General features: G+C 44.0%; 49 protein-coding genes across 86 annotated transcripts in view; 20 read left to right on the top strand and 29 right to left on the bottom strand.

Annotated features, from left to right (window-relative positions):
- The first annotated feature begins 564 nt into the window (after positions 1 to 564).
- Positions 565 to 6,120, top strand: LOC6738696 (mucin-19). 3 transcript variants are annotated; one of them, XM_016171723.3, is made up of 6 exons: positions 565 to 919; positions 1,471 to 4,582; positions 4,651 to 4,985; positions 5,045 to 5,291; positions 5,737 to 5,776; positions 5,848 to 6,120. In XM_016171723.3, exons 1-4 carry the CDS (start codon positions 914 to 916, stop codon positions 5,288 to 5,290), a joined length of 3,699 nt encoding a protein of 1,232 aa, XP_016032515.1. In that variant the 5' UTR covers positions 565 to 913; the 3' UTR covers position 5,291; positions 5,737 to 5,776; positions 5,848 to 6,120. The 3 variants fall into 3 exon arrangements, with proteins under 3 accessions (XP_016032515.1, XP_016032514.1, XP_039149695.1); XM_016171722.3 differs by having other exon boundaries at positions 5,737 to 6,120; XM_039293761.2 differs by lacking the exon at positions 5,737 to 5,776.
- Positions 6,121 to 6,355: 235 nt separating this feature from the next.
- On the bottom strand, positions 6,356 to 10,811 carry LOC6738697 (dynactin subunit 1). Its single transcript, XM_002085463.4, has 4 exons — positions 10,429 to 10,811; positions 10,194 to 10,364; positions 8,200 to 10,102; positions 6,356 to 8,140 (listed from the first exon to the last, which is right to left on the bottom strand). The coding sequence occupies exons 1-4, from the start codon at positions 10,768 to 10,770 to the stop codon at positions 6,537 to 6,539; spliced, it is 4,020 nt and encodes a 1,339-aa protein (XP_002085499.2). The 5' UTR covers positions 10,771 to 10,811; the 3' UTR covers positions 6,356 to 6,536.
- Positions 10,812 to 10,945: 134 nt separating this feature from the next.
- Positions 10,946 to 12,094, bottom strand: LOC120284790. The gene has a single exon (XM_039293765.2). The coding sequence runs from the start codon at positions 11,980 to 11,982 to the stop codon at positions 11,071 to 11,073; it is 912 nt and encodes a 303-aa protein (XP_039149699.1). The 5' UTR covers positions 11,983 to 12,094; the 3' UTR covers positions 10,946 to 11,070.
- A 136-nt stretch (positions 12,095 to 12,230) lies between these two features.
- On the bottom strand, positions 12,231 to 20,261 carry LOC6738699 (E3 ubiquitin-protein ligase listerin). The gene is made up of 14 exons (XM_016169247.3): positions 20,106 to 20,261; positions 19,251 to 20,044; positions 19,007 to 19,186; positions 17,910 to 18,951; positions 16,547 to 17,854; positions 16,260 to 16,492; positions 16,019 to 16,202; positions 15,687 to 15,962; positions 15,186 to 15,620; positions 15,007 to 15,118; positions 13,187 to 13,398; positions 12,729 to 12,920; positions 12,491 to 12,658; positions 12,231 to 12,430 (listed from the first exon to the last, which is right to left on the bottom strand). Exons 1-14 carry the CDS (start codon positions 20,151 to 20,153, stop codon positions 12,371 to 12,373), a joined length of 5,244 nt encoding a protein of 1,747 aa, XP_016032517.1. The 5' UTR covers positions 20,154 to 20,261; the 3' UTR covers positions 12,231 to 12,370.
- On the top strand, positions 13,300 to 15,184 carry LOC6738700. Of its 2 annotated transcripts, XM_016171724.3 has the most exons (4): positions 13,300 to 13,427; positions 13,562 to 13,843; positions 14,018 to 14,601; positions 14,658 to 15,184. In XM_016171724.3, exons 2-4 carry the CDS (start codon positions 13,563 to 13,565, stop codon positions 14,987 to 14,989), a joined length of 1,197 nt encoding a protein of 398 aa, XP_016032518.1. In that variant the 5' UTR covers positions 13,300 to 13,427; position 13,562; the 3' UTR covers positions 14,990 to 15,184. The 2 variants fall into 2 exon arrangements, with proteins under 2 accessions (XP_016032518.1, XP_016032519.1); XM_016171725.2 differs by lacking the exon at positions 13,300 to 13,427 and having other exon boundaries at positions 13,675 to 13,847.
- Positions 20,262 to 20,278: 17 nt separating the features above from the next.
- LOC6738701 lies at positions 20,279 to 22,667 on the top strand. Its single transcript, XM_002085467.4, has 4 exons — positions 20,279 to 20,493; positions 20,552 to 20,716; positions 20,771 to 21,134; positions 21,225 to 22,667. Exons 1-4 carry the CDS (start codon positions 20,362 to 20,364, stop codon positions 22,583 to 22,585), a joined length of 2,022 nt encoding a protein of 673 aa, XP_002085503.1. The 5' UTR covers positions 20,279 to 20,361; the 3' UTR covers positions 22,586 to 22,667.
- A 1,514-nt stretch (positions 22,668 to 24,181) lies between these two features.
- On the bottom strand, positions 24,182 to 28,345 carry LOC27207007. Of its 4 annotated transcripts, XR_005544019.2 has the most exons (3): positions 27,389 to 28,345; positions 24,978 to 27,029; positions 24,182 to 24,778 (listed from the first exon to the last, which is right to left on the bottom strand). XR_005544019.2 is itself a non-coding variant. In XM_039293766.2 (2 exons), the coding sequence occupies exons 1-2, from the start codon at positions 25,255 to 25,257 to the stop codon at positions 24,657 to 24,659; spliced, it is 405 nt and encodes a 134-aa protein (XP_039149700.1). In that variant the 5' UTR covers positions 25,258 to 25,513; the 3' UTR covers positions 24,182 to 24,656. The 4 variants fall into 4 exon arrangements, 2 of the variants coding, with proteins under 2 accessions (XP_039149700.1, XP_016032521.2); XM_039293766.2 differs by lacking the exon at positions 27,389 to 28,345 and having other exon boundaries at positions 24,182 to 24,781; positions 24,978 to 25,513; XM_016182772.3 differs by lacking the exon at positions 27,389 to 28,345 and having other exon boundaries at positions 24,978 to 25,509.
- Positions 28,346 to 35,037: 6,692 nt separating this feature from the next.
- On the bottom strand, positions 35,038 to 54,322 carry LOC6739664 (potassium voltage-gated channel protein Shal). Of its 4 annotated transcripts, none has more exons than XM_039293763.2 (7): positions 54,042 to 54,322; positions 42,638 to 43,203; positions 41,203 to 42,115; positions 40,920 to 41,082; positions 40,497 to 40,685; positions 37,854 to 38,006; positions 35,038 to 36,863 (listed from the first exon to the last, which is right to left on the bottom strand). In XM_039293763.2, exons 2-7 carry the CDS (start codon positions 42,837 to 42,839, stop codon positions 36,768 to 36,770), a joined length of 1,716 nt encoding a protein of 571 aa, XP_039149697.1. In that variant the 5' UTR covers positions 42,840 to 43,203; positions 54,042 to 54,322; the 3' UTR covers positions 35,038 to 36,767. The 4 variants fall into 4 exon arrangements, with proteins under 4 accessions (XP_039149697.1, XP_039149696.1, XP_039149698.1 ...); XM_039293762.2 differs by having other exon boundaries at positions 54,031 to 54,322; XM_039293764.2 differs by lacking the exon at positions 37,854 to 38,006 and having other exon boundaries at positions 54,031 to 54,322.
- A 391-nt stretch (positions 54,323 to 54,713) lies between these two features.
- On the bottom strand, positions 54,714 to 55,793 carry LOC6738704 (UPF0389 protein CG9231). Its single transcript, XM_002085469.3, has 2 exons — positions 55,510 to 55,793; positions 54,714 to 55,445 (listed from the first exon to the last, which is right to left on the bottom strand). The coding sequence occupies exons 1-2, from the start codon at positions 55,674 to 55,676 to the stop codon at positions 55,235 to 55,237; spliced, it is 378 nt and encodes a 125-aa protein (XP_002085505.1). The 5' UTR covers positions 55,677 to 55,793; the 3' UTR covers positions 54,714 to 55,234.
- Positions 55,794 to 55,994: 201 nt separating this feature from the next.
- On the top strand, positions 55,995 to 58,784 carry LOC6738705 (ATP-binding cassette sub-family F member 3). The gene is made up of 8 exons (XM_002085470.4): positions 55,995 to 56,222; positions 56,288 to 56,544; positions 56,624 to 56,847; positions 56,907 to 57,554; positions 57,612 to 57,785; positions 57,849 to 58,339; positions 58,410 to 58,501; positions 58,561 to 58,784. The coding sequence occupies exons 1-8, from the start codon at positions 56,135 to 56,137 to the stop codon at positions 58,711 to 58,713; spliced, it is 2,127 nt and encodes a 708-aa protein (XP_002085506.1). The 5' UTR covers positions 55,995 to 56,134; the 3' UTR covers positions 58,714 to 58,784.
- LOC6738706 (rRNA methyltransferase 3, mitochondrial) lies at positions 58,710 to 60,273 on the bottom strand. Its single transcript, XM_002085471.4, has 2 exons — positions 59,138 to 60,273; positions 58,710 to 59,077 (listed from the first exon to the last, which is right to left on the bottom strand). The coding sequence occupies exons 1-2, from the start codon at positions 60,211 to 60,213 to the stop codon at positions 58,930 to 58,932; spliced, it is 1,224 nt and encodes a 407-aa protein (XP_002085507.1). The 5' UTR covers positions 60,214 to 60,273; the 3' UTR covers positions 58,710 to 58,929.
- A 234-nt stretch (positions 60,274 to 60,507) lies between these two features.
- On the bottom strand, positions 60,508 to 68,563 carry LOC6738707 (histone-lysine N-methyltransferase ash1). Its single transcript, XM_039294146.2, has 6 exons — positions 68,118 to 68,563; positions 67,889 to 67,991; positions 63,085 to 67,827; positions 61,553 to 63,022; positions 61,287 to 61,493; positions 60,508 to 61,220 (listed from the first exon to the last, which is right to left on the bottom strand). The coding sequence occupies exons 2-6, from the start codon at positions 67,967 to 67,969 to the stop codon at positions 61,041 to 61,043; spliced, it is 6,681 nt and encodes a 2,226-aa protein (XP_039150080.1). The 5' UTR covers positions 67,970 to 67,991; positions 68,118 to 68,563; the 3' UTR covers positions 60,508 to 61,040.
- A 354-nt stretch (positions 68,564 to 68,917) lies between these two features.
- Positions 68,918 to 71,293, top strand: LOC120284814 (transcription initiation factor TFIID subunit 6). Of its 2 annotated transcripts, XM_039294147.2 has the most exons (5): positions 68,918 to 69,917; positions 69,980 to 70,149; positions 70,208 to 70,663; positions 70,787 to 71,024; positions 71,087 to 71,293. In XM_039294147.2, the coding sequence occupies exons 1-5, from the start codon at positions 69,033 to 69,035 to the stop codon at positions 71,171 to 71,173; spliced, it is 1,836 nt and encodes a 611-aa protein (XP_039150081.1). In that variant the 5' UTR covers positions 68,918 to 69,032; the 3' UTR covers positions 71,174 to 71,293. The 2 variants fall into 2 exon arrangements, with proteins under 2 accessions (XP_039150081.1, XP_039150082.1); XM_039294148.2 differs by having other exon boundaries at positions 68,919 to 69,917; positions 70,787 to 71,293.
- LOC120284815 (histone-lysine N-methyltransferase ash1-like) lies at positions 71,264 to 73,598 on the bottom strand. The gene is made up of 3 exons (XM_039294149.2): positions 73,161 to 73,598; positions 72,932 to 73,034; positions 71,264 to 72,870 (listed from the first exon to the last, which is right to left on the bottom strand). The coding sequence occupies exons 2-3, from the start codon at positions 73,010 to 73,012 to the stop codon at positions 71,737 to 71,739; spliced, it is 1,215 nt and encodes a 404-aa protein (XP_039150083.1). The 5' UTR covers positions 73,013 to 73,034; positions 73,161 to 73,598; the 3' UTR covers positions 71,264 to 71,736.
- Positions 73,599 to 73,960: 362 nt separating this feature from the next.
- Positions 73,961 to 76,336, top strand: LOC6738708 (transcription initiation factor TFIID subunit 6). Of its 2 annotated transcripts, XM_002085473.4 has the most exons (5): positions 73,961 to 74,960; positions 75,023 to 75,192; positions 75,251 to 75,706; positions 75,830 to 76,067; positions 76,130 to 76,336. In XM_002085473.4, the coding sequence occupies exons 1-5, from the start codon at positions 74,076 to 74,078 to the stop codon at positions 76,214 to 76,216; spliced, it is 1,836 nt and encodes a 611-aa protein (XP_002085509.1). In that variant the 5' UTR covers positions 73,961 to 74,075; the 3' UTR covers positions 76,217 to 76,336. The 2 variants fall into 2 exon arrangements, with proteins under 2 accessions (XP_002085509.1, XP_016032525.1); XM_016171726.3 differs by having other exon boundaries at positions 73,962 to 74,960; positions 75,830 to 76,336.
- A 352-nt stretch (positions 76,337 to 76,688) lies between these two features.
- Positions 76,689 to 79,051, top strand: LOC6738709. 2 transcript variants are annotated; one of them, XM_039294150.1, is made up of 3 exons: positions 76,689 to 76,892; positions 76,958 to 76,976; positions 77,605 to 79,051. In XM_039294150.1, exons 1-3 carry the CDS (start codon positions 76,689 to 76,691, stop codon positions 77,913 to 77,915), a joined length of 534 nt encoding a protein of 177 aa, XP_039150084.1. In that variant the 3' UTR covers positions 77,916 to 79,051. The 2 variants fall into 2 exon arrangements, with proteins under 2 accessions (XP_039150084.1, XP_039150085.1); XM_039294151.1 differs by having other exon boundaries at positions 77,620 to 79,051.
- A 283-nt stretch (positions 79,052 to 79,334) lies between these two features.
- LOC6738710 (general odorant-binding protein lush) lies at positions 79,335 to 80,201 on the bottom strand. The gene is made up of 3 exons (XM_002085475.4): positions 79,955 to 80,201; positions 79,749 to 79,899; positions 79,335 to 79,684 (listed from the first exon to the last, which is right to left on the bottom strand). The coding sequence occupies exons 1-3, from the start codon at positions 80,174 to 80,176 to the stop codon at positions 79,596 to 79,598; spliced, it is 462 nt and encodes a 153-aa protein (XP_002085511.1). The 5' UTR covers positions 80,177 to 80,201; the 3' UTR covers positions 79,335 to 79,595.
- Positions 80,202 to 81,124: 923 nt separating this feature from the next.
- On the top strand, positions 81,125 to 83,166 carry LOC6738711 (trypsin-1). Its single transcript, XM_002085476.4, has 5 exons — positions 81,125 to 81,549; positions 81,693 to 81,841; positions 81,899 to 82,035; positions 82,101 to 82,680; positions 82,798 to 83,166. Exons 1-5 carry the CDS (start codon positions 81,462 to 81,464, stop codon positions 83,068 to 83,070), a joined length of 1,227 nt encoding a protein of 408 aa, XP_002085512.1. The 5' UTR covers positions 81,125 to 81,461; the 3' UTR covers positions 83,071 to 83,166.
- LOC6738712 (lon protease homolog, mitochondrial) lies at positions 83,089 to 86,999 on the bottom strand. 2 transcript variants are annotated; one of them, XM_002085477.4, is made up of 9 exons: positions 86,540 to 86,999; positions 86,123 to 86,378; positions 85,600 to 86,005; positions 85,413 to 85,542; positions 85,046 to 85,350; positions 84,561 to 84,983; positions 83,776 to 84,504; positions 83,524 to 83,713; positions 83,089 to 83,463 (listed from the first exon to the last, which is right to left on the bottom strand). In XM_002085477.4, exons 1-9 carry the CDS (start codon positions 86,876 to 86,878, stop codon positions 83,227 to 83,229), a joined length of 3,015 nt encoding a protein of 1,004 aa, XP_002085513.1. In that variant the 5' UTR covers positions 86,879 to 86,999; the 3' UTR covers positions 83,089 to 83,226. The 2 variants fall into 2 exon arrangements, with proteins under 2 accessions (XP_002085513.1, XP_016032528.1); XM_016169244.3 differs by having other exon boundaries at positions 85,600 to 86,059.
- A 324-nt stretch (positions 87,000 to 87,323) lies between these two features.
- LOC6738713 (uncharacterized protein C1450.15) lies at positions 87,324 to 88,379 on the top strand. The gene has a single exon (XM_002085478.4). It carries the CDS (start codon positions 87,439 to 87,441, stop codon positions 88,147 to 88,149), a length of 711 nt encoding a protein of 236 aa, XP_002085514.1. The 5' UTR covers positions 87,324 to 87,438; the 3' UTR covers positions 88,150 to 88,379.
- LOC6738714 (trafficking protein particle complex subunit 8) lies at positions 88,241 to 93,389 on the bottom strand. Its single transcript, XM_002085479.4, has 8 exons — positions 93,130 to 93,389; positions 92,740 to 92,901; positions 91,756 to 92,680; positions 91,450 to 91,698; positions 90,933 to 91,395; positions 89,950 to 90,862; positions 89,463 to 89,888; positions 88,241 to 89,333 (listed from the first exon to the last, which is right to left on the bottom strand). Exons 1-8 carry the CDS (start codon positions 93,293 to 93,295, stop codon positions 88,678 to 88,680), a joined length of 3,960 nt encoding a protein of 1,319 aa, XP_002085515.1. The 5' UTR covers positions 93,296 to 93,389; the 3' UTR covers positions 88,241 to 88,677.
- A 303-nt stretch (positions 93,390 to 93,692) lies between these two features.
- Positions 93,693 to 94,837, top strand: LOC6738715 (histone chaperone asf1). Its single transcript, XM_002085480.4, has one exon. The coding sequence runs from the start codon at positions 94,016 to 94,018 to the stop codon at positions 94,670 to 94,672; it is 657 nt and encodes a 218-aa protein (XP_002085516.1). The 5' UTR covers positions 93,693 to 94,015; the 3' UTR covers positions 94,673 to 94,837.
- Positions 94,838 to 95,289: 452 nt separating this feature from the next.
- Positions 95,290 to 99,579, top strand: LOC6738716. Its single transcript, XM_016171729.3, has 2 exons — positions 95,290 to 95,461; positions 95,524 to 99,579. Exons 1-2 carry the CDS (start codon positions 95,391 to 95,393, stop codon positions 98,915 to 98,917), a joined length of 3,465 nt encoding a protein of 1,154 aa, XP_016032529.1. The 5' UTR covers positions 95,290 to 95,390; the 3' UTR covers positions 98,918 to 99,579.
- Positions 99,132 to 110,386, bottom strand: LOC6738718 (mitogen-activated protein kinase kinase kinase 13-A). 3 transcript variants are annotated; one of them, XM_016169242.3, is made up of 8 exons: positions 110,211 to 110,386; positions 108,945 to 109,185; positions 104,081 to 104,569; positions 102,929 to 103,120; positions 102,221 to 102,874; positions 102,008 to 102,161; positions 100,752 to 101,650; positions 99,132 to 100,684 (listed from the first exon to the last, which is right to left on the bottom strand). In XM_016169242.3, exons 2-8 carry the CDS (start codon positions 109,100 to 109,102, stop codon positions 100,288 to 100,290), a joined length of 2,943 nt encoding a protein of 980 aa, XP_016032531.1. In that variant the 5' UTR covers positions 109,103 to 109,185; positions 110,211 to 110,386; the 3' UTR covers positions 99,132 to 100,287. The 3 variants fall into 3 exon arrangements, with proteins under 3 accessions (XP_016032531.1, XP_016032530.1, XP_016032532.1); XM_016169241.3 differs by having other exon boundaries at positions 110,152 to 110,386; XM_016169243.3 differs by lacking the exons at positions 108,945 to 109,185; positions 110,211 to 110,386 and adding an exon at positions 107,039 to 107,713.
- Positions 110,387 to 112,603: 2,217 nt separating this feature from the next.
- Positions 112,604 to 117,711, bottom strand: LOC6738719 (E3 ubiquitin-protein ligase rnf146). 3 transcript variants are annotated; one of them, XM_016169239.3, is made up of 5 exons: positions 117,222 to 117,711; positions 116,741 to 116,871; positions 115,866 to 116,019; positions 114,682 to 115,119; positions 112,604 to 113,367 (listed from the first exon to the last, which is right to left on the bottom strand). In XM_016169239.3, exons 1-5 carry the CDS (start codon positions 117,550 to 117,552, stop codon positions 113,273 to 113,275), a joined length of 1,149 nt encoding a protein of 382 aa, XP_016032534.1. In that variant the 5' UTR covers positions 117,553 to 117,711; the 3' UTR covers positions 112,604 to 113,272. The 3 variants fall into 3 exon arrangements, with proteins under 3 accessions (XP_016032534.1, XP_016032535.1, XP_016032533.1); XM_016169240.3 differs by having other exon boundaries at positions 112,604 to 115,119; XM_016169238.3 differs by lacking the exons at positions 112,604 to 113,367; positions 114,682 to 115,119 and adding an exon at positions 115,160 to 115,785.
- A 4,602-nt stretch (positions 117,712 to 122,313) lies between these two features.
- On the bottom strand, positions 122,314 to 124,845 carry LOC6738721 (ornithine aminotransferase, mitochondrial). The gene is made up of 3 exons (XM_016169237.3): positions 124,426 to 124,845; positions 122,648 to 123,462; positions 122,314 to 122,591 (listed from the first exon to the last, which is right to left on the bottom strand). Exons 1-3 carry the CDS (start codon positions 124,743 to 124,745, stop codon positions 122,431 to 122,433), a joined length of 1,296 nt encoding a protein of 431 aa, XP_016032536.1. The 5' UTR covers positions 124,746 to 124,845; the 3' UTR covers positions 122,314 to 122,430.
- Positions 124,846 to 125,406: 561 nt separating this feature from the next.
- On the bottom strand, positions 125,407 to 138,856 carry LOC6738723 (protein Teyrha-meyrha). Of its 6 annotated transcripts, none has more exons than XM_039293286.2 (9): positions 138,034 to 138,855; positions 131,978 to 132,253; positions 131,704 to 131,857; positions 128,235 to 128,860; positions 128,013 to 128,171; positions 127,607 to 127,910; positions 127,093 to 127,363; positions 126,365 to 126,659; positions 125,407 to 126,175 (listed from the first exon to the last, which is right to left on the bottom strand). In XM_039293286.2, the coding sequence occupies exons 1-9, from the start codon at positions 138,148 to 138,150 to the stop codon at positions 125,912 to 125,914; spliced, it is 2,466 nt and encodes an 821-aa protein (XP_039149220.1). In that variant the 5' UTR covers positions 138,151 to 138,855; the 3' UTR covers positions 125,407 to 125,911. The 6 variants fall into 6 exon arrangements, with proteins under 6 accessions (XP_039149220.1, XP_039149221.1, XP_039149222.1 ...); XM_039293287.2 differs by having other exon boundaries at positions 131,978 to 132,223; positions 138,034 to 138,854; XM_039293288.2 differs by having other exon boundaries at positions 126,422 to 126,659; positions 138,034 to 138,854.
- A 20,233-nt stretch (positions 138,857 to 159,089) lies between these two features.
- LOC6738725 (putative uncharacterized protein DDB_G0294196) lies at positions 159,090 to 161,869 on the bottom strand. Its single transcript, XM_002085490.4, has 5 exons — positions 161,490 to 161,869; positions 161,290 to 161,431; positions 160,474 to 161,150; positions 160,259 to 160,412; positions 159,090 to 160,199 (listed from the first exon to the last, which is right to left on the bottom strand). The coding sequence occupies exons 1-5, from the start codon at positions 161,716 to 161,718 to the stop codon at positions 159,353 to 159,355; spliced, it is 2,049 nt and encodes a 682-aa protein (XP_002085526.2). The 5' UTR covers positions 161,719 to 161,869; the 3' UTR covers positions 159,090 to 159,352.
- Positions 161,870 to 162,118: 249 nt separating this feature from the next.
- On the top strand, positions 162,119 to 164,566 carry LOC6738726 (guanine nucleotide-binding protein subunit beta-2). The gene is made up of 6 exons (XM_002085491.4): positions 162,119 to 162,280; positions 162,814 to 163,259; positions 163,314 to 163,515; positions 163,650 to 163,779; positions 163,865 to 163,951; positions 164,129 to 164,566. Exons 1-6 carry the CDS (start codon positions 162,212 to 162,214, stop codon positions 164,233 to 164,235), a joined length of 1,041 nt encoding a protein of 346 aa, XP_002085527.1. The 5' UTR covers positions 162,119 to 162,211; the 3' UTR covers positions 164,236 to 164,566.
- A 127-nt stretch (positions 164,567 to 164,693) lies between these two features.
- LOC6738727 (chitin deacetylase 1) lies at positions 164,694 to 169,790 on the bottom strand. Of its 4 annotated transcripts, none has more exons than XM_039293156.2 (7): positions 169,669 to 169,790; positions 169,480 to 169,549; positions 168,057 to 168,128; positions 167,543 to 167,654; positions 167,278 to 167,408; positions 166,374 to 166,523; positions 164,694 to 166,222 (listed from the first exon to the last, which is right to left on the bottom strand). In XM_039293156.2, exons 2-7 carry the CDS (start codon positions 169,529 to 169,531, stop codon positions 165,072 to 165,074), a joined length of 1,668 nt encoding a protein of 555 aa, XP_039149090.1. In that variant the 5' UTR covers positions 169,532 to 169,549; positions 169,669 to 169,790; the 3' UTR covers positions 164,694 to 165,071. The 4 variants fall into 4 exon arrangements, with proteins under 4 accessions (XP_039149090.1, XP_039149091.1, XP_016032538.1 ...); XM_039293157.2 differs by lacking the exon at positions 167,278 to 167,408 and adding an exon at positions 166,838 to 166,950 and having other exon boundaries at positions 169,669 to 169,755; XM_016169231.3 differs by lacking the exon at positions 168,057 to 168,128 and having other exon boundaries at positions 169,669 to 169,789.
- A 5,615-nt stretch (positions 169,791 to 175,405) lies between these two features.
- On the bottom strand, positions 175,406 to 182,183 carry LOC6738728 (chitin deacetylase 1). Its single transcript, XM_002085493.4, has 4 exons — positions 181,760 to 182,183; positions 180,567 to 180,739; positions 180,176 to 180,425; positions 175,406 to 176,958 (listed from the first exon to the last, which is right to left on the bottom strand). Exons 1-4 carry the CDS (start codon positions 181,812 to 181,814, stop codon positions 175,811 to 175,813), a joined length of 1,626 nt encoding a protein of 541 aa, XP_002085529.1. The 5' UTR covers positions 181,815 to 182,183; the 3' UTR covers positions 175,406 to 175,810.
- A 1,890-nt stretch (positions 182,184 to 184,073) lies between these two features.
- Positions 184,074 to 187,945, bottom strand: LOC6738729 (mucolipin-3). Its single transcript, XM_016169230.3, has 3 exons — positions 187,295 to 187,945; positions 185,750 to 186,600; positions 184,074 to 185,628 (listed from the first exon to the last, which is right to left on the bottom strand). Exons 1-3 carry the CDS (start codon positions 187,661 to 187,663, stop codon positions 184,890 to 184,892), a joined length of 1,959 nt encoding a protein of 652 aa, XP_016032540.1. The 5' UTR covers positions 187,664 to 187,945; the 3' UTR covers positions 184,074 to 184,889.
- Positions 187,946 to 188,920: 975 nt separating this feature from the next.
- Positions 188,921 to 227,140, bottom strand: LOC6738730 (receptor-type guanylate cyclase Gyc76C). Of its 6 annotated transcripts, none has more exons than XM_039293204.2 (18): positions 227,070 to 227,140; positions 223,117 to 223,418; positions 213,167 to 213,409; positions 195,964 to 196,189; positions 195,638 to 195,835; positions 195,449 to 195,514; positions 194,620 to 194,832; positions 194,401 to 194,555; positions 194,119 to 194,341; positions 193,878 to 194,049; positions 193,645 to 193,805; positions 193,234 to 193,524; positions 192,839 to 193,171; positions 192,596 to 192,761; positions 192,220 to 192,526; positions 191,926 to 192,154; positions 191,671 to 191,835; positions 188,921 to 191,590 (listed from the first exon to the last, which is right to left on the bottom strand). In XM_039293204.2, exons 4-18 carry the CDS (start codon positions 196,129 to 196,131, stop codon positions 189,869 to 189,871), a joined length of 4,569 nt encoding a protein of 1,522 aa, XP_039149138.1. In that variant the 5' UTR covers positions 196,132 to 196,189; positions 213,167 to 213,409; positions 223,117 to 223,418; positions 227,070 to 227,140; the 3' UTR covers positions 188,921 to 189,868. The 6 variants fall into 6 exon arrangements, with proteins under 6 accessions (XP_039149138.1, XP_016032542.1, XP_016032543.1 ...); XM_016169227.3 differs by having other exon boundaries at positions 226,946 to 227,111; XM_016169228.3 differs by having other exon boundaries at positions 227,013 to 227,106.
- On the top strand, positions 198,273 to 199,777 carry LOC6738731. The gene has a single exon (XM_002085496.4). It carries the CDS (start codon positions 198,767 to 198,769, stop codon positions 199,571 to 199,573), a length of 807 nt encoding a protein of 268 aa, XP_002085532.1. The 5' UTR covers positions 198,273 to 198,766; the 3' UTR covers positions 199,574 to 199,777.
- A 285-nt stretch (positions 227,141 to 227,425) lies between the features above and the next one.
- On the top strand, positions 227,426 to 232,551 carry LOC6738733 (sterol regulatory element-binding protein 1). Of its 4 annotated transcripts, none has more exons than XM_016171732.3 (7): positions 227,426 to 227,670; positions 228,469 to 229,962; positions 230,022 to 230,827; positions 230,896 to 231,287; positions 231,348 to 231,474; positions 231,711 to 231,878; positions 231,942 to 232,551. In XM_016171732.3, exons 2-7 carry the CDS (start codon positions 228,480 to 228,482, stop codon positions 232,305 to 232,307), a joined length of 3,342 nt encoding a protein of 1,113 aa, XP_016032547.1. In that variant the 5' UTR covers positions 227,426 to 227,670; positions 228,469 to 228,479; the 3' UTR covers positions 232,308 to 232,551. The 4 variants fall into 4 exon arrangements, with proteins under 4 accessions (XP_016032547.1, XP_016032545.1, XP_016032546.1 ...); XM_016171730.3 differs by having other exon boundaries at positions 227,427 to 227,679; XM_016171731.3 differs by having other exon boundaries at positions 227,427 to 227,679; positions 228,472 to 229,962.
- Positions 232,552 to 232,667: 116 nt separating this feature from the next.
- Positions 232,668 to 237,296, top strand: LOC6738736. The gene is made up of 8 exons (XM_016171734.3): positions 232,668 to 232,920; positions 232,972 to 233,213; positions 235,031 to 235,193; positions 235,251 to 235,513; positions 235,577 to 235,700; positions 235,752 to 235,860; positions 235,922 to 236,426; positions 236,484 to 237,296. Exons 1-8 carry the CDS (start codon positions 232,866 to 232,868, stop codon positions 236,961 to 236,963), a joined length of 1,941 nt encoding a protein of 646 aa, XP_016032549.1. The 5' UTR covers positions 232,668 to 232,865; the 3' UTR covers positions 236,964 to 237,296.
- On the bottom strand, positions 232,976 to 234,931 carry LOC6738735. Its single transcript, XM_002085499.4, has 3 exons — positions 234,321 to 234,931; positions 233,408 to 234,114; positions 232,976 to 233,347 (listed from the first exon to the last, which is right to left on the bottom strand). Exons 1-3 carry the CDS (start codon positions 234,826 to 234,828, stop codon positions 233,237 to 233,239), a joined length of 1,326 nt encoding a protein of 441 aa, XP_002085535.1. The 5' UTR covers positions 234,829 to 234,931; the 3' UTR covers positions 232,976 to 233,236.
- Positions 237,007 to 238,290, bottom strand: LOC6738737. The gene is made up of 3 exons (XM_039293209.2): positions 237,619 to 238,290; positions 237,430 to 237,551; positions 237,007 to 237,374 (listed from the first exon to the last, which is right to left on the bottom strand). The coding sequence occupies exons 1-3, from the start codon at positions 238,169 to 238,171 to the stop codon at positions 237,144 to 237,146; spliced, it is 906 nt and encodes a 301-aa protein (XP_039149143.1). The 5' UTR covers positions 238,172 to 238,290; the 3' UTR covers positions 237,007 to 237,143.
- A 92-nt stretch (positions 238,291 to 238,382) lies between these two features.
- Positions 238,383 to 239,146, bottom strand: LOC6738738. Its single transcript, XM_002085502.4, has one exon. It carries the CDS (start codon positions 239,144 to 239,146, stop codon positions 238,511 to 238,513), a length of 636 nt encoding a protein of 211 aa, XP_002085538.1. The 3' UTR covers positions 238,383 to 238,510.
- Positions 239,147 to 239,242: 96 nt separating this feature from the next.
- Positions 239,243 to 240,081, top strand: LOC6738739 (protein MIX23). 2 transcript variants are annotated; one of them, XM_002085503.4, is made up of 4 exons: positions 239,243 to 239,380; positions 239,449 to 239,595; positions 239,653 to 239,775; positions 239,832 to 240,081. In XM_002085503.4, exons 1-4 carry the CDS (start codon positions 239,345 to 239,347, stop codon positions 239,934 to 239,936), a joined length of 411 nt encoding a protein of 136 aa, XP_002085539.1. In that variant the 5' UTR covers positions 239,243 to 239,344; the 3' UTR covers positions 239,937 to 240,081. The 2 variants fall into 2 exon arrangements, with proteins under 2 accessions (XP_002085539.1, XP_039149145.1); XM_039293211.1 differs by having other exon boundaries at positions 239,653 to 240,081.
- Positions 239,956 to 240,384, bottom strand: LOC27206208. The gene has a single exon (XM_016169224.3). The coding sequence runs from the start codon at positions 240,382 to 240,384 to the stop codon at positions 240,079 to 240,081; it is 306 nt and encodes a 101-aa protein (XP_016032554.1). The 3' UTR covers positions 239,956 to 240,078.
- LOC6738741 (importin subunit alpha-7) lies at positions 240,344 to 243,578 on the top strand. Its single transcript, XM_002085505.3, has 6 exons — positions 240,344 to 240,459; positions 241,035 to 241,259; positions 241,322 to 241,806; positions 241,866 to 242,129; positions 242,197 to 242,696; positions 242,761 to 243,578. The coding sequence occupies exons 2-6, from the start codon at positions 241,059 to 241,061 to the stop codon at positions 242,940 to 242,942; spliced, it is 1,632 nt and encodes a 543-aa protein (XP_002085541.3). The 5' UTR covers positions 240,344 to 240,459; positions 241,035 to 241,058; the 3' UTR covers positions 242,943 to 243,578.
- A 4-nt stretch (positions 243,579 to 243,582) lies between these two features.
- On the bottom strand, positions 243,583 to 246,536 carry LOC6738742 (probable cytochrome P450 305a1). Its single transcript, XM_002085506.4, has 3 exons — positions 246,297 to 246,536; positions 245,351 to 245,388; positions 243,583 to 245,111 (listed from the first exon to the last, which is right to left on the bottom strand). Exons 1-3 carry the CDS (start codon positions 246,388 to 246,390, stop codon positions 243,729 to 243,731), a joined length of 1,515 nt encoding a protein of 504 aa, XP_002085542.1. The 5' UTR covers positions 246,391 to 246,536; the 3' UTR covers positions 243,583 to 243,728.
- Positions 246,537 to 246,971: 435 nt separating this feature from the next.
- LOC6738743 (protein cycle) lies at positions 246,972 to 249,145 on the bottom strand. The gene is made up of 5 exons (XM_002085507.4): positions 248,941 to 249,145; positions 248,605 to 248,679; positions 247,998 to 248,452; positions 247,498 to 247,927; positions 246,972 to 247,441 (listed from the first exon to the last, which is right to left on the bottom strand). Exons 1-5 carry the CDS (start codon positions 248,958 to 248,960, stop codon positions 247,180 to 247,182), a joined length of 1,242 nt encoding a protein of 413 aa, XP_002085543.1. The 5' UTR covers positions 248,961 to 249,145; the 3' UTR covers positions 246,972 to 247,179.
- A 116-nt stretch (positions 249,146 to 249,261) lies between these two features.
- LOC6738744 (acidic fibroblast growth factor intracellular-binding protein) lies at positions 249,262 to 251,085 on the bottom strand. Its single transcript, XM_002085508.4, has 9 exons — positions 250,932 to 251,085; positions 250,799 to 250,877; positions 250,413 to 250,731; positions 250,247 to 250,354; positions 250,058 to 250,190; positions 249,907 to 250,007; positions 249,780 to 249,848; positions 249,529 to 249,714; positions 249,262 to 249,466 (listed from the first exon to the last, which is right to left on the bottom strand). The coding sequence occupies exons 1-9, from the start codon at positions 250,932 to 250,934 to the stop codon at positions 249,388 to 249,390; spliced, it is 1,077 nt and encodes a 358-aa protein (XP_002085544.3). The 5' UTR covers positions 250,935 to 251,085; the 3' UTR covers positions 249,262 to 249,387.
- Positions 251,086 to 251,321: 236 nt separating this feature from the next.
- Positions 251,322 to 256,322, top strand: LOC6738745 (deformed epidermal autoregulatory factor 1). Of its 3 annotated transcripts, none has more exons than XM_016171739.3 (4): positions 251,322 to 251,854; positions 252,400 to 253,198; positions 253,996 to 254,624; positions 254,685 to 256,322. In XM_016171739.3, exons 1-4 carry the CDS (start codon positions 251,723 to 251,725, stop codon positions 254,853 to 254,855), a joined length of 1,731 nt encoding a protein of 576 aa, XP_016032556.1. In that variant the 5' UTR covers positions 251,322 to 251,722; the 3' UTR covers positions 254,856 to 256,322. The 3 variants fall into 3 exon arrangements, with proteins under 3 accessions (XP_016032556.1, XP_002085545.1, XP_016032555.1); XM_002085509.4 differs by having other exon boundaries at positions 252,400 to 253,189; XM_016171738.3 differs by having other exon boundaries at positions 251,322 to 251,806.
- A 320-nt stretch (positions 256,323 to 256,642) lies between these two features.
- Positions 256,643 to 260,076, bottom strand: LOC6738746 (serine/threonine-protein kinase tricornered). 2 transcript variants are annotated; one of them, XM_016169223.3, is made up of 5 exons: positions 259,352 to 260,076; positions 258,624 to 258,833; positions 258,448 to 258,554; positions 257,906 to 258,402; positions 256,643 to 257,847 (listed from the first exon to the last, which is right to left on the bottom strand). In XM_016169223.3, exons 1-5 carry the CDS (start codon positions 259,832 to 259,834, stop codon positions 257,753 to 257,755), a joined length of 1,392 nt encoding a protein of 463 aa, XP_016032557.1. In that variant the 5' UTR covers positions 259,835 to 260,076; the 3' UTR covers positions 256,643 to 257,752. The 2 variants fall into 2 exon arrangements, with proteins under 2 accessions (XP_016032557.1, XP_002085546.1); XM_002085510.4 differs by having other exon boundaries at positions 257,906 to 258,390; positions 259,352 to 260,075.
- A 133-nt stretch (positions 260,077 to 260,209) lies between these two features.
- On the top strand, positions 260,210 to 262,137 carry LOC6738747. The gene is made up of 3 exons (XM_002085511.2): positions 260,210 to 261,009; positions 261,073 to 261,764; positions 261,838 to 262,137. The coding sequence occupies exons 1-3, from the start codon at positions 260,520 to 260,522 to the stop codon at positions 261,952 to 261,954; spliced, it is 1,299 nt and encodes a 432-aa protein (XP_002085547.1). The 5' UTR covers positions 260,210 to 260,519; the 3' UTR covers positions 261,955 to 262,137.
- A 147-nt stretch (positions 262,138 to 262,284) lies between these two features.
- The window catches only part of LOC6738748 (mediator of RNA polymerase II transcription subunit 12), an 8,376-nt gene continuing 4,371 nt past the window's right edge, over positions 262,285 to 266,289 (top strand). Inside the window, exons 1-3 of the mRNA XM_016171741.3 lie at positions 262,285 to 263,017; positions 263,079 to 265,746; positions 265,821 to 266,289. The exon at positions 265,821 to 266,289 is cut by the window's right edge and continues 1,245 nt beyond it. Coding sequence (XP_016032559.1) covers positions 262,405 to 263,017; positions 263,079 to 265,746; positions 265,821 to 266,289 — 3,750 coding nt within the window. The 5' untranslated portion in view covers positions 262,285 to 262,404. The remainder of the gene's footprint in view (positions 263,018 to 263,078; positions 265,747 to 265,820) is intronic.

Here is a 266,289-nt window from a genome sequence, read left to right on the forward strand (position 1 = left end):
TTAAGTCGCTTTAAAAGCATGCGGGTATGCAAAAAATAAAAACGAAATAAAAATCTTTAAAAAAGTCGAAATAAAACTGCGGCAGAAAAGACGGCAAAAAAAGTCGGCCAACAATGCACCACGCGCATTTTGTGATCGGTTTATTTTTGAGCCGAGGCGTTCGCGACTATGATCTAATAAAACGTTACCAACTGAGGCTCCGATCGAAGGTGGGGCCCAACAATTGGCCAGGCAGGTTGCAGTTCGTTTCAGTTGGAGCTTGCAGTTTGCAGTTTGCAGTTTTCGGTTTTCGGATTGGAGAGAACAAAGCTGCTTTGCAACGAGATCTGGAGTCGAACAGTCATCAATTCTTCATCTGCACGCGCCAAAGTCGCAGCTTAGGCGCAACTCACTTGGCTCTTTTCCTGCAGCTAGATCCATTTTCTCACTTTTCGTTTCGACCGTTTCGATTCGATCTCAATTTTTTTTTTTGTCGCTTTGTCGCCAAACTGGTGCGTGGCTGCTGCGCATGCGTGCGAGCTTTTCGCGACTGTTGGCCAACTGACCGAACGTATATAAGCGATTATAGGGCCGGGCTGGCCAACAGTCCAGTCCAGTCGGCCGCGTAGCTCTGCTCTACATCCCGAATCGTTCCGTTTCGATCTGTTCCGATACGATCCAACCCGATTCGATACGATCCGTTGTGTTTGCTAGTAGAGTTTAGGGAAATCGGTGATCGATCAGCTTATTGTGATTTTCAGAGCCAGACAAGGATAAGCCTTTGGATTCGCATCACCAAGGATCGCAGACTCGTGTTTTCTTTTTGGAAAAGTGCAAATGTGGCGTTACTGAAAAAACATCCTTGCTTTAACGTTCGCGAGTCCTTTCAAACGAAAACCAACCATTGACTGTGCAGAGTTTGAAAAGTGAAAACATGAAGGTGGGTCCTTTTTCTAGGCATCGCAAAATATTGACATTTAAAAAAGGACTATGATATCATAATATATTCTGGAAAAAGAGAACAAATCAAACATAATTAAGTGTGATTTTTAAAAAAGGACATGCAGTGGCAAATCTTGGACTACCCAAAATATGATTGTGCTGTTATTCTTAATTGAATATTATTAAAAACGAAATCTGAGTTTAAAACTAAAATACTGCTTAACGTGATTAAAAAAGCCTTGACAATTGAGTTGTTTTATTTATATAATTATAGTAGTGCAAAGATTCTATTCAGAATGCATAACTAGGATGCATTAAAAAAAAGGATTTAAAAATTTGCACTTGGAGTTTGTAGATTATAAAAGTGCATTGTTTTTACATGTTTAATCTTTGAATATAATTGCAAGCTACAAATTCAGAAATTTAAATTCTAATATTCAAATATAGGATTATTTTCTTAAATTTTCCAATGCTATTCTAAATTTTAAACCAATTTTCCAAGAAATATGTAGGACAACAATTACAATATATTTTCACGTTTTCTTTCAGCTTCATCTGGTGGCCCTCCTGGGCATGCTCAGCGTGGTATTGGCGGATCCGTCGCCCACCTTGGCTCCACCCATCTTGCCCTGCGTGCACGCGGCCACTGCTGGTTATGCCTATCCTCCGCCGGCGGAGGTGAAGTTCTCCATTTCGCCCGGAGTGACCAAGTACAGCCAGAGCCCGGCGATATCCACGTACTCGGAGAACGGACAACTCCTGCACACTTCGGTGGGAAGTTCCGGAGCCGCCTATCAGTCTACGGCCGGAATCGAGGGCTTGTCCCATGGTGGCATCACTCAGATCAACAAATACATAGCTCCCGTGCAGAAGAGCCTGTTCTCTCCCTCAGCGGAGTACGGAGGAGCGGGAATTACCTATGCGGACAAGTCACCAGCGGCCAAGTACGCAACCGTGGTGCCGTCGGGCATCGAAATCAAGAACCTGGTGTCGCCGGCGGTTACCAAGTTGGACAACTCCTACTTGCCGCCATCACCAGGAATCACTAAAGTGGCGACATACACCTCGCCCGGATATAGTTACAGTTCGGCCAGTCCGGGAATATCCAAGGTGGCCACTTATTCCTCCCCATCGCTTTCGAGCGTTCCCTACTATGCGCCACCAGTGACTTCCAAGGTGGAGACATACAGCTCACCTGCGTACACGTACAGCAAGGCCACACCCGGCTACTCCAAGGTGGAGACCTACAGCTCTCCTGGTTACAGCTATGGACAGATCTCGCCGGGCATCTCCAAGATAGCCACCTACTCGCCATCGGTTTCGTATTCAGCGCCATCGATTGCCAAGGTGTCCACCTACTCAGCGCCTTCACTAAAACTGGCCACCACTTCGTCACTGCTCTCCTCCCACGGAACAGGATACTCCGCCAGCTATGCTCCCTCAATTACCAAGTACAGCCAGGTAGCAGATGTATCCCACCAGTACATATCCAAGCCTATAGTGGCCGCCTATCCAGCCGTTGCCCCGGCGATCACCAAGGTGGCGGCCAGCTACGGAGGCACTGCATCCGGAGCGCTGTCCCACCAGTATATCTCCCAACCAGCCATTGCCAAGGTGTCCACTTACGCTGCTCCCACGGTGGCCACCTACTCTTCTGGTCCTGCCATCTCGAAGCTCTCCACCAGCTATGGATCTTCCGGATCAGGAGCCATCTCCCACCAATATGTCTCCAAGCCAGCTGTGGCTATTGCCGCTCCAGCAGTTGCCAAGGTGGCAACCTATGCTGCTCCTGCCATTTCAAGCTACTCCACTGGTCCTGCCATTTCAAAGGTAGCCTCCTATGCAGCTCCCACTGTCTCCACCTACTCCTCGGGATATGGTTATGGTTCGAGTGGATCAGGTGCCGTCTCGCACCAGTACGTGTCCAAGCCTGCGGTGGCCATTTCAGCCGCTCCTGCCATCGCCAAGGTGGCTACCTATGCAGCTCCTGCCATTTCCACTTATGCGGCAGCTCCAGTGGTGTCCAAAGTCGCCACTGGATATGGAGGAAGTGGCTCGGGATACAGTTCGGGCGCTGTTTCCCATCAGTATGTCTCTAAGCCAGCGGTGGCTAAAGTGGCAACCTATGCTGCTCCTGCCATTTCAACATACTCAGCAGCTCCCGCAGTGACCAAGATCGCGACAAGCTATGGAGGATCGGGTCATGGAGCCGTCTCCCATCAGTATGTCTCCAAGCCAGCAGTAGCCATCTCAGCAGCCCCCGCAATCGCTAAGGTTGCGACTTACGCTGCTCCGGCAATATCAACGTATGCCACTGCTCCTGCCGTCTCAAAAGTGGCTACCTACGCTGCTCCCTCCATAGCTACTTACTCCTCCGCTCCGGCTCTAGCCAAGGTTTCCTATAGTCAGGCAGCGGATGTATCCCACCAGTACATTTCCAAACCTATTGTGGCTGCCTATCCAGCAGCTGCTCCCGCAGTGGCCACATACTCTTCCGCTCCAGCCATCACCAAGCTCTCCACAAGCTATGGATCGTCAGGATCGGGAGCCGTCTCCCACCAGTATGTGTCCAAGCCGGCGGTGGCTAAGGTCTCCGCATATGCAGCTCCAGCAATCTCAACATATGCTACTGCTCCCGCCGTATCCACATACTCGGCAGCTCCAGTGGTAGCCAAAGTGGCCACGGGATATGGTGGAAGCGGATCGGGATACAGCTCCGGAGCAGTTTCACATCAATATATCTCGAAGCCAGCGGTTGCCATTGCATCAGCTCCAGCGATCGCCAAGGTAGCAACATATGCTGCTCCGGCCATCTCCACCTATTCCTCGGCTCCCAGTCTCACCAAGATATCCACGGGCTATGGAGGATCGGCCCATGGAGGAGCACTCTCCCATCAGTACATCTCTAAGCCGGCGATCGCAGTGGCTTCAGTGGCTCCTGTACTCTCCAAAACTTACTTGCCTGCCGCTCCAGCCGTTGCTAAAGTAGCCACAGGCTACGGAATCAGTGGCTCGGGAGCCGTGTCCCATCAGTACGTATCCAAGCCAGCAGTGACACTAGCTGCGCCAGGGGTTGCCAAGGTGGCCACCTATGCTGCTCCGGCAATATCCAGCTACTCCACTGGAGCTGGCATATCGAAAGGATTGTCCTATGCAGCTCCTGTGGTTTCGACGGGCCACGGGTACGGAGGAAGTGCCTCCGGATATAGTTCTGGAGCAGTCTCTCATCAGTATGTGTCCAAGCCAGCGGTTGCCATTTCAGCTGCTCCTGCAATTGCCAAAGTAGCCACATATGTAGCTCCAGCTGTGGGCCACATTTCCGGTGGACACGCCGTCGGCTCCGTTCCCGTTTTGTCCACTAAGCTGGCTACTGACTACGGAGGCAGTGGATCGGGCTACAGTTCGGGAGCTGTTTCCCATCAATATGTCTCCAAGCCAGCTGTGGCCATTTCAGCTGCTCCTGCTATCGCCAAGGTGGCCGTTCCAACTGTCAGCCACATTTCCACTGGTCCATCCATCCCGCTGGGAGTGGGAGTTGGGTACGGGTCTAGTGGACATGGGGGAGTTTTGCTCGGTGCCCCGCTGACCAAGTTGACATCGGCTCCAGCTTATTCCCTGGGAGGAAAGCTTGCCAGCAGCACTGCCTACGGAATCCATGCGGGTGAGTACTGCTCATTTTAACTCTTTAGTGGAAATACAATATCGTATTCCTTCATCGCGGCAATTTAGGGCATGGATCTGGTCCTAGCGGTGGTTACTATGGTGCCATCTCCCTGGGTCATGCTAAGGTATCTCCGGCCCTTAGCTACCACGGTCTACTCTCCCATGGATCGGGTCTGGCACCAGGCCCATCCTCTCTGGCCCATCTGGACTCCTCCCTGAGTGGATACTCACACGGAGTGGGTGGAATCGGACCGCTGGGAGCTGGATTCTATCGCTATGCTCCAAGTGTGCCAGCGCTGAGCAGCCACGCCCCCGTGGCAGCCACCGCCTACTTGAAGTCAGCACCGGTGGCTCAACATGCCGTCCTAAAGGTGGTGCCCGAGAAGCATCTGGAGCACTTCGTAAGTGACGCATAACCTCTATTTCTTAATATTACCTCACATTAAATTCCCCTGCCCAGGATGCCCATCCTCGATATGCCTTTGAGTATGCCGTGAACGATCCCCATACGGGAGATAACAAGCACCAGAAGGAGGAGCGAGATGGAGACGTGGTCAAGGGAGAGTACTCCTTGGTGGAGCCCGATGGCAATGTGCGCACGGTGAAGTACTACGCTGACTGGGAGACGGGCTTCCACGCCGAGGTCATCAACAGTCGCGACCAGGGCAAAATTGTGGCCAAGCGTCAGACGGAAACCAAGTCGTGAGGTTGGTACTGATTCTACTGATCCTAAATAACTAATTTTTAAGTTTTTGGAACTCTAAAAACAGATATGTATACCTTATGCGATAAAAGCTCAAACAAACCTTTCTTAATATGTGATTTTACCTCTAAAAAGCTAACGAAAGTTTAACTATAGTAAAGGGTTTAATTTGGTTGATAAATTAGTTTAATTTCCACTGATTATGCTGACCTTGAAGTATCCATTAGAACGCATTAAGATATATAATGAAGGCTAAAGATTGTTTGTCAAAAAGTATCTTTTTCTCTTACTTTATGACAAGTGATATTAAATACACATCGATTTTAAATGGTGTTCTAAAGCACTTTAAAGGAACTTAATAGTGCCACTATTGGTTATTTTTATACTATTATAATCAATTATTATTATTAACACTTAATTGTTATATTGATATTTATTTATCCGTGCAGCTCTTCGCAGGCCGCAAATTGTTTTGTTCATTCAGCAACTGTAAATAGCCTCAACTCCAATCTTCTTCTCATTAAACATTAAACGTATTTATGTAAACCCCACAACGACAGCGATGTTCCACGGCCACCATCTTGTCCCGATATACCCGATATCCAACCATATATCCGACCCACACCTGCCTGCTCTGGATCCCCGATTTTGTGCTCATGTGATAAGCGTTTCGTTTAATTGAACTGCTTCTTGCGCTGCTCTCATCTCAAACTGCGCGCCTCTATTATGCCCAACTATTTGTACATAAAGGATTGTATATTGATGTTTGTAAAATGTTCATTTCAAATAAACGACATTTAAGATCGCCACAGTCGGGGTGCTCGACATTGAGATTGAGAATCCTCCAATTCATTTCTTAACAATAATACGAACTTTTTACCAGCCTTAAAAAATAAATTATAAGTACGTATATATGAATACACGCTGAAGGCGATTTATTATGTAAAATCCAAAATCTTGTTTAACTATCGGAATTGGAAATATTATAAGTCCGGCTTAATCTTTCACTTTCCATAGCATAACAGTTTTCTCAAATAGAAACGAGAGGAAAAAAACTTTTCGTTTGAATTGTCTAGTTAATGTAAATTTGTTTATTGCCAGATAAACTCGAAATGAACTATATAAGTGTACAGTTTTCATATATGCATGTATATAACTACCTTCGTACAAATAATTATCAGTATAATATTAATGTTTTATATAGCCGCGAATCACATATACCTTTGTTACGACCGGAATACCGAAATAACTAGAAATTTTGCCCGAATGCTCTGCGCAGATCCTCGGTGATGAAGAGGCCAAAATCGGTGTTCTTGGCCCGATGCGGATGCTGTGTGCAATATGTGTGGAAGATATGTCGCAGGACGCGGCTGCCCTGCAGCTCGATCTCCGAGCGTCGCTGGCGGCCAGCAGCACCCATTTCCAGATGGGCCAAGAGCCACTGGTTCTTCAACGAGCGAAGGTCCTTCTCCAGGTCGGTCAGCTCCTGGCTTCCGGCTTGAGGAACATGCAGTGGTTCCAAAGTGGCGAAGGTCTTTCTCATCTCGCTGCCCTGGAGCTGGACACGCAGGGATCGCTCCTGGCGAAGCGCCTGATGGAGCATGTTCATCTCCCGGTTGGAGCTTATCGTGGTGCTGGTCAGACAGGCACTGTCCGCCTGCTGCTGCTCCTTCCAGTGCTCCTGGGACTGCTCCAGGCTGGTGAGCTTTTCCGCTAGCATGTTCAATGCCTGTCCGAGGGCCGCCTCTTTGGCCAGGATCGACTGCTCCAGCTGCTCCACAGCTTCGGCGAATCCGGCTAGCACGTGACACTGCTTGCTCAGCTGTTTCTCGGCCATCTCCTTGCGTACCTGCAGCTCCGAGTAGTCCTGCTGTTTCATCTTGGCTGTGTACTTGAGGCTTTTGATTTCCTTCTCCCGTTCAGCCACAGTCAGCTCGAGGTTCTTCACGTCCTCGTAGTGTCGCTTCACCTGGGCGGCCCGCTCCTGCAAAGTATTGCAAGTGGGATGACGCACATACTCTGTGTTTACATCGGGGGAATCTAGCAGCGCGAATAGCTCGTCAAACTGTTCCTCGAGGAGCTGCATGCACCGCTGGCTGTAGGCATCCACCTCTCTGGGTTCCTCCGCCTCCTGACTCGGCGCGAACTTGTTGTAGTTGAGGACAAGCATCCTCCACAACTTTTCGTGTGCGATTCCACCATTAGAGTCCCTGCTAGCTTCTCGGGCAGTGCTGCCCAGCAGTCGGATAAGAGCACCCAGTGCCTCGTTCGCCTCCATGATCCTCTGATACCTGGCACACTGCATTCCCGTCCAAGACGCCGTCTTGCTGCCGCTTAGCTTCCTCTGTAGCTTCTTTAGCTTCTGCTTGTGGGCACAGCTCTGCTCCATCAGCATCTGCATGCAGCTGAAGGAGGCGGTCTGCTCGTGGCCCAGTTGTATGATGGTGTGCATCAGACCTGCATTTGCATTTACCGCATCCAAGCCAGCTTCGTAGACCTCGATCAGAGCTTCATACAGCTGCTGTTCGTCCAGCAGCTCCACAAGCGTTTGAGGTGGCATCAAATTCTGGTGCAACCCACTCACATAGTGAAGCACCCGTTGAATTGGCTCGCAGTTCGTGTGTTCATCCAGTTGACCAGTTTTGAGCAGTCGTACGAACTCGTCGAGCTGCTGCTCCTGGGCGTCGAGATCACTGCGGTAAATGGCTGCATGGGTGCACAACTCGTATTCGCAATGGGTTAGTCCGTGGCGGAACTGCTGGAGCACCAGTTGAAGACTCTTTAGCAGATAGAGGCACTGCGACCTGAAGATGTACCGCTGCACGGAGTACCCCTCGAAGATGGCATCGCGACCTGTCAATGAGTTTATTTGTTTATATAAATCTGAACTGAACATTGGGGATAACACTTACCAAACTCACAAGCCGTGGGAAACTTTTCGTTAATGGCCTGGCACACAATGGTCAGTTTCTCGTTCATCCGCTCCAGTAGGAGCATGACCAGCACCACATCATGCTCCCCTCCACGCAAAAGGAACTGTTCAGGGACGAAGGCTAGGACGTGCTCCAGATGCTGGCGCTGTAACCGTAGCTCCACAGTCTTGATCTGCTGCTCCAGGGCCCTGCCGTAGGCCTTGCTCACACTAAATATGTGCTGGTAGTCCGTCTGACTCTGGTTGGATCCATCCTCCTGTTGGGATTCGTTGGCACTACTGAAGTCCTCAATGGAAAGGGTGCCATCCGCTCGGAGCTGGAGTTGCTCCTGCAGCTGTCTCACCAAGTCCCGGAATTTCATGATGGTCACATCGCGGTCGTAGAGACTTTCCATAGCAGCATTTTTCTGTTGCTCCAGGATCTTAACCTGACCACTTAGCTTGTCAATCTCCTCGCGAAGATCTGTTTCCAGCTCTTGGTTGCTCTCAATAAGCTGTTCCTGGATTTGCTCAAGTGCCTCCAGTTCGTTGACTTCGTCTTCCAGGAGCTTGACGCGATCTTCCAACTCCAGTTTCAAAGATGCCAGTTGGGTAACCATGGCCTCTGCTCCGAGGGAAGCATCAACCTGCTCTTTCAAATCCATTAGCTGCATTTCCATGTTGTCCACCCTTCTGCTGAGCAACTCCTTGATGCTTTTTAGCTCGTTGATCTCCGAATGCTTGGTCTCCAGTTCCTTGTGCGTTCGCTGGCCAATCTGCTTCTCCTGGGCGAGAGTGTCTCGCAACCGGACAACCGTCTCCCGAAGACGCTGATTATATTGCTCCAGGCGAAGGAACTCGCCTGCGGATTGAGTGGTCACCCCTGCTCCGATTTGTTTCTCACTCTTCTCGATTCGTTGACCCTGCTGCTCCTCCTGCTCCGCCTTCAGGATCTCGACATCCAAGCTCAGTTCGTCATTTCTTTCCTGAGCCATTTCTAGTTCCATTTGCAGGGTCTCCATGCGCTCCTCTGCCATTTCCTTGTCCAGGGTGAGAAGTTCTATGCTCTCTGCTATCTCGTCTAGCTCCCTCTTCAATTTAGACGACACATCCTGTGCTTCCCTTAGTTCGTGTCGCGATCTCTGCAGTTCCCTCTGAAGCAGTACCTGCTGCGCCATAATCTGCGACTTAAACTCCATCAGCTGCTCGTTGTGTATACGCATCCGCTCTAGTTCCAGTAGCTTAAGCTTGTCCTCGCTCTTTTGGCCCCTTAGCAATTGAAGTTCCTCTCTAAGTTGACGAAGCTCAGGGTTATCTAAAGGCGGAGCCACTGAACTTGGAGTTCGGAGAGCTGGCCCAGGTGTAAACTGTGGTCTCAGGATCTCTAGAAAACGCGGCTCTACAAAGGCAGCTGGAGCAACTCGCTTAATGGAGCTCGTGGGACTCATGCTGGTCTTGCTGCGCTTGGGTGCCAAAGCCAAGGGAACTGGCATGGCCAGGGTAAGCTGCGCCGTGGAGCTCTGGGCCTGTGCCGTTGTTGGCTTCGGCTGACTAATCCTTGTGGGTCGCAGCTGGGTGTAGGATGTGGATCTCCTCTGGTTACATGTCAAAGGTGGCGGAGTCAGTTGAGCACTGGCCTTCTGTGGGGGCAACTGCCCAATTGTGCTGGTCTGGAGAGGATTGACTGATGTATCCTGCTTTAAATTTGCAGCTTCCGTGCTTTGTAGCTCCTTTTCAATCGTAGGATCAACTTCCTTGCTTGCTGGCTGGTTAGTCTCCTTTGTTTCCTGCGGTGAATGCTCCTTTGATTGCTCAATATCTGATGACTTCTTGGGAGACATGGTTATTTCTCCAGTTTCTTCAGCCTGCGAGTTCCTTACACTGCCATCACATACCACTGGATTCTGCAAAATATGCAAATAATAGAACCATAGTAGTAAGTATGTACCCATAATAACCCAATGGTTCTACCTGACCTACTGCTCAACAACTCACCTTTGGAAGCTGTAATGGTTGCTGATGAGTCGCCAAAAACCTTCCAGAAGTCTTAGCCAATGCGGTATCCCTGGAGGATTGAGTGTTTCTGTTCTTATGCTGCGGTGATGGAGTCGACGGAGTGGCCTTTACTTTGCCAGATGTGCTTGCCTGCTGCTCCCTCTGGTTGTCCTATCGAAAGTAATTGAAGTATGTATGTACAACCACTTTAAACCTCATCAAATAAATTTCTCACCTGCTCCTCCACAGACTTCCCACCGCCACTCCGCCTTGAAAGCTTTGCTCTGGCCCCGTCACGTTGCATTTCATCGGCTTTTCGATTGTCCCCTCCCTTGGGCAACTCGGCAATCCTCACCAGCTGCTGGGCGCGCACAAAGAGGCCACAGTTAGTGGGACACTTGAAGTAAACGCTGCCGTGTACGCTTCCATTATTCTTGCCCAGCGGCTTGTCCAGAACCACGCCGTACCAGAGTCCGGCAGCGAAGTTAGTGCGTCCCACATAAGCCACCTTACCTTGCAGATTTTTACCCGTTACCTCAACGTGCTGGCCAAGTTTCAGTTCCCGTGGGCTCATCATATAAGCCTGGTGCTTACGTCATTTTGTGGACCTTACAGTCCACTTGGATGAGTCGATGGCGTGTGTAATCCCAGTTAGCAGCTTGCAAAACTGCACTACTGTGCAAAACCGATGCGAAAGCGAGTCATCATGTGCTGCGGGCCCCACCCCAAGGAAGTCAGTTCACCAGGGCGCATGCTCAAAAGGGAAGGTTTATTGTGCCGAGTGGTGGATGGTGTAAAAAGGTCAGCACGTGGGCGCCCAAACGGTATGACTGTTGATTTTGAAAAGGCAACAAAATATAACTACATTGGTCTCGCACTAACATTTGCGCTTCTTAGCAGGCGGCTCATCGCTCTCCCTCGAAGAACACTGCGAGGACCGCTTTCTAATCTTCTGCATCATATCCTGCTCCTCGTTCAGCATGGCCACAATGACCTCGGCATTTCCCTCCAAAGTCTCGGATGATTCACTGCAGTCCGGATCACGCTCAAACTCCTTCTCTACCAACCCCAATACACATCCAGTGATCGCGTCTAAACTTTCTAGATTATCCTCCTTCGCAGATCCCTTCGGGTCATCATTTTCTTCCAATTTATCCTGTGAATCGTAACTTTCATTAAGCTCCTCCTGGGCGCAGGGATCATTATCTGTAACCGATTCCTCCAGTACACTATGACTTTTATTCAATTCCTTCGGGATGCAGGAACTTTCTTCCGCGTTTTCTGGTGAACTTGTTTCTTTTTTTAAATTCTCCTGTGGGCAAGAATCTTCTTCCATTTTCTTCTCGCAATCTAAAGCGTCTTGAATACGGCTCTTTCTGTTTGACATTCGCGTTGGTTTTTTTGATTCGATTTTTTTAGGTGTATACATCTTTAAAATTTCTTTCTTCCTCTTCGTAAGCATTGATTTTTTGCTCCTGGTATCTATCTTCGATTTACTCTGGGAGAGTGGAGCTTTTATAGTTTTCTTGGCTTTTAACTTCTTTACAGAAATGTTCCTTCCACTTATCTTGGAAACTCGCTCTTTTCTGGTTATATTACCTAGTACTTTTTCCTCCTGATCTTGCATCTCCTCCTCGGATTCCAAGTGAAGTGGCGGCTGCACATCGTTTAATAGTCTAGAAATCCTTTTGGCATCCTGTGCGGACAGCATGTTGATAGGTCTTAAGTCCTTGGCCACATGACGATTACAATATGGGCACAGACCCATTACTTTTATTCTTGTAGCCATAATTTATAAAGTTCTTGATTATCCGCTCACAGCATTAAAAATGTTGTAAAATTGTATATTGTACAGTGTTGTTGCGAGTACTGATATTGTTTGAGAACTGATTTGGTCAAACAAACTTGTTATGTGCTATGGATTACCCTTCCACGACATACTTCGTTTCAAGCTTTATAATTTTTATATAATTTTAATGCACCATCATGTTTTTACAATTAAATAAATTCAATCCCTGCACTAAATATATATTCAAGAACATTAAAACATTGTAAGATTTATTAATATTGCTGATTTACAATTTGTGAGACCTGAAACTATTTCCTATATCGAATGGTTTTGTTGTGCCTTTTGCTTAATACGTGTTGCTAAAATTGTTAATAATATATACACTCATCTAGAAAACGTTGCGGCAAATGGGACAGGTTGACTTGCTGCTTGTGGTGAACCATTTATACTAAAAAATTTAATCGTTTCGTTAGATCGGAGAAAAAATAGCAGTGTGGAGAAATCTTACCAAACAAGGTCCGTGGAATTTCTTCTTGCAGGTTTTACACGTTAGTTTGGGTAGCTGGCAAGTCTCCTGGTGGATTACAGTATAGCACACGTAGCACTCCTCAACGCCCTCGAACTTTTTGTCTAAGTTGTTTTTCCACATAGTTAGGCCGTCATATATGGTGCCATTCTGCATAAAACAATATTAATATTATTATTCATCGGACATCGAGTTATATACGAAATGTATCAATAAATACCTGGTGTGTCAGGAAGATGGTCAACTGCATGCCCACATTTCGGGAGGAAGCCCGTCCGCCGATCTGCTTGCCACACTCGACCTTAACAGCTCCGAGTGGATAATTGGGAGCCAGTGTTATTACAAGTTCCATGCGGGCCTCATCGATCGCATAGACCGCTAGCACCTCGCGGGTGGAGGAGTGAACGGTAACCTTGAATAGGAAAAATGTCAACTTTAGTTACATGTTCAGTAGACTATGATTGTTTGGGATTTACAAAATATCCAAAGTATTTGTATTCAAAGGAGAATCACATAGCGAAAGCACACTTATATCCTTTCTAGCAGAGATATGGTGCCTCTTGAGATATTTCGCGTTATTGTCATTATTATACTGCTGATTAGCATCACCGTGGTTTTTTCTCTCCGGCTAAGCACCACAGAGCAAGAATAAAGACTCCAAAGGACGCAGCCGCTTACCTGCATATTCTCGTGCTTCTCCTTGCGATTGGCGATCGCCTTGAGCTCCTCGCTGCAAATCAGAGAACTCACGTAGTTTGTGGTCAGATTGTCTATGAAGTTCTTCTGCCTGGACTGAGTGGCGTTCCACCACCTGCGCACCACGGCAGGCAGCTTGCGGAGCACCTCCGTGTACAAGTGGCAGACATATCGCTCCAGGGGTAGTTGTCGATCTGCAAAATAGAACGACCAATTTAACAAGGCAAGCCAGGCTGCGAGTAGTCAAATTATGTTTATATAGAAAAAAAAAAAGTTCATTTAAATCATTAGTCTCCTACCGTTCAGTGTATTGATCCCCTTCTACTATTTTTTTTTTATTTCCGTTCTATTTAAAAGCATGGCAAACCAAATAAGCTTCAAGGATATACCCTCCGAGATGCCGCAGCCAAAGCGCATTCAACTTGAGGGCGAGACTTCGGTGGCCGAAGCCATAAACTTCCTGAAGACGCAGTGCGATACGCGCAAGGAGCACAAGCCTGAGGAGTTTGAGCAGGATGGACCAACTGTAGCGGACGAGCTCAATGCTCGCCTGGCCATGGTTCATGTGCGCGAGACTCGTGCCAAACGCATTCGCCGCTTAGTTAAGTTTTCCCCCAATGAGACGCAGGCATTGTACAGGTGAGTAAGTATCAAGTCTTTCCATATCCAATACATGCATATTGTCGGAATTGCTTTGGCTTTTGGAATGTTTTTATAAATTAAATCAGACTGTTAACGCATTGGAAAAGAATACACTAAACACTATAAACTGTAAACGATTGATTAAAACCAATTATGTACATTGGCCTGAAGGTTCATCTGCGTCTGTCCCCGCTACCATCCTTGCTATGTACCCTGCCAGCACACGGGACAAATAATTATCGACCGGGACGTGTTGTCCCGCGAGGAACACATATGTTTTCTAGCTACACCCAAGAAGGACTTCTCCTCGCCCCAGTTGGCCAAACAGGCGCGCTACTACACCAAAAAGATCTACGTTAACCAATGTACAGCACGGGTTGAACGACTTGCCGATCCTCACCCGATGCGAGTGAGTGACACATACAATTTCTTTAAGGACTACCTCTCGCCCCGTCACATAGCGGCTCTAGAGAACCAGATGAAACCCAAACCTCCGGTAGAAGCCATGTCAATGGAAAAAGCTTTGGAGTACATGGAGGAGGAGATGCGTCAGCGCAGGGCAGCGAAGCGCGTCCAAAAGCGACGATGCAAGGGTCTGAAAAAACGAATCATTTTGCGCCAGCGCAAGCAGATGCAAAAGATAATTTGCGTACTGTTCGAGGAAATGAAGGACTTTCTACTCAACGATCAGTTTATTGTTGACGAGAACTCCCCTCTATGTTGCGTTATTCTTGAGAGACTTCGAGAATTTACAGGTAAGTTGAATCTAACTGGAACACTTCGAAATTAAACTAATTTAAATCATCAAAAGATCAAGAATTCTATACGACCAGTAATTTACAAGAGTATCAGAGGATATTGGCCAACAACCTAACCGTTTGGGTTAACAAGTTCATATCAAACTTAAACATTTACTTGACACCTCAGCAAATACCTGTGAAACGACAGATGATGGCAGAGAACGATCCCGAACAGTTTGTACCCTTGTCAGATTTCATTTCTGTATCCGATGAGGCGGACGCAGAGGAAATGATGCACGATGTCGAGCACGGAGCCGCTGAATATGACGACTATGGATATGGGGAGGACTACTTGCCCGACGTTCTCAATACGGATATTTCGGAGGAAACAGTAATTGCTTAAGTACAGGTTCAGCTTACCCTTCTGCTGAGACCAGGTGAGCTCTTTGTAAACGCCGTTGCTGTGGACCTTGGCACCGTGGTTCTTAAGTATGTCCACGGGCATGGCCCGGAAAAGGAAGTGTAGAAAATTCTGTGGAGCAAAGAAATTAAAAGTGTAAATTAAAAATTAATAGTAAATTTAATGTATTGTTTCCAACCTCTTCGTATTTGTTATCATTCAGCCAATTGGTGTAAACAGCGCGCAATGCAACTGGAGACTTAGCGCAAGCATTGATTATACAATCCCATAAGAAAAGGTAACTCAGTGCATTGTGTCTGTCGATGGGTTCGAGATCATCCAGCTCTGATAGCTTGAACGTGAACTCTTCCAGGTATTTACTTATCAGTGCATCGTAGCGTGTTAGATAGTCCTCAAAACGATTGAGGAAGTGCCACTTGCAAATCGTTTTGCTGGCGTCTAGACTCTCGCTTTGTTTCTCATTCAGCTCTATGTCGTCCGCCACAAAGTGGGGCGTTAATTGGCGAAGCGAGTGTACAGCACTTAATCGAACCGAGTGCTGGAAACTATAAAGTTGCTTGAAGAGGAAATTGCAGAGGTGGTCCAAGGTGATGTTGCTATTTGACTTGCAGAACTGAAGTGTAAAAAGTTTTCAAAGTTATTAGCTATAGAAAAGCCACAAAATATTTCACTTGATTACCGAGTACACAAAGCTGTAGTCCAGTCGCTCTATGGCCGGTGTTATTTGTTCTAGTAAGGCCTCATAGCATGCCTGAAATCCTGGTTCCACACTAATCTCGTGGGTCAATAGGTAATATGACTTAAAGAGCACTAAGTTGACTTCCTTGGCAAACAAAGAGTCCCATTCGTCGATCATGTTTTTGAGTAATTCCGTGGAACTCTTTTGCTTCTCGGAGCGTATGAATTCAACTAAGGCGGCAAACAATTGATAAACAGCCACAATAAAAATCGAAGTCTGCAATTAAAGATATATTATTATTAATTCGAAGGAAATTTATTTATAAAGCCTACCTTTGGGTCTTGGTATTGGGCTATAGATTTTGAAACAGAAAGCACCCAAGAGCTAAGACCAATGCGAATAGCGTCCCAGTTCTTTATGCTCAGTTCGTACGGAACACGTTTTAAAACTTCAGTTAAAAGCTTTATGAACTCCACTGTATTTATAACTGATTCGTAGGGTTGCCTTTGAATTTCTCTGAAAAATACTTGGGTTTTAAATCATATACTTTTTACGACAATCGTATTGTCTTACACATTATAATGGAGTAAGTCCTTCTGGCTAGCTTGCTTTTCCCCTATGCTGGTCAGAAACTGTACGGCTGATACAATTATATTGCGATCCGTTTGCTCATTCACATCGCCTTCAAAATTGTTTAATACTAGAGCACGAAACACTGCTGCCTTAACCCAAACTTCAGGTGGTTCTGTTCCCATAATCGCCGAACTAAGAGTAATCGCTTTTTGAGAGAGCTTCGGCAAGAGAAACTGTAAGACATAAGGCATTATTAGGTGTTCCTGGATTTCTTTTAGAATTCCTACCTGTAGAGCTATTACATAGGTCTTGAGCGCTCCCTGCGTCACTAAATTTTCTGACAGATCTTCATGTAGCAAAATGGAGGCACTTTCTTCGAAAGCCGCATACTGTGGGCAAAATCTAAGGTAACTCAGAAGACGGCAGTCAATTACGCTGGACTGCTGCACTGCCGCTTGCTGAAGACGCTCCTTTACTATTGCAACCAGATCGCTGCTGTTGCCCATAAAGCTTTGCACTTTCTCCGAAAGGATCAACACTAACTCCTCTGTCGACGATTGCAAGTCTGACATTTCCAGCCAGCATTCTGCTGTTCCAGCCACTCGAATGCACTGTAAAAGCTCTGCAATTAAGGGTTCGTTCCATTTTTTGAGCACATCAGCATTTGGATCACAGTAGTCCTCGGTCAACTCATCCTCTGGGTCGTTGGTGTCTTGAGGTGGTGGGAATTGATAGACGAGCTTGTAGATTGTAGCAAAGTTGAGTGTGGAACGTTGAAGCAATGGTAGTATTTCGTTCCTTGAGAGGCATGCGTTTTCGAACGGAACTCCCGCAGTCACAGATCCTTGCAAGGCTTCTAGGAGTACACAATGTTTCTCAAACTGTTGAACCTTGTCAGTTGTTTTTAGGGGCGATTCCAGAAGAGCAGTTATAGTTTCATCAATTCGCCCCAAGCGCTTATGCTCATCTTCAATATTTTCCGTTGAGCAAATAACAAACTTGGCCATCGCCTCTGCCATTCCATCCAAAGTATCCGCTTTAAGTTCTACTGAATTTGCCAAACCCTCAACAATCCCTGCACAACACTTTAGCATGTCATCATCGATTTCGATATCTTTGCTAGAAAGTCCATCCTGCCAGCAAGTGGTAATTTCCCACAGAGTATCCTCCGACAGATAATCCTCTGGTCGATGCTCCAAACTGAATTTGAACAGCTTAAGGAAGATCTGTTGGCGCACGTGCAGCGAAGAGTTATTGTTGCTGCAAATCACAGGCATTATCTGGGCAATAAAACTGCCACACACTTCCACCGCGTCATCCACAACCGGTTGCTCCAAGGGTCCGCACATGGACAGCAGTATTTTATCCACAGTGTTAGCATTAATGAGTATGTCTCCCGTGTCAGTTTGGAAAAAGCACTTGTGAAGCAAATTCAGCTTCTCCCGATCATTGTCTACAACAACCTCCTCAGCTATCCGCGCAATCATTTCACAAGTTTCCGGACCACTGAGCATTTGCCTCACGGCGGCCTCGGTGCACAGGGGATACGATAGTAGACGATGGAGCAAAAGATTTTGCACACCATGTTGTGGAAGCTGTAAGGAAACGTAGTGTTAAGAATTCGTTCTACATTTTAAAATTGGTAACTACCTTCATGAGAGTGTTTTCAATATATTCAAAGCGTTGTCCAGTCTCTAGCAGCGGCAGGATTTCAAACACGATCTCCACCACAGATTCACAGGCGTCACAACTTAGTTGTCCTAGCAGTGACACAAATTTATTTAACGCCGACGCCAGGTCTCCATCATCAGTTAGACTTTTGTAGAACGCGGCATCGTTAAACATTTTTGTAAGCGTACGAATTTGTTCGATGTAACGCGAGGTCGAAGTACCACTCCCACTGCCTTTGTTGGCCTTATCCAGGCATATTCTCACTAACTTTATAACCAACTGTTTCAGTTCCTTTTGTATAAAAGCAGCAGCTTCTTGAGCCTTTTTAACAGGTGTTGTGGGTTCGCTCTTCTCCATCTTACCGTCTGGCTCCTCCACAAACTTAACACTCGGCGACTCCAGGCTAGGATTAGCCATGTGCAGATCCTGCACTAAAAGCAAGACATGTCCTAGCAGTTGCTCATTCACCTCCTCGGCCGAGAGGTCTTGTGTGACCAGCTCAAAGATGCGTATCCAGAACTTGTTCAGCAACTTGGCATATAGGCCACCATTATCCAATTTATTATTAATCTGACGATCCCAGAAGGCCACCAGGGCAGAACTGTGCTGGAAGAAGATTTTTACATGCGGACTATCGCTTTTGAGCAGCCAGCCAATGGGTTCAAGTACGTTATTATCGAGTAGGCTAGTGGAAAATTCCTCCTCCTTCTGCTCTCGCTCTTTGTTGTTGTTAATCTGCTGCAGCAAGAAGCGTAGGCACTCAAAATAGGCATTATGTATCACAATACAATCGGATTTGGAAAGCGGTGGATCGAATTTCTTAGTGACTGCCAGCTTCATGTCGTCAAAGAAGCGCTGATAGAAATCGTAGATATCCAGGTCTTGAAGGGCTGCTTGTGTAACTTTCGACAAAAATGGCAGCAGATTGGGACAGATGGCCTGGGCGTTGCGATTGAAACCATTTTGGAGCAAAGACGAAAGTTTGGGGAGGAGAGTCTTGCGAATGTTCAGTGGAACAAACCTACAAATTTAAACTTAATTATTGGAATTCACTTATAATAGATCCTAGGTCTTACCAATCTTCGTAATTACTTTGTAGAAGCAGAACGCACCCCCAAATGTGAGGAGCCACCACGGGATCAGCATCGTCAATAAACTGGAAGCAGAGGTTAGTCAGCTGCGTCTTCTGAGGCGTGATTACATCCGAAAGTGCAACAGATTGCAAAATGTGATATATGCACTCGAACCAGGCGGCCCTATAAAATGCAAAACAGTACTTAGAAATTACACACATGGTAAATGACTTGTCAGTTTACTTACTTTATGGGGGGCACTTTATGCTTGGCGAAGCTCCAGAACTTCTGGTGTGCCACCAGGGTGCCGAAGCTCTCCTTGACCTGGCTGAGCTCCTCCGTCTGCGCAGTTTGCTCCATGAAGAAAGACAACAGCTTGAGACTACTGATGATAACGCGCTGGTACTTCTGTTCCGCATCCTCCGGAGTGAGACTTTTCCCGATCGACAGAGTAGCGGCTGTGTGAAAGGTCAGGTTGCGTGTGGCGTACTCCAGAATCTCCACCTGACAATGCATGCAGACTTCCCGAGATCGGTTGGCGTTGCCAGCAAAGGTGTCCCGAAAGGATTGGCTCGCAATGCTGGCCGCCGGAGCGTAGGTATCAAAGCGGCTGCCCAGCCAAACGGGCACAAGCAACTTTAGGTATGGAGCCATCGCCTTCTTGCACTTGGCCATGAGCAACTGCAGCACAGTCTGTGTCTGTTCGCGAACAGTGTGGTCTGGATCGCTAGCCAGATTCAGGTAGTACTTGGGCCACAGCGGCAGAATGTTCTTGAGGACCTCCACGTCCGACTGCTCGATCAGTTCGTGCAGCTCCTGCAGCGCCTTCTTTTTCGTCATTGGATCTTTCTTGGACAGCTTTCGCAGGATGATCTGCGTTTGCGGACTGATGGCCGCATCAAAGCTGTCCGGCATTTGTTCGGCGTTGGCGAATCCCGGAGCAAATGGCACCAGGCCACCGCCGTCCGTCTGCGCCGAGAAGCCCACGAAAATGGGCGTGGAACTGCCCAGCAGCTCGGCGGTTCGGCTGCTGCTCGAGGGCTAGATGATGGGGGGTCGGGGGCAGGGTTAAATAACATAATAATACCTTACTACGCCTTACCTTGGCATTATTTTTGGTGCGCGGCGCTTGTTTTGTCTTTCCACCCATTTCACTCTTCTTCTTCTGTCTCTTCCTCTTATCGATAGCACGTGGCAGGTCCGGCAACCATTTGTGTTCGTATTTCGCAGAGGTCTGGCAGCCCTACTGTCGGTATTTTAAATACCAAAACACTGCTTTCAATCGCACGAATCACCCTGTGGCTCAGTTTTGGATGCCGCTTTGCACGTGCTGCAATTGTTTTCAATTCGCTTAAATAATGTCCAAGTTCCTGTCCTACTACAACCTGTTTCCCATCCCCGACCACAAGGAGTTTCTGGGCCTAGCTGCAGACAGGGAAAATGGCAATGTGGTGACCACGCTGGCGCGCAACGTGGTGGTTGTTTTGAACGTGAGTTTGGACACCAAAATATCTAAATGCCCATGTAACAAACGCGGTTTCCTTATAGATCAGCACACAAAAACAGTTGCTCAGTTGGTCCCTGCCGGAAAAGCTATCCTCCAAGGTTATATACGATCCCAGCAGCCAGAAGTATGTGGGCGTCTTTGGAAATCACGCACTGCGGCTTTGGGATGTGGACACCATGGATGTGTCTAAGTGCAAGAAGCTGAAGGTATGGGCAGCTTAAACTCATCATGTAATTGTGGATAATACCCTTTCCTTGCAGTTTCAGAAAAGCATCGCTCACGTGGTGGCAACCTTACAGGAGGCATTGATCCTCTACAGCGATGGCGAGTGCCAAACCCTTTCCCAGGCGTTGGCCTCGAGAAAGGACCAGAAGGAGGATACGGCTGAGCAACTGGCCCTGGCCGCCAGCAAGGTCATCAGCAAGCCCACAGTCTACGCGTTGGCCCAAGGCCAGCAGGTGCTCACATATTTCGAGGAAACAAAGGCCACCGGCGAACTGCAGCTCATCCGCCTCTCCCTGGACACGGCAAACCGGCGGAAGTACCTTATTAAACGGGAAGAGGTTCGCCTCGCGGGATATGCTGTCGTTGAGGGCGATGCAGATCCTCAGTTGCTGACCATTTGTAAGTAACTTTCGGTATATCAGTGTGGAGGATCAGTTTTGATAAAATAATATGTAAGAACGAAAACTACAAATTTATTGAATTTTACAGGGTCTGACAAACGCATTTTCATGCTGAACCTTGCGGAGGGCACATCAGAGCGATCCCCAGGACAATTCGTGTCTATGCTGGCCGAGCTGAATGTGGAGAGCAAGCTATCAGTGCACGGAGTCTCACGAAACTTTGCTGCCATCTACGGCGCCAACTACAGCCAGGAAGGCGCCTCGCTGTTGGTTTATAACACTCAGTTCAAAGTGGTCAACGCGAAGCAGTACTTCAAAGTGTACTTGGACTTCTCTCGCCTTTGGGCCGGGAATGAGCACATCCTGTTGGCCATGGGAAATAATATAGCGGCGGTGCGTTACCGAATGAACCGGGAGGTGCTGGTGGACATGTTGGGCTCCCAGTTTAGTGATACTCACCTCTCGCCTATTGAATTGGATCACATAAACGAGGAGGAGTATCTGGAGTCGCTTATTAAGTTTGATGGTAGTACGAAATCCTTAAACTATAAAGCTGTAAAATCCCATATAAATAAGCAAATGCCCAACTTGGACTACGAAAAAGCTGATGGCCGAGAGTTGGCCTACGATCCTCCCGAGGTAGTGGATCAAGAGATCGACGAAATCATCAAACAGCATGTTCATGGAGAGGCGACCACATGCGAGAATGGGCTGGAGGACGTGAGTGTCACTCTGATGACGAACTTCTTTGACAAGGGGCCGAATAATACAGCTGTACAGGCTTTAGTCCGGCAGCTGGAGAGAAGTGGCGCAGGCGAAGAGGAGATCATCGAAAGGATTCTCACACTTTTCATCAAGACCGACAACACAGAGCACGTCCTGATGTGTCTTAGGCGGTACAGCAACATATCGGAGAGAATGCTGGCCTGGTCACTGCGCTATGCTCTAGATAAATGCAAGCCTCGTCAGGCTATTAATGGCGATTCCAACGCTGTACCAACGGCTAAGAGTTACTCCAACAAGGAGCTGCTAAATGCAGTGCTAGCCTGCAGATTTCATGCCGGCGGCATCGAGGAGCATCTGCGTTACCGACTGGAGCTTTCCCATGTCCACCTCTTGATGAGACACCTGTTCGATCTGGTCAATGACCCCAATGTCCAGTTGGAGGAACGACCCAGTCTGGATTGCTCGCCAATGCAAACGGAAGTCCAGGCCCTCCGGTGGCTTGGGTGCATTTTGACCTCTCATTGCACCCTGCTGATTATTTCCAAGGACCAGGCATTGCTCGAGACGCTCTCCGAATGGGCTAATTTACTCTCCTTCTACGAAGAAAGTTTACTCGACTTAGCCAATTTGCTGCCGCTGCTCACAAATATCGTGGAGAAACGTCAGGCGAAACCGATGTACTCTGCAAATTGGTATGGGATTGAGGAGGTGGTGCTCTACTAGAAAAATAATAAAGGTCTTTAGGGTTTCCTTAAGTTTGTTTTTTACTGAATAAGCCAAATAAACCTAGAATTAACATACATTTTTATTGATTGTATTCAATCGTATTCATGATACGTGTTACTATATTCTTGTACACAATGGTTTTGTGTGAATTATTAGTCAGAAGATGACAATGAGGTGCTGGAGCTTTTCATGAAATCTATATATGGGGAAACATAAAATCTTTAAAATTCGGGGTTTCTACCTTTTGTAAAACGTGCGCATATCACTCAATTTTTATATACATATCTTATTGTCAAAATTAAAGGCTTTATTTAGTAAAGATCGGACGAATAGCCGAATTAACAATGTAAAACAAACAAATACGAATGTTTCGTATTTACCAGGGAATTGCCGACTTTATAAACTACGTATATTTATTCTTAATCGGAATTACCCGTCTAAAAATTTAAGATAAAGCATGCAGATTGTATTACTGCCAATCCCACAGCACTTCAAAACCTACCAAAGCGACCACACTCTTGAAAAATATTGGAATTAATTTGCAATATCTTATTGTTTGTTTTGTCAATTTCTATCGATATGCCAAAATCATTTTGGCCACGCTCACAAACAGCAACTGCAAGTTGTCACTCTCAATTTTCAAAAAGCATTTAATATTTTTATTGTATTTTTTTTTTTTTTAATAAATAGGTAAAGGTATATCAAGAGAACTTTTTAAATTCTCCCTCGCCTCGGCAATATGTTTTTTTATTTTCTTTAGTACGAATCAAGTTCTAAGGCCTTAATAGTTAAATCTTCATAAAATTTGACGAACAATAGGAAATTATAAAAAAAAGAGCGCACTGAATGTTTCGAAATATTTGTTGTCCAAATCCTTTAGATTTCTACTAAAGAGTGTTGCACAAACATTTTACAAATGCGTACAGGGTGAAAAAATTTGAGTAAACAAAACAGCTTCTAAATCGAGTCAAAATCGAGTGACAGTTGAGTAAGATTTAGTGGCTAGATAAAATGTCTTCAACGTTTCGCAGAGTATACCTATACTGTACTATACCTATATATAAACAACTTTAAACCACATCGAAATGACCACAAAGTATCTTGGCCATTATCAAAACTGTACCAGCTGCCTGGTAAAATTAAGCCGAAAACTTTTCCATCAATCGCACACCGATCCGAGCACATGCGACCAAAGAGACAAGGCGATTCATTTCCCCTAACAAAAAATCAGTACACCTTTAAAAAGACATATATGTTCAAATATATTACCTTTTTTAATATTGTGACATCGTTTCTAATTTTATTATTTTCTATTTTTTTTATTTTCTATTATTAATTATTAATTTTTTTAATTTCTGTAACAGTATATGCTCGTAGAGTAAATGGGGTACCATCGACGTCAAAAACTGTCACGCCCACTGTTTTGGAAATAGTTTGACTTGTCAATTTTATATCGATATGCCATTAAATGCTGGGCATGCTCCTCTTACGTACACAGAACACAAACAGAAATAACCCTAAATGAGAATATGAGTTCCTTTAATTATTAAATTACAATTACTAAAATGAAACGTTGAGAATTTTTTCTTTTTGTTATGTGTTCAAAATTGCGTTTTCCTCTAGCTGAGTAACGGGTATCTGATAGTCGAGGATTGGTTTCTGTCTTGTTGTAACTGAAAATAGGATGCGTATAATGGGAGTTAGAATCCGTTTATGCAAATTACAAACTTCTTGCTGATAACCATGTATCGCATTATATAAAAGCATAGTTTTACTCATCATTTTTTTCTGTGTTTGAGCGAAGGTCCAGCAACAACCCACTTGGTCCAAGTCCACTGCCTCCTTGCCACTTTCTCTGCACCTTTCTTTCGAATCAATCTCGACCCGAATGAGCCACTTGAGAGCGATGACCAGCCAAAAAGCGGCAAAATAATGAGCAAGTCGAGTTGGGGTTTTACAAAAATAGACCCCCCCATACTCGGTTGATTCACTGGGCGTCTTTGATTACGACGAGGGTCAGGGACCACTGGCAGCATCGCTCTTTTTGTGGCACTAGAACTGTGGCTATTCAAATCACCGGCGAGCCGAAGGCAACGCAATGGACATGTGGGCTTTTGTTCTGGCAGCATTTCTCCTGATTGTAAGCCGGAGATTTATCGCGTGCTGGATGGGGATGAGGGGCATCAAAACCTGCTTGTAACGTCATAAAATCGAGATAAATTATTTAATTTTCGATTTCCTAAAACCATTAAGCAATGGCAGAAGAGCCCGACGCCTAGCTACCCCATAACCAAGAGCAAGATGCCGAGTCATACCAGGAGAGACAATCACAATCTGCTGGCCCTTATATAAAGAGTGTATATATGTGCACATATATAGACGGGTATACCTGAATATAATGATGGTTCGATGCTGCGCTGCCTCCGCTGACCGCTGGCTGCTGCATCCACTGCAGAGACGAAGGATGTGGATAGGGCACAGGCACACATGCATACGCCTACCTGGACACAGGTAGCTCGGCCTCCGCAGGTAAGCAACTCTTTGGCCCGGCAAATACAGATTCCTCGGCGCGTTACTTGTTGCAAACAAGCGCTGAGGGCTGAGGAGGGGGACAGCACCACAGACTGAACCGGCTGCCCCTGCCCCATGCTGGGCACCACCGGCCACATTTAGCAGCGTCATGATCATCAGGGCCCAGGCACCGGGCACTGGGCACTAGGGACTCATGACCAAAGCCAGCCGGACCGGACCGGACTGGATAGGGATTGGGCCCGAGATTGGTTTGGCTCTGCAGCGGAAAGATGCAACATCGGTCAGCTTCAGGGCTGCAGCATCATGGTATTAAAAGGTGACTAGTTATCAATTTGGGATATATGTTTTGCTGCTTTGGTTTGTTAATACAAATTAAAATAAAATATATCTTAAAAATATCTGTATTAAAATATTTTATTAAAGTTTCCACGTACAACTAATTTCGTTAATTTATTTTATGACCCAAATACTTGCAAATTAAATTATTTAGCGTTGCCATTCTCTGAACATACATATATGAATGAATATATATACGTATATATATAAAATATAAAAATTTTGCTAACAAAAAGAGATTGATTCACTGATGGAAATCACCTGTGAATTGCGGTCCATCCCTGGACCAATTGCAGCTGCCTGTAAGCCGAATCGAGTGACTTGGCACTTGGCATCCTTAGTCCCTTCCTTCGAAATGTTACTTTTTTGTGTTGCTTATTTTTTTCCTACCCTTCACTCACTCACACTCGCCCACAGATGCACCATCTCTGGAGTTGGGCCCACTCTTTCTTTTCGTATTCCCCCTTTTTTTGTGTGTTTTTGATTTTCTTTTGGAAACGACAAACCGGCCGGCATTATTTTTAGAATTTTCAGTCAAACTTGTTACCAGGCTGGGGCGAAACTGGCTTCGGGGCTGCAACAAAAACAAAAACAGCCAGCAGCCAGCAAAAATGCAATGATCTTGTTCCCATTCCACGTCTTTTGTCTCTCCCCGTATAACCAAAAAGGTGACTTTGTCTCAGTCCCCCGCCTTATGGCCGCCATACGTATATGTGTAGCCATATGTATCTGGGTATCTTTGTATCTGTGGCTCGGCATTGTTACTGTTCTCTGACTTTTGGGGTCCGAAAACCCGAATGCTGCTCGAAAATTGTATCGATCTTGGCCATTTGCCGGTGGAAGTTCGGGTTTGGGTTCCACAGCCACCTTTTGTGTTCTTCCTCTTTCACGCAGCATCATCATGATCTCGGTGATCATTATAATGCCCATGCCCATGCCAATGCCGATGCCGATGCCGATGCCGAACAGGGGGGTACAGTTTCGCTCCGAACTGAAAAGTCATCATTTTGATTCTCTCTTTTTCAGAGGCTGCTGGTTTGGTTGGTTTCGCCGCACGGCCGCTTTCTTTCGGGTTCGGATTCAGATTCGGATTCGGTTCAGATTTGAAGTCGAGTTCAGGCCTTGGTTAATTTATTTTTATTTTCATTTCATTAATTTGGGTTCTGCTTTTAATTGAACGTTGTTCTCACTCGCCTCCCCAATCAGATTATTGACTCGCGGGTTCTCGCCGCCATCCAGTTCCCCATTTGATGTGGCCATAGTCTGCTCTCTGTGTAGGAGATTATTCAAATTGGGCATAGACAGAGGCCTTTGTCTTGGCCCAAACATGTTTGGTTTAATGAGTTTTATTAGTTCTGGCTCCGGCTGAATAGGGTTTTTCGGACGGAGAGTGTAAATATGGCCCCGACCATTGGCTATGCGTATGCTTTTAGAGGGGCCTAAGTGAGCTCCCACCCCAGGGGCTTGGCTCCGCTAGTTGGACCAACTGGTTTCCAGTGGTATATGCTTATTAACCTGGTCATTTGGAGATCTCGGACAATGGCCAGTCCGGGTCTTTGAATTGTGAAATGATCTGGAAATCGATAGAGCCTCAAAGTGAATGGATTCTATGTTTTAATGTTGAGAAACTTGTTTGAGACTCAGAGAACTTAGCTGGGTATATGGTAGTCGGTATATGTTAATCCTAAAAGGTAAAATGTTAATGTTATGACTAATATAAGTTCTTCAAATTTGATATGTTTCTTTATTGATTTTTATCTACTTTTATCTACTTTTTATCTACATTCAAGAAAGCATTTGGCATGCTGAAAACAATGTATCTTTCAGTTCTAATTCCCAAACAGTACTGCTCAGTTAATGCTGCTAATTTTAAAATTATTTAGCTCTGCCACCAAATACGATGCCCGGGCAGGCCCCTAAGCAATTAATTACCCATCCACCGATAAGATCTCCGGCAAACTGTCGTCCGAGAGCTTCGGGCCCAGAACCTTACACTTTCCCACAATGGCCGCGACAGAAAGGCAAACAAAACTTTTGACATATTTATATATCCATAACTGTGTGCGCAAAAAGTCAAATATTTTCTCTGCACGTTCCCAGCGGCGGAGGCAGAAAGGCGGCAAATGAGCAAACCCCAACTCATCTCACGTTTGCTTGGCAGGCAGACAAATCGGGAGGTCGCAACGTTGGCAAACAATGCAAATTTCCAAACCGAAGTCAGCGAGATGCAAGTGAATGAGTAGGAGAGAGCTAGTCAGAGAGAGAGAGAAAGAGTGGTAAAGAGGGAAGGGGAGAAGCCTCCTCCTTGCCGCGTCATAATGTCAATAGGTTATGGGCAAGTTCGTTGCCTAAGTCTTTCGTTTTCGAATGTTAGTCAGCCGCAAAAGCCCCTAATCACTTAATCATTTTTTCCAGCGAAATTATCCAAACGGTGGGCGAAATGCGAATAAAGCTGAAAAATGTGTGTCAGCCTCTAAATCTGTGGGTGCACTCGAGTCTCTGGCTTTCTAAATAAATTGCTAACCATATCCGCCAACAAAAAACTACATTTCAATCTCTGACTCACTGCAGCGATTGCTTATTTCTACACGATTCCTGTCCGATTATTGCGGTTTTGCTTGTCTACGATTTAAAATTCCTGGGCCTACCGCTAAATAGCCCGCCCCCGAAAAAGTCCCCCCCAAAAAGAGGAAAATAAAAACGAAACCCAAGCAATTTGATCTTTAAATTTAAGCACGTTTAAATCAAAAGAGCAACGGACACAACTACACATGGACATATCTCTGGCTTGAAAGCCAAAAGCCTTGCGTGCCTGGGCCTTGTACATGAAATACATAAATACCTAAATATACATATATATATCTCTATACATAGTCTTCAATCCCACACAGACAACAACAACAGCAAAGAGTTTGAGCCCCAACAGCAAAAAGCCAAGTCCAGCAACAAAAACCACACGGTTGACTTTGTGAAATTCGAAAGGCGGCAGCGTTGCCTTCACCACTCTCCACCGCCCCCCTTCCCCTTCGGTTCGAGCAACTCACCTCCTTCACTTGGCCATTATGTACTTTAAATTGAAATTCAATTGACTTCTTTTATGATGGCAAACGGGCGTCGTCGGCCACGCCAAAAAAATACAAAAAAAACACGAAGAAATCAAGAAAAAAATTAAACAAGGAGAAAAAACCGAAAAACGTGCCAAGGGAACTGCTCACGTATCGCTCAAAAGGGGAGCTAGTGCCTCCGCTGGTCTTCTGGAACAGTGGGGCAAACCCTGGATGGAGCTACGCCCCTGACTTTTGCCATTTGCCTGGCAACTTTAACGGCCATTTCTTTGCTGTTGGCTGTCGCTGTTGTTGTAGCTGCTGCTGCTATTGATGTGGATGTTGCTGTTGTTGTCGCTGCCACGCAGCAGCAGTACACTGGGAAAAAAGTGGGTATTGGTATGGTATTGGTAAGGCAGTGACAAACTAGCTTCAAAACATTGATTTTAAGTTTGAAGTTAATTAAGAAGTACAGTACTTTTTTTTTATGATATGCATAAATTATATATCTAAGAACTTAAGAAAATTTTCTCAGTGCAACGGCAGCCGCAGCGATCGTCGTCGGACTACCTTGGTAACGTATTTTTCGACATCGCTGTTGTTTTTCTGCCAGTTTGATCTTTGCCATAAAAGTGATTTTTTTATTCTTTGCTGCTTGTTGCGTGGCCATTGCGCTACAGTTGATTGCGTGATGTACGTGGGTTCTCAGCAGCAGTTGTTCGAAATGGGTATGTTTAGGTGGGATTATTGAAACAAGTAAGGATTTGCCAGGAACAAGGGATGATCCTCGCCGGGATTTTTCCTCTGGGATTGTGCATGCCTTGAATAAAGATTATCTTGCTTTCTTTCTGTTGAAAATTTCTTCAAACAGATGTCACACCTTACGTTCCGGAAAAAAATAATAAATTTCGGAATGTCTGTTTCAAGGATTATTTTAGATTTAGTTAAGCACTGTACGAATTATAAAGATTTCATTTGGTAAAGGTAATCAACGTGTTTATTTCCCTCATTTCTAAATAAACAAAACAATAAATTGGGTTAAAAGTGATTTAATGGTCATGTACTTTTTATCGTAATAATCAAACTTAATATTATTTTACGCCCATAGTTATAGCTTATGATTTTGAATTTAATTTCCACTAGACCACGTCAATCCGTAAATGGATCTCTTGGCCGTATCCATATCTAAGATCAGCTGTTAATTTTCACACTCCTCTTTATAGAGGAGCAAGATACCCGGCTAAGTCAGATGGGCAACTTTCGGCCGACCTCCTAACTCTTGATCAAGTTTCTCTTGGCATTTGCGGGCTTCTTTCATTTTATTTTTGGGTTTTGCCGTGTTTTATTTTCTGTGGCTTTTTCGCGCTGTATATTTTTTTGGCAAAAGTCAACCAGTCAACAAATTTGTCGAAGAAAAAAAACACAACCAGAAATCGTACACTTTTATGTGCTTAACAGGGTTTCAGCTTGAATTTTTGCAACGAACTAAATCAATAGTATATTCAAATTAAAAACAACCACTAAGGAATCTTTAGATACATAAAACATGATAGTTTTTAAAGTACCATTAAGAATAAAATCTCCCATTTAACTTTCCTTATAAAGGGTGAAATACAAAATCCAATTACCAGTTTCCTTTTCAAAGTAGAGAATCAGCGTTTTAAATGTTTTTATACTCTCAAATTATCCTACGAAATTTCTGACGAAGTACACTAAACTTTTCGAATAGCTCACCCTGTATGGGTTGCTTGTAATGGCAGCTTTTATAATTTCAGCTTTCGTGCAATATAATTTTGAGCATTTTTCACCCGCATTGTTGAAATCTAAAATCAATAGCCCTAGCCACAGCCACATAGACAATCGTTAGGCAACGTCTTTCAGCCATCTATAAGTCGGTGGAGTGCCCCGTGTACGTGTGTGTGGTACATACACCTTGCCGCACCCACACATCGACGCGAAGAGAGGCCCACTCACGCACACAGTGGCACCTGGGCAAGCAGGCTTTGTACTTGTCTCCTACCCTTACCTGTCTTACCTGTGTGCCTCTCATTTGGCGGGAAATCATGGGTCGCTCGCCGCTCGCAGGGCAAAAACAAAAACCCGAAAATCAGGTAACAACGCTGCCGGCGTCGCAGTCGGCGCTACAGGTAAGCGATCGGATCATCGGCACACCAATGCAGAGGCGGCTCACACCGACGAGATACCTGGCAGCGGGCTTATGTACTGTATGGCTGCGCCGACGTCGACGTCGGACGTCTCAAGAAGCTGATCTGGAGCTCGTTTGTCGCATTTTTACCAAAACTGAATTTAGTTTAGAAGCGTTTGGCGGCGTTGAAGGTGTGTGCTAAAGCAATCCGGTGCCAGAGCCAAAATCTTGAAAAATCTCAAATCTTTGGAGACCAGAGTCGCACTTGGCCGAATCAGAGATCGAGATCAGAAAAAGCAGTGCAGTTTAGTGCCCGATTCGGTGTGAAATGCTCGGAGATCGCGCCACCACCGTTCAACACAACTCCATTTCCAAGTTCCATATTCAGTTCGTCGTTTCCTCTCCAGCCTCAAGATATCTGGGTATGTCATTTGCATTCGCAGCTGTTTGATATAACCCCACAGGCACACACGCACACTCGCACACACTCGCACACACTCACACACACCAGCGTTCGAATATATAATAGAAGGTACGTATAGTAGATCGTGAGCAAATTCTTTAGACATCCGGCTCTGTAGGAGCGACACACGCTTGCAGAATTTTCAATAGCGCTATCGTCATCTACCTCATCTCATATGCACGGTAAACTCTTGATTTTCTGGCTTGGGCCGCAGAAAACGTGTTCCGCGGCAACTCGAAATCGATTTGGTAATCAGCTTCCTATATGTACATATATGCTAAGATCTGCGATCTAGGCCTAGGCAAAGTCTCCGCTTTCGGCTCTTTTGTGGCCCCAATCGGCGGCGGCATCTCGCCCAGTCGAATAGCTCCATTTGAATATGCTGATGCTATAGTACATACCCCTCCATTTCTCGTGATGTGTGATTTGTTCTTGGAACTATTTGACTACGAGTTGCGGTCAGCGACTAGGCGTCAACTCGCATCTATATTTGGTATGGATATTATGTTGATTCTGTCATTTACGTCACCGCCTCGAGTCGGGAGATTCGTTGGGATTGGCTTATATGGTGAGATCTATCTCCAGGTGTACTCACCGCAAGTGCAAAGAAGAAAATTCAATGGAAGGCTGTATAGAAACAGTCACTAGCTGAGTGCATCACAGATGGCTATTAATTCAAGATTTGCCTGGAGAGCGAAAATCAGGGAACTTTGCATTGCTCACCGACTTATAATATAACTGCCATGGGATTCATGGTACCTTTGCAGATAATATACCTATTCCCCACTTGAATCTTAGGCAAATACGTGGGTTAGCTTCCTCTCCTGAAGCGTAGACCTTTGCTAACTAATATAAGTTGGCATTGTGTAACTAACTAGCTTTAAGAACCCTTCATTAAGCCAGTTAGCGTTTCATCTGGATCTGGTACTGCGGCCCCAGACTTTGAATGTTTCCTAAAAGGCATTCGTACTTTAGCCTATTGAATGGATCGCGGAGCGTAAGTGGCTGGCTACTGTCGTCACACAATATACATTGCACAATTTGAGGCAGGCGCACAAAATGGTGAAGTGAAGTGGAGTGGAGTGAAGTGGAGTAGAGTAAGACAGTGAAGTAAGACATTCAGAAAATTCGCCTGGCTGCTTGGGTGCTTTTCAACATTTTCCGCCACTTTATGTTCCAGCGATTATTACCAGTAGAGAGTGGTGCACGAGTGACTATGTGTGTGAGTCGGGGCGAGGAGTTGTGGAGTCGAGCGAGGCGCATAATTGTGGGAACTTGCGTTACGGAACGCTCGTCTAGCAGGCCGTAGACTTGTAGACTTGTGGACCTAGCTAAGGCCACTCAGCCGTTCACTTGGCTTACTCACTTACTGACTTGGCCGGCGCTATAATGCCGATGCAGGTCCGAGTCCGAGTTCGAGTCCAAGCCCAAACCCAAAACCAAACCCAAACTAAACCCACCACCACCACCCAATGCCTCCGTCTTCGTCTTCGCCTTCGTCACCGTCTTGGTCACCGTCTTGGACTGCGACTATGTCTTCCGTCGTTCCAGTTACAGTCACTTGACCAACCGAAACATTGAGAATGCGATGGGAGTAAGAGTAGAGTAAGAATGGGACGGGTCTCGTTTTGGTGGGCATAATTGTTGATCGTCGTAGCGTGCATATTTATGGGAATATTTCTTGGAGCGAGGGAAAATCATTGCAGCTCCTCGCTTCTTCCCATGGCATCGAGGTTTCAATTCCGTTTCTGGTTCTGGACGAACGCGCGCTCGTCCAACTTTGACCTTTTTCCGACCATTATCTCGTTGCGCCGTCTATGCAAAATGCATACAAATTCCACGTTGCATTTCCCAATGCATTCGCAGCGGCGACGCCTGCGCAAAAAAACACACTCGTATAAGACATTAAAGCCAAAACCAAAGCAACAATGACGACATGTGTGTCTGTGGGAAATTGGATTGTGTGCGTGAGTGGGCGACAAGTCGGTGAAACGAGCAATCGAGTGAATGTCCATGGGGCTAGCGAGCACTTACCATAAATAATACACAAAATAAAAATAAACCCTGGCCAAAAAAGTGAGGAGAAATAAGCGTGCATCAAATTTAACAAAAGAGGAGGCCACTTTCCTTTCCCTTTCAACCATTTGCAGTGTTACACAACCGGCTCTATATACAGGGTGCTATGTTGTCTTTGGTTATCTAGCTGTATGAGTGATAAATAACGTCATAAAGCTAGCTTACCGAAGTTAATATTAGCGTCTGACCAGCGAAACAGCCAAAAACGAAGCCCACATTGCGTATACTTAACATTGGGGAAACACATCAAAACAAGCGTACTATTAGTATAAACCCATATGTACACATGCATGTTTATGATTTTGCAGTTTGGCTTTATGGCCAACTACTGCGGCAAGCAAGAAACGAGTAAGTTTTAGTATTTAAGTTTCGTATCTCTCCTCTGCTCTTTTGTTTTGCCTTGATTTATAGACACGACCTTTACTTGGAGTTATTTTACCCCCTGCGAACAGGAAAAGAGGTGGAAAATACAGACGCAAACAGCAGTCAATGACGTTGCTAATGAGCAGCTGATGAACACTAATTCATTGAAATCGATATGAAAGATCATTTGCAGGCAATCAAGAGAATGGTGGCAAGCTGAAAAGCTCGGATAGCAACAACATAGTTAGGAACTTTGGAGGAAAACTACTCTTAAGGCTGTCGAACTATGTGTGGAAAAGTAATGTTCGAAAATCGAATTACTTGTAAAAACCATAAAGTCGTGAAGTAAGCCAAATACATATGTATTAATAGTAATTAATAGATTGCAATAAGTTTTTATATCTACAATTCAATCGATCAGCTTGATAAAAAGGTTAATACAGCTATACATGTACACAATTGCGATTTAAACCAAAAATATAACACTTTCTAACACTATTTCAGTTTGTAAAACAGTTTAAACAGTTTTAATATTTCTCTTTCAGTTTGTAAAATACTATAAAAAGGGTGCATGTTAAATTGAAATAGTGAAATCGAAGTAATATGTTATAAATGAATATAACTTTATATCGGCATATTTACACAAAACAGCTTAAAGCATAGCATTTGGAAACAATAAACGTATACAGTAAGAGCATTTAAATGTACCTAAATATTTCTATTTGGCAAGAACGTGGCTCAGCTCGCAGCGATCTTGCTTTCACTGCCAAGTTGAAGTTCACAGATCTCGACAACTCATAGGCATATGACTAACGACGACTATGCAAATTAGTTTGGGCCATATGCCCGGTTATCGCAGACGCAAAAAAGCAAAAGCACAATTCGACATCTGTTCGTTCGGTCTGGGGCCAAAAGCAAATTGCTAAGGTGGCTCAGACGATCGTTTGGCATCGAATCGTGTGGCATTATACCGGCTGAGCATCCACTTACACTCCCGTAGCGCCAGCTCCAGCAGATATAGGGGTGATCTCTGGCTTGGATATATAGCCGATGATGTATGGTGGGAATTTCCGTGACTTTTGCCATTCGATTGGTCGGTTTCCGATCTCTCCTACAAGCTCATATAGGCGTTGTCTCCGAGAGAGAGTTTTTGAATATAGTACCTATATGGATGTGTTGGCAGTGTAGGGTGGCCCTGAAATCTTATTTTGGATATGAGATTATCTCACTTTTACTTTCAGTATTGGAGCTCAGGTGAAGTTAGGTCCTTATAAAGATACTCTTTGATGATATAAAGTCTTTAATCTGAAATAATTATATATTAAAATGAAGAAGAAAGAAATAAAAAGTCAAGTATTTATGCATATTTGCTTGTTCTTACAAAATCTTGTTGTTTGTTTTCTTACCCAAATTGTTAACTTACCACAGCTCGGTTCACCCTAATATCTACGTTATAGAACCTAGATGAATTGTTAGGAGTATTCGCATGTATGGTGGAAGTAAACAGATTTCTTTATTTTATTCATTATTAATCTTTAGCTTTTTCATTCTCAGAGACCCGTGGCAGAGTATTTGTTTTTGCTGTTACTCAATTCGAATTACATATCACTAAAAATCAAAAGAGAAATGTCGTCTTCCTCCATCGGATTTGGGTTTCGACCCCGACTTTCGTTAATCTGATAGTTTTGGTTTTCTTTTAGAATATCGCTACAAGAGTTGGTTTTAGTAACCAAATTTGTTTGTTTGTTATCTTGATGTGGTTTTTGCAAATCTCCGATCTAATCATAAATCGCCTCTTAAGCGCTTTATGCACAACTTCGTTTTGATAAACAAAAGCTGTGAGTTTTGTTAGTTTAGCTTGTTTTGTTTTGGGAAATTATTAGGCAACTTAGAGAGTTAGAAACAAATGGGCAACACTATTATCGTATTCATCGCCGACTAATAATAATAATTAGAGTAATCATAATAAATTTATCATACATACATACAAGCTCCATATTTATGTTGTTGTTTTCTTTTAAGTTGTTTACTTGAACTAATTTTAAATGTTTGATTTTAATTTAGAATTAATTAATATACTTTAAGTTTCTGTTAGAATTTGCTAAGAGTTCATTTAGTTAGTTAATGTTCCAATTCGTTAAAGCCTTTCCTACACACACATATACATTTAAATAGTTATCTCGCTAACTTAGTTCTTGGAAGAAAGTTGTAATTTTTAGTTTTTCAATAGATTTTGATTAGTTCATTTTGGAGTACTTCGGAAAAAGGATGGAAAATTTTGAATGACGAACTGAAACCTCTTTGCTGTACACACATATACATAATTTGTTAGGGGGGAAAATGAGGTTGTCACACAAATGCGGTAATAGATCATTGTCGATGAGAAAGAATAGGGGAGTAGGGGATGAAGATCATAACTACTAAACTACGGACCACTTAAAAAATACACGAATTCGTATTAATATCATCATAATTTTCTCGCAAACTTTTAATCCTTCCTCGTTTCCTGGCCACACAAATCGTTTGCTGTTAAAATGTTCCTTATTGTGTTCGGATTTTGTTCAATTGGTTTTTTGGACTCTGCCCTTGTCGTCAGTTATAGATCCTATTAGCTAGATCTTTCTAGTACTCTCTTCAAACTATTTCGCCTGCTATGCTACTTTATGTTCACGTTATTAAAACATACACAGTAAATTCCTCTAAAATGCTTCGGTTTCTGTTGTTTGCTGTTGTTGTCTTGTCACCTAAATAAAGTAAATAGTGTTGCATATTTTTATAATTAATATTTGGGTTTTTTCATTAACGGGTCCTCGCTAATCAAATCCGACTTTGCCGCCGCAGAAACTGGGTTGGGCATACTTTTACATACTTCATTTGTTACTTGTTTTATTTTAATGTGCCCTTCATACTTTACACATTCGGCGTTGCTTTCAATTGAGTCTGCAAGTGCTTGCATTTATCTAAATATTTTGCTCGTTAAACTCGAAAATCAGATTTTAGAGATTACAGTTGTATTTCGGCTTCAGTTATTCCGCGGGTCCATCAATTTTATATTTGGCGACTAAACACACACGACATGTCTACAAAACGAATTCAATTTAGTTTAAAAACTTTTCAAGTTAGACTAAACGTAAACGTAAATCATCTCGATCTGGATTGGGATGTGACTGCCTCCCTGGCCGAGGATGTGCATCTCGGCGCCAACCTGCTGCCGCCGGCTCAGAACGAGGCCTCCACCAGGTAGGTGCCATCCATGGGCTGATTGTTTTGGCTATTCTGAGCATTGCTGGCAGCCGGCATGTACTTGCCGCAGGCCTAAACAGAAACGAGAACAGACCAGAAAATGTTAATATTAAGGCTTTTACCGCTCGGGGTCAGAGTTCACATGATTAATGATAGCTCCAGAATAGCAGATGTGCCTACAACTAAAACAGAAGCTGCATAGAGATTCCAGCCTCCTATCAGACTCAAAACATTCTTAAGGATGCCCACTGAGAAATTTGACTATATATTCTAAGATTTAGCTGTAGTTAGATGTCTTCATAATTTAATAAAAAGGATAAATAAAAGTTCGGAGGTTGATATATACATATTTAAAATCAATACCTTTCTTTTAATTCTATTCAAAGATTTTAAAGATATAAACATATATGAAGGAAAGGACATTGCTTGTTATATATTTTAATCAAATTTCGTTATTATATACATTTTAATACAATAAAGAGCGCCATCCACATTTGACTGCAATCAAAGATTTTATATTTACACCACTTTTTGTACTATTTTTCAATCAAAATTTTCGAAAAGAGATTGCACTATTGGCTGATATTTACACTGTACCATTCTACATAACATCTACACCCTTACTACATTTTTAATTCAAAACTCATAGCATACTTTTTGATGTATGTAAAAAACAATATATTTGACATAGGAAAAGGAGCACTGATATAATTAGTTCTGTTATGATTATGTACTTATGGTACATCAAAATGAATTTATTTAAATGAGAGCTTAATGACTAGGAGCGCCAAAATCATGTTAATTTCCCTAATGCCCCCAAGTGATATCCTCGAGGATGTGTTATTTCTTCCGTAGGTGAGATGTGAAAATTTACAAGATTACAAGACCAACAGAGGCAACAAAGTCAACACACACAAACGGTATATAGTACTTATAAAGAGGGAGGGTTACGGAAAGCGGCTTTGGACCCACCTGTGGGGGCACTCAACCCCTCGAGTGCCGGACGGCGGTAACTCCCGCACTTCTCTCCCCGTACAGGGTATGTCGGGGCGTATAGCTTACCTGGTAGCGCTGCGAGCAGCAGCGGCCGCAGCAGGACTGCAGCAGGCCGGCGGCACTGTTTGTCGAGTGGGCGGGACTGGCCATCGGGGACGGGGAGCCCGGCCTCTTGGGCTGGCCGTTAAACGGTATTTCTAACTCGACAAATTCTCGATCCTGCGGTTTTTGAGCATTGAGAGGTACAGCCAGAGAAGAATTTTACAAAGAGAAACGAAGAATACATAGAGTACAATGTTTTTCTTTTCTTTTTTTTTTTCAACAATTTTACAATATAGAAATCTTGGGAGGGGGAGCGGGGGTTTACACACACACAAAACACAGGACATAATAATTGGGTTCAAGTACATACGCATAAACAAATACTTGAGCGAGGGGGGGGGGGGGGGGGGGGGAGTAGGAGAAAGGGGAAGAGCGAGCGTTTTTGGCCCCTTCGAGTTTAAACAACAATTAAAACATTAAGCTGGTTTGGTGGGAGGGGGGTTCTAGTTATAAACATTTGAACGCTACAATTTGTTAATGGGAAATTGGGTGATTTTCTTGTTTGGTTTTTTGTTTTTCTTTTTTTTGCGGCTCCTAAGCAATGACAATTGTACAAAAACACTATGAGAACAAACTTTTTATCGAAACAGCCAGGGGGCGGGGCAGCGGGCGGGCGGGCAGTCACTTAGCGGAACGAGAGCGGTAAATGCGGGGGGCGGTTCGGAGGGCATGGGCGGTGGCGGGGGCGTGGCAGAGCGGTACGAATGGTAAGCAAGCGCCAGCTAGCGACATTCGAGTGCGACTTTGGCTCAAAACGCGACCACATTTATGGCCGCTTCTAACCGATTCTCGATTTATGACAAAACGCTATTTTATTGATTTGCTGCTTTTAGTAGAGATTTTAAGAGCTCATCAAGTGAAATGGCTTATGGTTATGGCTAGCACACATACAAAATAAAAATGGTAATGGTGCATAATAATCGATTATGAAAGCAGAGTGGAAATCACTGAAAAGTTTAGTCAATTCTATTAACCATATAGTAAATTTAAGACTTTAGTTCATATAAGTAAAAGGTGTTATTCACTTATGGGAATAAAATGGTGTTAATGCGGAAATTATTCTGAAAGTTATTAATTTATTTAGATTTGTTTAAGAACCGCAGTATTTATAATTGCATAGCTTTACTTTACAAAACTCCATTACCCTCCCTTTTATTTTCTTAAACAATTGCGTTGTTTTCCCAAATTTGAAACAAATTGTTGTCTTCGAAAATAGCACAGTGAGCTGGCCAAGAACTATTTTTAATGAATTATGAATTGTGCTCATAAAAAAATAGTTAATGCTGTGCCATTAAATGAAATGGGAATTTGCTCTCGATAAATTAGGCCTTACAAATTGTGTGCTTTAATGGGCTTTTCATATCCACTTAGTGACTTTGAATTCTTCGTGCCGATACTTCGCCTCACTTGATGAGCCCCATTGGGCATTTAAAATGTTTGGATTTTGATATGGTTTCTGGCCTTTTGTTGACAGCAATCGATTGCATATGGCTAAATGGGCGTTTTGGAAATTTCTTGATAGCATGTGGGGGAGCATTCGCATATCGTTCGACCCGATTCTGTTCGGTAATGACCTATTCGAGGAACTTAAAACAGAACACAGCGCATAGCATTCAACACGAATCGTTTTCTAATGCCAGAGGGTATTTGAAATCAAACAAAAACACAACCGACAATCAACAAAGAAGAAATTAAAATTCAAAATTGGAAATCATAAAAATTAAGTGCAACGCGTAAACATGAACGAGTTTAGATAGAACGAGAAAGGTAGATAGAGAGAGAGCGAGAGGGGGATAGAGAAAGATTGAAGAAAGAACGGAACTTAAATACAAACCGAAAGCACTTACTTTGGCGAATTTATTTATATTCGTCTTTTTTCAGAGCATAGACATTGATATTCATTGCTTTTTATTTCTATGTTTTATATTTGCTTATTTTCGAAGCCAGTTCGGGCTCAGATCGTGTGAAAAACATGACACAAATGGTGAACTTAGAACATATAACTTAGGACGAGATACAACAGATCGCACACAAAAACGATAAATACCATAATAATGTACAGAAAACATATTGAAATAAAACGATAAAACTAAAACGCTTAACCAAATGCACATACAAAAGATGCTGAATATTCGCATTTCAGTTCAGTTTCTTTTTCTCTTGGCTTTCCGCGATTTTTGACTATTATTTTGATTTATGAGAAGACACGTCAGTTCTAAAACGCCCAACAACATATCCTTCGTCCTGCCACTCGCTGATTTTGCTGTCGCCACCGTTGTTGTTTTTTTGGCTGTGGGTGTCGCTCTCGTTGATGCCGTTGTCATTGCTTTCCTAATGAGCTCGTGGCAAACCTTACAATTTCTGACTACAACTGAGATGTTCAAATGTTGCTACATCTGTCACGGAGTAAAAACGAAAGATGTATAGAGACAGAGTGTGATTCGAGAGGTAGTAAGAAATGATAAGTTCAAATCATAAGTTCAAACACTGAGCGCGCAATCGAGTGACAATAATACGCATATCACATGTACGAGTATGTATACAGAGAGATAGAGATAGAGCTGCACAGCGAAGGACAAAGCTGCCTCGCACATTGCGTATACGCACCGTTGTCTTCTCCAGACATCGCAGCAAGTGATGGTGCTGCAGCTCGAAGATGTCCTCGTCCCGATAGTTGTCATCCAGCTCGATGCCCGACTCCTGGGCAGCCCACCGGGCCTCGGCGGCCTTCTTCTTGCTGACAAAGGCGGCTCCGGACGAGGCCTTGGCAATGCGGATGCGCGCCAGGCGAGCTTTCTGCAAGGCCATAACACATAATGAGTATTTGTGGGTGGTGGGTGTAGTTTAGTTGGGATGCACACGGAAAAATGCATTAATTTCACTGGCTCCCAGCTAAATTTCCAGCGATTTAATATCAGTGTCACAGAAACTGCTGGCAAAATCCGTAAATATAATTACAGGAAATTCCAGTCTGCAGTTTCTGTGACACTGATGGATTCCTTGGGATTCCCCAGATAGCCTTTTCCTTACCCGCTGCGCCTTGCGCTTGTCCGCTCGCTGGTTCTGGTGATAGATTCTACTAAAGTTCGATACGATAACAGGTACAGGTAAGGCGATGACCAGCACACCGCTGAGCGAGCAGACGCCGCCCACAATTTTGCCAGCTATTGTCTCTGGCACCATGTCGCCATATCTGCGACGGATGGAAAGATTTCAGAATAAGATTAGATAAGGTAATGGAAAATCTAGCCCTTTTAATTGGCATAAGAAACTAAAGAAAACACACACATTATATCACTCTGAGTAAACTCACCCCAGCGTCGTCATTGTGACGATGGTATACCAGAAGGCCGCCGGAATCGATGTGAAGTTGGTGCCATTGACGTTCTTCTCGGCGTAGAACATGACGGTGGCAAAGATGATAATGGCCATGGCCAGCGAGAAGACAAGGAAGCCCAGCTCGCTGGCGCAGGACTTGAGCGTGTAGCCGAGGATCCGGAGTCCTTGCGAGTGGCGCGAGAACTTGAAGATACGGAAGACACGGAACACGCGCAGCGTGACGAAAGCACCGCTCACGTCGTCGTTGTCGGTGATCCCGAGGCCGATGTAGTACGGCATAATGGCCACCACATCGATGATGCTCATCACCGAGCGCACGAACTTGCAGCGATCGGGGGCGGCGAAGAGTCGGAGTAGGTACTCCGCCGTGAAGATCATCACGCAGGCGGTATCCAGGCAGAAGAAGACGATCTTGTAGCGCTCGCCGCAGGGCAGAGTTCCCGCTCTGCCCGGCCGGTGGCCACACGGCACCGTCTCCACCACGTTGGCCATCACGGAGACGGCGATGAAGAAACCCGTAACATAGTAGAACACCAGGGCGCTCGTCGACGTGTGCGGATTCTCGAAGGCTCGCCACATCTTCTGGCGCATGTTGGTCAGCTGCTGCAGATTCTGATCCCCGTTCTCCGACAGCTTGTCGTCCATCAGCCGCTCCGCGTTCTCCCGCTTCCGGTCCCGGTAGTCCTCGTAGCAGCAGTCGCCTATAACATCCGGCATTATGCCAAAGAAGGCCAGCTCCTCGTCGTAGCTGGTGAGGCATTCGTGCTTCGGGTAGTGCAGCTTGCCCGTCCGGTAGTAGTTCAGTATGTGCCGGAAGATGTCCGGGTCCCGATCGAAGAAGTACTCTTTGCAGTCCTCGTCGTAGAAGAACTCCCTTTCATTGGAACCTGAATGTAATCAATATAAGTGTGAATTTATAAAGTGGTAGTAGTGGTTTATCAAGTTAATAAAGTTTGTTTACAGTTGGTAATATAGGAATAATGGAGTTTGTAAATATCTGAAAAAGTTCTTCGGAACTATTAAATTGTTCTTTTTAGCGAGAGATACATATATGAAAATGTTAAACAATAAATTCCTTGTATATATGTAGAGAGAAGCATTTTCAAGAACACTTTTTATTCGATTTTCCTGAATTTACTGAAAGGATTTTTATTATTCAGAGTGAATAATTTATTGTACAGCCAATCGTCTGTAAACTGTATAAACTATTAAACAAAATGATGCTGGCTCTAAAACGTACAAAGTAGAATTGTTAAGGCTATAAATTTTGACCTTCCGCCCAATGAGTATGGGATTAGTAATCAAAGGATTTAGTAAATTACTAGGTCTCCTATTTTTAAATCTAAGTTTGTATTTATAGGGGGTTTAACCCCTTTTAGTACCTTGAGTACTATATTACGTATACGCACCTAAAAGGGTGTCCGGATACTTCTCCAAGGTGTTCCGCCACGTCTCGAAGCGCCGCCCGGAGACGTTGATCAGGAGCTTCTCGTCGTCCGTTTTGCGGCGATCCTTGGGCATCGGGGGCGGTGGCAGTGGGTGGGTGGCTATCGGCACCCACCCGATGGCCGCCGCCCGGGCGAAGGGCAGCCAAGCGGCGACCGAGGCCATGCTATGGGGTGGAATGTTTCAGTGTCCCGGCTGACAGTAGGGCTTCTTTCCTGCGCTCCTCGCTGGGTTCCGTCCACCGGCTGGCTAATATCCTATATTATTTGGCAGTTTATTGGGGTGTCCCGGGTGTGCCGGGCGCTCTGCGGGATGGGGAGTCCGGTGATTAACTCCTATTTTAAAGCTTTCGACCGCCGCCCGTCCTTATTGTGCTGCGAGTGCATGTTTGCAACTTCTGGCTAGCTGTGTTTTATTGCTTGAACTTATTGCTGTCATTTTGCTGTGGCTGCTGCTACTTTTGCTTTTATCGTTCACTGCGGGGATATGAAAAGTTTCTCGTGTTCTCCAGTTGTGTTGATGTGCAGCACTGCAAGAAAGTGAAAAAGTTCGCCGCACTTTAGCACAAGTTTGTGGGAGGAAAAGGGGTCGCAATGAGGGTTTTAATTCTACGAAAAGTTTTCAAAACACGCTCACACCGAAATTTTTGCTGCAAGTTGAGCACTTTATTTGCTGAACTTAAGACCAACTAATATCTTGATATCTTCAATGGTTGCTAGTGAAAATGTTTGTGTCCTATTTCAAAGCAAGTACCATTTAATAAATGTTTTTGTAAATAAAAATTCCCAGAAAGACAGAACAGAAATGCAAAAACTCGTATAATCTATTTTTAAACACATATTTGAAAATATTTATTTAATGACGAATGCTTGTGCAGAAATTTTCCAAATTGTTGTAAACAAATGCCCAAGATTACCCTTAAATCCCCCGCAAATTCCCAGAGACCAAGTGTATAGTAAAGCAATCGGTTAGGGTTCGCTGAATCGAATTAAAACCGCCCACATTTAAATTAAATGCATTCAATTGTTTGAAATTCACTTCAATCGAATTCTAAAGTTTATGGGGAATCCCAAATACTCGTAGTATTGTCTGCTGGATTTTCCCGACTTTCTCAAAGCATAAATATTATCATAAATCTGAGGGGAACAGCCCCCGAGCACAAACTACACACACACACACCCACACATCGGCCCACTCCTCAATTTCTCGCTTCACTTGTTTACATTATCAATTTATCCCCACCACTCCCCTACGCCCCTGCGTATATATGTATAATGATTCACGGCAATCGACAGACAACGCCATTCAATGCGTTTTCGAGCAGCGCTCTGTCTAAATATTTAAACAAGCCAAACAAAATCGCAGGGAGCGACGGACCATGGGTCTGGCATGGGTCCGGCAGCTGGGAGCATTATTTTGGCCAGAGCCAGTGGAGTGAACGACCACCGGATGGTCTTCCATCTGTCCACGTCTGGATGGATCTGGTTTGGACCCGAACTTCTTGCCTGGGATGGAAACAGTGGGAAAATGGTCACCATACCATTATAATGATTATATTATTATAAAAAATATAAAAGTTCAACATTAAATACAACTTTTCATATTTTAATGTATATTACATTGAAGGAAACCCATAATTTTACAGGGTATTATTAAATTGTCAACATTCAGTTCTGGCATCTACATTTATGACAAGATTTGATTTTACAGATACAATATCTAAAATTGTACTCAACCTATTTTTATTATAATAGGACAATAAAGTCAGATTTTCACTTATTTTCGTACGTATCGCAGCCATCGCACACTCTTCTAGTGCGCTTCGTCACTATGTAAACTGCAATTCATAGTGATAACTACTGTTGCCACATTCAAATAAAATAGGTTGTTTTTAAACACTGGTCTTTCTATTAGAATGTAATTAATTATTTCAAGAACTAGATTTAAATGAATTCACACTAGACATACTATGGCGTTTCTTTTTATATTATTATTTGTTTTCAGTGTAGCTTTTATATGCCATGCTGAAATTTTAATCTCTTTTAGAATTTTCCATTGCATTCCGTTTTGAGTGTACGCGAAAGATTGGACGGGATGCGTGGGTGGCTTTGTTGCTCCGTTCGCCAGTCGCACAACAAATTTATGTGCATTTCAATGGACAGTAAACACCCTGCAAATCTTCCTTGGGCCACAAGTCATTTTCCAAACAACAATTAGAACGCAAAAAGTTTTTTTGTCTGTCCTTTGGCCTTGCGCCCACTTCGCGGCTACAAACCACCCACCCAACTAACCACCCAACTGGGAACTGTGACAAAAAGTCATTTGTTTCCATAAATGTCATGGCTTGGCATGACTCTTGAAGTCTATATAATGTGTTTCTTTGATTTATACAATATTTATGGCTCTGTGTTTAGTTGTGTTACTGTGGCACTATGTTACTCCATTGCTACGTAATTCCGGCCAAGAGCACATCGATTGCACTGCCAGAAAATGCGGGTTTATTTCTTTTAAGCACCTTAATTAAAAGTGGATGCATATTTAAGAGCACCTTTTAACTGTGAAATGCGTGATTTAATATAAAAATTATGTAACAATGCTCACATGGTGTTTAAAAATGAAAGAAAACAAATGTCAAAAAACAATTAGAGAAGCACATTGAATCTTATATACCCTTGCAATAGTTTTATATTTAAAAAAAAAACGTTTATATCACTGCATGATCAGAAATTTCGGAACTCATTATTTCGCCTTTATTAAAATAGACTGGAAATTGAAGAAATATCGAACTAAGATTTATTTTCGATTATTATAAGACAGTTTTCTATGACAGCTCTATGATTAAAATAAAACCTAAAACCATCAAAAGGAATATTTATTCGTATTATTATACTCTCATCTTCAATAGATAAAAGACTTTTGAGTAAGTATTATGAAGATATAGTTACTACTAAAAGACCAGTTTGAGTAGAAACGAAGGAATGGACAAACGGACACGACTCGACTCTACTGTTGATACTGATTAAAAATATATATGTTTTAAATAGTCTCAAATGTCTCCTAGCTACGTTTCTTAATATTGGCACATCACATTGGCATGTTTCATAATATCCTAAAATTATACCTACAAATTATCATGCTGGTTATTCTTCAATTTACTACTATATTTTAATACAGCCAAAATAATAGGGAGTTCCACAATTATATTATAAATTGAATACTAAATAAGAGAAATTTTCTGTGTTGTAGTTACATTTTGTAGTATTAACTGAACTAGTTTATTTCACAAAGTTTTCCTTGCTTACTTGGTTACTAATGACTCTTGAAGAAAGAAAAGTTGAAGGTGTTTCGGGTTAAAGTGGATGTGGCGTTTGTCATTCGGCGTTGCCATAACAATAGCCATTAGGAGTTATTAGTTTGCTGAATGGAAACCAGTGCGACACGACACGGTCACCAAAATGTTGTCGATAGTTGAAGGCTAAGGTTAGACAAGGTTAGCTCAAGTGATAAATGAGAATGGGACTAGGATCAACTGGGTTCGCCTTAAATCATAAGTACTAGTATTTGCATGCAGTACATGCAAAATAGATATTAGGGTCTTATTTTGATTGATGGCAGCGACGCATTGTTTGAACTGTTATAGTAATGTATAAAAAGGATATAAAATGTCAATAATTTATTCTTATACAGTAAAAGCTTCAAATGAATAGTAGTAGAAACCAAAACAAGTAAGCTCAGTTCACCCAGTGCACTATGGTCCAGAATTCGTTTTTTTTGGCATAAAGTCTAAATTTTTATGTCAATATATCGTCCTCTAGCAATTATTTTCTAATAGAAAATTGATCATATAAATAAAAACCAAAAACAAAATTGACCGAAAGCTTCACTAAATCGTTTTATGAGCTTTTAAAGTTGAAGTGTTAAAAAGCTGATTGAGAGAATGCAATTTCCGAAAAATTACTTGCTTACTTTTGCATGTGGTATGATCGTTAATACGCATCCAAAAATTATAGTAAAATATGGAAAATAAATGCCAAGGTATGATGTTTTTAACTTATTTAGGTAATATATGTATAGTTGTACTGTTTTTATGTTGTGTGACATCCAATTTATGTGTATTTTAACAGAAAATTCTAACGTGTCCCCTGTGTTTCGTGGAGTATAACTAATTTTCTGACAATTTCTGACAAAAGTTAAAAACGTCAGTTTGTACCTTTAACTATTGTATTTCACGGTAAAGTAATATCTTTTGCCCATTTTTGCTCGTTTTCTTAAAAATTTGATTTTATATAGGCAATTTTGAGTTCAGACATAGCGACCTCCTGGACATTTGGAGGCGTAACAATAGGCAAATAAGTTATGTTTCAGATTACGTTTATTCCGCAATCAACAACAATAATCAGGAAGCGAAACAGACAGAAGATATTGACAAAAAAAAAGAAAATTTTGAATTATTTATTAAAAAAAAACTGCCCGAGTGTAACAGATAACTAGACCGATTTATTTCCAAACATACCAAGTGGATGGCGACAAAGAAAACTATTCTTGTTAGAGATTTTGAAAACTCCACGACGCCGAAGCAAATGGGACGCCGAAACTTATCTTACCAAAATGCAGGAGAAAGATTAAAAAGGAAACTGAAAATACGAGTGAAGCCCGGAATAAGCTTTACAAAAGGGATCGACTATCACATGCAAGGAAAAATAGTCGGATCAATAGGATGAGTGATATTTTCCACAGAGCGATTGATAACTCGGACCCACTATTATCAACAATTAGTTTAAAAGAAAGAGAGAGAAAAAATAGGAAAAACCACTTCCGAAGGCAGTAATAAGTCTTTTGGAAATACAGTATAATTTTAAACCTGATCCATGAGACAAAATATTGGATTCACAATCTGATTCTGATTCGAGTTCAGATTCGGAAATTTAAAATGTAGAACTAGAAAAAGAAGAGGGCGATTATTTTTAAAACAACAATATACACGACTTTAAAAAAAAAAAAAAAAAAAATTATATTTCGTTGACTCCTGAGTCATACCAGTAGTTAATATGGGAGGCAAGAGAGGGCGTGGTCGCACAGACTTCAAATTTTCTGTGCAAACTATTTGTGATTTAACAACAAAATGTACAAAGTTTCAAGTCTGTAGCTCAATTTTTAGACTTTATGCCAAAAAAATCGAATTCTGGACCACAGTGCAGTGCATCACATCACACAATAAGCAAACAAATTTTGCGCCCATTAAACGTTGAAGAGTCAAACAAACCGACAGATTCAACCTTGCTTGCCACTCCCACAAAACACACGCCCTACAGAAGCACCCACTACCACCCACAACACACACACACACCAGCACTTTTTGAAACCCAGCTGAGTGTCAGGCCTTAATGTTTTAATGCCGCATTATCCTATCAACAATTTTCCTCTATATATTGACGTTATTACTCTTCAAAGACGTACACTGGAAAAAATTACAAAGTCGAGAGATAAAATTGGGATAAAAAAACATGATTTTGGTAATTGCTTTTGTATTATGTGTAATGTGTTTTTAAATTTTTATATAATTTAACAATATTTTTAATATTTCATATGTCACATTTAAGCCATTCAAAATATGTATGGATAATAGCAATAATTTTGATAAAATAATTCTTAACATTAAATTTTAAACTATACAAAGAAAGGAGTCAATTGAATCGAAATATAAAAGGAAATCACTTGAAAATATTTTTCATTAACTGTTACCTATTTTTATAGACATGTTAACCTGTTTTTTGTTATTGATTTTCCTTAGAAATGATCAAATGTAAAAAGTTCTTATGTTGAACAGTGTTATTTCATCTTTTCTCATAGTGTGTCTCTTGTCGTTGACCTTGCTTTTGTAGCTCGCATTGTGCGAAATGGAAATTAATCAATGCCGTTTGCTTTGCTCTCCTGATCCGCCCCACACCCACCTAACACCTCCCACCCCCCACCACCCACCGCCCACTGCTGACGTTGATGATGATGTCTGGGTGTCGTTGGGCGATTCAAGGATAGCTTCAAAATCGCCATCAGGCAATCCAGCGGCAGGATCAGCCTGTTCGGTGGCCAGAATAAATTGTCAAACAGCAAACGAGGTGGCAAGGTCGGTGGGGTGGCGGGTGGTGGGTGGTGGTGACCCGTCCGGCTGTCCGGTGGAAAACACCTTGGCGCCAAACCGGGGCTGCTGAATGCGACTTCCGGCTGCTGGCGAAACAAAGGCGCCACATGTCCCTATTATACTTAGTCGTCCCACCCTGTGCCTCCATTAATTATTTGCATAGTTTATTTTAGTTTTGCGTGGCGCGGGGCTGCCTAATTATTTGCCAGTTAGTTGGCTGCTTTTAGTTACAGTTCGTCTCAAGGTTTCACTTTTCCGCGGGGGTGGGGGTGCAAATGCCCCAAAAACAGAACAACAGCAGTGGCAACAAAGCATCTCTCATCTCTGGTCATAATGATGTGGATCCATCCATCCATCCATTCATCCATTCACCCATCTGTCCATCCATCCATTCATCCATCCATCCATACCTTGTTCCCTACAACCAACAATGTGAGACTTTTTCAGTTTTCATTCGAGTGGGAGTATTCGGACTTGGTTTTGAACTGTGACATGCATTATAAACATTTCAATCAGAAAATTTCGGATTCGCACTGAATGGAAAGGTGAGCGAAATGAACTCCCAGCAGATTTTTAGCCATCAATCAATTTCGGTCTAAGAACTTCTTTGTGCGAAAGGTCAATTTACATAATTAATGATATAAATATATATTTTTTAGCAATGAGAAGATATATCGAATCAGATTTTCCATTGAAAACAATAAAATGGGTTCCTTTAAAACAAAATTCATAATGAAACTTTAAAGGATATGATAGTGTATGATAATTCTTAGAACAATTTAACAAAATTAATGATTTTGTTTTAGCAAATAATAATAATTTAAGATTTCTTCTATATATAAAGGTACCACCATAAGCATAAATATAGCATACTTTTCTGACCTTCAGCATGGGAATAACCATATCAATTTACACCTCGCAGCCTCCACAATCATTATCTATTAATGTTGCTTTCAGGGCATATCAGCATCACAGCCATCGCATTCGTTTTTTTTTCCGCCCCTGTTTGTGTTTCCTGACGGCCCGTTTTTTTAATGTTTATTATTTGTTTTTGTTTATTATAAAGTACAAACGGGCAGGCGGACCAGACCACCCACTCGGCCCTCGAGACCGTTCCATTCAAAATTGGTGGCCCCAAATGCTAGTTAGGCATTAATGTGCGGAGCACACGGGAAATCTACGGAAATCCTGTGAATTTTCCATCGCGCCCATTGCGTGGGCCCGCCTTATTATGGCGGCTCGACTTTTGCTTTCTCTTTTTAGCCCTCTCAAAGCGGAAGTCATTTTCCCGAAAATCGAGGGGGGGAAGTGGAGATCGACGGGCACAACTGCAACTTTGAGGCAAAATGCGAATCAAAAAGAAATGAAAGCGTTTCCAGATCATAAAAGCAATTTTATAGCCTGGTGGGCATTTCAGTTTTGTATTTTTATTGACAATAAGTTAACATTGTTTACGTGTTTAGTTGTGTGTGTTGTTGTTTGGTGCTATTTTTGAGGCATCACAACAACAACCTCCTGACCGGACCAAAAATACTCGGCGTTTTCCCAACTGCTTCGAATTTCCCACATTTCCCCGCGTTGATTTTCATTTGTTTACAAGTAGTTTTTTCGTTCTTTTCAAATTTGTTTCATCGGCTTAATGAAAAATGAGAAATATGTACAACTGAGCAGAGAAGCGTGAGAGAACGAGAGAAAGGGAGAGTGGGTGAGAGTCTCACTTTCTCTGCGCCTGCTCATAGGACCCTTGGGTTTTGGATACGGGCTTAGGATGTGGGTCTCGGTTTCGGTTTCGGGCCAGCGTTCGGCTTAGGCTCTGGGATGGATCCGGACTGGGATTGGTTCGGATTCGGGTTTGAATTTGGGTTTGGGTAGGAGGAGGTCCCTTGCCCTCGCCGTCGGCCCAACATCAAAAAACATTTCGCCATTTGTCTCTGGGCCCAGTGAAGATTTTATAATTTTCCTTGTACTTTTCACTTTTGCCCGTGAGTGTGTCGCCGCGCTTAAGTAGGGTCTTATGTATCTTCCCACTAGGAGCCCAATTGAAGGTGTCTCCTCGAGTAAGGTGTCTACTTGGCAAGCATTTCAAAGAAACTAATTCGCATTAGTGGCGCCTTTTGCCCCCCATGGAAATTAAATCGGTTTTATACACGATTTATTTTCAATCATCAGAGCTCTATAAATATCTCTGCTGCAATATTGATCCCACACACAGAGTGCACTGCATTTTGGGTCAGCAGATGTATCTAAGCTAATTATGTTTATATTATTATTATAATAATTATAAAACATCGAATCATAATCAAATTTGTTGCTTTTGAAAGCAATTATTCGGATTAAATTTGCATTTGCACAGAAAATCACTCACATATCTTAATAGCTAATTGCAATAATTATTTAAAAAGCATCAATTTTTAATTGAATCATAAACATCGCGATGTTGGCTATAAATTCAAACAAAGGCATGCATTAAATGCATTCAATTATTCGCCAACTGATGCATGGCCAATTAAAATCATCTCAATTTGGAAACGGAGTAAAATAATTTCAACAACATTTGTTTGCATTGGCAAGAAAAATATTGACCAGCTTTCAGCATCCTGCGCATATTAATTTTTATGGAGCCGCAACACACTGCGTATACGTATTATTAATTCAAGCATTGCTCATACGTCATGTTGTGCCAGAGGACAATACAAGAAAAGGCCGAATGCGTCGACAACAATTCGATTACAAGGTGATTTATTATTTAAATTGCATGTTCCGAAACAAATCTGGGCAGCCAACAAGATGGAGCAAGGATTGCTGGAAATTGGGAAACCCAATGGCACGTGCACTTGAAAAAACTCAATCAAAAAGGAAACAATTCATACTTTGAAATGAAATATATACATATATATATTATATTATACATATATTATAAAATTTCAAAGTATATGAATTACAATTTAAAATTGATAAATACTTCCTTTTTACACTTGGTACTTTGTTTATAACCTTTTATTGTGTAATTTGTACATTATACTTAAAACATATTATAAGTGAATACTACTTTTAGTTTTCTCTTTTTCTCACATCCATAGCTTACATAATATAACAAAATGTTGCGAATCGGGATGTGCAAAGGATCAAACTTGGAAGTTGTTCCGCCGTTGTTCGCATTAATTGCAAAGGACATTAAAACTTTATAGAGTCGTGCTTATCAGTTGGCCAACATCGTCAGCTGGAAGAGCTGCAATGTAGCGAATCCACCACCACTAGCACCGAAAAACTTTCGTCCTGATGGCCATGGCAAGCAGGACACCAGGAGCGGTTCAGCGGGATGCGGTGATGCGGGGCGACCAGTGGACGTGCAAGTGGCCCAAAAAGCTAAATCCTGGGTCGCACTGGGTGGGTGCTGTGGCCAACAGCTGTGGGTGGGTTTTTGGTTGGTCTGATGAGGCCAATGGCGTAATTTATGTAGGCCCGCTAAGCCTTTCCATGCGTAAAATGTGATTATATCTGCGTATAAATACGCGTACAACTGTGACCACGTACGGGATTGTGTACTATATGTGCTTATTGGGGTATAAGAGATATATGTACAGAGATACAACCACGGGTAGCAAAATAAATTTCGTTCGAAACAAAAGATGTTCCGTATTTCTGATTATTACTAATAAGATCTTTAAGGCCAAAAGCATTACTTTCTATTAAAAATCAATCCCATCAAATTGAGGTGAAGTAAGAAAAGAACCGCACTACGTGGTGTCCACGTGCATTAAGCTGCAATAAAAATGTAATTTTAAACCAATGATAACAAAACAACAACTACTGGATGCGCGGCAGCTGCGCTGCAACTGCGCTGCCTCTGCTGCATTAAGCGCGTCATCAAAGAAACACACACACACATAGAAGAGAGATAAAGCCTTTGTGTGTGTGTGTGCTTGCATCGGTGATGCTGGTATTAGTGCAGCTTTGTTGTTGCGCCAAAAACCAAGCCAAGGATTTTTCGCACATTTACGCCAACAAATGGACTGCAGCTGCACTGGCCAAAAGGATAGTACATATGTACATATATTTTATATCTTCATTATTATTCTCATTAATATGGGGAAAATCATTGTTCAATTTAAATTCAAGTCCGGGATAATAAGCCTACTTTAACATTTAGAAATATTGGGCTTATTTATAAGATAAGAAATAAGATAAGAAAATACATCAAAACAGGTGCTTATGTCGCCTTAAAAAATAATATTTTTACACGGACTTTATCCTAATATTAAATGATTCTATTGTAATTGTTTGAATGAGAGAAATTTCTAAAAAGAACTATGTTTGTATGTTAATAAAATGTAAATGAGAGCACTACAATCTGCCTAACAGTAAAGATATTTTTATTTTGTTTTAATTGAATGAATTTTTTAAGAAATATCGGAAAGCAATGCTTGATTTTTCCCAGTGTCCTGTTTGCTCCTGGCTGCCTCGCTCTCTCTTTCTCTCCTACAGACGACCTTCACTTTCGTGGGACCGACCGTTATATATTTTGTGTGCCTAACGCTTTTTTAACGTGTTATGTTGTTTCTCTATTTTCGCTGGCCCGCTGGTCAAATTAATATCCTGAGTGGGCGGTGCGTGTGGGGAGAGGGGGGTTTGGAGGCGATGGTCGATTTAAATAGGCCAACTATGCAGAAACAACAACTTGTTGTTGGGCTGCAGGCACGCCATAAGGTGCAATTAAAAAGCGTGTTTTAAAATGAGCTAACCGCATGGCAAGGACATGGGCGGTTCGAACTGGATGTGTATTTTCCACTATTATTTTCCCTCTGGTTTTCTGTTATTTTTTACGGCTGTTGTTGTTGCAGAGAGAACGAGCGCCACAGCAACAACAACAAGAACAACAACGGCAACATTCGCGGATACACACATTTTCACAAATCAAAAAAGCAAACGAATATTGCCACACAAACACGCACACTGAGAAACACACTCCCACACACACACACACACACATGGACAAGAGAGACAGACAGGAAAAATCTCTCATTTTTTATGGATTTTCTGGGCAGGCAATCTGCTTTCGCTGATGTTTGATTAAACAATTGCTTTACGGTGTTTTAATACTCCTGTTGACTTTTGTCCATCATCTGCCCGCATTTCGCTGGGAAATTGGGGAAAAGTGTTTACACATACATACGCACGCCTTTCGGTTTATTGCATTTTACACTTGTCGCCTCTTACACTTTTCCCACCTCCTCCGCTCCTCCTTTCGTTAGCCGCACATTTTCCGCACTACTGCGCGTACATTTTCCACGCTTTCGATCCGGGAAATTCGATGCTGGCCCCTTGTCTCTTTTTGGAAAAACTAATTTTCTGACACTTTTCTCAGACTTTTCTGCACGCACGGGGCCACAAAAAACTTGGCCCAAACTGCGTCCCGCTTTTTGCTCCGCTCGGCGTTTTCTTGGGGGCGTTCAGACAAACAGTTCTCGACAAACTGAAAGTGAAAAGTAAATGCAAAAGCGCCAGCGCCTCCGACAGTCGGTTGTCTCACTCGGAGCATGCGAGTCCGAACCCAAATCCGAACCAGAATCCGGGACAGCAGCGAGATGCTCACGGCGCCGGCGCACTTCGAAGAGCAAGTGGTGGCCACTGGCCTCTGAAGGCGATGCAGAATCGAAACAGATGTTCATGTTGCCTTCCGAATGAACTATGATCAAATATTTATGGCAAATACCACATATCAATGGATTCCTATCAAGGATATCTCAATTCAGTCGCAGTCGATAACCATGCATTTTTCACAGGATCTATAGTTTATTAGCCTCTTACCTGTTACCTATCTATTGCAAACCTTCATACTGTTTTGAATCGAATATAATTCAAAGTGAAAGTTTCTTAAAACTTTTGTAACAGAAGCCGAATTGTATATCCAAAATTTATAGTTTTATTTACTTTATATGATAATTTATAAAAACATCATCAAATCTTAATATAAATTTGGTTCACCCAGCGCACCCAAAAATGTTTTTCATAAAATATTTTTTATTTTTGATAATACAACATTGCAAATATCACTGAATATCTATCAAGGAGGATACGGCTTGTTCACATGCTAATGGCAAAGTGCTTTCTAAGCGGAAAAATTCACTAAAGATTTGGCCCTGCAAACATTTTCCATTCCATAGTTTATTGGCCAATTGGGTTAATTATGACTTTTAAAGAGTATACAAAATGGATTTTTGTTTAGTTGAACGCACACATTCAAATCAAACATAAAAATCTAAATTTAAAAAAAGGAAAATTTTCAATCTTCAGACCAACTAAAATCGAAATTTAGCAAAATCTTTGAAGGCCATTTTTAGCCAATCTTCTTTGGAACTGAAAATGGAAGCCTGGCCAATTGTAATATTACTGGGCGAGTGAGGAATTTCGGAGTGATTTTCTATTTGGCGGCCGGGGCAGATCCCTCGCTCTGCTGAGACTCCTTGAACTGCTTGTGCCACTCGAGATTCATCTTGGTGACGGACTCTCCTTGCTTGGCGGCCTGCTTGCCACTGTACACCATAATGGCGCATCCCACGGCGGTGAGTGCGATCATTATGTTGGCCAGGCGGATGCGCATTTTGTTGCGGCAGCGCTCCATGACATCCTGACTGCAAGTTAGGACACCAAATCTTAGACACCTGTTGAATCGGCACTTTAAGAGTGGGCACTTACCTAACGAAATTGGGAATCTCGGACTGCGACTTGTATTTGCCGGTCCAGACCAACATACGGCGCTCCAGATTGTTGGGCTCGTGGTTTTTGATCGTTTCCCGCAACATCTGACTGGTGCCGAAGGACCTTTGCACCATGGCGCCAATTAACCCCGTTTTGCTTAGCATATTGCCTTATTTAATGATTTCACAAGTTATCTTGCGAAAGAAGAATGGAAATTTTATGCAATTCGATTAACAGTGGCTGCTAATATAACAGAGTTGTCACTACGTCGATAACATTTGAAAACAGCTGGCATTTCTATGGTCACCCCAAAAGACGTTCACACTGCACCATGAAGTGATGGGAAAATTAGCAATAAACTTGGAAATATCTTGTTTAATCGGGTGAAATTTCGCTGGTGGCATACTGCTGAAATAAATAAATCTGATATTAAAAAATATATTGTTGGGAAACATATTAGAAGTAAAACAGTGTGACCATCTCTGAAATATGCTTCGTCGTCCCAGCGACGGTCACTCTGCTCTCCCCTTTAGTTTTCGTTTGCGGTGGAGTAAAAGTCGGAAAAGTCAATTAATATCCGGCTGCCACACGTCCAGAAACCGAATTTGCGATCAAGGTCAAGATGAGCGAGTACACCAGCATTCTGCAGCGCGAGTTTCCCAAAATCGACCACGAGCTGCTCACCTATGTCGTTGGCGTGCTCACCGGAAGTAAGTGCCTTCCACTCGCCTGTGATCTTTTATTCTTAACCCCGCACACAAATTCGAATTGCCAGGCGAGGAGGACTTCGAAAGCGGCGATGACATCTTCGATGCGGTGGGCGACATCCTGCAGAGCGTCGACTGCGACAGGTCGGAGGAGAGCGTGCGTACGCTGTGCGAGCAGTTCCTCAACATCATGAAGAACAACGAGGTCAACGTGGAGCGGAAGGTTCTCAACGCGCCGGTCAACATCGAGGAGATGGCCAAGAACATGGAGCGTCTTGACAAGGATATGCAAAGCATTTGGGTGGCCAACAAAGACGGCGCCAATGTAAGAGTCCCTTGACGAAACATTTTTAGAAACTGAATGAATATACCACATATAAACTAAACTATTATTATTTTAACAGAAAGTGGACTCCAAGAAGCTGGGAAAGGCGGAGGCCAAGCTGCAGCAGAAGCAGGAGAAACGGCAGGAGGTGAACAAACATGGAATGATTCCTGTTGCGGTGAAGCTACAAACGGCCACAGCCTCCCAAGTGACCAACAAAAAGAACACCAAGCTGGACCAGAAAGGGCTCAACCGATCCATGGACATCAAGATCGAAAACTTTGACTTGGCTTTTGGCGAAAAGTGAGGCAAACGAGCTGAACAAATTGACCAACCGTAAATTATTGTTATTTCCCCTTCAGAGTTCTTCTGCAGAATGCGAATCTGCTGCTATCTTACGGACGCCGCTATGGCCTGGTTGGACGCAATGGCCTGGGCAAGACTACTCTCCTCCGTATGATTGCCGAGCGACAGCTACAGATTCCTTCGCACATATCGGTGCTGCACGTGGAGCAGGAGGTGGTAGGCGATGACACACCAGCCGTGGAGAGTGTACTGGAATGCGATACGGAGCGAATGAGACTTCTGACCCGGGAGAAGGAGATTCTGGCTGCTCTTAACAATGGAGTTCAGGATGCGTCGCTGTCCAATGAGCTGAGCGAGACCTACGCCTCTCTGCAGAACATCGAGGCGGACAAGGCTGTGGCCCGCGCATCTGTGATACTTAAGGGTTTGGGCTTCGACGCAGACATGCAGCTGCGTCCAACCAAATCCTTCTCAGGCGGCTGGCGCATGCGTCTTGCTTTGGCCAGGGCACTCTTCTCCAAACCAGATCTGCTACTGCTCGATGAGCCGACGAACATGTTGGACATCAAAGCCATTATTTGGCTGGAAAACTATCTGCAGACATGGGCCACCACCATTCTGGTGGTTTCTCACGATCGCAACTTCCTGGACACGGTGCCGACAGACATTATTCACCTACATTCCCAGGAACTGGAGGCATACAAGTAGCTATATCAAAAAGTAGACTAATTTAAATATTAATTTATTTAATTTTTTTCCAGGGGAAACTATGAACAGTTCGAGAAGACCAAGACGGAGAAGCTGAAGTCCCAAAGACGCGAGTACGAGGCCCAAATGGCTCACAGAGCTCATGTCCAGGACTTCATCGATCGCTTCCGATACAACGCAAACCGTGCCTCGTCTGTGCAATCGAAAATTAAAATGCTCGAAAAACTGTGAGTCCAAAAATCAAAATACCTAATGACTTAAATTATAAAACTTCCACTGCTTCTATGCAGGCCGGAACTGAAGCCAGTGGAAAAGGAGACTGTGGTCACGCTCAAATTCCCCGAAGTGGAACCCCTCAATCCTCCCGTGCTGGCTATTTCGGAGGTTACTTTCCGTTACAATCCGGAAGATCCACTGCCCATCTTCAAGGGCGTCAATCTGTCAGCCACATCAGACTCTCGAATTTGCATTGTCGGAGAAAACGGAGCGGGAAAGTCGACGCTGCTGAAGATTATTGTCGGGCAATTGAGCACGATTCACGGAAACATTGTACTGCATCGCGGTCTTCGTATTGGATACTTTGCCCAGCACCACGTGGACCATCTGAATATGAATGTGACGTGTGTGGGAGTTTTGGCAGAACTGTTTCCTGGTCGCCCGGACGAAGAGTATCGCCGGCAGTTGGGCAGCTTCGGCATATCCGGACCACTGGCACTGCAGAGCATTGCCAGTTTATCTGGAGGACAAAAATCACGAGTGGCCTTAGCCAAGATGTGCATGGGTAAGATGGTGGTTAACCATCTGCTTTCCATCTTTTGTTTACAATATAACATAATATATTTATTTTATAGCGGAGCCAAATTTCCTGGTGCTCGATGAGCCGACTAATCACTTGGACATTGAAACCATTGATGCTTTAGGCCGGGCTATAAATGCCTTTAAGGTAAAGTGGACTATAGTAGTCATTTGCAGCATGAAATACATTTGTACTGTCTTTTTTAGGGCGGCGTAATCCTGGTTTCCCACGACGAACGCCTCATTAAGGTCGTCTGCAAGGAACTCTGGGTGTGTGGCAATCGCACAGTCAGAGCGATCGAAGGTGGTCTGGACGAGTATAAGCGCGAGGTTTACAAGGAAATCGAAGCTAATAGTTGAATTTAATGTAATTATTAATTACTCTATTTGTGAAACAGCCTAGCAATAAATTTATATTATGCCTGACACAAGGTAAAAGTTGTTTTTTCAAAAGAATCATAACAAAATTACTAAAGTTACCAACTTTTTAAATGGGATTAAACTGCGATTAACAAATTTTCAGTCACAGAAATTCACAATTCAAGAAAATACATTATATCGTTTGCTATTTAAAACTTATTCTTTGGCTGTTGCCTGCTGATTGAGTTTTCGTCGCAGTTCGAAAAGCAACAGCGTCAGAGCAGACGCCACATTCAAGCTATCGATGCCAGCTGCCAGCGGGATGTAGATGCACTTTCCCTTACCACCAACCAATTTTAAGAAACTGACAAAATAAATACATAATTAGTATTCCATTTTATAACTTATTCGTTTCACCCCTTACCGGTAAGCTTCCTCACTGACTCCGTGACTCTCTCCGCCAATGATGAGCAAGTTATGGGCTCCCAGACCCTGGATATCTGCATAGTCAATGGTCTGGTTGTTCTCCCGCTTCCTTTGGTTGCTCTCGGCAATGAAAACATGGCAGTCGTCGGCCGCCTCTGGGGGAATGGTTAGCGCAAGCTCCTCCCAAGTTACATCATCCCGAATTGGAACTCTAAACTGACCACCACAGCCTCCTCTCAGTGCCTTCGATTCCCAGGGATCACAGCAGCCGTGGGTGACCACCACCTGACTGCAGGGCAGGGCGGCACAGGTCCTGATGATGCTGCCCAGGTTGTTGGGCTCCCTGATGTTGTCGCACACCACTGTAATGGGCAAGGGCTGAGAGCCCAGACGCTGTTGCTCCGCCAGGTTCTTCTCCAAGCCTTTGTCCGACGGCCTGTCGAAGATAGCCATCAGACCGGGAGGAGTTACCAGCGATGACCACGTCTTTAGGTCGTGCTGCGGTACTTTGTAAATCTTGGTGCCCGTCTCCAGCTGCGCTACGCCTACTTCCTCCTTCACCAGAGCCAACTGATCTTTCTGGGAGAAGAGAAGTACTTCCATTTTGAGACCACATTGCAGGGCTTCCTGGATGAGACGGCGGCCCTCGACGATGATCTGCTGCTTCTTATCACGGCGCTTGCGGGAACGCACTGTGGTCAGTAGGGTGCTGGTTAGTGGATCCTGCAGGGTGAGACGCACAAACTCCAGATTCAGCTCATTGTCCTTGATTATTGGAGCGGGAATTGGAGCCACTCTTGGAACAGGAGTAGCTGGAGCTGAGAGCTTACGAGATGCTACTGCAGCCATGGGCACCTTGGGTTTTCTACCGGCAAATCGATTCTTGCGTAAAGCTTCCCTCGTGTTTATCGGCTCATGCCTTAAATCTGAATTCCCGAAGAGATTGGCCTCTATATCCAGTGCGTCCTGGATCTCTCCTCGAGGTCCACTGGAACTGCTCAACCGCAGCACATTTAAGTTATTCACATTCCTTATATTCGCCTGAAGCGAGCGTTTAAATATATTACACAGCATGGCCGATTCAATTCAATGCAATTCAACTTCACTGAACAGATGTTTGAATAGTCATGGGCGTAGCCAAACACATTTAATGGGGGATTAATTATTTTAATCCTAATAAATGTATAAAAACTATTAGAAAATGCATTACATTTTAATAAAAAAAAAGGTGTTTCATAATTTGTAAGTCCAAGTTACCCCAATACGAAACTTTACTACGCCCATGCAAGCAGTGTTGAAAAACGTGGCAGTTAGGCAATCCAACAGCACTGTGTTCAACAGGCGGTTCATTTAAAAATTCGGTTTTGATTAATAAAAATATATTTTTTATTTCACTTTTAAAATTTGTGTTAGCAGTTAATAACAATTGGAAAATAACTAAAAACTAATAGCGCAATAAGTTGTCCTACTCGGGTGTTACATAATTAAGCAGCCATAACATAATACAATAATTTAAAATAACAATGCAAAAGTCAAACGCCTTCAATTGCAAAGACGAGAGGGTGCTAGTTTTGTAAAACAAAATCAATATGTAGAGGCAATATAAACAATTAAAAACAAAAGAAATTCATCTAAATGGGGGGCTTGGTGTGGTGGCGTAAACACTAGTATTTAAATAAATCCTTATATTAACCATAATTCATAATCTGTTCCATCCTAGCCGGGACCGGAGTCCTCTCACGAAGTTTGTTCATAACAATGTACACTTTAGGATTACTACTATCACCGTTACATCTTACATGGCTAAATTCTAATTGTTAATTAAAGTTCCATAAATATTAATCAATGCCTCTAACTTTAGGTGTATATACACGGCTTAATCTACTCGCTGGTTACATCGGTTATGTCGAGTTGACCGTAGAATTGCTACTGGACTGCTGGGTCTTCCGCTGCCGGGCGCCGCGTCCGGAGAGCAGATATGACAAGTCAATGGGCTGCTCCTGGGCCGTTTGTGCATCCAGACACTTAAGCTTCATAGTTATCAGAACGTTCTCTAAACGCGATCGCCTCTTCTTAAGCATCTTTAGGGAGATGGAAACCAAAGTTAATTATAATAGATTGATTTCAAAACTTGTTAGTCCACACACCTGTTTATTGGGCGCCATGGGTGTTACGACATGGACAGCAGTTGCATCCGCTGGGGCACTGATCCCACGAGGCTTTCGCCCAACCATCTTGGGCTGATGCTGTTCCTGCCTGCCAGGCACCTTGTGCATCATTGTTTGCCCGGTTCCTAGCTCTAATTCAGTCTTTTGCTTCCTTGTCTTCAGCAATGACGGATCCACATCATGGGGCTATAAACAAAAGATCAGTGGTTAACTCGAGTTATTAATTTTTGAAATTTTGAACTTACCGCATAGCTCTTGGAGATCTTAATCTTCTCGGGAAATTTTCGGAAGGCATAACTCTTGGTACAGGCCGGATGGTTGGCCTTGGCCTTTGAGAAGAACCTTGCCGTCTTGTCCACACGCAGCTCGCAGATGTAGCAATGATCCTCGTCGTTGCATTCCATGGGCCGTCCTTTACAGAAAGTTGTTCGATCCAACACCCAGCAGCGTCCAATGACCAACTCAATTGGTACCACCTCATAAAGAGAAACTCTTACCACCTCATTGGGGTAAAAACGTCGCGATGGTTCGTGGAAAGTTTCATGGGGGCGCAGGAAATGGTGCCCGAATATGAAACGCTTTCCCAGTTCGTTTTTCCACAAGTGCTCCACCCGAAAGATATCGCACTCTTGGTAATCAATGGCTCCGATCGTTTCATATGTGTGCTTCTTTGTCGGTAACACCTTGCCGGACTCATCCTTGATGGGGATATCCCGCAGGACATAGACGGCATCACCCTGTCGTACCTGCAGATCCCCACGCATGAGGGAGAGATAGTAACGGTGGCCCTCTTCGGTGAATTCCTCCAGGGGAATCTCTCGATCCACTTCCCTTGGCTCGCAACGCTCGCACTGATAATTATCCGCATCGATGTCAGCTTTGGTACATTCAGTATGCTGCCACACCATGCACTTGGCGCACTGAATCATCAAGCCTTCATCTTTGTACAATCCACAAATACAACGGATTACATCCTCATCAGGAGAGGCCTCAACGGGAAGCAGCGGTGGCGGAGTCACTTTCAATGGCACAATTGGGGATTCTCTTTCCTTTGCTCCTGGTGATTTCTTCACTGCTATCTTTCCAGCTTCCTCCTCTGGCGAAAGCACTTCCTTTGGTTTAAAGCTCTGCAACGATTCCGAATCGCCAAGAATCTCCACCAGCTGAACATAGCTGGCGATCTTCTGTTGCTCATAGCTATCCTTCAGGGACTGCAGGGCTTTTGCCTTGCCCTCATCATCGCCGTGCTGCTGCTTGGCCTCCACAAAAAGCTGCTGCATGTGGTCATCGAACTCCTGCGGCGTTTTGTAATGTCCCTGCTCCACCTGGGCTTGTATCGATCTGAATTCCACTTTTGAAGTTGCAGCTGTAGCACCCAATTTCCCACTCAAAGTGGGCTTTATAGGCTTCTTTTTCTTGCTGGACACTGTCGTCAACAAATCGGACATTTTGAGGGTTTCCATGGCACTGCAAATATCCCTTAGAACGACGGCCATTTTGGCCATTTTCTCTAGTTCGGGATCATGTACTGCCTGCGTGAGTCCACGGGTTTTTATGTTGCGAGGCGAGCAGAGCGCGGAAATCTGCGCTGCCAAGGAAGGAGAAGATGGTGTGGATGGACGTCTGCCAGGAATGTCCCCATTGGTGGCGCCAAGTGCTGGCGAGGATGCAGTCGCCGCTGCAGCTGACGCCCGCTTGGCTTTGCATCTGCGTATCTAATGAAAGTTGAATAAATATATTTTAATATAAATTTCGTATATTAAAAAAATAAACCAACCTTTTCGAAGTTCCTGACTAGAAATGTGTTGAATTGTCTGACCAGTTTCTTTTCTTTTTCGGACAACGGTTGAAGCTTTGCCACCGCCACTGCTGATGAAATATCCTTTCCCGCCTGCCGTTGAGCATGCTTTTTGGCCTTCTGCTTCCGTTGGCGACCGTTTCGTCCCGAGAGTCCCTCTCCAGCTGGCTTGGCCTCCACAGCAGGAAGGGGTTTAACTCTCTGCGACTTGCCACCGATGACACCACGACACTGGGGCGTGTTGCACCTGCAGGGTTGACCCTCTGAGGGATTGAACAGCGAAAAGTTGTAATCGTATGTCAGCTCCTCTCCCTCCTCTATAGCTCTTTTGGCGAATAAAACCATTCTAGATAGGCCGTTAACACTCCATTTTTGCATCTCGCAGTTGGGTTCGCAAGAATGATTGACAAACCTACAATCGCTGCCCATCCGCTGACCGTCGATAACCAGGCCTCCGTCCAGATGTAAGCAATAGTGATGGGTGTCATTTAGATAGATGCTGGCCATCCTCTGCTTGAATTCCTTTTCCGTGACTACCTCTCCCACGTACTCCAGAATATAGGTTCCCTTCGCAATGGGTAGTTTAGTTCTCACTCCCCATCCTTTATCTGCCGTCATAAAGCGCTCCACTCCGGGTGCGACAGCGTGTCGCTGGATCTTCTGGTTTCGGCACTTCTCTCCAGCCGGGCAATTGCTGGGCGAGCACTCCGTGTAAACCATACGGTTTAAACAGTTGTCCAAACAAGATTTCTCGCCCTGGTCCTTACAATTACAGGTGGGATGATCGAATCCGGCCAAATTCGGACGTACTGACTCGGCGTATACATTAGTTCGGATCTTTCGGTAATTCCAGGATGGCACAACGTTTCGAGTGGGTAATTTGGAATTAGTGTAAGCCCACCATATGTCGTAGGGTAGCTCAAAGTCCATTTCAGTCCGTCGGAGGTACTTTTCGCAATAGGGAGGTGGCGGTAGAAGGCTCGCAGGACCCACTTGCTCCTCCAAGCCTGGTTTTTTATTCACCTTCGCTGGGGGCGGCATCAGGGATTGTTTGTAGTGATTCGAGAAGAGTCCTGCTACAAGATAGGTCTTCTTAACCTTAGATAGTTTCCGCAAGGAAGTGGTTGATGCCTTGTCCTCGCTGGATTCACTGCAACTGGCATAGTCCTGTGGGCCGGGGTTTTGGGACTCACTGGCAGGCAAGGGATCGTGCTCGGTAGGAATACTGTCTAGCCGTTTAGCCTCGGCCTCTGCATCTATTTCCTCTTGACTGACAGGAATTTCTGGAGGAATCTCTTCCACCGTCACTGGCTGTATTGGCTTCTCCTTTTTTGGTTGGGTTCCAGCTTCTAAGTTCTTCCGCCGCTTCAAGCGAATCTTGCAGCTGAAATTCGTATTGGGATCGATGCCATCTGGCAGTCTAATATTTGGTTCCATTTTGTTTTTTTTCTGTTGAGGAGGTGGTGTGGGTGGTGGCTCCGCCAGTACCGGCTGCTTGGGTTGCCGGCCCCGTTTTTTGGCTGGCCTTATCTCAGGTTCCGATTTGGGTGGCGGTAAAGGTGCAGCTCCAGCTTGTTCCCGGTTCTTAGGTTTTCTACCTCGCGGTCTTCCTCTAGCTGGTGTTTGAGGACGCTGAAGGCGCTCCAGAGCCACCACCGATAGTCGAGGGGCTTTTTGATTGGTCCTGGCCACAAAGGTTTCTCTGGCCTCGCCTGCTTGGGGAACTCGCTCGCAATCCAGTGTAGGATTAGCTGGCGCCTGCATATTGACACTGTTGCTACTCCTGGTTTCTCTTAGGGATTGCAAGGGCTCATCATCCGGATCAAACTCCGGCTCGGGTCCATTAATGACGGCTGTTGTTTGCTGCTCCACGCTAACCTTACGCTTCTTCCTGCGAACAGTGGGAAATCCAGTTCGATTTATCTTTTTCCGCTTGCGTTTCAGAAGAAGATTGCCTCCCGTTTTGTGTAGCAAGGTTTCGACAACGCGCTGGCCAACTTCCTTTTTCGTATCCTCCTTAATGTCCAACGCCGAGAGCAGTGGAGATTCGACCTCTGCTTTGGTTATGACGGATTCATTCAGTTTACCAAGAGGAATTTGGATTTCCAGCTCCACAGAGGGCTCAAACACACCGGGGGGAGGATAGCTACCAGCTGGGGATTGAAGTTGAACAAGGTCCTTTGCTGCCGACACCTTCTGTTTAGCTGCTCCTCCTCGCCTCTGCTGTTTGAGGGAACACAAGGAACTAGGACTTATATCCAGCAACTTTCCACCACTTATGGAATTATTATCGACAACAATCCTCAGGGGAGAATTACTTGCCGACGAGCCAGCTCCGCTCACAGACGTAGGTTGCTCTAGGAGATGTCTTTTTTTGGGCGTTAGCGCAGATTTTACGCTTCTAGCATTAAACTGGGCTTGCGATTTGGTAGACGCAGTGCTCTTAGCAGCCGCCGCGGCTGCAGCCCAGGCCTCTGCGTTCAATTTCCCATTGGCGAATGCTACTTCCGCCGGCGGACGCTCTCCTGGAGTCAAAAGATAGTGGCGCTTTTTCAACGGCAACTTGTGATCATCGGGACTGGAACTGTCATTGCTTTGAGATTTCTTGTGTCGTCGTTTGGTATTTCCATTACTGCTTCCGCTGCCATTGGGAGTCCCACTAGCGCTAGCCGATAGCATAGCGAAGTCCACCAGGGGCTCACTCAGCTTTCTCTTCTTTAGGCCCCGTTTTAATGGTTTGGAAAGGGTGGAACCTGATCCTCCTCCATTCAGAGTCAACTGCTGGGCAGGGCTTGGAGCTGCTAGGGTGGCCTGCAGCTTGTTGGCATCGGCCAATAGCTTCTCTTTGCCACTGCTTCCGGTCAAACGATCATCTTGGATGCGGCACCTTGAGTTAAAGGTGCTTGTGATTATCTCGATTTCCGTGAGCAGCTTGGAATCAATGTTCAATGACTTGTTGTGACTGAAACTCTTCCGGCGATGTCTGCGACGCATTCTGGACACCCCAGACACAAAGCTGCTGCACATGCTGGCTGCCGAGGAGCGGCGGGATTTAATCTTGCAGGACGATTTGCTGGGAGCCGGGGTTTCTTTTCGCTGGTTCATCATTTTACTAATGAAGTTATCCGGGTTGGTGACAGTCAAACTGCCGCCTCGACCGAAATACTGCCCGGTGGTCACATAGCGATTGATTTCGCCATACTTCTTGCTGGCACTTGTCGTGGGAAGGCTTTTAAGGCTGGGCTTGCTGATGTATTCGTTGCTCTCCTCACTGCTCTGACCCAGAGATAATCCAGCTAGCTGAAGGATGTCCTGGTCCTCAACAGGATCGTCTGCTGAGCTCTTCAAGAGCATGGAAGCACGGCGCTTCCGTCTCATCCTTAGGCCTGACTTTCCAGATTCCTTGCAATCACTGCGGTAGCCGCAGCTCTTTGCCCTGCTCCTGCGACTCATACAACTCTTGGTGCTGTATCGACTCTTGCAGCTGGCATCGGACTTGTAACCGGAGTTGTGGTTGTGGCTGCTCCGCTGATGTCGCACGCTTCCGTAATCCGAGACGTAACCACTCTTGGCGGCCAGGACCTTGCTGCAAATAGTGGTGCTCGCTCCTGTTCCACTAGCCGCACCCACACTCATACTTCTCAGCCTGAACTTCTTGTTCACGTCGATCTCTCGCCACAGCGGATCCAGCTGAAGTTCCTCTTTGTTGGATGAGCTGCAGGCTGCCTTTTTATTGTTCTGCCGCCGCTTACTCCTGGGCGGTGGATAGAGCACCCGCTCGGTGGCATACATTCGCTTGTCTAGATACGCCATGTCGATCTTAGGCTTGCTGCTGGAGGCGATTGGCAGCGATCCCGTGGGCACAACATTCTCATTTTGCATTTTCGGGGAGGGAGTAGTGCTTTGCGTAGTGCTAGTGGTGCTTATCACACCCGAATCGGCAGATTCGTTTATAGCAGGGCCAGAGTTTCCTGGGGCAGGAACTGTGGGAACCACTTTTTTGGGTCTACCTCTGCGCTTTCGAGGAACAGCTGTTTGGACTAGGGTCTCCTCCTTAGCTTTAGCCACTTTCTCCTCCGCAATCTTCGCATTGACGGTCTGCCCCAGCATCTGAGTCTTCTCCATGAAGTCCTGCAGCAAAGTTGACTGGTACTGGGGTAGGTTCTTGTCCTTGGCCGCTTTGCGGAAACTTCCTTCCACAGTGGTGTCCTCCGTATCGCTCTCCACTCGCTTGATAGCCGCCTGCACAAGGCTAGGTAACTCGTTGTCGCTGGACGAGATTCCGATATCCAGGGTGGGTTTGCTGGCCGACTGTGCCGCCTGGATGATAGCACTGAGCAGCACTCGAGGAGCTCTCTGCTGGTGCACCTTCAAGGGCAGATCGTCCTCTGAGTCCGAGGAAAATGCCGAGATCTGTGACTTCTTAGACTTGGACACTTTGTCCGATTTACTAATCCCACTGGCACTTGCCAGCTTCTTGCGCTTGACCTTCACTTTCTTGCTGCCTACTCTATTTCTGGCCTCCGAGCAGCCAGACTCGGTGTCCTGGGTGGACATTTTTCTGGACTTTGGGGGTTTCTTGGTTGCAAGGACTCCTGACGGGGGGCGGATGGCCGAGATTCTCATTCGCAGGCCATCGGTGTCCGAACGCTGCACGCTAAACTGGGTGGCTGACTTGATCGACTTCGACTGGCTCGATTGATCCGTAATGGAATCGGTTTCCTGCGGACAACAACACACTTTACATATAGCCTTACATATGGGTGCCATTTGAAAGACTTGCCTCATTTTCACTGCCGGATTCTTGTGCGCGTTGCGTTTCCAGAACCTTTGCTGCTGCCGTCTCATTTTGGCCACAGCTCATATTTTGGAGTCGCTGGGGGGAGCTGCAAAGGTTCGCTTTTGTTAGCCAAGTGTTTTTTTCGATATGGTGGCACTTTTAATCGCATTTAAAGTAGGTCAAACCGCGGCGACATCGTCCAAAAAAAAACCATTACCCACATCACACTTACGCTTGATTGTTTTCTGGGCTAGCACCTTCACTCGCGACCTCAGTAGTCGGTTTTGTTTGTGCCTAAAGGACAATCTATGGCTGCACACATTGCATTTGCACTTTTCTTGAGCCTTTGGCCGTGGCTTGCCTGCTTCTAAAATGGCGCCGTTTTCACTTTCCCAAAAACTGCTTTGTTCGACGCCCGACGACGACGCAACGTTGCAACGCCTCTCGCATGTGGCACATTAATCCGCGGTACCGATACTTCACTTTTTTCGCGACTCGTGGGCGGTGGCGGGGCGCATCAATTGTTATTGTTAATGTGGCGCAACAACAAAAAGCCAGGCAACCAAAAATTTACGAACATAAATAAAGAAAAAGACTGCGTTTCAGTGTGCCCAGCTGGCGTGTACGTGATGTCTGCGCGACGATGTGACCGTGCGGCGGAATTTCGCTGGCAACTATCGTAATCTACCGTGAGCTGCAAGGAGTTCTAATCAAAACTAGCTTACATAATTTATATAAATATTATAAAACAATATGAAACCAGTAATATTTGTTATCTTAATACTAAATAATATTTATATTAAAATAAATAAAGAGATATATATATCTTTAATTTTTGCGGAATTAACCATATCCCGATTTATATTTAATTACAATTTTATTTTTATTTCTGTTTAGGGCTGACTAAATTCTTATATTTTGAACAACGATACTTTTTTGACTATTGTAACTAAATGCTTAATATAGGAATGTATTTCTTACATAAACTCGAAAATAGCCAGATTTTAAGTGACCATAAAACTAATTTTAGCCGACGATATGAAACGATAAAAAAAAGCCAGAATAGCTAGGTTTTCTCTTCGCGGTGTGTACACACTGGCCGAGCAGCTCGGCTATTATTATTTGTTTATTTGTAAAAACCTGGAAAATGAGTGGAAAACTGTCAAAATCGAACAGCTCCTCCAGCAGCATGCTGTACGGCTCCAGCATCTCGGCGGAGTCCATGAAGGTGATCGCGGAGAGCATCGGAGTGGGCTCCCTGTCGGATGACGCCGCCAAAGAACTAGCCGAGGATGTGTCCATCAAGCTGAAGAGGATTGTGCAGGATTCGGCCAAATTCATGAACCACGCCAAGCGGCAGAAGCTCTCAGTGCGGGACATCGACATGGCCCTTAAGGTGCGAAATGTGGAGCCGCAGTACGGCTTCGTAGCCAAGGACTTCATTCCATTCCGCTTCGCATCTGGCGGAGGACGGGAGCTGCACTTCACCGAGGACAAGGAAATCGACCTGGGAGAAATCACATCCAGCAACTCTGTAAAAATTCCCCTGGATCTCACACTGCGCTCCCATTGGTTTGTTGTGGAGGGAGTGCAACCCACTGTGCCCGAAAACCCACCTCCGCTCTCGAAGGATTCCCAGTTACTGGACTCCGTCAATCCAGTTATTAAGATGGATCAAGGCCTAAACAAAGATGCGGCCGGCAAACCCACCACCGGCAAGGTACACAAGCTGAAAAACGTGGAGACCATTCATGTCAAGCAACTGGCCACGCACGAGTTGTCCGTGGAGCAACAGTTGTACTACAAGGAGATCACCGAGGCGTGCGTGGGATCTGATGAGCCGCGGCGCGGTGAAGCGCTGCAGTCGCTGGGATCCGATCCCGGCCTGCACGAAATGCTTCCCCGCATGTGCACCTTCATTGCGGAGGGAGTTAAGGTCAATGTGGTTCAGAACAACTTGGCGTTGCTTATTTACCTCATGCGCATGGTTCGTGCGCTTCTGGACAATCCTTCGCTGTTTCTGGAGAAATACGTAAGTAATTTCTTATTGTATTGTTCTTCGTTGCTTATAAAAACGATGTTGTCTCCGCATAGCTCCACGAACTGATACCCTCGGTGATGACGTGCATAGTGTCCAAACAGCTGTGTATGCGCCCGGAGCTGGACAATCACTGGGCCCTGCGAGACTTTGCCTCCCGACTGATGGCTCAAATCTGCAAGAACTTCAACACTCTAACCAACAATCTGCAAACCCGTGTCACCCGGTAAATCACACCCACTTAAATTAAATAACCTTTTAACATAAATTTTCTCACCCTTCAGCATCTTCAGCAAGGCCCTGCAGAACGACAAGACCCACCTGTCCTCGCTCTATGGCTCTATTGCGGGTCTCTCGGAACTGGGAGGCGAAGTCATAAAGGTTTTCATCATACCCCGCCTTAAGTTCATATCGGAGCGCATTGAACCTCACCTGCTCGGCACCTCAATCAGCAACACTGACAAGACAGCAGCAGGTCACATTCGCGCCATGCTCCAGAAGTGCTGTCCCCCGATCCTCAGGCAAATGCGCTCAGCACCAGATACAGCGGAGGACTACAAGAACGACTTTGGCTTCCTGGGGCCGTCGCTGTGCCAGGCAGTAGTCAAAGTTCGAAATGCGCCCGCCTCAAGCATTGTAACCCTGTCATCCAACACGATCAACACGGCACCCATCACGAGTGCAGCACAAACAGCAACCACCATCGGACGAGTGTCCATGCCCACCACACAGAGACAGGGGTAAATAACACTTTTAGGCACAAAATAAAATTTCAGCCAAGCATTTGATTCCATGATGGAGACCATGTTGGTTTAATGTCTTTTTATGACCATACTAAGCGGTTGAATATTCTTCTGTTTTAGAAGTCCCGGAGTCTCGTCCCTGCCGCAAATAAGAGCCATACAGGCCAACCAGCCAGCGCAAAAGTTTGTGATAGTCACCCAGAACTCGCCGCAGCAGGGCCAGGCGAAGGTGGTGCGGCGTGGCAGCTCCCCGCACAGCGTGGTGCTCTCCGCGGCCTCCAACGCTGCCAGTGCCTCCAACTCGAATTCAAGCTCCAGCGGCAGCCTACTAGCGGCTGCACAGCGGAGCAGCGAGAATGTGTGTGTTATTGCCGGTAGCGAAGCGCCAGCAGTTGATGGTATAACAGTTCAATCTTTCAGAGCACCCTAGACGCCACCTCGCTGATCATTGAGACGGAGATTGTGCGCGCACCGCCCGAGCTGGACGATCTCTCGCACTTGGAGTAGCCAGCTTAGTTCGTAGTCTACATTTTATCATTTTGAATGCAATAAAACAGCAAATGCGGGTTACTCCCCCCAAAGATGTAACCACACAAAGAGAAACCATATTAAATCATTATTTTCATACTTTTTGTGTAAAATGGATTTAGTCCTTCTTAGCAAGCAAAAAAGAAACATTATTTAAGGATTCCTCATAGAAATATTAAGCTACAGTTCTGTAAATAGCGAACTGTTGAACTCAACTGACTGCTCTCCCACCCCATGAATCGAAAGCTTGCCCACGCAGTCAGCACGCATGTGCGGGTATGGGCCCCCAAGTGGCTTGCTATTGATTTCTCCAGCACATTGCTGGGCGAACGCACAAAGAGCTCTGCTCAACACTCCTTGTAGATACCCAACGCAGGACAGGCGAAGCTCGGAGCGTCACTGTCAGCATTTTCAAAGGATAACGAGGAATTCTCACAAAAACCCAGAAAAGATGCATGCCAGATTTGCGGATCCCGAGCCAGCGTCTCCGGAGAGCGTGGATGGAATCGAAACGGAGTCACTGGAGGCACGAATTGAGGCCTTCAAGCAAAATCCCCAGAACATGGCCGCATTGCGGGAGGCGCTCGACGATGTGCTCCTGCGGGCTGAGACGGAGGCCAACAGGCGGGCAGTTGAGAGCCAGAAATCGCAACAGGTTGAGCACACATATCTAATATTCGTTTTTTATTGTTCTGCCGCCGCTTACTCCTGGGCGGTGGATAGAGCACCCGCTCGGTGGCATACATTCGCTTGTCTAGATACGCCATGTCGATCTTAGGCTTGCTGCTGGAGGCGATTGGCAGCGATCCCGTGGGCACAACATTCTCATTTTGCATTTTCGGGGAGGGAGTAGTGCTTTGCGTAGTGCTAGTGGTGCTTATCACACCCGAATCGGCAGATTCGTTTATAGCAGGGCCAGAGTTTCCTGGGGCAGGAACTGTGGGAACCACTTTTTTGGGTCTACCTCTGCGCTTTCGAGGAACAGCTGTTTGGACTAGGGTCTCCTCCTTAGCTTTAGCCACTTTCTCCTCCGCAATCTTCGCATTGACGGTCTGCCCCAGCATCTGAGTCTTCTCCATGAAGTCCTGCAGCAAAGTTGACTGGTACTGGGGTAGGTTCTTGTCCTTGGCCGCTTTGCGGAAACTTCCTTCCACAGTGGTGTCCTCCGTATCGCTCTCCACTCGCTTGATAGCCGCCTGCACAAGGCTAGGTAACTCGTTGTCGCTGGACGAGATTCCGATATCCAGGGTGGGTTTGCTGGCCGACTGTGCCGCCTGGATGATAGCACTGAGCAGCACTCGAGGAGCTCTCTGCTGGTGCACCTTCAAGGGCAGATCGTCCTCTGAGTCCGAGGAAAATGCCGAGATCTGTGACTTCTTAGACTTGGACACTTTGTCCGATTTACTAATCCCACTGGCACTTGCCAGCTTCTTGCGCTTGACCTTCACTTTCTTGCTGCCTACTCTATTTCTGGCCTCCGAGCAGCCAGACTCGGTGTCCTGGGTGGACATTTTTCTGGACTTTGGGGGTTTCTTGGTTGCAAGGACTCCTGACGGGGGGCGGATGGCCGAGATTCTCATTCGCAGGCCATCGGTGTCCGAACGCTGCACGCTAAACTGGGTGGCTGACTTGATCGACTTCGACTGGCTCGATTGATCCGTAATGGAATCGGTTTCCTGCGGACAACAACACACTTTACATATAGCCTTACATATGGGTGCCATTTGAAAGACTTGCCTCATTTTCACTGCCGGATTCTTGTGCGCGTTGCGTTTCCAGAACCTTTGCTGCTGCCGTCTCATTTTGGCCACAGCTCATATTTTGGAGTCGCTGGGGGGAGCTGCAAAGGTTCGCTTTTGTTAGCCAAGTGTTTTTTTCGATATGGTGGCACTTTTAATCGCATTTAAAGTAGGTCAAACCGCGGCGACATCGTCCAAAAAAAAACCATTACCCACATCACACTTACGCTTGATTGTTTTCTGGGCTAGCACCTTCACTCGCGACCTCAGTAGTCGGTTTTGTTTGTGCCTAAAGGACAATCTATGGCTGCACACATTGCATTTGCACTTTTCTTGAGCCTTTGGCCGTGGCTTGCCTGCTTCTAAAATGGCGCCGTTTTCACTTTCCCAAAAACTGCTTTGTTCGACGCCCGACGACGACGCAACGTTGCAACGCCTCTCGCATGTGGCACATTAATCCGCGGTACCGATACTTCACTTTTTTCGCGACTCGTGGGCGGTGGCGGGGCGCATCAATTGTTATTGTTAATGTGGCGCAACAACAAAAAGCCAGGCAACCAAAAATTTACGAACATAAATAAAGAAAAAGACTGCGTTTCAGTGTGCCCAGCTGGCGTGTACGTGATGTCTGCGCGACGATGTGACCGTGCGGCGGAATTTCGCTGGCAACTATCGTAATCTACCGTGAGCTGCAAGGAGTTCTAATCAAAACTAGCTTACATAATTTATATAAATATTATAAAACAATATGAAACCAGTAATATTTGTTATCTTAATACTAAATAATATTTATATTAAAATAAATAAAGAGATATATATATCTTTAATTTTTGCGGAATTAACCATATCCCGATTTATATTTAATTACAATTTTATTTTTATTTCTGTTTAGGGCTGACTAAATTCTTATATTTTGAACAACGATACTTTTTTGACTATTGTAACTAAATGCTTAATATAGGAATGTATTTCTTACATAAACTCGAAAATAGCCAGATTTTAAGTGACCATAAAACTAATTTTAGCCGACGATATGAAACGATAAAAAAAAGCCAGAATAGCTAGGTTTTCTCTTCGCGGTGTGTACACACTGGCCGAGCAGCTCGGCTATTATTATTTGTTTATTTGTAAAAACCTGGAAAATGAGTGGAAAACTGTCAAAATCGAACAGCTCCTCCAGCAGCATGCTGTACGGCTCCAGCATCTCGGCGGAGTCCATGAAGGTGATCGCGGAGAGCATCGGAGTGGGCTCCCTGTCGGATGACGCCGCCAAAGAACTAGCCGAGGATGTGTCCATCAAGCTGAAGAGGATTGTGCAGGATTCGGCCAAATTCATGAACCACGCCAAGCGGCAGAAGCTCTCAGTGCGGGACATCGACATGGCCCTTAAGGTGCGAAATGTGGAGCCGCAGTACGGCTTCGTAGCCAAGGACTTCATTCCATTCCGCTTCGCATCTGGCGGAGGACGGGAGCTGCACTTCACCGAGGACAAGGAAATCGACCTGGGAGAAATCACATCCAGCAACTCTGTAAAAATTCCCCTGGATCTCACACTGCGCTCCCATTGGTTTGTTGTGGAGGGAGTGCAACCCACTGTGCCCGAAAACCCACCTCCGCTCTCGAAGGATTCCCAGTTACTGGACTCCGTCAATCCAGTTATTAAGATGGATCAAGGCCTAAACAAAGATGCGGCCGGCAAACCCACCACCGGCAAGGTACACAAGCTGAAAAACGTGGAGACCATTCATGTCAAGCAACTGGCCACGCACGAGTTGTCCGTGGAGCAACAGTTGTACTACAAGGAGATCACCGAGGCGTGCGTGGGATCTGATGAGCCGCGGCGCGGTGAAGCGCTGCAGTCGCTGGGATCCGATCCCGGCCTGCACGAAATGCTTCCCCGCATGTGCACCTTCATTGCGGAGGGAGTTAAGGTCAATGTGGTTCAGAACAACTTGGCGTTGCTTATTTACCTCATGCGCATGGTTCGTGCGCTTCTGGACAATCCTTCGCTGTTTCTGGAGAAATACGTAAGTAATTTCTTATTGTATTGTTCTTCGTTGCTTATAAAAACGATGTTGTCTCCGCATAGCTCCACGAACTGATACCCTCGGTGATGACGTGCATAGTGTCCAAACAGCTGTGTATGCGCCCGGAGCTGGACAATCACTGGGCCCTGCGAGACTTTGCCTCCCGACTGATGGCTCAAATCTGCAAGAACTTCAACACTCTAACCAACAATCTGCAAACCCGTGTCACCCGGTAAATCACACCCACTTAAATTAAATAACCTTTTAACATAAATTTTCTCACCCTTCAGCATCTTCAGCAAGGCCCTGCAGAACGACAAGACCCACCTGTCCTCGCTCTATGGCTCTATTGCGGGTCTCTCGGAACTGGGAGGCGAAGTCATAAAGGTTTTCATCATACCCCGCCTTAAGTTCATATCGGAGCGCATTGAACCTCACCTGCTCGGCACCTCAATCAGCAACACTGACAAGACAGCAGCAGGTCACATTCGCGCCATGCTCCAGAAGTGCTGTCCCCCGATCCTCAGGCAAATGCGCTCAGCACCAGATACAGCGGAGGACTACAAGAACGACTTTGGCTTCCTGGGGCCGTCGCTGTGCCAGGCAGTAGTCAAAGTTCGAAATGCGCCCGCCTCAAGCATTGTAACCCTGTCATCCAACACGATCAACACGGCACCCATCACGAGTGCAGCACAAACAGCAACCACCATCGGACGAGTGTCCATGCCCACCACACAGAGACAGGGGTAAATAACACTTTTAGGCACAAAATAAAATTTCAGCCAAGCATTTGATTCCATGATGGAGACCATGTTGGTTTAATGTCTTTTTATGACCATACTAAGCGGTTGAATATTCTTCTGTTTTAGAAGTCCCGGAGTCTCGTCCCTGCCGCAAATAAGAGCCATACAGGCCAACCAGCCAGCGCAAAAGTTTGTGATAGTCACCCAGAACTCGCCGCAGCAGGGCCAGGCGAAGGTGGTGCGGCGTGGCAGCTCCCCGCACAGCGTGGTGCTCTCCGCGGCCTCCAACGCTGCCAGTGCCTCCAACTCGAATTCAAGCTCCAGCGGCAGCCTACTAGCGGCTGCACAGCGGAGCAGCGAGAATGTGTGTGTTATTGCCGGTAGCGAAGCGCCAGCAGTTGATGGTATAACAGTTCAATCTTTCAGAGCACCCTAGACGCCACCTCGCTGATCATTGAGACGGAGATTGTGCGCGCACCGCCCGAGCTGGACGATCTCTCGCACTTGGAGTAGCCAGCTTAGTTCGTAGTCTACATTTTATCATTTTGAATGCAATAAAACAGCAAATGCGGGTTACTCCCCCCAAAGATGTAACCACACAAAGAGAAACCATATTAAATCATTATTTTCATACTTTTTGTGTAAAATGGATTTAGTCCTTCTTAGCAAGCAAAAAAGAAACATTATTTAAGGATTCCTCATAGAAATATTAAGCTACAGTTCTGTAAATAGCGAACTGTTGAACTCAACTGACTGCTCTCCCACCCCATGAATCGAAAGCTTGCCCACGCAGTCAGCACGCATGTGCGGGTATGGGCCCCCAAGTGGCTTGCTATTGATTTCTCCAGCACATTGCTGGGCGAACGCACAAAGAGCTCTGCTCAACACTCCTTGTAGATACCCAACGCAGGACAGGCGAAGCTCGGAGCGTCACTGTCAGCATTTTCAAAGGATAACGAGGAATTCTCACAAAAACCCAGAAAAGATGCATGCCAGATTTGCGGATCCCGAGCCAGCGTCTCCGGAGAGCGTGGATGGAATCGAAACGGAGTCACTGGAGGCACGAATTGAGGCCTTCAAGCAAAATCCCCAGAACATGGCCGCATTGCGGGAGGCGCTCGACGATGTGCTCCTGCGGGCTGAGACGGAGGCCAACAGGCGGGCAGTTGAGAGCCAGAAATCGCAACAGGTTGAGCACACATATCTAATATTCGTCTACGAACTAACTGACCTAACTTGTAACTTCCTTTGCAGGGCAAGGAAAAACGACCGAGTAAGTATACGCAGTGTGGTTCAGTACTTTTCGCTTCTTGGCTATTTGGATAGTGTATGGCTTTTCCCTTTTGAGCACTTCAGCGCCAATCCTCGCCAAGTGCTGGCTGCTGAATAGACTCTTGTGCACAAATCCTTTTCTTTGTCTTGCCTAAGTATTTTTGTATCGAGGATTTTCGTGACAATGAACTCGCTTGACAACTAAGAGTGCCTAGGCTCAAAGTTGGTGGATGAGGTTTACATCTCAAACATTGCAAATATTTAGGAAAGTGGAATCTTCGTGCTGAAATTAAGAGAACCTTCGCGTAATGTTATCACGAACTTTTCAAGTTTAAAAAGTTTCTCTGAACTTGTTTGATAAAAGTGGGCGGCGGAACCAACTAACTGATGACAGGGCGACCGTTTTGGGCCTCCTTCTTGGTTGTTAACAGGTGGCAATTAAAACGGTGGAAAACATATAATTTAGAATATATAAACGCACTCGCACGCCATTTTCACCCATTTTCCCAAACCCAGCCAGCTCGATTGCATGACCATATTTTGTTGCACTTAACTTGTATTTTGCGTATCACTGATCTTTATTTCCGTATTTTTGTACTCTCTGCGCCTCGCATGCACTAATCTCTCAGGTTTCGCCATACCAGATTTTAAGAACGGCAAGGTGGTGAATCGCGCCCGGGGATTCGTGGTGCGGATCTTCGATGCCATATGCAATTGCGCCAACAACAATGCGGCGGCGGCCACGACGCGCTTCAAGCTGAGAAGCAACAGCGGCGGAGGAGGAGGCGGCGGAGCCAGCGGTAATGGCAAGCGACAGCAGTCGCAGGATGAGCCGGAAACCCTAGTCCTGACCAAGAAGAAGCCCGCCGGCGAGGGCAAGAAAAAGAAGGGAGTCAGCATGGCCGATGACGTTCAAGCCGGCGTTCGACTGATGGACTAAGCCAGCAATAGTGGACAATGGTTGTCCATGCAATGGGAAAACATAATCAAAATTAAAAACAGCCCTCCCTGAACACAGAACTTTTACTCAGCAATCCTCTACTGTCGTCCTACCGCCACCTTAATGGATCTTGTCCAGAAGCATTTTCTTCGCTCAAACGTCTTAGGCACAAACCACAAATTCCACGTCTTCCCCTTGAAGACGACCACCAAGTTAATGGTGTAAGATTATAAGCCCTGCAAGAGGAATCTTAAAATTGCATGGAACAGGGCTGATGGAAAAGCTTTAGCTCTCTACTTTATTGTTTGATATACCCAAATGTGATCCCAGATGGTAATGTTAACGAAAACTCAACTCGAAGCACAAGCAACTTCTAGGCTAGTTATGAACGGAGAAACCCCCTATATACGACATTTGTATACACTCTCCAGCTCTCAGACATCACAACACAATCAACGGCATTACACAATCCCAGTGGAATCGACGAGGGTTTGCCCCGAATCTCCACCTAATTATAACTACGATATATCAAATTATATACCTAACTATATGTGTATGTGTATGACTATAGGTGTGTACGGAACCACCAACCAATTTAGATGTGTGTGTGTAGCAGTTAAAAGTATTTCCAAACCAAAGCAGCTAACAACAAACGGTTCAATATACAAGCATTAATGTGTACTGATTTTATATACAATGTACTAACTACTATATATACGTGTGAATGTCATTAGACTCTTAGTTGTTTACACAGGTTTCCTCGAACATCCTCATCAAATTCATCAACTAATCCGCACACACGCTCTAATCGGATATATTTTTGTGAGCCCCTTTTTGGAGAGATCTACATGACACTACTCTACACCGAATCCGAAATTTACGATATCGATTACGATACATATATACACACCTAACGAGAGAACTTTGTACGCAGATTTGCAAGGCAACCATTTTGTATAAGATTTGCATTTATTTTGTAACCACTTGAATGCAAAGATCTCCCTAAGTTTGAATGCGTTGCTAAGCCAATTGGATGTTTATCGATTACAAAATGTATAAGTGTGCGTTATGCGAACATAAAACCGTTGTATTTAGTTAATAATATCAGCAATAAACTATAACATGTTTGAAATCAATGCGGAGTGTTTATATTTTGGGTTGCAATTTTTAACTACAAAAAGGTTTTTAAATATATGATTAAAGATTGCTTTCAAAAAAAGATTGAAAATACCCTTTCAGATTTTGTATCGAATTCAGTCAATTGTGGGGATATAAATAATCGGAAAAATAATTTAAACAAAATTTCCTTTGTTGCTATTGATGTTAAAGTGTTATTGTTCACTACTTTGACAATATATGTTTAATTTCAGTTTTGATTCAATCAGAATCGAAAGACTTTGTCATATATTGAGTGTCGGATGAAACAATAGAACACAAATTACAGTTTCGTTGTTTTTAATCATAAAGTGATGTTATTCTGTATACATAAGTTCTTTTTAAATTTTGGTTTTAATTTAATCAACATCATATTACTGAAAGGGCTTATAAACTTCGGCTTGCCAAAGCTAACTTTCCTTTTTCCAATTCTATTTGATGATTTAAACATTGATATTAAGACAATCATCTAAAGATTGGTCACTAAAGGATGAACCCGAATGAACTTAGTTCCCAGAAACATTTTTAAGGCCACATGAACTGACCATCGGCGTTTTCAGAGAAGCACTTGGCCGTCTGGTAGACCCTCTCGCACGATTCCTTGAATTGCTTATCTGCAAGATATATGGACCTTTATATATACGTAAAGCTATGGAAGGTAAGTGGGAGTGTAGTTACGTGTATCCCGGCAAGCTTCAACGGATTTCCTGGACATCTCCATCATTTCCGGGGGAACCAGATGCGGAAGTTGGGCCAGGGCCTTGGGCGCGTTGAACTCGCCCTTTTTGTTCACAGTGCCCGCCATCAAGGACACACACTTTGTGTAGCACTAAAAGGATAAAGGATTCAAACACTGGTGCCTGCGAAATGAAAGTGGCACTCACCATGAGATCCTGCGATGGCGGAAAGTTGAAATCACCCACGCGAAGTCGATCGAGATCTTCAGTCTTGAGCTTAAACTTCGGCGCACAGCCACTGCGGATCATGTCTAGCGAGGTCAAGAACTGCTCCATCGTCATGGCAACTGCAGGATCGGGTAGCAGGAGTACCAGCACTTGCAGGACGATCGCGAAAACAGCGGAAGAGCGTCGTTTCCAATGCTTCATGGCGGCGGAAAGCTAAATACGTTGAGTAACCATGTCGTAGGAGAGTTTTATAGGTGGTCATGGTGGCAGGGAAAGGTGGTAATTAAATCGCAGGGTTTAGTAATTAAGTAACGCACTCGCACGCCATTCGACTTCACTAGGGAGTTGTATTTGTACAATAGTCGAATTTTAGAGATACCTGTTAAAAAATAATAAATAAATCCTAAACCAATTTACAGGATAAAGTGGGTAAGCGATGTATATATGTACATATATCATATAATATTCGCAGAATTTCAAATCAAGTGCTCTACCCATAAAAATTGTTAAATAATATAAATATAGAAATATGTTCGAAATAATATTAAAATTAATATATTTTTAATATTCTTCAAGGATATTTTGACTAATTATTTAATTGCTGCTTTCTATTTTAAACATATTTTTTAGTACATTTATTTGATATTCTTCTTATGACAAAATGACATAATATCCAGCTGAATCCCACCCGATACCATTGCCTTCGCCTCTGCTAATCATCCAATACTATTTCTTAACTTATATTAAAATGTTAAAGGGTTGGGTGTCAAATTAAGACATTAAAATCATTTCTGCAGAGTCAATCAAACCGTGCATCGCAAATATTTTCTTCGATTCCGGTTCTGCCGTGCAATTGATTTATTATTACTACTTTGATGTGCAAGCGTCAAAAGGCAATTAAATAGAGAATATAACTGAGTACTTATAAAATCTTCCTTAGTATTTCGGAGATGATACTTCTATGGAATCAAAACCCACCGAACCGGATCATTTGCGATGCACATCACGTTCGCCTCGGAGAATCCAAACTGATCATCATGGGCACCACTCGCCCCTGGCAACATGTTGCCAAGATGTTGCCAGCAACATTGAGATAATACACCAAATTGGGTCTCTAAGCTCAGAGGAGGCATTTAAGGGGACGGCATTTCAGTGGCTCGCTTTCCGCCCTGCAGATAAGCCAAGTGCTCGGATTAGCTCGGAGTATTATATAATACCTACTATAACGCTAGCGGTTCTCATCCCATAAAGCTTTCACCTGGGAACTGAGCATAGAGTGGAGACGCTTTATTAGCCAGGAAAACCCCATAGTGTCGACGCATCGAACAGGTTCAACAGCAGTATCTAAGGCAGTATCTGAGCTCGGCTTCCATATCGGAGCAGTAGCTTTAGCTGGCTGGAGAACTGCCAAAACAGAACTGATTCAGCGGGCAACGGAAGCGACACGCGATTAAAAGTCCCACTGCACTCGCGAAAATAATTCAAAATGAACGTCTTTCTTTGGGCATTCGTGATTTTACTTGGCTATATCCCGCAGAGTACAATCGCCAAGACAGTATCCAGTGATTTTATGGGTGAGTCAGGCATAGGTTTATATACCAACATATCCATTTAATAGCAAAGTAAAGACTCATTTCACCCACATAATTGATATTTCTAAGACAAATTCCAAGAATCTAATGTAGACCAAACCTAAAGATTTTCGTATACCATCCAGATCTTCTCGACTTCAGCGATAATGATGAGTTTCAATGGGGGGAGTCGGAGAATCAGGTACACGAAAATCGCACTGGGGAAAACCGCGTCGTGAGTTTCCTATCCCAACATCGCCTAAACAAGCGGCAGGCTCCCACCTCGCAATTGCTGGTGAGTTTGTGACTTATGCATCCATATCAGTATGGTATCTACAAATGATAAACGCAGGAGAACAAGGATTACGGAGCATGTAGCACTCCATTGGGCGAATCCGGCCGATGTCGCCACATTATCTACTGTCGCATGCCAGAACTTAAAAATGATGTCTGGCGTCTGGTCTCCCAGCTGTGTATCATTGAGAAAAGGTATGTGAGTTTCTTCCTGGGGGCTTGGCATCCCTGTATTATATAAACGTATATGTTTATCTTAGCTCCATAGGCATTTGCTGCACTGACCAGTCGACGAGCAACCGATTTGGTCCGCAACTCGTGACCAGTGCGGACAGTGATGAGCCGCGTATCGTTAATAAGCCGGAGCAGCGAGGCTGTGGGATCACCTCCAGGCAGTTTCCCCGCCTCACCGGTGGACGGCCCGCGGAGCCAGACGAGTGGCCCTGGATGGCGGCCCTGTTGCAGGAGGGTCTGCCCTTCGTTTGGTGCGGTGGTGTCCTGATCACCGACCGCCATGTCCTAACTGCCGCTCACTGCATCTACAAGAAGAACAAGGAGGACATCTTTGTGCGTCTGGGCGAGTACAACACGCATATGCTGAATGAGACGAGGGCGAGGGATTTCCGGATTGCCAACATGGTGCTCCACATCGACTATAATCCACAGAACTACGACAATGATATTGCCCTTGTCAGGATCGACAGGGCGACTATATTCAACACCTACATCTGGCCAGTTTGCATGCCGCCCGTGAACGAGGATTGGTCGGACAGAAACGCCATTGTCACCGGTTGGGGCACCCAGAAGTTTGGCGGTCCTCATTCTAACATCCTCATGGAGGTGGGTCGCATATCGGAATATAGTTCATTTTATATACAGCGTTTTTTATTGGTTTCAGCAATTTAAGCAAAAGAAACTTGTTTAAAATAAGAAAATATTTATCACTCCTATCTTCAGGTTAATCTGCCGGTTTGGAAGCAATCCGATTGCCGCTCGTCATTTGTGCAGCACGTTCCGGACACTGCCATGTGCGCTGGATTTCCGGAAGGAGGTCAGGACTCCTGTCAAGGCGATAGCGGAGGTCCACTGTTGGTACAACTACCCAACCAACGCTGGGTCACCATCGGCATCGTGTCCTGGGGCGTCGGCTGCGGACAGCGGGGTCGTCCGGGTATCTACACTCGCGTGGATCGCTACCTGGACTGGATTTTGGCTAATGCTGATGTCTAGGATATAAGCAGTACTTTCTTCAGTTCGATGGTACATTCAATTTACTTGGCATTAGGATTAACAAATGCTATGGTCTAAATACACTAATTAACCTGATAACGATAGATATTTATAAAAACTATCAACACCCGTTACACCCCCAAGCTAAATCTAAGACTAAGGCCACGTGTCCGACTTAGCAGCGGCCGCACTGGAGAGCTTCTGCAGCGGCTCCTGCTCTTCAACATTGTTGGTTGTCGTTTCGGTTACATCGGTAAACGCTACCTTGTAGACATCCTCGTAGGTGGTGGCAAAGTGAACCTCCAGACCATCTGTAATGTACGTGGGCAACTCCTCGAAGTCCTTCTTGTTATCCACAGGCAGAATAAGACAATTCACCCCACTACGACGTGCCTGAATGATGGAGATTTATGGTTTACACTTAAATAAATCATTTATTTCTGTTTTACTTACTGCAATCGTCTTTTCCTTAATACCACCCACGGGTAGCACTTTTCCCTTCAGGGATACTTCGCCCGTCATAGCGATGTCTTGGCGCACCGGCTTTCCAGTGGCCAACGAAACGAGCGCTGTAATAATGGTGATGCCAGCACTGGGACCGTCTTTCGGTGTGGCACCTTCAGGAACATGGAGGTGAATGTGTCTGTAAGGGAAATATATAAAATAACGAAACTAGGAAAAGACAAATCAAAAATAAAAACTTACTCTTGCTCTAAGAACAGATTATTGGGTTCCAGCGAATACAAAAAGTTGCGCGCCACCGTTAAGGCTATTTGGGCCGACTCCTTCATGACATCTCCCAAATTTCCGGTGATGTGCAGCGATCCGGCGACAGTATTCGGATCTGTTTTTGCACCCTGGCGAATGTGACGCCTTGACGTTTCGATGTAAAGCGATGAACCGCCCATGGCCGTCCAGGCCAGACCCATGACTACACCCACCGGTGTTGTTGCGTACATGCGATCTGAGCTGAAGATTTGCTTGCCCAGGAATGTGGTCAGGTTATCAGCGTTAACCGGAAAGTGCTCGCCTTCTTTTTTGACCACTTTGAAGGCCACCTTGCGAATAACTTTCTCGATATGCTTTTGCAGGTTTCGCACCCCGGATTCCCGGCAATAACTGCGAATCAGCATGTTCAGGGCATCCTCGGAAATGTTGATATGCTTGTCCGTCAATCCACAGTCCTTCATTGCTTGTGGCATCAGATACTGACGAGCGATGGCGATCTTTTCTTCGGCAACATACCCAGACATCTCAATCAATTCCATGCGATCTCTTAACGGCTCGGGAATAGTATCGATCACATTAGCAGTGCAGATAAAGAGCACTCGCGAGAGATCCACCGGCACATCGAGGTAGTGGTCCAGGAAATTCGCATTCTGCTCGGGATCTAGTAGCTCCAACAATGCTGAGCTAGGATCTCCCTGATAGCCCCTGAAAGAAGATATTTATTAGATTACAGTATATCTTAATGAAAGCCTTTTACTTACTTGCCGATCTTGTCCACCTCGTCGATGAGTACCAGAGGATTTTCAATCTTGGTCTTCTTCAGGCACTGAATCAGTTTACCCGGCATGGCGCCCACGTATGTGCGGCGATGTCCCTTGATCTCGGCCACGTCTGTCATGCCGCCCACACTAAATCGGAAGTACTCGCGGTTCAAAGCGCGCGCAATGGACTTTGCTATGCTTGTCTTGCCCACACCAGGTGGTCCATGGAAGCACAAGATTTTGCCCTGTGTAGAGCCCTTGAGGGAACTGACGGCAATAAATTCTAAAATACGCTTCTTGATATCCTCCATTCCGTAGTGATCGTCGTTTAGTGTTTCAGTGGCCTTCTCCAGGCAGAGATTTTCGGTGCTGATGACGCCCCAAGGTAGGGAAGTAAGCCAGTCGAGGTAATTGCGAGTTACACTAAAAAAAAGTAGTAGGAGCATATAAGTTTAGCTAAATTCAAAGTATTCAGTAGAACTCACTTAAACTCGGAACTGTGACTCTCCAAGAAGTTCAGCTTGGTGAGCTCTTCATCAATAACCGTCATAATAGCTTCGGGAACCACCTTATCCTTCAGCTTTTCGCGGTACTTTTCACCAATGGCATCCTTGTCGTCTTTTTCAATGCCCAGTTCTTTTTTGATGACTTTCAACTGCTCCTGAAGTATATATTTGCGATGTTGCTGCTTGACTTTTTCCTCTACTTCGCGTCCAATTTTTTGTTGCAGTCTTGAGAGTTCCAACTCCTTTTTCAGTAAAGTTAAGGCCAACTGCAGACGTTCTGGGATCTGAAATAGTGATACATATATGAGATATATATTTCCTATATTACATCGGTTAAATAAATTACATCGGTTTCCTCAAGGATTTTTTGCAGCTCAGCTGGTTCTCCAGCGGAAAGGGATGCTCCCAAATCACACAGATATATGGGGTTGTCGACAACTCGTTGATTTTGATGCAGCATTTGCTGTAGACTCTCCCTGAAAAGTATGATTAATGACAGATAAACATGGTATTTGTATCATTTTTGAACATACCTATACAAGGGATTCATTGTGATTATGTCCCGAAGAGTTTTGATTATCTCCTGAGTTAATGCCTTCACCTCTTCCGTTTGTTTATAAATCGGTTGCTTAACGTTCTCCACTTCTACAATAAGAACAGGTTGGGCGCTGGACGCAGATTGATTAACATTTTCTTCCGCTCCAGTCTCAGGTTCCACTATCTTTTCTTCTGTTGGAGGCTTTGGCAAACTCGATGACTCGACTTTGCCTGATTTCAGTGGCGGCTCCAGAGTCTGGTTTTGTACAAGTTCTTCAGCAGCCGCCGATTCACGTGATTTTCCGGTCCGACTCCTGGGAATTCGGCCACGGGGCTTTCGGGCTGGGTCGGACCTTGATTTTATAGGTGCCGCATCCGCTTGATCAGTGCTTTGATCTTCAGCTGGGATTTGTAATTTTATATTAAATAGAGGATAATGCAAAGTTGTCATTTTCACTAAGGGCAGAAACATAGGTCACACATCTGGGCGCTTAGTGGGTGTGTGGAAAACATGCTTACCGGGCTTAGGAGTTGGCACGTCCTCTACCACCTGACCTGTTATCCGAATACGACGGTGGGCCACCACAACCATGCGCAGCTTATCACCGAGATCCTGCAGCTCTTGGATTTGGGCAAATGTTCCGAGATTGTAAACATCATTCAAATTGGTGATAAGCTCCTCTTCGCCATCAGTTTTTTTAAGGAAGACACCCACGTAAGGTTGATTCAGCTTGACTTTGCGACGCAGCAGATCCATGATGATGGGATTGGATACCTATTAGCACATCGGATTTTTTCAAAGCCAAAAAAAAGTATTATTAGGGCGTGCTTTTATATGTTTTAAACACTAAAAAGAAGTCTAGCTCATTAAAAGCTTGCTGACTGAATCAATTAATGATAGGGAGTAGTTATCCCTCCAGTGGCATGAAATCTTACCTCCACTATCTTCATGAAGCGGGGAAAGAGAGGATTCTTGCGCATGGCCAACAGCGGGACATGTGGCCACACGTCCGGCACCGCCACAGTTGCCGGAAGATGGGGATCTTGCTCGGACATAAGATCGGGTCCCATAATAATATCTCCGTTGGAATCATCCCGTTTGCGGCTGTAGAAGCGCTGCACTATCAAATTGGCTCCGTTGAACCGCTGGAGACGCAACGACCGATCCCGGCAGTATTGCATCAGGGAACTCTGGATGGGACGATTCCGGGTCCACACTGACGCCGAGGCGATGCCCCGCACCATGGGGCGCACTCGGATAGCGCGGGCTAACATATTGAAAGCAATATCCACTCGCAATTTACTTAGAAATAACTAGAAATGGTAGAAAAACAATTTGCAGTCTAAATGTGTGGTGAGTGATTATGTGACGGCTGGTGAAATGACAGCGGCTGGCAGTGCTGCAAAACGATTTCGTCTATTGTTGCACAGTGGTACCGGTGAAATCTTAAAAAATCTGTTTAAAAATATAAAAAAATATATTTTTAAATAGAAATACTGCCTGGTAGACGTTATTTTAAATATGTGCAAAAATCCCTCGGACTTTTTTTTCTACAGCGCATGAGCCCAATGACGTCGACAATGTCGTCCTTTATTTAGGGATTTTTTAATTTTGGAACTATTTTTTTGAATTTTGTTAGTAAAAAGCACCCATTATAAAATAGATCTTAATTGAGTGTGTTTATATTTAAAATTGGTATTTTATAATTTTCGAAGTTTTGTGTTTTAAGCCCACAGTACATTCAGTGTTGATAGCCGGCGAAATACAAACGAAAGATAGGAAAATATCGTCCAAGTCTAAGATTTACCAAAATTGTATTTATCTGCATTTAATCATGGTTTCCCGATTCGACCAACAAAAGACCAAGCACCAGCTCTTCCACGTGTCCCTCAGCCTCGCCACCATCCTGATCTGCATGGCGTACATGCAGTATCGCCGGAATTGGGCACATCTCGGCAGCTTCTGGGATTCTCTGGTCGTCCCTATTGTTTTCCTCGGAGAGCTGCTAAAAGTTGTATTGGCTCGCTTCTACGGGAAGGTTGAGGATGGTGTCCTGACCGCAAAACAGCGCCAGAAAAAGAACTCGTACTTTACGCCGCGGGAACTCCTCGGAGGATTCACCCTGCAGTTCCTGTGTACACTTCTCTACGCCTTTATCTGCATCATTTTGGGAGCCCCGGTGCTGGGCAACTATGAGCAGACCTTCGTCTTGGCCTTACTGATGACGTTGTTGACGGTGTCACCCACAGTTTTTCTCCTCGGTGGCGGAGGAGCACTCCAAGTGTGCTTCTGCGAGAAACCGGACTTTGTTACCAAGTGCGAGGACACGGCTCTGAATCTGTTCAAGTACAATGCACTGGGAGGTATTCTGGGAGCTTGGGCCGGGAGCGTGGTGGCTCCACTGGACTGGGGACGTGACTGGCAGGCATATCCCATTCCCAACGTGATCGGAGCACTGCTGGGAAGCGCTCTGGGCAATATATACGCTTGTACGCATGTCCTCTACGCCACAGCCCGAGTTTACATGACCAAGAAACGCACTTAAATCTAATAATAAACTTTTAATTCTGCCACCAAGATTATTACGTTGCGCTGCCACTGAAACCCACTCATCCACTAAGAACCACGTCATCATCTCGTCTAGTCAGCAGCTTAGGAACTACCAAAAAGCAATTACCACTTTAATGTTACATGTTTAATCATATTACTAGCGTGTATTATTAATGAATTCTTTTTAAATTAATCAATTAATAAACTAACAAATTATGAATTTAACCAAAGGCGTCTTAAAAACCATAACACCTAATTCCTTTCCCAATCAAATCTTTTTTTCTTCTTTTTTGCGCAGATTCTTAATCAAAGAATAGTGTACTTTTTGCCCGTGAGCTCTAGTCTATGCTGTGATGTTCGATACAAAAACTTTACATTTTCACATGCAGAGGGTCAAAAAGCTTACTAATTTTTTAAACTTCAACTCCATTCAACTTACTAAATGACAATACCATTTTTTAGCATATCATAACTGATAGACAGATAACATATAATGATTTAATGACACCACTTGACAAACATATTAAGCTTTAACTGCCATTACAAAGCTCTCATCCTCCAGTAGACACCGTTGGCCCACATAGTTTTCATTGGGCTCCCAGTAGTCTTCTTCATCAGCATCCGCCAGGGGCTGCCAAGCATCCTCATTATTTAGCGCTCCCTCGGGTAGTGGAAACTCCCGTCGGTTATCTAAGGTGTCGTCAGAAGAATGTCTCCTTCGAAGGAAAGAAGCTGTTGGCGCCGCTGGACAGTGCCCAGTCTCAAATAGTTTGTAAAGCTTAATAAAGTGCAAGCCACAGGCCAAGCGCTGCCCCTCCTCCCTAGCTACCAGGGCGCTCCAACTGAGGACCAATGTGGCGTGCGGTACATAGTCAGCTACGCTTGCGTTGAACTCTTCCGAGGAGATGTTGGTATTGAAATACACCGTCTCTTCGTTGGTGAGGAAGCTGTGCGGGTCGTGTATCGGAGGCATGTGCTGCTCCACCTGCTGAGCGTGCTGGGCCGGCAGGATCTTTAAATGGGAAAGTCGCGAATGAAGCAATGTTTTAATCGATGGAATGTCTTTGTATTCTTCTTGTGTTTCTTTCTCGAGAAGGCGGCACTGGAAATTGCAGCAAATGGAAGACTTGAGGCACTGTGCTCCAGCCTGTCCCGGGCTGACTCCCATACTGTTCATTACTGCAAAAAAATAAATATTAATTAATAATCCCTTGTACTAGGGGAACTACAGAACTTAATAAAAATTAAAAATAAATTAAGAGCTCATGTTGCAACTTTTAAAGATCTCAGTATTATCAATGTACTTACTATATAGTTTATCCGGATTCAACTTAAATTCCTTGGAGTACAATGAAATAGAGTTGATGTACACTTCCGTTCCCTCCACTGCATGCTGGTTCCTAACGTTCACATCCAGTCCCAGTTCATTGGTAACCGCATTGCTGACCACACAAGTGGAGTCTGCCTGCAGGCAACTCTCTACCTGCAGCTGCCAAATATGCCGAACCAATCGATATTTAATGGGCGAATTTGCTACCGTTGGCAAGGAGTAATAAAATAGTAGGCGTAAGGTAAAGGGTCCCGCCTGGTGTGGAGCCTGCACCCACAAGGAGATGGTTTGAACTTGCTGGGCGTCTAGGGCAGCCAGCCCAGGCCGGTTAAGTAATCGGTAAACTCGCTGTCCTCGGATTTCCTTATCCTTAACTAGCTTGTCGTTGGAAAGATTGCGAAGAGCTACACAAAACAATGTAAAATTAAAACAAATATTCAATAATAAAATTTATTATTTACTCACAACTCATCATAGCCAGTGGCATTTGGCTGTGCTGATCCAAAAGGGACACACAGCGCGGGTTATCGCATCCCAAATAGATCTCTTCAATCGGAGCAATTCCCAGATTCCGAAGAGTTACATGAACGGGAACAATTTCACCAGCCAACAGTCGACTGGGAACGGGAGTAAAGCTTACATTCATGGCGGGCAGTTGGGGAACCAGTTTGATAGTTAATCTGTTGTCCAAAACGGTCTGCGAGGATTGCTTGGCATTGTGAGGCCTGATCTTTTGGGTTTCAAACTGTAAGGTACCCAGGAGGCTGGCTGCAGGATCCGCACCGGCTGCTACTCGGCAAACGATTCCCAAAATACTCAGACGTCCGGTCAACTTGGGAGTCAGCTTAAAGTGCAAAGTTTCTTCGGCCTGTTCGGCCAATTTGATGGAAGCCACGCAGCTCGTTTTGATTGCTGCTCCTACTGCTATTTTATTAGCACTATCCGATGATTCCTCATAAGTACAGGCGTTGGAGAGCACCTCATCATTGTCCAGTGTGAGTTTCCACAGTAGGTCAATCTCGGATAGGGCTATTCCACATCGAACGCTATTTGAGAGGGTTACAGCTAGCTCAATGGGTTCACCTTGCACGGCTACTGGAGTTTCCAATGCAGGCTGCTGTTTAGTGTACAAATATCTAGAGGGTTTAAAGACAAAGGGCTTATTATTGGCAGCCGTGATCACAAGCATCTCTTCAATCTTGTTCCAAATGGGCTCATCTGCAGTCAGATTTGAGTTGATGTCTATGTTGGTGGCCGGCACATGAGGTGCCACAGCCGACGGTGATTGCACTAAAGTAAGAACACGAACGGAAGATTGCACTACTTGGGGTAAGGCATGTGGTAGTAATCCCAGCTCAGGACTTCGCTTAACAAGTTCCTGAAAAAATATGCGATAGTTTATATAAAGGCCAATTGTATGCTAAAAAGTACATATTTTACAAACTTACATTCTGAGTCTGAATGTACTCCTTTAAGAAACTGGTCTGCTGCTGGGCACTTTGAAGGCTTCCAGGTCTCAGTAAATGGGCGAAAGATCGACTGGCCTCCTCAAGTTGTTTTAGCATGTAGGCCTGCTTGGCCACCGTATATTGAATGTGGTCCTCAGCCAAGCTCCACTCGCGCTTTTGGAAAACCTGATAGGCCTGGCGATAGCAACGGTATGCATGCTTTCTTTGTCCAGCTCGGGAATAACGATTCCCGGCCAGCACGATATGGAAGGCATACTTCCTGTGCATTGGCGGTTGGGTCACCAGAAAACAGTAGGCTGCCTGCTCCAGTAAGAGGGCTGAGCGAAGATCTGATTCCTCGTTGGTCATGCGAATCAGTTGCTTCGCCACTTCACTATATAGTCGCGCTGTTTTTAAACATTCCATGCTGAGGAGCGTAGCTCTGGTCGCAAATTGCTGTAATCTGTAATAACAAAATAATAGAAAAGCTGTTAAACAAATGCCACAATTAACTTACTTGCACACTGTGAGATAACACACAATTGCATCCTCCATGTAGTCATATGTCTTTCTTTGGGCAGTACCCAGCATGAAGGCGGATAGGGCAGCCATTTCCAGGGCTCCCGCATAGTATTGCCACGCTGAATCCGCATTGAAGTCGCGCTTGGCTTGGTGGTAGGATTGGAAAGCCAAATTGTAGTGACCAAACATGAAGTAGAGATCGCCCAACTTTCGTGTTTGAAGCTCCGCAGATTCATTGGTGTAGCTGTGAACAAAGCGGATTTCTATTAAAATGTGAAAGTTGCAACAAAAAAAATCTTACATGACTGCATTTTGATTGTTTGCTCCTGCTCCCGGCTTGCTAGTGACAAACCATCGTTTCGTAGCGCTTAACAGCGACTTGCTGACGCCCTTTTTGTTCGTCACACCCTCGGCGAGAATAGCCACCAGATGCTCGATGTAGGGAATCAATGCTCGAACAGCGTAGTCCTGCACAAAGTGTCGTAGGTTGTCAATGTCCCGACTGGTGAGACATCCGCCGTGAGGTGCATCCGGCTCTAATTCATTTCCCCAAACATTGGGATTGATTGTTTGAGAGGCAATACTCTCGCTGCTGATGCTAAATTTTGAATTAATCGCCTCTGTGGCGCTTTCCTGCATGGGACTCAGTGGATGAAGCATGGCCAAATCGCTTTCTTGAGCACTGACTCCTTCCAGGAGCTGTGACATTTGCATGGCAGGCATACTTATGACAGAAACTGCTTCCTGTGGCGATTTCGGTGCACTAAGATCCGTGGAGGGTAGATTTGCATCACTTTTAGGCTGTCTTTTAATAAACGTTGCCCAGTGATCTGGGACCTCAGCTGCACCCTGAGAATCCAGCGAGTTGATCGACACCAGAAAACACTTGCTGTCTCCAAACGTAGATTTAAGCAGCTCGAATCCCTGCTGTGCCTTGGACAAGTCTCCCTGGCTAGCTTCGTGCAGCACCACGTAACTATTTAGGACCTCGGTGGGATGGAACCATTTGGGCAGCTTTTGGGGCGTGATGCTCTGCATCTGCTGCACACGTTGTCCCAGTTTGTGGGCGGTCTCCACAATCTGGGGATCTGCGCTGGAAAGCACTAGCAAACAACTTAATAAATGGCGGGTGAACTCATGATCCGCCGGAAATTGCACAGTTAAAAAGGTCTCACGCCACTGCTCGAACCATGGTTCCGATGTGGGTAACTCAAGGTCTATGCCAGCTGTAGGAGAATGGTAAAAGGATTACCAAAAGACATTTTTGCATCGCTAAACCGCTTACCTATGGTAGCCAGTCTGGTTTTGTCATTGTGGGCGTTGGTCAGAGACTCGTTGAGCATCTTCCTGGCCAAAATAGTTTGCGGCGGCCGCCAGTCCACATCACAGAAGTTGAGACGGAGTCCACGCACCGATACACTCGTTCCGGACACGTCGCGAAAGTGAGCTAAAGAAGGGAGTACAAGTTTAAGTTTGTATTCAATATTATAAACATGTCATCCACATCATAACAACCTTAAAACAACAACATTGTAAGCAAAATGTTAAATAACCATGTTGAATCGGTTGGGTGTTCCATCGAATAGACCTATTTGCTTGGCCGCGTCTATGCCTTGTTTACCTCACCCGCACGCCCCCTCAAACACTACAACCATTCCCCATTCCATTCACTCACCATCATTTGGCAACTTTGCGAACGGCTGCAGGAGTTCCACGAAGGAGAGGTTGTTCCGGTGGCAGATCTCGTCCGCCTGTGGACTCGACAGCACGCCGATCAGCGGCGAGAAGATGTTCCGGATGATGTCGCGGGCATTGTAGCTCTGGCCCGTCAGGTGCAGCATTACTCCAACTATTTACAAAGAAAATACAGAACACCACACAACAATTGGGGGGAGCAGCTGGAGATGGCACTTTATGCAAATATGTATCGAAACTATCGGTACTGGAAGAAAGTCGACAGCTGTTTTTTGCGCTGATATCGATCGCTTTTCCAATCAAGAAATACATGTTCCAATCTTTATTCGACTTGGTTTTTACTGAAGATCATTATTTTGACATATGTATGTGTATTTTTTGTTAACCATTCCATTAACCATTTATCTTTATTTCGTGTAAAGGCCAGTTGTATCGAAACGAAACTATTATTATTATTTTTATAGATCTTGTAAAATCGATCACAAATCCAACTATTGCCGCATTTTGACATTGCGCCACTTGTCGTGGTGAGTTTTTCGCCACCACTTGCGGCACAGAACGGTCCCTCTGAAGCGCGGGAAACAAGTCAGCTGTCACCACCATTTGTGCGAAGAGAAGCGGAATAATTGCGATAAATAAAAGCAGAATAGCGACAGACAATTGCACAAACCTGATTCATGTTATAACCAAATCAAAGTACTAGCATTCCAGTACATATATCAAGGGTTTACCGAGCGTTTTGCAGGTGAATTTCGCAAAAACAAGCAATTCCCAAATCGGACAAAAGCAGAACCTCTAAAAAAAGCGCGCCGTCGAAGGAGTCTTGCAAAACTCGGTCTACGCTCTGCAATCTCCGAGGTACAGTCATGGCCAAGGTGCACATCACCAACGTGGTGGTGCTGGACAACCCGAGCAGCTTCTTCAACCCCTTTCAGTTCGAACTCACGTTCGAGTGCATTGAGGAGCTGAAGGAGGATCTGGAGTGGAAGATGATCTACGTAGGCTCGGCGGAGTCCGAGGAGCACGACCAGGTGCTGGACACCATATACGTGGGACCAGTGCCTGAGGGGCGACACATCTTTGTTTTCCAGGCGGATCCGCCAGACGTCAGCAAGATCCCGGAACCGGATGCGGTGGGCGTTACCATTGTTCTGCTTACCTGCTCCTACCGCGGCCAGGAGTTCGTCCGCGTGGGCTACTATGTGAATAACGACTACGCTGACCCGGAGATGCGCGAGAACCCGCCAACGAAACCTCTTTTCGAGAAGCTGACGCGAAACATCCTGGCCAGCAAGCCGCGCGTCACCCGCTTCAAAATCAATTGGGACTACGGGCACATCAACGGGAATGGAAACGGCGTGGAGAACGGCCATCAAGATGAGATGGCCACCGATGGACCGTCCACATCGGAGGCGGCTTCAGTAGTTGTCCATCCCGAAGATGACAATAGTTTGGCCATGCCAATGGAGAACGGAATCAAGGCCTTAAACGAGAACTCCAACTCATTGGCCATGGAATGTTGAGAGCTGCCGGCAGTCCGAACAATGACCACACCAACACACTCAAACCAACATGGGCAACAATGGATAATTTAGCACTCCTGGTCCTTGTCCCTCTATTTACTTTTAAGTAACTAAGATTTAAAGCAAAAATATATGTATACATTAAATTATTTCCTAAAACATGCATTTTCTTAGCTATTTGCTGACTTTTCTCTGAATGCACATATAGTATGTATGTAAGTGCGCACTCATTTGTGTTTGAAGAATGGCTATTACGTTTATGGCAAAGTTCAGTTGGCCCTGTTTAACAATTAGAAACTATTATCAATAGAAATAACAAGCATATTCTTGAAAGTTACTCCGGTTTCAATAATTGAATTTTGTACAGAACTGATTTTTTGTCTAAATGATTTATATGATTTTTATGTTGTTTAAAAAAAGTTATGTTAAAAATGGGAAATTGAAAGCAGATTAGAAGAGAAATTTAATAATATCAGGACGGCAAAAATATCTTTTTTTATTATATTTAATTATATCCAAAAATATTTATAAACCTGAACTTTTGTTTTATTCAAATTTTTTTAATTTGGACTACATTTTCTTGAAATTCCGTTAAATCAAATAATACTTGATCACTTCTTCCTTTGTGCAATATTCAGCAAAAATTACATTAGAACAAAAACGGAAAAAAACTCAGAAAATCTTTGCTGTACAAAATTTAAGTAACAGACATCTTAGGATGCCGATCAGCCAACACGATCTTGGCCGTTTAGCCAGCGCCCCGAGCAGCAAGAGCAACTCGAGCAATACGTGGAGAGTACTCCAGAATTTGTCTTAAGCTTAAACTGATCCTTTTTCCTGATCGTCCTTAGATATCTCAGCTATTCGGATCTAGATCTGGGCAGCAAGTCTTGCGGCGAAGGATCTCTGAGAGCGGAACCTAGCTGCGATCACTGGAAGTTCTGCGAGAAGGTGCCCAATCGCTCGGACGTGGAGGCCGACTCATTGGGCTGTCCTGTGGGTCTCGTCTGCTCAAATGCCACCGTAAACAATCCCTGCGGAAGTTCTCCCAAGCAGGAGGAGGCGAATGTTCTTAATTTCGCCACCTATCTGAAGGCATTCGCCTTGATTTATGTCCTGCCCGAAACGGACTGGACGGCAGAGAAGATCGACATGCTGCTGGAGGAGGGCACGGAATTATTTCGGGCCAGCTCGGATGTGAATCAAGGGCACGACGACCCCGACGAAAACAAACTACTGGAGCCGGAGATCTACACCAACGAAGAGAAGCGGATCAAGAGAAATTTCAACCTAGAAGGCCACACCTTCACTTTGGCATTGGAACCCCGCTATCTGGGGGTAGGATCAAAGCCCCTGGACCAGCAGCCGCCGCATACCATCAAACATCTAGGGACAATTTTACAGAATTTCTTCAAGTCCAGCCGCTACTGTCTTCTTCTTACCCGAGTGGGTCACTTGCTCATCTGGCGCCGTAAAAGGGTTTTTTTCGTCCTTGACGTTAAGGGCAGAGCCAAGGATGACCTGGCAACCGTAAAGGATAACGGGGTGGCAATGCTAGTATGCCTGAAGTCCATTGATAATGTTGTCCATCTGGCCAGTAACTTGAGCGGAATCTCTCCGCGAGATGAGTTCAGCATCCGGGAACTGGTGGTTGTGCGCCTAGAGACCCCGGATGGACGCATCTATATGCGCGACACCAGCCATCGATCCATCGAATTCAAGGTGGTAAACAAGAGTTATGCCTATCTGAAGGGCACACTGCATCTGTCGTTAAACCGCGACGATCCGGTGAGGAATCGCAGTAGCCTTATGGTGGCCGTGGGCTCGGTCCTGGCCAGCAAAATCGATCACCCGGCCAACTGGGACACTAATATGCTGGATCGTTTAATCAGCTATGGAGTGGAATTGTGCAGAAGTTGCTGGGCGGATTGCTTGAGGGATCGACGACCCATTGACCTGGACACCTTTCCGACCCAACTTAGAATGGGACAGTTTGTGTTGGAGCTCAAGCTAATTCCGAATGTGAGAACGGGTCACTGGAGGTGTGGCGTCCGCATCATTGGTACCGAATTCGAAGCTCACGTCTCGCAGGCTCTCAAGGAGCGTGGCAACGTGGTGTTCCAGATCAACAATCAAATGTATGCCATTTGGCTTAAGGATGGGTTCTACTACCTCGTCGATCCCTATCGCCACACCATCGTGGGCACCCATGTGGCGGAGGACAAGGCTGAGGGCGCCAAGTGGGCCACGGTGCGCATGTTTCGCGACCAGCTGACCATGCTCAGCGTGTTCCACCAGCTGCTGAAGGAGTCCAACCGGCAGTCTGCCTACTATGTCCACGTGGTGCGTATACGTAATCTCGCCGAGTGTCCAGAGGGATACGCCCTGGTGCCTATGCCCGATGGTAAGGACAACTGCGAGGTAAAGTCCCTGAACGAAACCATCCTGTTTAATGATCAGCAATGCGTCAGGGTGTGTAACAAAACCCTGGCGGAGATCAGCGACTATGAGGAGGATGTGGTTAGTCTTCTTACAGATAAATCCGACATTGATCATTTTCAAATCCTGGATGAGCAGCAGAATGCAGGGGCAGAGTGCGAATTTTGTGAGGAAGAGTTCCGCACGGAATCCTTAAAGAGACGATCCAAGAACAAAATTACTAGTTCGAAAAGCAGAGTCGGTCTTTCCAAAAGAGAGCAAGACTCAAAGGACACCTCCGGCAAAAGGTCTGCCACCAGGCAAGCAGGTGGCAGATCCTCATCCACAAAGTCACCTGGCCTTACCAAATCTAGAGAAAATACATCAAATACGATGGCAAAAAGAAGCGTGATCCCCTCAAAGCAAACTGAACTCGGGACCCATTCTCCTCCATCAAAGGCTCATGTAAAGGCCACACCTAACGTAGCACCACCTTCTTCTAGCAGGATTCTGAAAAGCACTATAAAGCCTAGGGAAGTTGGAGGCAGATCGTCCAACCGTTCTCACAACAACACTCTTGGACGTTCTAGATCTAGAGAAGTGCCACTTCCTGAGAGGATTACAACAAAAAAAAGGCAGTTCAAAAGGCAGACTGGAGGCATGTGTTCTACAGATCCTCTTCCCACTTCCCCCGAACGTTGTAAACCCAGAGAAGTGCCTTCTCCTGGTAAAACTATAAAAAAGATTGTAAAATCATCCAGACAAACTGGTGGCACAGCTCTCAGTCCTTCTCCGGAAGTATCCTCACTACGATACAGATCCAAGGAAGATGTTACTTCTGGAAAGATTATGATAAAATCCGAAAATACTAAGGACAGTGGCTCACCCGTAAAGCCCCATTTACGTTCCAAGTCTAGAAACAGGTCACCTGGTAAGTGTTCACCACGCCGAACCCCATCAAGCAAGATGGCTCCCAAGGTAGATGATTCCAAGGGAGCAAACGCCGCCCCCGACTTATCGATCCCCAAAGAAGCCATTGGTACACAGGTGGCCAATAAGGAAGCCAGCAACAGAAAGAGAGCAATTGGCTGCAAGGGAGTAATGCTTCTGCGAAAAGTAAATATGAAAACGATCACCGCCATTGACCCTTCGAAAAATGAGAAAAAGGAGGAGACTCAAACTCACATGCTGCAGCAATCCGTGGATAAGTCTAAATGTCTGGGCGTAGCTCCTTTGGCCGCAGCCCACCTGAATACACCGGCGGCCTCCAACTTTGTCAACGAACTAGACCAAATGGAAAAACCCCCATCCCCAAAGATGAATGTTCGGAATGCAGAGCAATATATCGAACAACCCAAACACTTTTGCTGTCGTGGTGCTGATGAGGATTCCATGGAGGGAATCGGGTCCCGAATGCCGGTCAGATTTCCCGGCTTTAGTCGAGTGCCCCAGCTCCTGGCCGTCGCCGGATCCGAGAGTGGAACCGTGGAGAGCCTGAACCGGGTGCTGGGCTCCGCCTTCAAAGTGGCCAACCGGGTGCTCACGATGACGCCGTGGGGCAACTATGTGGTCTTCAGGCATCATCCAACCGACAGGTCGGAGTCGGCGGCCACGTGGTTCTACGTTTTCGATGGCTGCACCTGCGACATCGATCGCTTCCGCCACCTCGATCTCTCCACGGGCACGGCTGGATTGATCGCGTTCCGCAAGCAATCCGAAGTTGTGTGCCACATTATCGATTCGCGGGAGGAGAAGGCATTCAAGATGCTGCGTTCCGGACAGGTGGATCCTCCCCACAAGAGGATACAAAGGCTGTTGGCTCACTGACACTCGATATTCTCGCCTTTAGACATTCACTTGTACAGAATCAAATTTTAAGTAAACTAAACGAAATTAGAAGGAATTCATGGCAAATATAATTTTCGAGTCCTCATTTCGATTGTAAAAAGATCTTCATTTTTATATGTCTCTCATCAATGAGATCCTTACTAAAAGGTTTATATTTTACCAGGATACTAGCTTCAATAAAAGTCCAAGGGCATAAGCGTTCTTACGAGTTTTCAGTTTATTATTATTGCTAATTCGTATGAGTCGTTAAAATTAAACTTAATATGAAGTACATTTACATAATGTAGAGAAACGTCGCCCACGACGGAACGACATATCTTACGAAGCTAAACATCCAACTAGTGTGTAAATATATAGAATATATATATTGAGTGTATATAGAATAATATTAAATTTGTAATTCGTTTGCAGCAGATGAACGATTTCCAGAGGGGCGAAACGTATTTGACCAAATATATACCTATCTGTTCTAGAAAGCGCTCATGGCCACATCATAGCCGAGGTTAGATCTGCCAGTTTATTATTTAGTTTATCCAAAACATATTCTCTGTGTTTGTGATTGCATTAAGGCACTGAAGCTTGGAATTTTGTGCATATATGTAGAAAGTAACACTTCCCGGTTGATCGAACGGCCAGTTACCAGTTACCTACCCAAAATATTTGGGAAACTGGCACGCGAAAGCGTCGAAATTATACGTACAATGCGCTTCTTAAAAACACTTTTCCTAGTTCTTAGCAAATTTTGTTTTATAAAAAATATCCCTGCTGACTATTTCGTCCTATTCCCTTTCATTACTGATTAATGCCTGAGGCCAATTCTATTTTTTGTTGCTTTGTATTTGTTGGGCTTTTGTGGGAGCGTTTGTTGGTTTTTCCTTTCAGTTTGGGGTTCAAGCTCTTATTATCAAAACGGAAACTAACCCTAATCGCTTAAGTTAGATGTACAATTATGACATTTTTTTAAATATATTACAAAGGCAGCTCTCTAAGGACAAGAATATGGGTAGTTTTAACTAAACCTAATGCGAAATTATATTTAGCAAAATAGGAAATGCATGTGATACGAGTACGACGACACGAACTAAGATCGCCCCAAAGAACCCAAAAGGTCTTTGTGTGCCGGAATGAAACTGCTCCGAGGCGATCAACGCTTGGAGAGAAACTTCCGCTTCCGCTGGTTCATATAAATTAGAGGAGCTAGTTATCTGGACATGAACGTAGATAATACCATACAGTTTAGGTCGATTTCTCGTTGAGTATATAGGAGATAGTTTTTGCTGCGTAACTTGGGCGACTCCAACTTTGGGCTTAATCAAGGTGCACCCAACCAGACTAGATATCGTGCCAGGTTAGACCATATTGACGGCGCCATCAGCCTCAAAAGTAGGTATGGATATAATATCGCTGCTGCGCACGGCGCCCATAGGCAAAGCTGGACCCTCGGCCTTGGCTTCCGTCGGCCGGTTTCCCTGCTCCTCATCGCTGGAATCACTCGAATCGTCGTCGGGCTCGCTGTAGCTGTTGGTTGAGGTGGATGTGGCCTGAGTTTTCTTCATGTCCGCAATGTCGGTATTGCTCTCTAAGGTCGAGTGCTGGCTGGAGGGTGAGTGGCTGTACTCGGAGGTGTTTTCCTCCTCGTCTGAGACGATGACCACATTGCGCTTGTGGATGGCAATCTTCTGGGAGAGTGGAGCCTTGTAGCTGCGGCGGGGTCGCATGCCACGAGCTATGGGCTGGCGGCCAATGCTAAAATGACAGACAATTCACATTAACCTTACAGCTCAAATTCGAGGCACGAATCTTCCAGACTTACCTTCTTCTCCGCAGTGCGTACTTGTAGTCCGTGGTCTCGCCCTCCTCGTCCGACCAGCTGTCCTGCTCATGCGACTCCCCGTTGGCATTGCCTATCGAACTGACGTTTGGGTTGTCCCCCAGTGGATGCTTCCGCCGTTTGCTATGTGTACTGCTGCATCGACTTAAACACGGACTGTTACCACTCTCCCGCAATTCCAGAGGAGAGGCTCCTCCATTCCCATTATCGGTATTGCTCACGGAGTTCGTGTTTGATTGAATGGACAGGCGGTTTTCATTGATGAATTCGATGACTTTGCGGCCTAGACGTTCCAGGTTTTCGTTGTCACTGCAGCATTCAGTCATGTCCAATCGTTCGTTGCTGTTCATCACATCGTCGATGAGCTGATCGGGACTAGAGCAGGCATCTTGGTAGGTCAGCTCGCTGGTGCTCAGCGAGTTGCCATTCGACGGACAAGCGGGATTCACGGCGCCAGCTGCTGATGAAGTGCTTCCACTTCGAGCCCTCGCCTGAGCTTGGGCAATTTTCTGTACTCTCTGCAGTTGCAGCGGCAGTTGGCGATGATTCGGAACTGGCACATCGATGGGCTGAGATCGAGGAGCCTCTGCGCTTGGACTAATATCCGTTTCACTCACGTCCATGGCATCTGTTTGGGTTTGTCTTTCCACCAGCTGCACCTTTCGGTTCTCCGGTTCGCTCTGGTAACGGCGATCCCTCGTCGGACTGTATTTGGGTGGTGCACCAAAGGATCCAGATGCGTTGCGTCGATGCCGGAAGACCTTTTTGTTTTTATTGGGCATGGTGGCGCCAAAGCCGCTACTCGGGATGATATTCGCCAGATACGATTTGGGTTGGCAATTGCTATCCAGCTGGGCATATAGCATACACTTCACAGGGGACTGCAAGAGTTGAGAGTTGTTTTAAAAATTATTCGTACACAAAGAATATTTCATATTCATTTCAAAATTATGCGCAATCGGATATGGTTAATCATTTAATAACAGCGATAAGCACTTAAAGATACTACTTTAAAAACTTGCAGTACTATCGCCAACCCTCTTTCTATAAAGTGACCAATATGAGTTCCAGATATAAGCAAGCTTACATATTACTAATGCAAAAGATTATAGCCTATTTATTAAATAAGCATAAACTTTTCTGTTGCTTATATAGAAAGTAAATATTGTGCTTTTATATTCCCTTAGTGGTTATAAGGTTATTGGTAAAACAAGTCTATAGATCTAAGAATTGTATACCTCCGGCGTAGTCTCTGGATCCGGTGTGGTTGATTGTTGCTGAATGGCCGCAGGAGCAGCGTTCAGGCGTCGGCGATAGTGTTGCATTTTCCGGATCGTGTTGCCAAAACGTCTATTGGGTTTGTAGCCACTTCCTGGTAGTTTCCGTTCTCGTCTGAAGGAAACGCAAGGGTTTAATCGAATGAAACTTACTGAGATAAATGCTGCACTTACTCAGCGATTTCCTTCTCCTTTTCCTGCAACTGGGACATGCACTCGCTGAGTTCGAAGAAAAGCTGGTTGGTCTTTTGCAACTTATCCTCGTACACCATTCGGATATCCTGGGCATGTCGCCACTCTGCCGTCCGCCGCTTAATCAGATCCTGCTCGTACTTGTGTATGTTGGTGCCATTTTGGGTAATCTCCTTCAAGTGAGATCGCACCTCCTCCTTCCACGACTTTTGCGTCTCAAAATATTGCTTCTCGGTTTTTCTCAGCAGTTCCGGTCCGGCGATGTCCAAGTGCGAGAGTATCTGCCGGAACGATGGCCGATTGCGGGGTTTGCTTTTCCAACAGAGCTTGACCAGCAGCTTAAATCCCTCCGGACAGGTGCTCGGGACAAGCAGCTTGAGCGAGTTGTTGCCCACACCCCAGATTATGGCTGATGAGTCGACATCCTTGTAGGGTATCTCGCAGGTGAGCATTTCCCATAGCACCACACCATACGACCAAATGTCCACCTTCTCGGAGCACGGTTCATTCCTGATCACTTCCGGAGCCATCCAGGCAACTGTACCAGCAAAGCTCATCTTGGTGCTGATCTCGTTCCACTCGCGACTGGTGCCAAAGTCGCTGATCTTCACCACCTCATTTGTACTAATCAGTATGCTAAAAATAAGCAGAGTTTATAATATGCTTTTCGATGGTGTTCCTTTAACTTACTTTGGACTCTTTAGATCTCTGTGTATGATCTTGTGGGAATGCAGATACTGCATGCCCAGGGCGATTTGCTTGGACCAAGAGACCAAGCGGGACGGTAACATGACTTGCTCCTCCTTCAGGATATTCTGCAGTGGCCCATACGGACAGAACTCCATGATGATGCAGAACACCGGTGACTGCGTGCAAACTCCTCTGCAAGGGTAACAAATATTAATCATACAGTTTTTAATAATAAATCCATAATAAGTACACGTAGTACTTTTTATTTATAATTCTTTATATTTGATAAAACGATTCTCCGAATGATTTTGCTTAAAATTATTTTTTCAGCTACTAAATTGTGGCATTTCCTTTTTGATTTCTCACAAAATAAACGAAACTAAATATAACAAAAAAGATAATGCTGTAGTTCTCCGACTAACAGATACCCGTTATTCAGCTAGTGGGGGGAAAGCGAACACGAAATTTCATTATTTTACTGGGGTATCTATAGATAATGAGGAATAAAAGAAGAAAACATTTAAAAATTGTTTAAAAGTGGCCGTTTTGAAGGTGTGAGAATGGGCGTGGCTAAGGGGTTTTTTGGTATACCCATAGAAGTTGGCAAAGCAAACAATAAACCGAAGACAAAACGAAACATTTATCAAAAGTGTGGGCGTGGCAGGGTTGCGAGGCTTGTGGGCGTGAGACTGAGAGTGGCATTACGTTTTTTGCCAAATCAATAGAAATTTACAAGACTAATAAAAATATGAAAAAATATCAAAACATTTTTCAAAAGTGTGGGCGTGGCCGTTTTGGGCAGTTTGTGGGCGTGGCAACATGGGTCAAAAAAATTGCGCTGCTTCTATGCCTCTATAATCTGTATGCTTAATCTCAACCTTCTGGCTTTTATAGTTCCTGAGACATCGGCATTCATACGGACAGACGGACATGATCAAGAATAAATATACTTTATATGACCGGAAACGCTTCTTTCTGCCTGTTACATTCATTTAAACGATTCTAATATACCCTTTTACTCTACGAGTAACGGGTATAATAACTGTTACTCATTTGCAAACTAAAAACGCGACTTTGCACTTTTTATTGTTTATTTGTAAAACATTTGTTTTATTTTCTGTCTATGAATGGATATTATACTCTCGTACTCACTTGAACTTAATAATGTTCTCATGATCGAGCTTCCTGAGATGCTTGATGTCCGTTTCCTTCAGCTCCTTCACCTTCTTGACCGCCACAGTCTCGTTCTTTAGCCTGCCACTGAAGACGGCTCCCTGTGCTCCGCTACCCAGCCATTCCAACTCGGTGATGGACTCGAACGGAATCTGCCAGTCCTCGCTCCGCTGACTCTTCACCTCGATCACGCCCGTCTTCCCGATGAACGAGAGCACGGGCTTCATGCACCCGAGCAGTCCGTACATCCAGCCAATGGGCTTGTCCGGATGCCCGAATGCCGCCGCTGCTCCTCCCACGTGAGGTGGCCAGCGCTGTTGGCACGTGTTTTCCGCACTGCTGTCCGTGATCTCCGCATAGTTGTTGTGATGCTGCAGGCGGGGCGGAGAGTCCAGGTCGGATGACTTGAAGGGCAGGTCTGTGGCGGCGATGCCTAGGTGACCGAACTCATCCTGCAGGCAAGCCATGCTGTGAATAAATGAAAGTATATAGATGAGTATACAAAATCCATAGGAAATCATATATGCATATAAACAGAAGGTATAGATTCTAAACATGAGAGGTGGAAGTAATAATATGCGGCCTAAATCTGAAGTACATATAACAACTAATCTAGACAGTGATCACAGTTCAAACAAACCATTTCCATCTCTAATTAGTTCTATTGATGTTTATTAAACACTAAAAACTACCTATACATACATTGCTTATCTAAGCTTGCTCTGTATTTCATAATATTTAAAACATTTTCTTACTAATGAAAAGCGGTTCCAAAGTCTAGTTTAGCTTTCTAAAGAAGTAATGTTTAATAATTAATTACATACAAATGATACACTGAAATCACCCATGCACATTTAGCTCTAATTAGAGGATAAATAGCTAAAATTGTCAGGATTGTGCTGAATTCTCAGCAAGTCGAAAGCTTGTAGTTTACGCAACCTATAAGTCAGTGTATATAGTATTATTCTATTACTATTTGTATTAAAAAGCATCAAATCATTCCATTAACAAATTGTTTGAGAGGCTTGTAGTTTTTTAGTGAATAAATAAAGAGTGCTTTGGTAACAGTGATTGGGTTTTTTGTTTTAAGTCTTTATCACTCAATTATACATATTGGCGCCAATATTATCAACCGAGATATTTTCCTCAGGTTATCTATCAATCAAAAGTTTGCTAAAAATGGGACGATTACGCATACCCTTTAAATAGTATTTGCTTATCGTAACATTGGTGATAAAAACATAGCCCAGCATCATCACTCCATCTGAAGAGAACGTCGCAAAAGCCATAGTTTATTGTTAGTAAATCAATCGTTCGTATGATAATCAAAGTGCGTTTTCGCGATTTCTATGTTTACACACGCCATAATAATCACTTTTCGTGCTGACACAGTGAACGGGCAAAAAAAAGCGAACTTTGATAAAAGCAAGCCCGAGCAAATAAATATTAGGAAAGTGATCGCTCGAATTTCAGTTCTTCGCGCACCCATACGTATGAAAAAAGCCTTCCTGTTGGAATTCGTGTTTGCTTTTCTGTCCGATAAGATAAACGAACACAGGATGATAGATAAGGGAAGGGGTGGAGTACAGGGAAGTGCAAATGTGCGGCAGCAGGTGAAAAAACATTTATCATTTATCACTGCCAGAATGGCAATAAAGAGCACAACAACTTTGAGTAGAAAGTCTGATAGACGAAATCACCTGCCACACACCTACACCAATGCACCCACACTTACACACATGTGCATATGTGTATGTATGTATTTAGGCCTGTCTTCTGTTTTTCTCGGATCGTATTCGTTATTTGCATTACTACTGTAGACTTGGTTTGATTGAAATGATTTGGCAAATACATATATCCACGTTTATTGTGAGTTTTAGAATATGTGGCTTCTTCATAAACATGAACCCAATTCTATACATTATCAAAATTAAAAGAAAAAGAGGCGTTGATTATATTGTTTTGTGCATAAAAAATGTACTTCGAGATTATAGCCATAGGGGTTTTCCATACTCTTATAGTGACTAAACTTGTGTTTTATATTTAAAAATGTTCTTGTAAATTATCATGAGAAACTAACGAAATTAAAAGCATACTCAAATGACAAGAATGTTACTGTTCTTAAGTCGAATCTAAAAAAACATATATATTTCTCTATTTATGTTGAATATTCGCTTGTTTGTAACGCTAAAAAGGATGCATAATAAAGGTCCTAGCAATTATCTGCATACGTGTAGCTTTTTTACCATGCGATTTTTGGGGATAAATAAGAATAACAGTCCCTTTGTAAGTATTTGTTAGTGTCTTTATTACTTTCTCCCATGCCAATACACCATATAAACACTAATTTATCATGGTTCGAAGGGGCTACGTTGATCTCTGAGTAAGTCAGCAAGTTTTCCAACACTGATAATTCTGGTTGGCTCTTAGGAGAAATGTGGATTTAAGTCGAGATCTTATCGCTGCCTATTAAAGATTCTTCAAATACAAATCATAATTTGATAACCGCTTAGCTTTTATCTTCGCTTTTCGGGTACAAAGATTTTATGGAGTAAATCATGGTGAATTCACCCCTACCTGTTGTACCTGTTGATCTTTGGAAAACAAAAATCACACGCGCATTAGTGTACCGTTGTCTGTTTTTTTCGACAATATAGCCGTCCTGCTCGCACGCGGTTAGCGGCACCCGCCGTGCAAATGTCAAAAACCTTTCGTTTATTTATGAATTTGTGAAAAAGCATTAATTTCCGTCCCCAAATGTTCTGTTGCGAGCTGCGGCCAAGCACGTTTTGACCTTTGGCGTGTGGTTCATAGAACGCGGATATTTGGCGGCGTCTCCGCATTTCTTTTCTTTCATTTCTGCATGGGTCAGCGGTGAATCTGTGAGATTCTGTGACTCAGTGCATCTTGAGATACTTTCGGGTGCGTGTATTTTACCTTTTTTCTTTGGTGATGATCATGTCGGGCGGGTCATTGTGGCTAAAGAACGGTATGGTGTAGACCATGGTTTATTTGTTATTGTCACTTTTTTGGTTCGCTTTCGTAATTAGTTGTCGCGCACTAAGAAATTCATTCATTCATGCGACCACCAGACTGCATTAATGCAAAATTTTACGCTCGCTTTTCGCCAGCAGTTTTGCTTTTTTTGTTTTTACGCACTGGGCCAACAACAAAAGTTGGCTAACTTTTGATTGTGAGTTCGTGCCAAGCACCAGCAGCCACCGAAAAAACAACAACAATCGCTTTTTGTCGTCCGATGTATAATAATAAAAAAAAAGTGACGTCAAGGTAAGTTGGTATCGCTTTTTGTTGCTATTAATTACAAGAAAAAAGAGACGAACGCGACGCGTAACACTTTCGTTGGCGGTTTTTCAAGACTGTTGCTTATTGGTTGGGTTTGGGGGGAAAAAATGTAATAATTTCACGTATTTCGCACAACTGCGTCACACCAACACACAGACAACGGCTGCAAACTGATTTGGCGATAAGCCCGCTTTTGTTTTTGTTGTCGCACAAACACACGGACGCAATTTAAGGCAGGCTTGCGAATTTCAAGCGCAAAGAGCGACCGCCAGAAGCGATTGATTTTCGCCAACTAAATCGCGACTCGTAGCGTGAGCATAACGGTCTAGCTCCACATTATCAGTATCAGTTCGGATGGGGCTCTCTCTGCTCCTCTCTCTCCCACTCCGCTCTCATCTGCTCTTATCACCCGGCGTTGTTGTTGTCAGACTGACCGCATTCCCCAGCGCCTGTACGACTGGCCAGCCATCTCGAGGTCTCCCCAGGCCAGGCTGCCATCTGGTCACACTCAAAACCAGTTTCCATGGTGGGGAACACATGATCAAATCTCACACACATCCACACATATACATTTACAGGTGGTCGTGCTGTGGGTGTGAGTGCGCGAATAGGAAGTTTTTTGGCTGCGCCCCCCTGCAAATTGTATCCCTCAACTTATTTTACAGTGGATACTGCCTATGTGGGAATTTCCGTGTGCACGTTATCTCTATTTCCTCAGTAATATTATAATCAATCACAATTACAAATGAAGACCTATTAAATATTAGTATTTCGTTATTTGAAGAAGGGAACCCCTTTTATCTGCTTATCTATTAAATGAAGTTTTGCAGTGTTTTAGTAGAAGTGTGTACATATGTAAGAACGGCTTTTTTTTGTCATTGTTGTGCTCTATTAATATCTACTGTGATAACTTTTTATTATTTCACCACAAGCTTTTTTGCTTTGCACGTGCTTCTTATTGTTTTTATAGCGCATTGGGGGGTTTTTTGCATCGATTTCTAATCACTTAATGAGACCAAACAGTTTCAACTAGGAAATTAAAGCTGACGCTTCCTAATTGGGAAATAGAATCCTGTATCTATCAGATAAAGTTAGCATTTTTATTGTTACTCAATTTGAGATTTGTTTGGCTGCTGATCGTTTAACCTGCTAAATACTTTCGAGTATTCAGTTGCTTGCGAATTACATAAAAACTTGTATACAGTGTGCCGTGAAGGTCGATTACCCCGCTTAATTAAGCACGATTCGGCGGCATATTCTTGAAATATTAATGAAAATTTCAAGCCGATTTTGTTTCTTTTACTTAAACACGACGAGTTTTTAAGGTTTTAATGGCTGGAAGTATTTATTTTGGAGGTTGCCTTTTATTTTGTATTTTAAGATTTAAGCAATTATGTGATTACTCCTTAAAAAAAGTTTCTAAAACAAATTTTCTTTAAGCAATTTAAACAAAAATCGTTCTAAAACTTGTATGAGGTAAAAGGTAAACACTCTTTTTGTCTTTACTATCAAGTACATAATGTCTAATAATAATGCTCACCTCCTTCGCAGATTGTCGGTCTGATCGAGCGACAGGTTGGGGCTGCTGCCGTGGTGTCGCCTCCGTCCGTGGAGTTGTTGTTGTTGCCGGGAGGCGGCGGTGGCGACGTTGACCAGATCATCGCGACTTTTGCTCAGACTGTCGCTGAACGGTTGCATTGTCCAGGATTGGTATGGTATGGGTATGTGTATTGGTGGCTCTATGTTCGATCCTTACGACATTCTGGTCAATCAAGGGGTTGCTATATGGAGATACCACGAACATTAGTATTTTTGGCTGGGGATTCCCTTTTCACACACGCAAACACACACGCGCACATTCGCTCGCAATCTCTTATCAATGAATGGCGAAAATCAATAAGAAGCGAAACGACGTCAAACGGCAAAGGGCAAAAGGATATGCGCGCAGGAGCGAGAGCGAGACAGCAATAGCACCCACGCAAAGGAAGCAATTTACACACACAAACACGGGAAGAAGAGGGGTCGAATATTGCACTTGCTGCCAATTATTCACTTTGCATTCCGCTTAAATGTGGTTTTCTTTCACTTTCAAACTGCAGGCCGAGCTATTTTTATGATGCCTTTAAAAGGCGAATTGCACAAAAGAATAGGCGCACACACAAGCTCACATACAGGTATTCTTTCTTATTTGTACACAGAAAAAAACAAGTAGATATCAAATATGCATTTACATATGGTATCACATTTTTAAAGTTGAATGGATTTTCAATTATTTTTAATATAAATAAGAAAATCTACCTCTGTTAAAAAAATCTACGTTTTTTAAATAATAATATTACTCTATTATGATTATTTTTTGTTTTTATACGAGCATCAGTTTTTCAAAAGAAAAACAAATATTAAAAATATAGCCTCTTGATATTATTTTTTTTCTGTGTACAACTCCACTTCTTCGTTGTTCTTTTTTTTGTATTTAACTTGGCCAAAGCTAGAACATAACAAAAACAACAAACATAAATGTTCCCACACACACACCAGAGTACATTTCTCGCTATTGCTGTCTCGTTCACACCCACCCAATAGGGCCCTGCCCTCTCGCTCGCACCAGCGACGGAAGCCTTACAGCGCAGCTTTGTGCTGTTGCTGCTTCTTCTTCTTCCTTTGCTGCTGCCTTTTGCTCGCTCTTTCGCTCTTTTGGCCAAGAAAATCAATATAAAAATTCTTGTATTTGCACATTTTTCACACACTTTGCACACTTTTCCAGCAATTTTCCACTGCGAATCGTAGTGATTGCATTGATTCGTACTTTATTCAGCCATTGGCGAAGAACTTTTATTTGATTTCAGCTTGAAATGGAACAATTAAAGACTGGTTTTCTGCTCTTCTTGGAGTTCCGCTGCGAAACGCGTTTATTCCGACCAACCGTCCGCACCAAAGGTAGATACAAATCGACTAAAAAGCAAAAACTGGCTGCTGGCTCTGCTTTGGCTTTGGCCGAAACCGAGTTCCAATCCGCTCTCTAGCGCTCTCTCCTGCGGATTTCCTCCCCCAAAACCAGTTTGGAGCGCAGGTTGTGTTCACTGCGCAAGTGTGCGGGAGAGCGCGATTGCGCGGGATGGCCAACCACAAACAGACATCAACTGCCAAGGCACTACTGGGTCGTTGTTGTTGCTGTCGCCTCTCCGATTCTCCCCGTTTTTCTTTTGCTCTCCACACTCTACTTGTTAGTGCCAATGAAACTGGATCTGGCTTAAAAGTTTAATAAAGCTCTTGTCAGCGACGCGCACGATCGTGTTCAGTGCCTAAAAGCGCTCATGGCAGCTGCTTCTGAGCTTTTGGCAAAATAATGCTGCAAATGATAATAAAGTCAAAAATAAATGAATTAAATAAATAATAATTAAATAAAAATCAAGGAATCTAGATATACACATTTGTGTGTCGTTGAATATTTAAACCTCGGACGCTTTTACCACACTCTTTGTATATGTACATATGAACATACTTAGATGTAAATCTCTTTCTAATATTTAGTACTGAATTTAAGAATACTATTAGCCACTTTTGGAAACTTTTATCTAAAATGTTGATCGAACATCTGTAGGTTTATTATTAGACCGTTTTTTATACTAGATAATTCATTAATTTTATTTAAAAGTCAGCTTCTTCATTAGTGAAACAAATATATGTACATATTTTTATTGAAAGAAAGTAAAAAACTTAGTGATACTCTTAAAAAGAATTTAGGTTGCCTTTTTTTATCAAACAATGTTATAAAAGCATGAGCTAAGTTACTTAAAGTATGCCTATCCTAATACTTTTTCGCTTTAAATACAACCACATATGTACATATTTGTAAATATGATTTATTTAAATTATTCTTAAATGCAATTAGCTTGCGTAAACATCCTAACTGAAGCTGATAAGAGTCTGTACGTCATAAGCTGGCTATGTAATAAAACTCGGCACGTCATCAAAGAATTGTTATACAAGAACAGAGCTGTGAAAACGGTGTCTCCGGATTTGTGTCGAATCCCATACCCCCTGCCCCTCCGCGTTCGCACAACAGGTAGAGCCAGAAAATGAAAATAACATAGTGCAGCAGGTAGCATAATTTCTACGTAAACAAAGATGACTCATACCCACAGAGGAACAGAGGAGGAGGACGGATCTCTTTGGAGACCATGTTAGTGGGTGGGGGCTTCCCTACATCGTGGAAAAAACTTACTGAATTCTGCGATCATTCGTATACATATTTACTTTTTAATAATAGGTTTTCGAATTTCCAAAGCATTTAATCTTCCTAATATATGTCATTATTTTGACAAAAAGCTCTTTTAAGCTCATTTATATTTTATTATTATTTTTTTATATTTTATTTATTTATTTATTTAGAAGCGATGAATCCTTACAATGCAGTAACAGTAACATAACAGCGCAAATAACAGATAAACACGAAATAATATTTAGAAATAAAAAATTATTGGGCATAAAGATATTACCTTTGAATAGTTTACCCCTGATAACAGCACAAGTAAAATAGGAATTTTTTGTCGCGGTGTATCCTTACCAATCACACAATCCGCTTTTCCCTTCTTAGAGCCACAACCCCCCACCCCTTCCACACATGCAACAAATACCTTTTCTTGTTTGTTCTGACCAATAAATTGTTATGCTGCCTGCGTGCTGCTCATGCGTTTTCTTTTGGTCCATTGCGCATGAGTCATAGGGTTTCAGGCATTTGAGGGACACCGAGGGCCAGTATCTCCCAGTGTTCCAGTTCCATGTCCAGGATGCAGGTTCCCTGCCCGTCAATCAGTGCCACTTGCGAGGGGGAGGGGGTATATGATCTCAACACAAGAATTGCCTTTCACAAGTCCAAGTTAAGGGTAGTTGAGGATCATTGAGATAAGGATCTTGTTTGTATTGTTGTTCTCACCCAAATGGAAGATAGGAATATATCTTTCTTTTGTGCTTCAAATTTATGGATCATTTTGTTTCTTATTCTTAGGAAAGTTAGTTTTTTTAATTGATACTTTTCCAAAAAAGTATCCAATATGCTTAGTTGGTTACAACACACTTTCTTCATAAAGCTGTGAAGTTACGATGTCATCATGGAAAACCTTCCAAATAACCATGGGTTCCTTAATATACGCCGTTCTCATCTAAAATTTTAATGAATAACTGATAACTCCGAGTTTCTTGAAATGAAAAATGTAAATATTTATTACTTCCATTCGCAGGCAAGCGAGCTTATAAATAATAATATTTTACACAGGTCTTGTGGTTTGTTTATTGCCCAACTTAAATACATGTCTTAGGAGCTATTCTTACCAGATCTTTAATCGACATTTATCGGATTCAGCAATATCTATTACTTAACATCTTGTATAAACTAAGTTGTAAATGCTTAATTCAATAATTAAATGTAATTAGATTAGACGACAGAAAATGCTACGTGCTGTTAATTAGAGTTGCCTTTATCAGTGCTGTCAAAAATACCGGAGCGAGTGCTGTTCAATAAATGTTTCTTGGCACATTTGGTTTTGATTTAAGTGTTGAAAAGCTAAATGATTATTAAGTACGAATCGAATTGTTTAGAAACTGCCACCATATAGGATAGGAAAACCATATCGAAAGGAGAAGAGGTGTATTCCAGATATGCAATGCAAATTATTGTAATTGAGACCATTTCATTCATTGTCAGTTATGGGATAGCAAATGTTATCAAAAAACAATGAAATGCGAAATGAAAAATGCCAGAAATTATGAGGTTGCGGTGAAATCTCCATGAAGAATCAATGTGAGGTATAATTTTAAAACTGCTGTTGATATTACCAGGAGGGGTTTTGTCGAAGTCGGGAGTCGGGTTCAGTAGAGCTTTAGGTATATCGTAGATATTAGGGAAGCAACGAATACGCACTTCGCTGTTAGAAGTAATGGCGGAGTACATATCGGAAACGAATCTATAAAATAGTAGTCACAAAATTGAGATTATTAAATCGGGCGTATATCGTGTCCGTAGCACATAGTAGTATACAACATTAGGTCTTAATCTGACTAACAATTTTCCTTTAAATCTATTATTTAAAGCAACTTAGAGTATACAAAATATCAATATATTCAACTGTCACAGAATGGTTTTTGTTTAACGCACTTAACGGCGACTTAATAATTAATACTGCATCTGATAATCTGATAACCACAGTGCGTTTCGAAAACATCTTGGATTAATTTAAATCTAAGAACAAGGATACTGTGGAAAGTAAGTCAAATGCCTTAAACGATTCCGATTTAAGAAACGCACTGAATATCAATTATGTGAGTGGGAACTTTCTACTAATTGACCTCCCATGTCTAGTTAATCCCAATTCACAAATATTGTCTTTTTCACACTACTCTTTCTTGGTGGAGCTTTTATTTACTTTTGCCAGCTTGCAAATGAGACCATAGGGAGGGTTATTTTTCTGGATTCTTGTAGAACTCTTGATTTTGTAATTATTATGTACAGGGGAATTCAGAGATATCCTATTCGGAGGTGTTACAGAGATTACTTAGAGCATTACAGGCCACACAAATGAATTCAACCAATGCCACTAATGATCTTTCCATTTCCTACTAAGATAACCATCCTTTTGCTTTTTATTTGGGGAAAGTTGAATATCGTATTAAATAGATTATTTATGTTTCTGCTGTAACGTCTATGTTTCAATATCTGATTTTATGTTTTAAGGAATATGTTTGTTTACCCTGTAGACATTCTTTTCTATTTCTTTTCCTGTTCGACGCCCAACGCTCTGAGCCTATGGTTATATATGTTAGTTGATATATTCTCAGGTACGCGCTGCATTTCTCTAGTTAACATTCCCCTTCCGTATATCGAAATCTGCTTAAAGGAACATTGATCTTTTCTCTAAATGTATCGGTTAGGCGAGCAACAAAATAAGCTTTCTGCTAAGTAGATTATTCCTAAAATCTCTGGGGATTATCGTTGGACTGTGGCTGCTCGCCCGCCTCCAGCTGCTCCCGTTCCCGCAGCTCATGCTCCTGATCCTGGTCGTTGTTCTCCTCATCGCTGGAGTCAACATAGTTGCGCATGGCCAGCGCCTGAAAGTCGTTCAAGGCCTGCTCGAAGAGATCGATGGTGTGCTGGTTGTGGGCAATCACCTGTTGGGTGTTCCTCAGGTCACGCGTGATCAGATCCTCCATGGAACTTGAGGCAGGCGAGGAGGCAGGCGAGCGCCCTGCATCGTTTGAATTTGTGGAGTTGGATTGCTCACCGCTGCTGCTGAGATCGTCGTTGCTGAGATTGCTAGCCGTGAGTCCCCGAGTTAGTTCATCTGCATGAGCCAGCGTGGAGCCAATTATGTCGCTAGCGATCCTAATGGCCGCATCTGTGGCTGCTATGGTGGATATGAAACTGGAGGCAGCTGCTGCCACAGTGGTTGGATTGGCTGTGTTCGTTGGTCTGCTGAAGACGGTGTCGCTGGTCACCTGGTTGCCTTCGATCCGCAGACCGGCCACGCCTTTTTTGGGTATGGTGGCTAGGTCTCGCTTAACCCTCCGGCAGCGAGTGGGCTCATTCTGGCGCTGCTGGACTAGCTGCTCCAAGTCCACAATGTAGACGTAGCCGGCTACCAAAATTGTACAGGATTTGTCGCCCTTCTTAAAGGCATCTTCGATGTCCTGACTAGTGCGGTCATCGTACTGCCACCAACCTAAAGTTACACATTTTGACAAGAAAGAAAAATTCGGAATGGAATGGAATCGGTCCAATTCTTTTCGACGATTTGGTCATTTAATTACAGTTTGGTTTTATGGAAATGGATGTGCGGAGTGAGTGAGGAGTTAGTTGTTGTCATTAATTATTAAAGTGTTCTTGTTTTCTTCGTTATGGCTTAGTCCAGCGACTCCTCTCTTTCCGCCAGGAACGTCATCCGTGCTCTTGCAGCGCATGATTTTGCGCCTTATTTCTGGAGTCAAGCGGAGATACTGTAAATTCTGCAAAAAGTCGATGATGTAGATACGCCCGCAGATCTGAATGTGCAGTACGCATGGATGCGGCCTAATGATGTTCAGATCATCGGGGTCTAAGTCAATAATATCCTCCAATGTTAGGACTGGCGAGTTCCGACCATTGTTTTCGGAATCGGCTGGACCGCCCTGACCAGATGAACGAATATGGGTTGGGTGTATAACTATTTCTGAATCGGCATTATAGAACATAACACTATCGTCACTCAGACAATAGTTATTGATAGGGTTTGGACAGTCCCGATCGAATAAAGCAGCAATATGAGGGTTATCTGCCTTGAATATCTCAAAGCCTGCGTAGCCGATCTCGATGTCTGCGTTGGTCCGAGAATCGTACGCCCACCAGCCCCCTAGATGGTATTAGTGCGTGAAGGATTTGGGGTTTATGGGAATGAGGGATGGCCGACACCAGAAGCTTAATTATACTCACCGTTTCTTCCCTCGTAATACCACTGGAAGCCGTCCTCGGTCGCGCGAGTGGTGCAGATGTCCTCAATGCCATTCACCAGCTGGGGATGGTCCAGGAACTCGGCGGGAATCTCGCGGCGGCACATAGCACAACGGCGGTTCTTATAAGCAACACCCTGGAAAGCGTAAAATGTCCAATGAGAAATAAAAATTTGATTGCATCACGACGTGTTGAAAAGCAATTGTAATTTCCCAACACATAAAAACTTAACAAGAAGCAAAAATAATAAATTTCTGAAAAGCATCTTATCATTAGCGTAAATCGCGAAAATACGATCATATCAACCTAAGACCTTTACGCCACATTTAAGTTCATTCGAATACAATATGAGGTCTTTTAACTCAACCAAAAAATAGTAACTCGTGTTAAATGTTATTAGCATTTTAAAACGGTTTTTACCCTTTAAACTAACTTGTTCTACAAGCATAGATGAAGTTTACAAAACTAAGGAAGTTGGGTTCGCCTCTAAAACAACACTTTCCCACGCCCAAACATGTTTCTGAACAGGAAAGTGCACTCGAGTGCTAATTGGAGTGGTAGTCTTAGGCTGAAACTGGTTGAAATTGGCAGGAGATTGAGTGAGACCAATTGACAAGTCGCCAGCCGGAAGCCAATCTAATGCCATAATTTCTGGTCAGCCGTGTTCGGTTGGCATGCTAATCAATCAGTGAAGCCAGCTGTCGCACCAAAGGGTTAAGTAAAGCCTTGAACTTGGCTACGTGCTGTGGGTGATTTTGCTGATCGGGAATAATATTCAAGAAAAGCGAGTTTGAATGTGAATTGAATGACTAAGTGGCCGCGAAAGGCTTCCGCCTTCGGCTTTCCGAGTTACCTACCTTCACGCACAAAAAGCAGAAGATGTGGCCACAGGGGAGACGAGCTGGGTGGATGCAGGTTTGCAAACAGATGGGACACTCCAAGGCAGCGGCTGCTGCAGAGGGGGAATCTTCGCCAGAAACGGCTGCCGCTAGAAATTGAAGCAATAAGTTAAGTCAAATATAATGAGGATGAAAGGAAATGTGAATTATAACGATGCTCAATAATATTATAGAAAACTATTGTACTATTCTGCAATTCAAATGTATAGAAATATATATTCTTTTTTTTTTTAAGTTTTTGAGCGCAGCACAAAATAATCTGTCATAATTCATAATTCCTTCTAGTATTGCTTTGAAATGCTTTCAGGAAGTCCTTCAAATTTGATTGAGTACATATGTATATGTACATATACGTGTGTATGTGCCTCTAGGACTAGTGCAAGTGATTCCTAGAACTTCATAAAAGGGAGACTAAGTGGCGGAAGTCCACTTTGCTTACCTGCATCCACGCCGGTGGCTAGCGCTGCTTCGTCGGGCGAAGAAGCAAGTGAATCAGTATCCGAAGCCGCAGCAGCAGCTCCAGAAGCGGATCCAACCGCCGGATCCTCGCCACTTCCGCCTCCGGAGTGGGCTGCAGTCGCCGCAGCTGCGGCCGTTGCAGCAGCAGCGGAAGTGGAGGGCGAGAGGCAAAGATCGATGACTGGTGCGTCGGGACGCAGAGCTGCAACAAATTGCACATCCATGTCCTCGTCGTCGTCCAGTGCGATTGCATCGCTGGTGGTGCTGTTGTTGCTAGCTGAGATCTGCTCTGTGGAGCGTTGTTGCGACATGGTAGGACTGGATCGATTTCGTCAGCAGCGGGAAATCGAGCTGTTGTCGTCGACGTTGAGTTTTAAATTTTCACAAACAAACTATGAAACAAAAAATTGTTGCTGCCTGAGTATGACCAGCTCGGGCTGACTTCGAATTACTAATGACATCGACAAAAATACTACATTGGGTTCGGTATGACCGTTGTGTGAATTGCCAGTGCTGCTAAGTTCTGAAATGGCGCCAATGAATTTATTTAAATATTATTTTCAAAGTCGTTGAAAAGTAGAGTCATTGATAGTAACTAAAGGATTTAAATTGAAAACTTGCAATTATTTTGAAAAATGCTTTTTGTTATAAAATAACAAACTTATTAATTCAATTTTTAAGGGTACGTAAAGACCAATATGAAGTACTTAATAAAATTAAATTTGAGATTTAATAAAGATTATCCTAAGATAAAAGTATTTCAAAATATTTTCAAAAGTTATTAAGTTATTATTTATTATTTCATACATTTAAACTAACAAAGTACTAAAGAATGTGCCTAAAATCGACTTAAGTATAACTTATATTCTACCGAAATTATTTCTAAATTAATTGCGGCTCCTTTCATTACCTGCAGCCGCCGCATTAATAATGCTTTATTAAATTCACAAAAACCAATTAAAATTATGCGCTTCATTACACGCAACACCTCTCGCAGCGAACTGCCATAATATTTATGTATGTATGTATGTATATCCCACCTCCATTGAGAATTTAACTTCATAAAAATTGACAGCGTTTTTGACCAGCGAAGGCCTCACGCGCTTTTTAATATGCAGCCGGCATGCGACAGGCCAAAAAAAAGTGAAACACAACAACAGGCAGTTGCAGTTGTCCTGCACAGGACCTTCGCACTCATTACATAAAAATCAATTTTTGGTTTATTTCTGCACTCGCCCCGCCCCGCCTTGCAATTGCATGTCATTTTTTGCCAATTACACCCACACCCGCACACTCGCGGCCAATTGCCTAATTGCGCGACGGCCAAACGCGTTGAAGTCAACTGGCGACGAGTTTTGTAAATTACTCTCGTTCTGCCAGCCTCGATCCTGCGACTGCGAATGTGATGTCCTGCCAGGCTGTTTCATGCACGTGTCCCTTTGGGCGTTTTAAAAATGTGTTGCCCATCCTGGGATGCCACTCATTCGACGTGATTTGCCTTGGGGAATGTGTATTTACAGAAGGCCAGAAAAAAAAAGTAACTATAGTATCCAGAATTTAGACCAAAAGTTTACCTGGTAATTCGATTTCAAAGCATTGACTCATATGCGAGTTTAATACTCGGCCAATAAAATTACTTAATATTTAAACCATACTCCAATAATTAGTTGCTAGTTTCAACACAAAAATATTTTATTATATTCTTTTAACTATTACTAGCAGTTTAACATGCAGTTTTACTTTAGTTGTGTTAACATTATTATTAATATTATTTTAATTATATTTAAGTATATCGACTCGAATCCAGCATACCCATCACCATATCATTCGATGTGCACACACAATAACTACTTAGTATGCACGACGAGTCCTCGAACTCTCGCCACTCAACCCTTTATCCTGTGTGCTCGTTTCGGCACTTGGTTTTTTGTCATAATTGTTCTATGTTGTGCACAATTGAATTTTTATTTGCCAGCAAACGATCGAGAAACAGAAGAAATTTAAATGATGATTGCCGTTGCTCATCATTGTTTCATTGCTCTGTGGTCCCAAAAATGTAAATAACCATAAAAAGTAACCCGCAGAAATAAAGGAGAAGAAAACCTCAAATCTTAATGTAATTACAACGGTGGACGCCTCAAGATTATTAACACAAAAGAGGGTCGTCATAAGCATAAAAATATTGCCCCCCTCCCCCTCGCAACAGATTTCGTCACCCTGTTTTTTTTTTTTTTTTGTTACCATAAAAAAAGGGCGAATAGAAGGAAATTTCCTGGCTGCCGCTTTTCGCACCCTCGTTTTGTAATAAGCTACTTTTGCATCTGGCCTATGGCTCTTTATTTTATCATTTGCTGGCTTGTTCGGTGCTCCCCCTTAAACATTTTATTATAGCCATTTTTTGGGTCCTAATCCCATCTTAATAAACGAAAATTGTCTGTTGACACATGTGAATCGAGGCTTGCAGGCAGTGCAGCCTAAGCTCTAATAAATTTACGATCGAATTTCGCACGAGTTTCCTATTAAGATGCTGATTTTTGCAGCGAGTGAAGGAGGTCCTTAAGGTTAATGGATTAAGCGAATCAGCGAATAGCTCTATGTTACATATAGGATTTTGCAACACTTGTTATAACATAAAAACATGAATTCCATAGAGATCTAAGTGGGATCGATTTGATCTCTGAGCAATCTAAAATGCATGAAGGATAAAGTGTTTTTTATTTGTTATTATTATTCTTTTGTTGAAATATACGTTGATTTTTGAATATTTTATTTATTTTACTTTTTTATGGCAAAGAATGATAGCCCAACTGCAAATTTGCATATGATATTGAGTTAAGTTATCAAGAAAACACAATAAATAAATTATTTATTTTTAAAAAGGGTTAACCCATTTGTAAAACCATATAAATTTATAAGTTTGTTAAGAGTTTTCAACATAAAAATTAATATATGACAATAAGCGACACAATGAGTTAGTTTCAATTGAATTTTTGAGCAAGTATAAGGATTGATATTTTGTTAAAAGTTTTGAGAAGAGAGCAATCATCTCAAAATTAGAGGTATACATATATATCAATGCCTATGAGTATAAGTGAACTACTTTCGAAATTTACCTTCCCTGCGGCACTGAATCCCACTCCTTTCACTTTGCCGCCAGTTGACTGCTGGTTTTTAATTAAAATATAAAAACGAGGGGAACGTGCCGCGGTCGTTAGGCAATAAACTTGGACACCGCGCATCCTGGCAAGGACAATTACCAGGCGGAAAATGTCGCAACATTTTCGCTCCTTATCGCGGCCTTTGGTACTTTAGGCCAAGGAATTCCGAGCCGCGGCATAAAGGAAAGCGAATTAACGACATTGTAATGCTTATCTGAGAGAAAAGGTCCTTTTGCCGACTGCACGGCCACATCCTTTCACCCCGCTCCCCACTCAAAACATATTTTTTTTTCGTATGCCTAGGTAGAGTTCCCAAAAAAAGAAGGGAAAATCTTGATTTTTAATTTTAACGCTTTATTTAATTATGTGCAGACGAAACAACTTGAAGTTTGCTAATAAAATGCTTAAGAAGTGTCCTTTCTGCCTTCTCTCATCTCGTCTGTGCAATAAAACCCACAAAAAATGGGCTAAAAATGGATTTTCCAGCCACTTTTACTCTCTTTTTTTTTTTTAATAAAGACATCAACAGATGGGCGGCGATAAAAAGGCAAAGATTATGGCACAGACTACAAAGAAGAAGATCAGGGAAGGTCCAAGTGTCCTGTGTTGTGTGGCTTTTGACACCCCCAACAAAAAAAACAGCAGAGGATAAAACAGGCAACAGTTTCCCAGTTTTTTCGACCATTCAGATTCTATTCACATTCAAAGCTGGCTTGGACAAAAGGCCAGACGCCGGAGATTTAGTTTTAAGCGTTAACACTTGACCCAAGGATAAAAGGTCCTGCTGCGAAAGTTGCTTACTTTTTATGGCTTTAAAGATAAGCGTTTATTTCTCATTCGATTCTCTTGGTGCGCAAACTTTTAATTAGCTGGAAAAAGTCTTGCTTCCCCTCATTTTCACGCCGATTGCTTTCCAATTGTAATAATCGAACAAATTGTACACCAGAAACACCCAATAAAAATCAAATACCAATCGAATGCCCCCTCACCTCGTGTTTTTTCCCCGCGGGGGATGTTTAGCCTACTTACGGGCATCATTTGGATTGTCACCTGTTGTTCCGCGCCCTGGTTTAAATCTTTAAAATCAATATGCCACGCGTCAAGCCAAACAGATGGAGCTCCTTGGTAAACAAGGGGAGTCCTGGCGCGAAGTTGGGTGAGTCTTGGGCAGGGGAAGTGGGCGGGTGGTGACATCCTTGAAAGGTGTGCGAGTGGGCGGAATTCCAAGTTGACTTCTGCAAGAGACGCCTTTGGGCAACAGACAGACGGGCAAATTGAAATGGTTTAGATTACATTTGACTTTTATAAGCGGATTTGTCACAGTTGCAGGTGGGTTGGAAAATAGAGGGGTCTAGATTTAAAAAAAAAATATTTCCAGTGAAAGATCTAGCCTATTCACACATAAATCACCACAAAATTTGAATGGGGCAAACTAAAATGCAACAAGAGTTAAGTAGTTAAGATACAACCAAAAATATAATTTTAAGCAGATGAAGTTTGTTTACTCAGAGAAGATACCGTTCTCAACGATCTCGATTTGAGAATTTCGATTACTTAGATCGAGATCGAAACATTCTTAAATTGTAAGTGACTTTGCTCTCATCTGCCTCTCGCTCTCATTTTTTTTTTTTTTTAGCCTTTTCCTCCTTTACCACAATCTTCAACTGAATCAAGCTTTCGTATAAAATTATTAACATTGAGATCGATTTCATCTCGAAATCAAGAAGGTTTCTTCTCATGAGAATTATTTATGCCACTGAGTACGTTGAGCACATCCATTCTTAATTTCTTTTTGTTCTCAAAATGCTGCTTAAATATATTCACATATATACTATTTGTTGCCTACTTTGCTATATGAAATATAGCAGATAATATTGCTTCCGTGTTTTGCGTACTCACATAAAAACACAGGCATTCTGGTATAAAAAATATTTAAAAGTGTATTTTATTTCAGACTTTCCACAAAACTTAATGTACATTCTGTTAAACGCTATTCGCTATACATGAGCGGTGCTCCATTGACACCGAAATCTACATGGACAGAATGGTCTTCCTGATTATGTCGATGCTCTCGCGCATTTGGGTCTCATTGATGACCAGTGGAGGAGCGAAGCGAATAATGTCGCCATGGGTGGGCTTGGCCAGGAGTCCGTTCTCCTTAAGCTTGAGGCACACCTCCCAGGCATCGAACTCTGTAAAGGATCGTGGATTAGATGGGTACTACTTGGGCAGAACTAATGGAACCTACTCTGGTTAATAACGATGGCGTTGAGCAGACCCTTTCCGCGCACCACCGACACCACATCCTTGGGCAGCGTGGACAGCTCTTTGCGCAGGAGTTCGCCCATTTTGAAGGCGTTCTCCGCCAGCTTCTCCTCCTGCAGAACCTCCAAGGCAGCCATGGCCACTCGGCAGCCCAGGGGGTTGCCTCCATAGGTGGATCCGTGCTCGCCCGGCTTGATGCACAGCATCACCTGGTCGTTGCAGAGAACCGCCGACACGGGATACATTCCTCCGGACAGAGCTTTTCCCAGGATCAAAATATCGGGCTGCACCTGCTCGTAGTTCACGGCCAGCAGCTTTCCAGTTCTGGCCAATCCCGTCTGCACCTCGTCGGCAATCCAGAGCACATTGTACTTGGTGCACAGCTCTCGCACCTTCTTCAGATAGCCATCACTGGGCACCACCACGCCAGCCTCTCCCTGAATGGGCTCCACCATGAAGGCGCACACATTCGGATCCTTGAGGGACTCCTCCAGCGCTGACACATTATCGTACTCAATCAGCTCGAATCCGGGCATGAAGGGTCCGAATCCCTCGTAGCTGCTGGGATCATTGGAGGCGGACACCGCCGACAGGGTGCGTCCCCAGAAGTTGTTGCGCGCGAAGATGATCTTGGCCTGGTTGGCCGGTATCTTCTTCTGTAGGTAGCCCCACTTGCGGGCCAACTTGCAGGCGGTTTCTCCGCCCTCAACGCCCGTGTTCATGGGCAGCACCTTGTCGAAGCCAAAGAGCTTGGTCACGTACTCCTCGTACTCTCCAAGGACATCCGAATAGAAGGCACTGCACAGGGGAAAATAGAAAATGAAATTTAGAAATTAAATTAACTCCTTCCGTGATTTTTGTTTTTAAATGGGAAAGTAGGGCAATAACCATTTGGATCATCCAAAAATAACCCGCTAATATTTTTCCATTGGCTTATCCGCAATCATTCCCCTCCAATTTCCAAATATAGAAATTGCAACAAACAATAACAAGTCATCGATCCCCCGATTTGTTATCAACGAACCTCTCTTGACTTTATAGCCCCACTCAACCTGACAATCTGGCCCTGGCAACCCAAGAGAAACCAAATAAAACCGGCATCAGGATTTGAAGCTCAAGTACAATACAATTATTAAATAAATTCCCTGTGACAAATGTAGAATCACTAAGTAAAGTGAGAATTTATACATGTACTGGACTGCTGATAAGATTGCGTCCACTTCATGGGGGGTTATCACTGTCAGAAATGTATATATGGTAAAAAACATAAACAAATGATGCGTGCTTCCAATTGTAAGCTTTTTATTGGTCTAGGGGAAAAAGCCTTAATCCATCGCATGACATCTTTAAAAATAAGCAGTTGCTTTCGAAATGTACTTTTATAATCCGGAAATTGTATTTATAGCCTTTGTAATCTTGTCCAGACGTACTAAAATAAGCATCGGCGACATTCGCATCTCTATCTTCGAGTTTTATTATTCAGTCAAAAAAAAAAGTTATTAATCAAATGATTAGTTCAATTTTTCACTTGGAAACAGGAGGAATATAGCGCATTTTTTAATTGCGCATACGCCTCGTGTGACATGATCAATTTAAATGCACAGTATTGTAAAACGATTTATGAGCATAAATTTGTGGAACAAAGTCCACCCTAAAGTGCACACACATACAAATATAACTGATAAAGCACAGATCCGATAATTTTCCAGGGGGCACGTCTCTTTGTTCTCTGATTGTATTCCCACTTTCCTATTTACTTACCGCGATGTCAAGGCCAACTTGGAGGCCTGTGCGGTGAGTGCCGCTACGATCTTGGGATGGCAGTGACCCTGGTTGACCGCCGAGTAGGCGCTCAGGTAGTCGAAGTAGCGCTTGCCCTCCACATCCCAGACGAACACGCCCTCGCCCTTGGTCAGGGCCACGGGCAGTGGGTGGTAGTTGTGGGCGCCGTACTTGTTCTCCCTGGCGTAGACGAGTTCGGAACGGGAACCGGCGGCGGCGTTCGTCTCCTGGGCAGCTGTCTTCTGGGCCAAGAAGCTCATGCGGGTGGCGATGCCGCGGGCTGATAGCTTGGAGAACATATTGGCGATAGTAGTATGTATCTCGAGTCGATGGGGTATATGGCACTTGTACTCGCGGATCGCGGCTGATGCTAACTGAGAGTCCGCCGCTTGAGGGCGGGTGCTTTTTATACCCGGAGAGCAGTGTGTGGAGAACCCCATGGAAGCTTGCTGCTCTTTGTAGTAATGTAGCACTATGGGGTATACATGTATGTACGCTCTGACATCTCTCCTGCCTTATCTCATTACATGTGTACATAAGTAAATTCAGTTTTTACATTTCTTTCTGCACTTGTAAATCATTTTCATTTGATACTTGATGAATATGAGCGGGGACTTCGCTTCAATTTATGCTTTTGTCGGCAAATTGTAATCAGCTTGAAAATTTCCACTGCCAAATTGATAGAGCTTAAAAGCTTCCACAGTCCCGAATTTGTCAATTGTTGTGTTTGTTTATCACCAAAATATACCCATTCATTAAAGAAAGTATTGCTTCCGATCAGTTTATGACGAGATCATTTTAAAATTCCACCCCCTAGCTGAGTAAAGGGTATCTGATAGTCGAGACAGTATTTAACTGCGTTTTCTCTAGTTTAAATGTTATATTAATTCCCTTATATATGAAATAAGAATATTTGATTATACTTACCTTTGCTAAATTCATTTACAATCGACCTAGTCGTTCCATAATAATTTCACGTATTTATTTGATTTTTCATAAATAATTTATGGGCTTAAGAATTTACAACTAGTTTGCTTAGAGATGATAATTATTCTCATTTATCGTATATTGTTTGTTTCGTTATCAATCAAACATTTAACAATTATAGCACGTTCAGGGAAACTACGAGTACATACATACTGATATTACATAATACGACCGTTGAGAAGGCAACTCAAAAATTGCACTAAAACATTCTTTTACACAGAACCAATTCCATTTGAAATGAAAACAAAATCAATTTTACATGTAGAATTTATACAGGGCGAAAAACATTGGGATTCCACCACACTCTTTCTTTTTTTTTTTTTTGGTGGGCGTGGCAGGTGTTGCCTACTTTGCGGATGCCCCATTAACCACTTCGGCTGGCTCGTCGCGTTTCATTAGCTACCTCGAATACAATATGTTGTTAATTAATTTTAATAAATTCACGCTTTGATTGCTATTTTCCACTCCACCCCTCCGCTCACTCCATGGCCTGCGAGACGCTCTGCTGCGGAGATTGGGCAGGTGAAAGGCTGCGGGGCGTTGCCGTGGCGCCGCCCGAATCCCCCATGCCGATCCCACTGCCATTTCCGTTTCCGTTGGCGGCCGCCCTCTGTTGATTCTGGGCCTGGCTGAGGAGCTCCTTGTTCAGCCGGTAGCTGCTCATGACGTTGGCACAGCTCTGGTGGAAGTAAAAGTTACGGCCGCGCAGGAACGCATCCGTGTTGAGATCCTTTATGCCTGTCTTGAAATACACAAGAAAAGTGGGCGCAAATTATAGAAGATTTTGGAGAGTTGGAGATTTCCGGCTTAAGTGTGCATTGACTGGTTGAAATTACTGGAGGCGGAAAGCGAAAGTTAGGGGTTCTCGGGGATTGTGCATGGATCGAGCTGATCGAGGTGAAGTGAAAACTGAAGCAAACTGAGAAATTACCTTACAAATGAAACATTTGTTTTCATCGTCCGGTTTTAAATCCGAACTAATCCCCACCTTTGTGTCCAATTGCGTTAATCCCGGCACGCCCATCGACGACAACTGCGACAGGCTGTTCTCCATGCTCTCCGCGTATTTCGCCGACGGATTGTTGTTGTTATTACTGCTGCTATTGTTGTTGTTGTTATTATTATTGTTGTTGTTGTGCGATATGTCCATGGGTCCGGGCTCGGTGCTGCTCACCTGCGGCTCCGACCGCGGTCGCTCCTCCACCGGTGACAGGTTCTCGAGGGATCTGCAAGTGAGCATATTTGGGATAATTACAAATCCTATCCAAGTCATTTGGCGGAGGACATGACCAATGGAAACTGTAGTGAACTAACGTTTGAAATTATAAATTAAAAATAAAAGAAGACTTGAGAATATGTAGAAACAGCTGACCTTAATCTTTATCTTTTCTTTAAGGAATATTATCCTTTTGAATGATTAAGCTTTAAATTAATTTCACAACACTGTCCTTTGTTAAGTAAGGATTAAGGATTTTTGTATAAACTTAAGATGTATTTACATAAATATTTAAGAAAGCTTTAAAGGCTTTCAGTAAGCATTACTGATATTAAAACAATAAGATAATAATTATAAAATAATAAATATAATCTTGCAATATATTTAAGCTAGTTTATAAAAAGTAATTGTTATTATTTGAAGGACTGGAGCGAACGTCTCACCTGCTGCTGCCCACGTTTTGCTCATCCTGGCGGCGCTGCATCTTGCCATAGTTGATTTTGCTCGACAGCTTCACGGTGTCGTCATCGTCCACAATCACGTCCTCGTCGCTGTCGTTTTGGCAGGAGGCCGTGTCCATCATCAGATCCTTGTTGCTGCCACCGCCGTTGTTGTGGGTGCTGCTGCTGCTGTTGGTGTCGTTCACGCCCACGCCGCAGGAGTCCGCGTTGTAGTAGTGGTGTGTGGTGGATGACAGCTCGCTGACGGTTTTAACTGCGGATTAAGTGGAACGGGGCAATTGGCGTAAGTTGCGGGACATAAATATAAGTCTTATAAAAAAAAAACCGAATCTAAAGTACTGACTGATATGGATTTTGAAATCAATGGATTTGATTAATTTCCGTTTCTTATCAGTAATATTCCTTGATCAAAATAAGCTTAATACTACATTCTAAAAAGTATATATTGTGAATGTAGATTTTGGATTCATTTTGAATCTGTATATTAAAAACCCACCACTGATATGTGCCTGGGTTGGTGCCTCGCCTGGCCAACTACTGCTGCTCGCCGTTGTCACATTGGTGCTCACGTCCTGCTCGTCGGCATGCGGATCCTTCTGGCTGAGCACACAGCCCGTCCGGTAGAGAATCCCGTCCAGCTTGCCCGGCTGCGAGTTGCTGTTGTGCATACTGGAGGGCGGCATAACCGTGCCGGATGACCCCGAACCCGGAGCAGCTAGCTCCGACCCTGAGTCGGGCACTTCGTCGTTGCAGCTCTCCACATCCACCGTTTCGATCTCCTCCTGCGATTTGGCATCGTCCTGGAAATATAAAGGAGTTCATTGAGGTAATTTTAATATCAACAACTCTATCCCTTTAAATTTAATTTATGACTGATATTTATTTTAGGCCATTGGACTTACCTCCGGAGGTATCTTCCCCGTCTCCAAGGCGTACTTCCTCTTGCAGATGGGACAACTGCTACAGTAAAGACTCTCCATCATGTACATTTCGCCGTACTTGCGCTTTCGCACTTTGAGTCTCAGGCGGTTCTGGCGATTGTTACGTATTCTCTGGAAGGTCTGGGGAAATCGAGAAGATGAATGGTTAGATTGGCACCAGATTAGCTCCTGAGGAACACCCACCTCCCAGCGGTTGTGACTGGTGCGAATGGCGTTCTCCTGCGCGGGACACGGAGGAGCAAACATGTAGGTGGCCTGCAGGCTGGCCCTCTCGAATCCCGCGCTCAGCTTGTAGAGCCTGTCCAGTTCGGTGAGGAAGTGGGTGTGCCACTCCTCGGCGCTCAGCTTCAGTCCGCAAACGGGGCACATCTCGGGAATAGCACCGCCGGCAGCTGCCGCCTGCAGCCCAGTGACCAGGCTCAATCCACCGGGAACTGCCCGCAGACCCGCCATGCTCAAACTGGCCAAGGCCGCGTGGTGGGCGGCGTGGTGGTGCGACAGCGGATGGGGATGGGCCATGTGGTGGTGCGTCGTCACCGCCGTTGACACTGGAGGTGCCCCCACATGGTGGCCCACGTGGTGGTGGCTATGGGCGTGCGGATGGGCCAGCGGATGCGGGTGCGAGTGGGCATGCGTGTGGGGGTGATGGTGCGGCGAGGAGGCGGCCAGGTGGCTGGCCATCGAAACGGCAACGCTGCTGGTCGCCGTGCTGATGGCGGGATTGCTGGTGGAGCAGGAAGAGGACGAGGAGCTGGACGCCGACGAGGAGGTGGCCAGTGCCTGGTGGCCCTTCCCCGCATTATGCAGATCTGTGTGGGCGGGAAGAGGAGAAGACATCGTTGAATTCCAGTCAAGTCCGCAATCATTAATCATGAGCTGATACAATTGAAATGGAAAATACAATCTAGCGTGTATGGGTTGGCACTCAAAGAAATATTAGGCAGCATCTCTTAATTTCTAGAATTGTTAGCTAAACTCTAAATCCTTTAATTAAAGCTAAAATATAAGTAAATTTATTATAGATTAATCTAATATATATTAATCTTCTACTGATTTTTCCAGTGCAATTTCCACACTTTTTTCTAGCCAATAAATCTGCCAGGCATTTTCTAATTGCCTCATGCCTCTTTTCAGCACATCGGTGGAAATTAATTGGAGCTCGTAATTCTTAAAGCGAATCTGGCTGCCACCGAGTGGGGATCAGGGTTCGCAGGAGTCCGCTGCAGGATTCCTGATGTCAGACACACGTCGACCCCACGTATTTCGGCAGCCACTGGCGAAAAAATGAATAAACCAACGGCAACCACAATAAATACAAACTGTTTGCTGCGAACCCAGCAAACAAAATGTGTCCGCCGTTCTGCACGTGACTGCGGCCGGCAATTAAAATAATATTACAATAAACATATCGCAGTGCGTTCCGAACAGGCGCAGTCAAAACAGTTTTATTTATATTCTTCTAAATTATGGCCCAACAAAATATGTCGGTTAACCGCGCCCATCACCGGCAGTCGAATGGATATGCTTAACATAAATGGAGATACATTCGAGTCGTGACTCCGGTTCAAATTAGCCGGCAGTTCGGTGCTCCACATCTCTCACTTTCGCTGGGGTTACTCCTGATTATCATTTAGCTAGTTCATAAACTTCCATTTTGAAATCAGGATTTGGAAAATTAAACGAAATTTAATTTTTGTGCCTATTTTGTTGAATGTATTTCATAAGAAAATGTAAATGCATCTATACTCAAACTGAAGCTATTGAAAGATGAAATATCTTTTATGTATGACACAATCAAATTACAAATATTTACAGTAGATTTATTTATATGATTATCTAAATCTGCATAATAACTTCTTGGAGTGCCCCATCTCTTTTTAAACTCTTTGTATAGTACTCATGACTGACATAACTGAAAATATGTCCAGGTTCGATGACCACCCACTCCACGTCGATTTGCGACACGTGCTCAACGATGCTATTTCATAATCCTCCCCGTCCAAGAAATGGGCGTTTCATATATAGCCGGATGAAATATGACTTTGCCATTAATATTACGGAAATTAATATGAAAATTCCAAGTGTGCATTCGATATAATACATCATCGGCGAACAAAAACCGCGGAGCAGAAGTAATAGCAATAATAACGCTCGTCATAACAATGGCAAACAATGCAATCAAAGCGATTCGCAACACTTGCGCATCCTTTGAGCCAACAAATCGCAGAGTAAACCGAAAAAGTGTGTCCCCCAGCCGGCGATAAATGAGCAAACATTATGGAATCCCGAGGGTGGCTGCACAATGCCTCCGGAAGAGTTGCGGCAATGTCCTGGATGAGTAATTAGCCGCCACTGGAGGACGTCTTCGTGTGCCGAGCACGAGCCGGCCGAAAAAGGATGTGCGGTCGGTTTGACTTTGTAGTCAAGTGGTCGGGTTGCCTGGAATGGGGTTGATGTAACATTTCATTGGGACCACTCCAGTCGAGTATCCTTGTATCCTTATATACTTGTATCCTTGTGCCATTTAAAACACTTACGACATGCACCCCTCCTCTTAACCCTTCGCTGGCTTCTCATTCCTCGCATGCCCTCTTGACTTCTGCCCCGCAGTGGGGTTAAATTGGCCTGTTCGCCGCTAAACTTCAGTTAGTTTAACCCATTGATGGATGCTGCTGGCCTGAGCTGCAGCTTCAGCTAATTAAAAGTGTATTATTTATTGAAATTAATTTATGGCGCTCCTGTCTATCCACGACTACTCGCTAATCCAAAAGTTAAACACAAATCCACATGTTGAGTATGGGTGGTGGGTTCGTGTGGCGAGGGAAAACTGGTTTTCCGGCTTAAGTTGAAAGGCAAATAATGGCCGAAAGATAAACAGAGTTGTCACTGTTTAGGCAGAGGTGTTGGAAAAGGGGTACAAGTGAATATAATTAAACAAATTTTACATTTTATGTGTTATATTTATTGCAAAAATGTAACATTCTATGTTCCAACTTCCGGTTTTCAACTTAATGTTCTACATGTAATATCTTCTAATTGAAGTGCCTAGAATTGCTTACATATTGAAACCTTTAGGAAACCCTATTGAACCCTTTTGGCACTACGCCCCTGACATTTAGCCCATATCCTGCTTAACCCGCATTTGTTTTGTTCATTTGCATTCATATTTATCATTTTCATATGCTGCAGCCCGATTTTTGTCATAAGGCGCTTAACTCGATCAGCTTTACTAGACCAATTAGCAACGCATTTGCAGACGGGACGATTTAGCCTACTTTTTTGGAAAGGTTGGGATGGAAATTTAGGAAAAACGGAAAAGCTGGAACAACCCCCAGGTAAATAAGAGAGAATTTAAGCAAAGTATCTGGACTCGAGAAAACTAATAAAAAACGAATTGAAGTGCAGGAGATGAGAGGTCCTGTCGCTGTCCTTACGCCTGCCAGTCAAAGTTAACCTACTGAAGCGTTAAAATTGCTCGGCAAAAGTAAAATTGAAACAAATACGCCCGGCGATTTTTATCAGCAAAAAAAGGGGAGTTCGAATGGCTCGAACTTTCCAATTTTTCCTTTTATCGCAAACATGCAAATTTTTTTGTGCGATGTGGATGTAAATTTTCTAAATAAATAAATGCGGTGCAAGCAACCCTACTTACGTCTCAAATCCCTGGGATCCTGAGAATTATTGCTGCGCGGACTTTCACCCTTTTCAACGGCATCGTAATCCTGTGATCCCTCCATGGATTCGTGCGATGTGCATGTGGGGCTGGCCGAATCCGTGCGAAATGATTCGCTGCCATTGAACAGATTCTGCCGGATGGAAATCGAAGTGCAAATCCCATTATGACAAGTGTCAATCTTGCGCCGATTATCAGCTCATCGCATCAGCGGATACCGATTGGCAGCCATCCCAACCCGATGCCAACTCACCTGATCCAGGGATATGCCGATGTACTTGGGCGGCGAGAAGGCCGACGGCAGCGAGAAGTTCGACAGCACCGACGGCTTGCCCAGCGGCGAGCGGTCACTGGCAAAGTAGCTGGCCGGTCCCGCTCCAGCCGCCGCCGCTGCCGCCGCCGCTCCGTTGGCCACCAGCATCCCGTGGTTGAGCAGCAGGTGCGGATTGAAGTAGTTGCCGACTAGTGACATGTTGTGCAGATCTTTGGCGTCGGGTAGCTGCAAGAGGGGGAAATCGAAAGGGATTACCTAGGAAGCACAGTTGGGGCGAGAGAAATGGGGAAAGTATTGTAGAATCGTGGCAATAGCAAGTTAACATTCATTTTATATTACTGGATTTCGTTGGATACCATTATATATCAAGGTCGATGCACCTATTCAGTTTATTAGTGGGAGCAAATCCAACAAAATATTCACCAAAAATGTATAGATACTTCTTTGTGGGAGAGAAGATAGCCAAACTTCAATTCTGCTGGGAACTTTAAGAATTTTCGTACTTATTTCAGTACGTTTAATACTATTGTTAACCAACAAATCGATTTCTTCAATCAAGGTGGAATTTTATAGTAAAGCTGACGCCCAAAACTACAATATATCAAGATGGTGGAATCGTTTCGTAATTTAAAAATAGTACTAGTAGTTGCTATACCATGTGAGTGCCTTTAAAGAATCCTCCAAATATTTTATCCTACCTTCTCTTCTCTACACTTATGTCCTATTTATCCACAAATAAGAATGAACTTATGTAAATGCCACTGAAAATGCATGAAAGCATACTTAGTAAGCATCTAAGCCCAGAGTTTTTAAAAGTTAAGTAAGCGTATAATTTAAGCGTTAAATATGCGCATTACTCGAGTCTGTGCATCGGAACGCGCAACAAATTATGGCAGCTACATGACTTGGCGTTAAAATTAGCCAATTATGGAAGGTGGAGGCGCAAACACGGATGTGGGTAACATATGCCAAGGCTTGGAAAGGTTTGGATAAGCAGGAAAACTGCGCTACCTAATCCCATTCCCCGGGAGAAAAGATGGAAAAAGCTTCGAAGGGCGGCGTCGATTTGCATCGATACAAATTGTGCACAAAAATGTTTAATTTACGACGAATAAATGTTAAATTGAGAGATTTTAGAATTACGATATCGAACATTGCCATAAACTGTGTCAATATCGAGGGAAAGTGGCGGATAGCTCACTTCCAATGGGGTGTGAAATAACGAGAAAAACGCTTTGGCCCCCGCCCCCCAACTTTCTCCGATCCAAAACTCACACAAGGACTATGGTAAATGATATGGGTGAAGTGGGCAGGGTGAGTCCGCTGTCGCAGTCCGTGGACTGGGGCAGATAACCCACAGGACTCACCAGACAGCGTTCCCAACAAATTGAGGCTGACGAGCGCGCTAAGCGGCGATTGCCGCACAGACAAGATACGAAGATACGAGTAGAACATAAGCGGCGACATGTGTGACAAGTATTAACCCTCACTCACACCACCGTCACTCCAACGACCCCTCAGCCATGAAAACTTGGGAACAGCAAAATTTACATACAAATTTGTCTGCCAGCGAGTATTTTTCGGGCGAAAAGTGCGAGCAAATTATGGGACAAATGTTATCGCAGGAAACTGTTGGTTATTCCATGTAAAATCCAATCTAAAAATTATACATAGCGGATATATTTAACTGGTTATAGTTCTAAGCTTATGTGCTTCTTGATAAACTAAACAATCACCATGGATTATAGTTAAATTTAAGTTATTTTTACAGTACAATCAATCTCATTAATTACAGTTGATTAATCTGGTCCCATGTCCGCGTTAATTTCCATCGTAATCCTGGTCACACGCTGCATCCAAGGCGAGTCCAATAAATTGGGGATTATTAGCACCTTCATTTGGACGCATATGTTGCCACATCGGATCTGAATAATCACCAGGCACATCATCCCCCTCTTCATTAGCCTCGAATGTTGCAAGTCAGTGGGAGCAGGAGGAGATTGGGGTATTGCAACCGCATGAGTTGCACTTTGTCTAAGTCTGTGGACATTGGTCCACAGCTGTTTGGGGTACCCTTCCCCGGTTTGGAATCGAAAACCCCAACAGAAGTGGTCAGCCACTTGGCACTCCCATTCCTAAGGACTTTTTAATGCAATCCGGGTTGGAGGATTTTCAGCGTGACTTTCACCGATTGATTTATGCCCGTTAATCAGTGCAATAAATGCCATGCACAGGGAAATGCTTTCGATTAACCAATTTGGATAGTGCACTGAAAGTTTAAATGTTCTAATGTCTTAAAAGTATCTATCGTATATTTCAAAGTTGGATTCACTTTAGACAAAGGCACTAAAATAGTTAAGAGTTGAGAAACAAGATCTAAAATGTTGAAATTCTCAGTTTACTAAACACCTTGGATGTCTGCAATTCAGATTTGAAAGACATTCACCATAGAGGTGAATACAAAAGTATCATACGATTTTTTCCAGTGCAGGAGCAGGTGCTCCTTTTTTGTCCCTTGGCTGGAGTGGGAAGTTTGGTTCTACTCCCGCTTTGTTTGCTTTTCTATTAGCGCCGGGCGGGTGATTTGTTATCCCAAATTGTAGCATTCCTTATCCGGCGAGGGGGATGATGACTGCGACCAGATTTGCATAAATTCGTTCTGTTTGCCCTTAGCACTTGAGTTATTGGCGTTGTTTGCCACTCGCCCCGCGAAGGGGACGCACTTGCTCGGTGCAACTCTCAGCTGCATCACATAACATACCAGCAACAACAATAACAGCTTAATTACAACAACACGATAACGAGTGGCAAATAGCAATTGTCCACATACAATTGCCAATTTCGCTTAACTTGGCCATAAAACACGGAAAGCGACAGCAGACGGCCCAGAAGAGCAAAGCAAGCAACTTGGCCTCCACGCCGCTCCGCAAATAAATCTCAATTTGTGGCACTAACACGGAGTAAACGAGGCTCAAATCGAACCGAAGAGAGCGGCTGGCGATGCTAAAAACGCTTAGCAATTGGCAATTTTCGCAAACTAAATGTTTATGGCTGGCCTCAACCTGTTCGACTTTGGCCTTTTCCGTGGCCCAAAGCTAAGGAATTCAAGGAGCAGAAAATTGCGATGCCAGTGAATTGCGTAGCATACCTCTGGGCGACTTTTAAGTCTGGTGAGAGCAGTGATAGTTGTATTTTCTTATTATGTTACTTTAATCTAATACTTTTAAATTTAAATACAGTTTTTGATTGATGTCTCAGTTCACAGACAATCCAGCTAAATGATAAATAAGCCAAGAAAGTGCAATGCTTTTGTTTAGTTTAATTATATCATCACAATTTAAGCGTATACGTAATAATCTGAAATGATTTTAAGTTGACAACGAGTTTGGAGATGTGCATAGCCTATTTATGTATGAAGATTATTCCGATTTAACCATCAAATTAAATGATTAATCCAAAAATAAAACAGTCCTGCTATTAATTAGCCTGGTGATGAAATTAAGTTATTGTGACCAACTGCAAACAACACCTTTTCTAACTTCAAAACTTTCTATTATGTAAAACGACTTCAACGCTTGCAAATTCTACGTCCAATTGATATTTTTCTTAATTCATGTATTTGTACATATGTACACTTGAAACAAGAAACTCCTGTAAGGAACATGATATCTTCCACTTCTGCACCTCGTCCTATCTCTTCCCCCTGTTGGAATTCTCTTGGCCAACTATCACTGACCATTTGGACATAATACTCCCTTTGGTTGTAAGTACTGCTGGTTAAACGCCTCGCTGCCTCCGCATTTCGCTGCTTGGTTCCTAGCTGCCTTCCTGATAAATTGCCATAAATTAAATTAGGCTCAATCACACACACACACACAAAGATATAGATACAGACACACACTCGCATATGCACACAACTCAACTACTCATACTTTGTGGCAATAAGTGGCAAAAAAATGAATTATTTTTCATATGTTGGCCCGCCTCGGTGCCATAACTCTGGCCACCCCAACTTCACTGCCATTTTCCGAAGGGGTCAGTCTGTTTACCTTTTGTTGTTCCTGCTGCCGTCGTGGTTACAGAATTGTTATGGTGCCTGGTGGGTTTCTTTTCCTTCTTGCCCTTCACCCACCCAAACAAACTGGTCGGTGGTTGAAGATCCGTGGGCAAGCGGAATGGAGAAGTGGAGGAGGCAGGTCCACTGGAAGCAGGCCCATATTAAACCATTTGACATTGCTTTTAATATGCTCGCTCGGCTTGTTTTTATTAATTTTTATTGTCTGCCTGCCATGCCCGATTGTAATCGGTTTCATAAATTATGCTAGATAAGCGACTTGTGCAGTGGCCTTAGAAGGAATTATCATTTGAAGAAGAAATGGCCAAGAAAGCACAAGCAACTAATACTGAGAAAGCTATCATAGGTATATGTAGGCTAAAAGTTCTTTAGAGATATTGAAAAATAATTTACTTCCTGTTCTTCCTTAAGTTGTATTTTACACATTTAAAGCTGTCCACTTTAATTGCAATATGTGCTTAAACTTTAAACCTACAGCTGGTATTGCATTTTATAATGATTCTTTATTAAGAATATTTAAGTGACATTGACGCGGTTAAAACTTGATAGGTAGGTATCAATATAAACCCTGTTTCACGATGAGAATTCCTCAAAAGCAAGGTAAATACTTGCTCTTTCTAAGCGATATCCCTGCTTTTCCACTGTCTTCCGTGGCGAAAATCGTTTCCTCACAACCCAACTCGCATCTGAACGCCGAGGACATATTGTTGTCATGTTTAACATATCTTAACGCTACTCAATGCTATGCAGGGCAGAGATACATACGTTTCTATTCGGATTGCTGGTCCGCTCGGAATAACCAGTTTCGCCAAGCGGACTGTTCGAACATCATCAGCGGCCGAGTTCTTCATCATTTGTAGCATCAGCGTCAAGATCATTGCTCATGTTTACAATGATGACAGGCAGGAGAATGAGCAGAAGCTGGCCGGGAATCGACTTCCAGCCAAATCAAATGGGTCTGCTCTGTGTGATCGGGATTGGGATTGGGATCGGAATCGGGCCAGTAGTTAACTGCGGCCCGCTTCCACTTCCACTTCCATCAGGCCCGACTCGCAGTTCGGAATTGAAGCTATCATAAATCTGTTCGTCGCAAAAATCTACACACAATGGGGCGTTTGGAAACGCATTCGCCGATCGGAATGCGACGACGAACTCTCTGAATCTGCCTCTTGACTGACTGCCGCATTGGAAATGCGACCGTGATCGGGTAGTTCTTGTGGGATATAGGAAACATCACAAGTTGGTATCAGAGGATGGAAAAATTGGACATTAACTATTTAGAAGTGTACCCATAAAGCTTTTACCTTTGCTTTAAGTAGGAACGATATAAAAACACCTACATATATTCTCTCAATGGAAGTTTATTCAAACTAACTTTAATTTAGGGTCCAGAAATCGAAAATTTAAAATATTATATATTGCGATGTAGTTGTATCATTTTTGTAAATTAACATGATGAGATCTATAATATTGAACAAGACTACTGGCTTCCTTTTTGTACATTTTTCTTATAACAACTCCATTTTAAGCTATGCTCCATCTAAATTTAGTAGCTCACACTATACACTGCACTTAAACGAGCGCTCACAGCTTTCTCCTCACTTTCTCTCTCCATAATGGATCCTTAATTGAGTGCATGATCGGCAATCACGCTGTCATCCCTAGTCGCATCTCCAACTGGAAGTTCACTTGGAACTTCTGGTTGGATTTGTTGTTTTACAATGCAGCATTGTTTTGCTTGCTGTGGGCTTTCTTGGCCGCCGTTTCGCGATTCCTTTGCCTCGCTAGCGGTGTGCTGATTTATGGCATCTTTCGGCATTTCGGCTACCGGCCCCCAGTCTTTATGATTTGTCATAAATATGTCCCCTCTCCGTCCGATCAGAATCGATCGGCTGGGCGATTCCAATCAGCGGCTGTCCGGATGGTTTGGGCTGAAGCTGAGTTTCTGGGCTCTACTTACTCTCGATGGAAACGGACGTTGTCCACGTAGAGCCTCGTGCAGACCGGAAGCGGCTTCCGAGAGGACAACGAGCGCTTGGGACGGCAAATGGCTGCTGCCAAATGCGTTGCTTTCCATCTGCAGCTCGTTTTTGTTTTGTTTTGGTTTTGGTTTAGACTAATTTGGCACTAGGGGGCACTCATAACCTCACTTTCGCTTGTGTTTCAGTGTTGGCACATGCAAAGATCACTCGGTATCGGTAATAATCGGTTGGGAATTGTATTTGCGCGTCGGTAAAACGGTAAAGCTCGGATCAGCTGACAGCTCACTCGCTCTCCTTCTCACTAAAACTCTCTCGCTCGCTCGACACAGGACACCCGCACGTACGCGCTGCAGAAATCCAACTGAGGCCAAATGGAAACCAGTTGCCGTTAGTTGGCCCGTGTGCTTCCTCTTCTCCAGCCTCGCCGCTGCGCAGTCGGCGTCGCCGTCGCCGCGTAACGCCTCGCGACCTCTGATTGGCCAGCGGCCACAACCGGTTTGCCTGCACTCTCGCCGTCCCGCTCTCGCGCACGCCCACTCCCACTGCGGCAGTGTCTTTACATTATGTTCTCACCTCCTTGGGCGCACAGTTTGTTTTTGCCGCTGCATTATTATTCCAAAATGGTTGCGTTTGTCCATCCGTTGGCCATTGTACGCCTGTTTGTCTGCCAGCACCTGGTACTCGCACTCGAACTGGTACTGGCACTGGTACTGGCACTCCCCGGATTTCCCCGCCCCCTCAACCATTTTCCCCCTCGATCAGCTCCCCTCCCTCGGACGTAAACTTCTGACATTTTGTGTAAATAAACCGTATGGGAAACATTTTTACTTTTGGCTTTGGCATTTTGTTGTTGTTTGTCGGACACTGTCCCGGACAAAAGTATCTTGGAAGTAGTCTCTTTCCTTTTTTCTGCCCCTGCAGCTGGGTTTTTGCACACTGTCCACTTAATATAGCGCATTACTGTGGTATTTATTGGGCGCGAAGTGGCGAAAATATTTCGGAAGCAGGGTGTCAAGAAAATTGGAATTTAATAGGCCGCGACGGCTCTTCTGGCTAAAAGAAAGCAAGCCAATTGCACAACGTTAAAACATTGTTAGGAATATATTATAAATATGCATATTTGTGTAGTAGCTGGAGTTTAAAGTTTTATAAGACTTTATTGCTTGTGTAATTGGGACCCAAAATGTAATAATAATTCGTCTTTGTTTAAGCTTATCTTTTGCTTATAGTAATCAGCAATTATTGAATAATTTTGAAGATGGACTTCAAAACTTCAGTAAGCTGCCAGAACCTATTGATTTTCAGCACTTGCTCCACTGTCAACTGGCCAACAAAGTAGCTACAAGCAGAAATAGTTGTCACACAATATTACTGCAAACAAGAAGCTACAACTATAGCAGTATTAAAACAACGCCAGAGGAGACAACCTCCAGCAACCACTGTGTTTAGTGTTGGGAACAGCATAAAAAGCTTAACCATTCTGCGCGCAACTTTTTATTGGCAGCTCGTTGCCCTGTGTGTGTTGCGCTGTGATTTCCAATACGCCGGACTAACTAAATAAAGTATTTTCCCTGCAATTTACTCGGATCGGTAGGGAGAAGCACCTCGCGGAGGTGCTGAAGATGCGGATAAAAAATGCGCAAGCCTTTCTGACATGTTTATGGGGCCCTGTCCGTCAAAGCGAGCCAGTTGACACCAGACGCTCCCCGCTCCTTTAATTGGTGGCTAGTAAATTTTCTCTTTACCATCTTTGGGTCGGGGGATCGGCTCGCGGAGATTTCTTCTAATTTTTTGCTCATTAAATTTACATTTTAAAAATTCCTGTGCGAACAGACGAGCCTGCACTTTATAATTTCCATCAGCCTGCCGCCTCTCGGTTTATTAGCCATCCCTGTCGGTGGGAGGGAGTGCGCGATACTGCCGAGCGCGTTGAGTGGGAGGAGTGAGAGGGAGTGCTGAGTGGAAGTGGGAGCGAGAGATCTGTAGTGCACTGAGCAAAATAGTTAAGGAAAATACTGTATCATATCATATCAATAAGCAATACTTTTATTTTCAAATCCTTAAAAAACAGTTTTAAAAGATGAAATGCATATTCAAGAAATATAATCACTTTAGGGCCACATTGTTCTCTGTTTGGGGAATCCTCGGAAGAGCCCTACGTGGAAAGCAGGGAAGGAGTCCCCGAGTCATTGGGATATTGGGATTGGGAGTGCCAGAGTGAGACAACTAGGAGGGAAGTCCGGGAGTTCGGGGCGCATGCGCCGACGTTGGAGGTAGCCTACATTATGTGTCTATTTCTTGTACATAGAGTGGTGTCCCGCTGTCCCAATGTCCCCCAACTCATCCTGCTGCTCCCGGAGGTAACTAAGTCTTCCTTCGACTGCTGACTGGTAACTAGCAACTGGGAACTGGTGACTGGTAACTGGTAACTGGCGAAATCGCAGGGCGAGTGCCATGTACAGGACTTGTACTGCATTTCGGGTTGGCAGTAGATTTTTCATTTTATTTATGTGCTGCCTTCACTCTGCAGATTGCCTTCACTTATTTCAGCCCCCACCATATCTTATTCTTCTTCTGCTTGTCAGTTTGTCAGCTTGCCAGCTACAAAATTAAATACTTGTCTTCGGTCCGATTTCTTTCTTCTTATCTTTCGGGCGTGTGGGCGCGGCTCTATATATAACCAACTGTCCTCCGTCCTGGCCACCTCCTCATCCGCAGCATCTCCTATGTGGGAATGGGTATGGGTATGTACTTTGTGCAACTTGGCCTGACAACTAATTTATGTAGTGGTCGAGCAGCTGCCGCAACTTTGGCTCTGCTCTGCTCAGTTCTTTAATAATCTTGCTTTTTTATTTCGCCAAACAATTTCTCATAATTCAGTTTGCCTAGGGGACGCGCCGAAAAAAAGATACAATACTGGGAGGGAATGGATATATATCTGTAATTGGTAACAATTCGAGACTAAATAGTACCCGATTAAAGCGGAAAAGATTGTCGATTGAATCGTTTATTAACAGATGAGCTTATATACATATTATGCTTTTATTTTGCGTTTATACTAATACGACCTATTTAACAAAAATTTGATTCTTTAACTGATACTTTTTGATGCATGTGTTATGTATGTGTGTGGTATGCGTTAGCACCGTCAAATTAATATTATATTTTGGCCAAAATCCATATCTTAGTACTATAATCACTTGACCTTTCAGCAAACATTGTATTGTCAATATCATATTAGGAAAACTTCTCATGTCACCTTTTTGATACTTGTTCCTAACACCAATGACAACATATCTTTATATGACATTGAATTACTGCCTACTGTGCAACACTACTTTGCATATTAATTGCTTTTGAAATACTTTCCTATAAGTTCGGCTTCCGTGATTTATCGACCATACGAGAAGCTAATCCTGTCTCGAAAACATCCCCAAAGTACATAATTCCCATCGCTATCTCATCCTTCACACCTGCCTGTGCCGAGGAAAACCGCAGGAAAATCCGGGCAACGCCTCCGAATTAATTGAAACCGCAGAACAAGTGCCAAAACCGTTCGGCTGTCAAATGTGCCACAACCAATCCCTCGAATCTCGAACGAACCCCCGCAAAAGTACCAGTAGAGATAGAACAAAAAATAAAAAACACAGATGCGTCTATCGTAAAAAAGTTATAGAAGGAAAAACAGAACCCAAAAGCAATCCCCCGCAAATCCCAGACAAATGCGCTGGCAAAAGAGCAGGAAAATGTACCAATACTTCGCACTTTTGCATGTAAATATGAATGGAAATGAATTACAAGCGAAATAAATGTACGGAAAAATAGAACGAAACAAAGCGAAATCGTAAAAAAGCATAGCCACGGGATGGGCAGGGAGGGGAGGGGCCTTTGGTTTGGCTTTTTTGGGATTGGGCGTCGGGTGTTCTTTTTTTGCGGTTTCGGCAGCACACAGTCGCAATGTTGACATGTTCCAAATGCAATTTTAACAGGATTTGCAAGGACACATTTGCGCAAAGTGACAGAAAAACGCAGCGCAGCAACAACAAAGTCAACTTCGCCCACCCCACACCCCTTACATCCCTCATAAAAATGCGTGCACTCAGAGAAAAGTTTAAAACTCAAACTTGTGGGGTGCTACTGTGGTAAATATCTATTTACAAAAGGGTTATTTTGGTACGAATAATAATTTATATATGATATATACTTATAAATTATATAAATATATATACCATTTATCAAATTCTCGTCCTTACTGTTACTGAAAAAAAAAGTTAATTCAAAAACATATTTCTACAAAATAAGTAACTTTAAGTTTAAATATTCTAATCTACGTCATCCTTTCATTACCAAAAGCATGATGGTGATAGTTTTATAAAAATCTATTATATAATATATATATATAGCTACAATATTTTCTTTCAGTGTGAGCCCGACTGATGTGCGTGGCTGGCATAACTTGCGGCTTAAAGGGATCAACTTGTCATGTTTTTGTCGTCGGCATTGATTTTCCACTTTCCATGACCTGCGACCCAGCAGTGCCACACCCCCCGCCTGCAACCCTGAGCCCCTCACCACTCCACTCCTCCCCCTCCGCTCAGTCGGATGGCTTGGGTCATCTGCAGTGATGTGGTCTTAACGCTTCATCAATATGCTTTTCCCGACGTCGCTAATTTTGCGCTTTAGTCAACCTCTGAGCCGGCTACGTGTGGCAGATTTATGTCTCATCTGTGCGAACTTTCCCTGGCCAAAAGGGGAAAAACAAGTGGACATCGGACATCCTTTGGCGTCTGCCCGAATCCTCGTGCATGTGGGTGTGTTTAGTGTTAATCCGTCAATGATAAGCTCAATTTGTTGTGGTCACTCCAGCGACAATGGGCCGTTAGCAAGCTGTGGGGGATTCTGGGTGCCCGAAAGGGGATGGGAAAATGCCATTAAAGTTGTTCGAGATGGGAGACATGTTGCTTCGATATGATATGAAAATAATTATGATAATAGTACTATATATCACGTATAAGAATTTCTTGCTGTTCCACCTTTTTATTTACTAATTTTTAAAATATATCTAGCTACTATAATAGTTTTACAAACACATAATTAGTATCTCTAAAAGATATTGAAACCCAAAAGGAGTCTTGCATGTCTGTCCAAGTTTCTGGGCAAGCTTAAGCACTGTCCGTCCTGGTGACGAGTCCTTCCCTGCTGGGCGTGGGCGTGCCACATGCATCATCTTAATTTTAGTTCGCAACTAGCATTACTCATGCGAAACACATGTGGCCCGGAGTTGGGGAGGCAGTGCCTCTGCGGCGTCACAGCCTGCGAAGTAATTTAAACTTTGCCTATGCCAACAGCCTTTGTCTTTCGAGCCGAAGGAATCTGGCCGGGATTTATGGATCCAAATATGCTATATGGTGACGCGGGGCGAGACTATATTATATAAGTTTTTGACACGTTTAGTGTTGGTCGCTCGGCGCTTGATGAACTTTTTTCCTCGCAAACTTTTTATTTATGCACACGTGCTCCTGATGACATTCCAGCCCAGTCCGAGCTCCAGGATGTGCTCCGAGTGCCATCTTCCGAGTGGACCGCAAATGAACCGAGCAAGAAAGGACGGTTGTGGCCACTAATTGGCTTAGTGAATTAAAATAACTTGCCAATAGTTTTGCGGTGCAGCGGGGGAAAGTAAGGCAATGGCTCGCTGTCATTGGAAAATTTATGACACTCTGTGGCTAATTTACCAGATAAAGGCCATTGTGTTTGCCTTTGGCCTAAGCCCAGCAGCAGCCAAAGTGGCCAAAGTGGCAAAAGTCAGCCAAAGGATTTGCCCATCGCCAACAAGATAAGCCCCCTCGATGGGGGTCGTCCTTAAAGTCCTTTCGTTCCAAATTCGACATGGAGCTGTTGACGTTGGTCCGCCACCCTCCCCCCTCCGATCTCATATGTCAAATCGCCGGACGGCAAGTGTGTCTAATTATACAAAATTATTTATAATAGCTGGCCACAGTCCTGGTTTTCGATTTTCCACCCACACCCACACACACAACCCTTGGCGTGGAAAGTTTGCAGTGCGTGTGTGTTTGCTGCGGCTCCGAAACAAACAGATTTCGGAATTGCGTAAAAACCTAATTAAATGCGAATTATTCATGTTGAAATTAGGCTGTGAGGGGGGAGGGGGAGTGATGTGGGTGGGTGTTTGGATACTGATGCATTGCACCCACATGTATCCAAACAAAAAGCAGTCTGCGATGGCTCCATATGTTGCCAGAATGAATTTGTACAAATTTTCTTTGATTAATTGGTGGTCAAAAGTTCAACGGCAGCAGCAGTTGACTATCAAGGGGTTAAGTTGGGTGTAAAGGGTTAAGGAAACACACGGTTTGTGCTACAGTCAAGATTTCTTCACAGGATTAAGCGTTTTTAAAGGTTCAACATATTAAATTGAATGGGAAAGAGTGTATAAGCTAACTTTATAGTTTTTTCAAGGATCAAGGTTTTTTAGAAGTAACAGCAACAATATATAAAACTCTATTTTATAATAAAGTTAAAGCTTATTGATTAAAAACTCATTTGGATTTATCTTGTTCAACTTCAAAGTGACATACCAAATGTTTGTTGTGCAGATAGGGTTTATCTTATTAAATTGTTTATTAAATTGATACAAGCGACCTTTGAATTTGTTTACAAGGCTGTTTCTCGCTATCCTAGCGCCAAATTGCCTCACTATTAGTCGTCAAACATTGGAGATAAACAACAGTTGTTGGCAAAGGATCTGCGTGGCGTTTTATGTGGTGCGGCAAATTGAAAGTATTCACATAAAAACCAAATGCAAACAGCCGGCCAAACAGCCGAGGATGAAGTTGCTGATGACTCGTGACTTTCAAAGGGTTGTGTGTCTGCCACCCTTGAAATTAATATTACACCCAATAATAATGAGTGCAATTAGCGCGGGTTGAGAGCAAAGGGGGGGGGGGGGGGGGGGAGGGGGGAGTGAGGGAGGGGATGGGTGTAACAGCTTAATGTGTGTCAGTGTAAAATTAAATTCACGCTAATCCGGCGAAGAAGTCGGGATGCCAATGGCAATGGCATTGCTCCAGACGGACAAATTAAACTGTCGTTTTATTGTTTCGCCTTGTTAAATATCTCGAATACCTCCACCGCCGTCTGGCCAATTTGAGTTTGTTTAGATGGGGTTAAGACATTCCCATATTTAACTCACTAATCCCCCCAACCCCGCCACCTTCCGCTCTGTGTGGCAGCGTGTGGGGATGCACTGGGAGAAATTAGTGAGTGAAAATGTATTCTATATAGTAAATATATATATCTTTTGCTAAGATTTAGTTATTGTTAACCTTTTTTTTTAGGTTGCAGAGTATATATTCTTCTCTTTTTTTGTATTTGACCAGAACCTGTTGAAGTTACAGCATGTTTTTTCGAGTGCATGGGCCACTTCCCCCTTTTTCGATGCGTGCGCCATTTGGAGTTGCTCCCTTTGGCCTCAAAAAGGTGGCACCATATGGCCGCTGTTGTTGTTGTTGTTGTGGTTTATATTGTGAGTTATACTTTTCAATGTTGAAATTGATTTCCGATTTGGTTTATTGTTGCTGGCTGGCTGCTCATTCGACGGCAACCAAAATGTGGTTGGCCACACGTCCGCGCCTTTGTTTGTTTTCGTTGCCAAGGGGCGTTGAAAAGTGGGCGGGGTTTACGTTTACTTGAGCTTTTGCTTTGAAATTAGTAAAATATGAATTGCGGTTTTTTTCCACGATTAATAAATTGCATTTTTTGGGCAATGGAAAGAGTTTTGTATCTTTACAATCGCCGTTTTTGTGTTTAGATAATATCGCACCATATGTTTGGTGATTGTTTTCCTTACAGATAGATAGCTGCTCATATTTAATTGTTTATCTTAAATTCTAATATTGATATGGGATGATATGGAAAGATATCTGGAAGCTGTATGCTTTCATCGGCATATTCTGCTTGAATATATTCAGATATAATATATTCGCTTAAATCAAAGTGTTTTTCTTTTCAAGCTATTTCTTTGTGTTGTTTTAGCCATTAGTCCTGTCCCCATTAGCCAGCATGCTTTTGAGCCTTAATCATCGGCGGCACCATTCTGTCTGCATCGATTATTCCTTAACTTTATGTCAATTGTTGGCCCGCTCGCTTAGTTAATAACGTCTGATGGTTAGGAGTGCCGTGCCTCAAATGCTGTCAGTTTATGGGGCATGAAGGCATTTAAAAGCGCAGCCCGGCTGCACTGAACCCACTGAGTCCCGCTGCCCATGTGGCAATCAGCAATCTAGCAGCAATCCAACCGTTGCAACCTCAAACCAGACAGCAGCAACTCCTCGACCAGGAGCCACATTAGCGATGTGTCAGTGCCCAGTGTCGTCATATTGTTGCAACGATGCCTCTTCACTGCCGTTATTGTTATATTGTCATTAGCATCGCAACGAGATTTGTGGGAACGGGAAATGGATGTGATGGGATCTGTTGGGATCCGTTGGGTGATTTGCCCCCTCGGTGGACTGCATTTAGCGTCAGCTTTGTCTGATTGCAAGTGTAAATGTACCCATTTACCCTTCCCCCCAAACACGATTCCCCCTGCGCAGCTCATTTTCAAGTGTCAATTTTCAGCACCAACCCCACTGATTTTCCATGCTGATTTCCCACCCCCTCGATAAAACTGACAGCAATTCGCGCCCCTGATAACGAAGAGTAAAAAATGCTGAAAATCCCTTAAATTCAACGCGCTTTGACCTTTTTTTTCCACTTCTATTGGCATCCACAAGTTTCTTTTTTCGGCTTCTCTAGCAAACATTTTTATCTTTACTGCTTTACACATTTAATTTGATTTCTTTTTGAAGTTTGATGCGAGCTCACACTTTATAAATGAGTGAGCGCCGCGAGGGGTGTAGTTTGAAAGGGGGTCAGAATCAACATATATAATATATATAATATATATAGCTCGCAAAAAACTTCTTACAAATATGAAAGCTGACCTAAAACTTGATTTAGCAACTTGAAATAAGCAGGAATTATCTTATCTAATAGTTCTTTAGCGCACTAAAAGTCTCATATTCTTCAGTAAAAACCAAGATAGCTTACCATAGTTTATACAGTCACCCCTTAAATACCAACCAGCCCAGTTAAGCCCCCCTTACAGACAACGCCCATGCATTTACAGGATGGAAAAAAAAAATGCCACAGGTGTTGCCACTTTGCCGCTTAGCTGCTCATTTAGCGAAGCCCCAGCTAATTGTCCAAGAATTCCCAACATTTTTTGCAGCTCCGACATGATTTAATTAAATTCGCTGGCCAGAAAGGAAGCTTCTTTATGCTGATTAAGTGGGAGAGAAGCGGAAAGGCCAGAAATCTTTGAAGATTCGACCGACAGCCGCCGCAGCTTCTTTGGCGCAGGAAATTACAAATTACTGGAGCTGGAGTTCAGCCGGAGTTTCTACGGATCTGCGATTCCGTGTCCGCTTATTTTTCACCCTGGCCACTTGCAAATTAAGTAAGTCAACAAAGCACTTTGCGGATTCGACGGCATCGCCGACTTATCTGCATAAAACGGATGAAAGTGTGGCAAGTGGCAAGTGCCACCGATATGGCTGCAAAGTCGGTGGGAGTGATTTCAAAATCTCCGATTCTATTTGCATTGCGGCTAACGCAGACAGCCAGCCGGATTGTCCCATTTGTCCCATTTGGTATGCGAGGGCCTAACGAACTCGAAGTAATGCGTTTGAAATGTAAAAAACGTGCAATTTATGTTAAAAATTTAAGCAAACAGCGGCGCGAATAAGGATTTTTAATTAATCATTTGCCATTTTTTGCCCAGGCCAGCCGAAACCAGCGAATATGGTATATATGCGTATTTGAGTTGTCTATGAAATTGGCATTAAAACCAACACTGGCCGCCCGCCCGTGTTGAACAACTTTTGTACTTTATTTTCTTGGCTGCGGCCAGCCGAGCAATTAAGAGGACAGGCCATCAGTTCGTATAAATCGCATTAAGCTGCAAGGACGAGGGACGTCGTCCAGCTGTTCGATTCCGATTCCGAATCGGATTCAGATTCAGATTCAGATTCGGGTTCTTAATTGGCCGGCGGCGTGGACTTGCTTGACTGCGTTTTAAAAATGGCTTAAAAAATGGTCGGGCAAACCAAAAATGGTGTTTATTAAACGAATGAATGCGTAAATGAATGAATGAATGAATGTTTCGACATTTGCGGAGTACTCGTTATATGGCAGCCAGCCGCCGACATCGACTGATTTATGATGTTTGCAATTTATTATAAAAAATATGCGCAGCAAAATGGGTGAAGTTAATGCGTTTTATAAACAATAAATTCTGAAATTGATGAGCTTCGAATAACTGGCTGTGTATATGGTCAAAGTGCAGTGGAAACTCCTTTGTAAATTTAATTAATTTAACTTTGAAGAATTTAAGCCACAACACTTGATGGAGGATTTATTTATTTATTCCTAAAATATCTAATAGATAATGTAACACATCATGCCCATATGTTATCCCCAACTGATACTGATACTGATATCCTCGGAATGCGAAACGACCTGGCAATGAGCTGCCTCGCATCTTTCAACCCATCAATTCAGCCCGAGTAGCGATTGTTTAATTGCCCATATGGTCTTGGGATAAATATATCACTTTAACGCTATTTCCAGAAGTTCCCTTATGCTGCGTGCCCTTGCCCTTCGGCCTGCCATTTGGCCTCTAGAAATCGTCGTCAGCGAACTTTTGAACTCCACGCCGCCTTAGGATCACAATCCTCTCCCCCCTTTTCCTCTTCTGAATCTCCGGAATTCCCCTTCTGAATGTCCGCCTCTTCGATTGTCGTGCTTCTTTTGGGGCTGCTGACTTAACCCCAAAGAGACCGTTGCACTTCAACGTGCGATTGTCACACCACTAGCTGCCCAGCAAGTACACTGCACTAAAAAGAGAGTAAATAGCTTACATTTGGCTACTTAACTACTAAAACCCTATTAAACCCCTATTTAAAGCTAGTAAACTGAAAGTATGATGTTAAGTTCTGAAATATTTATAAAGCAGCAAGACTGCTTAGCTGAATACACTTCATTTCTCTCAGTGCATTCCAACTTCTCCCCTGGAAAGCCAGGGCTTTGTGTGAAGCCTCCGTTGTTGCCGCTGTGTAAAGTAAAAATGTAAACTTGCAAGCCGCCAAAGCGGCCCCAAAACGAGAGTACCGAAAGAAGGCCGACTTGAGGGGGAGCAGCCATCGTTGGCAAGAGGGGGGGAATGCGGGGTAGTTGGCCAAGACAGTCCTAGCCAAAGCGACGTCGCTGCCTTTGCCGCCGTTGCGTTGTCGTTGTCGGCTCACGACTGACATGGAGATATTTGCATATAAAATTGGTAATATGCAAATATTTTGATTGTCTTTGACTTTGTGCCTGCGCTTATAAAGAATCTTTGAGCTTGGTCGGGATTCGGCCTCCACTTTTTGTTCGACTTGCAACAATTGAGCGCACAGTTGGAATTCCTCGGATCGCCACCGATTCGCAGCCGGACACAAGAACAGCAGCCGAAACTGGAGCAGATACAGATACAGATACACTGCAGAAGGGTAAATTGTTATTGCTTAAAATAGTTGATAAATGATGATGTTATTAAATATGTATACTGCATGTGTACTTTATTATCTGCAAGTACCTAAGTCACTTCACTTATTTAGGTAGCAACTATTTATTGGCGATTATGTCTTTCAATCTTACTGTAAAATATTAAACAATTTGATGAGAGTGTATCCGAAAAATAACTAAAATCAGCTTAAATTTAATTCTATCTTTTGTAGGAATAAGATACTTAAATAAGATACTTTAGTATCTCAATCAGTAATACGCATTTCTACTTTTAATTAACTATGTAACTCTTAAGAATTATGCTTTAAGATTATTTTCACTTAAGATTATTTATGCCCTTTATTTTGTAACAGTGTACAACTTCGAAAAGGGGTCGGGTGTGAAGGGAATTGGCCGGCATTGAATTGGCATAGTTGTTGTCAACTTGAAAAATTATTATCGAACACCTGTGTGTGTGTGTGTCTGTGTGCAGCTCTCAGCTGCTGTGGTCGCAAGCGATTATATTCGCGTTTTTCCAGGGAAAACGGAAAAACAATATTTGTCCCTGTCGCAGTTTTTCCATACAATGGAGCTCGAAGCGTATGTAAATTGATTTTGGACTAGGTATTGGCTAGGATTTGGCCACCGGCGAAAGAAAAGTGTTGCCCATGGGGAATTAATTAGTCCGGGGGAGGGGGGCATGGAAGCTCCACTCCATAGTGGTGATTCTCAGCCAGTGCTCCTGTCCTCCCCTTCCATATTCTCCTCGCTAGCATTTGAGGTAGACACTCTGACGACAAGACAGGAAAACGATGATGATGATGGCCAAGGATGAGGGGCAACACGAAGAAGAACGGGAACACGGCAAACGAAGTTGTTGACAAAAATTGAATACAATACGAGGGGCAAGCACCTAAGCGCGGTGGTCAGACAGACGGTCCACCTCGAACTGGGGCCAGTACAGTGGGTCGAAAAGAGTTGATTAGCTATCAAACCAGGTTAAAGGTGTCTGAAGAATAAAATACATATGTATCTTAAGTACGAATTAGGGTAAGATCTTCATACTTAAAACTACAATAGTATGTTAATTATGGTTTCATTTGGAAGTATGAATGAGGGGTATAGTATTAATTTTATTTATTTTATAGGCAAACATACAACACTGGAATTGCAAGCAGTGTTGCAAAGTTATAAAGGTACAGGATTAACCTAAAAGTATGACACATATGTAAATTTAACTTGAATGATTATAAATTGTGTAATATAAATATATTACAAAAATACATATATAGTTGCCCACTGTGCGACTCATCCCTCCCCTCCGTTCTCCTCGGTTGCTGACCATTCGAGACAGCTTGGCTTGGATGGCCTTTCGACTTTGCCGTTTTGGAAAGCATCGGGCGCGCACTTTGGCGGAATGTTAAATGCTAAAAATGAACAAATAATGACGAATGCCGTCGAATTCGTTGGCCAGGACTCCTCCTCCTCCTCCTCCATCATCCTCCTCCTTGCTTTTGCAAAAGCCGCTCGCGATTTTCGGTGGAAAAAACGCGTGGAGATTTATGCCCGCGCCATTGCGCATCATAAGCTGTCAGAATGCTTTTTCGGCGATTTATTAGCGCAAATTGAGTTTTAAAAGAAGCTGCAAACGGCGGCACAATAATGCCGCAACTAGGGAGGATTTATAGTTTTGGTTTTTTTCGGACACATAGATAGCTCCTCTTGTCCATATCCCCATGCGGCTGCCCATGCAAACTACACAACCCATCTTCAACTGGAAGCGCAGCTGCTGGCCATGTAAAAGTCTTTTGGCCAAGTCTCGACTGCCAGTGCGACTGCCACTTGACTGCCGGCATGTCAACAAATAAATCGTCATGTAAAAATGGCATTTTAAATCGTTTCTGACGTCTCTACCGAGAGGCTGTCAATGAAATGAAATGCACACACGGCCAAAACCCGATAGCCGTCTCAATATCCCACTTTGCCTACCCACTTGGCCAGCTCAAGTTGCTGATGCTGCTGCTGCTGCTGCAGTTGCTGCTGCTGTTGCAGTGGCAGCAACTTAAGCAGCACTTTCTGTTTGCATTCAACAGCACCGATGACACATGCAATTGCCGCAGTTCGACATTACCAGATGTTGTCCGGCCGGCCAAGATCATAAAGCAAATCGAATTGAAGGCTTCGATTGCTCCTCTCTGCCAGTTGTTTCTACTGCAGTTGATTAATGATAATGATGGCGAATGCGAGACAAATTTATGGCGAGGAAATCAACGTTGAACAGATTTTTCAAGATTTTAGAACACAACAACTGCTGTCGCAATGCCATGTAAATTATGCAATAAATAAAAATTGTTTTACGCATAATTAAGAATTAAGTTGTAGGAGCTGTACAACTTAAACTTCAGTCAACTAAACAAAAAAAAGTATTTAGTAATATAAGAAATCATTTTGCTTGCCTCTTTAGTAATTGCACATGCTGAAAATTACGCATACGACACATATGACCTTGCTTAAAAAAGTTGCTGTTTCCTCGAGAAGTTGACCCTGATTTTCGGCCCAACCATTTATCAAGCTTAAAAGACTTTCATGTAAATGCTTGTGGACCCCCGCCATGTGAACTCTGATTACTCGCAATTTTTTCGCACAATCGTGGGGTGGGGGAAAATGTGCCACCCCTCGGCAAAGAAGTCGCATAAAATTAATAAGGATGTAAGAAGTTGGCCAGGAATGGGCAAAGGAAGGTGGTTCCACCAGGTCGAGGGAGGAAGTTGGAACTGTTGTGGTCGCATGCTAAATTATAACGATATGAATTATGATATTAATTTCAATGCGGCGGCGTTTGTTAATGTGACATGTAATGTGCCTGTTATTACCTTAAGATTATGATTACTTGCCGGCCTGCACTCCTCCTGCCCTCCGTGTCCACCTCTTCGCTCATGTGGTGATGTGTGGATGCCCGCTGGGAGGCTGCTGCTCCTGGTTTCTGGGACTCCGGCTCCTGTGGCTTGTGCCTTCCTGCAATGTGTGGCATTTTCATTTAAATGGCTGCCCACAAAGGTAATTGAAATGTGGCCCAGGTGGCGGAAATCCCCCTCCTGCCGCCTGCTGCATACATATACACTCACCACTACCTGGACTTGTTTGTCTTGGCAACACCTTAAAGAGTTGAACTCCACTCCAGAAGGACTCAGCAAGCGGTCCGCTACTTGTTTTTATGTCCACCCGGCTCATCATCCTCCCGATCGCTTCACCTCTCAGCGAACTTGGTGTCTGAGCCCAGTTTTTTTGCCGCCTTGCGAGTTGATTTCGCTGTGCCCGTGGAGCGGAGGCAATGCCTCGCCTAAGTGGCCTCATTTTGACATCTTTCTCAGGCCGCAAGGATCGAGGATCGATGGATGGAGGATGGAGGTGAGTGATACATGCGGGCCTTGTCTGCAATAAATACTTAATGCCTTCCAAAAATACACACATTAAAGATCGGACTTCAATGCGTTGACATCTTCATCTGCCGCCTGGTTGCCTTGGCGGCTCTGCCTGCTCCTGCAGATGGGATTCCAGCTTGCTCGGTCGGTTTCCATTGCCATTTTTGGTATTTCAATTAAATTTTTTATGACAACATCAAAACTCTATCATAATTCTAAATGGCCTGACATGAGCTTTTCGTTTCTTCTTTCTTCGCTGTTGATGAAGATTCTTCGGCATTTTTTGGGGTCAGAGGGTGGGATAAGAAGTTCTTGGCCAAGAGGATCAAGCAATAAAATTATACAAGCTATTATAGATTACAAGCTGCCAGAAAACTAATATAAGTAACCTTTAACTTATAATTAATTAGATGAGTATTATATATTATGAAATGCAAGGTACTCTATAAGTAATCCCCAGTTTGGAACTCCTAGCACCGCCCCACTGGAGTAGGTTGGTTTTTATGGCTACCTTGATGCTTTTTGTCAGTAATTGTAATGGGCTGGACAAAGGATGCGGCACTCCCGACCGCTCCGCTGCAGAACTGACTGGATGGATGGGATCCCTCGGTTTTTTGCTCGTTTAATGATGTGTGAGCCTGGAATTTTGCGCGCGGTGTCTCTGAAGTGGTCACTGGGACTCTCGACGCGGGACTTGGGACTCTGGACTCGAAACTTGAGACTCCGGGACTGGCATACCAATTTATAATTTCTTTTAATAAAGTTGACATTTCGCCAGAGCCGCTGATGATGCTTTTTGTGCGTCTGCGCGAGCGAGTGGATCATGGATCATGATCATGGGCTGCCGGGTGCCGGGTGCCGGGTGCCTGGTGCCTGGTTCGGGATGTGGCAATGATTGTCCGCTGCGTGCCTGGATCCTTTCAGGTTTCAGGTGTCGCAGCTTGTCGCGCCTGGCATTTTGGCACTTTCGCAGCTCGCCCCCACCCCCATCACCCCGCTCCAATCCGCAGAGCATATGGGCATATCGGGATATCCTGCGGCATGTGCGGGAAAGCCACCCCGCCAAACGTTTTCCAAATGCCTTCCGCTCTCCACACACGTGTCTGCAAATTCCGCAAATATCCGTTATCCGCTTCCTTTGTCTGAGATTTATTTGTTCCATCCGCTGGCGCGTTATCAGCATGTGCAAATCTTGAAAATTTAAAAATAAAATACAACGTAAAAATCGGGAGAACAACCTCCGTGCCTCCGCCCAGTTGGGCATTAGAAAGTTGTGTTCCACCCAGTTGCTTTGACCATATTAGCACCCAATTCGCTAGGTACATCCGCACTTTTCCACCCCACGTAACTTGGGTGCGCTTTATCTGTTTTTCCCCGGGAAAAGGGAAAAGGATGCGATTCGCTTTAAACTAAGGCACTAAGCCCTTTTCCGCTTTTCCCGCCGTTTGTCTCTCTGTCTCGCTGCCCAACTTTGTCAAGCGCACATAACAAAGTGTTATGTGTCTTGTAACTAACACTATGTGGCCAGGACTCTGGAACAAACGTACCCCCAAACAAGTCAAATGGAGCGTGGCACAGTGGGACTCCAAGTTTAGGATCTATAATAATGAAGTAAGTTCAAATGTATCTTAAAGATATTCATAAGCGATACTTCTTTATATTTAATTATACTATTTCTTACTAAATATTATTATGGAGTTATTTCAGATCTGAATATGATTATCCAAAAATGGTATGGTATCGTATATTATCAATTTTATATACAATTTTAATTAATTTTAGCTTAAATAAATACTTTAATACATATGTATATCAAGCTAAGATTAAGAGACTTATTGTTATAAATACACAAATATAAGAAGAAATCCGATATATATACATTATAATTTGAAATTTATAATTCCTTAGCACACATTACATTCTTGGCAGTGAGCCCCTGATGACCTCGTACCACTGTGCCACCAGCTCGGCCCACCAGAATCTTGTGCATCCTTTATCCTCCTTCCCCCGAGAAGTGAAAAAAGTACATTTTTCAAATGCTACTTTTTCCGTTGCCTGCTTTGCGGGGCGAGTGAAAGTGTGGACACTTCCCGGCTCGCCATCCCCATTACTCCTCACCCCTTCACTTTATTTTTATAGTTTGCCCAGGCGAACCCGAATCTGAAACCGAATCCAAATCCGAGCTACCCATCAACCCATCCAACCATCAGCCCCACCCTCTTTTGGCAGTGCGGTCGTTTTGTTTTCTGGCCCATTTGCGGGCCAAAGTTTTGCATCAAGTTGTAAATTTGGCGATTAGCACCCCTCGTCGAGTTTTCGCAGTCGGAGATGGATATGGTTATGGAGATGGAGCTGGAGCTGGAGCTGGAGTTGGAGTTGGAGCTGTATTCCGAGGCCATTTCTAACAGCCCAAACACAAAAGCTCCTTGACAAGATGCGCGTCGGCTGATAAGTTGCATGTGGAATTAGCATAGGTTTTTTTTTGCCCCATCCCAGATCCACACCAGCAGCATCCCGCAGCAGCAGCAACATACACATGCCGCAGCAACACAGCAGCAGCAGCAGCAACAGCAACAGCAGCAACATCGAACGGGCGACGATCTTGTCGCTAAGCTTTATGAATAAAACATTTTCGGCGGCGGGTTGAACGTGGTCAACAGTAGCCGCCAGTGGCACGTCCATTGGCCAACTCGGTACTCCGGCTGCCGGGAACTCTCGACTCGAGTCGACTCGCAGTTGCTACAAATGTTTTACAAGCTTTTCAGCGCTTGGCCGCTCCATTGTTGTTGCTGGGTTTGCTGCGGTTCCCGGAAACAATTCAGTTTAAAAGAGCGAGAGACAGGACGGCGAAAAGGAGCAGGAGTTGGAGTTGGAGCTGGGCATTTGGACGGGAAAGTGCATCGCATATCGGACAATAAATCGTGAATGGTTTTGGCCAAACTGAATGCCGATGCCTCGATTTCGATTCACTGCGCCACTTGCATTTGCTTTATGATATGAGGCCTCTCGCTGACATTTGGCTTGACTTTATTTATGATAACAGTTTGCTACGCTCGCGGAGTGGGGGCCACCTCGACATCCACATCCACATCTACACAGGCACAGCCACATCCAGATTCACTCAGCAGTTTGTCAGCATTTTGTCTTTCTATCTGGCCATCTTGCTGACCCAAAGCTGCAGGCGGTTCCAGCGTTTTGAGTTTGTTCCTCACCTTTTTTTTATTTTTGGGCAGGAAATGAGTCTCGAATGTATTCCTTTTCCATCATCTCCTTGCTCCCTTTTCGTGGCTCCTTGGGCGTGAATGCGGTGAGGCGTCGCCGTAATCGTGGCAAATTTGATATACTTAATGCCCAGGATGGGCGTGGATGGGCCCTGGGAATGAGTTGCAAATTGGTTTAACTGCGTCTGAAGCTCCGGCTGGAAAGTGTCATACTTGCCATAGCTGCCATAGCTGCCCGCAGGCCATAAAAATGTGTGTTTTTATGTGCGTTTTACGATTTCGCTCCTCGGATGGGACGAGCCCGTTAAATGAGCCGCGAAAATAGTTTCCGTGTGCTGGAAATTGCCGGGGAAAAGGTTCCGTAATGCGATAAGGTGAGTGAGTATAAATAATATTGCGGATTTACTTTCGAGACTCAAAATGGCCTTTAAGAGTTGGTAAGAGTTGGTTTGGGCGCACTGAAATTGATGGATACTATCTACTTGAATTCGCTCTACCACAAATAAAACTTTCTCCTACTTAACTTGGTTTTTTAAACTTTCTCGACTGTGTGTAAGAAGTATTTTCTAGATATTAGATAGATATTAGTTATTAGATATTAGATCATGAATGTATAATGAACCCTAAAGTTTTTACAAATTCTTATGCCTGCAAAAAAACCAGGATGAAAATTAGAATTATCTGTTGCTCTTTTAAAAGTGTCTTAAGTTCTTTCGAATAAAATACAACTGGCGTACTTTTGAAATAATGAAATTAAAGTGCCTCTGACACGGCTGCGGTAATAAAATACATTCTTATGTTATAATCACATCAAATAAATTTAAAGATTTTAACATTTTAGAAGAGCGTTAGCAAATATGCAAATTCAATACAAGTTCTTCAAACAATACGTTTATATGCATATCAATAAAAGGTTAAGATAATATATAGATAGTATAAGCCATTGTTAATTATATTAACTAAAAAGGAATATAAGCAGACTGAACAATCTTTTATGATAGCTGATCCTGAGCTACAAACACGCCCTTCCAATCAATCCACCTGTCCCCCCAAATCGATGACAAACCCAAACGCACATAATTTTAATTAAAGCCCGCGCACTCAACCATTTAGCGAAGAATGGAAATTAATTTGCGAGTGCAAACAGAATAAACAACCGAGCACGAAACCCAGAACCACCGAACCAATGGAAATTGGTAATGGCCACATGGCAAAGGAATCAATCAGGCGTGGAGCCCATGGCAAATATTTCCCATTTTCAGAACCCGATCCCGATCCCGGCGTACGGCACACGTCTGATTAGCCCCGGCCATCGGAACTTCCGCCTGAAAATGAAAATGTTTATTAAAAAATTTTCACTTTTACATAAATTTCCCGAGCGGCAGCGGCTGCAGCAAGCACCGCAGCGGCAGCAGCAGCAGCGACGACGCAGCAGCAGGTAGCAGCTGGTGCCATCTGACATCGGGGATGGCCACACCCAGTGCTTCCCACTGGGAACCGCCCCCGTTTTCCGGCTTATGTACGGGCGGCACTACGGTTGTCTCACTCGAACAGTCCACCCATTGGACGCGCCGGGCGAACCGGTTTCTGTCCAATGCCAAGGGGAGACCACTTTCGGTGGCACGAGCAGAGTGCCACATATGTGCGCATATATATGCGCTTATGTAGCACGGATACATGGGGCATGGGCACAACTATGTGCGCGATGGCTCCAAGGGATGGGACCACTCTGCAAGTGCTCCACTTGAAGGCAGCTGCTCCTACGCTTTGTCGTTTGTGTAAATGTTTGTGTAGAGCTGCGGGAATCGTCGCTGGCTGTGGGATTGGGGGTTGCATGTGGGTGAGCGGGGAATTCCTGGTCGAGAGTGGGGCTCGAAAGGGAGGAGGGAGGATACCCAAGAGCGAGCTACATCAACTACCAGTTCTAACTACCAGATACATTGATTTCTATACCCTGTATGGGTCTCTTAGCGAAATACACTGCGAAAAATAATATTTTATCTTATCTAAAACTAACAAGTTGAACGATAAAGCTCTTTTTCCAATAAACTAACTTACTTTAAGAAAAGGAGCTTACAATTATAAGCAAATGAAAAACAAGCAACACTTAAGCAACACGCTTAAGTCGTGTTCTTCGACTATCAGATACCCATTTAAGTGGGTTCCCGCTATCTCGACTTTCATACGGGCATAGCCAGAACGTCTAGGGTAATGAACCTTTATAGGGTAGAAAACGACTTCTTCAGCTTGATACATACTTTCCAATAAAACCAGTATAACCTTTTAATATACGAGTTATGGGCGTACGACATTATTATCCCAATCCAACTGACAAATTCACCCTGCATTAAGAATATTTGCTTTAAAAATATATTTTCTTTTTTCTTTGACATTGTATGAATTGGTTACAATCGATTTGGTTACAAGTATTTAAATAATTAATTGAATTTTTAGTTCCGGTTCCGTCAGCATCAGTTCCGGAAGCATCCTAAGCTAGTAAACACTATTTCTTTCCGCTATTATTGGATTTTTGTCTATGTACATATAACATTTTAAGATCCGCCCGCGAGCTAGTTAAGCAAACGATTTTCGCTTTTAAAAGTTCAGAAATTTAAATGAAAACAAGAGAGAATGCTATAGTCGAGTTCCCCGACTATCAGATACCCGTTACTCAGCTAGTGTGAATGCCAACGCGAAATTTCATCATTTTTGCAAATCGATAGAAAATTACGAGACTGTTCAACCTTCTAGCTTATATAATTCCTGAGATCTCGAGTTTAAACGTACAGACGGACATGGCCAGATCGACTCGGCTATTGATCTTGATCAAAAATATGGTCGGAAACGCTTCCTTCTGCCTCAACGAATCTAGTATACTCTTTTACTCTACGAGTAACGGGTATAAAAATGTACAATGATATCAACTCGTCTAGAAATTAGAAAAACACTTTGAAATAACACTTAATGTCTAGAATGAGTCGCCCTGAAACCGTTGATGGTCCGCTCAAGCGTCATACTCCTCTCCAGGTAGCCAAAGGTCACCAGCAGCGCTAGTGATTCCTCAGTGCCTCGTTGATGACACGCAGAATTTCAATTTGCAGATCGGTAAAAGCCACCGGCTCCAGCTGAGCATTGCGTATCTTCATAGATACAGCCTTGAAGAACGCTCCTATCTCATCGTCCTCTCCGGAGTTGTGGCCATTGCTGGAGGGATACTCCATATGGCTGGGTTTGCTGGGCGTAATGGGCGCCGAGTGATAGCGAGACGTGGAAGTGGAGCTGGGCGTAGTGGCAGCATTCTGGTACCTAGGCGTGGTTGGAGTCTGCATCTCCATCTTCTGGTACTCCCCAGTTGATTGAAGCTGCTGATTTTCCAGGCTGGTGGCCCCGTCGCTAAGCTGCTCTTGCTTGGACATGGCACTGCCAACGCTTGGAACAGCCATGTAAACGGGTCCATCTTCGTGATCGTAAGTCATTACATGCTGATCCTGCTGCTGAGGAGGTTGTTCCGCCGCCGTTGTGGTTTCCATCTCCTCATCCTCATCGTCTTCCACATCATCATCATGATGGTGAACATCTCCGTTGATGTAATTCTCGATGTCCATGTCGTCGTAGGTGGCCACACAGAGTTCACTTGCCTGTTGTTGCTGTTGTTGCTGCTGATGCTGTTGTTGCTGCTGGTGCTGCTCTTCCTGCTGTTGCTGTTGTTGTTGTGGCTCAGCCTTGTGTGGTCCCGTCAAATGAGGCAGGGCGGGCAAGTTAAGCTGGGAACTCGACGAAGATGACTCTATAGTGTTCTGCTGCGTGGGCGGTGAGTGAGAATGGGCCATATGGTCCTCCAGTTCTCTCACCGGGTCATTTTTGGGTAGCAGCATACTGAGTTGCGAATCGCTTTCCCTGAAGGGTACAAAGTTATTAATATATGATTATGTTAAATTCCACAAAGCCTATCTTACAGCGTCTTTTGTTGTATGTACTTCTGTAGGAAACTGAGCGAATCATAGTGCTTCCAACGTGATGTGGCATCCATGTGCATCAGTGTCCTCAATCGTTTGTGCTCGCGTGCATATTGGTCCCTTAAAGCCTTCCACTTCAGTCGACACTGTTTCACTAAAATAGTTAATGCTTGAAAAATCATCTTCATCCTTTGACAAGTTTATCAACCACATACCCGACTTCTTTAGTTTTCTGGCGATTTCCTCCCACACCTCCATCTTGAGCTTGGCATTGCGATAGTTCTCGTTGCCGTAGTTGTAGATCATGTCCTCCTGCTGGATCAGCGTGATCAGTTCCTTTTCGAAGTAGCTCTCCATGTTGAGAAATGTGTGTATGGGATCGTCGTCCTCCTCCTCGGCGTTCGTCGATTGATTGTGCGCTGCTGAAGTGGTGGATACAGTAGACGTGATTGTTGCTGCCGAGCTCGACTGATTGGCGGCATTGACGCAGTCCACTATTTCGTTGTAGAGAGTGTCCACAACCGTGGTTGTGTTGGCGGTTCCACACTGCACTATGATTGATGGAGTAGCACCGCCTCCCGCATCTGTCAGATAGTTCCAGTTGGCTTCCGGCTGCGAGTGCATTTGTTGCTGCTGTTGCTGCTGCAGCACGGCTCCAATATGGCTGGCCAAGAATGTGGCTGCAGGCTTCTTATCGGTTGAACTTGCGGAGCTGAAGCTGCAGCTGTCGAGCAGCGTGGATGCACTGGCATCCTCAATTTTAATGCTGCCGGAGAGATTGAGGTTCTGACTGCTGCTGTTGCTGCTAAAGGAAGTAGTCATGGGCAACGATAGAGGGGTTACCGTCGTACCCACGACGCCATTGGTAGTCTGACCAGATCTGCCTCTGTAACTGAAGAATTGTGGGTTTAATTAAATCCATTCAAAGTGGTTACACATCTGGAAGCCTGAAGACGAGAACTAGTGATAGCTTCACATGCTGTATAGTCAGCATGGCGGTGCCAACTTGAATTGTTCCACGGGCTACTTACTTTCTTGCCAGCGCATATGGACGTAGGAAGTCCAGCTCCTTAAAATACTTCCACTTCACTGGTTTTGAGGAGGCCTTGGCACGCCTCAGCTCACGGCAGTACTGATCCCTCAAGGCCTTCCACTTGGACTTGCACTGGACGTCTGCGGAAATGGGATTAAGTGCCAACTTTTTGGTGGGGAAACCTAACCATGCACTCACCTGACCAACCCACATTGCTGCCAATCTCCAGCCATTTCTCGTCCTTGGTCTTGGTGCTGCGGTAGTTGGGGTGCTTGGGATTGTACAGCGACTGCTCCTGGGAGACCAGTGAGATGAGAATCAGCTCTTTGGGAATGCTGACCACATTCTCACCCAGACTAGGGTCTATGCTGAGATTCGCGTGCTGCTGGTGCTCCTGCAGCTGGTTGGCACATGGCAGGGTCTCCATGGCGCTCCCTACTTGGTGTCCATGCTGGCGGTGTGTTAATATGGGCAATTGTTATAAATAAAAGCAGGGAAAACAAAAATGAGGTGACCGAACAGCTGATCCTGGAGAGTTGTGTAATTAGAGGGACCAGATTCGCCTTGGCCATACAAACACCGTTTTTACATTGAGCGGAACACTTGGTGGCCACCGACCTGGTCACCCTGAGCAGTCCAGTGCTGCAAAAGACGCACACCATTTCGATAAGTTGGCAGCCCGTTCATATGTTTGATTTTAAATTTTTGGCGCCAAAAAAAACGTCTTTCTATACATTTGTATTTAACGGCTAATCCAATTAGCTAATTGCATTACCGCTGAGGAAAAAAGAAAACATCATAACATTCAGGCAAAACAAATTGTTTAACTCTCAGTTTATTGTGCGACGCGGCGCGGTTTAAAACTAGAAACTTTCTTCTGGCAAATATTGCAGCCGTCCTTATATAATTAATGCTCAATAATGCCGAAAATTGACCCAGAAACACAAAAACTCTACGACGAAATCAATGGCATGATACAGAAGTTTAAGGTGAATAAAATGTATACTCAACGTACAGCGGAGTAATTTCAGTTTCGAAATGTCAGAGAATAAATATAGCAACAACATTCAAAACCAGCTTGCAATATTAAATTATTAAAAACAAACTCATGAGTTTCAAGGCCGTAAAAAATAAGTTTTTCAGTTGTTTTATTGTCGCCCAAATAAAATAACTTAATTTAAAAAGGAATTCGTATGAAAAGATGGAACCTATATCCTTAATATATAAACATAATAAAAATAAAATATAAATATACATATGGGACTTAAAATATGCTAATCTGTGCCAGCTACTGCCATAATATTTAGTCTCGAAAATACTCTTAAAGCCATTTTCCAACTTTAAAGAACTTAATTAGGACTTGTATTAGACATTATCATTAAATATTAGTTATTACAAACTGATTTCAATTTTACGTATTGCCTGTCTTTTCTTAATTTAAATATGGTCATGATTGTATAACTGAAATCTCTTATGGATCAAGAATATATAGTGTAATTCATTATTATGTTTTTTCTGTCAGGATGACCAAAAGAGCAAGGCTGATTGCACGTTGGCCGATAAATGCGGCGACATGGGCGATGTGCCCAAGATTCGATTCTCATCCAAGAAGATTCTCAAGGGCCACATCAACAAGGTGAATTCGGTGCACTTTGCCGGGGACTCGCGGCACTGCGTCACTGGATCGCTGGACGGCAAGCTGATCATCTGGGACACCTGGACCGCCAACAAGGTGCAGATCATCCCCTTGAGATCCGCCTGGGTGATGACGGTGGCCTTCTCGCCGTCGGGTAACTTTGTGGCCTGCGGAGGAATGGACAACCAGTGCACCGTCTACGATGTTAACAATCGTGATGCCTCCGGAGTGGCCAAGATGGTCAAGGAGCTGATGGGCTACGAGGGATTCCTCAGCTCCTGTCGCTTCCTCGACGATGGCCATCTGATCACCGGCTCGGGAGATATGAAAATGTAGGGCATTGCTAAACTTTTTGGAATGAAATCTAAGTTTCTTATGACCAACAGCTGCCATTGGGATCTGGAGAAGGGCGTCAAGACAATGGATTTCAATGGACACGCTGGTGATATCGCTGGCTTATCGCTTTCGCCAGATATGAAGACCTATATCACTGGCTCTGTGGACAAAACTGCCAAGTTGTGGGATGTGCGCGAGGAGGGCCACAAGCAGATGTTCTTCGGTCACGACATGGACGTGTCATCCGTCTGCGTGAGTACACATATATGTTTTTAATAATAATAGCTTAAATCAATTACCAGGAACTACTTCTATTACTATTTAGTACTTGTAATATAGTACACATATAATCATATAATCGCCTGTCCTTCCCCTCTCGATTCCAGTACCATCCCAGTGGCTTCGGGTTCGCCTCCTGTTCGGAGGACCAGACGGCGCGCATGTACGACCTGCGGGCGGACCAGCAAATCGCCCAGTATGAGCCGCCCCAGAAGAACACTGGCTTCACGTCGTGCGGTGGGTTCTCGTTCTCCGTCTTGGTGGAACACGGTCGCCTTGACTTTTGACGGGTTTTTAATCTGATTTTGTGTGCCCCCACCAGCTCTATCGACCAGCGGGCGCTACCTCATGTGCGGCGGAATTGAGGGCAACGTGCACTCGTGGGACACGATGAAGCAGCGGCACACGGGTGGGTATAGGGAATCGGGTAGTTCGTATTGGGTATTGGGTATCCATTGCACTTGGGGGATTCGGTGATAAAGAACGGGGATGGAGGCAAAGCTAATGCTCAGGCTGGCACTTGACTTACATCGATTTGCTGACCTTCTTCTCCACTTTCTGCTTTCCACTTTCCATTCCCTCACAGGCACACTGTCTGGTCACGAGAACCGCATCACTTGCATCAGCCTGTGCCCCAATGGCATGTGCCTGGCGTCCACCAGTTGGGATCAGCAAGTGCGTCTGTGGCTCTAATCTGTGGCTCTGATCTGGGTTCAGTGTCGTCCATAGGCGAAGACAACGTTTATGCGTGCGGTTTGTTTGCAAATTACGTATACGTAATATTCATAGTTCGCCTGCTAGTAACAAGGATTGTTCCCAAGTGCAGACTTACAATATTAATACAATGTTTAAAACTATTTATAAACTTGCAAACATGAGAATAGCTTGCCCCCTTTAAGTGCTAATTTGCAAGCAAAGCGTGCGTATGAATATAATTATAATAATTGAATACTTGATTACATAGAGAAAGTAGCCAATTGCCAATTGGATGTGCGATAATAAAATGTATGAATAGTACAACAAAGTACCACGTCTACCCCATTTAAACTCCATTGCAACTTAATTTTTTTATATATTTTTTATATTTTTCTTATAAAAAATACTTATACAATTACGAAGATATTTTTGCTGCTGCGATTTTTGGCGCTTGGTTTTGTTTGTTTGTGGAAATTGTCTTTGAGCTGGTCAAAGAGGCAGCTAGGTAAATTAAAACAAATCACTTTTGAAATCAACAGAGAGATAAAGATACAGATGCAGATACAGATACAGATACAGAATAGGTGAAAGTATACAGATAGATAGCAGATAGATAGAAAGAGAGAGAGAGAGAAAATGAAAGTCGCATAAATAACAGATAGAAAGTGGTTTAGGATCACACAGGAAGCAGGATGCAACGAATTGAGTATTCTGTAGATGGATCAGCATAGATCAGCTGGTACAGTTTGTTTAGTTTATCAGACTCTCGGTGGAACTACTGTGAGTTGTTCTCCTGTTTGGGTAGATGGAAGGATAGCGACGACGGGACGGCCTTAAACGGAGAAGCCATCGCCGGTGGGATCCAGGATCCAGGGGTAGTTGTTGGGGCACTCCATGCACGTGAAGAGACGCAGCGTCTCGCCGGGCAGCTCCCTGGTGGTCAGGGGACACGCGTTGGGCAGGGAGCAGTAGGGCTGGCCCTTGACGTCGCACTTCTCCTTCCACTCCTGGAAGTCGCGCAGCGAGTTCAGCTCGGTGGGGTTCTGCATCCACTGGATCACCTGCAGGTTGGTCACGAAGAACACGTCGTTGCGGCCGAGCATCTCCTCGATGAACTTGATCAGCTCGTCGCGGTACTCCTTCTTCGACTTCAGCCACGAGGCGTGGAAGTGGAGTCCAAGTGGAGCACGGTTGCTATTGTAGTGGCGGTTGAAGTTGTGGCGCAGCAGACGTGCGAACTGGTCGCCGCTGGCCACGTTCGAGCAGGAGTCCACCATGTGGCAACCGGGCAGGGACTCATCGAAGGTGGGGTCGTCGCGCCGGTCCAGCTCGTTCATGACCATCTCCCACACGGGGTGGCTCCTCGACGGGCAGTTGTGCGCGTTGCCGTTGCACTTGTGCGGCATGCGGAAGTACAGGGTGTATGGCCAGATGGGCACGCGGCCCAGGGAGGCGGTGATGGAGGCGTCGTACACGAAGAACTGGTCGGCCATCATCTCGAACTGCTTGTTGCCGCCCACGCGGAGGTAGGGCGCCCGCATGCCGATGATGGAGCCGTCGGTGATGTTGGCAAAGCGCTCCACGATCAATCGGGAGCCGGCCATCTCGGCCAGCCAGTCGTCGTAGCTGCCGCCGGTCCAGTAGTTGGGGTCATCCTTGTGCGTCAGCGAGAACACGGAGATCTCGTGTCCGCGACGATGGAGGTCCTGCACCGCCGAGTAGTTGGTGTACTTGTGGGACACAAAGAAGGTGCCCTTGATGGAGCAGCCGTTGGGATTCTGGCGCTGTCCGTTGAAGATGTCCTCGTACAGGTCGATGTTGTCCACGTTGACGGCACCGTTGAAGGTGATCGTGATCATCTGGGGCACCTGCTGGGGCTCAATGCCGCCGGGAATGCGGGTTCCGTCCGCCGAGCAGAAGCAGTCGGGCAGGGCGCACTGCGTCGGATCGCATTCGGGGGCGCGGTTGGGATCCTCATCGACAGCTGGAAATGGGAGATGGTTGGGGATTATCTTCTGGATCATTTATTGAACTTCGCGCTGTAATGTATGCTGCACTTTTTCAACAAATCATCATCTCAAGCATCATTTGGAATTCATTTGGAATCTGTAGGAATAAACGTGTGATGGACTTACAGCAGGCGTTCTCGTCGGACTCATCCTTGCAGTCGGACTTGCCGTTGCAGAAGAGCTCCTTGTCCAGGCACTCGCCGTCGCCGCAGGACAGCTTTCCCTCGGGACAGATGGGCTCATCCGTCTTCAGGATGGGCTTGGCCTTGCGCGGCTCTGTGGAATGAGCACTCAGTTAGTGGGAAGCTACTTTTTGGAGCTATTAGTGGGTGGAGGCGTGTTAGTGACAACAAATGTCTAAATTTTGAAATGAGAAGTATTTACATGAGTGTGATGGGGTTTAGTAGTTTCGGTGGGTGTTAGTTTCGAGCTGGGTTAGGGTTTGTTTCGTTCGTGGATCTACCAAAGTTCCGGAAGTCTAACATTGCTGACTACTGTATGTACAGGTGTATATTGGCTTGGTTGTTTGGTTGGTTGGTTTGTTTGTTTGGCTTGACTGGTTGGTCTGGCTGGTTGGTCGTCACACTTACTCTCTTTCTCGTCGCAATTGGTCACCTTGGCCTTCCAGTCGCAGGTCTGCTTGATCACGTCGAAGGCCAGACCCGAAGGACACTGAATTTCTTTCAAACCCGACTTGGTACATCTACAAAATAAAGTTCATGTTCTGATTTCGTATTGGCGTTGCTAGCTAGAGAACTTTGGCACCGATTCGGGGGTGGATTCAGGGTGTTTATGCAATGACTCGATCGATTCGGGGACTCGGGGATTCCCGGTTTTAGTGACACACACAGAGAGAGAGAGAGACAGACACACACAGGGGGTGAGAGACAGATAGACAGACACAGCGATAGAGGAGGGTGGTTGATAGTGGGCTGGGGATCTGGGCTCTCGGGAAGTATCTTGAGCTTTAGACATCCGCAGCGGATTGGGTGATCTGGTTGATCGGTTCGATCTGGGTGGCGTCACTTACTCTCGAGCACATCGCAGGACTTCACATTCGACTTCCAATCGCAAAGTTGGCGCAGAACATCGAATGCCAGGCCGCCGGCGCAGCGAATCGGCGCCAAACGCCAAGTGCCATCTTCGCCGGCACTGTCGCACCTTCGATGGCGATACAAGAAGTGGCAAGAATTGGTTGTAGGAGTGCTGCATTGGTCATTGCATCATCGGGCATCAGCCGTCTCAGCTGAACGATCGGACAACCCAGGGCCACATGTGGCCGCAATTCGGCTTACCTGTACACCTCGCGGCAGTCGCCGTCGGTCTCCAGGCGGAAGTACTCATCCGCGGGACGATCGGCGCACACCTCCTCCACATCAACGCCCTCCAGCTTGTCCTGGCCATGTGCTGTTGGGATGGGAAAGATGGTTGGGCATGTGAGTACAGTGGTCGTTGTGGATCACTCGTGTTACTTGACTACATTGATTGTGTGCATTTGTTTAGTTTCTAGCCATAACAACGTAGTTCTAGTCTCTGGACTTTAGTGCTTCTAAAATATTTTGATGCCTAAGAAGTTTTAATGCAAAATGTATATATTTTCGATCGGAATAAACAGGAATTGGATGTTCGATCGGAATGATGTTTAAGGTGGTGTTTTCTGAACGAAATTCATTGGAAATTTTCCACAATTTTCCCTACACATTTTGAACCATCAATTTGATAAAGAAGTTTGTAGCAAACTTTGCGAAAAAGTAAATAATGCAGTATTCAATTTATAATTTTCGTTGCTTTGTCAATTCTCATAATTACGTTTTCTTTGGTATCTCCTTGAAGGGTCCTGATCTATGGCGGGTTCAAATGAATTTTTTACATACAAGCCATCTGGTTGAATAGAAATGTTTACATATTATCGTGCCAACAAATATCATTTTTACTGCTTAAGAAAATCTAATTTATTTTTGTTTTAATTTTGTATTAGAATAGAATAGGGACACACTGTCAAGAAGAAGAGGAAACGTTTTCTGAAGAAATCGCCATGAATTTGAACAGAATTGAAAAATAGTTTGAGATACGAAACAGAAGAGAAAACACCAGAGACACTTTCTTTAATATAAGTACTTGTTAACCTATTTAAACTTAAATGGTATTAAATACTCTAAAAAATATATAAATTAATATTAGTATTTAAAATCAATCTAGTTCTTTCCTAACTCCGTTCGTTGATAATTTGCCAACATCTTAATTGTTAAATTGGTATTCTTCTCATTGGCAACTTGAACGCGATGGCTGCCATTAATCACAGTCGTTCTATCAGTTAATCGGCGTCTTAACCAGTATAATTGGCCGCACCTCATGGGTTAACGGTTAACTTACTCCCAACACCAACGACTTTCGACCGGTTTTTGGCCATTGGTGTGTGGAAATACGAGTACCACTTCTAGCCGACCAAAACAACTCTCGGTTTTGTTCATTACAGTTTGTCTCCATCTCGTTTCGGCTGAAATCGAAAGGGCAAACGAAAGCGGCATATCCCATCTATGGGCACAGGTCCACATATCTGGGATGATCTGGGGAATGCTGGCGGATCGTATCGAATGCGGTATCTTACGGTAGCGCTTGGTCATGTAAGGTGTCTTTCCAAACGGGTTGAGAGTATTGGCTAACAGCGCTGTTGTTGTTGATGTTGATTTTGTGGTTATTGGAAACCCGTTTTCGGTTTAACATTAAAATGATATTGCATAAACAACACTGGCGAGTCCAAAAATACATATATGTATATATCTACATGGAAACGGAACCGACGGCAGACAGCAGACGGCTGGTTTTGTTCGATTTCCAATGCTAATTTCGGTTTTATGGCCAACCGGAGTTTCGTCCTCTTGCCACAGTTTCTTTTCATTTTTTTTCGCTTTGTGGTTCGTCTTTTCCTCGTTTTCCGACAACTGAACTCTTACATCACCAGCGGCGAGTGAAGGATAAGTTTGATCGATTGCATGCCGCTAATGACTGCGACTTCGACTTCAACTTCGATCAATTGTGATGTTTTTCGAGCCCACATCAGCGCACTTTTTCAAGTTTATTCGCCTTGGCCAACGATCGAGGTGGCATAGTATTTTTTCTTTGGCAACCTTGCGAAAAGTGGCAAAGTTTCCAACGCCAGAGGTCAGCAGCTTAACTCTAGGCACAACTAATGGCTACCTACGTACTAGGTGTAATCGAATGGAGTACTCACCAACAGCCAGGCAGAGGCACACAACGCTCAAAATTGGCCACCAACGCGCCATGATAGATTCCAGAGCTCTCTGCGGGCGAAATTCGTAGAAGGGTTAGCAACACACTAGTCACAATGCCGTACTATATGTACTAATAGCACATAGTGCGAGGTAATAGGTATGGGTTAACTTTGGAAAACTCAACTGACTTTTGCCCAGACTCTGAGTGGGAATGCTTGGTTCGAATGGAAGTGGAGTGAACGGAGCTCACTCTTCCAATACACAGCCACGCTTACACTAGGTGTTGGCCACCAGCAACGAGTTCTATTTATCAAGCCGAGGTGTCTTGGCCGGGCTCGAATCCATGGTGGGTAGCGGGCAACTCACCCTTTGGGGCCAACTCACCACGACCGCTGCGCCGGCGCCGGAGCTTTCGAGGGGCAGTCTTGTGGATCGCATTCGGAAATGCCAAGGTACGCGGGCGTCTCTCCGCTTCTTCGATGTGTGAAGAAAGGTTAATTAGCATTTACAGGCGCAGGTGGGAGCGGGATCGGTCCGTACTTTACGACCGATTGTGCGGGGGATTTGATTTGATTTCTGATTTTTGATTTTCAGTTTTTTTGGCTCCAGACGACTGCACCCCTTGGGCTTGTTTGTTTACTCCGCTAGTTAGTCATCCGCTTAGACATGCATAAATCAAAGCCGAGTGCCCATCAATCTCTTTCTGCCACTGACCCTGAATTCGCGAGTCTTTTGTTCGAACATCTGCGACGCGGCTGCGTCTCGTCGATTCTATCAAAACTATAAACTATTCTACGATAATCTCGATTTCGTAACTGTTTTTTTCTTTCTTTTCTTTCTAAACCGTTTTCTACAGCACGTTTATTGGCCACTTGATTTTTATTTTCACCCAAACGAGCCGAGAATCCCAATGGGCTGGAGCTCCGGGTCACCTGGTGCATACTAAACAGGGGGTTTGGCTGCCTCTGGAAGCTTCCCGATCATTTGTATGCCAATCGCAGCTGTCGCATAAAATTCTTGTTAACGTGGCTAAGACACCAAAAGGTTATTAAACCTCCGACGACTCGAGCCATCGAGTGCTCGAGTCTTCCAGCAGAAGAGAGTCTTCTTGCGAGTGTCGCTGAGTCACAAGGAATAAGTCCGAATGCACTCCCTGCCGCAGATCTTGAGTTGCTTAATTATGCCAAGCCAAGTCGATGCCGTTGTTAACTGTTTTGTTATTCCCTTCTTTATGTTTTTTTTTTTTTGCACTCCCCAGTCGCTGGTTATGTAAACCAGATGGAGGAGATGCAGGCGCGTTAAGGGCCACATACCAGCCAACCTACCAGCCGAATACCTGCTGCCTGTTATTCAATAAGCCATCCAAAACCCGTAAGAGTGAGCAAAAAAAAAAATAATAAAAAACAAAAGCAGCAACAAAACGGAGCATGTTTGCGGATATGAAATTGTTGCGGACAACTTGCGGACACTTCTGCGGACGATGGGCATACACAAATCTTCGATCACTTTGCCACGGAATCGAATGAAGGCAAAGATAAATGTTTGCTTAATAAATAATAAAAATCGGAAAACATAATATTTGGTTTATTTTTTTTTTTTTATATTTTTACAGTTGCTTGAAATTATTATTATTTCAACTCAGCAAATAAACTTATGAGTTCATAAAATAGTTAGTTTGAGTTGCCTTAATTGTTTAATCCTTAAAATCCTGAAAACGTTTCAAATTCGATATTGGGCTCAAAGGTGCTCGCTTGGTTGGCTAACAATATCTTGTGTGGATATATTGGAAGCTACTATAATAATATTATTAAAACTGAAAAAGTTGCTAAGAACCCAAAGTGACTATATTATTGAAGACAGCCTTCACACGACGTTTCCCAAGAGCCATCGATCATGAGTATCATGGCTATCATGAGTATCAAGTATTTCTTCAATATTACCACTTTTGCTTTTTTCCCAAGACCGCTTCACTTGACCACAGATCGGATCACTTGATCACAGATATAAGCCCCAGAGCAATGTCAATTAAGTTTGATTCGTGTTCGATCTAGAAGGAATCGACTGGCGGCGGTGGTGGCGTGTTAATGCAATTTATTCGAGTATTTCCAGCACATTGCATAGTTATTTCCTGAACTTGAAAACGAGTTCTGTCACGTCGCCAAAGAGCAAGCACTCTGTGCATAAGTCAAATGAGAATGCAGAAAGGCCAACATGGCGTATGAGTGTTTTTTCTTAGTATTTTTCTTTTTCTTTTTTTTTTTTTTTTGTAGTTTCTGCAGCGGGAGTGCCGGCCGAGTGCAGTGGAAAATTCTCGGAATCGGCTCGGATCACAATTGTATATATTTTTTAATTGCGATTGGCCAATTTGGGTGCAACTGGAGTGAAGGTTGGCCAATTGGCACGAAGATGCCGCAAAAAGCGGTTCACCTTCTTCGGCGCGAAATGGCGATTGCAGCATTTTCTTAGTTACAATTAATTTCGGAGGTGATACGGTGATATAATCCCTCAACTGGTGAAGCATCTCGTCGAAAGGCAACAAAAAGCACTGATTATTATTATTACTCCGCGTCTTCTTCTTGCCGTTTAATCAACTGTTAAAACTGGTTTTTCAATTAGAGTGAAAATGTTGATGATATGATGGCACTGGCACTGGCACCCCAAAGCGATGAGCAGATGACCAGTTGACCAGATGAGCAGTGAAAATCGTTTTATTTTATCATCTTATTTTTTTACCACGACTCTTACGGATTTACATAATTTAGTTGCCCTCGATATTTCGATTTGTTTTTAGTTGCTGGCGATTGTTATTGTCTTATTGCCATTGATTTGATTTAAATTTGTAAGCGTCTTAGCCTTTTTCGCAGCTGCCATCTGTTTCGCTGGAAAGGTCGGCGATTCGAGATTTCGAACTGAGTGACACACTTTGGACTTGAAAAGAGCCAAATCAGCAACGCCCATGGGCTTTTCCATAGTCCTTCGCCAGATTAAAGCGAATTATTTTGCATACCAAATGCGATTCGACGGATCCATCTGTCTGCGCTAATGATTTCCATACATATGAAGATAATCAGCTTTGGCGTTAGTGATTCTAAGCAACTGCCTAATTTATGTAAATCTTGGAACTTCGAACAACATAATAAAGAAGAGCTGGATTAATTTTTCTTACAAATCTGCCTTTTATCGGAGATTTTACATGATTTGAGATGCATTTAATGCGGTACTTATCACCTTTTGAATAATTATTTTAAAATATGGGTGGATTAAACTTATCATTAAAGAATTAAACCCCCAAATACTAAACTAACTACTAGAGCGAAATAAAAATGTATACATTTAAGGATGTGAAATATATTCATTTCCAATGTTTTACATTTCTTTACAAAGTTTATAATATTTTCTATTTTTGAACATACCTTTGAATACTTCAAATCAAGAAAGTAAATTTACTTCATAATTAGATCTTGAATGAAATATAAAAGAAATACAATATCTTATAAAAATACTCGTTTCTTTTTTATTTTCTGTCATTTGATTTAATTTCCTTTTCCCTTTTGATGTAGATAATACATCGATAAAGATATATTGATTATCGATAAAGATATATTGACTATATCCTCTCCAATTTCATATAAATATTTAAATTTGGCTGAGCTTTTCCAAGCTTTCTTTTGGCGTTCTGGGAAAGCAGAATATTAAAAACCAATCAAAACCATAGAAATATGGTTTTTTTGGGGGAAAAGAGAAATTGGTTTCTTTGTAAGAGGCAGGCAAAGCGGAATGGTTAATGAAGGAAATGGTGGCCAAGGCAATAAACCGAAGTCGGAGTGGAAGATGAGCCTGTAAACTGTGAAAGAAATGCATAACCATAAAAAACCAAGACACGAGCTGCGTTGCATAACTGCACTCCGCCCTTGCCCCTCCTCGCAGAGTCGCCGGATCTCCTTTCCGCCGGCTATATCTACATATATCTTCGGCTTCGATCCGCGGGGAGCGTTTAATTTATGGCAGCCAAGAGCATCGAAGGCCTGCAGCAAACAACGGACTTTCTTTTTAGTTAAGACTTCAATCTCCGCTCGTCGGAGCATCGAAAACGAACTGTTTGCCTTTGACTTTCAATTTCGATTTCCATTTTCCGTTTGAAAACTCATCAGCTGCGATCCGCATTTTAATTGCCATCTTGCCATCGTTATGCAATTATTGTGTGTGTCTGAATTTTTCGCAAATCGCCTGTCAAAAGCGGCGATGTCTTCTACTGATCACCTGCCAGCTGCAGCGAAGGTGACCACTTATCACTCACCTGGAAGCTGATGGCTTCACCTTGCCTCGCCGTTGACGTCAGCGAGTGACCAACAATGTTCAATCTCCCACACGTTTCAATGAATCAAAAGGCGGCCCAGAACAAGGAAGCATTTTCGAGAATTAAGTATACGACTAGTTGAGGCGTCAGCTTGGCGAACAGTGGATCGAAACGCTTACAAAAGTTGAGGAATCGAATGCAAATGGGGGAACCTTTTCACAAACTCAGCTAAATGAATTCAGTGGCTAATAAATTCCAGCTGCAAATTTAAATCAAAGCATTGGGAATATTCTGTTTTTAAGTATACTACACATGTCAACGGTTTAATATAAATTATAGCATTCGTTTCTATTCCGAATGAAACCGGTTAGTCGGCCAGGCACGTTACTCTATATTTATGAATTTGAGGTGCCTGCAAACAGGATTAGCTAATTAGTTTTGGTTTATGCATATTTTTAAATTGACAAATTTTAAATGAGTTATTAAGCGGCGAGAAAGCACGAATGCTAAGCCGCGCCAAAAATATATATGATCCCGATTTGAACGAAGGCTATAAAAAGGTTATGAGTTGATGACAATTTTAAAAGTCATAAATAATTATAATTTCAATTAAGCAATTTATTGAACTATGTGAGGTGGGAGTAGGAATTTTCCCTATACTTTTCAATTCTTCCTAGTTTGTGGACCCATTTCCTCGCTATTTCGACCCACTGTGCGGACCGGCTTGCAATTTATGCAAATCGCCCACTTTGCAACTAGTTCACTTACCTCGGCGCGCAAAAGTAAAAGTTTGCTCGGGTTACAATCTTACACACCTGAGCGCAGGTAACCCGTTTTTTGGGCCACTTTTGAGCCGCGGAGAGCCGCTTACCTTGATGGGTGATAAAACTTATTTATGCGTCGCATTCGCACCGCGAGATACATACAACGAATCCCCGTATTTGTATTTGTTTATCTGGCTGCAAATATATCTATATATATATAAATATAATGTGTATTCATATGTGCCTGGTATTTCCAGCCGAAAATTTGCAATGCCTAAGATTAATTAGCGGCTTTTCGATGTGTTAGCCATTGCGCAAAGCGCCAAGTCAAGTCAACTCAAGTCGATTCGTACCAAATCGAATCGTATCGAATCCGAAATACCCAGCCCAAGAACCTGTTTGCCCATCCTCGGAGTCACATTCATATTGAAATCTCCCTCTGCATTGATTTGTGCGCATACGAATTAGCGAATCTTGTAGCCTTTCATACTTTATGGCCGTATAATATAGACCGATATATCTCATTCTAGACCGGATCGAAACATTGGTCCCATCGGCGTTTTTGGGCTGTCCAAAACCTGTCTCGGCATAGGCGAAATTTGCATATGAAATGCACATGGGGGGAGGGGGGACTCCAACTGAAATCGAAACTGAGCTCCACCGAAACGCGTTATTGTTATTCAAATTCGTTAATTCCGAAGAAACTGGTTAGTAAGTCAGTGGGTAGATGGCATACTAAATGGGCGGGGGCTGTCCATTTTATGCTCCTCTTGGCTTCTTAGAAATCATATTTCTGTTGCTAGCTGGCAACTACTAAATACTTAATGTTATTTTGACTGGCTGAAACACATTAAAAATCCAGTATTTGGTTTTTCTTGATTTTTTGTGGTTTTTTCGTTTATTTCATTTTTTTTATTTAAATATACACATACAAATTAACGTAAAACTACAAAAAAGAGTGTAAACACAAGTTCGGATGTTGTGGCTTGCAGTTTTGAATATCTTTTGTTGGTCCTCATGTCGAATTTCATTTCGTTTTTGATTTAACGTAACCGTAACACAGCAAAGACTTGATCCTCGAAATCAGTCAAATAGAGAGTACGAGTGCACTCGTAAAAGTCTTGCAATTCAAATTCAAATGGGCGATAATCGATCGAGTTGTGTTGGGCTAGGGCTTAGGGTTTGGTGTGTGATAGGTATGGGTTAAGTTTGGGTTAGAGTTTGGGTTAGAGCTCGGGGCTCAAGGGACGTGGGGCTAAGATCGCTGACTTAGAAGAAACCATCGCCAGTGGGATCGCTGACCCATGGGTAGTTGTTGGGGCATCGCACGCAGGTCTGCAGGTTGATGGTCTCCCCGGGAACCTCCTTGGAGGTCAGCTTGCAGGTGTTGGGCACCCAGCAGGCGGGCTTGCCCTCGACCACGCACTTCTCCCTCCAGGGCTCGAAGTTCTTGACCTCGCTGATGGTGCGTGGGTTCTGCATCCACTGGATCACCTGGGTCATGGTCACGAAGTACACGTCGTTGTGGTTGGCCAGGATCTCGTCGATCCAGTAGAGGAAGGCGTCGAGGAACTCGGGGTTGTTCTTCAGCCAGGCGGCGTGGAAGTACAGACCCAGGGGAGCGCGGTTCTGGTCGTAGTGGCGGTCGAAGTTGTGGTTCAGGAAGTTGTAGAACTGGTCGCCGGTCAGGATGTTCGAGCAGGAGTCCACCATGGCGCAGCCGGGCAGGTACTCATCGTTGACGGGGTCCTCGCGACGATCCAGCTCGTTCATCACCATCTCCCACACGGCGTGGGATCGGGTGGGGCAGCTCTGCAGGTTGCCGTGGCAGCGGTGGGGCATCCGGAAGTACATGGTGTAGGGCCACAGTGGCGGGTTCGACAGCGGAGCGGTGATGGTGGAGTCGTACAGGAAGGCCTGCTCCTCCATCATGGTGAACTGGTTGTTGCCGCCCACGCGCAGGTAGGGAGCACGCACGCCCACCACCGAGTTGTCCGTGATGTTGGCGAACTTCTCCGTGATGATCCTCATGCCGGCCATCTCCTTGGCCCAGTCGTCCACGGTGGCGTTCGACCAGAAGCGCTCCTCGTCGTTGTGCGTGATCGAGTGCACGGCGATCTCGTGTCCCTTGCGTGCCGTCTCCTGCACCGCCGAGTAGTTGGTGTACTTGTGCGACACGAAGTAGGTGGCCTTGATGGAGCAGCCGTTGGGGTTCTTGCGATCCTTGAAGATCTCCTTGTACAGCTCGATGTTGTTGTTGTTGATGGCGTCGTCGAAGGTGATGGTGATCATCATGGGCACATCCTTGGCGGGCAGGTCGCCGGGAATCGAGGTGCCGTCCTCCGAGCAGAAGCAGTCGGGCAGGACGCACACGGCGGGATCGCAGGGCGGGGCACGGTTGGGATCGTTGTCGATATCTGTGGGCGGGGAAAATGGTACAAATTATGGGGTTAGGTTGGGGAAATCATAAGGTAGATTACGAAAGATCAGAATTGATAGTAGATAATAGTATTAGAGATATTGAAGATATTGGAGATATATGACTAGAATATTACATACCCTGTAAAATACAAATTTATTATAATAAGCTACCCAAGCTAGAACTCCTTTTGCTAACCAACTCTTTTCCCATCAAATAACCAATTACCAATTAATATTCTGCCTGCATTCACCTGGCCGGCAAAAGTTCACTTAACTTTTCATATAAATATTTAAACAATTAGCCAACGGTGAGGGGGAAAAGCTTCGGGGGCAGGGGGTAAGGGGTTGGTTCAATGAACCGAGGCGGTCTGGAAAAGCAATCAAGAGAGGTGGGAAAACCGAAACGCAAAGTGAATGGAAAATGTCTGCACAATGCGAGTTTTTCATCGGTATATGTTTCTTTCATTATTATTATTGGGATTTTTCTTGGCTTTGTTTTGAGCAATTTTCAAGTGTTGTTAATCAAGCGAGGCCGCTTTGAAATGCAGAGAGCGTTCGCTTATTGGCCACACCACACCCATCCCCAAATAAAAAGGCGCCCGACTATCGGCCAAATGCAAATGATGGTCCACTCAATTACCAATTGGTAAGCCTTGCACTTGCCGGCTCGTCAAACGGATTCAATTGCGAAAGTTTCCAAAGATATTAGCCGCAATTATTGTTGCCGCTGTCTCATTTGGCATTTGGTTTTTGGAATTTGGTATTGGTATTGGTTTTGGCCAAAGTGAAATGGCAGGCACGGCATGTAAAGGCCAAAGCATTTTGTCCATCAAGTTTTTCACTCGTTTTTTTTTTTTGCCGGCTTTGTCTCTTTGTTGACCTTTTTGCGCCGTGGCTCCGCTTTCTTTCCCCTCCTTTCTGCCAATATTGGCCAATAATCTGTCGTTAAAGTCGACTGTTATGTCATCCCGGACCGGTTCAGCATTCAGCATTCGGTATTCACTCGGTATTCAACAGATCCCCCGGCATTATTGACTTTTTAGGGCTTTTGGCTTTTGCTCATTTTATTTATTTTTGCAGAGATTGGCTGAGATTGCCGCGCAGATTGCCGAATGAATGTGAGCTGGCTCATTATGGCCAAAGAGGAGCTGCTTGCCAAGATTGGGATGGATTGTGGTCGAGAAATAATTGTGGGGAATTTTGTTTTTAACTGAATTTCGAGAGATCTTTACGTACTTCCGAGAATCGGTAATGTGAAGCTGGAACTATTCATTAATCAAAAGTGTTGATTGAATTCTGGGAACTCTTCATTCTGAATCAACTTCATATTAGTTAATCATTTTGCACAAGTCATGCTCATTTGTTGCCAATTTATATGCACTTATAATCCCAACAGTTTCTTGACATACTAAATGTATCTTAAAGATAGTTATAGACTTTATGTCTGTTGCCCAAGTAAAACTGCACTATTTGGCAACATTTTTCGTATCACTTTCCTCGTTACTTTGTCGCTGTTTTGAAAACTACGATGTATGACCAGTTAATCGCTCTTTTAATCGCCTGCCATTTGCTTCGCCTCCCGGAGACGTGGACTTCCTCATTGGGCCCAAAGGCGAAGTGCTCTAAACTTGGACTGGAGTTATTCAATTGTTTGCGATCGCGCGGGCATGGCTTTCTGCTCGGCTGGGCATTTCAAAAGTCAGGCAGAAGTGCAAATTTTCGCATTTTATAGTTAGATACATTACGGATCGCAATCGCAGGTGGTGGTGAATCTGGCAGAAGCAGCAGCGAGTTGGCCTGATTTATTTGGCTTGTTGAGGCAGCGTTTATATGCCAGGTTAGCCAGCTTAGCCACTTGGGAAATGTCGTTCGTGCGAGCAGAAGAACGCAGTGAGCGTAAACTTATGGCACTCACTGTTCGCTATTGGTATTTTTATAAATTTGTTGCGATTTTGCGCGGTCTGCTGTATCGATCTTTGGTTACTTTTGTTATTATAGTGTATTATTATTTGGTGTTTATGACTGTGTGTTTATTTTTTCGACCGCTTTTGGCTCGGCTTTTGCGGCTTTTTGCAATTGCTAAAAATAACCGTGGCTCTTAAGCCGCTTATGTAAGGCTAATTTACACATGAATCGAAACCACCTATGGAGCGGCATTTTGTTTTGCTACGATTTGATTTCTATTAAGTCCAAGGTTAGCGCTATTACGATGTTGCTAATTAATGATTTAATGTTTTCCATACATGCCTTATTCCCCCCCCCCGCAACCCCCTCTGTTTCAGCCAGCTGGCCACCAGCCGTGTGTCTGACATTTCGTTTCCACTTCACACTTGACATTTCCACCCAAAGATCGCTGTCCATTCGAGATCGGAGCTGATCCCAGCTGGCTCCGAGATCCGACGGAGCTAAAGGGCTTTGCGAAACCGGTTCGTGGGATCTGTGCTGCAGACGGGGTTCCGTTGCATGTGGGCGTCATTGGAATCCCCAAACCCCTTCCAAAAACCAAAAACTAAAAACCAAAAACCGAAAGAAACACGAAATTCAGACACTTGTGTTGTGTCAGTGCTTTCGAGAGTGGAGTTTGAAGTGTTCCTCCTCCGCTGAGGTAATGCTTAAATGCCGTCAACCGGTTTTAAGGTGCGACTGGAGTAACTGAAGAAATTTCGACCAGAGAAAGATATTGGACTCGGATTGGGATTTGGATGTATCAAGAGAGGCAACATAAGATCAATTATTCATGCTATTACCATGTTATCTGACAAAGTATGCACCCATATCATGAGCTTGAGGGCTTACATATATCATTTGAGCCGATGGAGTAATAGCACTCAACCTCGGGCTTTTGGGAAAGCCAATCCTACAAACAACACTTGGCGGCGGCTTACTTCTATTGACGCCCTCCTCAATTTGTGCTGAGTCACACTGAATTATTGTTGTCAAATGTCAAACTTAAATGAAAAAGTGCTTCGAAAAATGTGAGCGAGCCCGCATTATCCCCCATATTGGAGCAATTATTTTTGGTAATTCCATTTCATTGGTCCTTGGCCAAAGTTGGCCTAATGCCCAATTATTGCAATTTAAGTTTGTGGTTGTTCATAAATCATGCATAAAATGGCTAATGCGTACTAATTACATATTTCATTACTTCTGTTAAGTGCTTCGACTTAGGTGTGTCAAAAGCTTAAAAACAAAATAATTATCCAAAGTACTCACCACAGGTGTTCTCATCGGATCCATCCGAGCAATCCTTCTCGCCGTTGCAGAAGAGTCCGCGCTCAATGCAGTTTCCATCGCCGCAGGCGAGGAATCCGTCCTGGCACAGGGGCTCATCCGTGTGGAGCAGGGGCTTCACGCGGCGCTCCTTGTTCTTGGACTTGCAGTTCTTCACCGACTCCTTCCAGTCGCAAGTCTGCTTCTCAATATCGAAGTACAGACCAGCAGGGCAACGGATGGCTTGCAGGCCCTATTGGAAAAATATCAATACAAAATAATAATATTAAGTATATTTTATGAAGAAATATTAAATAGATTAGCAATCCCTCATCAAAAGATTTGTAAGTAAATAAAAGCATTTATAGAAACTTAGCTAGGTATCCCAACTCACCGATGAGGTACATTGGATGACGTCGCGACAGTTGTCGCCCTCGCCGGCCACCAGGCGGAACCACTCGCCGGCGTCCTTGTCCTTGCAGAGCTCCTTCTCGAAGGACTCCTCCTTCTTGGTCTCCTCGGTGGTGGCCTGTCGCTTGAATCGCAGGAGCGGATCGCTGGCACTGGCTGCAAGTCGAAACGAGGGAAATGGAAATATAAATGGATGCAGTGGCAGTTGGAGTTGCAAAACCGGAAGAATTTCCACGGCGAATGTGGGTTGGGTGTGGACTGAGTTGGCTTGGATTGGGTTTGGTTGGGTTTGGTTCCATGTCGCCATGGCCTGGCACTTCCTGTTACAAAAACACAGATACAGATACAGCTACAGCTACAGCTGCAGAGATACAGATACGAGTGGATTTGGCCGGGCTTATAGACATGGCATGCGGTCGGGCTGGTTGGTTGCTTGGTGTGTTGGCCGAAAAAAAAACACGTTTGGCATTATGAAATACGATGTCACCAGAGAACCGAGCGCAGAAACACAAATAAATGTCGGTGCAAAAATAAATACCGAAATCCGAAAAGCGAATTTAGAAACTCGCTGCTGCGCCTGCGCTCTAACTTTGACATTTTGCATCTCGCGGCGCTTGGCAACAGCCGACTTGTCGCGCATTTTTCAAATCGCAATCGGATTCGGATTTGAATTTTTGAAATCGAGGGAGTTGCCGCATTTGCATAACCGTTAATTGACGGACAGCAACACGGCGATGTTTATGCTGCGACTCTAATCATGATCGATGGCCTGTCAAAGTCAAGTGGTCTCGGATTGAGATTCGTATTGAGTTTCAGAGAACTGCATTCACAGAGCTCACATGTCAAGCTGAATGGTTTTCAACGCGACTCAAGGTAAACAATCGTTTGTCCCTTCGGAAAACGAAAGTTGTTTACCAACTAGTCACAGCCGGACGAGTCCTTTTCGCATAATCAAGGTTACCACACGCCACGCCACTCACATCTGCATCTCGAAAACGGCTTTTCAATTTGCAGCCTTCTTGTTTCCGTTTTGTCTGTGAAGGCCGAACCAGTCGAGCAGTTTTAATTGATGTCTTGACAACAACTTCCGCCAGCCAAATGCAAATTGCAGTTCGATAATTAAAACTTATGACTACGGCGAGGCATAAAATATGTGCGTTTCATTGGAGACCTTACCTTCGTTAAAGGCCGCCAGAGCCAAAACGGCAAAAACCACAAACAGTTTTGCCATCTTTAGGTGGACTTGTTGGGAGTGGATCGATCGCTGCTATTTGCTGCACACTTTTTCAGAGTCTTATATCGATGTATATTTTTCTTTTTCCTGGCAAACACACTTTGGTAAAGAAACACTTCTTGGAGCGCTAGTCTTGTCCTTCCGATCGCTATCAAAGCTCCATTTACACTGTTTGCTACGATGCCGCGCACAATTTCTCGAACCCCTCTCTGACACCAAAGCCCCAGACGAAGTCAAAATTGCTTCTTTTATTACACGGCGGCGGCGGCGACGTCTCTTTCGAGCAGCTGTGGTGGGTTTTGAAAAGCTCTGCTGGGGTAGCGCCCAATGCGATCCACAAGAGCTTTGAGCCACCGATTTGCCGATCGCCGATCGCTGATCACTGGCAAGCCCGGCTTTTTGGCTGTTTGGCTTTCTGCTTTTCTGGCTTTCTGCCTTTCTGGCCAATTGGCTTTGGGCCGGAATAGCTCTGTGAGTGTTTGTGTTGCACAAGTCTGGGCCCGATCGTGACCGGATCGTGGTTGAAAAGACGAGAGAAGTGCGGCACGTACGCGATCACTCTTTTATATGCAAAATGGTGGCGGCTATCGACTTCGAACTGCGGTGAGGTGAGAAGTGGAGCCGCCGTGCTTGTGGACTGCAAGTGTGCGAAGTTTGGAGTGCCTGGCAAATGGCACCTATGCACTGGCCGTAATGGCGGATTCCAGAACGTCTGCGGTGCCTCTCGATTGGCAACGAACTCTAGGGACTAGCCCTCTCCATTTTGGGCAGGGTGTCGGATGTGTGTCAGGCCAAACGATCCACTTGGGTGTGCCCAGACAGCCAACCACACATACACATACAGTTGCCAAAAATGCATTTTTAATCATCCTACGTACATACTTTTGTTTGGGTATCTCCCAAGCTCCGGGTATTTAAATTCTCTAGATAAATCTATATACTCTAGATAACTAGTTAAATGATAGTCCACAGTGCGTATGATTGATATGAATTTGTATACTTGCACGTTGCGTAAAATCTTTTCTACTTGGTTCAAGATGAGTAAAGTGCAAATTTCTTGACCAGTAAAATCTTCAAGACTAGTTGCACGGTTTTTTGAAACCTTTCAAAAAGAGCTGTCAGCAAGTTGTTGTTTTTGTTCACAGTCTGGTTTCTAATAAAGAACTTTTGTATATAGATATTATATTCTACATAAGGAGGTCCAAAGGATATGGCTCAACAATTAAAGTTATATACAATAAGAAGAATGTATCTTTGTCATGTCAAGTAAAATAGGAAACTATGCTTGCTTCTTTTTTTCAAATTAACTGGTAAGTGTATTTCAAGTTCGTATTGCTTCAACCAAACTTGAAGAAAGATACATCTTCGATTTTTTTTTATAATTTGACTGCTAAGTAGTTCCTCTGCGTCGTCTGGTCGTTCCAATTTAAAAGCAGTTTTTTACCCGCAGCGACCTTGATCATTTTAAAGCCAAATTAAAGCCATTTATGGCCCACAGAGCGGTACGTCGTGGCTCGACGACTGCCAGCTGACAAAGAGGCGTCTAAAGGCGTGACGAACTGCCACCAACTTGAGCGTTTTTTTTTCAGCTTTTTTTCCAGTTTCTTTCTGATTTCTGGTGGCTCCAACTCCAAAGTGTGCCAAAGTGCTTTGCGGATCGGCGAGGGACCTTTTGGAATTGTCATTGTCTATTTTTGCCACTCTTGACATTTGCATAGAGGAGTAAGGCTGACTGCCAACTGGCCAGGTTGGTGCCTCTCGGCTCGAATTTCCAATTAAGATTAAGTAAAATAAGTCTTTGGCTTGGACTGTTTCCGCTTCAACGCAGACGCACAGCATCTGCCTGATGAAATTTACGTCAATTGGAGAACCAGTTTTCCATTTCATTAAAATTTGCTCATCTCGTTTCGGCGAATTCTTGCAAAACATTCAATGAAATTCACGCTCAAAACCGCAAAAATTTACGATCGGGCAAATTATTAAATGTCCAATTACTGTGCAACCATTTATGCCTTTCCCTTTTATTGGGTTTTCTTTTCTTGCAATGCAATCGCCAGATTGTAGAAATGTTTCGCTTGGTTTCTTGACACTTATTATGTTGATTGTTTTGGATGTATCCTTACCACAAAGTAATTTAATGATTGTCTTCCTGGTGAGAAGATTAAAACATTGCGCCACCTACATCTGAAGATAGAAGTCTGAAGATAGAGCGAGAATATAAATATATACATATCATATCATACATTTTTGGTTCAATTCAATCGTTCTATAAACAGTTTATTGGGTTTGTGGTTTTTGGTTATAAATACAAAGTTTTCATTGTACACATAAAATATAGTTACCTAATGTTTCCTTATCTATGGCTTCTGAATTTGTCGACAAAAATCGATGTTGTGTTATGCAGAACTAAACTCTTTCCAAAATACCCATTTTCATAGACTGCCAATAATCTCATTTTGTCGACCAGTGCAGTTTTATACAATTTCAGATTTCTATGAAAACTCGATTCGGATGCATTCGTTCTCATGGAAGATCTTGACCAAGCCCATGTCGATATCGCTGACAAAAATAGCTCCCTCTAATATAATTTCCATTGTTCTCCGATTCTGGTTCCACATTATATCACACACTTAATATCTCGCGTTACAAAAACAAATTTGCGGCTTTGTGGTTTCCCAGTTGCTTGGTGCCCTTTCTTTGTAATTTTTCGGATTTTACTTTCGCAGAAATGACACAAATTCGCCTTACATTTGGTTTTTCTTTTTGGTCTTATATATTTTGTAATTTTTGTGTTGAAGAAAAATGAATTTCAGTCAAGAATTAGATTTTTGCAACCCGAATTAATGCCATTTCTGCGAAAGTCAAAATCGGAACATGCCCTCGGTTTGTGATCAGAGCAGCTGCTTTTGGAATTTCTCATAGGTACGTACGTTATGGTTTCTCTTATCTCGGTTCAAGTGCTTTGGCAAACTAACAAACTAATACAAAAAGCTAACAACAAGTTTGACTACACACATAAAGCTGACAAAACAAAACAGAATGAAGACCTGCGGGTCGACATGGCGCACCCAGTTACTTCATAATACTAGAAAGGCTGGTGTAACCACTGTTGGGCTGGGCGGGCTCCTGATGCCGACCACACCGTCCACAGCAGCAAATGCTCTTCACCACGTCCAGGAAGCTCGTCTGGTCGAAGTCGTCCAGGTCGGTCATGAAGACACCAGAACTAATGTCCTCTGCAGTGCGCGTTCCTACAAATGCCTTGAGATCGGTGGTGGGAAAGCCATCCTTGTAATACGCCTTTATCGTATCGTAGGCATCCATTATGACGGCAATGAACAGCGACAGGACCACATAAATGTACAAGGATATGAACGAGTACAAGTAGATCTGGCAGAACCACCACAGCCAGGTGGCCTTGCTGGAAAGCGTGGCAAAGGTGGCGAACATATCATCACCGTTTATCAGCGCAAACAAGCACTCTGACGTTGTAGCCAGCGATCGGAACTTCATGTGATAGGGTCCCAAGATCAGCCAGCCGCAGAACACAAATCCAGCATAGATCAGCAAGGCGGCGATAAGGAAGCGCAGAATCTTTGGTGCCGCCTTTTTCAGCGTCAGTATCACAACGTTGTAGGTTTTGAAGAAGCCGAGGTAGCGCAGCACTCCGAACCAAACAAGCAGGTTGCCGATTCCCAGAAAAAGCGAGCAGGTATCCCATTGGTCCACCACTAAGTACCTTCCCTCGATTTGCTCTTTCAGAGCTGATCCAATGATCAAAAGGACGTCATTGAAAATGATCATGATGTACCTGCGAAAGCAAAACGTTTTATTATAGTCTGCCACCTTTCTGGTAATTTTTGGGTTTACGTCGGCTTAACCTTTGTTGCCAAGATAGCCGGGATTTTTATAGCACAAAACAAAGGACTCACCAAAAGTTAACGAATTCCAGTCGGCCATCAAAGCTCAGCTCCTTGCCGAATTGCGAACGGAAAAAGTTGACAGTTGTACATCTCAGCAGATATGCTCTCCACAGAGCCCTTGTACAGAGTGCAAAGGATAGTGCGCAGGTTAGTAGGACGAATATATTGAGTACGCTTCGCAGCATGGAATCGAAATTGGCCTCTGATATGAAGTCCGTTGCTCCGTGGCACTTTAGCCGCGTCGCCTCCGCATCCAGTGAGAGCAGCATCTGCCCGTCGTGGTCTCGGTTGTTAAACATTATGGCAATGTCAAACCGAAAACAATCAGGAGCAGAAAGAGGCCCGCCGTTCGCCTTGAAATTCACCGTCTTTATCTTGAACGTCAACTGTGCGGAGACAAGTGATGCAAAATTGACCTCCACATCGCGCTGCCTGAGGTAATTCTCCACCCCAATGGTGGTAACGTTCGGAGGTAGTCGTTCACACACCTCGTCGATGTGTGGATCGAAAATGTAGGACTCATTAAAGCCAAATATGGTGCCCTCTCTATAGTTCTGTAGGCAAAGTTTTAGTGGCGGCATTGTGTTGTTGGGCGTCGGGTAGTCGTATGGTCCAATAGACCGGCTCACATTCGCGTAGCCATCGACCGCATACTGGACAGTGTCGAAGAACTCCGATTTGAGGTATAGAGCAAAGGGTCCCACAGCAGGTGGATAACTCTCCACCTCCCGGGAAGAATCCCAGCCGCGCAGGAATAGATGCGAGAAGGCAAATCGGTTATCACCCGTGTAGTTGATGTGGTTATACCGCGAGTGGGCAAAAAGGCACAGTTGCATCGTCACCAGAAAGATTTTTACAATCTGAAAGAAAAAATTGGTGAGTTGCTAAGAAATGTTCATAGTATAACTTTTAAAGTTTCTATTTGCCTTTGGCCCCAGGCGACGAACCCTCTTTTGCTCGCCAGTTCAGAGATCTAGATGCTGAGCTATAAATAAAAGCCGAATTATGCTAGGGCATGCGTCAGACTATATTTATTGGGTATCTATAGGAAATCTAATTTAGTTGTAGACCTTAAATGACTAGTGATAACATTTCGCATTAATCATTAAAAATCGCATGAAACCTAGCCCGCAAGAAATCCCCCTGGCACCGATGTATATCGCATATTGAATAACTTTTTGGGTTGTACGAGTGCGCCCACACGCAGTATCTAGCCATAAAATTCTTGAATTTTCCCTTGCTTTATTACGTATTGTGCTAACTATAGTTGAACCTATCAGATAAGGCATCGATAAGAATGGAGGGGCTTAACAATGCAAGCAAAGTAATCAAGACTGTGTTGACTCTACCCCATTTTACATGCTCGAAATCTAGACAAACATTGAAGATCGGAGAAGGCTTTTTAAAGGCCTCTTTAAATTGAGAAAAATGCCTAAATAAGTGGTTCGGATGTGTCACCCGAGTTCCGCCCCCAAACCCCGCGCATCACGCGACATCAATTAAATAGCATTCATCCAGATGCGAACTGCAAATGAAACCCGGATGTGAACTCACCTGCACGACGAACTTGTACGGAAATTTCCGCTTGGCCTGCCATTTCTCAATGGGGTTCATGAAGAAGAACTGAAGCTTCCTGCGCATTCGCTCCTCCTGGTAAGATGCAGCCGAGGATCCGGGGAACTCGGGCTGCTCCTCGCGGCCGTCCACGGAAGGTGGGGCCGTGCCACTGCCGGCGGATATGGGCATGGGCACCACCGGGGCCACTGGAGTGGACTGCAGCTGCACTTGACGCCGCAGTATCCTGGTGTTCACATACTCCTCGTCGCTCTCCGGCGACTGCTGCTGTTGCTGGGCAGCCTCGTAGCTGTCCGTGCGGCGCTTGACGGCCGGAGCTGTCTGGGCTCCGGGGCCGTAGCTCTGCATCTCGATGCGCTCCTCCTTCGTCGCGAGGTCAAGTCACCTGCGTTGTTGTTCTCCGTGCTAACTTTCTTTTGCCCGCCCAGTCGACATGCAAAAGAAGAATCCGCACAGGCGCAACAAGCAATCGGGGGAGGGGAGGTAAATATGTGTTCTTTTGCAATTAATACGCGACTCTTGCCAGCGAATTTAAATTAAATACTGGCCAAAAGACCACGAAAATTGCTTTGTTTTCAACAGGGTTAAACGATTACCGATGTTTATTCGATACAATGGACTATTCATAATAGAGTACAGCATCGATACTTGTTTGTAATCATCGATTATTTTCATCGCTTAAGACCTGCTTCGACTATCGCGCGCCTTGGCATCGGTAATAAAAATTCAAATGCGTCGATGGCAGCACGGTGGAACATGAAACATGGAGAATTTTTAATTATTTATTTTTCCGTTATGTGGACGTGAATTCCACAAAATAATAATGTAATAGTGCTAAGAAAGGAAAGATCTAACATTATAGAATTTTCTTGAGTTTACCTCTAAATGTTGAAAAAAATAATTAAAAATGTTAATGAATGTGTTCCAAATTCCACCGTTCCTCCAAGGCAGCTAACTCATCGACGCTAAATTGACGCACATTCAAAATGATATTGAGGTTCGTCCATTTATTATACTGTGATGTTCAAGAAATATGGCGACTTCTTATTTTTATATTTTTGAATGTTATCTAGAAACCTTCTTATTTTAATTTTCCGGTCTAGAATATGAAAACCCCATTCTTACATTGTATTTTACATTAAAGATACATAGGTACTTACATATGTCAATTTCTGTCACTAATGCATACTTATCTTATTAAATTGAAGTTAAGAAAAAAGTAATAGCGTAAAATAATACAAATTTCTTTGCAACAAATAAAATACTCATAGGAAAAAACAAATGTTTTCTTTCTGCCCAAGGACTGTTCATAAAACCCACGAAGTCTTCCATACGTTTAACTGTTCCCAGCGCATAAACATTGCAAAAAGAGTTCCAATAAAACGATGGCTTTAGTTGATCCCTTATATGCCTAACATGTTTTTTTTTTTTTGTATTTACTGAAGTCGTGCAACAACGTTTGTCGAAACACAAAACCCAACTGTTCCCAGTGCTCAGAATATTTTAGAAATGTTTCTTTAAGAAAAAGCTTTAAGTGTTTAAAATTTCTAGTTTTTCCCGCAGCATTCACCCTCGTATCTACCATCTATTGAACATTTTGCACCATTTAAGCATATCTGGACAACAGATTTTTAATAGTTTCTCGTTTGTATTTATATATGGCAAATTTAACAAAGTTTCATTTAAAAATATACATACATACATACATACAGCTAAAACACCTCTCATCGGGCGCCTTTTCGCACTTCTCTGCTCACAATTCGCGTTCAATTAATTAAAATTATTATTTTAGCTTTAGAGACTTAAATATTACGTACAATCACACGCACTTAACTACGTACTAGCAAAACACATTGATACATTACATTTTTCCACGCTCGTTTTGATTTTCAAATACATAAATTAACTAGTTTCTGTTTTAAGCATAATTTGTTTGCTGCAGCGCATCGTGTATGGAAAGCAAAAAATTTCGATTACATTTACATAAAATATTTGATTTTGATTCTCCATCGTCGTATAAATATGTGTGTGGTTGTGTTTATGTGTTACATTTACAAACGTACATTTAGATGTGTGGGTGTGTGTTTATTTTATATAAAACAATAACTAGTCTGAAGACCTTGTGACTAGACGGTTTTTTCGGCTTCTCTAATATGTATGTATGTAGAGTTATAAAATATATGCTATGTATGATTTTCGCTTCAGCTTCTGCTCGCTTCTACTTCGGGATCGCAGGATTTTCCTCGAAAACGAATTAAAAATAGTTTGGAAACCCATAGGACACATATGTAGAGTCCTGCAATGCCAGAGCGATCAAAGAGTTAAGAACCGGCTGGTATATGTTTATAGGTGGATGACTTCCAACACAGACACACAATTCGTTCGATCCATACAAACTACAATACATAAAACAAAGAAGTAAGCCAAAAGACGATCGTTTCCTGCTCGACTCGGTTCCTGAGTAACTTTTCCATCTTTCTCATCCGGCTATTTAGCTCATCCTGGTCATCCTGCTCCTTCTTCCTTAGTTTCTACACTGCCTCCTCCTTATCTCTACACTATACTCTCACGATCGCGGGCTGCTGCCGATGCCGCCATATCCGTGAATCCGGTTCGTGCGCCGTGCACACCGCTGGGCAGGATTCCCACTCGCCTAGCCTCACCGCTGCGCACGCCGTTGCCCTTAAAGATGTTAGTCATCCAGTTAGTCAGCTTGCTCCCACCAGCCGCTTTGGATCTATGGTGCTGATTGGAGGAACCGCTGAAGAAGTCCAGATCTCCGGGGTGGCGGTTATCAATATCGGCGGCATAGCTAACGCTATTTCCGCCATGCCCACCGGGTCCATCCATGTGCTCCAGTGAGTGCCAGCGTTTGTTGTGCGCCAGCATCTCCTCTGGTGGCACCGACAGCGATGCCTGGCGTTGCAGCAGGGGCGACTCAAGATCATCCTCGACGTTCACACCTCCGTTGCAGTTGTTGTTCAGATGCTTGGCACAGTTGCTCCCACCTCCTTCTCTTCCTCCTCCTGCCGACCTTCCTGTAGGAACAATGCTAACCTGAGCGTTGGGAAAGCTGCCTGAATAGCGGAGAGCGGGCAGTTGGCCGTTGTCGTGGCGCATCAGAAGGCCCAGCTCATCGTCGTAGCCATCGGTGGCATCCACCGGGTTGGCGGTCATCTCGTCATCCAAATCCAGCTGACTCGAGTGTACTTCACCGTTGGGATTCCCACTGATCAGCGATACACCCGTGTCCAGCGATCGGGAATTGTTCTTGGACAACTTTGATGGCGGCAACTTTACCCTGTCGTGACGTTTGCGCAGTTGCTGCATGGGCATGGGATCCAGGGAGCGAGACTCTCGCAACAGCGTGTCTGCGGAGTCATCATCGTTGTCTCCCAGTTGGGGTAACTGGGCAGCACTGATAATCCGATGGGGCCGCACCATGGCCAACGGCTTGTGCAGTGCATTGGGCTGACGCACTAGTCCAGATCCAGATCCTGACACTCCTCCCGATCCCCCATCCATATCACAGTTAGTTTCGTTTGTTTCGGAATGATTCAGCGTGCTAAGCGAGGCCTGTGCGGATTCGAGGAGAGCTCCCCCCACGAAGTGCCCTGCGCCCAGCCCATTGATGGGGGGCCGCTCTCGATCCCTGTCACGTTTGCTGACCATGCGCGGTGATTCCCTCACGGATCCCTGGAGGCTGTACGTTGATTCGCCGTCCATCGCCCTGGGAACTGTGCTCTGGCGTCTTGATCCGGTGCCGCAGAAGTGCATAGCCTGGATGCTTGGCTGACGGGAGTCGGGATTCAGCTTTGGGCTCTTTCGAGGACGACTAAACAGCGGCGGCGGCATGTCCATCATGTCCACTAACTTCTTCTGTATAGCATTCTCGTTGGCTCCGGTTAGCCACCAAGTAACCACCTCGCCCTTGCCCTTCATATTGACCAGCCCGCGTTCCTCGGTTATGTAGCCACCACCCAGTTTGTCCAGCGCCAGCTTGCACTTATTGGAAATGTGAATCTTTAGCGCCTCTCCGTTGCTCTCCATCCGGGACGCTGTATTCACGGTGTCACCAAAGAGGCAGTACCTCGGCATGGTGAGACCAACCACGCCCGCTACCACCGGACCCGTGTGCATACCAATGCGCAGCTTCAGCGTCTCGTTGGGACGATGGGCTATGCGGTGCTGCTTGACCGCGTGGAGCAGCTCCAGGGCCATCGAAGCTATCTCGCCTGCATGTCGATCTCCGTTCTTAATTGGCAGACCCGAAACCTAAAATATACAAGGAAAAAGTGTGTTTTTGATTAAGTGTCTCTAAGTTTCTCTTTTATAACATGAGTGAGCTTACTTACCACCATGTACGCATCTCCAATGGTTTCTACTTTATAGACATCATAGCCGCGTATGATGCGATCGAACACTGTGTAGAGATCATTCAAAAAGTTCACCACTTGCAGCGGTGTGCTCTCCGCCGACATTGCAGTAAAACCAACAATGTCGCTAAAATATATGGTGACCTAGAAGCAGTAAACAGATAGGAAACTCCATTAGACATTATGAATCAAATTAATATTTGGGAGCGTGTAAAGCTTGAATTACCAACTTACCAAATCATATGAAACGGGCTCCACACCCTGACCCATGGTCAATTTTTCGGCCACCGATTGCGGTAGCATGCGATGCAGGAGATCCTCCGTTTTCATCTTTTCCTCGCACAGGAGACGCGTGCGCTCGGTGACAATGTCCTCCAAGTTGTTGGCATACTTCTCCATCATTTCCATCATTTGGTCCATGATGTTCTTGGTCTTACCACCACGCATCTTCTTCAAGCGATTGCTAAAGGCAGTCGGGAGCAGAATATTATGTACCCATCATTTAAATGCAAAGTTAAATTCTATTACCGTATGACACTGAATTCGGGCCGCTCTTCGGGATCTTCAGCCCAGCAGTCTCTGATGCAGGCCAGTACGTAGTCCGGACAGGACTCGGCCTCTATAATGGACTCCACTTCCGGCCGAAAGGGATCCTCTCCCTTGAGCGGTAGCTTCTTGACATAGTCTACGATTTCCTTTGGTTCAAAGTTAATTTGTCCGAACGGACCCTTACGACTAAATATCTCGTACATGATGATGGCAAAGGCATAGACATCGCCCTTCTGGCTGCCGTGAACGTGATTCCGCAGCAGCTCTGGAGCGCGCCAAAGTTGATCTGGAAATAGGAGATAGTTCGCAAACAGTTAGTCAATCTGCAAATCGGAATGATTCTGCAATATCTTACTTCGATAATGCTGATGCTCCCCGATGGATTCGTTTTCGGCACACTGCCGCAACTCGTGCAGCCCGAAATCGGTGACTTGGAGCATCCAACGCGAGGTGACCACACAGTTTGAGGATTTAAGGTTACCATGATAGACGAGCTGAGAGTTGTGTATGTAGATCATGCCCTGCAAGAAATTAAAACATTAACTCATAAATCTATTGAACACATAAAAACAAACACAAACACACAAAAACAATATACCTTTATGAGGTCGTGAATAAGCGAGGCGATGAATAGATCGTCCAACTTAATATCCTCGTTCTCAATGATGTCGTAAAGACTGCCTTTGGCACAGTAATCGGTGACTAGAAGAATGCGTGTTGGCTCCACGCTGGCGCCAATGAAGCTGTTGATGTTATCGTGACGCAGTTCGCGCAACAATCGCATCTCCTTCATGATCTCCCTGGATATGTCTCGCTTCCGGGGGAATTTCAACTCCTTAATGCGAACCACGGCACCGCGGAGGCGACCCGTGGAGGTAACAAACTGGTTGGTCCAGCGTGAACCATAGCTCTGGGCACTCATCAAGCTGACCTGTTGGTAGGAAAGAATTCATTTATAAAGGTTAACTAGCTGACCACCATATATCGACTTACTTTGCTCGGTGAGGAGACAATCTCGTTGCCAGAATAACCCTTTATTTCGTTTGGGTCGATCTTCCAGAGTAAGCCCTCAATCTCCAACTCGATCTTCCACTTTCGATATATGCTCATGGTGATAACACCTGAGCAGAAGAGCAGTACGCCCAAAACCACAGCGGCGACCGTGGACGTATAGTGGGTGTCGTCCTTTTTACACAGCTCGTCAGCAAAACCGCACATCGGTTCATCTGCGGGCTTCTCTCCGCCCGATGGCCAATCTATGGAACCATTGATCAGCTTGTACTCCTGTCGTATGCAACAAAATATGAATGATGAGTTAAATGATGAAATTTCGTGGGGCACGCAAGATAAGCGGTAACCAATTGAAAGAAAGGCAAACTAAAAAAGAGAAGACGACTCACTCACTGGATGTTCTTCGCCTTGATGAAAGTAAGCTACAGGAACCATGTGATAGTTGCAGGGCATGTTGTTGGAGTTGTTCCACTTGTGTGGCTTGTAGGCCAGGACCGAAAAGTTACCCTCCGAATCGCCATACTGATCGATCTTGATTTTGGATCCAGTTATGCCTTTGGTGGGAAAAGATGAAGTATTTCAGAGATATATTATAATAAAATCGGTCGGTCAGTGGATAAACTCACTCATGTAAGTACGGTTTTTGATTATGGTATCGATTACACGTGTTCCGTTGCTGGCCACCTCGAAGATCACATCATCGGTCAAGACTCGGGTCTCCTCCCGCAGCATTTTGTCCACAGCCCAGGCATATAGCTTCACCGAATCGTACAGATACGCGGCATAGATCGATATGAACTAATCGGAATCGAAACGAGAAGATGGAATTTATATCTGCAGGGCTTTTCCATTTTTTGATGCACTCACCTTGCTAAAATTACTTTCTACAAACAGCCTGGGAATTTCCAAATTGAACGGCGGCTTTGAGCTGTACTTCTGCACTTGTTTAGTGAACTGTATGTAGTCCTTTGTGGGTGGCGTGGATGCCACGACGAGAAGACTGCGGGCCATTTGATTGAAGTTCTCCGTGCTATGGCAATTGGACATGAATGTTATTTGATCCACTCTGCGCAAGTACTTTTCTGCCTCCCTGGAAAAAGAGCAATTTTTAAGCCGCTGGACGAAAGGAAGTCCGCCAAAATCACTTACCTCTCCGAATAGACCATCATGTCGACAAAGATCACCATATACTCGCCACGGGCAAACAGACCAGCGGTCTCCATGGAACTCATAAAGTCCACCAGACTATTGGCCGCCCCCAGAAATACGTAGATTCGTGTGCGATTCATCGTGTTTTGCACCAGCTGTTTGCGAAAAAAATACAAATTAGATTCGATTTCGGTTATATTTCAATCACTCCACCCTCACCTGGTACCAATACCCAGAACGACAGCAGTCCAGCATCTGCTCACAGCACTTGACTCGATTATCGATGAACGACTGCTTGTGGTTGATGGTCATATTCCGCTTGGTGGCCTGATCTTTCAGCAGATCTGCCACCGGACTCCACACATCCTCGTACAGAATGGAGAACTTATTCCACGCATAATATCGCAGGAGGGCAAGCAGCGACTTAACAACCTGAAAAACACGAGTGTGTGCATCAAGTAAAATGTCAAAGGATTAAGAGTTGGATATGCGGAGCTAGCACACAAATCGACACGGCTTTTGTTTAGCTACGACATGGGATGACATTCTAGAAACACTAGGTGAACCACAACTGCAAATAGTTTAAAGAGATTCGCCTATGGTGTTTGCGGTTAATGGATTTTACCTATTTCCTCGCTGCAAATATGCCATGAAAAATTATGAAATTTCATTTCAAACCCCAAACAAGAAAACATGCAGTACAAAGCACATTTTTTCTCTGGTTTCTGTGTAGAGTTACCCCTTACCTAACATATGTAGGAATATTAAAATTGAGCTAATCTTATTATTTTGTATTCTCACTACCCATTTCTTCTGGCAAAACATTGCATTGTTTTTATCTTGCGGGCATTCGTTCACTTCTTTTGTCCTTCCCATTCTGTCGTTTGTTGTCCCCGGTTTGAGGATAATCCGAGGCTAAATGGCTGTGCCTGTCGAGTCTCAAAGCCACCGCAAGGAAGGACGCCCCGTCTCGTCTTGGCACACCCACCCACCCAGCCACCCACCCATCCATCCAACCATCCACCTGTTGCTCCCGGCTCTTGCTCACCTGTGTATCTGGCGGCTCGGTGCGGGCGAATGTCGGTATGGCGGATGCACGGTACTCTGCACATTTCTGTTGAAAGGGGGAAAACGAAAAGAAATAAGAACTTCACTTGCATGAAAAATGTGGTGCATGAAATTGTCTGCACCCGCGGCGGCAGGGGTGCATCATAAGTCAGGCGCTTAAGATACATACGTAGGAAATCATTGGAATGTTTCGACTCTGCGAGACGATGGCCTCCACATAGCAAGGTCCTTCCGGGCCGAAAATGGTGGCGATGCCATCGCATATCATCTCGGTGATGGCCTTGGTGGCCAGTACCGTGTCCCCCTTGGTGTCATTCCAGCGCAGATCCAGGTACACATTTGGCAGAAGATTGGGATCTTTGTTGACCTGTTTGCGGAACGAAAACGAAAGACTTTCAATAACAATTCTATCTTTGTTGACGCAGTTTCAATACTATCGAGTTCAAATAGTCGGGGATACTACATACTTACAACTAAATCGAAGCTCGTACTTACCTCATCCAGGGCCATAGTCAGGGCACCGGAAATGGCCAGTCCCTGACGCGTCTTGAGATCGCCAGTGAGGGCCGTTAGGTAGCCGACTGTGAGGACGGTGCGATGATTGCTACAGTCGCGTACCGCCACCGACAGCAAGAGTAGTAGATTAAAGGGCCAACGCGTCATGGCCCCTTAGGCCGGGGCCGTTCAGCGCGACGCCTATGGGTCCCAACGGATTCTCACACTGCAATGATGGGAACGAAGGAGAAGGATCAGTTGAGAGCAGGAGCAGATACTGAAGCAGGACCGAAGCTAAGTGAGGACGCAATTGAAACTGCCAAGGACCCCTTTGCATAATAAAAATGCATGTTTGACAAAGGCAAACACAAATAGAAAACAGCATGCTGAACGCATTTCAGACACTTGGCTTGATTCAGACGAAAGAGCTGCCAGGCAGAGAAGCTGGCAAGCAGCTGCAGTCCGACTGCCCCGAACACAGAGAATAAATGATGGCAGGATATAATATTAAAGACTCTAAAATGCATATATTCCTAAGCAATTACATTCAAAATATGCATATTATACCAATTCTTAGCTTCTTTCAACAGCTGCTTTACTCAAAAATATCAAACCAAATTGGGAATCAAGTAGGGTGATCATTTTTCCCTGTTTATCAATAAGCTGGAACTACTGAGTGTCGCACAGGACGCAAAGGGAAATGACGCTGGGTGTGCTCCAACAGGCAACCGGATGCCGGGCAAGTGCCCACGCAGGGAAATGTCAAATGTTGGAATGGCCAACTTCAATATCGTTGACCACCACTCGTCCGTCGGCAGCCGAAACGAGCTTAGGAATTTTTTAATTAGGCTCTTCAGTTCTTCGCCATGGGAATTAGGAGCGAATCACCGATAAGTAGCTTACTGCAGAGGCCTCTTTCCGCCGAGGAATGCCATATATACATCCGTACACACATATGTATCCTCCGGAATGGAGGCCCATAATGGGGAGCTCACAGCTTGTTATTATTAATTATGCATGCGTTGATTTTGCCATTATGCAATTTCGTTTGAGGCATTAAATATATATATCGCCGGCGATTTCGTTTCAGACATTTGTTTGTTATTATCCCTGTCCACGGCAACACAACCCCTCCCTCCTCCCCCCTCCATCAAGCCACTTTCCCCACAGCATTGTCCTGATTGTTTGCGCTAAAGTGAAAGCTTATTCCATGGGATTGGATTACTCAACTGTTCGGTCGGATGATGGCATTCATCCTTGTTTGTCTTTTTTTTTCAACAGGCTCACGTGTAAGTTTAATTAAAAGAATAAAAGAATGGCGAAAGCCAGTAGGAAACGGAATGTAGGGCAACAATTTGATTATAATGCGGAAATTTAATTCAGTTAATTTAAAAAAAAAAGGTTACCACAAACGACTGGGACATCGGTTAACTGTGAAGCACTTTGAACTTCCAGCAATAAAACATAAAATTAATTAATATCGAATGGCTTTTAAAAGCCACAAGCTAATTTTAATTCACAGCTAAAAATCATAAGCCCATTAAAGCTACACAACTAAAGCAAATCTTTAAGACATGATAAGAGACATTAGAAAGCATTAGGAACTCACGAACTTTCCTGATAATTTGAAAAAAAAAAAATAAACTCATGAGGAATTCAAAATGCTGGCACTTAGACGGGTAATCTTTAGAGCACCCCAATCTGAATCAACAACAATCGACGAGCCATAAATTTGCATTTTCGACACACTTCGCATACCATATTTGTTTTTTTGAAGCCGTATATTCGTCAATGTTGCAATTTAAAATTAGAACTACTTGGCCGGGCTAGCTAAATTTGGGCGCCACTGATAAATATTTGCGCACCATTTTGGCACAATGCGAAACGCGTTTCCAAGAATGGCATTTGAATACAGTTATGCGTGGCTAAAGCGGAAATAGTCTTTCCTAGAATCTAGATTAGCAGATACGTATGTAGATTGGTCTATAAACACATTATTTAAGTGGAGAAATACTTAAGGTCGGTGCTATCATGGATGTAAATAGCTGTAGTAGATAGTAGACAAAATCTAAACACCATTTCCATTTCATTGATGAGTTTCTAACTAAGCTACTTAACTCTGAATAACAATACTAACATGAATACAATACTAACATAATACTAATACCAAACCTTAAAATTTGTTGGAATAATCAAATATTTCCAACTATTACAATAACTTTGAATGTAAAATGGATATATTATATTCAAGGAACTTATAAGAACGTAACAATACCTTTTCCAATTGCGTCAAATAGGCACTCATTTTCATAATCAGATCCCCGTAGGTCTCAAATCCCACATCATGTTCGTTATTTGTCAGTTGTTGGTCTAGAAATTTTTGTCTTTCCGACTCGAAAGTTTTCACCTTTACCCGTCGAACGCTCCTCCGGCAAAAGACACTCAAAATTCGATGTTTGCTTGAAATCCAAAGCCCGTGCTTAGAGCGTAGTGGAGTGGAGAGGAGTTGCGGCCATCCTGAATTCGATCCTGAATCCGAGGACATAGTGCTGTTGACGGGTTCGATCACTAGATCCCCTAGATAAACCAGCAACTCCTTACCCACACGTGCGCCTTGAAGCCGAGGGGTCGTCGCACTTGCGAACTATGTGACAGTGGCACTTCGGAGACAGCGCCAGGGCCGGGTTTACCACTGCGTCTCCGGAGCACCAGGATCCGGAAACGCAACCTAAGATTAAGACGTAGCTGCACACAGGATCCGAGGACCAACAACCGATCCCCGGGCGATCAAAAACCCGGCGCCATGGCCATTCACGAGCAGATCGACAACCTGAACATCTGGTGGTTTCCACGCGACTTCTGTCAGTCGAGATTCGGAGAGTTCCAGCGCAGCGGCACCAACTCCTGCACCATCATTTCCCTAATACTGGCCGACAAGGTGGCCAAGGCGGACAGATTCTATCACAGGGTCTCCGATCTGCCGCTGCGGGGATGGGAGCTCTTCGGCAACGCCATAAACGACGGGAACAGCGTGTACCACAATGTGATTACAACTAACACGCCGCACGCCAGGAATCTCAACCTCAACATTCCGGATGCTATCGCCGCCATTCGGTCGCAGCACAAGATGAACTTCCGGCTGGAGGAGTGGTTTTACACGCACATGGAGGCCGATCCCAGCAATCCCATGTACAACCGGAACGTGGCTGTGCAGTTGTCGCGGGTTTTCCAGATAACGCTCCAGATGTTCCAGCACGCCACCGTGCGAAACAATGTACCGACGAACCTATTCGCCGCCATCATAGCGGACAGTCGAACGGTGATGGTAACCTTCGATTTCCGGGCCTCGATCGTCGCCCTCTTCGACTCCCACCAACACGGCCGGGATGCGGGAGCGGTCTTCGCCCAGTGCACGCTCGAGAACATGGACGACCTGCTCTTCTGGTTCATCAGCATGTTACACAATGTCTACTCCAGCCGGCCCTCGCTGTTCGAAATCTCCTTCCTCAGCTCTCAGCCGGGGGTGGCCAAGCAAATTCCGCCGGCCATCCAAAAAAAGATTGCCGCAGACCTGAAGAAGCCGTTTAAGATGAACATGCCCAAGCACTAATCACATAGCCAGGTTTACTACCAGGTCGCCAATATTCAAGGACGTCGATCTAGGCGCGGGCCAACCTCTCGGAACCCCTTATTGGGACTATTTAGGACAAAATCTCAAGTTTCATTAAGCAAAATTTGTGTGTTAAGCGTTTAGAAATTTAATTCAAAATTCTCTGTTGACCATCAACTAATAAATAACGAACTAAAATTTGCATTGTATTCTTAAAGACAGATTTTGCAAGATTTAGCTGGATGTTAAGTTGTTATATATTGATCAAAATTCGCGAGTCTTTCCCATCAAGTGATCTGTTCAAGGATATAAATTGTGATACCATTTACTTATCGATTCATGGAATCATCAGAATCAATAATCGATTCAATCTCTCAATGTCCGACTGTTTGTCCGCATAATCATCGAAATCTCAGGAGCTATATAGAGTTAGCTGATAAGTAAAAACTTCTTGGTTGTAACAGGTATCAAATAGTCGGGCAAGAAGTCAATAGTGTTCTCTGTATTTAAGACAGGAATCAAAGAAAGAACTTAAGATACTTTTGCTAGTCACCTAATCAACTTTCCATTTGCCAATTGCCGCGTTTTCATTCTCAACTAAAATTCTGAAATTCCAATACGCAATTGTATGTACTTCTACCCCGCACTTTTGCGCAGCTGGCCATGGATGTACATGTGAGCGTATGAAAAATTAAACTCCTAATTAATGCTGAACTAAATAATGATATAGAAATTATTTAATTGTGAGCACGTATGTATGTATTTACCTTTCCGTTGATATTTGCCTATTTTCTATTCCTCTTACCTAATTACACTTGAGTAAACAATTAGTTCGGGAGAGCCGAACATCTGCGTGGGGGATTTTATGCATTAGTGGGATGTGGGATGTGGGCTGTTTGCTGTTTTGGCCTCCCAGCTAACCGAAAGTCGAGTGGCTTTAATAACAAAGGCGCAAGAGTTAAAGTTGAACTTTGTAACGGGAATCGAGTGAGTATGCGGTGCGCGTGTGGCTCTGCCGTATTTTTCTCGACTTCTAATCAAAATGAGTTAAATAAACACATAACGTAACCTATTAAGAACTTAGTACGTGACAACAATTTAAATATTTATAAAGTAAACAGAGAGTGCGAGAGAGAGAGCTAGTGGAGAGGAAGAGGCGAGGGGCGTCTAAAAATAGAACCACATATCAAAGAAAATATGAGAAACAAATCGAAAACCGAGGCGCAAGACGTGATAAAACGTTTAACGTTAAATGTGAAAAGCAGCCGCGGAGAGGCCAAAACAGAGAAATAGAGAAAATGAGAGAGGAGAGGAAATCGCAGAGGGAGAGAACAACGTGCAACTGAGTTGTAATCAACAAATAAAGAGCTACAAGTTGTGTAATGTGAAAATATAAAAATCGCGTAGCCGCAACGTGGGCAACGCATTTAACATGATGCTCTCTTGTGCTCTCTTGCTCTCCGGCTGTCTCCGACTCCATCTCTCTCACTCCGTCCATCCTCTCTGTCGCACAGCGCAACAAGTTGCAGTCGAAGGAGGGGGAACCGTCTTTATTGCACTTTTCAGACGAAGTTGTTTGCTGCTGCACGTGTGTATACACACACACACACACTTTCGTACATACAAATTGTCGGGTTGTCTAAAAATAAAACCTGCATACTAAAAATAGAAACCAGACGCGAACACGACAATCCATTGGCCGTTGGATAAACCAACACGACATTACATTGCACATATATCGAGAAACAAACATCACCAAGGGGGCAAAGTGGGGGAAGTGGGAAAAGTGGCGATTTTCGAGGAATCAAAAATGTGGGGGTTTCCCAGGAGGGGGGTGCTATATAAACACAAATATCACGCACCATCACAATGTGCGTGCTTCTGCCGCCGACAATTGTCATCGAATCCACCCATTGACTCACTGCCGGGTTTAAAGTCCTACATCACAAGCCATACCACCATTCCATACCATATCATATCATATCATATCATATCATACCATATCACACCATACGATATTAATAGCACCATTCTCAGTTTCACTTCCAATTCAATCTCGCAAGTGGCTGAAAACGATTGTTTTCTTTTTCATTTACGCGGATTCGATGGTCTCTCGATTTTATTTCTTAGCTGATTACATTTTATTGAGGCAGTTTTTATTAAAACCATTACTCCTTTTATGATTTGCTGATTTATTAAACTAAGTATTAAAATCAAACAAAAATGAAAAACTGCAAAATTTTGATTTGGGCATATTTATCTCCGCCAAAAAAATGTAGCTTGCTTTTCAGGGACATCGAATTTCTATGCCCCCTTTGAACACTTTTACTCTCTATATTTATATATATATATATAATAGGTTCCTTTACAATCCAAGCACCTCCAAGTGACTCAGCTTAGATCATAACATTATAAAGAAATCTTATAGATAGATACAAACAGCTGCTGATAAAACCAAGACTTCGTACAACTTTCAATTCCCCTACGAGATTCAATTTATTTTCGATTTGCGATTATTTGTTATTCGCCTCGGTGGCACAATCAGTTCAAGGACAGTTCCACACCCACGGCGACAGCCATTTAAATCCTCTGGCTGCTATCAATCATCAACAAGTTAACCCCACAAGCGAGGACGACCCCAACAAACCCGTGCCACAGAAACTGTGCCACAATGAAACATTATCTCTCGCCACACAGAAAACCCGCACGTGGAGAGACTCGGGAAAAGGGTTCAAAGGCCCCTATGAATGGGATGAGATGGGTCTGTTTGGCCCTAAATGGGCCACCATTAGTTAGATTATCGAGCCCAAATGTGCAATTTGATTTCATCGTCCTTCGAGATGCGTTCAGCGGGCGAGGAACCATGTGAGCGGGCCGTTTCTAATTAGAAGTGCGGCAAAAAGGGACTCCAATCCAATGATGAGAAGTGACGGAGGAGCCTTTAAATTTACGCCTCAATGGCTGACTGAAAGTTGAGCGGGGATGCGGGACGAGGCAGGAGGGCACAGGAGGAGACAGGACCCTGTCAAATGTGTATGACAAATGAAGGCCCATCTTGGTCGGGTCACAGGAGCACCATCGCCGCAAGGACACTCCGTGCAACAGGACGAAGGATTGGCCTTTTCATGAAGGAGTCTTGTGAAAACGACAGCTCATGACAGGCGGAGCTGATTGTATTGCCTATGACCCACAAATAGTAAGCAAATGACAAAGTGAAATATGTAACACTAGGTACGAAAATATACTATTTTGTTAAGTGACATTGTCACATTTAATAAAACTGCATTTAATTGTTTCAATTATTGTTTACAAGTAAACAAAAATGCTATTCAAAAACTAATTAGAAACTTCTGACTTTTATTTCTCCTACTTTCTCGGATTTTAAACCTGAAAATATAGTTGAAAACAGTTTTCAGAACATTCTCCCATCCGTATGACACCCTGCAATCAAATTATAACACAAACGAACTCTCCCCCTTCATTTCACAAACATTTTCCTCCTCTTCTCCGGGCTCGCAAATCCGTGATTCGAATGGAAATCGAGCATCAATGGCCAAATACAACCAGCATGCAATTTGTTGAATGAAAGTGAACAGAATTCTCCTACAATAACAATTTCATGGTAAGGCAGGCAAACAGGGAAAACAAATGAGGCTTAAACTTCAATTTGTCCGTGATAAAAAAAAATCAAATTGAAAAAATAAACAAAGTGGCGGGATGAGACAATTATTTACCCATCACCATTACTGATTTTCCACAACTCGTCAATAATTCGTGATTGGTGGTGTTTTAACAAGTTCTAACTAACTTAACATCCAAAATGCATTCAATTGTGAATTATTTTACTTGTCATTGCTGACAGAACCATCATACCCTTGAACTTTTAAAGTACGAGGCAAATAATCCTAGTTAACGTCATTGCTAAGGTAATGGAAGAACAAAAATGGTAATCGAAAAATGTAGCGCAAAAGTGAAAGAAAAACCATTTTCGCTTTTCCAAGAAGAAATATACATTTGTTTCAAATTCTTTGATGGCCATAATGTGTTGGGTAATTCGAACGACACTTCTTTTTTTTTTGGCTGGAATAAATTAAAGGTTGAAAAACGTTGTTCATTTCGAGAGTAAAATTCAAAATACAAAACGAACTAAGTCCTTTCTGCTTAACGTTCTCTATTGTCGAATGAAATTTAATCCGCCTTTAGTTTCTTCTTTAGTGCCATTGTTGTTTCGTTGCTGAAATCTAAACCCATTTTGAATCGCACAATTTCACTTCAAATTGTCTCTTGATGCAAAATTACGCATACCAACAGCTTGTAAAAATATGCATTCAAATATAAGTAAATAGACAAATCAACAAAAGGCACTGCTTTGAAATAGAATTAATTTCGTATGAAATTTGCAGCAAATTGTTAGGGCTTCAAAGTGAAATTAGTCTCCTAACTTACTCCCATTTAATTGTTGTAAATTATCCAACCAACTCACACTGACTTCTCCACACATCAAAATGCATTTCTCAGTGGAAAAGTGTTTCCAGTTAAGATCATTCTCGGCCTGGTTGAGATGGGATGAGGACGAGTATGTGGCAGCATTGTCCGCACATGTGTTACAAATTTACCAAATTTCACTTTCAAAGAGACCAAAAACGGCGCTGATGATGATGATGATGAGGCCGGGGGGCTATGGAAAAGGGGAGCTGTTGCAGCTCCAACTGAAACTCCGTCCAACCCCTCGGCTGCCCCTGGGCTCATCCCATTATGAGGCGCCGCTTTGCTGTCCGTAAAAGGAGACAACCCGTGACGGCAGCTTTGGCATTTAACAAGCAAGGCACAGCCCAAACGAAGCCACAAAGAGAAAGACACAAGTGCACTGCAAACAATTCATGGGCGAATGTGCTTAACAGCACTGGAAATCCATTTGCTAGCACTGTACATCATAATGTACATCAAGTGAGTTCAGCACTGTCATTACCAAATATTTTGGAGATATAACTTACAATGCCTGAAAACTTTGTATTTACAATCGGCATCATTGTTGCTAGACTTCTTATCTACTGATACTGTATTAAAGACAAAACCTTATGTGCATCCATGTTTCTCTACTGATACTGTATTAAAAACATAACCATATGTGCATCCATGTTTCTCTAGCTTAGTGCATCCTAAAAATGCATTTAAAAAATAGCAAATTTTCCAAGTGTAGAGAGAGAAAACCGCGATAAGGATAGGAGGGGCGTTCCGACTGGTCCTAACCATTTTCGGACTGCGTTTCCATCCAAGCTGCAGCTTTGGGTCGTGTGAAAGTGAAGGGCTGGCTTGCGAAGACTTTTGAGGTCGTTTGCCAAAAATTGTGCTGAGTTCAACTTCGCCGCGTAGTGGAACATTTATGAGCGGCGGTGGAGCTATGAGGAGTTAGTTATGAGTGGCGAAAAGGAGCCAGCACAATCTGTGCTGCAGGTTGGCCATCTCTGTCTGCGCTCGGACCCTCTCGCTTCCTCTCCGTTTGTCATGCAAAGCAGACTGGGGAGCTGAGCTCAGCTGAACTGAACTGAACGGGCTGCCACAGTGTTGGTGCTGCCAAAAAACTGGATTTTCTAAAAATAGACCGTGGGGAAATACTTGAATACGCGCCACATGTGCAACGGCCGCCAAAAGGCACAAAATACAACAGCAAGAAGGCACAACAACTCTCAAGACAAGCCGAGTTGCAGAGCTCTCGTCTTGGCAAACTTCAACTCGGAAGCAGCTCAAAGCTTATCTCGTGTTAGGAGCTGTATCCGTGCATCCTCATTCATCTATTCCACCACCTCCCACCACCCAAAAAAAAAGGGTTGAGTGCCGATGGGAAACAGTATTTCCGTTTTGCCCGAAAATAGTTACTAAGGGAGAATCCGTTCAGTTTGCAAATAAAATGCTACAATGCCTTTCGGCCATGAATTCTTGGGATTCAACAAAATGTGTAAATGAAAAACGATGAAAATCAAATCGCTTGCATGTCAGTTAAATGAACACGATTTGGTCTTGTCTAATGTTAAGCATCGTCCTTTCTTTAATCCAGAGTCCTAATCTCTGGATATCTTTCTTATAATATTTATTATAAGTAACCATCATTTTATGTAGTTACTTTCAGTGTTTTCAATTATTTTTGAGTGCACAAAATCTAATAGAACCAGCCAGATCGCATCTGCTGAGAGTCCCCAACTAATATTCTGGCTAAATTGGAACTCCTCCAGTCCTAATCAATGCAACAACAAGAAGTTCCCCTATCAAGATTATCCAGTTTCAACGCCTCTCTTCCTTTTTTGCCTTACCGCCTATTAGAAGTGTTTTCTATTTCATCGATGCCTTCGCAGGCTCTCAAGAGTATTTCCCAGCCAATTCGTCGCGACGTGGCCTCGGCGTCACATCTGGATACGTACACTTAAAGAAATTGGGTATATCATAGTCAAACCTCTATTCTCGGCAAGCTGAAGAAAGTAACTCGTATTGCACTGCATTATTCGAAATGAATAGATTATTATTCAAATGGAATTATAGTGAAACACCCACATGGCAACACTTTCAACACTCAGTTATCAATTATTATTTTGAGTTCAATAGTTTTTTTTTTTTAATTAATTTGGCCATATGAGTTTGCAGGAATCAAAGCACAAGTTTTGAGTAGTGTGCCAACCACTTGCTCCTCAGCTGTCCTTGCCATCTTGTCCAGTTTGCATTTGTTTGGGTGACAGGGTGGCTGCCTGGCTGCCTGGCTATCTGGGTATCTGGCTGGCTGGCTGGATGGACTGGCTCCAACTACTTGGGGCTGGGTTGTCTTGATGGGTTTAACAATTTAACAAGTTCCATGCAAGTTGCTGCTGCTGCTGCTGCTGCTGCTGGTCGTTGTGCTGCTGCCTCTGTGTCTGCCATTGCACGCAAAGTGGTTTAACTGGTATTATTATTATTATTTTTATTAACTATAGTGGCCAGTTATATGGCTCATTCCCGCCCAGCTCATTCTCTGCTCTCTGGCCAGCGTTCCGAGTCAGCATTCCAAGTCCGCCAAACCCACCAAAAACTAATTTCAAATCTTTTCCTCCCCCCAGCAAGCTGTGTGCAATGTGGCGTATACGTAATAATTCCTGGAGCGTTCGTGAGGAAACGCTGTTCATTAATATTATTGTTCTCCTCTTAGCTATTAAGTCATTATGTAAGGCGACAGTTCCTGTCGAAGAAAGATATATGTAAGTATGAAGTGCGCAGGGCGCAGCGCGATAAGAGTCAAGGGTAAGTATGAATCGAGTAGTACATTCCTCAAGTTGCAGCTGTCAAGATGGTTGGTTGAATGAATGAATGTTGAGCCCAGCCGAGGGAAACTTTAAAAGGTTCTATTATGGAGGAAAAGCAGCAAGGATTGAATGGGTGGATATTGAGCAGAAATGACAGCGGACAAATTGGAAATTCAGATCATAAAACAGGGCGCAAACAAAGTGTCATTTAAGCAAAGCTTAGTTAATTTAAATTATTAATGAAAGTGAAACTCATAATAATCATTAATTCGTACTTTAATCAGCCGCAATTACCAAGCAATCTGAAATATTTATAGAATTAAATTGAAAAGTTATATAGCAACAACAGGTATGATGAACACTGTGGGTCAGAAGTCCACCTACGCGAAATCCCAGCTGACATGAAATTTATGTGCTGTGCAATCTGAAATGCTTAAGAACCCAGAGATTAGAGGCGCCCGTAAAACATTAATATTTCCATTATTTATATATCATTCCAGGAGTTGAAAACTCAGATCAATTTACATTGATCTATAGAAGGGATCGCCTGGTGTTATCATCTCCTTAAAGAGGAGCAAATGACATATAGTAAAACTGGGACGATCGTGGCTGACCATATAGTACGATTCTCCATATTCCTCACTCTTACTCGGCCGCTTTATTCACCTCCCCGGGGCCCTGAGCTCAGCGCCAAGGCCATTTATAAATACTCCAAGCTAAAAATAACATTTGTTGTTGTACGCCTTGCCATATATACATACATATGTACATATGTGCGTGATTGTTGTTCTTTTTAAGCAAACCAAAAAAAAGAGTAACAAAAAACAGCAGCGATTAATGGCTGAGCGATATGCAAACAGCAAATGGCAGCGGCGATTCGTTTCGTTCTGAACCCAAGTCGCGCCAAGGCGATATCCAATGCACAAAGCCGATGGCAAAGCCAAAGATCCCAAAACGAGCAGAAGATTGGGAACTCAAGAGTCGCCGCTGATATGGCTCGATGTTTTATTAATAAGTTTAGTGTCTACACATGCCAAAGCCACGGCTGTGCGAGCGACTAAAAAAAGATTCGTAGCCCACATTTGATGGACTATAACTACATACATACACACATATGTATACTACGTATATATCAGCTCGGCCAGCGCTCTGCCAGCACTCCAGACCCGGCATTATCTCGACCCAGGTTCCATTCGTTTTATTTTGGGGTGTTGGCTGATAACACGGCCAGCTGCCTACCCCACATCCTCCCGCCTCCCACCACCGCGATCGGAATATTTTTGCACATAAAATATTATTAATAGTATATATGTATATACACGGCACAACATACCATCGGGAAAGCAGGCGCACTGGGCGATAAAAGTCGTTCCCTGAGCGTCTTCGATTCCCATCCCATAATCATAATCATAATCATAGTCATAGTCATCGACATAATCATTATAATGCCATGCAACCCTGGTATATTCAATGGCAATTCACTTTTGCTCTTTTCGGGCGCCTCCAAATATCGATTCCATGCACCTTCATTCCACACACTCAATCACCCACTCACACACGTGTGTGTGCACATTAATAAATACGAAATTTATGGTTTTATGGTTTCCCCGAATATAACTGTTCAGTTGACTACGTATGTATGAAAATCCGATTCCGAACCCCAAATGAAAATATTTCGATAAATGAACAGCAAATTTGTTTTGCTAAAAAGCTAGGTGGGGAAAATGCAAATAAATATATAAAAAAAAAAACACAAAACAAAAACAAGCGAAATAGGTGCAGAGTCAGTATGACATTTTGATTGTATATTGGGTGATTCGAGGTTATGAATAGAGTGTGTTCCGTGCAACCACAATTAATGGCATACCCAACACTGCACTGAAAAGTCCCGCTATATAAGATATGTAGTAATCACCTCTTGACAATCGAAAAGCCGCAATTAAAATTCTGCTTTTAAGGACAAACTTTTGCCATGGCAAGCCAAGAGAATCCCAACTAAAGAGGGATTTCCTCCGATGGCAAATAGTTTTGGCTTTAAGAGAAAAATTCGCAAAAGACGACTTATCCTTGCTTGGCGCAATTCCGTGCAATTCGTTTGATTCCTAATTGATCGGAATTAAAATAATTGGTCGGCCAGTGGCGCCAGAAAAGTGCTAAATACCCACCACCACCTCCAACCTCCAACTGGAGCACTCTATCAATTCGTTGTCGGCCGTTCTCTATTTATTTTGTTATTAAATAATAAGACACAAATTAATGCAATTTGTTTGCACAACCCAACACTACCGAGCTCCAACCGGGCGGTCTCTCAATTAACCCCCCAAGACGAAGAATTGCCGGGCGAAAAGCGAAATGAAAGCAGAAGACAGAAGCAAGAAGACTGGCGGCGGGAAGACAAAAAGCTACTTCTATTTTCTGATTAGTCATTGTCTGGCCACGCGACAACCGAAAAGTAGAAAGCGAAAACGCATTAATTAAGCAGTTAGGGGGTCTTCGAAGATTACAATCGCCACACGAAAAAAAAAAGTTGCAAAGTAGCTCATCTACAAACGTGCCCAGCCCAACTGGCGGCACCTCCGGAGCCCAGAGCTCCTCATCCGATCCAGCGATGGCCATTGACTTCCAGGTCACAAGATAACAATGCCGAAACTCCAAACCTCAAAAACCTCAAATTTGACACTACATGATAAATGGTTTTCAGCTTTTTTCAGCTTTTTCAGCTGCTAGTTTTTATTGGTGCCCCCCAGCTACCAGAGCTACCTGACCAAACTGGATGTGGTTGTTTTCGATTTGTTTTGTCTTCGCTTTTCTTTTCTGTCAGATTCAATTAATTGGCATTTACTTAAATTATCCGATGATGTCGGCCAATCAAATACTCTTTAAGTGTAATTGGATTTTTGTCGGCTTTTCTAATAGAGCTCGATTATGCTTAAGTGGCGTTCTTTTGTCTCGAAAAAGATACTCTTTGCTGGTTTCTAATCGTATTGTTTTGTAACAATGAGTAGTGATCTGGCAATCAATGCTCTGTGTGAATCAAAATTGGGTAATAATGGATTCTCTCAAAAGAAAGAGTGTCAAATTCTGCTGAAAAAGTGTAGATCTATACATATGTGGGGAATCCCACGCAGTCGGATCTAGAGCAACTATTTGATAGTTGGGGATTTTTTCCAAAACCCATTGCGAATTCCCATTTTAAGATGATATGATCACGCTGCTTATCATCGATTTGGCTGACTTTAATGATTTCCTGTTAATTTAAAGAATAACATATTAATAGTATGGTTGAACATTCTGTTATAATCAATCAATTTTCAAATCGCTTTCCGCCGACTAGAACACCTAATTAAAACAAAAATCGTTTGTGAGTTGAAATGTCGCTAGTGTCAACGATGTTTGCATTACTTAACCCCTGCCACCGATGAAAGATTCTTGCCCCACAGACCACTCTCAATTGAATTTTCTTGAGCTAATTCGATTGCGGCTCGACTCCCAGTGGCTTCCATTGACTGATAGAGCCCATTGAACTTGTAACCGCCAAAGCTTCTTCTCCGCCGCCAATCAAGGCAGTTAGCATACGTTTTTGACGTAATGCCGGAGCAGCCAAGTAGTCGCCTCCATTCCATTCCATTGATTGATGGACTTCTCGGCGTGGGCTTACACATATTTTTAAGCTAATTACCCGGCGCCTCCGACTCCAATCAAGTGCTATCACATTCGCCACAAACACTCACGTAAATTATTGGAAGGCGAAGAGCATTACTTGTCGTATACCTAAATAGTACGTACGTACAAGCGAATCACTTGATAAGAACTCAAGATAACCAAATGATTTCGTCGGCAAACAAAAACAAATAATTGACTGAGGGCGAAACGAAATCGAGTTGAACAATATAATCACTTGAAAATGTCAGTTATAAGACCACTCAGCAAGCTCTAAAGACCCAAAAACAAAAAAAAAAAAACAAACGATCCATCGTCTTAGAATCGAATTTCAAGTGTTGCCATTGACGTTTAATTGCCGCTTAACAAATTCATTCTCCTTACGCTTTGTTTTCCTTTCGGCTTTGAATCCGTGAATAATGACAGTTAAAGCTTGTATTCATTTCACGAGATTTCTGTTCTTTTTTTTCGAACTAATCGACAGCGAAACTGAATCGAAACGGTAGACGATAGAGAATGAGTTTTGTTTATTTTTCGATTTTTCAATGGTTTTTTTGTTAGACTTCAACGGCTGCCTGTTGTATGGAAATTGGGCGCCCTTGGCTGACTTCCGCGTTACGATGAAAGTGAGTAGATAACTGAAGAAAAACAAGAGATATTGACTCGAGTTCAGCTTCCTATTCATATTTTTCAGTTCTGTTGTGATTCCCGGATTCAGATTTAATTTCCAATATAAACTTTATAAAAAAGGAGTTGTATTTTAATATGAAATTCTTTTAGATACTTCTTACTCAACTAATGGAATTATAGGGGAGATGGTGACAGTTTCCGAGACTGCATCCTAATTCAACTCTCGAGATCTCGACGTTTATAGGGACATACCAACGGACAGATAAACGGACAAACAAACGGACAGACATACGAACTGGCAAACAGACATGGGTTACTTTATAGGGTGGAAACCCTTTTTTCTAACTGTTACATACTATTAAATGAGAAAGAGTTATACTTATTGGTTTAACTATATATGCGGATGAAACGTGGCTATTCTTTTCTGTTGCTTAAATGCATATAGCCATCTTAAGCCACAAATAACCTTGATCATTTCTTATATCAATAAAAATCATAGCCGGTTAACGAAATACATAGAACTATAATTAGAAACCCGCAAACGAGTTTAGGCAAAGCAAATAGTCAAAGATCATTAAACACAATTTAAATATTGACCAGATGTCGTCGTAGCAAGCTAAAATTAATTAAACACTGTGCAAAGGTGCCGGCTATTTTTAGACTGCTCAGATTTGACTGTTTGCCTAGACTAATCCGAGAGGTATAGGTCTGCCAACACCTTTGGCTTAATCGGACAAAAGTCTGTATTTCAGGCTTTATCCCCTACACACGCCCCGCCAAGTCGCCTAATGAATAAACAACGAATATTTTCCTGTTTTCATAATAATATTTCGATATTTATGTAGATACATACATACATACATAGAGCTAAAGCGATATCGTTGCAGAGACCCAACCGGGCGACATATCATATTACTAACTAATCGCCGCTTTTTGTAACTGCTCGGATTCTATTTATAGAACGCGCCAATTCAGCGAGAACAAAATTTATTGTTTATATAAAAGATATCTTTAAATTATCATTAATTTATCGTGCATAATATACTCGCACTGTGCGGTTCTCCATGTCAGCAATATGTATGTACATATGCTCTGGCTCCATTTGCGCCAATGGATTTGCGACTGAGTGCCGCTAAATGGCGCGATCTTAACTATATTATATATATTTATGTGTGCTGACAAATGCGATATCTCTTAGAGAATAAATGCGAGCTGAGAATGAAATGTGTAAATTACCGTAACAGTTGCTAATAAACAAAAGTTTACACGGGGTTGAAGGTCTTGCCAACTCGCGTTCGGATTAAAAAGATACAAGTTTTAAGATTTCCGCATAGTCTCGAAAGAATTCTTTGCGTAGTTGGTAACAAAAACATTTGCGATTCGCATTTGAAATATAGTAAGCCGACCTTGTCTTAGTGCATTAACAAGCCATAACAAGAAGCCTTAATTTCATTTAACTTTTAATTGAGTTTGCCGCAACTTAGTTGCGCCGACTTACTTCGCTCTCTCCCTTGTAAATTTCTAGGAACTATAAAAAAAAATAAAAATAAAGAAACAGCAGTGTAACCATGAAATAGCCAATAGCCTCGTATTTGCATATCGAGCCGAGTTTTTAAACTAAATTGCCAAAACGCTTTTGGCTCTGCGAAGCTGACTGGAAAAAGTGGCAGAAACTCGAGCGAGTTCGAACGACCAGCGAATGAATCAGACTTGAAGTTTTAAATCGAGTGAAAAAACGTCGAAACTTACATACTTATAAACTCGCATTCGTATAAACGAGATATTGTATAAGAAAGTCGAGTTGTACTCATAGCACAATTTTTGCACATGTTCGTTTTCATTTGTGATTAAGTAAGCAATTAACACATTTTGCGTAAATTGCAAGTCGCAAATATGTAAAATGTGGTAATGATACATTTTATGCATCTGATAAGAGATAAAAAGCATTGAGAACAACAATTAAATGAATGTGAGCAATATATTTACTTCAAAAATATATATTCAGTATAAAAATAATTTTAAAAACATTCATACTTACGCGATATGTTTGTTGTATAGTGTGTAAGTATTTGCTGCAATTGTTGGTGTAGTCACAACCACAGCTCCAGATATATATTAATTTTGATTTCCGTCGAATAAATATTACTTCTTTTATTGCAAAGGACAATTTTGTTAAAGGAAATATGTGGGTCCTTTTTCACGCTGAAACATATAGTCCTAGGAATCGATTGCAACGCTTGTTGTTTAATGGTATTTCAACAATGTTTATATTAAACCGGAGCTGCAAAAATATATAAAATACAAATTTTCAATATTTTTGTTTCAATTTAAATTGCATATACAAACATTGCCGGTAAAAGGCGATAGAGTTAATTTATAATCTTCGTTTGATGGGCGGAAAATCCAGCAATTAGCGAAGCGCCAAAGTTGTTGAACCGAATTAAGTTGGCCAATTTTACATTTATTTTTTTCAACGAGCGTATAAACACAACATTTTTTTTCAGAACTTTAAAAATATTTACATAAGCCTGAAGCTATTACCCCACCTCTAAAAATTCCTATATATTTTCTTTGATTTTTTAGGCGCAGTTTATACATTTATATGACAAATTCGGCCTCTTTCAGTTTGTTGTTGTTGACAGAATTAATTAATGTTGTAAGCGTATTGTTTTCGCATTAAAATATGTTTTAAAGCCGGCAGGAAAGAAATGCAACAGATGTGGATAAGTTTTCACGTTGACTTATTTTCACAGAATTGTTATTTACTTCCATCTCGCAATTAAAGTTTTTCCGGGGCACACGATGATGTTGCACCACCATTCCCTCCTCCTCCTCACATTTATCAGTTGCATCCGAATTGCGAGCAAAAGTTTACCGACCGTATTATTGCTTTTTTGCAGCGGATAATGTTGAGTATGGGATGAAAATACTTTTAAAATTTAATTATTAAAAAACATGATAGGACGGGAAAAATTTGTATTCACAAATTTCAATTTCGCGCATCTTCAATTAATTCATTATTTGACCTTTGTATATTTGCATAGTCCTGTGATGAAAAAAATACCCCTAACGATGCCAATTAATTGACTGTTTGCAGTGGCAACAAATTAGCCTGCATCAACAATGCCAACAGCTAAAAATATTTAAAAAAAAGCGGAAAATGTAAGTGAAAAATAGTTCAGAAAATCGTCAACGCAGCAAGGACAAGGACAAGGACAAGGATCCTTGTGGATTATTAAGCAAAGTCAAATATTAAAATGCCTTAAATATCTTTGTGAGAATAAAGAAACATTTTATCGGCGAAATTCCACTTTAAGTAAGAAAGAAGGCTGGGCAAAGATGAATTTATATCCTAATGAGATGATATTATTCGCGGGGTATTTAAAACATATTTTTAATGCAGAAAAGGAAAGTTTTCAATTAAAAGCATAAATTCAAAACTTAAAACCAAAGCTTGCTTTAAATTTCCCATTAAATATACCGAATCGATGCGACTTTTTCCTGCTACCTCTTGGTTTACTTTCGGGTTCTGCCTGCTGTGAAAATGTGTGGAAAATTCTATCATCTGTTGCTTCCGGCCAATGCAAATGTGATTCCTGATGGCCACCGTGCGAAAAGCCCCTTTGACATTGTTAATCAATTCATGTTAGCCAAACTTGCACCCGCTATCAGCAAACATATAGGATGTGACGCAGCTCGGTGGCAAATTGAGTTTATGCTGGTTCTGGCTTTTTTCCGCGGGCCTTACATGTCCTGAAAAGTGGGCGGGACCACGCCCACGGCATAGTGCAGCATTGGGTGGCTATGGATGCAAATGAAGCGGGGCGAGTGGAGCGGAGCTAATTGCTTTCATAGAGCGCCTACCCTAAAAAGTATGCTAAGCAAACGGGTGCATTTTAGTTTTTCTGGGAAGAGGCCAAGTTATTAAAAAACTTTTGTGCCCGTATCCAGGGTACACTTTTCCAAGAATTTCCCCCACCCCCTCACCGACATTTTCTTTTTTCTTACACCTAAATTGGTGGCGAGAGCAAATTCGCAGAGCCCATAAAAATAATAATAAATTTTCCTTCTCTCTCGTTTGTGGGGAAATTGCAGGACAAACAGTTGTTAAAAGCTCCAAGAGTCGTAAATTTATGGCTGGCTGTTTTGGGCGCTGGGGGAGATGGGGCAGGTGGTGTCCATACATCGAGCTCCATAGCTCGATACCTCTCGGGCATGCATATTGACTCGCACATCGCATTTTCCTCGCACTTTTCCGATGGCGATTAATGCTAATAGAGAGAAACCCCGCCCAAAAAATTAAGACAAACAAACGCAGCGACAAAGTGAAGTGAAGAAGGAAAAACTGAGGGGGAAGCAGACCCTTTGTGGACTTTCACCGCCGCACTGGCGTCGTTTTCTTCAATCTACTCTACTTACATTCTGTTTATTAAACAAAAACACTCAAATTGGGGCCACAGGCAAGCCCACATATATTGCCCATGACGAAAGGGCGCCGAGAAGAAAAGCGGCAGGGAAAACTGGCCGCCAGGTAGGCGGACACTGATAACAGCGAGTTCCTTTCATATTTTCATCGGAAAATGTATCGCATCTTGTGTCGCTGGCAAGGCAGGGCCATAGGCAAATTTTCGAGCGGGCTGTGGAATCGTGACATTCTTGCTAAATTGTTTGCTTTCGCTGAAAAATATCTTAAGAGAGGACCGAGGGTCGCCTCTGCAGTTGCAAATTAAAAGCAAGAAATGAGATATCAACTATATGGAGTGTATTGCAATTATGTTTATATAATAATTTGACTAAACTTTGCTGAACAAGAGCATACGTTTTAACCATAACATCACATTTAGCAGGAACACATTAAGTTTAAAACCTTCAGTTTATATTTGGTATCTTTAGCTTTTTTAAGTTGCAACTAACTTTAATGCATAGCATACTTAACAACTCCTCTTAAAAATCAATCAAAAACGAACTATTGTTAACCTGCTTAAGCCAAGAACTGCAAAGACGCCCCATAAATTCGCTTATCTGTTGCTTTTGGCATATTGAGGCACTTAATTTATGCACATGGAGGGGTTTTACTGGGGTGGGGGTCATGGTAAGCAAGGAAGTGGAAGTGGAGGGCAGGAACTGCCAATCGACACTTTCCGGGAAAGGAGCTGGTGGAGGAATTGGGGGGTAAACATCGCCTCCGGTCACATCGACACCGTCTTGTGGCAGCGCCCAGGAACAGCAGCAAGTCGAGAAGGCCGGGCCATTAATGCCAAGTTAAAACAACATAATTTAGTGCCGGGCCTTTGGGCCCAAACATAAACAATTCGCCTACAAAAGCGTTGAAAGGGCCCCAAAATGATGGCCACTTGGCCAGAGGTGGGATTGGAAGGGAAGTCGCCGAGTCCGAGGGCAACAAGGTTGCCCAAATCACCGAATAGATTAGCAGCTTTGTTGTGGGTAGATTACAATTATGTAAATTACGGTTCGGGCAAGTCGTGTTTTATGTTTATTATTTGCGGATTTCCAGGAATCTTAACGCACTTGTGGCTTAAAGCGTGTGATTTAGGATAAACATGGGTAAAGTGTAAAGTGTCAACAGAAATGTCATGCGAATATTTATGGCAATATCTTTGGTTAAGTGATATGATTACATTGCTCATTTGCAATTCCATGTTTAATTCATTAACGAACGATTCTCAGGTCAAAGGTTTAATTGAACATTAAGGCCGCAATTATTATTTGCATTAATTTTGATTTTAATTGTATTGAAACAATTCTTGATTTTGCATTGCCGCCAACTTATGGAACTTTGGCCGGCAATTGCAAGCCAGATAAGAAATTCCAAACTTAGTGAACAATAGAGTGCACTGACCCCTTGACCTTTCTTTTTATCGCTTCTGGATTGGTTCTTTCAGTTCAAATTCTCGCCGAAACTTTTGGCCGCGAAAAAAGTTTAATAAACTTGACCGAAAGGCCAGAAGTGAGCTTAATTGGCGATGAGGTATTTATTACTTCTGCCCAAGCATTTTGCTATGAAAATTAGTGCATGCATATTGAAAACATACTTGAAATATAGACAGTCAGTCAAGCAAATACCAAAGTAGATGTCACAGCACTGATTTGCTTGAACAAATCCCAAACGCCTGACTATGAAATTCCCGCATAAATGTACAAATATACATAACAAAAGCAAACTTGTACTAAATCCACTACCAATTGTCACTTGTCACATGTCATGTCTCACAGGAATAATGCCATAAAACAAGGAGCCGAGGCAAAAGGTCTTTTTTTTATTGGCCAAATTGGGAGCCCACGGCTATTTGTGCAAAATAATTTTCCTCCCGTTTTCAACTATTTTTTGTCAACACACACTTTATAAGTGCTAGCTTTGTGTTTGGCTTTTGGTCTATAAACAATGTTAATAATTGCGCTGAAAACAAATGCTTACGCTTAAATATTTCCACAAAATAAAAATAAGTTTATTACATTTAAAAACATAGCAAATATTATTTTGCACTTTTCTGTATGGCTTGGCATATTTGTGTACGCTTTAATTAGGATTTAAAACATGGAAATTAAAAGAAAATACAGTCGTATTCAAATGCTTTAAATCAGTTAGCCCCTATTCATATAAATATTTCATTGAGCACCATTCAGTGGTTGTAAATCACAGCTGCTTCATGGACACATAAAATTCATATTTGTGTATGTATCAGTGTGTATGAATGAAAATATTTAGCAGGAAAACACAAAGCGTGCTTCCACTTTTCGGTTGCATAGCACAGCACACATTGGGTGCATGCAACAATCTGTTTTTTGATAGTGACTACTAGTTGGTCCCGTTGTACCGCTGATGTTCTGCTAATTGGCGGAAAAACAAGGAGGCTTTCGACTACGGTATTGACTCGAATTAAATGTTTAATTGGCTCTTTTAGCATGTGAAACGGCTTGAAACCAAAGCAAATAATGCATTCATTTATATTCGAAATATAACGTAAATGAAATAAGTTTTAGTGTAAAGCTGCTTTAAAGCTGCTCTTCTGGAAACAATTCATCTAGGTAATAGCTAAAAAACGCATTTAAATTCATTCACTCATTCCCCAGAATCCGCGACTGCATCGATCTACCCCGTTTTTGGGCGGATTTTGTTGCGGGATGCATTAGCCTGGTCGAAACGAATGCCTGGCTTCCATGGCTTCCACAAATAGGTAAATGTCGGAGCACAGTAGTTGGGAATCAAGGGGGAACTTGGGAAACTGGAAACTGGTAGCCAGGGCAACAGAATAGCCGGGTTGTGGGGTTCGCTCATTTCACGCTCCGCCAATACAAGGATGAAGCTTATGCACTTGTCGGTCTCATTGACGTAATTCTCGGTGTGGCTGTTGCATTGCATTCCATGCATTCGAGTAGACTCGACTAAGGCGAAAAACGAGTTAACATTAAGAGACGGAATGGTGGCTTGAATGGCATCTAGATATCTTGCCAAATATATCAAAACGTAAATTGGCAACACATTCATACATTTAATCTGAGAAAGTGGTGCTATGAAAGGCAATTGAAAGCAAGCTGCTAAGTAAGGCGAGTGTTTTTAAATCGCAAAATCTGTTCTGAATATTTAATACCTTGGTGCATGCACTAAGCACTAACTACCGCTACAAGTCTAAGCCTAACTATGCTCTCTCTCTGGAAAGACCAAGATGTGCATATTTATGGAAATTACTTCCACTTCGTTCATAATCCCGCCTAATCCTTCATTCTGCAGCCACCAAAACTCAAAACAATTAGCAACATTTCAAAGAAGGAGCTGCAAGTCCTTGTTTGCCAAAGGAGTCAAGTGGAACCTCTAGCTTGCTTCGAGTGCATTTGCATATATGCAAATCAAATTACAAGGATATCGAGACCTCTCAGGAAACCCACCACAGACCAACATGTGGGCTCCTCCTTTGTTGCTTCAGCTGATGAGGCAGGAGGAAGTCAGCCAAGTCATTCGCATTGATTTGGCCATGGTCACCTGGTGTCTACCATGTTCTGTCTAATTTATGCAGTGCCAACGGATTCCGAGTGTCAAATTATTTATAGTGGAATTTTTGCTACACATCCCGCGGTAAACTCTATAATTTCAATAAACCAACACAAATGTTCCCCAATTGCCAATCGCAGTTATTAACATACCGCAATCTTCTGTTAAATGATTAGGCAAATAATGTCCCTTTCTCTTAAATAAAAAGCGGGCCAGCGACTTCTTTTCTTTAGCCTTGTGGAATATTTTTTATACTTTTCCTGATACGGGCTGTGGAAATTTTTACACAACAGCTACATTCCCAATCAATTTTTTATTTGTTTCCAACACTGTTTCTTATTTTTTCGGCTTTCTGTGTATTATTTCAACAACGCGCAAAAAACTTTTCAGGCTTGACAGCAAAGAAAATTGGAAAGAAAAAATATTTGGCATGTTCCTTCTTTTCTGCTTGCCTGCCTGTCATAAATGGATGATTAAACAAAGTGACAGTAATTTTTGGAGGTGTGAACGGATATAAAATGCGCTGATCAATAAAAGTGTTGATATGATATACAAATTTAAATTGTGTACTGGGTGCGGTAATTTTTCTGTTTTTCGCAATACGAAACCGTTACAATCGTGAAAAGTTTCCAAAAATAATAAATAGTATTTCACAATAGAATGTTGCAATTATCTTATATCCCACACGATTTGGAAACAAGATTTAAGAAATAAAACAGATACCAAAATACAAAATTTCACCTAGATTGTAGAGAAGTGATCGTAACTAAAATCATTATGTTCAATCCAAAGTCTACCTATAGTTTTCGAGACCTCGACGATCGTGCGGACGGACATACGGACAACACGGACGGACATGCCTGAATAGACTGCCCCATTTATCCTAATTATAAATAGATGGAATATAATAGGGGTTGAAACCTATATTTCAACGCGTGTAGCATACCCTTTTAGGCCGCGAGCAATGGGTATAACTATTGGCCCATGACGCAGTGGCTCGCCTGATTCTTACGGAATTTTAAAGCCCAAAAATATAGCAAAATTGTATTAGATTCAGTTAGTATATTACTTCTAATTTAATTATGGGCGTCAAATTTCTTATTGACAGTTGACAGTTTTTTCGAACGAAATATAAATAAATTTTTGAGTGCCTAAGCTGTTTTCGTTCTAAGATATAGTTAAGAGTATTCACTTTTATAAAAAGAAACCCGTAGGCAGACTTATGTTATAATAATTAAAAAATTCCATGAAAATGCATAGTTTAAAAATTGAAAAGTGTAAGAATGTAGGAAATATTTTCTATACTATTTTCATGGAATTGTAGCAGAGCAAGATCTTTGCATACTCGAAAACTTTGAAAACATTCTCGCATACACTTTAAAAAAACAGACATCCCAAACAAGAACAGAAGACTCAAATTAAATTAGCAGGACGCTAAATGATCACACGGTCGCTCTAAAAGAAAACAACAGAAGTACAAAATTCACAGCCAAGAAGAAGAAAATGAAATTTTTGTTGTTAGCGAAATTCGCAAAAAGATACAATGCTGCTGTATAGACCAGGCGATACCACACGGATACAGATACAGATACAGATACAGGGACAGATACGGATACAGATACAGATACTCAGATAGAGATACGCCCATGCTTCCATATTATTTATACCCACACAAATAAAGATACAGCTAGAGATAGAGATAGATAGCGAGATAGAGCTGAAAAGGTTGGGCGACAATTTTCGCTCCAAGTTCCAGAGGCCCGCTCAGGGACGGTACTGACGATGGGGCCCCACCATCCACACATGCATGGTGTAGTTGTTGCTTCTATTTTTAGAACATTAGATGATAAGATTGCGTCGTGGCCGAACCACAAAACTTTTTGCGGTTTTAGCGCAAATGAATATACAAAAAGTGAAAAAAAAAACGAGAAGCAGAAGAACAATTGTTTGAACAGAGCTCGTTTTAAACCAGGAACTAGGGGCAAATACATGATATTAGACCAGGATCTCAACTTAAATCAACCCGTGTTATTATTTTAGATTAACTCACGTCCATTATACAAACATTGAACATAGAAATGCAATTTTTATTTAACTTGTTAACTTTCCAGTTTTCGTAGCTTTGCTGTTATGTTTTCCGCCCAATTATTAGCTTAATTTCATTTCATTTCAAAACTTTGCTGTATGCCCCGAAGTATGTACATGAAAGCTAATCGCAAGCAAATTGTTTGTTCCAGAGTTCCTGAAAACGATTCTATATTTAAGGTAAAAGTTTAGGGCTGTGTGCGAACCAGAAAAAGACTAAGCAAACGCCTTTTAAAATATTTTTTGCTAGGTTTGTTTTTCTTTTTTTTTTTGCGGATGCGACGTCGGCCGCGAGGGAAATTATGCGAATAAATACGCTTCTGAGAGTGAGAAAATTCGGCCAAAAAAACCAAACTGAATTGTTTAGCTAACGCAATTTAGGAATATTTTAATTTGGGCCAAAAAGAATTTCAGGTATATCAGCTTAAAATAATACTAATTACTGCATATCGACAAAAAACACTAAATTTAGAATTGGTATAATTTGGAAAATAACATTAATGTATTGTACGCTTCAAGGAATCTATTTAAATTAAATGGCTACTTTATACTACAACTTGTATAACGCAAATAAATATTCTCAATATTTTCTTTTAAGTTTAGTTGCACCTACATTGCGAACTTTCTAGGATAAATTGATAAAAAAAAAAAACAGAAAACACCTGTTCAATCTGAATGGTGGAAGACGACGGCATGGTTGGCTTTGAAGCCAGAAATAGGGAGTCGAACATGTTTATTACTTAATATTTTGCAAGCAAACACCATGGAAATGGGGGAAACATTTGTATTTCTGCGCAAATGTTGACACAGAACAGATACCCAAAAAAAAATACGATTCAACGTGCAAGTTGTGAGCATTCTGCGTTTCTGCCAGTTGCCAAAAATAATATGCTGTAAGGTCTCGAGGAAGCTGTCAATTACGAGACCCACCCACCACCCCCACAGGCACACAAACACACTCCTGTGCAAATAGCGAGCGCCTCCCTATAAATACACAAACTTATTAATAGAACGTTTTCAGACATCGAACATTTCAATTTCATTAGCAAACCGAGAATAATGTAAACAAACGAAACACCCAAAAAAATGCAGTACGTTCAAGATTTGATTTTTTCTCAATTTCAATTTTTTCCTTTTCCGCACCATAAAAATTTAGTTCGACCAGCAGAAAACGCAAATGAAATTGTTTAGAAAAGGCTCCCCGAAGGCTATGTATGTATGTATGTATGTATGTACGTAAAGACTAAGGGGAAAACGCCTGAAGCCACATCAGCAATTTGAGCACTCCCCCAACGACTTTTAACAGAACAACGATGGGAAAAGCCAACTTGTTGCGGTTCATTGCCGGCATTTTGGTGGCCAACTTTTATCGAACTCCCTCATTCGGAAAAGCGGGAAAATTGCGGGAAAATCTGAAGAGGAGCTTGGGTCCCAGCTGATGGGTAACCCAAGAGTTTCGGTTTCAATGCATTCGCTTTCCCACTGACACCACACACGCATCGGGGTAATTATTTAAATCGGAAATAGCTCGCATTACGAATTACCAAAAAGTATTGGTTTTTGGCAAATAAATTGAAAGCAGAACTGCCGGAGATTAAGTAAACTTTTTCAGCAGTAACGAAAAATATGAATATATTTTAAGTTCAACAGGAAATTGGTAAATTTTCTTGTAAAACTAACAAATTTCGATGTCGATTTTTTTAATCGATTTAATCGGCTGATTTCATACAACTGCTTGCAATGCATTTTCTGTGATAATTTTAAAACGAACTATTTTAGTTGTGTTTCTAATCGTATCGAAATCTATTTAATAACTATATACACATATTTACTGGTCATTTCAATTCCGCGAGATCGTTTTAATCTTTCTTGACTAAGATATGAGGCCAACTTACATGGATGCCCTTGCTCGTTTTGTCATCAGCTTTTGCCAGAGATCGCTCTTCTCTCTCTTTTCTGCCTGCTCATCCGATGTTTTCGCTTCGGATGCCTCCCACGTTGGCGGTCGGATTTACAGTTAGATAAAGTTTTTTTGTTTTTCACGATCACGGCGTTTTCCTTTCTATTCTCCTGTTTTTTTTTTCTTGTTGGATTTTTGCGCAGTGTTTATTTTTCTAATTGGCTTGCTTTTTGGTTGTTTAACGATTGTTCACTTTGTGCTTTTTGTTATTCCGGTTGCTATTTACTCGCGTTCGCTCTTCGGATGGGAAATATTGTGGTTTAATATACATTTAAATTTCGCGTGGTTTTTGTTGTTTTTGCACATGGGCAGATAGCTAGTGGGAGAGAGTGAATAACTAACTAATGTTCGTAGCGGTAAATTTCACAACAAGGCAATCGCACGCTAAAAGAGCAATCAAAAAGAAGAGAGAAATGCATTGTATTGGGTTCTGGTTCTTAAAGCGCAAAGAGCGAACAAGATTACGGCGAAGAATCTGGAAGAACAATCGAATGCCGAACTGTTCAAATTCTAAATGTTTGAGTATAATTTTCGGAATTTACAGTCAAATAAGCAAGTTAATATGGCAAGGTTCGGATGTCCAAAATTACACCGCTGTATCAGTGGAGTCGCTTATCAGGGACACGAAACAAATCTGTTATCTTTGCACTGCTCTCCCTCTCGCTGACTGGCCCGAAAAACAATTATCACAAATTCCAGTTTTCGTTATTTTTTCGATTTTTTTTCCCGTATTGTTGTAAACTTTATGGCGCTGCGGCTGCGAACACTCTTGTTAACACATTTGTCGGAATTTGTTTTTCATTCAATAATAATTATTAACACAAACCGCACTGGATTTTATTCGAAATCCTATTCGGCTTTTTTACTTTTTTTCACCTTTTTCGCACTCTTTGGGTTTTGTTTTTGCCCCAATCCAATCAGAGAAATATATATATTAAACATACATATATGTATGCATAATATCGTTTTCTGTGAGTGCGTATATGTGTGTGTGTGTGCGAGAGTGCGGTGGGGCGCACGCGGCTTTGCCGATCCGAAAAAACAACTTGGGGCGCAGGCGAATAGAATAATACTGAAAGCCCCAAACGAAAATCGGACGAGCGACATGCTCCGCATGCTCCCAGAGATGGCACTTTGGCTTTTTTCGCTAGTTCTGGCCTCTTTTCCGTGTTAAGGTAGTTTCGCTCAGTGTGGGATATCCAAAAGATATCTGATCTAAGCTATATTATCAGCACTATTTTTAGTTTTTTTGAAACTATGTTTAAATGGATTAAGAAATAAATAGCCTAATTATATTAAGCGCATGTAATTTGGAAAAACATAATCTTAATTTAAAAATTGTATGACAAACGGTATAAATATTATTTCGATCTTTTATAAATAGTACTAAAACAAATAAAGTTGACTCCCACACATTTAGCGGTTTTTGCTATCCGCCAAAGATTTCCTCCTCTCACATGCCATCACTGATTCCCGCGCTCTCGGAGATGATATGAGAACAGTAATTGACGCTGCCGCTGCGGATCAACATGTGTGTGCTGTAAGAGAGCGGGAGAGCGAAATCAGTTCTCTCGTTCTCCCGCTCGCACACATTCATGCAATGGGCATCTGCAGCGAATTCTATTTTTAAACTTAAATTAATATTGTTCTTTATTTTATCAGCAGCGGCGCGAAAATAAAGCAGGCAGCGTCGGCGTTCGTAGGCGGCTGCTGCGAGGGAGAGGCAACGGGAGCGGCGGCGGAGAGCAGAAAACAAATAAATAACACGAGAAAAACTAGACGCTGCTACTGCTAATCAGGCAGAGAAAAGATATCACTGTCTCCGTCTGTCTCCGTCCCTTTCCCACTCTATGCCGCTCTATCGGGTGTGCGAAAAGCGAAGCTCAAATGCTGTCGCAGTGCTAGTGCTCTGTCTCGCTCCGGCTCTCTCCATCTTCTTTGCCCGCTATCACCGCTTGATAAGAAATGCGTTAATCTTTATTAAGCGCTGCCGCTGCTCCTGTGTGCGTGTGTATTGTGTATTGGTGTGTATTCCGCTGGGCGCGTGCGTGTGTGCGTTTGCGGAGTATTTACATGGGAGTTTTTCAATTTCTGCTGACAATTTCCGTTGGAAACTTTTCGCCAAGGAGGTGCTAACACTAGCAAAACTGGCAAAGTCCAAACGGAAAATGTAATTTATGCAGTAAGCCGGAGAAACAGAAGCACAGAGAGTATGAGAACAGCAGGAAGAAAGAAATAGAAAAATCTGACCAAATCTACAACAACAACAGCTTGTTGGATGACTCAATATTGCAGTGGAATAAAGGCTCTTTGTATCAAGGAAAAATCCCAGATCAATATAGGAATATTTGTTTTTTCCTTGTGCCATTTATTGCATCCTCTTAGAGCATATGTATGTACATATGTATGTAGACATATTGTTCCAAGTTCCAGGAAAGTTGGTAAAAAAAAGAGTCATAATCACAGTGTTCGGGCTAAACTAATTTATCGAATAAATGAAGTCTGTATATTTGGATTTTAAGCATATTTTTGTATATTACCGAAAATAATAAAAGTATGCTGCATCATAAATACCTTTGGATTTATAATGGTCGGGATATGACTTGTCAATCTGATATGTTTTTGAAATATCTATTGCGAAATCATGAAAGCGTACGCTAAAGAAAATTGGACATTGTTTTGTTTGATGATATTCTAATAATCCATATCGTGTGAGTCATGGAAAATATAATGAAATTGATGTAACCTCATCTTTAATCCTGGCTTTAAATTGTTAACCCGACATTGATAAGAGACTAGTTAAAAGCAATTATGAAAACGTTTAACCTATTGACTAAACAAAATGAAAATGAAATTAAATTAAAGATCAACTTTTTTTTTACGTTTCCTGATGACCGTTGGTTGAATGTTTTAATTTATTTAAATAATAGCCATTTGAGCCATTCGTCTATATTGAAAACAATACACTTACACTTAAGGCAACCAAATTTGCAGTTACTATTTCCAATTGGTGACCGACCGTAAAGGTAAACAAAAGTGTAAACTGTTGCACACAGCCGAGAACAAATACACCACCGTGCACAAAAAAAAGAGCAACAGATAGCGAGAGTGATCTTATTTATCAGTCGCACTTCGCTATTTTTAAAGCATTTACGCCCAAAGCGGCAAATCACAAAAATCGGAAATAATTCCTAAGATTGTGCCAAAATAAAACCGTTTTTAAGTTTATTTATAGTCACAAGTGCAACTCTGTCGGTCAAAAATGGCAACCCTGGCGAGACAGAGCGAGCAAGTGAGAGCAAGAGCATCAGAGAGGGGGGAGAGGAGATCAGTTGTTGTGATAATGCAACGGGTGAAGAAAACAAATGCAAAAAGTTTGTGCGTGTGTGCGCGAAAGTGCGTGAGCGGCGGTCCAAACAAAAACAAAAGCGCGGAGCAAAAACGGTTTTCTTTTTGTTTCAGTTTATGTTCCTATTGTTGTAGCTTGGTTTTTTGCTGTTCCAACGACGTGACAAGTGCAAAGAGCGCCAAATTGGACATTTTTATGCATGGGCCGCCAGTGCATTGTGAAACTTTTCCGACTTTGCCTTTATTGCTGTGCATTTGTTTTATCACTGCAGCACTTTTGCCATTGCGATCGTGTGGGTGCCGCTACTTTGTGTGTGTGCGTTTGTGTCTGCGTTTTCGAAAGAGCAATTCAGAACGCAATTAACACTGACGGCGCCCATGCTGGTTATCAATTAGATCACAAATTCACTGTGTACCATTTTATTCAAAACGAATTAAGAACCGCATCATGTTGTTCTTTCCAAACGGTTATTTCGAATTTACCGCTTCTCTGGCTGCGCGATTCGTCCGCGTTTTCCGTTTTCCGTCGCGACTACCTACCCGATTTTGAATATGTGATGTAGCAGTGTGGCCAGTGCGTTGGGCCAATTCCCGTAACTCTCGTCCATCAACTTTCTGTGGTATTTTTAAGTACTGGTAGCGCGGTCACACCGCTCTGGCGCTCTCTTAATTGCTCTCTTGAATGTACATAGCGGAGACATCCACCACGCTTAGCGAGGACAACTTCATATTTTAAATATTTCTTATGTTGAATTTATTTTCTTTTCTTTGCGTGTCAGACTTAGCGTTGATATGTTATGACAGTTCAATAAAGTAGAACATAAACTATTAAATATATATTTCCATACAGGTTTGGCAATGTATTTCATACAGCTGTTTCTTGATGCCAGGGAGTCAAGACATGAACTAGTTCATTAGGCCTGAACTACTGCTCGCCATCCCTGAAGAACAAAGTTTACTCAAATCGAAAGCAATTGTTTATTAAGCTGCAAATATACTCGTGGAAAAAATCAAAACAACCATGAACAACAACAAGTGTTGAAACTATTACTAACTAGTCGCTAGTTTAAAGCAAAGTGCGTTGACATTAACCAGTTATGGAAAACCAAAAGCACTCGTGAACTAAGAAAACAGATAAAAGGTGATAAAGGTGTGTTTATCGCGCTGCTAATAATGTAGATAGTGTCTAATAGATTAATTTTCGCGGAAATCGGATCGGGAAAGCAGTGGAGCCTGGGAAAATGCCCTGTTGGAGCTCCCAAAGGCCAAGTGGCGTCACTAAAAACATCGTATGATCCGGTCGAGCCCTCTGATTGGTTGAAAGCGCTTACGCATGCTTTCCCGGTCGCGTATGTGTGTGTGCAGTGCACAGTGGTCCAAGAGCGATGTAAAAGCTTAGAAATTTTTAAAATATTCGCCTTTTTGAAATTTGCTCTAGTCTTAAAACATGAGATAGCCAATAATATCTCAAGATTTTGTATTTTGTTATTATTTAAACTACGAACTAATTTTGTTTGGCTAGTTTTATAAAACAAGTTATTACATCTGTAATTTTAAGGTCCGAAATTGGTTCACTTTAGAGTTGAGTACAATTAAAAGATTTATTTAAACTTTGTTACGTCTATTAAAAATTGTAATATAAAAACCCATTTTAATGTGTTATCAAAGTTGCAAGTGGCCACTGTGGATAATGGTTAATAAAATGAAATTATGTGATTATAAACATATATAATACAAATTTGAACACGATTGAAAATTATTATGCACGTCTACAAATGTAATCTTTGTTTTTCCCGGCACCAACATACTTGTCCCACTGTTGTTATTGCGCCGCATAGAAGTTTAATAAACAATCCTCAAATGTACAAACATACATAAATATGCACATACGTGGGCCCGCCAGTATTTAATTTCGAACCGTTTTTGTCGCTTTCATCAGCAGCATTCGCAATGGACACGACACTGATGAACTTCATAGACGCTCCGATGGACGAGTCCATGGATTTGTTCAAAGCGGAGGATGTCTTCGAACCGTTCGACGCCGACCTGCACCCGGACATGCTGGACATTATCCTCAACGACATGGACCTGGCGCCGACGCAGATGTACAACATGCTGCTGGACGAGCCTCGAACGCATCCCCAGCAGACGCAGTCCGTGGATCAGCAGCCGCAGTCCGTCGAGCAACAGCCGCACGTGAAGAGCGAGCACTCTTCGCCAGTGCACATTAAGGAGGAGCTGCAGCAGCAGCAGCAGCAACAACAGTCGCCGCTGCTCGTCTACAAGCCGGATCCCCTCATAGCCCCGAGCTACAATTGTCCCCAGCAACAGCAGACGGGCCTTTTAAAGGCTGCCCAGCCAACGGCCACCATACATCACATGGACGCCCAGCGACTGCCACCGAACGCGACGGTGTATACCCCATCTCTGGGCAGTAGCTTTGTGTACCAGTCCATGTCCCCGCCCACGTCGCCGGTGGAGTCTGCGTCCCAGAATGTGAATGTCATGCAGCCCGTTGCTGCAGCTCCTGCTCCTGCTCCTTTGGCCCAGCAGTCGTATCCGCAACCCTTCATTACGTACAACTCTAAGGCCGGAATGACCTCCGATGAAGCCATGTACTTGCTCTTGCAGCCCACGGTGGCCAGTCCAACGCCATCTCCACCTGTAGCTCCACCACCGACAAGCACAGGTAGTCGGGCTAGCAAGGTGCGAGTGGCACCACTGGCTCCTTCACCTGCCGCTATGGAAGTCCAAGGCAAGGTACCTATCAACCGGGTTCAACCCAAGGTGAAGGAAGTAAAGCGCTCGGCCCACAACGCCATCGAGCGGCGCTATCGCACCTCAATCAACGACAAGATTAACGAGCTGAAGAACTTGGTGGTGGGAGAGCAGGCCAAGCTGAACAAGTCCGCAGTACTGCGGAAATCCATAGACAAGATTCGGGATCTGCAACGCCAGAATCACGATCTGAAGGCAGAGTTGCAGCGCCTGCAGAGGGAGCTAATGGCCCGCGACGGCTCCAAGGTGAAGGATCTACTTCAGCTGGGCACACGGCCTGGTAGAGCATCCAAGAAGCGACGCGAGAGCTCGCAAACCTTTACCACGGATGCCGGACTGACGCCGCCACGCAGCGATGAATCGGATCCTTCGCTTTCGCCCATGCATTCGGACATCTCGTTGCCGCCATCACCCTATGGTGGATCCACGGCCAGCTGCAGCAGTGGCAGCAGCAGCAGCAATGAAGAACCACTGGTGGTGCCAAGCTCTATGCGCGGCATGGCCACCCACTCGCGCCTCGGACTCTGCATGTTTATGTTTGCCATCCTGGCCGTCAATCCCTTCAAGACCTTCCTCCAGCGCGGCCACTATGGCAGTAATGATGATCTTGGCGACATGAGCGGTCAAAGACGCATTCTCTCTTACGACGTGGAAGGTATTTAGCCTAGCATCCTGATTTTGTTAAATTTTACTAAAGGCTTTTCTTTGATTTAGGTGAAGGTTTTGCTGTCTGGCAGCAGAGTTCCTGGATATGGCTATTGAACTTCACGCTGATGCTTGGCTGCTTGGTGAAACTTCTGGTTTACGGTGATCCGCAGCTGGACTCACAGACGGACGCCTACTGTCAGCACAGGCAGCGGGCTGATTTCTATTTCGGCCAAGGACAGTCGGCTCAGGCCTACGCTGGTTACCTCAACTGTCTGCATATGTTTGGATTAAGTCTGCCGGCGTCACGCTTGGAGTGTTACTTGCAGACCACGTGGCAGTTTCTTCGGTTTCTCTTCCATCGCCTCTGGCTGGGTCGGGTGCTGTCGCGGCGCACTGGTGGGCTGTTTAGCAACGCCGCCAGCAGGAAACAGGCGCTGGCCTCTGCACGCGAACTGGCCCTGCTCTTCAACCGACTGAATCAATTGCAACTGACTGGAAACGGAGGCCGCGGTGATATGAACGGCATTATGATGGCACTATTCGCCAGCAACATGGCTGAAGTGGCGCACAATCTACTGACACCGCGCGAGACCATCTGCATCCACGTAATGACAGCGTTGCGAATGAAGCGCAGTGCCCCCAAGTGGTTGCAACAGCTCTTCGCCCGATACTACATGAGCCGGGCTCGTCAAGAGTGCGGTCGCACTAGGGCCACCGAGCAAACGCAGGAGCTACGTTGGGCATTCACAGCCTATGGATATCGCTACTGCGCCACGCACGTCTTCACGTACGATCTGAGCGACTCCGGCGAACAGGATGGATTCTTCACACGTCTTAGGAATCCATGTGATCCCGCTGCCCACGTTATGAAGGTAAGTTGGACAGAATTTCTAGTTTATCACACGATTCAAAACTAATTGGTTATTTTTCAATGACCCAGCAATATCGTGAGCATTTGCTGTTTAAGGCCATTCAGTGTCTGGTAGGAGCGGGCCACAAGTCGGGAGGCCTGCCCACATCTTCTGTCAGCGGAGAGGCGGAACAGTTGCAGCAACAGCAGCACAGCGGCACCATTGTCAGCAATGTTCTCAAGTACACGTCCCTGCTTAAGGACACTCTGTGGGCTGATGAGGATGAGCGGGATACAAACGTGGTGTGGTGGGCCGATGTTTTGGAGACCGCAGTGCACTGGCTCCTAGGTGAAGACACGCTGGCCGAGCAATTGTACGGCAGGATCAAGCAAATGCCCACGCAGCTGCAACAGTGCGGCGAAAACGATCATCTGCCCAAGGCGCTGCATGCAGTGCTGCGAGCTAAGATGATCTTACTAAAGTGAGTATACGTAGGACCATTAATGAAAAGAAAAAGGCTAATCATTCCACACCATTGCAGAAACAATGGCAACGCACTGGACAAAAGTCTCAAGCAATTGGTCAACATCCTCTGCGATGAGTCGAGTGTGCAGCTCCAAGAGTGCTTGACTGTTAACCGGATCACCGACGCCAAGGGCATAAAGCTGGTAAGAATGTGTGCACCCCAAACAATCAGTCATTGGCGACTGAGTGCCACCAGACTCCTCCTCCGGAGATGACACGAAGGTGCATTGTAGTCGCATTGTCTGTCCCAATTGCTTCAGGCAATACAACTTCAGTGCAAGCTCTGTGCATTTCACACACAACGCCGAATGTCTCTGGCAAAAGTCGCCAAGTTTTAGAAGCGCACTAATTAATCAATCTTTCTATCTATTCTATGCAGCTTTTCCAGTTGCTCACCTGCGATTGGCTGCTCGAAACTAGGACTGCTCTGTGGGAGCTGGAGCACATGAATATGGAGGATGATGGCTTCTACCAAGTGCCCGGTGAAGTGCTCGAGAAGTTCCAGACCGATTTGAACTCGTTGCGCAGCATTGTGGAGAATATCCCGGTATATGCCAAAATCCTTACCCTTAAATCCTTAACTTGAGCTTGTAAACTCCTGCCATTTCAGAACGCCCAATCGCGCATATATTTGTACGAGGCAGTTTGTCGCCTGATGGCTGGAGCCTCACCGTGTCCAACGCAACAGCTCTTGGACAGGAGTCTGCGATCACGCAACGCCCACTCGTCTATCTTCTGCGGCAGCAAGGATCGGCGGCACCAGAACTTCGTGGGCGGAGAGCGGGAACGGGCGTCGGCCATGTACGTGGCCTGCAAGTATCTTCCTCCGGCGCTGCTCAGCTCCCCGGGTGAACGTGCTGGCATGTTAGCCGAGGCGGCCAAGACCCTGGAGAAGGTGGGCGACAAGCGGAAGCTGAAGGAGTGCTACCAGCTGATGAAGTCGCTGGGCAACGGCATTGGCAGCGTGAAGGCTTAGGATAGTAGTGAAGTACATAACCATAAGTGGCACGAACGTGGTGTGGATTTTCAGCAAATGAATACCCGTTTGCTATTCAAAGGAATTACAAATTCCTAGGTCTTTATAGTTACGCTTTTCCTTTGTTTTCCACGCCCGGTTATGCTTAGATTGTAATTTTAAAATTATTTAATACGGACATTTTATTTGTTTATTATTTACCGTACACGTTAAACGTATTTATAACAATAAATATTTTAACAGACTTACAAGGCCTTTTATTGTTTACTGGTGCATGCACCTAATTTGTTAAATACATAATTCATGGCAAACCTATTAGTAGCGACTGCAAAGCGAGCTCTTTTTCTTAATATAAAATGAAATATTCTTCGATTCGTCGGTCATTTTACGTCCGCAGAGTTTTGTTAGTCGGGTGCATAAAAGGGTAAGTAGTATATATTACACTTAACTAAATCTACAAAAAGAGCACAATGCATATGTACAAAATAATACACACAGAAAATAATATACATTCCTTACTTATTATTTAGGCACAATTCAAGTGGAAAAATCTGTGAAATGGAGAACTTGTTGGTAGAGTCAAATTACTGGAGCACTGTGCTTAGTTTTTTTGGTAGGTTGTCCTTTTGTTCGGCGTGGATCACCTTTTGAAAAATATTGTTAGCTCAGCAATTCTTCGCGGACTCGCATGCCACTTGTATTTTGTGGGATCCGGCGTTTGATTTTCGTCTGGAAACGGTTCACCCAATGCCATTAATAATCATGAACTGGCAAGGATGGGCCAATCGTTCCGATCAAGATGTTTATGATTTCAAAATAAAAGAAGATGAGTTCGACGGGAAGGGAATCCCCTACAACGATTGGACTCTTAGGCTGACTGTCGCCATCGAGAAGTCGCACTGTGAGGTGAGTCTTAAGCTGAAGTAACACTAGTCAAAGATGGTATCGCACTTAGAGTGGGTATCCCGCTGACAGTGATGACATGTGGCTCCATCAAAACTCACTTGCAAGTGTTTATGATCCCTGAAATTATTTGTGAACTAAAGGGTTTTTGGTAAATTATAGTACATCCAATAATTGTGTATCCATTAAGTTTATACCTTTTTCCGATTATCCGGTGTCTTAATGAAGTCGAGCGTTAGCAAAAGCTTATCTTTCCGATCCGCTCGTGCATCCGCCACTTTTTCCAAAAAGAGATTTACATCCTCGGTGGGCATCTTCCAACGTGTTCCCAATCTCAGATGATTTAGCTTATAGCAATTTTTTACCAACAACATAAGTTGGCGAATTGGGTTTGCAGGTAAGTCAATGCAATCCAGGGCCAGGCACTCGAGGTCTTTCAACTGGCCCAACTGGGACACCGATTGAGCTGGCCAGTTATCACAGTCCAGAGCGTTGAGTTGGCTAATCGCCAGGATGTGATGCACTTGGTCACCTCTAACGCGGACGGATATGAGCTGTAGCTTTTGGAGGTTACTAGCGCTTTTGGACACCGACCTATAAAAGTCGTTGTCCACTTCCGCTGTCCAACGTGAGATTAGGCGCAGGGATCGAAGGCCTTTAAATTCACCCAACTCCGTGAAGTTCACATCAAAGTTTTCGAGAGTAAGGTGATCTAAGTTGGGGAACTTATCTGCCAACAGCGGGACCTGGTGAGATCTCCTGCGATTCAGTCCGAAATTAAGAAGCAGTCGCTTCACGCAAGTCATATTTTCAAACATTTGCTGGAAGGAGGCGTTGCCGAGGTTTGGGTCGATTCCATCCAAGTCCAAGGCCTCCAGTTTACTGAAGTGCCGCAATTGATCTACTGCAATAGTAATTCATATATACATTAAGTTCATAAAAGGATTCTAACCATCGACTCAAATAAAGTTGAGGGGAAATAAACTAAATTAGTTTTAGATTAAGCAATATCTTTTTTAAGTTAAAATTCAGTTAAAATATTAACCAGAGTTTAACGATAAGTGTAAAGTGAAACTATTATTATGCAGTGCTTATAGTTTTAGTACTCACGCTGTGCAGATCTGGCATCGATCAGAGTGAGATTGGTTAGACTGGGTAGCTGCAGGAGAAGCTGCATGATGTAGCCCCTGTCGCCACTCTTCGGCGGCGACTCTGTGACGGCGTGCATAAATATGATGACTGCCTGTCGCAGATTGGGGCAGTGCTGTCCCAGGAGCACCAGGAAGGGGTAGGTAAAGGGCTCATCCCAGCTACCGTGGGGCACTTCGCATCTGGACACTTCGGAACCGCACAGCTGCAGCAGGAACTTCCAGTCCGGAATAGTTTTCAGAAGGCGCACATTGATTTTTTTGTAGCGCGTTCGCAAAATGTCCGTCAGTACAACCTGGAATAGTGGATGGGCACGGCCCAGATTTAGCTGATCCTCCAGCACATTCAGATATGAAAATATCTGAAGGTAGCAGTCGTAGTTGAGATCCAGGAAACCGGGTCCCCCACTCATACTCTGCGGTTTTCCGACCAGGAAGGAGAAGGGGCAGCCTAATCCCAGTTTGTCCATTGTCCTGGGACTATGTTGCAGTTCAACAGATTTAGTCCAAGTTGATAATACGATATTTCCCGTTTTTTTGCGGCTTATCTCCTAATAAATCTGCTATCGATAACATAACGGGGCAGCTGACGATAAATTTTAAGTTGGAACACTTTCATGTTTTTGTTTTTTTTTTGAATTTAATGTAATTCATTTTATCTTTGTATGTAAGACCTTCATAGCATTTCAGGAGCAGATTCCCGAATTCGCAAGATATTTTTATCACGCCAGCATCTACTCCATTTGGAGATCTCTGCGAAATCGTTTTATGTTCGTTTACACGAAAGAGTTCGAGGAGAAAATAGGAAGTTATCTGTCCGGTTATATATTCCAAGGTAGGATAAATGCAGTGAATTGAAATAATTACACATGCTCACCATTTAAATTGCCAGATCAACCTAACATCTTGGTAATTACTTCACAATACCTGAACTCAAGCACTTTTGAAATTAAAACGAACCGATTTGTCGGTTCGCGAAATTTTAACAAAAATCCGGAGCCTGTTGAGTTCTATATACTCCAGCGTTTCGATGCCCAGGATACGGAAGCTACTTGGGAAACCCAGAGTGCAATGTCCAGCAAGATGCGAAACCTCAAGGGGCGCGAGGTAGTCATTGGCATCTTCGACTACAAGCCTTTTATGCTATTGGATTATGTGAGTTTTAATTAGTTGTATACTGCCAGAATATATCGTAGTAATACCAGTTCTATGAGTTAGGAAAAGACGCCATTATATTATGATCGTTTTAAGAACACGACGGAAGTAACCATTGATGGAACAGATATTCAACTAATGCTAATTTTCTGCCAGTTGTACAACTGCACCATTCAGGTGGACACATGTAGGTAATTGATTACATTCAATTAGGGCTTATTGTCAAGGCAATCCACAGCTGAACCATACGACTGGGGAGACATCTACTTGAATGCCTCGGGGTATGGTCTGGTTGGAATGATCCTCGATAGACGAAACGATTACGGAGTAGGTGGCATGTATTTGTGGTAATACTCTTGATTAATTAATCGCAAATTTTGAAAAGTAAACCATTTCATTGCTTTCTAGGTACGAGGCGTACGAGTATATGGACATGACTCATTTTCTGGGACGATCTGGAGTCACCTGTCTGGTGCCCGCTCCGAACCGTTTAATCAGCTGGACCCTCCTGCTCCGACCATTCCAGTTTGTCCTCTGGATGTGCGTGATGCTCTGCCTTCTGCTTGAGAGCTTGGCTCTTGGTATAACCCGTCGCTGGGAACACTCCTCGGTTTCGGCAGGCAATTCCTGGATAAGTAGTCTGCGCTTCGGTTGCATCAGTACTCTGAAACTTTTCGTAAATCAGAGCACTAATTATGTGACCAGCTCTTATGCTCTAAGAACCGTCCTGGTGGCCAGCTACATGATCGACATTATATTGACCACTGTGTACAGTGGCGGTCTGGCGGCCATCCTCACTTTGCCCACTCTGGAGGAAGCGGCGGACTCTCGCCAACGTCTGTTCGACCATAAGCTCATTTGGGCGGGGACTTCACAGGCCTGGATTACAACCATTGATGAGCGATCGGCCGACGTAAGCCCTACAAAATTAAGTTCATTAGTAAACTTTTGAAGATTCCTATGTATGCAGCCAGTTCTTCTTGGTTTGATGGAGCATTACCGAGTGTACGATCCCAATTTAATATCCGCCTTCTCGCACACGGAGCAAATGGGATTTGTCGTCGAGCGCCTGCAGTTTGGACATTTGGGCAACACCGAGCTAATAGGAAACGATGCCCTAAAGCGGCTGAAGCTTATGGTAGATGATATTTACTTTGCATTTACGGTGGCGTTTGTGCCGCGACTGTGGCCGCACTTAAATGCCTACAACGACTTCATTCTGGCTTGGCATTCCTCGGGCTTTGACAAATTCTGGGAATGGAAGATCGCCGCTGAATACATGAATGCGCACCGCCAAAATCGCATCGTGGCATCTGAGAAAACGAACCTAGACATAGGACCTGTTAAATTAGGCATTGATAATTTTATTGGCTTAATCCTGCTTTGGTGCTTTGGCATGATTTGTAGCCTTCTGACATTTGTCGGAGAACTCTGGAGGGGACAGAAGTAGCTTAATTGTTTTTATTTTCTATATACATAAACTATAACAAAACTAAAAAGAATGAATGAAGTATATTTATATATTCATCATCGAGAGCCAACAAAATTCTCTTCATTTATTGCTTTATAAGCTTTTTTAGCCCAAAATTTAGGCCTGGGAGTAATAAGATTTTTAATAGTGTAGTTGAGTCTAACTCAAATGGAGCACCTGATCGGTAACTCGAGTAATTAAAGGATCCAGCTCGTGGTCCCCCAACTCCTGGTCCCACAGATCGTACAGAGTATCCGTGGCTAGCTTGACAGAGTTGTTCACGGCGGTTGTGTTGAATGTTCGAAGGGAAAGGAAGATGACTGCATCCTCCACCAGAGGGCTGTAGGTATCGCAGATTGTGTGCAGGGCTCGGGCTCCATTCGGCGCAATCTGTAATAAGATGGCTTTCAGAATATTGCAGAACGAAAGAATTCAGGGTAATCACTTCATTGAGGTTCACTATTAAAAAGACCTTTCCATCGTTGATTTTTGATTTGAATTGTTCAATCGCCAAACCGTATTCCTTCATGTGCTCCTTATTCATGTGAATCAGTTTTCGAGGACCACCTGCTCAAATGGCGAGCGTATAGTGGTTTACATTAAAGATTTTATATGAATATGGCGCTTTTCTTACCAAAGCACATTGAAGCCTCAACGGCAATTTCATCGATCAGTTTCTCCAGCTTGGGATCCTGATGCAGGAACAAAAATACACTGGGGTGCTTGTCCCTTTTGTTAATCAGCCCCTCGATCCCCTTTTGCAGGGCTCTCCACACTTTTTCCTGCTGCTGGGGATACTTTGGCCTGAGATCCTTAAAGCCACACTGTTTCTCCTCTATAATGCTGGATCCATACCCGTAGACAACCATTAAACCAAATAGAACACCGGCAAGTGCTAGTTTAATACCGATGCTGTTGTGAGGTTCATTGATGGAACGGTGATGTTCCTGCCTTGAACTCGGCCTGGAAGTTGAAATACTGCGTCTTCTGGACTGATCGGTGGGTTTGGGAGTACCGGGTTCGTCATGGGATTCACTTTCTTCCAGTTCGTCGGCCGAAGATGTCCCCTCCTCGTAGCTTTGTGCCGGCTGCTTGTTGTACGAGTGCTCCTGGTCCACATCGTCCTTCGACTGGGAAAGAGCCCCCGGTTCGTTACTATGCAGTGGTCGTCTCGCCAGATTACTCATTGTTATTACAATTAGAACTTAATTCAATTGAAAAGTAATTCAGTAAGAAAAGTAAGCTGGGAAGCTTACAGCAATATATCGAAATCCAAAAACTGTATCGATTGTTCCTATAAAAAATGCCAGAGGAATAAAAATATATCGCAAAACATCGAAACATTTTCAACATTGTAGAATCCAAATTGATTATAAATTTGTAGGAAATATGAAAGAATCAAATTATCAAATAATTTATTGCGATATATCCCAGACTTTGCGATACGACCTTAAAGATTAAATACAATATGTACAGAGTATGTATATTAGCTTAAATAAAGTCCTACTTAATCCTGATTAACTAATCTACTCCGCCGTTGGAACCGTATTCAGTGTGAGGCGTCGTAGCCTGCCCAATACGAAGATTTCGTCTATAGCTTTTTTAGCGTAGAATTTTTGGTCCTCGCTGAGTTTGCGGTACTCAAGGGACCAGGTCTGTGCATAAACATTGGACTCCTCGACCCCCCTTGCGTCGAGTGGTAGCGCGATCTCGGGAATGTCCGTAATACGGGCTGAAGCTGCATTGGAATCCCCGCCGCTGACCGCTTCCGCCACAAAGGCAGCAACATCGGCAGGAGAGGGTTTTGTTTCTAACTCATCAGACGTGGATTGCTGGTCATCCTGTTCCTCATGATGCTCCTGGTCCGTCTCCTCCTTTCTGTCGGTGGATTCGCCCTTAGAATTGTAGCAGTAAAATGCCTGTTTCTTTAGATACTGCAGGTGACAGCGGTGGCGCCTCAAGTTCGTTGTGGATTTGTGGGTGAAGGACATAATACTCTTGCAGCCGATGCAGAACAGTACGTGTTCCAGAAAGCTGCCATCGTCCTTCTTGATCTTGCGATACACCCGCCACACAGTGCTCCGTGTGCTTTTGTCATTAACAGCCAATTGGTAGACGCCGGTTTCAATTTTCTCGTGAATATCATCAAATTTTAGCGGCATTCTGAATTATTTTCCTATTTTGTTTTGTTTTGTTCAACTAGTCTTTATCATCCACATCGATTGTCCAGAATCTTGTTAATCGATTGTTCCTCCCATGTGGCAACGCCGATTAGAGGCACATTGCGCCGGCAATTTTACATATATCATTTTGTTTTTATTATTTTTTAAAGTGTTTTCTTGTTTTCCTACCTGGTTTAAATGGCGGCATTGTGCTTAGACTTTCTCGGCTTCCAGGTGGGGCTTGGAATATGGGTGTTTGGGTTAGTTGCCGGCATACTAAATGGCTTTAAGTTTCCAAACAGGAGGCACTGAAGAAGATGCGAGATGTGGACGACAAGATTATATATGCACTGAATGCCCTCCCAACGGAGTCGTTTAAGGGTCAGGTTAACAGCGAAAGCACCTGTCGCGATCTGTACGCGAAGCTCCAGGAGTCACACTTGGCCAGGGTAAATCCTGATTAAGTACAACACACGGGGATCTTGACAGATAGCTTCTCCTTGCAGCAAGAAAGCATACGCAGTTGCATAACAATATCGGCCAGTAATCTGAAGAAGCTAAGGGAAAAGCGGGAGACCCAGCCGGATGATGTGGATACGGATAACCAGTTTAGGGCAGAGCAGCGCAAGGTAACCACCGGAATACCTAAGTCTAACCCTTTACTGATGCCTATGTTCCTTTCCAGCTGCGGGTTCTCCAGGCCGAGCTCAATGTCGAGGACATCATTAAGGAGCGTTCCTACAAGACCTTCAATGAGCGATGCCGGTCCTATTTTCATGCTGGCCAATAGGTGGAATAAATGCAATGACTAGTTTTAGGTGGATTTATTAGCAGAAGTCTCATGGAACTGCCAAGCCAGAAGGCATTTACATGCACTCCGTTGTATTACAAGTTGTTTACAACAAGTACATAAATATAACAGTCTAAAAACTTTATTCGTCGTGGGGCAGGTTGTAGGTAGCATAAACCGATCCGACAGGTACGCATTTTAGGTTGGCCAAGGCTTCCAGGACGCGATGTGTGGCATCTTTTAGATCGTTGTACTCGTGCAGCAGTTCAATGATCTTCTTTTTCTGGTCCTCTGACGTTTTCTTGGCCTTATTGGCCGTTTTGCGCGACTTTTTCTTATTTTCTTTCATATTTAAATTAAATGCAATTGGATTGGAATTACTGCTATCGGTTGATATCGCTATCGATAGCGCGTCAGCTGTGTGCATTGCATTCTGATAGTCCGGCATCCCCGTTCCTCACAACGTGTAAAGTCTCCCGTCTCTTTGCATGATTAAAACGAAAAAAGGATTCTTCCGGAACAGGTAAATTGTGTTCTATTTACGTAGCTGAAGACGCCTCTTCTAACCAGGAGTTGTGGTGGCTTAACGAAGGGCGTAACCGGGGAATAGCTCATGCTGACCTAAGCCCGCACCTATACGCACAAACGCAAAGCAGCCGTGTGTGCACATATATACATACACGTACAATGAAATGTGAAAGTGTTGTGATTGTGCATTTTGCCAGGAAAACTGAATAGTTCATTAAATGTGAACGCATTATATGTAAATTATTGGTCAGACAACGTAATCTTTATGTTTCCGGAAATGTAAAATTAGTCAAGAGCAGGCGCTAAGCGAATGTTCAGTGGTTACAGGGCGTAATAATCCTGGTGGGAGTGGATGAGAACATTGGGGAACACCTAGTGATGATTATAAACCTTCAAATCAACTATTTCGCATTCCACGACGACCTCTGCCTATATTTTCTAGATTATTCGCATTTTCGTTTAGCATTAGATCACACTATAGCCGAAAAAAAGTCACTCACTTTTCATCTGAAACCTGGCTACGACTTAAATTATTCTGTTCTCAAACAAATATTTTTTAACTATTTAAAGCTTTTAAATTGCCAAGACGACGAAATGTCTGCCAGCCACAAACAGCTTTATAAAAATGCCGCCTTGGATTCCACAGAGATGCGACGTCGTCGCGAGGAGGTGGGCATCCAGTTGCGGAAGAACAAACGCGAACAGCAGCTCTTTAAGCGACGCAATGTGGTTCTTGAGCCAGCTACATCCTCAACATCAGCCGAAGTGGAGAGCAACACCGATAACGAACAGCAGGTATAGTTTGATCAAGTTTGGCCTGAAAGCATAGTTTTAACTATTTCTCCATTCCATTGCAGGCTGCCGACATGCACATGGCTGACAGCAGCACTGGAGGTCAAAACGAGGCAGCTGCTGGAAGTGGGGCACAGCCATCCGTAATCAACGAGGAAATGATTCAAATGCTCTTCAGTGGACGTGAAGCCGAACAGCTTGAGGCGACTCAAAAGTTCCGCAAACTGCTGTCCCGCGATCCCAATCCTCCCATTGAGGAAGTCATCCAAAAGGGGATAGTGCCCCAGTTTGTTACCTTTTTGCGAAATAGCTCGAATGCAACGCTGCAGTTCGAGGCCGCCTGGACGCTAACAAACATCGCATCGGGCACCTCGCAGCAGACCAAGGTGGTTATCGAGGCCGGGGCAGTGCCCATCTTTATTGATTTGCTCTCCAGTCCCCACGATGATGTCCAGGAACAGGCTGTGTGGGCCCTAGGCAACATAGCCGGTGACTCACCCATATGCCGAGACCATTTGCTCAGCTACGGCGTTCTTATGCCTCTCCTGCAGTAAGTTATAAATAAATATATTGATAAGATTGCGCCAAAGAAGGTGTGACTTCTTGCAGTGTATTGAGCAACTCGGATCGCATTACCATGATACGGAATGCGGTGTGGACACTTTCGAACTTGTGCCGCGGCAAAAGCCCTCCCGCAGACTTTGCCAAAATTGTCCATGGTCTGCCAATACTGGCACGGTTGCTGGAGTACACTGATGCGGATGTACTAAGCGATACTTGCTGGGCCATAGGCTACCTGTCAGATGGACCCAACGATAAAATCCAGGCTGTAATTGATTCGGGCGTTTGCCGTCGCCTGGTTGAGCTGCTATTGTAAGTAGTCCTGCTGCGCCATTACAAATTGCAATTACAATTATTATTTATTGACATATCCTGGCAGACATCCCCAGCAGAACGTGAGCACAGCCGCTCTGAGGGCCGTGGGAAATATTGTGACCGGCGACGATCAGCAGACCCAGGTGATATTGGGGTACAACGCTTTGCCCTGCATTAGCCACCTGCTGCATTCGACGGCGGAAACAATCAAGAAGGAGTCGTGCTGGACGATCTCAAATATTGCAGCCGGCAATCGTGAGCAGATCCAGGCCTTAATCAATGCCAACATATTCCCGCAGCTGATGGTTATCATGCAGACGGCTGAATTTAAGACTCGCAAAGAGGCCGCGTGGGCCATTACCAACGCAACCAGCAGCGGAACGTACGAACAGATACACTACCTGGTGCAGGTTGGCTGTGTGCCGCCCATGTGCGATTTTCTCACCGTCGTCGACTCGGACATCGTCCAGGTGGCGTTAAATGCACTTGAAAACATTTTGAAGGCAGGTGAAAAGTTCCAGACGCGACCAAATCCCTATGCTATTACCATCGAGGAATGCGGAGGTAATGCAATTTATTTTTACTTTCAAATTTCCATTTGAAAATCGATTCCGTTAATATTATATAGGTCTGGACAAGATCGAGTATCTGCAGGCGCATGAAAACCGCGACATCTACCACAAATCTTTTTACATTATCGAACAGTACTTCGGCAACGAAGAGGAGGATAGCCGCGTGGCACCCGTGGCGGGCACGCAACAGTTTGAGTTCGATCCGGACAACGTGCCCAGTACCGGATTTAACTTTTAGCACGCTACCGGACAGGACATCGTTAACAATATTCAAATACGAATCCCTCTGAAGTCCTGAACACACAGCAGCATATACAACAGGAAGCGAAGCCCTGCCGCCGGGATTTAAATGAAGGCGGCCGGAGCACGGACATGAAACACAGGCCGCAGGAGAAGGCGTCTGCCTTGCCCAAGTGCAGTCACTACTAGCATTTAAGGAAAGTTGGTCGTTCGGTCGGCTTGTATCTTTGTTACACACACTCACCTGCTTATTGTATCTGCGTTTAATTTTATAATTTTCGAAGTGGTCCAGGACCAGGCATGACCTTACTCAAAGCTTTCTCCAGCTGGCGAGATTGCTTCCATCTAGTTCGTATGTATTAATTTAATATGTTATACAGAACCCATTGTATATGTTTTTGATTTCCTCAAATTGAGTCTGTACATATTTTCCATTAAGCCCGAGTACGATGAAATCCTCACATGGTGTTGTTATACATTCTGACAAAACAAACTATCTTTACGATAATGATAACGATTAATTGAAAAGTTCTTATTTGATTTTGTTATGCGATTCGCCGAATGTAAATTTGTTTAAATTATAAAGCATTGTAGTTTAATTTAGAGGACATCAATAAAGAACAACTAGACCACAGCTATGCAGATTGACATACGTTTTTATTGTATCTTTAAGCTTATAATATCCTCATGTGTAAATAATTTTCGGAATCCTTGGAAATATCCTAGAGGATTCAGCACCATCTCTTGGCCAATAATACCGGCACCATCGACTCCAGTCGCGAACTTAGGTGCGCTTGACGAACTGCACCTTGTATGGTTTTGGGGTAAGCGTAATCCCAGGCAGAAGGACCATTGATGGAGACTCTCCCGCCGGCAGGACAATGCTGAAATGCTGCACGATCCGCACTAGAAACGAGAAGATGCAGGCACGGGCGAGGGCATCGCCCAGACAACGGCGTCTGCCCATGCCGAAGGGCATGAAGTACTCGTCCTTAAAGCACTTGCCAGCCGAATCGATGAACCTCTCTGGGCGAAACTCCAGCGGATCCTTCCAGTGCTCCTTGTCGAGATGCACAGAACGTAGGCTAATCAGAATTGTGGCATTTTTCGGAATGTCGTAGCCTCCCAGCTTGGTTGCCCACAAAGCTCTGCGTGGACCCGTAATGGGAGTGATGTGGAAGAAGCGCTGCACCTCCATGATGAAGGCATCCATGTAGTCAAAGGATTCCCGACGGCTCAAGTGAGGAAACGCATCTGTGCTGGCAGCAGCCACACTGGCGGTCACTTGGGTAAAAAGCTTCTCCTGGACATCCGGGCGCATAGCGAGTACCATTAGGGCCAGGTTGATCGTATTGCTAGTGGTCTGGGAGCCTGCAATGAAGAAGTCCAGGATGGTCATCACCAGCTGCGTCTCATTGAAAGTGCTGCTCTCGCCGCCAGCACTGCGATCCTTCATCTCCTGGAGGTAGGCATAGATGAGATCACTTTCCGCCGGCGACGGATCCTTCGCCAGCTGCCTTCGGTGCTCCTCGATGGTGTCCATAAAGAAAGCGTACAGCTCTGTGTTCAGTTGCTGGATGAGATTGTAGCCAGTGCGATCGGGCGCCACGTGGCGCAGCCAGGGAAACTGGGCCAGCAGACCACCGCAGATGTCAAAGAGTTTGGAACGCCGATTCATCAGGTCGAGCAGCCGCCGCAGAGTCCCATCCTCCTGGCTGGCGATCCTCTTTCCAGCTATCAGACACCACAGTACATTGAGCACACTCTGCGCCAGCCAAGTGACCGGCTCGATCGGCTGCTCCTCGGTGCGCTCCAGCTGCCCCAGCAGCTCCTCCGCCTCCAGTTCGATGTGATGCTCCATCTGGCTGCGCCCGTAGCCCACGTTGCGCATCTGCTTCATGGCAAAGTGGCGGTGCTCGTACCAAAGCTGTCCATCCGTACAGGTGATGCCCTTGCGGGTTCCCATGGTTCGCAGACGCAGAAAGAAGTTGTCCGGTCGCCCCTCGAACACTTCCTGCAGCTGCACTTCCTTCACCATCTCGTGGCCAAGGGCAACCACCACGTATTCGCGGCCCAGCTTCAGACCCACCAGGTCGCTCCGGAAGTCCTTTGCCCAGCGCTCGAACAGGATGTGCTGGCCGCCAACTTCTCTAGCTTCCTTACGGAACTGGTAATATAATACAGGAACGAAGGATTAATAACCCTAGTATATTTCATGATTTTGAGAATAGATAGGTTGTTGAGATCTTGATGAATATCTTTAGCTTTCGCTTTTAGAAAAAACGTTTTTTAAGATTTGGAAGATTTGGATTAAGGAACAATCTAGATTTTGGATGTTACAATTATCTGTTTATTATTCAAATAATCTCATTTTAATAGTATTAAAGATACTTTTGTGAGCCTTACCTGTAATGTGTTTCCTAACCATGGCACAAATCGAGGTCCTGTTTTAGGAATGAAATTCAAAAATGATAATAGTTTTAAGTATTTTGCTAGTTACCAATAGAGTTTCATATGAAATACAATCGTCCAATTCAATCAATTCACCCTACATATGTAGGTATCAAAGTGCTAATCTAATCGGCTGCAAAAGAAATCTGTTAGCTAGCAAAACTACCGAAACGAAAGTGAAAACTCTATCTTGAAATCAAGCCGCTTAGTTGTTAACTATCAATGCGTTATCAAAATCAATTTCATAACTTTTATATGTGCAAATTGAGACCGCTTTTCTTTGAGTGAATAAGATTCCCTTAGAAATTGCATGCTAATTTATCCTCATACCGAATTGCAACAATTGCGAATAATAATAAAAATGTGCCTATATACAGGAATGACAGCTATTACGCCCATAATCGTAATCCTAATGCAAATCAAAAGCTGCATTGGCAAGTGGAATAAATCAGCCCGGCCCTTGTTACTGGCCAATTCAGACCAGTTAGGCCAGGTGTCAGAAGTATGTGACGATTTTATCAATAAGATATATTAGCATTCAAAGCGTGTGCCGTCTGGTTCCCCGCCGATTGGCCACAGATGCCGCTGATCACCATTACGAGTTGCTAATGAGCCCACCAATTGGTCGTGGGGCAGGTCGTATGTTCGCCTATCGCTCCCATCTAGAGTCCATATACAAATATATTTTATAATAATATGGTTATTAATGCTCTACTATTAAATAAAATGAATTGGCTAGTTTTCAAAATCAAACTGTACCCACGATACACAATATTGGTTAAGTTATTCTACGAAATTTAAAAGAAATCCATCGTTTGTTTGAGCACCAACGCTTGAACTTCTTATCTGCATTTGGGATTCCAGGACAAGTAATCCCAAGTGCAGGACGAGAAGAGCTCACCTGGTGGAAAGTTCTTGGGACGCCGCACCGAGCTGATGAGTGAATAAATCACGAAACCAATTAGAATCGCGCACAGAAATATGAGGGCACTCATTTCAATATACTATTTATAAGACCACCGAAAAACGAGACCGTAGTCCAAGCAAGGCTTTTGTCCAATTAAACGGCCACTGGGTCGGGGAGCCAAGGTGTCAGAGCGTCCGTACGCCACGCCAGCTCTATGCCAACTGATTCCGCACCCGAATCCAGCGAGCGAGAGAGCCAGAGGCATGCCCATACCCATACCCATGCCAGACCTATACCCAGACCCAGACAAACCCACGCGCCTGGGCTGCCGCCTTTTCATGTGGGTCTATTGATAGTGCAAGCAAAAAAGTCGAGGGAAACGAAAAACGGGCGAAAAAGCCCGTCTCAGTTGATAAATCAAATACACACATGTCGGTACATATGTACCTATGTACACATGATCCACACCATTTACAAGTAGTTATGTGCCCGAAGAAATTCGAGCAGCGATCACGTCCAAAACGTGCTTGGCTAAGAACTATTTGTTGTTTATAATTGAAGGCGATCGCTCATTTCGAGAATTCCAATCGGCAGAGAGCAATGTTGATGGCCCTTGATGGGCTGAAACTAGATTGTTCCCACGATAGCAAATGTTCTTATCTCAGCGAATCTCTTTTCAAGTTGTCCGTTAATTTAATTGAGGCGTTACAAAAATGATGGGCTTATCATTAGGTAGAGTTTGTACATCGAATATGGAATTTCAAACGCCGGCGCCAGCAACTCGATGCGGATGAAGATCTTTGGAGTGTATACAAATGTAGTCGGATTGTAGTGGAATAAATATAAGTAATGTTCCACATCGGAACGTTCGTATGCCTTATAAGAAGACGGAATTCTTGGCGATTATATAGTCAATCTCGCTCGTCCAGGGATTCTTGAAGGCCCGCCACTCGCTCTGCAGTTGAATGTAGCTGTTGTCCTTGCACCGGAAGCGGTAGACCTGCGTCGTCACCTTTTCCGGCACCTGCATCACCATCTTGTGGGACTCCATCAGCGCGGCGATGTCTTCGTTGTGGAAGTACTCGTAGAAGCTGGTGCCAAGGATCTCCTGGGGCAGGAAACCAATCACGAGGGTGGCACTGCAAAATAATTTAAGTCAAATCATCATGAAAATAAAGCCCATAATGGTACCTACCGCTGGTCGATGAACAGGAACTTGCCCTCGCCGGAATGGCGCGAGATGAAGAGCACGTGCCGTATGTTCGGGTGATTGTCCAGCGAGGCGGGTACTGTGGAGTTGCGAACGTTGGGCGGAATGCGACCAATTGCCACAAGGCAGGATAGATTCGTTGTCTGCTCGTCGCTGTCGCCGTCCTGGTCTTCGTCTTTGATGGGTGTCCAGGACTTAAGATAGCCCGTGCACTGGATAACCCGGTACTTGTGGCCCGTACTCAGCCTGGACTTGCGCTTCGTGGAGCTCCGGGAGCTGGAGGACGTATCGGACTCCTCCTTGATCTGGTTGTTGCTGGCGGTGCGCAGCTTCATGCGGCAGAAGAAGGAGCGCCGGGCACCGGGACACAGGCGGCACAAGCTCTGTGGAACGTCGGTCTTCACGGGCAGCATGGCTGCAGGTGATAAAGCAAGGGAAAAACTTTAGGAATGTAGTAAATCCAAAACTTTCGCATGGCCACTTACTCTTCGCATCGATAAGCCTTTCCCTAGGACACTGTTCCAGTGAGGATAGCTGCTCCTTAACCTTGCCTATGTCCTTCGGATGCAGAACGTCGAACCAGCTCTGTCCCAGCAGGTCCGCTTGGGTGCTGTTCAGCACACTGGACACCGAATCGGAAACGTACAGGATGCGTCCTCGGTCACAACCCACCACGAACAGGAATCCCTCGGACGCCTGCAGGATGATCATCTTGAGTTCCTGGTCGGACAGGAAGCTCGGCCGGTAATCGGATCCGTTGAATGGATGCAAGCTGCCGCTGCCACGTATCCCTCGCAGATGCTGCACTGCCATCCGGAGCACCGTCAGTTTGTCCAGCTTTCGCTGCATCGCAAAGCACATGGGAATCATGGAAGAGAGCTCGTTGATGTACGTGTTCATCTTGTCCCGACGCCGCTTCTCGATCTCGCTGTGATTTTGCCTAATATGATATAATGTTAAAATTATAAATGAATATGGATGCAGGAATCTGATTTTAAAGACCAATTAACTTTTCTAAAATAATCAACATTAGTTCTTGAAGTCGAATAAATGGATATGGATTTAGTTAAGTTTTAAAAATTTTTTCATTACTTGCGATTTTCATCGGAGGTTCTGGCTGACTTCTCATCGTCGTAGTTTTCATCTTCGATCTCCTCCAGATTTTCGCTAAATCGAAACCAACAAATGGTGAATTAGAAAACAACCCCGATATTCAATCAACCAGTGGGTGGATTTCCCGTGTAACGGGCGTCAACTGTTGCTTCCTCTTCCCTTCACACCCACACGCACACCTGGCCAATTTGTGTGAGCGTGTGTGTGCGGGTTTTCGCGAATGTGCGTTCGTGTGGGTGCTTAACGCACACACTGACAGCTCGTTTTTATGTAATGTGTGTGTAATTTGCAATGCACTTTTCCAGTGAAACTCACCAGAACTCCTGCACTTCCATCGCCAATCGGTGACGTTTGCTTATTTGAAATTAAGCCCTTTCCGACGAATACCTCTCTTTCGTTTGTTTACTAACATCAACGTCCCAATAATAACATTTAAAACGGAAGTGTGTGCAGGCCGACAATTTGTTGCAAGCTTTTCCTGCATCTTCAGCTTTGAAGCTGCAGTGTGAACGTGGCTGCAAAATATACCAGCCACTTTCGGAAGAATACCAAAGAAAACAAGCTTTTCGCTTAAAAATACCATATGGCGCCAATTAACAACGGTATCTTAACATTCAAATATGAAACTCTTACGAATCAATTTTAATTCTTTTACTTTGGCTTATACAATCTGATATTATGGGTAAAAATCAACACAAGTCGAAACAAACACAACCAAACAATTAAATACTATTTGTATTTGCGCCTTAGTTTAATCACAGCTTAAATGTGATACATTTTATCCAAGCATATCGTTATGACCTGCATATAGCGATCCCAAAGACATCTAGTTTCTTGGTCCCTGCAAAGCATTTAGAGTTGATTATCAAATAAGTTAGGTAATTAATCAAGACAAGTACTCACCTTGATATTTCCAGATCCAAAACGCTTTGCGTTATGGAAGCCAAAAATTTATTCACTTGCTCACGGTTCCAGCCATTCTGACGCCAAGGATCAATAAGCTTCTCACAGAGATCGACGAAAAGATCGCGAAGCTCCCGATTACGATGCAAATTGCAGGCGATGGTGATCAGGGCGCGCCAGTAAGAACTGCAAATCAAATGGAGCAGATCAGTGGTAAGAAATTGTAAGATTATCGAGAAATTAGTCCTTACCGAAAGTTCCCATCTAGTTCGTGAAATGCGCGCTCGAGAAGAACGGGCTTGAGGCGCATGCAGACGAGGCTAAATGCAAGGACTAAACTAAATAATAGCACTTGGGCGGTAGACAAATAAATCTCACTGCTTAATCTCCTTTTCCTTGTCGAGTAAACAGCGCAACTCCCGCAAGTCCAACAGAAACTCTTTATCCATTTCGGTGTCATAGTACTCCGGTCCAGTGTGCTGCAATTAGTAATTTAGTTTCTCAAAGAATCAAGAGAACTATGCCATACCTGGTAAGTGTACGTCCAGTAGATCATAATAGCATGGGAGCAGGTCAACAAATCACTGAAGCTCAGGTATTGCAATTTCTTTTTGGTGGTTTCGAAACGCAGGCAGGCCAGGAAAACAATGCAGGCGTACTTTCTGTAAGAGTGAAAGGTTTAGCTTTTTGAAGATCAATACATTGATCCTATTCATACTTGGCCAGATCGGTGGATATGAAGAAATGTTGCTTGATGTTGTTGGTCAACGTGCCGGGCATTTCCTCCACCGCCTTGAAAATGCGTTTTACGTTGTCAAATTGTCGACTAAAGAAGAATTTGAAATATATTAGACTCTGCCTATAGAGTAGCCAAATTTACCCACCGAACCGATTTCAGCTTCACACACGTCTTCTCGGCCACCTCGTCAAGGTCTTTGCGGTAGCGGGACGACAGCTTCTTGCCAAGAATTTCGCGAGCCACCACATCATCGATGGAGTAGTACTTCTCGGTGATAAGATCACGCATATGTGGCTCCAGCTGGAAGCAGGATTGCTCCATCAGTTTGGTGGGTGCGTTTAGATATAGTTCAATCAGGGAATAGGTGCGGTAATGATCCAGTACATCCGAAGCAATCAGGTCGCTGGGAGCGCCCATGGAGTGGCCAAAACCCTTCTGTTTCAGATAGGACACCGCCTCGCTGGCTGAAATTATAAATCGAAGGAGTCGTTTTACATGAAACAAGATGGCAATTGGGAGAAGGAAACTTACAGGAGAAGCCTTCGATCCATAGCTGATAAATTTCTGGATCGATGATTGTATAATTACTTATAAACACATCCACATCGGCCTGTAAGCATTCAGTTTTATTATTTATTATTATTTTGGATCATCGGATATTTACCATTTTATTGTTGGTGTGACCGTTTTCTGAACTAGCTGTCCAATTGGATATATCGAAATGTGTGTTAGAGATGAAACACTGTGTGGCTTCAGCACAACCATCATAGTTTATTCTTTTAATTATTTTAAAACTTCCTAGAATGTAATAAATCGTGCAAGTTTCCATAACATAAATAATTAATATTAATAAAAACAAAAGAAAATTTTCAGGGTAATAATGGTGAAACCAAATTCGTTGTGATTTTGATTTTTAAGATCAAGCCATAAGTAAATCTTTTAAATTGTATTTTCCACAAATCTTAAATTAAAATGCAAGACAAGTAAGCGTTCCGATATTCAAAAACCAGAGATGGGGCACAGCTAGCGAGCAGGAATCACGACTATCGATAGCGCCGATAGGGGGCGATAGCTGCAACGCGCATGACAACTCTAGTTATCATGAGGAAGAAGAGGAGGATATCAACTTTTTTAGTAAATTAGTAAAGTTTAAGCTTAAAAAATGTAAATTGCAATGAACCACCAGCTGTATATAGGGCAATGCAACATGAACATGACCAGCGCGCAATTCGCAAGTGAGTCGTGGTGAGCGCTGAAAAAAACGCGGATCGCGGCGGCAGCAACAGCAGCAGCAGCAACAACAACAACAACAGACCGTCCGTCGTCTCGGTAGACGTCGAATAATATACATATATCGCAATAATCCAATTGCAAGTAGCAATTCGATGAACAATTCAAGTGCATTACTATCGTTGGACCGCAGAATAAGTGAAAGTGAACTGGCATAACAATACTATGGAACAGGTTGACTCCTCCACCGAGCTGCACCTGAATAGGAAAGATCTGGCCGCGCTGGCCGAGGATGTTGTGAAAGAAGAGGTGATATTAGAAAGCTCCAGCCATCACCATCATCATCATCACCATCAGGTAGGAAAAAGGAGCAACAAACGGCTGCGTAAGGAGCGAATTTGGTTTTGGATTTCCCATTCGCTTTTCCTTTGGCGGGGTGGTTTTGGTTCCGGACAGTGTGTTTGGTTCAGGTTCTATCTAATGAATCCGAAACCGAATCTGGCTCGAAAACCGCTCCGCTTCGCTCTGCGCAGTTGTGGAAAGTGGGTGGTGGGTGGTTGGGCTAGGTGGCCTGGGGGTGGCGCAACTTGCGCCCTACGAAACGCTCCGTGCGACCCACTGGGCCACAGGCATTCCCCGCTCGCCTTCTCGCCTCCATCCACTCCCACTTTGCCTCCCCCTCCTCCTTCTCCCCCTCCACCCACCGCATTTGTGGCGCACAAATGTTGTGTATACCGATTTTCATTTTTCCCATGCTGTGTTGTTTACTTACATTCGAATTTTCTTTCCCGATTCCTGTGCAAATCGCATTGGATTAAATCGCAAACGCCATCAATTGGCCGCTGGACACTCACCCACATACATGTGACGAACGTGGGAATATGTGCGCTATGGTAATGCAGTTGGACACCAAGATTCGCATGGTCACATCCTCCTCCAACGACAACAGTGGTAGCGGCGGCGCCAGTGGCGGTACAAGCGGAGCGGGCGGAGGCAACGGCGGTGGCGGTGTGGTTTCGGTGCCCGTATCCCTGCCCATCGGTTCGATGATAACCGGCACTACCTTTAATGTGATCACGCCCGACCAGCTGCCCCCCCACTTCAAGCCGATGCTGTGCGTCGACAACAATGGCTACCTGTCCGGCAGCACGGTCAGCATGGGCAACGACCTCAAGACGATCGTCATCCAGCAGCAGCAGACGCAACCAGGCGGCGGCGGTGGCGGCGCCAATAATGCGGGCACCAATACGACCGCCACGAATACGATTGGACTGAACCACGATGGCTCCGGGAGCAACAATAGCCACGACAGTCTGGCCACCTTGGAGCACGCCGCGGGCGGAGCGAGTGGCGTCGGCGGTGGCGGCGGCGGAACGGGTGGTGGCTCCTCGGGCTGGTCGGAGAACCCGTCCACCCAGCACAATGAGGTCTTCCAGATCCGCTGCAAAACCACCTGCGCCGAGTTATACCGCAGCAAGCTGGGCTCCGGCGGCCGTGGACGCTGTGTGAAGTACAAGGACAAGTGGCATACGCCCAGTGAATTTGAGCATGTGTGTGGCCGGGGCTCCAGCAAGGATTGGAAGCGTTCGATCAAGTATGGCGGCAAATCGCTGCAGTCCCTCATCGACGAGGGTACGCTCACGCCGCACGCGACCAACTGCAGCTGCACCGTCTGCTGCGACGACGAAGCAGGTGAGTCAGGTGAGACGATCAACAATTACTACACACATACCCCCACCCCCCTTAAGCATGGCGCACCGAGTTGACCTGGTCATCGGTCCGTCATGGTGTCCCTAGTGCAGGACTCGCGCACAAACCGAATTCATAACACCACAGCTTTGGAAACCCACCTGTCTTCTGTTTATAAACATTTTTTTGTTTGCAACCATAGGGCTTAAACAATTCCAAATAATTGAATGTCTTACTCAGCAAGGGCATATTGGGCAAAAATGTTGCAATAAATAATAATAACACTTTCTTATTCTCACGTGTGCAAGTCACATTGTAACTCGATACAAAATCTCATTAAGGAATGATATATTGCTTTAAAAACAGGTTTTTGAAATGCAACATTGCATAATAAATATAGATTAATAAGAAAGAGCGTAGTAACTAGCAATAGACAAAATAGTTTAAAATTTATTGAGCTTGCTGATATGCAAACATATTGAGAGTACATCTCGCCTGTTAATTAAAAGCAATTTAAAATTGATTGCTCTTGACAACAACTAATAATGCTACTTTTTAAGTCACTCGGACAGGACATTCGTTTCAAATGTAATTCTGATTTATTGAAAACAACTCATTACTTTAATCGGCCCCAAATCGTAATAGTTTGATAACTAATTAATAACTCAGCCAAGCAAATAGTCCTTTCTAGTTAACTTCTATGTGAAGCCCTTGTTATGTCTTCTCCAGTTGTGCCGAGCCCCATGTGCATCCAACTGGACCCAAGTACAACCATTTGTTTAACCCCCTTACACGCTCATCTTGTTTAGCTTCCGGCCCTGTCCGTCTCTTCACACCGTACAAGCGTCGGAAGCGGAATCAAACTGATCTCGATATGGAGTCTGGACCCAAACGCAAACGTAACACCCATCATAGTAACAACAACAACAGTAACACCAATAACAACAACACGAGCGGGAGCGGCGCCAACAACTGTGTGGATGTGACTGCAGCTGTGGCTGCTGCAACAGCCAGCGTGGTGGACGAGAACAACATGTTCCTGTCGGAAGAGAACATCACGTCCAAGGATGAGCCGTGGGCAGCGCTCAACGACAGCCTGGACACCTCCACCGAGCTGGTCGATCAGTCGCAGATGGGCAACACTTACGAACGGGAAACGTTTGTGGTGAACATCAACGATGGATCCTCTATCGCCGTCCTGGACACCAGCCAGTCGATGAAGAACATCGAGCACGTGTACTGCACCATGGTCAAGGCGACCAATGACTTCAAACGCATGCTTAACGACATGAAGCAGTCCTTCGAGCGCCGCCTCGAGGTTCTGCAAAAGGAGCGCGATGCAGCGGTCAGCGCGATGCGTGTCCAAGTGCACGCGGACATCGATGATCCAAATATATCAGGCTCCCTGCACGGCAATGAGATCATTTCTGCTAAAAAGGTATGTTTTGATACTACATATATCAGTCGATATCTTACTTATATTTTCAATTTTAAATAGTGCGCCAACTGTAACCGCGAAGCATTGGCCGAGTGCTCACTGTGCCGAAAGACGCCGTACTGCTCGGAGTTCTGCCAGCGGAAGGATTGGAATGCTCACCAGGTGGAGTGCACAAGGAATCCACAAACGACAACGCAGCAGGTCATGCTGTTGATCGACGATCAGTCCTAAGCAACGTAACGAATTGTACATACAAATTTTACTACTAATTAATACGATTATAGGAAGTCGCCCCCCAAAGTCCCTAAAGTCCTTGCAGTTCGGTCCAGGTCATCCACCTGTAGTCCACTCCCTCCCTCTTCGACAGACTCCCCCCCCCCCCAAAAAAAAAAAAATCCCCTTAGCAAGCCTGCATCCTCTTAGACGTATGTCCTACATTAATGTAATTCTTAACGTACATATAACTATATAAATATATATACATTTTACTATTGAACGTAGGGCAAGCCAGCAAAGAAAAAAAATAACAAAAAACAAGCGAAACGAAAGTAAAATTAATTAAAAAAAGAGTAAAATGTAGCAAGCGAAAATCAAAGCAAGTGCAAAGGCGTAGAGAATTAAGCTACGATATGAAAGTAAAAAGTGAAGAAGAACTAAACCGATTACTTGTAATTCAATTTAAATTAAATTAAATTAATAATAGTTGCAAGCGCATAGCATAACTAACGAGAGACCCCAAGCATCCAACCACCCCCCCCCCCGCACCCCGCCCCATTCAAAAACACACAATCGACAGTGAAAAACAACTAGATAAAACCTAAGCGATGATAAAAAAGTTCTGAAATTACCATACATATTCGTCGATGTATACACTTTTCATTAGACTGTAAGCGCATAGTTAAACTTTTAACATTATACCATTATAATTTTATGGATACTACTGCCCGTTACAAGCATCCAATAAAGATTTCAAACAAACAAGCTAAATAAATCCACAGTACGCAGTAAACGCAATCCGAATTCCAATTCCAATTAAAATTTCAATTACAAACATACATACATATGCATATATGCCCGCACAGTAATCGAATCGTAATGTAAACATACATATAGCTGAAAATGGAAAATTGAAAATGGACAACTTACAGTTTGTTTGTTAGCTGTGTGTAAATGTGTCTCGTAGGGTTTTCCCCGTTCTCCCGTTTGTAAAGTTTTGCCTACGCCCCCCAGCTGATGTAACAATTCTTATAGTCTGTAGTCTCCATATGCTAATACATTTATATATGTAGTATATATAATAAACAACTAGCTATATATTCCGATTCACGCACACACGCGCCACGTACACAGCGAGAAACACACACACACACAGTAAATCGCCACTCGTGCGACAATCGCAGATGGAAAACACGTTACTTTCGATTTTCGGGCCTGACCGCCTGACCAATTCAATTTGAAATCTTTATTTTCATGTCTGTAATGGTTTCGGATGTTGCACTCGATTAAAGCCAAGCCACCTTGTTCAGATACAGATAAAGATACAGATACACTGCAGAAAATGAAATCAACGCCCTCTCATCAACACACAAAACACACATCAAAAATCGAACGGGAGTGCAGATAGGGAAATATCGAGAGAAGTGCAGATGAAAAGATCGACAAAATATATACATACATTTAAATGTACAAAGCCTACCATTTGTGTCGTGTTACTTTTTGGTTTCCTCATGCTTACCTAATTTAAAAATACAATACAATACAATTTAGGTTGAAGTTCAAGCTTCTTTGTATCCATTCACATGTTGTTACACTGCGGGAAACTCAAAAGTTTAAGGTTTCTTTGAGATAGGTTTTATGTTTCAAGTGGAAATAGTGAGAAGTTTCCAACGTTGATGTCCACGGAGTATGATTTCATCATCCATATACACTTCATAGAATGCTTCAAGGATGCTAGCACTCCTGTAAGTACTGCACCCATTCATTGCCCAGATCGAGTCGAGTCCGAGTAAAAGCATGTATTTGTTAGTTATTATGCACATGTTTCATTTATTATTGCATTTCATGTTGCTGTGTGTGTAGCATTATTATCGAATTATCAGTATGCTTACTATTATTGTATTCTATTACCAAAAATAATTTCTTAAAACTTGTTTACTCGTTTAATTTATTTATAGGTATATTATCAATTATTTTAAGTTTGCATTCTGCAACTGCTCGGCGTTGAGTGTTTGCTATGTAATTGGATTTATACTTGCCAGCGGTAACTCGGTAACTTGTTCAATAATTCACTTTTGCTCAAACTACAATTACTTGGAACTCAAAACTCCAGCGGAAAGTAGAATGTTTTTAAATCTATATTCGTGTCCGTGGGCGCGGGTTGTGGGTGGGGTGGGGTGGTGTGGGGCTGGTGTACATAGAACGAAACCGATATTTAAACATACTTTTGTTTATTCTGCTGTCTAGATTAGCGTTTGTTGCTATTGGCATTAGTAACTAATTTGTGTGATAGATTTTCGGATTCGGTTTTGTGTGTGGGGTTCACTAAGTATTAAGACTTTTTTTCATAATAAGTTGATACAAAACATATACGTACAATTAACGTGCCTAAAAGTTATAACATTTTTAATTTGCTAAATAATAAATTTATGGGTATTTCGCTGCTGCCCAATAAGTAAACAATATATATATATATAACGAATTGCCGAATGGGTCCCTAATATGGGGAACTGGTTTACAAACACAACGTTTAAACGGTTAAGATCGGGATTAGGGATTGAACAAAGCCAATGGAAGGACATTTGGGGATTAGTATAGCGTTTAACCTAGCCCGAGGCGCGGGCGACGCTCTAAGAAAGACTTTTTTACATACAATACATCGTTTGTTCGCGTTATCATATTCTTCTTTTGTTTGGAATCACAAATGTTAGCTAGTATTTAAATACACATGTAGGTAAGACATTCAAAAAGGAAAATCGGGGATTTCGTTTAGCGTGGAGTATGCTCTTGGTGGTGATGGTGTTAGAGAGACGACGGCTGTGGTGGTGATAAAATGGGTGGCAAAGTGCGGCAACCTTCAAGCTGCTACTGCTACTGCTCCTGCTCCAGCTCCAGTTTCTGCTCTGCTGGATTCACTCCAAATTTCGCACCTCGAATCTCTTGTACGTGTAGTTGATAAAGACCCAGTCCTTTGCAATCTCACCGCCCTGCGGTATGGGCGCCGATGCTGCAATGGATGCACGTTAGTCTCGTGTGCTCGTCCCTTTGGTTAGCAATATACTTACGTATCTCCAGCGACACATCGGGAAACTCGTCGAAGTTGGACGTATCGTCGATTGAGCGCACTTCAACGGGTATGGCCGCGGGACGCTCACGTATGTGCTCCCAGTCCACTCCCCGGAAGAACGGCACGGACTTCAGATCCTCGAGACCGCGCTGGGAACCCAGCCGGCGATCGGCCTCGCAGCAGAAGTTGATGATCGTCTCCTTGGCCTCCTCCGATATGGGGATCTCTGGGGGAAATATCAGCGTCTCGCGCCAGTTCATCACCTTGCGGTAGGTATCCTGGGGATTGTCCGAGCAGAACGGAGGATAGCCCATCAGCATTTCGTACATGATGACTCCCAGGGACCACCAGTCGCAGGCGGGTCCGTAGCCAGTCTGCAGGAATACTTCGGGTGCAATATAGTCCGGCGTTCCCACGGTGCTGTAGGCGAGGGCGCGTCGATTTCGCTTCCACGACTCGGCACGTCGCTTGGAGTCCATCGGACTGCAGGACAAGCTAGTTTATTTAATAACTACAAGCTTGGATTTATTCACTTCTTACCTGGCACAAGTGCCAATAAAATCGGATGGTTTCGCCTGCGACAAGTCCCGATAAAAGTCTGTTCGATGCGACTTCTTTAAGCCAGTGCACAGTCCGAAGTCGGAGAGCTAAAATAATAATGGCATTTAGTGACATTTTAGTGTGTTTATCATCTCAATTATCTGGATCCCACTTACCTTCAGATGCCCTCGCGCATCCAGCAGCAAGTTATCGGGCTTGATATCCCTGTGTATGAAACCGAGTTTGTGAATAGAATCGATCGCCAATGCCGTCTCACTGATATAGAACTGTGTGCCCTCCTCGGATAGCGTGTCCTTCTTCATCAAAAGCGTCATCATATCACCACCAGGCAAGAACTCCATTATTAAATATAAATTGACGGGATCCTGTGAAAAGATATTTCAAAAACATTTATGTTTATTCTGTTTATTCCTGAGTAAGAAAGTTATTTTAGGGACTAATATGTTTTATAAAAACCCTATGTATTCCATTTGTGTAAGTGTATTTATATTCATTGTAAAATAATTGTGATGAGTCCCCAATGGAGAAATATGTTATTAAACTTTTTAACTTGAGAGAAATGGCGATTCATGGTAGGCATGTTCGACTGTAGCAAGAACTTTCACCGAGAAGAAGTGAACGAAAGAGAATCGAGAAAAAAACAACAAAGGCGGCCCACGCAGAGAATGAGAGAGGGAGCGAGAGAGAAAGAGAGACGTGACCATATGATTGGCAAAGGCGCTTTTGGCATTTGCAGTTGTATTGGTTTATTGATTTTTTTGTCCGTGTTTTAACACAATTCTTTTGTTATGTGCGCTGCCGCCTGCCCCTTCACCCCATCGCCCTTTCTCCCACCCACCCTGTATCATCATTGTTTTTGTTGTAGCTGGCGCTCGTCACTCACCTGGAAACTGTAGTACATCTTGACCACCCACTGATGATCGGCCTCGACCAGGACATCGCGCTCGGCGCGTACGTGTGCCACCTGCTCCTTTTCCAGCATGTCCGCTTTGCGCAGCACCTTCATGGCGTACACATGTCCCGTGTCCTTTTTCTGCACCAGACGCACTTCACCGAACGCGCCGCGTCCGATGACTTTGAGGGCCTCAAAATCCTCCACACCAAGGCGCAATCGCTTCAGCCGGAGATACTCTGTCTCCTTCTGGGCATGCTGCAGACGCTTCTCCTGGCGCTGCGCCTCCGACAGGCTCTCGTCCTTCAGCTGCGCCTCCAGCTTCGCGAGGCGCTGCTTTCGCTCGCCATACTGCGTCACCAGGTTGCTGTAGTAGTTCTCCAACGTCACCTTGGCCTTGGTGGCCTTGTCCAGTGTGTGGTCGCTGAATCTGATCGAGGCACCGTCCGCGTCCTGCGTTCTGCTGCTCATCATCTAAGCTGGGGTTTTTGTCCTGGTCACCTCGGTCCTGTTTGGGGCTTGTGTGTGTGCTCCCTGCGATGTCGGTGCGTGTGCGTGTGTGTGGTGAGGAGTTATGCACTTGCCAATGCACACACACTGCTTTCTTCGCCCGTTTCTTGCCTTTTTCCTCGGTAATTTGTTGAAATTCCTCCCTCTGCTGCTTCTTCTTCAAGAGCCATTCGCATTTTGCATCCCCAACAAAGCAAAGTTGGCTGCGCTCCAGTGGGGCTATCGATAGCTAATCGATTGATTTTAGAACTTTAGTGCTTTTGGCTAGCAACTAGTGATGACAATTGAGCTTTCACAGACAATTGTATAAATTTTGAGTAATGAAATCAGGTTCATGACATTGAATATATTTATTGAAATTGATCAAATTGACTCAAAGATAGTTTATAATAAAACAGTACTATTATTAAGAAGCACAGCTTAATTAATAATTAAAATATCTTAGCTTTAACCGTTTAGATTAATTCTCGCCAAAAGGCTTTTACTTCGAAAACTGGCATCACTGCCACCAGTTCAATTAGTAAATAAATAGAACTTACCGACTTGGGATAAATTTTTCCATGTTAGGCGTACAACAACCAGCTGCCTTTGCTAATCCGGCCACTTGGTGCCTGTGACAGTCCCACAAAATGAGCATAGTCAGCTAATAATGGCCCGCATCACCAGTATTCTGGACTTGGACCCCAGTTCTCTGTTGTACATTTTCAAGCTTCTGAGTTTGGAGGACCAGTTGCACTTGGCGCGTTGCTGTCGCCTATTTAGGGACGCCTTTCTTCACCTGCATCGCCATGATTTCCAGGATGTTGTTGACAAGGATATGAGCATTAGGACTCTGGAGGATTGGCGCACCTTTCTATGGCTCTGTGGCAGCCGCATCGGTACACTGGAATCCCACTTTGACGATGATCACCCGCTGCAGCTGCTCCCGATGATCAGCAGACACTGCTACCGACTGAAGTCCATCTCCATATACAATGCAACAGTGGCGCGGGCGCAACCGTATCTATTGCGGATGAGCTCCTTGGAAAAGGTGTACGTGCGCAACTACAAGAGCACCAGCAAGGATCTAATAAAAGCCATTGGGATACACCTTCCCCGGGTCAACAGTCTGAGCCTGGAGAGCTTTGAACGCAAGGAGTGTAAGCGCTCTTTAATGTTCTTTTGATCACAACAATCTTATCTAATTGCTTCTCCCTTCACAGTACAAGAAGTACGTCAGTTTAGCGAGATGCTGGAACTTGGCTTGTACGACGAGGTGACCGCCTCGGAGTTCGCAACAATTGTGAAACCCATGCGGAAGCTGCGATGCCTTCAGCTGCGCAACGGCAAACGCTTTCTGACTACCAGCAATCTCAGGATGCTGGCCACCAACTGCCGCCACCTGGAGAAGCTGACGTTCAATGACTGCGACGCCGATCTGTTGGTCCTGCCGCAGTTTGCAAACCTCAAGTACCTGCAATTATACTGCGCGGAGGACATGAAGACGCGCCTGTTCAAGGCACTGGCCAAAAGCCAGTGCTCCATTCAGTTGGAATACCTCATTCTGCACCGCAAACGCTGGATTGACGAGGAGCAGGCGCAGTACATCAGTGCTTTGAAGTCTCTCCGATGGCTGGTCTGCAAGCCTCGTGACGATCTGTGCGTTCGCCACTTGGCGGAGTTGAGTCGATTAGAGTGCCTTTCCATACAGTCCGCTCGTGAGATTGGAGAAACGCAGCTCTCCCTTTTGGTGGCCAACAATGAGCGGCTTCGGTATCTGAACATCTGCTATTGCCTGGGTATCACAGACGCCTTCGTCTTGGACACTCTGGCCAGCTTATCAATACGCTCAGCTCATCAAGCCCTAGAGCTATTTGCTGCGGCCACTGACATCAGGCATGACATCATGGAGCGGGTGAGTAATCTAAAGCACATACATATATTCGAAAGTCCTTTTGTTAATGTGACACTTTGTGCTTCGTTTGCAGCTACCGCCCGAGTTTCCCCTGAAAATGCTCCGCTTGAACTTCGAGTGCAGCGATGGAATGACCAGCGGAGAACACTTCTATGCCGATGAGCCGGAATTCGATCGTCAAGCCGTGTGAGGCCTTATTCGTTCCACAACGAATGTTTCTTCAATCATTACCAAAAATACAACGTAAATTATTTAATCTTTATACGCAGCTTTATTCGTGATCTTACCACTTTAAGTGGTATTTCTTTTGTTATTGCACAACGATGTATTCAACCTTTTCACTGCATAATTAAAATATTACGTCCTATTTAAAGTACTGTATTGGGTTGATTGGGAAAGTGTGGATTAACATGATAAGATTATATTTGTTAACTTACTTATACACCCACTTAACACTTCTTGGTTTAAATTCGATTGCAGCCGCTAGATTGTTCGCGGGATGTTATCGAACTATCGATGGCTCATCGCATTTTTTCGCCCCACCACTGATATTTTGATTTGTTGTTGGGTTGGCGAACAGAGGAAATCGAGAATTCGCTGAGAAAATCTGTTTATAAAACGCAACTAGAGGGCCGCGAAGATGCTGTCCATGCTGCAGGAGAAGCGTCCGCTGAAGCGCACCCGTCTGGGTCCGCCGGACATCTATCCGCAGGACGCGAAGCAGCGAGAGGACGAGCTGACGCCCACGAATGTGAAGCACGGATTCACGACGACGCCACCGCTGTCCGATGAATTCGGTACGGCCCACAACTCAAATGTGAACGCCAGCAAAGTGAGCGCATTCTTCAGCGGCGTCCTAGCCAAGAAGGAGGAGTTGATGACCCTGCCGGACACGGGGCGCAAGAAGCAGCAGATCAACTGCAAGGACAACTTCTGGCCCGTGTCGCCGCGTCGCAAGTGCACGGTGGACGCCTGGTTTAAGGACCTCGCCGGTAACAAACCCCTGCTTAGCCTGGCCAAACGGGCGCCATCGTTCAACAAGAAGGAGGAGATCTTCATTACTCTGTGCGAGAACCAGGTGAACATGCAACGTGCCACCTGGTTCATCAAGCTGAGCGCCGCCTATACGCTTAGCTTCACCGAGTCCAAGAACAAGAAGCGATCCATTTACGACCCGGCTGCCGAGTGGACCGGCAACATGATCAAGTTCATGAAAGAGCTGCTCCCCAAACTCCAAGAGTATTATCAGCAGAGTGAGTACAGCCCTTGAGTTCTATAATCTATCAACTCCCTTATTCAACTTCTTGATTTTAGGCCACGACAAGTCCTCTTCGAATGGCACCACTTCCGGAAGCCTGACCGCCGCCGGTAATGGTCCTGCCAGCAATGGCACCACTGGCACCACCTCTATTAACTCCGTCACCGGCAGCAATGCTCCCACGAACGTAATCCCCGTACCCAGCATGGCCAGTCCACTGCCACCGATTCACAGTCCAGCTAATGGCCAACAGGGTGCTCCTGGCGGAGGAGTGAGTGCCGGCAGTGTCATGCCGACGACGGGAAGCCTTGGAGGAGTAGTCGGTGGGCCGGGCTCTTCTGTGGTAGGAGGCGCAGCTGGTGCAGGAGCTGCAGTGCCACCAGGCTCTACAATTTCCGGAATTGGAAGCCAGTTCGAAGATAGTCGCAATGCGCTTAAGTATTGGAAATACTGCCACCAATTGAGCAAGTACATGTACGAGGAATCACTTTTGGACCGACAGGAATTTCTAAACTGGATCCTCGACCTTTTGGACAAGATGCGTACGCAGGCAAGCTTCGACGAACCGCTGAAGAAATTGGTGCTCAGCTTTGCCCTTCAGTACATGCACGACTTCGTCCAGTCGGAGCGTCTTTGCCGAAAGATGGCCTACATAGTGTCCAAAAAACTGGCCCAGTTGCTGAACACTGTCGTAGAACAGCAGACCATCAAAGAGTTGGACGAGCCGAAGTTGCAACAGGATCCCTACGAGCTGGCGCTTCAGGAACAAATGAGTTGTCCCCATCATCGGGATATAGTGCTGTATTTAAGCACGATCCTACAGATCATCACAATCGAGTGCCCCACAGCACTGGTCTGGAGTGGGATTGCAGCTCACCGAGCACCCTCCTCGCTGTTGGGTAGTCCGCTGGACCATTTGCCGTTGGCGCCCTCAGTCCTACCGATGCCCACACGCTGTCCGCGAACCAATCAGGAGATTCGACGTCAACTGCGGGCCGCCGAGTCGGACATCGTATTGCGCACTCAGCATGCAGAGCAGCGCTGGTTTGCAGCCAAGTGGCTGAGTGCCGGCAAGAATCAATACACCAGTGTGCTGGCCACACTGGACCACTTGGACACGCACTGCTTCGATCGCATGGAACACAATAATAGTATCGATACCCTATACGCACAAATATTTCCCAGCCCAACCGCTAGTCGCAGGCGGGAGGAGGATCAGGTGGAACCTCGTCCGCCTTATGAACCCAAACAAGACAAGGACACGGTACGCATCCTGTGCGAGTGGGCTGTGTCGGGACAGCGTTGGGGAGAACACAGAGCAATGGTTGTGGCCATTCTGCTTGACAAGCGACAGATTGACGTGACCAGCACGCCGGCGGATCAGCAGTCCAGTGATAAGGATGACAAAGACTCGCTAGCTTCGGGCGCCGGCTTAATTGATGGCCTGCCTGTGTTTCAGCACGTGTTAATGCATTTCCTCGACCACGACGCTCCCGTCCTAGATGAGCACGTGAGCAGTCCCCAGCAGCGCACGGAATTCACCAACCTTGTTCAGCTGTTCAGTGCATTGATTCGCCACGATGTCTTTTCGCACAACGCCTACATGCACACGCTAATTTCACGGGGTGATCTGCTCCTGGAGTCCGTGCTGGTGATCAAATCAGGAACGACGGCCACGAAAACATCGCCGCCACCTCCAGCTCCACCACCAACGACGACGCACGGTTTCGATGATGACGGATTCGGCGGGGGCTTGGACTTCAAACACAACGAATTTGATGATTCCAATGTGGACGACGATTTGGACAAACTGGTGCAAAATATTAAGGAGAAAGGACAGCAGCACGAAGCTCCCGACAGTCCCAAGATCGGTCCTCCAGGCGATGGAGAAACCAATCCTGGCGGTAGCATATCGAGGCATTACGTGTACACCAAGCACTTTCCCATCCCGCAGGATGATCCCAGCATGAGCAGCTACAGCAGTGAAAGCAACCAGCGCTACATCCTGCTCTTCGGTGTCGGCAAAGAGAGGGACGAGAAGAAGCATGCTGTCAAGAAGATGTCTAAGGAAATTGGCAAGCTTTTCACTAAAAAGTTTAGCATAGATGTGGCCGCGGCCGGTCACGTAAAGAAGCACTCGCGCAACGAGTTCAACTTCGAAGCTACCACATCCAAGTGCCAGCAGATGGCTTATTTCGACCAGCACGTGGTCACCGCCCAGTGCGCGGCCAATGTCCTGGAGCAGCTAAACGGATTCGCGTTAGGGAACAACAACTACCTGCCGGTGCAGGAGCACGTGGCGTTCCTCTTTGATCTGATGGAGCTGGCTCTAAATATCTACAGTCTTTTGGAACTGTGCGATAGCCTGTTGAAGGAGTTGCCTGAGGTGGAGCACCAGTTGCAGCTGAAGAAGTCAAACTTAGTGCGTAGTTACACCACTTCACTCGCCCTCTACATCGTCAGCATCCTGCGGCGCTACCACAGTTGCCTTCTTCTTTCACCGGAGCAGACGCTGTCTGTATTTGAGGGAGTCTGTCGTACCATTCGGCACGTATCGAATCCGAGCGAGTGCACTTCGGCGGAGCGCTGCATCATTGCCTACCTAAGCGACCTACACGAATCATGCGTTTTGCTCCAGGGAAAGGAACAATCCACGGAATACTACCAGCAGCTGCAGTGCATCAAGCGGTTCAAGGACATTTTCAACACTCCAGAGCAGCTTGAGTGAGTTTAGATCGCAAGTTCTTACCCAATAATATGATATATAATATTAACAATTATAACCATTTTTTATTTAGCCTACCACCGCAGGGTTACAACCCACTGTTGTTGCAGGAGCTGTTCATAGCCCCTCGACGCGGTGGTAAACTGGATCCTCACTGGCTGGGAACTCTGCACGAGTCGCCGGCCAATGTATACAGCTTCGTGTCGAACGCTTTGATAGCCGTCTGCCGAGAGACGGACAACGAACGGCTGAACGATGTGGCCCTCGCATGTGCCGAACTGACCGCCAGCTGCAACGTCTTGTCCGAGGAGTGGATATACGCTCTGCAGAGTCTGTGCAGCGGCAGTAAGAGTCCGCGTTATCCGCACCTGGGCGGACAGGTCGACATTGGGCAAGTTAAGACTCACAACGCCCTGGCCGTGTTCGTATGCATTCTGGTGGCCAGGCATTGCTTCTCACTAGCCGACTTTGTAAGTAAGTTCGCCCTGCCCACGTTGGCCCGATCTGTGAGCGCTGGTGGAGCCGAACTGAGCGTGGATGCT

The sequence above is a fragment of the Drosophila simulans genome, chromosome 3L (genome assembly GCF_016746395.2).
Source record: "Drosophila simulans strain w501 chromosome 3L, Prin_Dsim_3.1, whole genome shotgun sequence".
Lineage (NCBI taxonomy): Eukaryota > Metazoa > Arthropoda > Insecta > Diptera > Drosophilidae > Drosophila > Drosophila simulans.

Bases quoted from the DNA above. Each gene is read 5' to 3' on its own strand.
- LOC6738696 (XM_016171722.3), top strand. The intron at 4,583-4,650 runs GTGAGTACTGCT...GCGGCAATTTAG, and splicing joins TGCCTACGGAATCCATGCGG to GGCATGGATCTGGTCCTAGC. The intron at 4,986-5,044 runs GTAAGTGACGCA...TCCCCTGCCCAG, and splicing joins AGAAGCATCTGGAGCACTTC to GATGCCCATCCTCGATATGC.
- LOC6738697 (XM_002085463.4), bottom strand. From the start codon at position 10,770: ATGATGAGCCCACGGGAACTGAAACTTGGCCAGCACGTTGAGGTAACG. The intron at 10,365-10,428 runs GTGAGAAATTTA...TACTTTCGATAG, and splicing joins GGAAGTCTGTGGAGGAGCAG to GACAACCAGAGGGAGCAGCA. The intron at 10,103-10,193 runs GTGAGTTGTTGA...CATATTTTGCAG, and splicing joins AACCATTACAGCTTCCAAAG to AATCCAGTGGTATGTGATGG.
- LOC120284790 (XM_039293765.2), bottom strand. From the start codon at position 11,982: ATGGCTACAAGAATAAAAGTAATGGGTCTGTGCCCATATTGTAATCGT.
- LOC6738700 (XM_016171724.3), top strand. From the start codon at position 13,563: ATGGCAAACCAAATAAGCTTCAAGGATATACCCTCCGAGATGCCGCAG. The intron at 13,844-14,017 runs GTGAGTAAGTAT...ATTGGCCTGAAG, and splicing joins GAGACGCAGGCATTGTACAG to GTTCATCTGCGTCTGTCCCC. The intron at 14,602-14,657 runs GTAAGTTGAATC...AATCATCAAAAG, and splicing joins GAGACTTCGAGAATTTACAG to ATCAAGAATTCTATACGACC.
- LOC6738699 (XM_016169247.3), bottom strand. From the start codon at position 20,153: ATGGGTGGAAAGACAAAACAAGCGCCGCGCACCAAAAATAATGCCAAG. The intron at 20,045-20,105 runs GTAAGGCGTAGT...CCCATCATCTAG, and splicing joins GCACCAAAAATAATGCCAAG to CCCTCGAGCAGCAGCCGAAC. The intron at 12,921-13,186 runs GTAAGCGGCTGC...TTCCTATTCAAG, and splicing joins AGAAGCACGAGAATATGCAG to GTTACCGTTCACTCCTCCAC.
- LOC6738701 (XM_002085467.4), top strand. From the start codon at position 20,362: ATGTCCAAGTTCCTGTCCTACTACAACCTGTTTCCCATCCCCGACCAC. The intron at 20,494-20,551 runs GTGAGTTTGGAC...GTTTCCTTATAG, and splicing joins ACGTGGTGGTTGTTTTGAAC to ATCAGCACACAAAAACAGTT. The intron at 20,717-20,770 runs GTATGGGCAGCT...CTTTCCTTGCAG, and splicing joins CTAAGTGCAAGAAGCTGAAG to TTTCAGAAAAGCATCGCTCA.
- LOC27207007 (XM_039293766.2), bottom strand. From the start codon at position 25,257: ATGTGGCCGGTGGTGCCCAGCATGGGGCAGGGGCAGCCGGTTCAGTCT. The intron at 24,782-24,977 runs GTATACCCGTCT...TGACGTTACAAG, and splicing joins CGAACCATCATTATATTCAG to CAGGTTTTGATGCCCCTCAT.
- LOC6739664 (XM_039293763.2), bottom strand. From the start codon at position 42,839: ATGGCCTCGGTCGCCGCTTGGCTGCCCTTCGCCCGGGCGGCGGCCATC. The intron at 42,116-42,637 runs GTGCGTATACGT...GATTACATTCAG, and splicing joins GTATCCGGACACCCTTTTAG to GTTCCAATGAAAGGGAGTTC. The intron at 36,864-37,853 runs GTAAGCTATACG...GTTTCTGTTTAG, and splicing joins GCTGCTCGCAGCGCTACCAG to GCCTGCGGCAAGTACATGCC.
- LOC6738704 (XM_002085469.3), bottom strand. From the start codon at position 55,676: ATGCTAAGCAAAACGGGGTTAATTGGCGCCATGGTGCAAAGGTCCTTC. The intron at 55,446-55,509 runs GTAAGTGCCCAC...CCTAACTTGCAG, and splicing joins GAGATTCCCAATTTCGTTAG to TCAGGATGTCATGGAGCGCT.
- LOC6738705 (XM_002085470.4), top strand. From the start codon at position 56,135: ATGAGCGAGTACACCAGCATTCTGCAGCGCGAGTTTCCCAAAATCGAC. The intron at 56,848-56,906 runs GTGAGGCAAACG...TTTCCCCTTCAG, and splicing joins GACTTGGCTTTTGGCGAAAA to AGTTCTTCTGCAGAATGCGA. The intron at 57,555-57,611 runs GTAGCTATATCA...ATTTTTTTCCAG, and splicing joins CAGGAACTGGAGGCATACAA to GGGAAACTATGAACAGTTCG.
- LOC6738706 (XM_002085471.4), bottom strand. From the start codon at position 60,213: ATGCTGTGTAATATATTTAAACGCTCGCTTCAGGCGAATATAAGGAAT. The intron at 59,078-59,137 runs GTAAGGGGTGAA...TTATTTTGTCAG, and splicing joins GTCAGTGAGGAAGCTTACCG to TTTCTTAAAATTGGTTGGTG.
- LOC6738707 (XM_039294146.2), bottom strand. From the start codon at position 67,969: ATGAGCTGTGGCCAAAATGAGACGGCAGCAGCAAAGGTTCTGGAAACG. The intron at 61,494-61,552 runs GTAAGTTCAAAA...TTTTGTTTATAG, and splicing joins AGATCTCCAAGAGCTATGCG to CCCCATGATGTGGATCCGTC. The intron at 61,221-61,286 runs GTGTGTGGACTA...ATCTCCCTAAAG, and splicing joins CCATGGCGCCCAATAAACAG to ATGCTTAAGAAGAGGCGATC.
- LOC120284814 (XM_039294147.2), top strand. From the start codon at position 69,033: ATGAGTGGAAAACTGTCAAAATCGAACAGCTCCTCCAGCAGCATGCTG. The intron at 69,918-69,979 runs GTAAGTAATTTC...GTCTCCGCATAG, and splicing joins CGCTGTTTCTGGAGAAATAC to CTCCACGAACTGATACCCTC. The intron at 70,664-70,786 runs GTAAATAACACT...CTTCTGTTTTAG, and splicing joins CCCACCACACAGAGACAGGG to AAGTCCCGGAGTCTCGTCCC.
- LOC120284815 (XM_039294149.2), bottom strand. From the start codon at position 73,012: ATGAGCTGTGGCCAAAATGAGACGGCAGCAGCAAAGGTTCTGGAAACG. The intron at 72,871-72,931 runs GCAAGTCTTTCA...TGTTGTCCGCAG, and splicing joins AATCCGGCAGTGAAAATGAG to GAAACCGATTCCATTACGGA.
- LOC6738708 (XM_002085473.4), top strand. From the start codon at position 74,076: ATGAGTGGAAAACTGTCAAAATCGAACAGCTCCTCCAGCAGCATGCTG. The intron at 75,193-75,250 runs GTAAATCACACC...CTCACCCTTCAG, and splicing joins CTGCAAACCCGTGTCACCCG to CATCTTCAGCAAGGCCCTGC. The intron at 76,068-76,129 runs GTGTGTGTTATT...TCAATCTTTCAG, and splicing joins CACAGCGGAGCAGCGAGAAT to AGCACCCTAGACGCCACCTC.
- LOC6738709 (XM_039294150.1), top strand. From the start codon at position 76,689: ATGCATGCCAGATTTGCGGATCCCGAGCCAGCGTCTCCGGAGAGCGTG.
- LOC6738710 (XM_002085475.4), bottom strand. From the start codon at position 80,176: ATGAAGCATTGGAAACGACGCTCTTCCGCTGTTTTCGCGATCGTCCTG. The intron at 79,900-79,954 runs GTGAGTGCCACT...TTATCCTTTTAG, and splicing joins CGCCATCGCAGGATCTCATG to TGCTACACAAAGTGTGTGTC. The intron at 79,685-79,748 runs GTAACTACACTC...TATATCTTGCAG, and splicing joins TGAAGCTTGCCGGGATACAC to ATAAGCAATTCAAGGAATCG.
- LOC6738711 (XM_002085476.4), top strand. From the start codon at position 81,462: ATGAACGTCTTTCTTTGGGCATTCGTGATTTTACTTGGCTATATCCCG. The intron at 82,036-82,100 runs GTATGTGAGTTT...TGTTTATCTTAG, and splicing joins CTGTGTATCATTGAGAAAAG to CTCCATAGGCATTTGCTGCA. The intron at 82,681-82,797 runs GTGGGTCGCATA...TCCTATCTTCAG, and splicing joins ATTCTAACATCCTCATGGAG to GTTAATCTGCCGGTTTGGAA.
- LOC6738712 (XM_016169244.3), bottom strand. From the start codon at position 86,878: ATGTTAGCCCGCGCTATCCGAGTGCGCCCCATGGTGCGGGGCATCGCC. The intron at 85,543-85,599 runs GTATGTTCAAAA...CATACTTTTCAG, and splicing joins ACAATGAATCCCTTGTATAG to GGAGAGTCTACAGCAAATGC. The intron at 83,714-83,775 runs GTAAGTTTTTAT...TTTCCCTTACAG, and splicing joins AATCTGTTCTTAGAGCAAGA to ACACATTCACCTCCATGTTC.
- LOC6738713 (XM_002085478.4), top strand. From the start codon at position 87,439: ATGGTTTCCCGATTCGACCAACAAAAGACCAAGCACCAGCTCTTCCAC.
- LOC6738714 (XM_002085479.4), bottom strand. From the start codon at position 93,295: ATGCTGCACCTGACGGGCCAGAGCTACAATGCCCGCGACATCATCCGG. The intron at 91,396-91,449 runs GTAAGTTAATTG...TTGTTATTACAG, and splicing joins TGTTATCTCACAGTGTGCAA to ATTACAGCAATTTGCGACCA. The intron at 89,889-89,949 runs GTGAGTAAATAA...TGTTTTGTGTAG, and splicing joins GCCACTGGCTATGATGAGTT to CTCTTCGCAATCTTTCCAAC.
- LOC6738715 (XM_002085480.4), top strand. From the start codon at position 94,016: ATGGCCAAGGTGCACATCACCAACGTGGTGGTGCTGGACAACCCGAGC.
- LOC6738716 (XM_016171729.3), top strand. From the start codon at position 95,391: ATGCCGATCAGCCAACACGATCTTGGCCGTTTAGCCAGCGCCCCGAGC. The intron at 95,462-95,523 runs GTGGAGAGTACT...GATCGTCCTTAG, and splicing joins AAGAGCAACTCGAGCAATAC to ATATCTCAGCTATTCGGATC.
- LOC6738718 (XM_016169242.3), bottom strand. From the start codon at position 109,102: ATGCAACCGTTCAGCGACAGTCTGAGCAAAAGTCGCGATGATCTGGTC. The intron at 102,162-102,220 runs GTAAGTGCAGCA...CGTTTCCTTCAG, and splicing joins AAGGAGAAGGAAATCGCTGA to ACGAGAACGGAAACTACCAG. The intron at 101,651-102,007 runs GTATACAATTCT...CAACTCTTGCAG, and splicing joins ATCCAGAGACTACGCCGGAG to TCCCCTGTGAAGTGTATGCT.
- LOC6738719 (XM_016169240.3), bottom strand. From the start codon at position 117,552: ATGTCGCAACAACGCTCCACAGAGCAGATCTCAGCTAGCAACAACAGC. The intron at 116,020-116,740 runs GTAGGTAACTCG...TACGCTTTCCAG, and splicing joins TCTGCTTTTTGTGCGTGAAG to GGTGTTGCTTATAAGAACCG. The intron at 115,120-115,865 runs GTGAGTATAATT...GTGTAACTTTAG, and splicing joins GTATTACGAGGGAAGAAACG to GTTGGTGGCAGTACGATGAC.
- LOC6738721 (XM_016169237.3), bottom strand. From the start codon at position 124,745: ATGTTCTCCAAGCTATCAGCCCGCGGCATCGCCACCCGCATGAGCTTC. The intron at 123,463-124,425 runs GTAAGTAAATAG...TCCCCTGTGCAG, and splicing joins AAGTTGGCCTTGACATCGCG to TGCCTTCTATTCGGATGTCC. The intron at 122,592-122,647 runs GTAGGTTCCATT...GATCCTTTACAG, and splicing joins CGCCATCGTTATTAACCAGA to AGTTCGATGCCTGGGAGGTG.
- LOC6738723 (XM_039293286.2), bottom strand. From the start codon at position 138,150: ATGGAAAGCAACGCATTTGGCAGCAGCCATTTGCCGTCCCAAGCGCTC. The intron at 128,172-128,234 runs GTGGGTGTTCCT...CGATTTCCCCAG, and splicing joins CCAGTCACAACCGCTGGGAG to ACCTTCCAGAGAATACGTAA. The intron at 127,911-128,012 runs GTAAGTCCAATG...TTATATTTCCAG, and splicing joins CGGGGAAGATACCTCCGGAG to GACGATGCCAAATCGCAGGA.
- LOC6738725 (XM_002085490.4), bottom strand. From the start codon at position 161,718: ATGGAGACCCTGCCATGTGCCAACCAGCTGCAGGAGCACCAGCAGCAC. The intron at 161,432-161,489 runs GTGAGTGCATGG...CCATTTCCGCAG, and splicing joins CAGCAATGTGGGTTGGTCAG to ACGTCCAGTGCAAGTCCAAG. The intron at 160,200-160,258 runs GTAAGATAGGCT...TGTACCCTTCAG, and splicing joins TACATACAACAAAAGACGCT to GGAAAGCGATTCGCAACTCA.
- LOC6738726 (XM_002085491.4), top strand. From the start codon at position 162,212: ATGCCGAAAATTGACCCAGAAACACAAAAACTCTACGACGAAATCAAT. The intron at 162,281-162,813 runs GTGAATAAAATG...TTTTTCTGTCAG, and splicing joins GCATGATACAGAAGTTTAAG to GATGACCAAAAGAGCAAGGC. The intron at 163,952-164,128 runs GTGGGTATAGGG...ATTCCCTCACAG, and splicing joins GATGAAGCAGCGGCACACGG to GCACACTGTCTGGTCACGAG.
- LOC6738727 (XM_039293156.2), bottom strand. From the start codon at position 169,531: ATGGCGCGTTGGTGGCCAATTTTGAGCGTTGTGTGCCTCTGCCTGGCT. The intron at 167,655-168,056 runs GTAATTATGAGA...CCATCCCAACAG, and splicing joins AAGGAGATACCAAAGAAAAC to CACATGGCCAGGACAAGCTG. The intron at 166,223-166,373 runs GTAAGTCCATCA...TCCCATTTCCAG, and splicing joins GTCCGACGAGAACGCCTGCT to CTGTCGATGAGGATCCCAAC.
- LOC6738728 (XM_002085493.4), bottom strand. From the start codon at position 181,814: ATGGCAAAACTGTTTGTGGTTTTTGCCGTTTTGGCTCTGGCGGCCTTT. The intron at 180,426-180,566 runs GTGAGTTGGGAT...TTTTTCCAATAG, and splicing joins TCATCCAATGTACCTCATCG to GGCCTGCAAGCCATCCGTTG. The intron at 176,959-180,175 runs GTGAGTACTTTG...CCCCGCCCACAG, and splicing joins ATCCGATGAGAACACCTGTG to ATATCGACAACGATCCCAAC.
- LOC6738729 (XM_016169230.3), bottom strand. From the start codon at position 187,663: ATGCAGAGCTACGGCCCCGGAGCCCAGACAGCTCCGGCCGTCAAGCGC. The intron at 186,601-187,294 runs GTGAGTTCACAT...TTTTTCTTTCAG, and splicing joins CGTACAAGTTCGTCGTGCAG to ATTGTAAAAATCTTTCTGGT. The intron at 185,629-185,749 runs GTGAGTCCTTTG...TTGCTTTCGCAG, and splicing joins CTGGAATTCGTTAACTTTTG to GTACATCATGATCATTTTCA.
- LOC6738730 (XM_039293204.2), bottom strand. From the start codon at position 196,131: ATGACGCGTTGGCCCTTTAATCTACTACTCTTGCTGTCGGTGGCGGTA. The intron at 193,172-193,233 runs GTAAGTCGATAT...TCCTACCAACAG, and splicing joins TTGTCTCCTCACCGAGCAAA to GTCAGCTTGATGAGTGCCCA. The intron at 192,762-192,838 runs GTATATTGTTTT...AATTTCTTGCAG, and splicing joins TTATTCACGACCTCATAAAG to GGCATGATCTACATACACAA.
- LOC6738731 (XM_002085496.4), top strand. From the start codon at position 198,767: ATGGCCATTCACGAGCAGATCGACAACCTGAACATCTGGTGGTTTCCA.
- LOC6738733 (XM_016171732.3), top strand. From the start codon at position 228,480: ATGGACACGACACTGATGAACTTCATAGACGCTCCGATGGACGAGTCC. The intron at 229,963-230,021 runs GTATTTAGCCTA...TCTTTGATTTAG, and splicing joins TCTCTCTTACGACGTGGAAG to GTGAAGGTTTTGCTGTCTGG. The intron at 231,879-231,941 runs GTATATGCCAAA...CTGCCATTTCAG, and splicing joins GCATTGTGGAGAATATCCCG to AACGCCCAATCGCGCATATA.
- LOC6738736 (XM_016171734.3), top strand. From the start codon at position 232,866: ATGGAGAACTTGTTGGTAGAGTCAAATTACTGGAGCACTGTGCTTAGT. The intron at 235,861-235,921 runs GTAATACTCTTG...ATTGCTTTCTAG, and splicing joins GTAGGTGGCATGTATTTGTG to GTACGAGGCGTACGAGTATA. The intron at 236,427-236,483 runs GTAAGCCCTACA...CTATGTATGCAG, and splicing joins TTGATGAGCGATCGGCCGAC to CCAGTTCTTCTTGGTTTGAT.
- LOC6738735 (XM_002085499.4), bottom strand. From the start codon at position 234,828: ATGGACAAACTGGGATTAGGCTGCCCCTTCTCCTTCCTGGTCGGAAAA. The intron at 234,115-234,320 runs GTGAGTACTAAA...TTACTATTGCAG, and splicing joins CGATGCCAGATCTGCACAGC to TAGATCAATTGCGGCACTTC. The intron at 233,348-233,407 runs GTATAAACTTAA...AAAACCCTTTAG, and splicing joins CACCGGATAATCGGAAAAAG to TTCACAAATAATTTCAGGGA.
- LOC6738737 (XM_039293209.2), bottom strand. From the start codon at position 238,171: ATGAGTAATCTGGCGAGACGACCACTGCATAGTAACGAACCGGGGGCT. The intron at 237,552-237,618 runs GTAAGAAAAGCG...CCATTTGAGCAG, and splicing joins TGAGGCTTCAATGTGCTTTG to GTGGTCCTCGAAAACTGATT. The intron at 237,375-237,429 runs GTGATTACCCTG...ATCTTATTACAG, and splicing joins TAATAGTGAACCTCAATGAA to ATTGCGCCGAATGGAGCCCG.
- LOC6738738 (XM_002085502.4), bottom strand. From the start codon at position 239,146: ATGCCGCTAAAATTTGATGATATTCACGAGAAAATTGAAACCGGCGTC.
- LOC6738739 (XM_039293211.1), top strand. From the start codon at position 239,345: ATGGCGGCATTGTGCTTAGACTTTCTCGGCTTCCAG. The intron at 239,381-239,448 runs GTGGGGCTTGGA...GTTTCCAAACAG, and splicing joins TAGACTTTCTCGGCTTCCAG to GAGGCACTGAAGAAGATGCG. The intron at 239,596-239,652 runs GTAAATCCTGAT...TTCTCCTTGCAG, and splicing joins AGGAGTCACACTTGGCCAGG to CAAGAAAGCATACGCAGTTG.
- LOC27206208 (XM_016169224.3), bottom strand. From the start codon at position 240,384: ATGCCGGACTATCAGAATGCAATGCACACAGCTGACGCGCTATCGATA.
- LOC6738741 (XM_002085505.3), top strand. From the start codon at position 241,059: ATGTCTGCCAGCCACAAACAGCTTTATAAAAATGCCGCCTTGGATTCC. The intron at 241,260-241,321 runs GTATAGTTTGAT...ATTCCATTGCAG, and splicing joins ACACCGATAACGAACAGCAG to GCTGCCGACATGCACATGGC. The intron at 241,807-241,865 runs GTAAGTTATAAA...GACTTCTTGCAG, and splicing joins GTTCTTATGCCTCTCCTGCA to TGTATTGAGCAACTCGGATC.
- LOC6738742 (XM_002085506.4), bottom strand. From the start codon at position 246,390: ATGAGTGCCCTCATATTTCTGTGCGCGATTCTAATTGGTTTCGTGATT. The intron at 245,389-246,296 runs GTGAGCTCTTCT...TTCCTAAAACAG, and splicing joins TCCCAAGAACTTTCCACCAG to GACCTCGATTTGTGCCATGG. The intron at 245,112-245,350 runs GTAAGGCTCACA...TTATATTACCAG, and splicing joins GGTTAGGAAACACATTACAG to TTCCGTAAGGAAGCTAGAGA.
- LOC6738743 (XM_002085507.4), bottom strand. From the start codon at position 248,960: ATGGAAGTGCAGGAGTTCTG. The intron at 248,453-248,604 runs GTAATGAAAAAA...ATATCATATTAG, and splicing joins ACCTCCGATGAAAATCGCAA to GCAAAATCACAGCGAGATCG. The intron at 247,442-247,497 runs GTAGGTACCATT...ATTATTTTGCAG, and splicing joins TTCCTGTTCATCGACCAGCG to TGCCACCCTCGTGATTGGTT.
- LOC6738744 (XM_002085508.4), bottom strand. The intron at 250,355-250,412 runs GTGGGTAAATTT...ATTCTTCTTTAG, and splicing joins GTGAAGCTGAAATCGGTTCG to TCGACAATTTGACAACGTAA. The intron at 249,715-249,779 runs GTAAGGACTAAT...TTTGATTTGCAG, and splicing joins GAACTAGATGGGAACTTTCG to TTCTTACTGGCGCGCCCTGA.
- LOC6738745 (XM_016171739.3), top strand. From the start codon at position 251,723: ATGGAACAGGTTGACTCCTCCACCGAGCTGCACCTGAATAGGAAAGAT. The intron at 251,855-252,399 runs GTAGGAAAAAGG...ATGGTAATGCAG, and splicing joins ATCATCATCATCACCATCAG to TTGGACACCAAGATTCGCAT. The intron at 254,625-254,684 runs GTATGTTTTGAT...AATTTTAAATAG, and splicing joins AGATCATTTCTGCTAAAAAG to TGCGCCAACTGTAACCGCGA.
- LOC6738746 (XM_016169223.3), bottom strand. From the start codon at position 259,834: ATGATGAGCAGCAGAACGCAGGACGCGGACGGTGCCTCGATCAGATTC. The intron at 258,555-258,623 runs GTAAGTGGGATC...TTATTATTTTAG, and splicing joins ATGCGCGAGGGCATCTGAAG to CTCTCCGACTTCGGACTGTG. The intron at 258,403-258,447 runs GTAAGAAGTGAA...TAAATAAACTAG, and splicing joins TTTATTGGCACTTGTGCCAG to CTTGTCCTGCAGTCCGATGG.
- LOC6738747 (XM_002085511.2), top strand. From the start codon at position 260,520: ATGGCCCGCATCACCAGTATTCTGGACTTGGACCCCAGTTCTCTGTTG. The intron at 261,010-261,072 runs GTAAGCGCTCTT...CTCCCTTCACAG, and splicing joins GAGCTTTGAACGCAAGGAGT to TACAAGAAGTACGTCAGTTT. The intron at 261,765-261,837 runs GTGAGTAATCTA...CTTCGTTTGCAG, and splicing joins GGCATGACATCATGGAGCGG to CTACCGCCCGAGTTTCCCCT.